Source organism: Dasypus novemcinctus, chromosome 9, assembly GCF_030445035.2.
Source record: "Dasypus novemcinctus isolate mDasNov1 chromosome 9, mDasNov1.1.hap2, whole genome shotgun sequence".
Classification (NCBI taxonomy): Eukaryota; Metazoa; Chordata; class Mammalia; order Cingulata; family Dasypodidae; genus Dasypus; species Dasypus novemcinctus.
The window spans coordinates 14,718,469-14,957,976 of NC_080681.1; the positions used below are offsets into that span (position 1 = coordinate 14,718,469).

At 48.2% G+C, this 239,508-nt stretch overlaps 7 protein-coding genes, 3 long non-coding RNA genes and 1 other non-coding gene across 16 annotated transcripts; 3 read left to right on the forward strand and 8 right to left on the reverse strand.

Moving 5' to 3' along the window:
- Window positions 1-6,594: 6,594 nt before the first annotated feature.
- On the reverse strand, window positions 6,595-10,894 carry LOC139439645 (uncharacterized). Its single transcript, XR_011649602.1, has 2 exons — window positions 10,802-10,894; window positions 6,595-7,631 (listed from the first exon to the last, which is right to left on the reverse strand). It is a non-coding gene; the product is annotated as an uncharacterized lncRNA (long non-coding RNA).
- Window positions 10,895-20,637: 9,743 nt separating this feature from the next.
- On the forward strand, window positions 20,638-24,503 carry PSRC1 (proline and serine rich coiled-coil 1). Of its 2 annotated transcripts, XM_058303082.2 has the most exons (8): window positions 20,638-20,723; window positions 21,058-21,115; window positions 21,202-21,259; window positions 21,700-22,141; window positions 22,605-22,914; window positions 23,003-23,251; window positions 23,570-23,663; window positions 23,905-24,503. In XM_058303082.2, the coding sequence occupies exons 2-8, from the start codon at window positions 21,097-21,099 to the stop codon at window positions 23,906-23,908; spliced, it is 1,176 nt and encodes a 391-aa protein (XP_058159065.1). In that variant the 5' UTR covers window positions 20,638-20,723; window positions 21,058-21,096; the 3' UTR covers window positions 23,909-24,503. The 2 variants fall into 2 exon arrangements, with proteins under 2 accessions (XP_058159065.1, XP_058159066.1); XM_058303083.2 differs by lacking the exon at window positions 23,905-24,503 and having other exon boundaries at window positions 23,570-23,667.
- Window positions 24,504-28,153: 3,650 nt separating this feature from the next.
- On the reverse strand, window positions 28,154-50,716 carry CELSR2 (cadherin EGF LAG seven-pass G-type receptor 2). 2 transcript variants are annotated; one of them, XM_058303085.2, is made up of 34 exons: window positions 47,394-50,716; window positions 42,505-43,149; window positions 40,469-40,691; window positions 39,971-40,086; window positions 39,724-39,812; window positions 39,158-39,315; window positions 38,655-38,818; window positions 38,450-38,575; window positions 37,955-38,121; window positions 37,431-37,718; window positions 37,169-37,343; window positions 36,820-36,961; window positions 36,524-36,644; window positions 36,053-36,236; window positions 35,793-35,894; window positions 34,649-34,743; window positions 34,202-34,411; window positions 33,465-33,648; window positions 33,260-33,388; window positions 32,998-33,178; window positions 32,675-32,842; window positions 32,456-32,582; window positions 32,138-32,338; window positions 31,657-31,831; window positions 31,349-31,461; window positions 31,153-31,232; window positions 30,941-31,067; window positions 30,727-30,849; window positions 30,115-30,242; window positions 29,854-29,942; window positions 29,597-29,776; window positions 29,331-29,501; window positions 28,677-28,911; window positions 28,154-28,331 (listed from the first exon to the last, which is right to left on the reverse strand). In XM_058303085.2, exons 1-34 carry the CDS (start codon window positions 50,692-50,694, stop codon window positions 28,310-28,312), a joined length of 8,739 nt encoding a protein of 2,912 aa, XP_058159068.1. In that variant the 5' UTR covers window positions 50,695-50,716; the 3' UTR covers window positions 28,154-28,309. The 2 variants fall into 2 exon arrangements, with proteins under 2 accessions (XP_058159068.1, XP_058159067.1); XM_058303084.2 differs by having other exon boundaries at window positions 28,154-28,473.
- Window positions 50,717-52,459: 1,743 nt separating this feature from the next.
- LOC111758946 (uncharacterized) lies at window positions 52,460-59,772 on the reverse strand. The gene is made up of 3 exons (XR_011649603.1): window positions 59,125-59,772; window positions 53,955-54,079; window positions 52,460-53,245 (listed from the first exon to the last, which is right to left on the reverse strand). It is a non-coding gene; the product is annotated as an uncharacterized lncRNA (long non-coding RNA).
- A 2,999-nt stretch (window positions 59,773-62,771) lies between these two features.
- SARS1 (seryl-tRNA synthetase 1) lies at window positions 62,772-87,652 on the reverse strand. Its single transcript, XM_004448963.5, has 11 exons — window positions 87,407-87,652; window positions 75,430-75,500; window positions 71,726-71,806; window positions 70,544-70,702; window positions 69,407-69,550; window positions 67,753-67,908; window positions 65,421-65,642; window positions 64,744-64,873; window positions 64,298-64,455; window positions 63,516-63,645; window positions 62,772-63,165 (listed from the first exon to the last, which is right to left on the reverse strand). The coding sequence occupies exons 1-11, from the start codon at window positions 87,540-87,542 to the stop codon at window positions 63,008-63,010; spliced, it is 1,545 nt and encodes a 514-aa protein (XP_004449020.1). The 5' UTR covers window positions 87,543-87,652; the 3' UTR covers window positions 62,772-63,007.
- A 10,065-nt stretch (window positions 87,653-97,717) lies between these two features.
- ELAPOR1 (endosome-lysosome associated apoptosis and autophagy regulator 1) lies at window positions 97,718-185,758 on the reverse strand. 4 transcript variants are annotated; one of them, XM_071217211.1, is made up of 25 exons: window positions 185,708-185,758; window positions 185,294-185,455; window positions 130,283-130,403; window positions 129,029-129,221; window positions 122,967-123,114; window positions 122,416-122,496; window positions 121,807-121,912; window positions 121,524-121,673; window positions 115,272-115,360; window positions 112,016-112,193; window positions 111,163-111,291; window positions 110,714-110,804; window positions 109,016-109,121; window positions 108,625-108,762; window positions 107,619-107,882; window positions 105,889-106,062; window positions 103,727-103,907; window positions 103,360-103,456; window positions 102,768-102,869; window positions 100,263-100,389; window positions 99,999-100,177; window positions 99,137-99,302; window positions 98,834-98,890; window positions 98,116-98,184; window positions 97,718-98,016 (listed from the first exon to the last, which is right to left on the reverse strand). In XM_071217211.1, exons 2-25 carry the CDS (start codon window positions 185,444-185,446, stop codon window positions 97,948-97,950), a joined length of 3,168 nt encoding a protein of 1,055 aa, XP_071073312.1. In that variant the 5' UTR covers window positions 185,447-185,455; window positions 185,708-185,758; the 3' UTR covers window positions 97,718-97,947. The 4 variants fall into 4 exon arrangements, with proteins under 4 accessions (XP_071073312.1, XP_004449023.1, XP_058159071.1 ...); XM_004448966.4 differs by lacking the exons at window positions 98,834-98,890; window positions 185,708-185,758 and having other exon boundaries at window positions 185,294-185,621; XM_058303088.2 differs by lacking the exons at window positions 98,116-98,184; window positions 185,708-185,758 and having other exon boundaries at window positions 185,294-185,621.
- Window positions 185,759-186,483: 725 nt separating this feature from the next.
- CFAP276 (cilia and flagella associated protein 276) lies at window positions 186,484-193,035 on the forward strand. Its single transcript, XM_004448972.5, has 5 exons — window positions 186,484-186,677; window positions 191,246-191,362; window positions 191,908-192,023; window positions 192,364-192,488; window positions 192,885-193,035. Exons 1-5 carry the CDS (start codon window positions 186,597-186,599, stop codon window positions 192,953-192,955), a joined length of 510 nt encoding a protein of 169 aa, XP_004449029.3. The 5' UTR covers window positions 186,484-186,596; the 3' UTR covers window positions 192,956-193,035.
- Window positions 193,036-194,380: 1,345 nt separating this feature from the next.
- LOC111759014 (small Cajal body-specific RNA 2) lies at window positions 194,381-194,792 on the reverse strand. Its single transcript, XR_002793114.1, has one exon. It is a non-coding gene; the product is annotated as a small Cajal body-specific RNA 2 (non-coding RNA).
- A 1,268-nt stretch (window positions 194,793-196,060) lies between these two features.
- TMEM167B (transmembrane protein 167B) lies at window positions 196,061-202,198 on the reverse strand. The gene is made up of 3 exons (XM_004448973.3): window positions 202,029-202,198; window positions 199,251-199,382; window positions 196,061-198,596 (listed from the first exon to the last, which is right to left on the reverse strand). The coding sequence occupies exons 1-3, from the start codon at window positions 202,036-202,038 to the stop codon at window positions 198,514-198,516; spliced, it is 225 nt and encodes a 74-aa protein (XP_004449030.1). The 5' UTR covers window positions 202,039-202,198; the 3' UTR covers window positions 196,061-198,513.
- A 5,774-nt stretch (window positions 202,199-207,972) lies between these two features.
- LOC139439646 (uncharacterized) lies at window positions 207,973-211,824 on the reverse strand. Its single transcript, XR_011649605.1, has 2 exons — window positions 211,710-211,824; window positions 207,973-211,120 (listed from the first exon to the last, which is right to left on the reverse strand). It is a non-coding gene; the product is annotated as an uncharacterized lncRNA (long non-coding RNA).
- Window positions 211,791-221,506, forward strand: TAF13 (TATA-box binding protein associated factor 13). The gene is made up of 4 exons (XM_004448974.5): window positions 211,791-211,968; window positions 213,971-214,049; window positions 218,253-218,350; window positions 220,266-221,506. The coding sequence occupies exons 1-4, from the start codon at window positions 211,942-211,944 to the stop codon at window positions 220,434-220,436; spliced, it is 375 nt and encodes a 124-aa protein (XP_004449031.1). The 5' UTR covers window positions 211,791-211,941; the 3' UTR covers window positions 220,437-221,506.
- The last annotated feature ends 18,002 nt before the right edge of the window (window positions 221,507-239,508 follow it).

Consider the following 239,508-nt stretch of genomic DNA (forward strand, 5'->3'; position numbering starts at 1 on the left):
CACCACCTTCTGCAGTTCCAGTTGCTACACTCTACTTCTCCTCCGTTGTAGTTTCTTCGTAGCAGGTTTGCAAAAGACAACACCATGGTTAACTGGGTATCTTTCCATTTGTCCCTCTTTTATTTCTTAAGCTGCTCCTACTTATGGTTCATCCTGGTCCGTTTCATTTAAGGACTATAAAAGAGTACAGTTTCCTCTCTCCCAAAAACATTTCTTTTAAGAGAGTTCATTCCCATCCCCCTTCAGCCTTTAGGTCAAACCTTGAAAACTACTTCCCACCCATCCTTGGGTGATACTTCCTCTCGGCATTGGCATCACAGTCTGAAGGTATCAGGCAAACCCCTTGTCCTTAAGGAGCCCACTAGCTGGAACATAAGCTAGTCCCTACCCCAGGAGCTTATCTAAGGTGGTAGTTTTATGTTGAGGAATCCTATATTAAAATAGTGTTCTAAGACTTCATGCACCAGAATCACTAGGTTGCTTTTAAAACTGAAGATTCCTAGATCCCATCCCAGACCTATTGAATTAGACCATTGGGGATACCTGAGGAGTCTACGGTTTAATTCTGATTCTTTCATAACTTCATTGCAACAGAGGGACAAGACTGAAAGCTTGGGCCACTTTCTTAACCAAACTGTGTGTTGAGTAGTATGAAAAGGGGTGAGTTTGAAGAGCCACCTCCTGGTGTAGGGGGCTCTCCATATACAGGGGTGTTGTCTCGGTCAGGCAAGAGAAATAGTTCAGAGAGGACTTCAAACTAGTCCAGCCTTTCCCATCCTGCCTCAAGGGCCAAACCACAGCCACCCCTTCACCGTCCTAGGCTCTGATAGGCTCCTGGGCCCAGAGTTTACCTGCAGATTGTCCTGGCCCTTAGCCCCGATTTGAGTTGCACCGAGGCGTTCTGGACTTTTGCTCCACTCCCTAGGATAAGAACACAGGCTCCTGGAACCTGTTGGCTCTGCCCCTCGATTAGGGGGTTATTTATTCATCCACATTTGTGTTTTGTTGTTTGTTCTTTTTTTTTCCCTGAATAAATGAAGAGGAAGTGCTGACCTCTGCAGGTCAGAAAGTGGGCGTGTGAGAGGAGAGGAGGTCTTTGGGTGGTACGCACAGCATGCAGGGAAGGGTAGTTAGGTGAGCCTGGAAATCACGGAGGACCTTTACTGCCCACGTAGCACCTACTGTGGGCCGGCCGCTCCTATACTTTTATCATTTTATCCTCAACACAATTATGGAATCATCATCCCCTGTTTCAGAGACCAGGAACCTGAGGTTCTGAGTCTTAGGTGGTTTGCCCAGGGTCTCCTCGCTAATGAGTGGGCAGCACAGCCAAAAGTCACACTCCAGCCCTCCCACCTTATGCCCCTGGCTGTCCTGATCCATCACTACTGCCTCTCACTTTATTTGTACTTTATCCCACAGGCAAGGGAGATGTCTATCTTTCCAAGGGGAAATGCTAGCTTGACCTAAAAATAACCCATTTAGGAAGCACTTAGTCTGCTGCCCTCTGCTAAGCACTTTGCACAGATTACCTCTCAATATGCTTATTATTCTCTCCAATTTACAGAGAAGGAAACAGGGGAGAGACTGTGTCCTGTTGCAAGTCACACAGCTAGTTGGTGATGGAGCCAAAATCAGAGCCCAGGTAGTCTGACTCCAGCGTTTGGACTCCTTCCCACCACCCAGACTTCTACTAGTAGGAGGACGACACGGAGAGGGAGGTGGAGAGGTGGGGGACATGTCCCGTACAGGTCAAGTTGCTAGGACTTTACAACTCGGTGAACAAGGGGAAGCGGGAGGAAGAGCAGTTAAAGGGGCGCCTGTCAATCAGCCGATGTGAGAGTCCCTTTCCTGGACTTACATGTCCTGTCGGGTGAGCTGGAGACCAGGACCTGACATTTAATCTGGGCCTCCTGAGAATGGAAGCCAGAGGCCCTGTTTAGTACCTGCTCGAGCTCTCCGCTTGAAGGAGGCAGTGGTGGTCCACGGCTTGGCATGGCAGAGGAGACAGGCACGCTGAACTAGGGCTGGGAAGGAAGAGGCTTTATTAGCCGGTGGAGGACAGGAGAGCTAAGCAATCTCCAGTCTGCCTCCCTGTTAAGGGGTTTCCTTACAGATTTCATACAGGTTTGAAACAAAGAGAAGCACAGGCTCGACACCCTTGGGATAGGGTTTGGGGAGCGTTTCTAGGGCTCTGCTCTGGTTATCGCTTGTGCCTCCTTTCATTAAGTTTCATGGTGGTCAGAAGAGGGAACAAGAGAAGCATCACAAGGATACGTCATACGCTTTCCTTTCAAAGAAAGAAAATATGTCTAGTTAATTTTAAACTCAACAGGGCTGTGTGCTTTTCTATGGAAACGATGCCTATTCTAAGGCGCTTGCTAAGTTACCAGCACAATTTGTTTTGCTCAGGCTGCACCCTCTCCCCGCCCATCGCTATGAGAGGGGTGTCATCTCTCTCCCAAGATCCCACGGCCACCGCAGCCCTCCTCCTGTGGCTATTCTGGGCTGCTCCCTGATCTCTTCCTCTAGCCCCTGCTTCAGCCCTTTGCCAGAGAGTAGCTAAGTGAGAAAAGGCCGGCCCAATTGCGTAATCCTGCTGCTGGGACACAGGAAGGCCCAGCCAGAGAGCAGGTGTTCAGCCCCTCCCTCATCACCGGCCCGGAAACCTGCAGCTGGGGCCCAGCCTCGGGACGAGCCCAGCGTGGAGGCGGCCACAGCTCTGGAGATGGCCTCGGGACCCTTCAGGTCTGTGCTGAAGGTGATGGAAGCCAGCACAGCCAGCACAGCAGACGCTGAACATCCCCAGGCATCCCCTCGTCCCTGGCTCCTGTCCCCTATAGAAGGTGACCCACGGCAGTTGTGGGGGGCTAGGTGGGAGGAATTGGGGAAGCCAGCCCTACCATCCTCATTAGGTTTTTGCAGAGCTAAATGTCCTTGTGGGGTTGGTACTCAGGGTGGGGGAGCATTCACCGGAGGCCCCCAGCCCCTTCCTTGATGGATTCTTGCTGCTGAAGTGTTTCTGCTGGGTTTTGGGGTTTTTGCTGACACGTCTGCAAATGGTATTTGTGGTGCTTTATGGTGATGAAAATTGTATTTTTACCTTTAAAAAATGTCTTTCACAGGGACTGGCAGCACCTGATGTACTTTTAGCCAGTCAGGAAGGGAAGGCAAGATGAGACGGTGGCCATCTGGATTAGGAGATGCAGGCAATCAAAAGCTTGCAACAGGGAAGCAGACTTGGCCCAGGTTAGGGCGTCTGTCTACCACATGGGAGGTCCGCGGTTCAAACCCCGGGCCTCCTTGACCCGCATAGAGCTAGCCCATGCGCAGTGCTGATGCACACAAGGAGTGCCCTGTCACGCAGGGGTGTCCCCCATGTAGGGGAGCCCCACGCGCAAGGAGTGTGCCCCATAAGGAGAGCCACCCAGCGCGAAAGAAAGTGCAGCCTGCCCAGGAATGGCGCCACACACACAGAGAGCTGACACAGCAAGATGATGCAACAAAAAGAAACACAGATTCCCGTGCTGCTGACGACAACAGAAGCGGACAAAGAAGAACACGCAGCAAATGGACACAGAGCAGACAATGGGGAGGTTGAGGGGAAAGGAGAGAGAAATAAAAATAAAATCTTTTTTAAAAAACTTACAACAGAAAGCAGATGTAGCTCAAGTGGTTGAGCACCTGCTTCCCATGTATGAGGTCCCGGGTTCAATCCCTGGTACCTCCTTGAAAAAAACTGCTTATAGCAACCGGGAGGCTAAGTGTTGAACAGCAGTGACACTCTGCCTCTCCCTGGAAAGTGCCAAGGGGCTAAAACCTACCCTGGCCCTCCAGTGGCTGCCATGGGACATCCCAGCCTGTCAGAATGGGAGCCCCATGGAAGTAGAGCCCTTCTGGGAAAAGCATTCAGCCTCCTCTCCATGGTGGTCTCCGGGAGCTTTTCAGCCAAGAGGCGTTCTAAAACTAGGAGGTGGCGGTGGAGCCCCTTCCCAGCCAGCAGCTTTGCCCTACCTGACCCCTTCCCCAGCTACCCCCACGGAGGCTTACAGCTCTGTGACACTTACCTGGGAGGCCCCTGGAGCCAAGAGCCTAAGAGAGTTACCTGCACAAAGTCTGCTTTTGGCACTTTGAAGTCTTAAATGCAGAGGATAGAAAGACCACAAAACAAGAAACCCGTGAAATCCCAGAGTAAGAAGATGTGGGAGGAGAAAAGACACCCGGACTTGGAGGCAGAGATGGCGGCTCAGTTCCCAGTGCTGCCTCTAGCCGCTGTGTGCCTCTGCACAAGTCAGTTAACTATTAGCTTCCGTTCTTTCCAGCAAGGTAGTTGAAAGGATTGCTGTAATCCAGAGTGCCTTGGAAGAAGCAAAACCAAGATGTGAATAGATAATATTTCTAAATCAAGGGTGAAGACTAGGGATTCTACTCGAAGTAGGGCCGTGCAGGGGAAGTCCTCTGCCTCCATCCCCCGAATGCTTAAGTTTTCAGAAGCTGTTGGAATAAAGGGCAGAGAGATGGCTGAGTTTGCCCAACTGAAAAAGGGGTGAGGGGAGCAGAAGTTCCTGTGAGCATGCCAAGCTGGGGTGACTGTGGCAGAAATCAGCGCCTTCCCCACCAAGGCCCAGAGACTGTCCAGGACTGCAGCCTCCCCGGCTCCCCACTGGCCTCCACGAACCCGGGCCCAGGGCTCTCGTCTCACCCACGCTGCTCCCCCGCGGCTGCCAAGCGGGAAGCAGCGCCGGTCACTCCTGGCAACCCCTGGCACTGAGGCTCTGTCCACTGCAGGGCTCAGGGCTGCCAGCACCCAGTCGCCCAGCCCGTTGGCTTCCCAGGGGCCCCTGGCGGTGAGGACACCATTTGACACTTGGCAAAGCATGTTTGCCTCTGTTATTTGCTTGGAGAAAGAGAACATACAACTCAAATCCTAGTTCTGTCCTGTGATCCAGGCAAGTCAGCCCCCCCCCAGGCCTCCATTTTCTCGTCTGTAGGGTGAGGCGTGGGACCAAATCAGTGGTCGCACTGGTGGACATGGACCTCTAGGAAAAGTCGATGAGGGCTGCGGGCTCATCCCAGGAAGAAGACACAAAAACGTTCCGGGAGTTGGCAGAGCCTCTGCAGCCCGTCGAGGGCCCTTCAAGGTGCCACGGGCCCCTGGGTAAGAGCACCCAGACTGGATGATCCCCGGATTCCCTGTGAGCTTCACAGACTTTTCATCCTCTTTACTCATCTTCACTCCAGGGAGCCCTGCAGACCAACCTGGGCTCCTGCAGGGGCATGTGAGAAGGTGAGAACGAGGGAGCGGCAGAAGGCAGAAGGATGGAAAGAAGCTGCAGGGGCCACCGCGGAGCTGTTAGACCAGCAAGGCTGCTACCTGGTACGGGGACACAGTTCTCTGTCCTCAGCCCTACACTGTGGCACTGTGTCCTGGACACAAAACTGGGCAAGGGGCCAGAGGCCAGCTTCCAAAATACAGAGACCGGGACACAGGTCGCGGCGCTGACGTAAAGATGTGCCCCTGGCGGGGGAGCGCCGGCTGCTGATTTCAGCACAACTGCTCCAACCGACCCTCTTTCAAGCTGAGTTGAGCTGTGTCTTCCAGGCATGGAGCCGAATCCCATTCCCGGGAGTAACTTTCCTCCTTCCCTCCCTCCCTCTCTCCCCTTCTTACTTCCTTCTACAAATATTTATTTTGTGTCTATTACATGCCAGGCAATGTTTTAGGTGCTAGGGATACAGAAATGAACAAAATAGGCAAAAATAACTGCCTCGCAAAAGTTACATTCTAGCGGAGAGACACAATAAACGAATGTAAATTACATAATATGTCAGAGGGCAAGAAATTCCACACAGAAAAACGAATCAGGGAAGGGGGCTAGACCTGTCTGAAATGTGAAGACCTGCCAATAAGCAACCACTTAACGGAGGGGAGTGGGCAATGCCTGCGACGACTGTAGCAGACGGAGGCAGGGAGAGGTGGGGCCTGGGGGCAGAGGTGACCTCAGTCTGACTCCGAGACGGCCCACGCGGGTTTCGGGGTTCGGGAGAGGGCTGCTGCGATCGATGTAGGTTTTAAGGATTTCCCTGACTGCTGTGTTGAGAACAGGCAAGATCATCAACTGAGAATGCAGATGAGGGTGGAGATAAGGAGATTTGTAAAGAAAAGGGTGTGTCCAGGAGGCGCCCAGGAGAAGAGAAGATGGCGTGAACCAGGGAAAGCTAGCCGACTTGCCAGGGCCCATTGGGAGTTAGGGGTCACGGCTGGTGGGCCCTGGGTTTAAAGTCAGCGTAGTTTTGTATTTTGCCCCAGTCATGTTGGACCGTGTGGGTACAGGCAGAGCGGGTGGACAGCTTATGTAACGGGGATGTATAGTGCTGGGGGGCTGCAGTGGAGGGGGAAAGGATGCGAATGTGTGTGCAAGGGAGTGATTACAGTGATAAACCATGGAATCCTCGGTTGGATTAGGAAGAAAGTGATAACATGAGAGGGGTGATAGTGCAAAGGGGTGCCGAAGAATCAGTGTTGGCGCATTTGAGGGACTGCATCACTAGGGTATGCTAGTCGATAAAACAAATAGACCTGAGAATTTAAGACTCAAACAAAATAGACATTTATTACTGGCAAAACAACTCAAAGCAAGGGTTCCCGCTCAGCAGCTAGTTCTCCTCTCCACCGTGGTTCTGTGACCCAGGCTCCTTCTGTCTTGTGTCTCTGTCATTATTTCTTAGGGCCCCATGATCATCTATATGCATTCAGCAGAAGAGAAAATTTTGGACTCATTTCTTAAAAGCCACGGCCCAGAACTGATTCTCATCATTTCCACCATTGCCGAGAACTAGTCTCATGGTCTGCGGCAGGGAGGGTGGGAAATGTCCCGGGCTGGGCAGCCTCTTTCTCAGGCGTAGCTGTACCCTGGAAGGTATGGTGTAAGTTTAGGTGGACAATCAGCCATCTCTGCCACAGAGGTGGTGGTGAGAGTGGGATTCTTGAAATTCAGATTATAAAGGGGTTGCGGTTCCTGGTCCAGAGAATGGCCACAGGAAAGAGTTGCTGAAGTAAGGAAGAAGAAAATCACTGGAAGAGTGATGGGCGAGGATGGGGAAGGCCCGGCAGGCGCTGGAAGAATGGATATTGAGGTCATCAAGCAGAAAAACTGGAGCAGGGATGGAGAGAGTGGCAGTAAGTCGAGGCTGTGGCTCACCAAGAATGAGGGCAAGGGGCTGTGGCGCCTTTCCCTCAAGGAAGCATTGCCGCCTCTTGTCTTTTTATTTTTTCTGTCCTGTGTTTGGTGGTCTTGAAGGAGATGATACTCTTGTCCTTCACGAGGTGCTTCCAAGGTCACCACACTCCTCCCCCATCGTACTCCTCCAGGCAGTTTTCTGAGAAGAACCAAGACTGCCACACGCGAGGCTCTGCTAATGTTTCTCTAAGAAGTCCTGGTACTTCTTGGATCACTGTAAAACCTCCGACTCGGTTTCAAAGCCACGTTGGTCCCGTGCCTTCGCCCTCTCTTGGTAACCATCCGCACATACACATCCGCCCTCCACCCTCCAGTGTCTCTGACTTGTTGCTTCACGCTCCCGGCGCAATGAATACCATCAGTCTGAACGGTATGGCCCTCAGGGAATTCCTGGAGGAAGGAAATTTTAAGAGAGGATATGTACATTTTTTTCCCCATGAGGATAGAATAAGGAAATAGGCATGAACTTCAGCAGAATGAAAATAAGGAAGCTATTAGGAAGGACCTTGGATTTACAGTAGTCTTCTTTAATCATTTTTAAGGAAGAATTAGCATTATTCACAGAGAAATATAGCACAGAGAACAACAGCTCAGAAGCAAATGGCTCTCAGAGGACTTTTCAAAATGCCTTTTCCCTGAGACTGTGACAGGAGAAAACCCAACTGCCACACGCCTGGTCTCAGGATACCGAGGCTCTGCGGCAGGGCTGGAAGCCGTGGTTCACATCCCTCCTGGCGTGTGCGGGGGCTAAAGACCCCGGGCAAGGTCAGGACAAGTAACACCTCTCTTGACTGTGGAAGTGCGAAAAGAGATGCCCCCAAAGAGCCCCGCGTTAACATTCTTAGCAAAGGGTCGGATTGCTCTTCCTTGCTTGCACTGACGAGAAGGGCTGGAGAACGAGCTCCGGGGCCGCTGAGGGCCATCTGGAGCCGTCAAATGCCCTTCTGCGGCCTCCAGCCCTGCGTGGGCTGCTCGAGCCCCAAGCCCTCCTCCGCCCTCCCAGGGGGCTGGAGAGTCTGCTGGAAGAAGAGTCCTTGCCTATTTGTCCTCAAAGATGGAACATTCTCGTAACTTTAAGTTTTCCCCTATCAGTTCATCTCGTAAGGGATCCCACGTGTAAGCAGAACACCGGCAGAGGCCCACGGGGGAGGAGAGCACCGCCTTCGCTGCCCGCCCTCCTCCTGCCTTTGCCCGGGCTGGGACCCCCTTTCTGTCCTGAGGGCTGCGCCTCTTCCCTTAGCCTTGGCTAAAGTCCACATGAATCCATCTCTTTAAATTTTTCTCTTTGGTTCAAATAAAAAAGTGCTAACGTTTTCCAAAATACTTTTCTAAGAAAGAAAAAATAAAAAATAAGTAAGTTCATCAGCAGGCCTCTGTCTATAAAGTTCAGCCTCCCACCCCGGGTCTAAGCCGAGTGGGGCGCAGACGGGACGGGGTCGAGGCGCGAAGGCCCGGCTCCCTCCTCACCTCGGCCCTTTCCTGCTCTTGGGTCGGTCCCTCTCCCCCTTGGCCTCTTTCCTCCAGGCGCTAGGCTGCCGGCAGAGCCCGGCGTGCGTGCCCGCCCTAGGTGGGCCCCGGAGGCTGGGTGAGCGGGCAGAGGCGCCCGCCCGGGCGGAGCACGTGCCCTCCCCGCCGCGTTCTGGGATGGGTGCTAGGCCCACCTCACAGCTCGTGATCTTCAGCACCGCACCCTCCCCGGGCCCCGGCTCTTCCCGTGCTCTGGGCGCCCTCCCAGGTGGGCCAGAGGCTGACGTGCTGCAGGTGGGGTGAGGGGCAGCCCGCCTGCCCCCAGCCAGCGTGGAGGGCCGTCTCCCGCCCAGCGGGGAGCAGGGCCGCGGCTGACATGGTGACCCTCAATCCCAATTGCCGCCTCCTTTCCAAAAAGCCCTGGAGCAAGATCAGCCTGTTCTCCACTCTTTGGTGGTTTGCCAAGAGGGCCACAGGGGAGGCGCAGTCACACAAATCCTTCTTCTGTTCCTGATGCCCGGCTCCCACCCCCACCCCAGCACGACCACGGCCAGGGGGGAGGAGAGGGCAGCCCAGGCCGGCGGTGCAGCGGCCCCAGGGGCTCCGGGCTGCGCTGTGCTCCCCGAGGCTGCGCCCTTTATCAGAAAACCCAGCTCCTGCTGGAGGCAGGGGAGGCCAGAGGGCGAGGTGCAATCCAGGACAGACGCAACCCGGTGAAAGCGGGAGCCACCCAGCAGGACAGGAGAGGAGGCGCACAGAATGGACAGTGTTTGCATGTTGTTTGTTTACCAAGGAGAGTGCCGTGGGCACGGGGAGGGCTGTGGCTGAGGCTCCTGGGCTCCGGCAGTGCTCTCCAAACAGGTGTGGGGAGAACATGGGAGAGCCTCCGCCTACGTTTTCTTTTTAATTTCACTATTTACCTTTCTGTGTTATCTGATGTGATATTTAAATAGTTCAGTTTATAAGTAAGCATACCTATAGGGGGCGAATGCTCAGGTATTACAGGTAAATGTATGTGATCAAAACAACTTGGTGGACAGCAGGTGCAGCTCAGTGGCTGAGCGCCTGCTTCCCAGGTACGAGGTCCCAGGTTCGAGCCCCAGTATCTCCTGAAAAAAAAAAGAACACCGAGAAGCCTCTATCAAGCAGTCGTGCTGTTTGCCCCAGGCATGTGCCAGGGCTGGAGTTTTTCTAACTGCTGGGTGTGGACTGGGGCGGAGGCCCGGGCTGGGTGGGAACCGAGCGCTGCCACATTCCACAGCCCCGGGGGACGCTGGGCCTGACACGGGAGAGGCAGTTGCTCAGAGGAGCCCAACACCCCTGTGGTCTCAGCCGGGACCCCCAGGGGAGCCCAGGAAGGATGCCCGCAGTCCCCAGCTGAGGCGGCCGAGGCATCCCAGAGGGAGAGCTCACACTCCGCCGTCCTCCAGACCTTGCACGCAGACTTCCCCAGCCTCTCCCGTGTCACTCTGCAAGTCAATCAACAGTCTGCTCTCCGTTTCTCTCTGGGACAGGCCTGGGAGATGAAGGGAAGTGAACAGTGGACCTAATCTTCCCCAGATTGTGTTTGTACAGAGTCATCCTCCGCAAGCCGGAAGAGTGCTATGCAGGTGGCTGGGAGCACGGAGGAGGGGACCAGTGCCTGACTTCTGCTGCAATGACGTCAGAGCTCCTGTCTTCAGCGGTGGCAGAGCAAGGGAGTGGCGGGGGCGAGGTGAGAGGAAGGCATTCTCAAGCCTGGTGCCCCCCAGGCGAGTGGGGCCAAGGCTTTGGGGATCAGGATTCGCTGTGAAAGTGTTCTTGATAAAAGGAGTGTCGAGGGGAGCAGATGTGGCTTGAGTGGTTGAGCACCCGCCTCCCACAGGGGAGGTCCCAGTTCGGTTCCCAGTGCCTCCCGAAAAAACAAAAAACAAACAACAAGTAAAACAAACCAAAAAAACAACTTTGGGAAGCCGATGTGGTGTCGGCTTCTCACATACCAGGTCCTGGGTTCAGTCCCCAGTCCCCAGTAACTTTTTAAAAAAAAGTATCAAGGGCAAATAGAGGGTAGAAAGAAAACCCTGGACTGTTGTGTGCACATAGAAAAATCTTACCTCAATTAAGGAGAAGCCAATAGTTGAGGGTTAGAAATTGAAAGAGGGAAACGTCGGCCTCACATCCCAGTACTCTTTCTGCCAAGACTTCAGCGCTGCCCGGGGACCTGAACGCCAGCACGGTGGTGGGTGCCGCCTGCCCGTTCCCTGATGAGGGGACTGATTTGCTGGGAAATGCCTGGCTCACTGCCCAGAGAGGCACAGCTGGGGCAGGATCCGCCTCTGCACTCTACTCTGCCCCCCAGGAAAGGCTCACGGCTGCTGTTCTCTTTCCATCGCTCAGAGCACCCCAAGACAGGGCTACCTCGGGCCCCGAGGCAGACCTGTGTCCGGAAGGCTGGGGCACGGCGAGCCCACGAGTCCCGTGCCAGGTGAGCATGCCAGGACCAGGCCAGGGCTCAGCCTCAGAGCCAGATCCCCGAGTCCCGCTCGCAGGGGGGCAGCTGCGCTGCCTGGGGCGGGGGCCGGTGGCTCCTCCCGCGCAGCCCCGAGGGTGGCTTTGGGTAGGGACCTTGCCCACGTGAAGACGCAAGGGCTAAGCCGAGCTCTGCAGCAGAAGTCTGGGAACTCTCGGTCTGCACAGCAGCTGGGAATTTGGCCCCGGCTACTCCGGGTGTCCAGCACCTGAGCTCCCAGGGGGTGGGGACTCGAATCCCCCTTTCCCATGACCCTGAGGCTGTTGCTGGAAGAAGCCAGGCCCCCGGGAGAGTCCAACCTCTAATGGCACTTGCAGCACATGGCAGGTCACCCTGAGAACCCGGGGCGGATCCCACCCCACGGCAGCAGGGAGGGCCGTATCTCCCTTTCACAGGGCCAGCCCCGGCCTGGGGCCCCTGGACAAACGATGGCTGTGCCCTGGACTTGTATGAGCGGGCAGAGCGGGGAGTGGGACTCCGGCCTCCTCATCCGGGAAGCCTGCCGTGCTGACTCGGGCCACTGCCAGCTGAGCGTGCCTCCTGTTGACCTGGTGATCCATGTGGCCACGAGAGGGGCACACGGGTGTCTTCAAGGTCACCCCCGAGGTGAGTGGGCAGCCCCGGGGGCTCACTGCTCTGCTTCCTGCCCCTCCCCACTGTGCTGCACTGGGGGACACCGGGATCTGATCGTCTGTTCATCTCCACCTTCCTTCTGCCTCTGCAACGGCAGGTTTTACAGGCACAGCCAGGGGCACTGGGATTCTGAGACAGGCTGGTCCAGATAATGTCTCCAGTTTTCTTTTTTTAATGGTTTGTTCCTCGTGCAGGAAGGTGTCACTGACCTGCTGGCCACTGGCCCTGAGCGTCAAATCGTCCTTCTGTGGGGGTGACGGAGACCCCCGGTGCCCCTTCCTCACTTCCCCACCTCCACCACTCTCACCGGGAGCGTGCACACGCAAGCTGCCTCGTGCTCAGCCCGTGGCCGCAAACCTTACCAGGCGTTTTTTTGTGTTATAAATCCTGGGCCAGGCCACGTAGGTCTAACGTCCTGCAGCGTCAACACACCCTCTAGAAACTACTTCCTAATCCGAGGGCACAGAGCAGCTCATAGCCAACAGTGTGAGCAGAATACGAATGACTCACAATGTATGTATGAAAAAGAACCTGACACCCAGCGTTAATGATCCACGAAGAGGTGCTCGAACGGGTCGGAACAGAAGATGTTATCAATTTTGTCCCAGTGAGACATATTTCATGAAGGAGGCGGGACTTCGGGCGCTGTGGAGGCCAATGAAGGTACTGGAAGGAGAACCCTTTCCCACAACCTATGAGGTAGGGAGCCCTCAGTAGGCCAGTTTCTCTTCCAGATCTTTTGCCATCTCTTCATTTTCCTGCTGCCATCTGTTCTTAAAGCCTCCTATTCTTACCACGCCTTACCTCATCTACATCTTCCAGCCCAAGATCATCTGGCTGAAGAACAAGATGGAAATACAAGGTAACACCAGGTACAGAGCCCTCACTCACCTGGGGATCTGCTCCCTTGGACGGGGGCACCCACACCTGCCAGGCTGCTAACCCTGGGGGAGGCATCCGTGGCCTGCCGGGTGGATGTGAAAGGTAAGGCCGAGAGAGAACGGGCCTTAGGCTGCCAGGCACCGCCTCTCTCCAGGTGGGGACGTCAGGGCCCAGAGACCAAGCCCAGCTGGAGGGGGCTTGGCCTGCTTCGGCCTCCAGGCCTGTCATCCGGTCATGTCGGGATGGCATGTGTTCCAGGTGCTGCGAGAATCATTATTTCCCTATTGCAAGGAGACCCCTGAAGCACAGGGGAGGTAACTGGTTTGCCCAGGATCTCCCGTGATTAGCGGGAGGGCCAGCACTATGGTGGAAAGAGCCCTGGGCTCGGCAAAATCCCCAGGGTTGAGGAATGAACAAGCATGGACAAGGTAAATGTATTAATATTGTAGTGACGGAAGAAAGGTAACACTGCTATAATGGTAGTGGTTACCCAAGGTTCTGGGGGCAGGCAGAGGGAAGAAAAGGTGCCACACAGGGCATTTTTAGGGCATTGGAGTTAAGTGTAAACTACAGGGTAAACCATAGACCTTGGTTAGTAGCAATACTTCAATATTTATTCATCAATTATAACAAATGTACCAGACAATTGTAAGATGTTATTAATCGGGGAAGATGGGAGAGGGGAGCAGGTGGGGTAAATGGGAATCCTTTATACTTTTGATGTAACTTCTTTTCTGTAATCTAAAACCTCTTGAAAAATAAGTTTATTATATTTTTTAAAAAAAACAACAAAAACGTGCCCTGGGCTTGGAACCCCAAGACCTGGGTTCAGATTCTAGGGCTATCACTTACTACCTATATGACCTTGAGCTAGTCTCTTCAGGTAACTGTAGAATTGTTATGAAGATTAAATGTGGGAAGCAGATATGACTCAAGCAATCGGGCTCCCGCCTATCACATGAAAGGTCCTGGGTTCAGTTTCTGCTGCCTCCTGGAGAAGGTGAGCTGGCAAAACAGGCAGGCACAGCAAGCTGACAGGACAAGATGACACAACAAAGAGACAAAAACAGGAAAGACAACGAGAGACACAACAAACCAGGGAACTGAGGTGGCTCAAGAGATTGCGCACCTCTCTCCCACATGGGAGGTCTCAGATTCAGTTCCCAGTGCCTTCTAAAGAGAAGATGAGCAGACACGAAGAGCACACAGCAAATGGGCACCGAGAGCAAACAGCGACCTCAAACAGTGGTGGTGGTGGTGGGGAATAAATAAATAAAATAAACCTTTAAAAAAAAGATTAAATGAAATAATGGTTGCAAAGTTGCTTTTTAAAGTCTATAAAGTACCATTCAAATGATTATTATTACCCCAACTCTCCCAGATTGTTCTTTTGTTTGGTTTGGTTTTCTTTTAAACTATTCAGTATTCTTACTCTCAGTCTAAGAAAGTTGCAGCTACTTGGCTTTTATTTTGCTTTCTCCTCTTGCACACTTCCTATCTCTTAATCGTATTCATTCATCTGTAATTCCGTCAACTTATGCAGATCGCCATCATTGTATTTAGCACATTGTTTTACAATTATTTATTTACGGATATGTTTCCCCCATTAAAGTATAAGCACGAAGAGAGCAGGGACAGTGTCTGATTCACCTTTGTCCCCCCCCCCCAGGGTCTAGTTAAGCTCCTAACACACTGTGGTCACCCCCTAAATGTTTGTTGCATGAATCAGGAATAAGTGGAGTGACTCCAAAACTAGTACCGTGGACTCCCCAGAGACCTGAGATAGGATATCCCTTCCCAATGCTCTGAAAGAAACTTTCCCAGAGATTTTTGAGACGTTAACACTGAGAAATACCTGAATTCTTGCAGCTCCTGACTGAGGTGGCTACCAAAGAGGGCGCGGTCAACTGTGAAGCAGGTAAAGGAAAGGGGAGTCTCAGCGGATACTTCATGTTTACGGCTAGCCTTGTCGAGGCAGGTGCAGACGTACCTTCCTGAGTCTTTCAACCATGCACTCTGCTTTAAAATCATACTGCTTTAAAATCACTTAAGCTAATACCACTATCGCTGTGGAGGGAACTCACCATAGAGGAAATCTGCTTTAGTTGCATCCTCTGTTATATGGGTGGGCCTCAAGTAGATGATGGGAGTTGAACCTACTGGGCCTCTGAAGAAGAGTGGCAGCACGTGCCTAGCTGCAGGGGGCTCTGTGGCAGGGGCCCGGGCAGGTACTGCAAGAAAAGATATCAAGGGAACAATTACCAGTGGTAGTGGAGATGGCTCAAGCGATTAGGTGCCTCCCGCCCACATGGGAGGCCCGGGTTTGGTTCCTGGTGCCTCCTAAAAAGAAGACAAGCAGACAGTGAGTGCAAACATGGGGGGAGGGGGAAGAAAAAATAAATAAAAATAAATCTAAAAAAAATTAAAAAGAGTGGAGGAGGGGAGTGGATGTGGCTCAAGCACTTGAGCGCTCACCTCCCATACGGGGAGGTCCTGGGTTTGGTTTCTGGTGCCTCCTGAAAAAAAAAAAAAAGAAAAACAATAAGCAAAACAAGTGATAAACCAACTCAGGGAAGCCAGTGTGGCTCAGTGGTTGAGCACCAGCTTCCCACATAGGAGGCTGGGGTTCAATCCCTGACCCCAGGAAAAAAAGAGTGGCGACATCCACAGAGGCGCACCTCCACCGCATGGTAACAGGGTAGGTGAGGAGAGCCGACCACGCCGCTCCTGTCAATTCACTTACCTGGGAATTTATGGACCCCTTCCCTTCCAAGGGAAGAAAATCACCGTTACATGTCAATAATTCAACATTTGGGTATGTGGTCCCAAGCAGCCCATTTTTAGCAAAGGACAGCCCAGATCATCATTTAGAACGCAATGGCACCTTCAGATTCTAAATCATTAGCAGTAAAAATGTTGTATACAAACCGAGGAGTAAAGTGAAAAAGAGGCTCATGAGAGAATTAACGGAATGAGTTCCCAATGTCTCCTCTGATTTGCAGCTCCTGGCTGAAGAAAGCTGAGAATGAATTTGCTCCCACATGCCATTTATTAAGACTATCACTGGTACATAGAAAGGCAGTAACCAGCAGGATGCATTCAAGTACAGCCCTGCCCCGGGAGAGCGCTCCCTGCCAGGTGGCTTGCAGACGGTTCTCTCTCTGACCCTCAAAGACCTCTCCGTGTTAGCGTTGACTTTGTTTCCCTCTTACCTCTCTCCGAGCCAGTGCCCAGCAGCAGTGAAGCGGGGTTGAGTAGTGAGCTCACAGCCTAGAACCAGCGACGGTGAGGCGGGACGGCCTCAGCATCCCGCACAGGCTCTGCTGGTAGCTGGTACAGCCACAGGCCTACCCTCTCTTTTCTGTGCCTCCAGGAAGCCCGATGGTGGCTTGGGTAAATAAATGTGTGGATCTTCAGTGTTCATTTGTTTAATTTTTTTTTTTTTTTAAGATTTATTTATTTATTCCTCTCCCCTCCCCGCCCCACCCCAGTTGTCTGTTCTCTGTGTCTATTTGCTGCGTCTTCTTTGTCCGCTTCTGTTGTCAGCAGCACGGGAATCTGTTTCTTTTTGTTGCATCATCTTGTTGTGTCAGCTCTCCCTGTGTGCAGCGCCATTCCTGGGCAGGCTGCACTTTATTTGGCGCTGGGCGGCTCTCCTTACGGGGCACACTCCTTGCGCATGGGGCTCCCCTACGCGGGGGACACCCCTGTGTGGCAGGGCACTCCTTGTGTGCATCAGCACTGCACATGAGCCAGCTGCACATGGGTCAAGGAGGCCCGGGTTTTGAACCGCAGACCTCCCATGTGGTAGACGACGCCCTAACCGCTGGGCCAAGTCCACCGCCTGTTTAAGCTTTTTATATAGGAAAACCATGTAAAACGTTGGAATCCTTTGGCCAGATGGGGTGGAATCCAGACCGTCAGGCTCCTCCTCCTCTTCCCACATCCACATCCCCGTCCACAGAGGTTTCTAACACCGTCCTTCTCCTTAGACAGAACAGAATTCAACCGGAAAGCAATGCCAAGGATGACTTGCTCTCTTTCCCCGTGGGCTTTCCAGTCTGAATTTGGACGACGAGACATCCATCCATCACAAACCAGACAGCAGAACACTCAGATACACAGCTAATTAGCTGGCCTGTCCTCTTTCCCTAGGCACTGCCTATGTGAGGTAGAGATTCTTGCCACTCTCTCAGAGAAGGTATATATTAGAGGACTCCCCAGGGTGGGAATTTAATATTTTGTTGGTTATTGTGTGGGTCTCCACCTACTGAGATTCATAGCTATTTAAACACCGAGCGCCAAGTCCTGAGGGCTGGGATGACACTGGGGAAATAGGAGCAGGCCTGGGAGAAGAAGAAAGGGGAGGAGGTGACCTTGTTTACATTTGTCTTTATTCTTCCAACTAAGTCATTGAAGGCACTGTGATGAAGTCTATAAAAGAGGCCACTGACAGCTCCTCCATCCTGGCGTGGACGTGGTGCTCCTCACCTTACTCCGCCCCCCTGGAATCTGGTTGTACCACGGGACTTGCTTTCACCAAGAGGATGCCGGGAAAGTGACGCTGTGCCAGTTCTGGCTCTTGGAAACCAGCCGCCATGTGAATACTCGCATGTGAGATTGCCGAATCACGAGAGGCCACATCCCCCTTGACAGCCCTAGACAGGTGAGGCACCTGGGGCCCTTGGACCCCAGTCAAACCCTGCCAACGCCTTGTAGTGTCGTCCCTGCAAAGCCCTGCCCCAATTGCAAAATCCAGGAGCAAATACATGATTGCTGTGTGTCAAGCCGGGAAGCTTGGGGGTGATTTGTTACACAGTGAAACCCAAAACAGCCTTCTATGCCTCAAGCACTGAGCCGAAGACTTTATCTCTTTTCATCTTCATTTTACAAATGAGGAAATTGAAGTTCAGGAATGACAAATTGTCCCTAAGTCCTGCAGCTGCAAAATAGCAGAGCTAGGATTTGAATTAAGTCCCTTTGACTCCAAAGCCTTCCCTATTTCCTCTCATCTCTTTCACCCAGTGATCCCTGCTGTAGTTGGCCGGCGTTGGACTCACGGGTTTAAGAAAGTAAAAACCTCCAGGAAGCAGGAAATCTTAAGCAAGATTTTGAGGAGGAAGGGCCTATGATTTGGCTCAAAAGGGTGTGAAGCCTTTTCTGTTCAGACCAAAGGTCTATCCAGTTCTTGTCGACTGGCGTTCTAAGAGAATTCAGGCCCAAATTCCAAGGTATCTATTTTATATCATAAGTTAACATCTTCCCATGCCCTTAGGGTGTTACTAGTTGTACACCATCCTTAGGATAACTGAGTAAGTAATCGCAGAAATAATTTTCTACAGGGTTTAATGCTTATGGACACCCTGCTGGGAAAGTTGTGGTGGGTGAGAATCCAGAGCCAGCCAGGCCCTTCCCAGCAGTGAAGAGGCTGCTGCCCTCCAGCTGAGGCAGGGCCTGGTCAGGACGGGGTGAAACACTCCCAGTGCCGATGCTCTAAGACTCAGTCAGCTCTCAGGCCTCTGCCCACAGCCCCGTACCTCTGCTGCTTGCTGAATTACTCAAGGGCCATCCCCCTAAAGTTCATATATTCTGAACCTTTGTGATGAAGAAATAAAATCTTCTTCACACTGAGTGAGATTTCCAGTCACAGTTAATCCTGCTTTCGAGGAGAACTGCGCTGGAATCCTCAATTTCTTCATCTCTTCTTTCAACACTGATGGAGTGCCTTCTGAGCTAAGACCTACTACGTGGCAGTTGGGGGGGTGTGTGTGATTTCTTCATTAATTCATTACTTACCCAAATATCCTGAACACCTGGTCATACGCATCATTTTGGGGTTGTGGTAGAGAGACGAATATTCCTCAGGCTTATGTCCTAACGTTGGGTGAAGAAATCCTGTGTCTGAAATCTGTCCTTTCTGGCTTTGTGGTCCTTCTGATGGAGGAGAAAGTAGATCTCCTGCTTTTATTCCGGTACGGCAACAGCTTTCAAAATCATGATTTGGTGACAGCAAACTGGAGGCAGGTTCTTTAGGAGAAACTGACTTCCAATTTGAACAAACTTCCTCTCTCAAGACTCACCTAAGGGTGAAGAAATGCAGAGTTCCCCTATGCACGCTGCTCCTCGGGGAAGAAAGAATGCAGTCAGTTAACAGCTTCTTGCCCTGTGATCACCGCTTTGCCACTGCCCATCTGGAGGAAGTTTCCAGCTCTTGTTTTCTCACTGTCCATGGACCCTAGATCCTGCAAGCAATAACTAAAATGCCACCTTCCCCAGCAATCCTCTTCCTCACATAAACCTGCCAGTTTCCAGCCTTCCCACCCTTTCCCTTATCCCCGCCACTAAATTCCAAGACCCCTTTGCTTGCCATGGCATTTGTTACAGTAACATCTCCTGCAGACCTCCTCACCACCTCAATTTCACAGATTCAAAGTAAACAAAAAAGTCTATAAATGGCCAAGGTAGTAGCCATAAACTCTGGGCACAAAAACCTCAGGTTCTTCCTTTACAAGAAAGCTCCTCAGTCATTCTTCAGGTTCTTTTCACTTTACTTCTTTAGACCATTTCTAAGAAGTTCTTGTTAACTTGTGTGGTCCAGCCTATTCACAGGCAACGGGTATCGTTAGAAATAACAGAGAAGACATCCCTAATAAGCAAGCATAAGAATTTCACACACGGCTTTTAGTTCAGAGGTTGTTAGCTATAAATACTCCCTTCAAAGATCCCTACGTGTACACAGTATAAAACTTGATGTTCATAATTACCTCCTGGCCAACCTGTAAATTACTACACTTCTGGTTTTAAGTAAACAGTGGCTCAAGGGGTCAAATATGCTCCAGCCTGCCCTGCTTGTAAACAGAGGAATCAAGCATGAATTTGAACCCAAATCTCCGGTTCAAAGAGCCCCTTGTTTCTTTTTTTCTCTCTCTCTTTTTTTAAGATTTATTTATTTATTTATTTCTCCCTCCTTCCCCCCTCCTTGTCTGTTCTCTGTGTTTGTTGCGTCGTCTTGGTCTGCTTCTGTTGCTGTCAGTGGCACAGGAATCTGTGTTTCTTTTGGTTGCGTCATCTTGCTGTGTCAGCTCTCCGTGTGGGCGGCGCCATTCCCTGGAAGGCTGCACTTTCTTTCACGCTGGGCGGCTCTCCTTACAGGGCGCACTCCTTGCGCGTGGGGCTCCCCTACCCGGGACACACCCCTGCGTGGCAGGGCACTCCTTGCGCGCATCAGCACTGCGCATGGGCCAGCTCCACACGGGTCAAGGAGGCCCGGGGTTTGAACCGGGGTTTGAACCGCGGACCTCCCATGTGGTAAGCAGACGGCCTAACTACTGGGCCAAGTCCGCCGCCCCTTGTTTCTTCACACCCTGCAGCCTCCAGTTTCGAGGGCCCTTGCTTAAGAAGACAAAGGAAGCTGCACTTTGAGACTGGACTCAATGCCCCTAACATAGCAACGTTGAGGTGCTCCGGTAACTTGCGAAATTCACAACTAAGGAAAATGCGCCCCTTGCAAACTGAGTGTGCCACGGAAACGAATTTCCCAGGTCGAGCTGTTGGCTTTAGGACCGCCTGCCGCGTGCGGAGTCAGGAAACCAGGCCTTTCCACCCAGCGCCCGGGAACAGCCCAGGCGCCCCCCGGCCTCCCGCAAACGCGCCGGGGGCGAGAAGGGGGCAGGGAAGAGCGGGTAGGGGGCGGGGCGCGAGGCCGACGCTTATTGGCCGGTTCCCTCGAGCACCGCCCCACGGCCCCGCCCCCAGCCCGGCCACGCCCGCCGGTCGCGTCTCTCTAGGAAGGGTCCTCCACCTCCGCGACGGACTTCCGGCCCCCAGCCCGCCGCCGCCACGCCCCCTGGGGGCGTGGAGATGCTGGGGCCCACCAATCCCCGTGCGCGTCTGCCGGGGTGGGTGGGGTCTGAGCAATTCGAATGGAGCCCCACCCCCTCGGAGCAGATTCCCGGGGCTAGGACGTGAGATGAAAGCACCGCGGGCGGGAGGTAAGTTGGGGGTGAGAAGCCATCGGAGGGTGTGCTGCGGGGGTAGTGCCGCGGGGAGCGGAAGGGCTGCTGGAGGAGGGAAGGCTGGGGCGCGCAGATCGCCCGCCGAGAGCCCGGGGCGCAGGGCTGGGAAGGCACCTGGAGGGGGTGGGGCTGCCGGGGCCCCTCTCCTGGCACCCCCGGACTGCTCTGTGGGCTCGGGGGCGGGTAGGTACAAGGGCAGGAGCCACCCCCGGGCCTCCAGCACGACCCCGAACCCGTGGCTCGCACCCTGAGGCGAGCTGAGAGCCTTGGGCAGGATGGAGGCTGGTAGAAACCTGTGTTTTCTCTCCAGCTCGGATCTAAGCTGACTATCGCTCCTGCTGGTTGAAACATGGAAAATTTGGGGGAAGGTAAGGAAACCGTGGAGGGAAGGAGGCGGCGGTGGGATTGAGCGCAGCGACGGGAACCAGTGGCTGCCATTCATTCTTCTCTTCAGATGTAAAGTTTATTGTGGATGAGACCTTGGACTTTGGAGGGTTGTCACCATCTGACAGGTACCAACATCTTTATCCAACTCGTTTTCCTTCAACATCACCTGTCTCTAACCCCTTACTACTGAAATATTGGCTTCTGGGGCCTAGTTGGGTAATTTGGCAAGGTTTGGTGCATGGGCACTGCTGGGTGGCCATTTGCCTATGACGTCATTGGGATGGGGAGAAGAGATAAAGCCTGGATTTCAGGTGTTAAGAAGAAGGATAAGTGGATTTGCTGCCCCTTCATCTTGGCATACTTGCCCGTGTCAGTAAACGTTAAAGGCCCGTTAGACCTCTCGAACCAGGCATCCCGTCACCTAGCGGCCACATCGCCCAGCGCTGTGGGCGGTCAGGGTTTGGAGGGGTTCCTGGCTCTGTTGCGGGGTGTTGCCCAGTTTCTCTCACACAGTCCCCTGCTCTCTTTCGCGTGGGCATGGCGCCTGGTTTGTTTTCTGTCTCAGTCGTGAGGAGGAAGACATCACGGTGTTGGCGACTCCGGAGAAGCCACTCCGTCGGGGCCTCTCCCACAGAAGTGACCCGAATGCAGCAGCCCCCGCCCCCCAGAGCCTGAGGATCAGCTTGGGCCCCCTCAGCCCAGAGAAGCTGGAGGAGATCCTCGACGAAGCCAACCGGCTGGCCACCCAGCTGGAGCGGTGCGCCCTGCAGGAGCGGGAGGGTGCAGGCCCGGGCCCGGGGCCGCGCCGGGTGAAGTCCAGCCCTCGGCGGGAGACCTTCGTGCTGACCGACAGTCCTGTCCGGGACCTGCTGCCCACCGTGAGCTCCTTGGCTCGAAGCACCCCCTCCCCAAGCAGCCTGACACCCCGACTCCGGAGCAGTGAGAAGAAGGCGTCAGTCAGGGGGCTTCGGGCAGCTTCTGGAAGGCGGCCCTCCAGCCTGAAGAGGGTGAGTTTAGAGGGGTGCTTTGGGAACGACCCCCAGGACCTGGTGCAGGGGTAAAGCGGTTTCCTTATTGGTAAAATGAGGGTTGTAATATCCGCCTCGCAGCAAAGCCCGTAGCACAGTGTCTGGTCTATAATAAGCTCTCAGTTAAAGAGATGTATTCACCAAATGCAATGAATGTCTCATGATGATGGAGGAGGTTGTTATTATGGTGGGAGGAGCGGGGGGGAGGGGGGTGGGGGGTATATGGGGACCTCATATTTTTTGAATGTAATATTAAAAAAATAAAGACAAAAAAAAAGATATTGATAGTTGCGATGGTTGGCAAGGATGACAATGATGTTGGCAGCTAACTCCTGCCTCGTCCTCACGGGGATCTAGGCAGCTCTCTACCTTTATCCCTTAATCAGCCAGCAAAACAGGGTCTTTCTCCCTTCTAATACACTTTTTTCTCTCTCTATTTCAGGAATTGCCCACTGGCAGCCTGTTCCCCACATCAAAAACCCCATCATTGTCCTCTCCCCTTGCCCGATCATCTTCCTCTCCCCTTGCCCGATCTTCTCTTTCTCCTCTTGCCCGATCATCTCCCTCTCCCCTTGCCCGATCTTCTCCCTCTCCCCTTGCCCGCTCTTCTCCCTCTCCCCTTGCCCGCTCTTCTCCCTCTCCCCTTGCCCGCTCTTCTCCCTCTCCCCTTGCCCGCTCTTCTCCTTCTCCTCTTGCCCGATCAACCCCTGCAGGCCGGGGGAAAGCTGGGCCCAGTGGGAGAGCAACAGCAGGTGAGGAGACCTGAGCAGCAGAGCCGCGGGTGGACGGGGAGTGGGGGTCGGGGAACTACGCTGAAATCCCTCTACTGCTCTCTGCCAGGCCCTGCCGCCCCTGTCAGACCGGTGCTGGCCCCGCAGCCTTCTTCCAGCAATTCCCAGCACCTGTCCCGGCCGCAGGGGGCAGCCGCTAAGCCCTCAAGCCGACTGCCGGTTCCCTCGGCCATCGCCAGGCCTGCCAGCCGAATGCCGCCCACCGGCCGCAGCGTACCGCCCGGCAGAGGGGGCCTCCCTCCAGATTCTCTGTCTGCTCGGAAAGGGCTTCCGAGACTGAGTGCTGCAGGGCACCGAGGTGAGGAAGAGTGGACATAGGGGTAAGAAATCAGGAGGAAGAGTACCCAGTTCACCCACAGCCTCCCGATGTGGGCAACGACGACCGTTTTCTCCTTGGGTCGAGCTCTCTTTGAAGACAGAGAGACTGAGTTACAAAGCGAATACAGGGCTGGCCGAAGAGTTGAGTCTGGGTTCTCAAATAGCTAATGTTTTGTGTTGGTTTTTTACCTTGGGGGATAGGGAGGGACTAATTCCAAACTCTGCTTTCGTCCAGTATTTCATCCTGAGGTCGGTTGAACTTTCTGATAACTTATTTCTTTGGTTAACCTCCATCAAGTTCCTGTTTCCCAACGACCACATCTTCCTGGCACTGGTGCCGCTCGCAGCAACCTGCAGCCACCCCGGAAAGTTCCAGGTCCAGGCCCCACCAGGTAAGACTGCTGAGATGCCATCTCGGTGCCTTGTCCCCCCGGGCGGCCAAGCTATCACACACAGCCTCCCCGAGTGCTCTGTGCGCCCTGTGGCAGGAGGCGGCTGAGGAGGGGAGCCCGGGGGAGGGGGTTCCCATTTCTTCGCAGCTGGTGAGACCCTGGGGAGCGCTAATGCAGCTGGGTGACACCTGGCTCGCTGGAGAGGCTCACTTTAAAGCAGCTCCTCCTTCTGTCTCCCTAGGTAAAGAGATCAGGACAGCGAGAATCCAGTAGCAAACCACGACCGTCACTGCCCGCAATCGCCTCGACCCGCCCACTCGAGCCCTCCTTGGCGTCGACCCTGACTCCAGCAGATTCTGGCCGAGGGACCGGAGGAAGAGTCCCTGCCAGGGCTGCCCCCCCAGGAGCAGAGGTCAAGGGAGATGGGGTGGTTGGGGTTGAGCTGGAGGGGAGTCCGATTCTCTGGGTTGAAAGATTAGGGAAAAGAGGGCACCTCCCAGCAGCGAAACTAACCAACAGAAAATGAGAACGGAAGTGGGTTGGTGGCTTGTCCTTATCCACTCCCACTCTTATTTCAGCCCCAAAGAGCACCCAGGCCTTGGTTCACTGGACATTTACATGTGAATGGCCTCTGTGCTCACCCCCCTGCTCTCCAAAGAGAGGTCTCCCTGACTCACATCCTTCACTGGACCCCGGGGTCCAGCTGCAGAGGCAGAAGCAGTGCCGTACCCTCCAGAACTTTATTTCCTGTGAATTCTGTGGCTCCAAACAGGCCAGTTTACGATAAACTTACGTCATCAGTCTGCATTTTTCTAAAATAAAGCGAATGTATTTTTTGTATTTTCTGTCTCTCTGAAAGTGGATCCTGCACCAATTCTGAACAAACTTGGAGTAAATCTCTGTAATTTCAAGATGGGCTTCTCAGGTGGGGACCTGAATAGATCCTAGGGCCTGGAGAGTCAAGCTTATCGGGCAGTGACTACCCAGCACCCCCCCCCCCCCCCCCCCCCCCCGCCGGCATTAGATGGAAACAAGGCTGCTTCTTCCCAGGGTTCATCTATTGTTGGAAGGTCAGGTCAACTTAAGCATGGGTTAATTCAGTGTGTGAGTCAAGCCAGGTTCTAGGTAAATTATTTATATTCTAAACCTGGCAAGAGAATGGGGACTCCCTGGAACTCCCCAGCTTTTTGTCTTCTATGCTCACTGATGAGAGCGCTGTCAGTGGGTTCCCTGGTATTCAGCTTGCCTGATGGCCTCAGCCAGAAGATGCTGGAACATCACCTTACATTAGTAGAGTCACCTGGGTTCTCTCCCCTGCTAGACTTGAGGGCTGGCACCAGGATTTATAAACCTCTGCATTGCCTAGCAGGGTGACTCGTGTGGTTGAGAGTTTCATAATTGATTTGGAAAATGCGCGAGTGCAAGCTGACAGGCGTGAGTTTGCGTGGACGAGGAAGATTCATTTAACAGATTCAGCTTAGGGCCTTCCTTTTCCCACGGCCTCTTGATTCTTGCAACCGGAACGAACTCAATACCTTGTGAGTTTTGAGGAAACTTCCCTCCTCGAAAGCCAGGTCATACCGGAAGGAAGGCAGTCAACCGGCAAATGGGCAACGGGAAGTGAGAGTGCCTGTGCGCCCACGGGTGCCCTGCTCGGGCATCTGTACCAGGGGCCCGCGGCTTCTCTTGAGGGCTGAGCTTAAGGTTCGTTTCATCCCTTCACCCGCATTCCAATGCCTGCTGCGACATTCACCTTTCCCCCAGCTTGTCCCTAGCAATTCTTGCAACCTCTGCGATTCCAAGGTTTGATGTGGGGGAAGGGTGTGTAGAGAAAAACACTGTGATTTTGAGCTCTGGAGAAATTGGGCATAAAGTCAGAAAACCTCATGTGAGTTTCCTGGCTGGGCCTGGCACCGTGTCAAGTGAACAGGACCTTTTGGTGACTTCCGGCCCAGCCTTGCAACACTGAGGCGAGGCCAGCAGGTGACCCTTTGGCGCCGGCTGGGTCGGGAGAGGCCAAACCAGCAGTGGGTCCGTGCGCTGTCGCCCCCTGGTGGCTGAGGAGGACAAGGCCTGTTCCCTCGGTCCTTTCCGTCCATCTCGGGTTTGATTCCTCTCCCTGCCCGGCTCCAGTCTCCAAACTTGCTTACTCCTCACACCCACGGGCAGCGCCAGCAGGGCGGCAGGCCTACCTGCCCTTCTTGTTCAGCTGCCTGCTTCCTGCCTCCCGCTCTGGCCTGGCTTTCTGTTTTTTCTTTGCCTCCACCCCTTAGCCCAGCAATGAGGAGCCGGTTTCCTGGCCTCTCACGGTGCCTCCTGAACTGGTTTAAGCACCTTGCACCTATTAACCCATTAGTCTTCATAAAAACCCAGTTAGGCGGATGCTAGTATTCTCATTTTGCAGGCAAAGAAACGAAGGTTCAGCGAAACTAAGGTGCTAGTCTGGTCCTGGGGTTGGTGTTCTTAATCACTGCCCTACGTTGCCCCTATGCTCACCCCCTGTCCAGTATGTTGAACAGACCTTTGGGGGAAAAAACACAAATTTTGGAGACAGAAGCCATGCTGCAGAGCGCACGGTCGGCTGGGGAAGGAGTAATTGCTTCATTTTCCATTAGGGGGAATAAACAGGCTAGAAAAGTGGTGCTAGAAGCTACCCAGTTACTGAGCGCCCTTAAACTCCCAGCAACCCCTCAGCTCAGCCCTCCTCGTCTCCTGAGCTAGGCTCCCAGGAAACGGGAAAGCTGCCTGCTCCCTGCAGGCTCCCCAGCCCCCCAGCCCCCCACCACCTGCCTCATCTTCCCTGGAAACACCAGGACCTCTCGGTGCTGACGAGGCTCTCTGGGGAGCAGTGCTACCGCCGGGGACGTCGCGAGAGGCGCCAGTTCATGCGCCGGGTGGAGCCTGAGCCTGCCCCCCTGGCCCGCCAGGGCCCAGCCCCTTCTTTGGTTTTCCAGAGGTCCGGCCTCCTTCCCTGCAGGAGGACACGGCGCCACCCAGCCACCCAGTGACGCCACCCAGCCACCCAGTGACGGTGCTCGACCCGCACAGAACTAGTTTATTCAGTAGTATGGGTAGATGGAAAAAAACAAAACAAAACCCAAAAAACAACACAATAAAACCCTCCCATATTTACAGTCACAATCAAACTGTACAATCTGATGGTTAGTATCAAGTTAGCATCCAGCATCTTTGTAATTTTTAAGTCAAGTCATCAGTAGTAAAAGCCAGTTAAATTTTTAACCCTTTTCAGGAATTGCTGTGGGGAAGGGGGGGGGGGAGGACTCCATGGCACATGGCAGAGAAGCCGGAGACCAGCTTCACAAAAGGAAAAGAGGAGCACTGTTTCCTCCCACAGCCTCTATTTCTAGCCACCTGCTCCAGAAGGGAAGTCAGCGACAAGGCTGGAACACATGCTTGGAGGAAATGGTGACTCAAATGAATAGCACTTGGCCAAACTGAGGATGAGCGGGGGAGAGATGGAAGGGGGGGGGGCCAGCCTGGAGCGAGGGGCATGGTGTCAGGCCCCCAAAACCAGGGCTGCCGGGCTCACACCCAACCTGGGACAGCCACATCAGACTCCCAGGGACAGAACACGAATCCGTCCCAAATTTAAAAGCAAATAAATAAAAAAATATATATATTAACTCTCTCTTCGCAGGGCTGGGGGTGGGGCAGGGAGCTAGAGGAAAGCGACCTAGTCCTTTGAAGAAGAGAGCCAATTCCAAGAAGGGGTTAAAAATAGAACGTGTCTCAGAGGCCACAGCAGGTCAGACAAGGGGGAGTGTGTCCGATGTGGGGGGGTGGGCGCGTGGAAGCCAGAACCCAGACTTGAAACCCAGGGGGGGGGGGCCACTCCGGGCTGCGAGGGCCAGCACTGATTGACCCCTCCTCCCACTCCCGCCCCCCACCAGCAAAGAAGCGCAAGGTAACACAGGACACCTGCCCGGGTGTGGCTCGGGCAGGGGGGATGAAGCACTTTTGGGTGGGCAAACTGAGCAAACGCCTGGGCTTTTGCCGCTGCAGCCCGCGGCCAGAGTCCAGGAAAGGGAGTAGGGGCTGGGGTGGCCCGTTCCCCGGCCGGGGGCACAGGCTCCCCTCAAAACGTGTTCATGCAGCATTGGGAGTACGGGGGCGCTGAGTCCTTCTGCCCCCTCGTGGGACAGGGCTCTTCCAGGCGCTGGGAGCCGCGGTGCAGGCGGGGTGAGGCGTCCTCTTTGCCCTCGACCCCCTGGCCGCACTGAGGCCCGCCCGGGGGCAGCGGGCAGGGGTCTGCGCCCGGCTGCGTGTGGCTTCGTCCTTTCCTTTTGGTGATGGCAAATGAGGGCAGGCCCCCCCCCCCAAAAGTCCCTCTCCTTCCCGAGGCACAGCAGATGGGAAACTGAGGAGAGGCTGGGAAGCGTCCTGGGAGGTCCTATCCTCTTTGGGAAGGGAAAGGGGAGTCAGTTTCCAGCGTATATATATAAAAAAACAAATTAATCCCTGAAGTCATGAAGAGTGGAGATCCTTTTTTTTTTTTTTTTCCTCTTTTCTGAAAAACTTTTGTCTTGGAGATGTTGGCCCCAGGGTCCAAAGTGCAGTGAGGGGGGTGGGGGGTTGGCACTAGACGGCCTGGGGGGTGGGACCCCTCCTGGCAGGGCCCGGGCTCCTCAGATGGACGTTTCGTCGCTGCTGCGGCGGGCGGCGGGAAGCGGGGGCAGGACAGAGCACAAGACAGAGGTGGGGGCGTGAGCGCAGCGGGACAGGGAAGGGGAGCCTGAGGGCGCGGGCGCCACCGGCCCAGGGTTAACGCAGGAAGTTAAAGAAGAGGAATCTGGAGAGGCAGGAAAGGAAAGTGACAGAAAAGGCAGACAGCGGGTTAGTGGAGCGGAGGGACAGCGAGAAGCGTCACCAGCAGAAGGACACAGGAAGCAGCCCGCCCCTGCCGCCCGCCGCGCGCGCTCTGCGGGGCCGGGAGGGGGCGCGCGGTGGCCTCGGCCCCTGCGCCCCGGGCCCCGCCGCCCCCGCCGCACTCACTCGGAGCCCGACGAGTCCTCGTCCACCGTGCCCGCCTTGATGCTCATGGCGATGGGCAGCACCCCGCTCAGCTGCTCCTGCAGGCTCTGCCGCGGCGGCGGGCGCGGGGGGGGCGCGCCGCGGCTGCCCTCGCTGGCCGAGGAGCCGCGCGACGACCCCGTGCCCTGCTCGAGGGGCAGCCGCAGGAGGCTGCTCTTCTCGCCCGCGCCGGGCAGGCCCTTCTTCTTGAGGATGCCTGCGGGCGGGAGGACGGCGGGAGGCGCGGGCGGGGTGCGGGGTGCGGGACCTCGGGGTGCGGGCGGGGCAGGGGACCGGCGGGGTGCGGGCCGTGGGAGGCGCCGGCGGGGTGCGTGCGGGCGGGAGGCGCGGGACTGCGGGTGCCGGACCTCGGGGCGCGGGCGGGGCGCGGGCGGGGTGCGGGCGGTGGGAGGCGGGGGACCGCGGGTGCGGCCGGGTGCAGGACTGCGGGGTGCCGGCGGGTGCGGGCGGGAGGGCAGCCGGAAGGAGGCGAGGGCGGGGTGCGGAACCACAGGGTGCGGGTGGGGCACGGGACAGGGGGGTGCGGGAGGCGCGGGACCCCGGGTGCGGGACCGCGGGGCGCGGGCGGGCACCCGAGGTGGGCTGGGGGCGCAGTGGGGGGTGGGCTCCGCTTACCTTTGTGAGGCTGCGCCAAAGGGCCCGGCAGGGGGCCCAGGGACCCCTCCCGGGACGGGGCCTCTCCGTTCTCCCGCAGCCGCTCCTCGGGAGCCCCGCCGCCGCCGCTCTCCTTCGCTGCGGCACCGAAGTCTCCGGGCCAGGCGGCCTTCCCGGGCCCCGGGGCCCCCTCTGCGGGGAGAGGCGGCGGGTGAGGCGCAGCCAGGAGGGGCCCCGGCCTGCTTCCCGAGAGCCCAGGCCCGGCCCTCCCCCGCCGGCCGGCCCACCCTTGGGGGTGCTGTGCAGGGGCAGCCGCTCGGCGCCGGGCCCCAGCAGGCCGTCCCAGCCCGGCTCTCCCGGGAAGGCGGCCGCCTCCTCGTCCTCGCTGTCTGAAGAGCGCGTGGAGGCGTAGGAACCGCTCTGGTCGTCCTCCAGGGACAGGTCGCTGTCGGAGTCGGTGTCGGGGTCTGGGAGAGGGGAGAGGTCACGGCCGGCCCAGCCCCCTCCGCCCACCCACCGCACTGCCAGGGGCTCGCGTCCTCACCGTGCTGCTCGTCTTGGCCTCCCAGGAACAGGCTGCCGGGGTCCCCCAGGCCGGGGGGCCCCTGGCCAGGGTTCAACGTGGACTCCTCCCTAAGGAGATGGAAGGCACCGGAGGGGTCGGCTTGGCCCGCGCCGGGGACCCCGTACTGCCTCCCCTCCCGGGTGCCCCAGTGCCCCCCGCTGCTTCTAATTCAGGCTGCCGCCTGCATCCGTGGGCTGCAAAACCCCTCAACCGCAGGCGTCCAGCCCCCCCAGGGCTCACCTCAGCAGGAAGGGGATGTAGCTGGGCTGGCTCTTGCCCGAGCGGCTGGCGCTGTGCAGGGAGCCGGCCGAGTCCCCGTACGGCTGGTACAGCCGCCCATCCGCATAGGGGCTGGGGCAGTTGTAGGACTAGGCAGGGGGACAGAAGGTCACCGGGGGGGGGCAGGGTGGGAGTGCCCCCAGCTCCCCCTCCCACCTGCCTGCAGGAGAGGGGGGCCGTGTCTCTGCTGCCCCCCCATCGGGGCCTGGCAGGGGTCCTAGCTCTGCCGCTGCCGTGCCTGCCCTGCGCTCCCGCAAGCACCATGGACTCAGCTAAATAAGGGGTTGTGAGTAAAGGAGAGTAACAGGACTTGTCTCCTGAGAGCATCCTGGGAGGTACAGAGCACATACCAAAAGTTACCAAAATTCACAAGGGGCTTTCATGTGCGGGGCACTCATTACCTGCCTTGGCCACCTCCTGACCACGCCCGTCCAAGCCCCTCGCTCCACCCATCCCCTTCTTCCCAGACCACCCTTCCTACTTCCGGGAAGGGACGCAGGAATGGGGAAAAGTAGGGCGGGAAGGGAGGCAGGAAGCAGGAAGAACAAGCTCCGCGGGCCCCAGCTCCCTCACCGAGGTCAGGGTAGACTTGGTGGTCAGGGCAGGGTCGGGGCTGGGCTTGCGGCTGCAGGCAAACTTGAGCGCTCTCCGGACCTCCTTGCTGAGCACCACGTAGGAGAGGAAGATGAAGGGGCCCTGGGCGGGAGGGGCCGGAGCTGATTCCCATCCACGGACGCCCCGCAAGCCCTGGGCCGTCCCCCCACCCCGCCCCGGCCGGGCCAGGTACCTGGATGCAATTGCAGGCGGCGAAGAGGTAGTGGAACAGGAGAGTGTCGCTGTTGACGGAGAGCAGGGCCAGCAGCCACGCGGCGCTCAGCAGCAGGAGCACGGCGAAGGAGGGCCGCAGACCTGAGCTGAGGTGGGCAGGCGGTGAGAGCGGCCGCGGGACCCCTGCGTCGACCCCCCACCCCCACCCCGGGCACCCCACCCCGTACTCACACGGGGCCTTTCTTCTCGAAGCCCTGCCGCCGGGCTGCGCAGGAGGCCCGGGCTGCCAGGATGTACAGGAAGACGCTCATCTGGGCCAGGGCAGGGACAGGGGTCAGGGGACGGGTGCTTTCCACCCCACCCCTTGGGTCCCGGCAGCCGCAGCTGTTCTGAAGGAAGGTCCCCGAGGCCACTCTCCGGCACCTACCGAGACGGCGAAGGCCACGGGGCCGGCGAAGCTCCAGATGAGCGTGTCGTAGATGGAGAGCCAGCAGAAGTCGGGGTTCCCGTAGCCCTCGGGGTCCAGGCCCACCGCCAGACCTGTGAGCACAGTGACAGCGGCAGGGGGAGGGGGGTCAGGGCTTAGGGAAGCAGGGCTGCCGTCGGCGGGCTCCCCTGGCCCAGGCGAGGAGCAGTCCCTGCTGGGCGCTCCAGGAGGGGGGTCGAGTGGGGATCCCGGGGCCTGGGCCAAAGTGGAGGGGCCCTGGGAAGAGCCTCAGCCGGGAGCAGGGGTACCTGTGATGAAGGCAGGCACACCCCAGCCCAGCATGTAGTAGAAGCGCATGGGGCCGGCGTTCACGTCACGCACTTCCGTGAGTGCCCGGTACAGGTGCAAGGCCTCCAGCAGGGCCCAGGAAAAGGTGCAGAGGTACAGGAAGTGCAGCAGGATGGCGATAACTGTGCAAGCAAACTGAGGCCCCCCCAGGCCACTCCGGGTCAGTGACCGGGGCTCACCCAGACCACAGGCTCTACTTCAGGGCAGGTGGGGGAAGAGGCCCGGGTGTAGGCTGGGAGTTGCTTTGGGGCAGGGCTGAGCCAGACGGGGTATGTCTAAGGTGCCAGGGGGCCGGGCGGCAGCCGGGCACCCAGCTGGGCTGGCTCTTGGTCACTGCGGCAGGAGCAGGGCTGGCAGGGCTGGGGGTGGGGCGGGAGTCCCGAGGAGCCCAGGGGGGCCTGGAAGGGGGGGGGAGTCTTCGGGAGAGGAGGGGCTTCTCACAGGGAGGTCGGCCTGGTTGATGCCCAGGAGGAAGACGAGCTGGGCCAGGCCCAGGGCGGCCGTCAGGTTCCGCCGGATGCCGTGCTGGTTGGCGCGCAGGGCCCGCAGGGCGGTGAGGAAGAGGAAGGTGAGCAGCAGTGCGGCCAGGGCGACCCCCAGGGCCACGTAGGTCAGCGTCTTCAGCGGCAGGATCTCCCCGTTCTGCAGGGTGGTGGGTGGGCCCGGGGTGGGGGGGGGGTGTCAGGAAGCGCCAGCCCACAGCGCCTGGCCCCACCCCACCCCGGTGGCTCTGCCGCTGCCCCGGGGGGGGGGGCCGACCTCGCGCCGGGACACGTCCATGAGCACGGCGAAGCTCGTCATGTGATTGCACTGGCAGCTGACGTGGCTCTCGTTGCGGAAGACGACCTCGCAGCCGCGGGCCGACCAGCCGCCCGTCCCGCTGACCCTGCGTCGGTGGGGGGGGGGGCAAGGCGGGGCTCAGCGCGGGCGGGTGGGACGCCCGGGCCTGGGCTGGCGGGGCAAGGAGCGCGGGCTCACAGGATCGAGTGGTTCCAGAAGACGCAGATGGGCTTGGTCCGCTCCTCCGTCTCCAGCAGCCGGAACTGCACGGTGACCGGCTTGTCCAGGGCGCGCGGCAGGAGCTCCTCGTCGTCGTGGACGCTGATGCTCACCACGGGCGTGTTGATGACCGGCCGTTTGGGAACCCTAGGGGGCGCAGTCACCGCGTCACCGTGGGCCCGGGAGACCCCTCCTCGCTCGGCGGTGCCCCTGCGCGCTGACCCCTTGCCGGGCGCCGGCGTCCCTCCTCCCCCCCGGCCCACCTGCACCCCCCCCACACACCCGTCTCCCCAGCTGCTCGCCTCAGGCTGCGCTTGTCCGGGTCGTAGTTATGGGGCAGCAGCCCGGCCAGCGTGCGGTAGATGATGACGCTGGCCACCGCCTCCCCCTGGCTCAGCTCCGGGTGCCGCCGCTGCCGCCGGGCCAGCTCCTCCTGCTCCTGGGCCTCTCCGGGGCCCGCGGGCCTGAGCACGGGGGCGGCGTCTGGGGGCAGCACACTGTCACCCTCCGGCAGGCCCCGCCCCGCCCGGGGCCCCTCGATCCGCCCCCGGGGCCGCCGCTGACCTCTGAAGACAGACTCGGGCAGAATGACGGTGGTCTCCAGGTCCGGGGGCCGCTCCCCCCGCAGCGCCTCGTAGCGGGGCAGCTTGGCGCCGGCGAAGTTGCCCTTGTCTAAGCGCACGACCGAGATGACTGTGGAGGGGGGGCGGTCGCGGGTCAGGCCCCGGGAAGCCCGCCCGCGCCCGCGCCCCCGGCCCCCCGCGCTCACCGATGTTGGGCGTGACGATGGTGAAGGGGCTGAGGTAGGTGCGCCGCATGTTCCGCGCCAGCGCGCTGGCGTAGGCCTCGTAGCGCTGCAGCAGCCAGGCCGTGCCGCCCTCCGTCTGCTGGATCAGCTCCCAGTGCCGCTTGTTGGCCGCGTCCAGGAGGGCGCTGCCCACGCGCAGCAGATTCTGGGGTGGGCGCGGTCACGCTGGGACGCGGCCGAGGCCCCACGCCTTCCCCCAACCCAGTCCCGGCCGGGGGGTGCGCAGACCAGCCCCGATCCCCTCCCCGCCAGCTCTCCACTGGGGAGCCCGCCTGCGCTGCTCGGCCCGGTGCAGTCACCGCGGCCCTAGCTCCAACCTTTCCTCCTCCGTCTTTCTCTAAATAAGAGCACCCCCGCCCCTGCGCTCGGGCCCCACAGACGGACCGAGATGCTGATTCCTGCCCGCCCCTGGACGCAGGGCCTCTGCTCCGAGAAGCCCGGCCGGGCCATGTCCCGATACAAAAATGGCCATTTTCTACGTGCACTTAGATACGAAGAGGCTTGGGAAGAGGTGCTGTAAGTCACCAAGCACTGGGCCATGGCTCGGGTGGGCTCGTGGAGGCCACAGCCTGGCCGAGAGCCCCCCCAAGGTGTGTGGGGGGATGCGTCCTCCCCGCTCCGCGCCCCAAGTTCCCGGGGCCGGGCTCAGTCCCGGGACCCCCGCCTGCGCCGCCGGCCCTCCCTCCTGCAAGGCCCACCTCGGTGAAGTGCACGTCCTGCGTGGCCGACAGCCCGAAGCCCCGCTGGGCGCTCTCGTGGGCCAGCAGCCGTGTGGCCAGCTGGTAGGCCACCTTGACGTCGCTGCCGAAGTAGCCGGCCGTGTGCTGCGTGGCGTTGCGCAGGAGCAGGGCCAGCCGCTGGGAGCGCCCCGAGTCCAGGCCCGACTCGTTCCGCTGCAGCCGCTCGGCCTGCGGCAGCAGGGCCGGGGCAGGAGGGTGGGAATGAGGGACCCCGAGGGCAGAACAGGAACTCCCGAGGGAAAGGGCGCAGGGCAGTGGAGAACCGGCCCCTCCGGGAAGGGACCTCCGCAGGAGAGAGGGGCTGGGATTCCAGAATCCCTTTTTTCCGAGCTGGGGAAGGGGCGGGCACACGAGACTGGGGGGGGGGGGAAGGAGGCAGGAGGGGAGCTGAGGGGGTTTACTTACGAAGCCCTTCAGCTCCGAGAAGGTGACGGACGTGCAGTTGAAGAGGTTTGGGGGTAGCCAGCCCCTGTGCTCGTCGCAGTGGCGCACTGCAGTCCCTGGGGAAGGAGCCAGGAGGCTGGCATCAGGGAGGGGCAGGGACCAGAGGCTGGCTGAGCAGCACCGCTGGGGCCGGCAGTGCACGGGCCAGGGGCAGGAGAGCAAGCCAGGGCCCTCCTGTGGCCCCTGCGTAAAAGGGAGGCGGGTGTGCGCAGCGTCGAAGTCGAAATCCCTGCGCCAGCAGTGCAACGAGGACCTCCCCTGACGCCGGCGCCCGCCAGCTTCCACCCGTGCTCTGGGTCCCACTCACCGCCAGTCAAGGACCAGCAGAACGCCATGCGCTGGGGCCCCTCTGACAGCACCCAACACCCTCCGCTCCCCAGGCTGTCTTTATAGAGGTGTCATTCCAGAGCTAGGTGGTGAGCCAGCCGAAGAGAGTAACCCTGTGTGAGTTATCTTTGAACCCTACCTAGCACCAGCCCTAGGCCAAACACGCTTGCAGAGTTTCCAGCACTTTCAAGAGCCCAAGGTGGGAAGAGGACTTGGCCCAATGGATAAGGCGTCCGTCTACCACATGGGAGGTCCACGGTTCAAACCCAGGACCTCCTTGACCCGTGTGGAGCTGGCCCATGCGCAGTGCTGATGTGCACAAGGAGTGCCCTGCCATGCAGGGGTGTCCGGGCATAGGGGAGCCCCACGCGCAAGGAGTGCACCCGTAAGGAGAGTCGCCCAGCATGAAAGGAAGTGCAGCCTGCCCAGGAATGGCGCCGCACACACGGAGAGCTGATGCAGCAAGATGACACAACAAAAAGAAACACAGATTCTTGTGCTGCTGACAAGAATAGAAGCAGACACAGAACACACAGCAAATAGAGAGCAGACAACCGGGGGTGGGGGGGAGGAAAGGGAGAGAAAAAAAATAAAGAGTCCAAGGTGCAGGCGGCTCTGGGCAACCTTGGGAGAAGGGAACCGTGAGCCGAGGAAGGGCACGGCTGGGGGTCATTAGGGTCAGTGGTCAGGGCCTTCCCACCCTCACCCCGCTAAGGGTGGGCACCTTCCCCCTCCCAGCCAAATCCTCAGCAGCACATTTTAGAACTGTCACACCTACCGAAGGAGCCTCTGGGGCAGGGAGCTGCAGCGGGCAGCCCAAAGCGGGTCCGGGGCCACCAGATCCCAGCCTCGATTGCCCGCGGGCAGCTGTCGTAATTTACTGCACGGAAGAGGACCCAGTCATGCAAGAGCGGCCTCCCTCCGCGGCCCGGCCCAGGCCCCCCAAACCACCCTGGGCACCCCCGGCCCCCGCTCGGGGGCCCCCTGGCCCCAGGTACCTGGCCCCTCATGGGGAGGGCCGCCCCCCAGGAGCCCCACCTTCACAGCCATTGGTGGTGACCTCGGCAAACGGGTTGTCACAGCGGTCACACTGGCGCCCGATGACACCCGGCTTGCACGGACACTGGCCATCCTCAGGGTCGCAGACGCGGGACAAAGAGCCCGTGGGGTAGCAGTCGCACAGGAGGCAGCCGGGGCTGCCGGGGGGCCGGTAGTGGTTCTCCTGTGAGGGGTGAGGGTGTGCCTGGCTCAGGCGCTTCCCCAGATGCCCGGCCGGGGGGCCACGTGGCCTTTAACCCACAGGCCAACCATTCACAACAGGCTCCTGACAACCGGCACCCACGGTCCCCCATGCCCCGGGCACACAGGGCCCCACAGCCACCTGTCCCTGTTAGAGCAAGGGCACGTGGCCCTCCGCCCGCTGCCGGGCACCCTTCTCCACCGCCCGCCCTCTGGGCTGGAGGACGGAGCCCCAGGCGGCCGCGGTGGAGCCGGGGCAGGGGCCATCACCTTGCAGTGGCACTCGCCGCTTGTCTTGTTGCAGTCAGGGTCAAAGCCTTTGCTGACGTCACAGTTGCACGGGCCACACATGGGGTGTCCCCACCAGCCCCGGGGGCAGGGCTGGTCAACCCTGCAGAGAGGGGTCCAGTGCACGGGTGAGCTCCTTCTGCCCCTCCCTCCTGCAAGGCGGCGCCAAGTGCAGCCCCTCTGACCCTGGCTGTGGCTCGGCGAGGCCCTGGAGACTCAGGGCCAGAGGGAGGCGGTGGCCACTGCGGCCTGCTGCCCACGTGCCCTGGTCCACTCACCTGGTCTCACAGTATGGCCCGAGGTAATTTGGGGGACACTCGCAGATGTAGCCGTGGGGGGCACTGGGCTTGCGGGTACACACAGCCTGGTGCTCACATGGGTTGAGGTCACACACGTTGGTACAGTTGTCGCCATAGTAGCCTGGGCCAGAAGAACCGGAGAGGCTCAGTCCCCACCTTTGTCCATCTCCTCCCGCTCTGAGCGTCATGCCAGCTGGCTAAGGCTTGGCAGTGCAGGAGACCACGGCTCGGAGAGGTGACGTGAGGCGCCCCAGATCGCAAGGCAGAGACAGAGTGAGCCCCCCGGCCACCCCCTAACCCACCCCCCTTCCCAGGGTCTCTGGCATACCTGGATCACAGCTGCAAGAGAAGCTGTCCCAGTCGTCACTGCAGTAGCTGTTGGCAGGACACGGGTTCGAGTCACAGGGGTCCGGCAGGCTGCAGCCTGGCTCCACGTTGAAGCTCTCCCCGCGGCCGGGGTCCAGACTGCTCACGCCCTCGGGCGCCTCGGCCACCCGCACGCCCTGCGGGGGTACAGGGGCGGCATCGGCCCTCAGCGGAGGGGGCCTCCGGCTGGCGGCGGGCGTGGGAGGGCAGGGCCGCGCGCTCACCTGCAAGCAGCCGCGGAAGCCGCGGGCCACGCCGCCGGCCGGCCCGGGCGCGCCCCCCACCGTGATGTTGCTCAGGTGCAGCCCGTGCAGCCGGGGGCCCAGGTTGCCCTCCGCCCGCTGCTGCCCGTAGTCAAACGACAGGACGGCGTGGCCGGGGCCCCCGCTGGCTCCCAGGGCCAGCTGTGCGTGGTGCCAGTCGCCGTCATTGGCCCGGCCGGGCTCCAGCCGGAGGGTGGAGGCCTGCAGCCCTGTGCCCTCCACGCTCAGCACCACGTGGCCCCCCCGCAGCTGGAAGCGGGAGGAGAGAGAAGAGGCTCAGCGGACCACCTCGGGCCGCTCTTCTGCCAACCTGCTGACACCCCCCCCCTCCTGGACCCCCAAATCCATCCAGCCGCCCAGCTTTGGCCATGGAGAGGAAGGGTGTTATTTCCTTTGTGCCCAGCAGGTGGCAGCATCGACCGACCAAACGGATGCGGCCACCTCTTGGCTCTCCCCTCTGCAGCCGGTCCCAGGCGGGGCCCCACCTGCAGGGTGATGGTGCTGCGCCCCCTGGTGACAGCTTGCAGCAGGACGCCGTCGGCCTGGCGTGTGCGGAACATGAGGCTGAGGTGCCAGGGCTGCGAGATGGGCAGCGAGAGGCCGTGCCAGGCCAGCAGGCTGCTGCCCAGGAAGCGCTGCGGATTGGCCATTTCTGGGGAGGCAGAGAAAGGGGCTCCCTGGAGGGGTGGAGCGGCCACGAGCCCCCCGGGGCCTGATGATCGGTGGGTCCCAGGGAGGGAGGGCCCTGCCTCCCCCAGCACCCACTCCCCCGGGCGCCCTGCCCCGCAGAGCCCGTCCCTGCCCTGGGCCGCCCTCGCCTGCCCAGGCCTGCTCTGACTGGGCCCTTTCTCTCCCGTGCTACCGTCAGGCTCTGCCCCGACACGCTTTTCCACCCACGGCCAGGCCCTGCCCGGTGCCTGCCCCGACCCCGCCTGTGCCCGCAGCACGGGGCCTCGGCCCCTGACGCTGGCCCCTGCTACCTTGGGCACAGCTCTTGCCCCCGAAGCCCAGGGGGCACTCGCAGCTGAACGTGCTCCACTGGTTCACGCAGGTGCCCCCGTTGCGGCAGGTGCTGCCGTCACACACGTTCTTCTTGGCCAGGCAGCCTGGAACGGAGCAGGGGCGGCCGGGTGAGCTCCAGACGGCGAAGCCGCGAGCCCCGCCCCCACGCGGGGGTCCCCGTACCAGGCGCGGTGCCGTTGTTGGCGATGAAGTCGGCCATGTCCACGTGCCGGCTGTCCACCTGCAGGTCCCTCATGCAGCCCACAAAGTGCCGCGTGCGCACGGGGAAGCTCTCGGGCAGGTCGGGCACCCCGCCCAGCAGCAGGGGCCCCGTCAGGTCCAGGGACCTGGGGCGGCAGAAATGGGGGGGGGCGTGAGGGATGGGGCGGGGGCTTCCGGCTCTCTCCCCTCTCCCTGGCCGGGGGGACAGGGACCAGGCAGGGTTCTGGAGGGCCCTGCAGAGCAGCCCGGGGGAGAGGGGGGTGCCCCGGCCTGAAGCCGCTCTCATCCCACACCCCGACCCCCAGACACCCCCGCAGGCCTTATTCTAACTCCCCAACTTGCTTCCCCCAGAGGGAAGCGCGAGGCGGGGGGGGGGGGGGGGGGACGGGGGGACGGGACACTTCCGAGCACCCGCCCCTGCGTGGCGCTGCATGACACCCCACCCTGGCCTCTCCCCTGCTCACTTCTTGCTCCCGCCCTGGGTGCCCTGGGCGGCGCAGGAGTAGTTGCCCAGCACTGGGCCGAAGCGCAGGGCCACCCCCGTGTCACAGCCGTCCACGGTCACCACGGCCACCTTCTGCTCGGATGGGCCCTGGGGGAGCCCTGTCTGGCCCAACAGCGGCTGTGGACAGGGGAGAGCAGAGAAAGGGCAGGTGGGCACAGGCCCGCTGGGCGCGTGGGCCAGGCATGCAGCCGCACCAGCACGCCTGGTGGACGCTGACGCTCAGAAGTGCCTGTGTACACACACGCGTTACACACCGCGTGTGCTCGGACGTCACAAGTGCTGGGCTACCCACCCTCGGCCCACCCAAGTCTGTGCCTGCCTAAGGCAGCAGGGAGCACCTAGCACGGCCCGGGGGCGCGAGGATGCCGCAGGGAGGTGGCACATTCACACTCCCCGCCCTGGCTCAGCCCAGAGGGCCCTGCCCAGTCCCCCCGGAGGCAATGCTACACCCCGGAGGAGTAGGTGTGGGGGCAGCACCTGAGCCAAAGCAAGACCCCCAGTCCTCAGCCCACCCCCCACACCCACCTTGTTGTAGTACTTCAGCTGCACCGTGTGCCACTGGCCGTCACTGACCCCTCCAGGCACGAACGGGGACACGGTGGTGGTCGACTCCCCTGGGGAAAGGGCCAGGTGAGCTGGGAGTGGGGCGGGGGTGCCCGTGGCTGGGGCCGGGCCGGGTTTGGCCGGAAGAGTGTGTGGCCTGGGGGTGGGGGCAAGAGACACGGGGCCCTGGGGCCGCGGACAAGGACACACAGCGACCGGGCTCACTCACCCGCAGAGAAAGTGAGCTGCACCTGCTCCTGAATCACCTCGAGGGCCACGAAGTCGTGCTTCTCGTTGAAGCGCCCGTTGTACAACAGCAGCCCGTCGCGCTCCTTCGTGGCAAATCTGGTCGGGAGCGGGGGGCGGGCAGGGGATGGGGCGCCGGCCTGGACCCTGGCACCCCACTACCTACCGAGCACCCAGCCCACCGAGGACTCCCCGCAGGGCTGATACCTTGGCCAAGGCCGTGCGGAAGACAGGCCCATTCCAGCACCCTGGCCCAGCCCCCCACCCCCGAGGACGGGGCTGGGGGCAGTGGCGGGCAGACCCTGGTGGGCGCGAGGGCCTGCGGGCGGAGTGCAAAGGCCACTCCGGGTGCAGACCTGGCTCTGCCCACGACCCGCCCCGGCCCCTTCTTGGTCCCGGTGCCTCTGCCTGACCTCTCACCTAGTCGGCCCCGCAGGGGGGCACCCCACCCCCTAGTGCTCAGCCGGTCCCGGGCACTCACGAGAGGGCCAGGGTGAAGTGGAAGCGCTGGCGCAGGCCCCGGAAGGTGACGAAGGAGCGGGCGGGGAAGCTGCGCGTGGTCACCTGGCAGTAGGGCTTCTCGAAGTCCCCCGACAGGCACTCGCACTTGAAGCCGCCCACCAGCAGGTTGACGCAGGCGCCCCCGTTCTTGCAGACGCCCGGGGAGCAACGGCCTGAGCGGGCGCTCACCTCGCAGTGCTCGCCTGGGCCAGGGCAGAGGTGGGTGAGGCGCGGGAGGGAGAACAGGCCATCCCCCGCCCGCGACCCCGCCCACGGGCTCCAGGGATCCCCAGAGTGTCCCCCCACTCTCCCAGGCAGCCCCGCTCCCCCCTCATGCCCATCTCCTCTGCGGTCTAGGGAGCTCCGGCCCTGCCCCTTCCTGCTGCTCTCTGGCCCGCTGCCCCATTCCCACCACTGCCCCACGCGCCGCGCCCCTGCGCGTTCCTTCCAGACTCCCGGTCTCTCCCGGTCCCTTCTACATCCCTGCTCAGGCCCCAGGAGCACTGGGCCTGATCCCAGGAGCCTGGGGCGGCAGGGCTGCTGAGCAAGCCTGGGGGTGCTCGCGCCCCTGCAGGGGTGGCTGTGCACGGAGGGCAAGGACCTGCAGGGCCGCAGGGGAGCTGCCGCCAGCCCCCCTCCCTCCAGCCCCCACCCTCCCCACTGGTGCTTTTGTCCCTGTTAGGCAATGAGATCGGTTTTCCTCCCTGGGGATGGGACCAGCCTTCCACGTGGATTTGCCTAAGTTATGGGGGGATGGGTAAGGAAGCTGGGGATCTCCCTGGGACTGGGACAAGGGAACTCCCATCAAAGACTCCTGAGCTCTGGGGTCCAGACTAAGGACCTGGGTGCACTTGGGAGAAGTGGAGACTGAGGCCTAGGACTCAGTGGAGGAGCTGAACATACCAACAACATCAGATAGGAAAAGCCGCCGCTTCCACTTTCTCACCATTCCCAGATTCTAGAGATAGGTCCTCAGCTCCTGTGCCTAGCGACTGGCTCTTGTTTCCATGGAAACTGTTGTTCGCCTACTCCAAGCCCCCCCTCCCCATCCTCCTGGACAAAGACTCCCCCTCCCCTCCCCCAGGCTCCCCCTTCTCCCTCCCTCCACCCACAGCCCGAGCAGAGAGGCGTCAAGAGCCGAGAGGAGTCAAGTCGGGCAGGCTGGGGGCAGGAAGCTGCACAAGGGAGGCAGTGACTTCCTGCCCACCTCGCTCCACTGCTGGCAGAGCCCGGGCCCTTGGCTTTGGAGGAGAGGGAGCGAGGCGTAGGGCATCTGGGAAGGAAGGTTTCCCAGGGGAGGGGGAGGAGAAGGGGTGTCTCCAGAAACGGGAGTCTGGAGGGAGGGGTGGGGAGCACAGAGCAGAGGCAGCGAGTGTCCCCGGGAGAGGGTGGGGCCAGGAGCCCTCTGGCATGGCCCCAGGTCACAGGCCAGCGGGGAGGCCGCCTGCTGCTGTAGGACCCAATCTACCAGGCCACCAGGTGCAGGCTCCTGCTTGGCAACACCTGGTCTCACCCCGCAACCAGACCCCTCCGTCTTCCCCAGCCTCTTCTGTGCCTTCCCCTCGATGACTGGGGAGAAAAGCACTGCCTGCAGCTCAGAAAAGAAACCCGCCCAGCAGGGGCAGAGCTTTGGGTCCAGTCTCATCTCTAAACTGTGAGAGGAGACCTGGAGCTCATCACTTAATCTCAGCTCTCTACATGTGTTCAATAAATTAATTAAGTTAATCCTCACAACCACTCAAGGAAGTAAGTAGGTTAATTAGCTCCATTTGAAAATACTGCCGCACAGAGGGGTTAAGTAATTTGCCCAAGATCACACAGCTACTAAATGGGAAAGCTGGGCTAGAAATCCAAGCAGACTGGCTCCAGGGCTAACCCTCAGTGTGCAGGGTGTGTGTGGGGGGTGGGGTGGGGGGGTGGAGAGTCGGAGTCTGGTTCTGCACCTTCCTTTGCAACCCCTGGCCCTGACTCGGGTTCGTGCCTCGGCCCCCCACGAGCCCCCCTCCCCGGGCTCACCCGTGTAGCCGTCGCGGCAGAGGCAGGTGTAGCCGCCCTCGCGGCTGCGGCAGCGCCCGTGGGGGCCGCAGGGCCGCGAGTAGCAGAGGTCCACCTCGGTCTCGCAGTAGTCGCCCGTGAAGCCGGGCGGGCAGCGGCAGCGCAGGCCCCCGACCGGGTGGATGGGCCGGAAGAGCACGGAGGAGGAGGCGATGAAGGGCGCCGACGAGTCGAAGCGCAGCACCGACACGCAGCGCATGTAGTTCTCGCAGGGCTCGCGCAGGCAGATGTTGTCGTCGAAGGGCAGCACGCGCTGCGCCGCGATGGCCGCCAGCAGGCTGCGGTTGAGGTACAGGCGCTCCTGCAGGTCCTCGGAGCGCAGGAAGCGCGGCCCGCGCGCCCCCGGCGGCCGGCCCACCGACAGGCTCACGTTGAGGATGTGGCCGCCCGGCGCGTCCGTGTCGCGCTGCACGTTGAAGACCACCACGAGGTCGGGCGGGGTGGCCAGCGTGGCCGCCACGGCCTGCACGAAGAGGCCGAGCAGCGGCGACAGGAAGCGCTCGGGGGACATGTCCTCCAGGCGCAGCGTGATGCTGTGCGTGAGCATCTCGTCGGTGATGATGGTGACGCGCAGCGCGCACTGGGCCGTCACGCTGTGCACGCCGTCTGCGGAGCGGGGAAGGCGTCAGGGCGCAGGGGAGGGCAGGCGAGTCTGCGCCCGGGGAGGGGCCCCGCCGGGGAGGGCGCCGACAGGGGGCTCCCTTTCCTAGCGGGCGCACGTGGCTGGGGGCAAGTCATTCCCGCAGGTTTCCGTGGGTGCCTTTAGGGGCTTCTGGGGATTAAAACTTCAGACGTTCTCTTTCCGCGCTTTTCCCTCTTGTCATGGAGCGGGGCTCACCTCTTAATGTGTGCGCACCGTTCCCTGTCCAAGCCCTGGCTCCCGCGCCCTTATGCCAAACTGGGGCTTCCCTGCGCAGGAGCCCGATCCCGTCTTTTTCTTACCTCTGGACAGGGTCCAGAGCACCACAAGACCCGAAATCACCCTCTCTCCGCCCCTGATCCTAGCTGTGCACAATCCCCCCCTCCTGCACCCTCTGCGGCTGGGAGTGCATGTGGGGATGGGGGGGTAACTGGGTCAGTGGGCCACCCAATCCCCCCCCTGCTGAGTGCTGAGTCCCATGGCTGCTTGGGCACAGGCCCGCTATCCCCATGGTAACAGCCCACACAAAGCATTCTTCCCGCCCAGCTCACTGGGCTGCTGAGCTTCCCGCCCCCGCCAGGAAATCCAGCCGAGCCACCTTAACCGGTGGCAGCCCCACCCACTGCATCGATGCTGGAGGCAGGGCTAGTTGGGGGGTGAGGGGGGTGGAACTGGGGCCACAGACAGAAGGACCTGGGCAGTTCCCGGGAAACCCAGAGCCCCACGAGGGCTGACCTCCTCCCTGGCCACAGGGCCTCCAGCTCCCCCTCGCCCGCAGGCGCTCCCCTCCTTAGACCTGCATGCCGGCCACACCCCCAGGCCGCCAGCTCACTGGTGCACAGCTGCGTGTGAACGCACCTTTGGTGTCCCGCCCCGCCCACACACCCACACTCGACATCTAAGCTCCAAATGCCACGCACACCTGAACGCGCATTCACCCGGCAGTGGGGTTTTATTTAGCTCAGGAATGGAACACTGGGAGCCAAGGGGAGGGGGAAATGGCTGGGAGGGCTGTAGGGGAAATTCCTATTTTTATGTACGACAATGTCTCACACATAGTAGGTATTCAGTAAACACTAAGGTGTTCATGAGGATCTGTTCAGGCTCCAATGGTCTTTAAAACTCGGCCGGAGAGGCGCCGACTAGGTATGAAAATGAACCCTGGCAGGAATGGGTAAGGAGTCGGCGTTTCTAGGGTGGGGTGGGAAGAAGAGAGGAAGGAATCTGGGAATGGTTTTGCTTCTACGTCATGCCTACTTGAGGTGGCCGATACCAGACAGCTCAGTTGTGCCTGTGAAGGCTGAAGGTGGATCCCCCCTCTCAGCCACGTCCTCAGCCCACTGCCCACCTGCCGTCCAGCCCCGCTGCCGGAGACCACCATGGCCCACCTGCTGTCACCTGCAAATTTGCTTGTCACCGCCCACTTCTGCTCCTCCTGCCCTTGCCTCGCAGCCACTGCACATGCTGTGTCTTCCTACCTGATCCCCCACAGACACTAGCCCACAACCCTCCTTGTCTTCTGACCTGCCTAAAGTCACCTACTCCATGAGGTCCACCGGACTCCACTTTCCTCCCCCATCCTCCCCTCCCCCCCCTCCTTTTTTAAGGAGGAACCAGAGATTGAACCCAGGACCTCATATAGAGGAAACAGGCGCTCAACCTCTGAGTTACATCTGCTCCCTCCTCCCCCTTTCGAAATCCCCTGCACTTGGATACAGAGCTGGCACAGTGCTCTTGTGTACTTTGGGCACCTGCTAAATGATTCCTGGATGGGTTATTCTCCTTGGCCAAAAGCAGCCCAGGACTCCACACTCAGTGCTCCTACCTGATTTTAGGGTGGGGGGAGAAGGCGCAGTCGAGACCAAGGAGCAAGAGAAATCTCGCCACCCCTCAGGCACGGGAGCAAACACGCCCGTCTCTGCCCCCCTCCAGCCTCCCGGGCCCCGTCTGGGCCCCTCTCCCAGCATTGCTTCCCATCTGGTCCACCATCTGTGGCCACCTGCCCCCTCTGCTATTGTCCCCAATCCCCGGCGTCAGCCTCCTGCTCTCCCTTCCTCTTTGTCCCCCTGCCCTGCCTTGACCTGTGTCGTCCATCAGGTGCAGATGCGGCGGTGGGAGCGGGGGTGGCGGGGCCCTTACCTAAGCTGTCCTCCTGGACAGGGACCCACCTGCACCCAGCCTGCACCTAGAAAAGTGCAAGGCCCCAGACTGTGGCCGAATCCAACTCCAAGCCCCTCTCCCTGGCATTTGTGCCAGGGGAGGCTGCAGGCCTGGAGAGCATCTGCCACTCAGGGGGCCGACGGGCCAGGGGCGGGAAGCCAGTGTGTCCCAGCAGAGGAAGCAAGAGGCTGGAGGATTCGGGCTGCAGGAGAGCCACCGGGCCCAAGCTAGGGCAGCACCGGGGAATGAGAGCGGGGCCGACAGAGAGGCAGGAACGGGGAGCCCAAATGGGGAAGACAAAAGGCCCAGGAAAAGAGCCAGTGTTGGGGCAAGTGGGGAAGGAGAAGAGAGCCACACAGAAGATGGGGGTGGGGGGGTGGGGAGGGCAACGCAGAGGGGCAGGGCAGCAGGGCCAGAAGAAAGAAAGCGAGACAAAGAATAAGGCAAGGACAACAAAGGGGCAGGGGGAGTCAAGGCCCCCTCACCCCAGCATCCCTGAACTTTGGGGTTGCCGTGGTGACCGCCCCGAGGGTCAGGGCGGGGGAGAGGGTGGGCCCAGGCTGTGGGGCCTGCTGGGGCATTCAGGGCTGCCCCAGGAACCAGGGGCTGGGCTCGTCCCAGCAGGAGCCCAGAGGCTGGAGGGGGCCTCCCCTGCCAGCCCCCCCCGGCCTGCCATACTTGCCTAGGGCAGGCGGGGAGTGCGGGATGAGGCGGAGAGGCCCTTCTTGCCACCCCCTTCCCGCGGCGCAGCGCAGGGTGCAGAATTCAGGAAACCAGCCTTCCACCTCCTCCTCCCAGGGGGCACCCTGAAGCTCCAGCCCCCCGTCAACGCCCAGCTCCCTGGCCCCCAAGGCGCCGGGGGGTGGGGGACGTGCCCCTCACTCCCCTCCAGGCCCAGGGGCCTGCTGGGCCCTTCTCCTTCCCTCCCCGATGGGTCTGAAGCCTGAGCCCCGCCTGGCTGGAGAAGGGGACCCTGGCCCATCCCCCTGGGGTGCTGCTGACAGTGGGCCCTCGTGGAGATCCCAGTTGTTCCCACACTTGGAGAGGTATCTCAGCCCCCAGGGCCAGCCCCTCCTCGGCCCTGCCTGCCCCCTCCCGACCTGCCCCCCAAGCCTGCCGTCCAAGGCGGCTGCTGAGCGCTCGGCCAGGCAGCAGGAATGCGCCGCCTGGGCCCCCGCCAGGCTCCCATGCCTCTGCGAGGACGCTGCTCCCCCCTCAGGTGCCTGGGGGCTCTGCCCTCCAGCCCAGCAGGCCCTGACTCATCGAGGTCCCTACACCCCACTCCCCGAGCTCTGGCTGGCCCCAGCCACAAGGGAAGGCCTGGTGCCCTGAGGCCAGCCCAGGGGGCAGCAAGGGGGCAGGGGGGGGCTCCGCCTGCCGGGCTTCCTCACCGCCCCTCCCCCGAGCCGGACCCCAAACCAGGATCCCTGACAGCAGGGTCTATTTGGACAGGGACAAGGAGCGCTAGCCGCACTTCCTGCAGGAACTTGGAGGGGGAGCCAGGCCGGGCTCCTTCTGCCGGGAGGGGAAAGAATGCAGTAGACAGAGTCCCGGTCAGCCGGACTGCGGCTCAGCTGGGAGGGAGAAGGGGCCGGAGGAGGCCCGGGTCCTGACCCCGCGGCAGCCCCCCTGTGCCCCCACGGCGGTCAGCTCTGCCAAAAGGCTGTGCGAGATCCCAGGAAGAGCCCGATGGGTGTGGGGTCCTCCGCCACAGTCCCCTCTGCCCCCTCCGCCAGCTCCCCGGCCCCCTCCTCCAGTCTTCCACCGCCTGTTTTCACAGTTCCCGGCAGCCCTCGCCGGGGCAGCCTCGGGACACTTCCCCCCTGCCGCTGTCACAGGCTGGTGGGCAGGGGGCAGCCGGCCTGGGGCGGCAGGCGGGGCCGGAACCAGCTACCAGGATTCCTGGGACTTTTCCCCAAGCTGGTTCTGGGCCCCTCGACCTCCGCACTAGGCACCGGGCAGAGGGGTGGGCCAACAGATCCTCCTGGGGTGGCTCCTGCGCCCCCCCCCAGGCCACCCCCCCCCCCCGGGCCCCGGGGCCCTGCCTTACCTGACACCAGCACGCTCATGACGGCCTCCAGGGGCCGGTTGTTGTCCAGCGCCCGGCTCAGCCTCAGCTCCCCCGTGGAGGCGTTGAGCAGCACCAGGCTGAGCTCGTTGCCCCGCTCGAAGCTGTAGGTCAGGCTGTCCGAGACGTCGGGGTCGTGGGCGGGCACGCGGCCGATGGCGCCCCCGGGGAAGCTGCTGGAGCGGTTGGTGACGTAGTTGTTGAAGAGGATCTCGAAATTGCCCAGCACGGGCGGGTTGTCGTTGCGGTCAAGCAGGCGCACGTGGACGGTGGCCCGGCTCACCAGGGGAGCCGACGTGGCCTGCACAACCAGCACGTACTCGGGCCGGTCCTCGTAGTCTAAGTCCACCAGGGCGGTCAGCTCCCCGGAGAAGATGTCCAGCTGGAAGACCTCGGGGATGTTGCCCTCCACGATCTGGTACATGACCTGGGCGTTGGTGCCTTCGTCGGGGTCCGTGGCCGTGACCCGGGCCACGGCCAGCCCGATGGGGCTGTTCTCTTCCACGAACACGTCGAACTCGTCCTGCTCGAAGACAGGCGGGTTGTCGTTCACGTCCAGCACGGCGACGGTCACCTCCGCGGGCGTGCGGGCCGGCGGCACCCCCTTGTCCACCGCGTACGCCCGTAGGACGTACTGGGCCACGTTCTCGCGGTCCAGCCTCCGCAGCGTCCGCACGATGCCCGACGTGGACTCCACGATGAAGTCGCCGTCCCCATCGTCGCCCCCTTGGAAGGTGTAGAACACCCGGCCGTTGAGGCCGGAGTCCCGGTCGGTGGCCGAGATCTGCAGGACGCTGGTGAAGGGGGGCACGTCCTCGTAGACGCTGCCCTGGTAGGAGGCCCGCAGGAACTGCGGCGCGTTGTCGTTCACGTCGTTCACCAGGATCTCCAGGTAGGTGGTGTCGGACTTCTGGGGGATGCCATTATCCCGCGCAGTGATGGCCAGCGTGTAGGACACCTGGTCCTCGTAGTCCAGCTCGGCCTGCGTGGTGACGGCCCCCGTGTCCGCGTCGATGCGGAACTGGGGGATGCTGTCTTCCATGAAGTAGGTGATGCGGGCGTTCTCGCCCGTGTCCTCGTCTGTGGCGCTGATGAGCACCACGGTGGTGCCCGCCGGCCGGTCCTCGTTCACGTTGACCGTGTAGTGGGAGCTCTGAAAGACCGGGCGGTGGGTGTTGGCGTCGGTGACGTTGACCACGACTTGCGCCGTGTCCTGCCGCGTGCCGTCGGAGGCCGTGACGGCCAGGACGTACTGCCGCTCCAGTTTGTAGTCCAGCGGCAGGGCCAGGGACACGAGGCCGCCGCCGCTCTGGCTGGTGATGGAGAAGCGGTTGCGGGTGTTGCCGCTGGCGATCTGGTAGGTGATGACGCTGTGGGCGTCGCGGTCCACGGCCGACACCGTCACCACGCTGGTGCCCACCGCCGCGTCCTCGTTCAGCCGCACCGCGTACTCGGGCTGCGTGAAGGTCGGCGTGTTGTCGTTGACGTCCAGGACGGTCACGCTGACGCTGGCCGAGGCGGTGAGCGCCGGGGCGCCGTGGTCTCGGGCTTCCACCCCGAAGCTGTAGAAATCCACCTCCTCCCTGTCCAGCTCGGCCGCCACCGAGATCCAGCCCGTGCCGTTGTTGATGGCGAAGGGGAAGTCGCGCCCTACCCCGGCCAGGCGGTACTCCAGGCGGGCGTTGTCACCCGCGTCGGCGTCGATGGCCTGGACGTGCAGAACCAGGTAGCCCAAGGGGACGCTCTCCAGGACGGTGGCCTGGAAGGGGGTGCTGACGAAGATGGGCGCGTTGTCGTTGATGTCCAGCACCTGCACGGTCACCAGCCCGGAGACGTTGGAGAGCGGGGGCCGGCCGCCGTCCTGCGCCCGCACCCGCAGCGTGTACTCCTTCGTGGCCTCGTAGTCCAGGGGGCTCACCACGTCCAGCGCCCCCGTCTGCGCGTCCAGGTAAAACTGGCCCCGCGCGTTGCCGCTCATGATGCTGTAGTGCACCTGGGCGTTGCTGGCCTTGTCTCGGTCCGAGGCCGTGACCCGAAGCACCGGTGCCCCCGGGGTCACGTCCTCCCGCACCTGGACCACGTAGCGCTTCTCGCTGAACTGGGGGGCGTTGTCGTTGTCGTCCTCCACCGACAGGAACACGGCCGCCGTGGCGCTCCGCGGGCCCGGGTCCCGGCCCTGGTCGCTGGCCTCCACCGTCAGCTGGTAGGACTCCACCTCTTCCCGATCCACCGGGCCCCGGGTCCGGATCACCCCCGAGCGGGGGTCGATCTCGAAGGCCTCGGAGGGGCCGCCCCCGGGCCCCTCCAGCAGGCGGTACAGGATGTTGGCGTTGGGAGGGGCGTCGCCGTCCGTGGCCCTGACCGTGAGCACCTCGTAGCCCACCTCCAGGTTCTCCCGCAGGCTCTCCTTGTACTCCTGCTGCTCGAACACGGGGTCGTGGTCGTTGGTGTCGGTCACCAGGATGGTGAGCGTGGCCAGGGCGCTGCGGCGGGGCGCGCCGTGGTCCTGCGCCGTGACCCTGAAGACGTGCGTGCTCTTGGTCTCGCGGTCCAGCTCCTCGGCCGTGGTCACGGCCCCGCTGGCCGGGTCCAGGGAGAAGAAGTGGTTGGAGCGGCTGTCGAAGAGCGCGTCCATGGTGTACTCCAGGCGGCCCGCCTCGCCCTCGTCCGGGTCGATGGCCCGCAGGGAGGCCACCGGGGTGCCGGCCGGCTGGTTCTCGGGCACCGTAGCCTGGTAGCTGGGGGGCTGGAACTGGGGGGCTGTGTTCACGTTCCGTTTCCGACGCCCGCCCACCGGCTCTCCTGCCGGCCCTTCTCCTGCCCCGGGCCGCGGGGCCCGCTCCAGCCGGCAGGACTGGCAGCTCAGCCGCGGGGCCTTTAGGCAAGGGTGCGGGTGGGTCAGGGTGAGCTTGCCCTGCGGGGAGAGGTGGCCTCCAACGCCCAGGAGGCGGCAGCTCCAGGGGCAGCCCTCGGGGGCTGGCGGCAAGGGGACGTGGGCCCCCGGTTCTGGACACCAGACTCTCAGGCCATCGTGATGGGGAACCAGGTGGCCGGTGAGCTCGGTCCCCGCAGCGCTGCAGCGGCTGGTGTACAGCCAGAGGTTCGAGGCCGAGGCTGGACAGAGCCAGCCCGCGGGGCCGCAGGCCCCCGAGGAGCCGCGTCCCCCGGGCCCCAGCGAGCGGCAGGGCCCCACTTGGTCTCCCAGGAGCGGCGGCAGCAGCAGCAGCAGCAGCAGCGGCGGCGGCGGGGTCGGCAGGGTGGCGCGGGCCGCCGGGCCCCGCATCTCTCCCTGCTCCCGGGCAGCCGGGTCAGCGGCAGCGGCGGCGGCTCCTCCTCCGGCTCCTGCCGGGCCCGCCGCCCCTCATGCCCAGGCCAGGGCGCCGGTGCCCGGGGGCCGCCCCTGCGCCCCGCGGGGCCTGCGCCCGGATGGCTCGCCGGGGCCCGGCACTGCGCCCTCCGCGGCGGCCGCGCTCCCACCGCGCCCCGAGCGGGGCCCGCGGCCCCGGGCGCCCCGAGCGCCACCTGCGCGCCCCCGGCCCCGCCGCCCCGGCCCCGGGCGCCCCCTCCGCCCCGCGGGACCGCCTACCTGCGCCCGCCGCGCCGCCGCCCCGACCCCGGCCCGGCCCCCGCCGACGGCCGCGCGCCGCCCGCTCGCGCCCCGCGTCCCCGCCGGCTGCGCCCGTCGCCGCGGCCCCGGCCCAGCCCCGCGCGCCGCGTCCCGGGGGCGGCGAGCTCTGCAGAGCGGCCGCGGCTCGGAACCGGGGACCTGCTCGCGCCGCGCGCCCTTAAAGCGGCGACGCCGGGCGGCGCCGGGAGGTGGGCCCCACCCGGCGCCTGCCTCCCCCCGGGGCTTGGGGTTCCCGCCCGCCAGCCCCTCCAACCCTGCGCCGAGGGAGCAACCATCAGAAGCCAGAGCGCGGAGCGCCGTCACGGAGGCTCTACCCTAAGCGTGACCGGAGGTTTTCAAAACATTTTTTTTTAGTAAATTTTTTTATTTTTAGGGAAGCTTTAGATAACATAAAAAATATAGGGGATTTCCATATACCCCACCCCCACCCTTCAAAATAGTTTGAAGCAAGAAGTGGATGTGGCTCAAGTGTTTAGGCTCCCCCCTACCACGGGCCAGGTCCGGGGTTCGGTTCCCAGTGCCTCCTAAAAAGAAGTGGAGCAGGGAACAGACACAGCAAATGCAAAACAACGAGGGGGTGGGAGAAATCAATAAAACAAGTTTTTAAAAAATGTTTAAATACAAACATTTTGAAGGGCTTTCGGGGACCAAGCCCCCACCTCCCAGCACCCTTCAAGGCTGTGTCTCCTCCCACAGGTCCCAGGTCACGCAGCTAAAAGGGCCACGCCTCCCCTGAACCCACCTCCCCACGGCGACCCCACAATGGACTGTGGTCTGAGGGGGACGCCCCTTGGGGCCCACCACCTAGGGGTGGGAAGCCGGGAGTGTGAGACGGTGTGGGAGCCCGCTGGATTGAACACGCCAGTGACGCGAGATGGGAGGCCCCGGGGGGTGCCCTGGGGTGCAGCCAAGCGTTAGCCCAGGCTCCCTGAGTTCCAGCGGTGCCCTCACCCCCCATAGGGCCTCCTGTCTGGAGAGACGACCCTTGCCCCCTCCTCCCTCCCTCGCCTTCCACGTCCAGCGGCCCTTTCTCTCCCTCAGCCCAGTTTTGTGACCGCCAAGCAGCCCGGCCCAGCCTCCCCGCTCCTGAGGCTTCCCTGCCCAGGGCCCGTGCGCCCTGCACTCGAGGGGGCTGTGCGAGATTCCGGGGGGTCCAGGCCGGAGCTGGACTTCCAAGGCCACCGAGAAGAGCCAGGCAAGGGAGGTGTGGGTGATCAGCAGGGACTTCCCTCTCTCACGCCCCACTCAGGGGTTCCCAGGACTGCAGGGCCTCTGGGTGGGCAGCGAGGGGCCCGGGGAGGTGGCGAGAGGGCTGGCCTTAGTGCCAGTCCCACCCCATCCCAGCCACGTGGTCATACTTCTGCGCCTCAATTTCCTTTTTGTAAATGAGGGGCTTGCAGGAGGCAAATTGTTTTCAATTTTTTTTTAAGATTTATTTATTTATTTATCTCCTCTCCCCCCACCCACCCCAATTGTCTGTTTTCTGACCATTTGCTGCATCTTCTTCTTTGTCCGCTTCTGTTGTTGTCAGTGGCACAGGAATCTGTTTCTTTTTGCTGCATCATCTTGTTGTGTCAGCTCTCCGTGCGTGCGGCACCATTCCTGGGCAGGCTGCACTTTCTTTGGCGCTGGGTGGCTCTCCCTATGGGGCGCACTCCTTGCGCGTGCGCGGGGAACACCCCTGCGTGGCAGGGCACTCCTTGCGCGCATCAGCACTGCGCATGGGCCAGCTCCACATGGGTCAAGGAGGCCCGGGATTTGAACCATGGACCTCCCATGTGGTAGACGGACGCCCTAACCACTGGGCCAAGCCCGCCGCCTGGTTTTCAAATTTGTTTAGCAGTAGAACTCTTTTTTTCCCCAATGAAATCTGAGTAGAGGCTCCCAAAATAAAAAGGAAGTGGATATGACTCAAATGATAGAGCTTCCACCTACCATATGGGAGGACCTGGGTTCAATCCCTGGGGCCTCCTGGTGAAAAGAAGAAGAGAAAGTGTGCCTGCATGGCAAGCCAGTGCCCGCACAAATGCCTGTGCGGTGAGCCAGTGCCCGCACAAGTGAGTCACACAGAAAGATGATGACACAGCAAAAGAGAAACAAGGGGAGAGTCAAGGTGAAGCACAGTGAGACCAGGAACTGAGGTGGCACGATTGACAGGGAGCCTTTCTCCCCATCAGAGGTCTCCAGAATCAAATCCCGGTGGATCCTAGAGGAGAGAAAATGAGAAGAGAAGATAACACAGACAGCAAAAAAACAGCAGGGCGGGAGGAGGGGAAGGGGGGGGAAAGAAATAAATCTTAAAAAAAAAAAAGATAACATTGTGAAATAATTAATACCACTGTATACTTGAAAGTGAATATGGGAAATTTTGTGTAGTATGTATGTTACTACAATTTAAATAAGAAAGTGGTGCCCCTGGGTTGAAGTAGGGGATGAGGGCCTCTGCACTCTTGTCCCAACCAAGAAATCCCCTGGGCTGCCCTGGGAAACCTGAGGGCCTGGTGACCCCAGCCTGAAAGGCACGGGACCAGTTGCGCTAAGGCCCTCTGGTCACAGCAGCGGAGCAGTAGGCCAGGCCGCCCCTGAGTGACCACGCGGTGGTGCGTGAGGCGGGGAAGCCAGCTTTCCTTTCTCCCTAGGGGCAAAGGAGAGGGCGTGGGTCTCGGTTGCACATTCAGGGGTGGTGGTGGGGGGGACGAGCTGGGGCTGGGAGGAGGGCATCGCTCAGGGAACGCCTCCCCCTTTCTTGCTTTCTGCAGGACCCAGGCCAGCTCCAGAGGCAGGGGGATGGCCCTGCAGGGCCCTGCCTCAGTGGACTTCCTTGACTCTGTAGTCGGGGAGGATCTAGGGGCTGCGTGGGCCTTCTACTCTCTACCTAATAGCCATGTGGGGCAGAGACTGCTCGGAAATTATACCTGGTGATCATGCCTTGAATCGGGCTTGGGCAAGGAGGCTCTCGTTTCTGATGAAGACGCCAGCAAGCACGTGGGGGAAGAGCAGCCCTCCGTGCACCTCTCCCTTCGTAGCTGAGATAAGCCTGCTGGGTGACAGAGAGCAGCAGCCCTGGAGCTGTGTCACGGAATGTGGCACGTGGTTCTGGAGCCCGGCTCTGCAGCAGGGGAGCACCAGGGAAGACCCTGGCAGAGGGAGCCCCACCCCCACCTCCATGACTGGCCTTTCTGCCCAAGGGTCTGCAGGCGGGAGGGTATGAGGAACCCTCCCCTTCATCTGTAAGCACATTTGGCAAACAGCTGTTTTTTTTAGGAGGCACCGGGACCTTGTAGGTGGGAAGCAGGCGCTCAACCACTGAGCTGTACCCCCTCCCTGGTAAACAGTCCTTGATCCCCTCACCACCCCAGGGCCACTCACTGGAAGGCTGCAAGGGGCCTCTGCCCCCACCCACTCCCACGTCCTCCACTACTCCCACCTCCCCAAAGCAGGAAGGGGATTCTCATCTCCGTCGCTAATCACACGAGCCTCCAGCTAGGCGTAAAGGTCCCGGCATCTGTCGAAGGGACCTGTCCTGCCCCTGTGGTCCAAACCTCCTCATCCCAGCAGAGGCTCGGGAGGGGCAGCGGTGCTGGGGTAGCCCCGGGCTGTCACCCTGCTCTGGCCCACCTTGTCCTCCCCCAGGCTGCTTCCTGAGGGTCCCCGGGCATGTGGGGAGAGCACCCCTGGGCAAGCACGGATCTGGCTCTCGACTGGACAGGGTGGCTGAGGTGAAGAGCTCCAGGAGCAAGAGGGACAGAAAAGGGTCACGGAATTCAGAGGAGGGAGCAGCGAGGGGTCAGGGAGTTCCAGAGGGTCTCCTGGGGGAAGTGGCGCTCCGCTGCATCTTTTTTTTGTTTTGTTTTAAAGATTTATTTTTTATTGATTTCTCTCCCGTTCCCTGCCCTACCCCCCCCCAGTTGTCTGCTCTCTGTGTCTGTTTGCTGCGTCTCCTGTATCCACTTGTGTCAGCAGCACCCAGAATCTGTGTTTCTTTTTGTTGCATCATCTTGTTGTGTCAGTTCTCTGTGTGGGCAGCGCCATTCCTGGGCAGGCTGCACTTTCTTTTCACGCTGGGCGGCTCTCCTTACGGGGCGCACTCCTTGCGCGTGGGGCTCCCCTACGCGGGGGACACCCCTGCGTGGCGCAGCACTCCTTGCGCGCATCAGCACTGAGCATGGGCCAGCTCCACACGGGTCAAGGAGGCCTGGGGTTTGAACCGTGGGCCTCCCATGTGGTAGGCAGATGCTCTATTCATTGAGCCAAATCTGCTTCCTCTCCGGCTGCATCTTGAAAACTGGGATCACAGGATTCTTGGCGAGAGGACTTCATCAGCAGAGTCATTTTACCCACAGGTTATGTGTCTTCTCCAAGGTCCCGGACAGAGCAAACGATCGTGCTGGGATTTGAATCCAGTACTCCTAAGCAGCATGCTATGAATGAATGAAACGGGTGTGATCCGCGCTGGAGCTGAGGCTACTTGGGGAGCTGTGGCCCAGCACACTGGAGGGGCAGACAAGGGCCATATTGGGGAAAAACCAGGCCCTGTTATGGGCAGATCCAGAGTTTCTGGAAGCCGTATGGTCTGAGACTCTGGAACCAGGGGCCTGCTTGGAAGGAGCAGTGTGGAGGGAAGCTGCGACGGCAGAAGTCACGATGGCCTTCGCTGGGTGGGCAGGGTGTTTCTCCAGCAGTCACAGGCTCGGGGCAAGCAGCCCTGGCACCTACCTGACCCTGTTTCTGGGCCCAGTGCTGCTTTATAAAGGCCTGGAAGGGGGAAGGAGGCAGCCTGGTCGAATGGGCTCCAGACAGGGGTGTGCTGGACTCTGGGAGCTGAGAGAAGGGGCGAGTGCAGGGGGGTGGGTGCAGAAGGGACCAGAAACCCGAGTCTCCTCCGGCCCACACTTGCCTTGGTGCCAGCTCGCCTCCCCCTGCTTTTCTTCACAGCCAGAGGCTGCCCCTTGTGGGTGGGCACTGCTGTTTTTCAGTCCTCCAGCCCAGGTCTGAGTTAGGGTTTTGTCAATTCTCTGTGCGATTGCTTCCCCTCCAAACCAGTCTCCCCTCAGCAGCCTGAGTAATCTTCTTTAAACATTTAATATTTTTTAGGCTCAAAAAAGTTGCCCTTGATTTCATTTTAGAAAATTTCAAAGACTCAGAAAAATGGAAGAAACAGAACAGTGAATACCCAGACACCCTCCACCGAGAGTCAGCCCTTGTTAGAATTTTGACACTTCGTTTTCTCCCTCCCAGTTTCTGGAGAACGATGTGAAGGTGGTGTGCAGGCGTCGCGGCGTCTTGGCGCTAAGCCCTTCAGCGTGCAGTTCTCAAGAGCCAGGGCCCATCCCGCAACCAACAGGCCTGCTGCCCCCCCAGGAACGTGGGCCACGCCTCCCAGTGTCATCTCACAGCCAGGTCAGTTCAAACTCATGGGCTTTTCCTCCAGTTTCAGATATTTATTAATCAGTGTAAATCCCGACGTGGTTCACCAACATGACTTCATGTATTTACAGGGGAAATATTTCCAGGTTAAGGGTTAAAAGCCCCGCGTTTAACAGCTTTAGAGGGAAACATTTCGTTTAGACATCTGGGCCCTCTCCCTGCACTTGGCTGCGATCCCCATTCACGGAACAGAGCCCGTGTTGCTCACTGGGACCCCGGTTGTCTCAGGGTGCTGGGTTATTCTTTCTGACTCAGCTGACCTCTGGACTGAACACTGTCCAGCGCTGCTTAGAAGCCCCACTCCAATCAATACAGAGAAGGGATCGAGCTCAGGTGCATCTTGGCCTGACCGAGGACCTGGTGGCACAAGTTTGCCACAGGGGCCTCGGATTCAGAAGGAGCGAAGAACCAAGTTTCAAGGCTCAGGACTTAGCAGTCTCGGCACGGAGCCGGGGCTGGCATCCGAAGTCACCCAGGACCTCCTACCTGGACGACCCCGGCTCCCCGCAGATGTCTGGTAGCTGTTTCTTTCAAGACAGAAGTTGATTCATTGCATGTGGTCATTGTGTCACTTTAGTTTTCTTTTCCTTTCTTCTTTCTCTTTTCTCTTTGTTCTCCCTCCCCCTCCCCTCTGTGTGTGTGTCTGCAGCATTGTTTGTAGAGTCCGGGCCAGTTTTCTCATGGAACATGCCACATTCTAGATTCTGGATTTATCTGACTAAAGGGCCCCTTGTGCTGACCTTTACAGAGGAATATTGCAAAATCTCGAATCCGAGCGTGTGGCTGAAAACCCTGCCCTGGGCTTCTCTTATGTATCTTGAATAAAATCCAGCTTCCTTACATTGGCCCACAAAGCGCGGTGTGGAGCGGCCGAGCTCCTCTTCCTCCCCCACCGCCACCCCGTCTGAGTGTACTGGTTTCCTTCCAGTCGTTGAACTCGGTGGTCTTGAAAGCTTCCTCTTTCATGGCACAGGTCAGTTTGTAATCACCTACAGTATTTACTTGTTATCTGTCTTGCCCACAGGCAGTAAGCTTCAGGAGCAGGGGGACCACATGCGTTTTGAATACTTAGCACCTAGTATGGCACCTGATACAGGGTGGGGACTCAGTAAATATTAGTCAAATGAATGACTGAAAGACTGGATGGATGGATGAATGATCGGCAGAGAGGGTGTCCAGGGATCTCTCCGTGCCTGGAGCCGTCATCTGGGAGGCCGGTGGGTCTCTATGTTGCTCTACAGCAGCCCTAAACCCATTCACTTTTTTTTTTCAGGAGTACCAGAGATTGAACCCAGGACCTCATACATGGGAAGCAGGCATTCAACCACTGAGTTACATCCACTCCCCAAATACTCCTTCTTTTTTTGAGCTACCAGGACCGGGGATTGAACCCAGGACCTCATAAGTGGGAAGCTGGTGCTCAACTACTGAGCGGCACCAGCTCCCCACCACGCCCACTCACTTTAAACCACAAAACCGATTTCCCAATGACAGCTGTAACCAGAGGTAGGTCTGATGTCCCAACCCCATTAGATAGACTTTCTTTGGGGCTCATTAAAAATGGCCTTGGATACCTGATCCCAGAGCTGGAGTCAACCCACAGTGCCGGCCAGCCCTGTTTGCCAAGAGTGGCTCAAAGGCCCAGCCTTCCATACGGGTGGACAGTCCATCCCAGATCCAGCGGAGATCATTTTTGGCCCTTGAGCACAGAGGGAAAGAGATGGAGCCTGGTACGAGCCATGAGCAGCAGCTCCCAAAGCAACACCTGCCATAGCCCAGCTAAGTTGATCGGAGCGGGCCCCCGGCTGGGGGAGAGGTCCCCAGCGGACCGCGACTGTGGCCTCCAGCAGCAGCCAGGGGCATGCAGGCCGGACGAGGGCTGCCGCAGCGCCGTGTTCAAAGTGTCCTGCGAGCGCGGAGGAGGGAGCAGGGTGAGAATGGCGCCGGCGGGCATTCCAGGCAGGGGGGCAGCACGAGCCCACATGGGGGGGAGGCCTGGTCCGCGGAGGGGGCGAGCGCCCAGGCGGGGCTGCGCGCGGTGGGGACGGAGGACTGGCAGGGCCTGGGGCTCTCCACCGTGGCCCGCTCTGCCGACCCTGGGCTCTGGGTGAGAGGCCTGGAGTTTATTTTGTCGGTGGCAGGGAGCTTCTCCGCAGACCCCTCCGGCGCGGCGAGGCTGGCCCTGAACGCGGGGCGCCCGGCGGTCAGCGGGGAGGCGCGAATAGTCCAGCGGACCAGGAGAGCCTGTGCCGGGGCTGCGGGCCGGGCTGCGGGGACAGAGTGCGGGTGAAGAGACTTGTCCTGCGCCACCGACAGGCCGCCGGGCACAGCGAGGAGGGGGGTCCGGGTGGCTCGCAGGGATGGATTTGGGCGCCTGAATCCTGAGCAGAGGGAGGTGGAGGAGCATCTTTGCAGGTGCTTGCTGGCCATTTGTAGATCTTCTTTGGAGAAATGTCCATTTGGGAGTTTTGCCCAAATCCTTTGGATCTGGGAGCCCTGCGTACAGAGGTAGCGCTTTCTCTAAAGAGCAAGGGGAAGCAAGAACCCGGGACCTGCATTTAGAGTCCGGCCCGTACTCGGCCCGTTTCTCTGGCCTCCACGCCACCCTCCCCACGCTCTGCCCAGCCGTTCGGCCCTTCCTGCTGCTCCCTGACTCACCTCTGGCCCTTGGCTCGAGCTGCCCCTTCTGGCTGGCACATTTCACCTGCCTTCCGAGGGGAGCGGGGCCTAGGAAGGCTGGGAATGCCGATGAGGGAGCGGAGCCTGCAAAGTTCCTCTCTTCTGGTATTTTTGAGGGGAAGATGGGGTCCTCGTTTGATGGGCGAGGCAGGACCTGGCAGGAAGGCTGTCGTAGAAGGGGGGAAATGTAAGCACGTGGGTGCCTTGAGGGGACTGGGTGGGGAAGGGGGGCAGGGAGACGGGAGGCTCAGGAGAAGGCTAGTGGAGGAAGCGGAGCGGTGGTGAGATCCGCGGCTTCAGGAGACAAGGGATGGCTTTAGGAAAAAGGAGGAGCAAAGTCTCTTTTTCCTACGAGACAAGATGGAAGGAAAAAAGGATGAACATTATTCAGACAGGGAGCTGGTTTCTTTTTTAAAAGCGAGTCTTGTTGAAGGGTCACACCATCTTATCATCAATTTGCACTTGCATGGAAATAATTTCCCAGACCACTTGACAGCTGGCTTGCGTAGGCGGAGACGTGCCTGAGCTCCAGAGCCCCAGACTCTCTCCAAAAGGTGGAGCGTGTGAGCCAGCTCCTCCGAGCAGCTAGCCAGGAACCCCCCTCCAGAAAAAGGGTCTTCTCAGAACCAGAGGTGCTGAGACCCCTTACCTCTGTCCCGCAGCCCTGGACCTGGCGGCTGAGAGTTGGAAGGACTGGCGTGGGTCTCCTCCTTCCCTGCGGGGTGGCTGGGGAGCTGCCCCTTCCTGGGGTTCTGCAGGCAGAACCTGCCGGAGCACAAGGCAGCACCCTGGCCCCCAAGGGGGGGACCTCTTAAAAGGGCGATGCCGTAGGGGGGGTGTCGACCCCACCAGGACCTGGCGGCAGGGATGTGGCCCCCTTTTGTGTGCATCTGGGAGGGGCTGTTGGGGAAGCCCGCGCTGGGAGGTGGCTGGGGAGGGGAGCTGGCCCCCCATCCTGGCACAGGCTCTGACACGCAGTACATTTCTCTGGGGCCCATCCCCGCTCTGCCAGTCAGACTCATCCTGGGAGCGCAGCCAGGGCCGCCCCAGGCCTGAGGTAGGAGGGGTGGCGGTGGGGGAGGCGTTCTCAGGACCAGGGCGAACTGGCAGAGCTTCAGGGAAGGAAAAGCAAGTCTGGTCGCAGGGCGAGTGTCGGTTCCCAGGGGTGAGTTTTCACACTGGGCCAGTGTGGCTGATCAGCTGCCCTTCCCAGCAGACCGGGGGCTCCGGCTGCCCCCGCAGGCCGCCTGTCGGTCCCCACGCTGTTCCCTTGGCTCCTTAGTTTCAGTTGGTCTGGCTTCTTCTAGCTGTCACCATGTCTTGGCAGAGGCTAGGCACTAGTCCCAGCGTCCCCTCACTCTTTCCTGAAGCACCCAAACCTGAATTCCTGGGTGTGGGAACCGAGGGTTGGTGAGAGACCCAAGGCTCTGACTCACCCCACCCAGCTAACTGAGGTAACCTGGGGAGCTGAGGTTGGAGATGGGGCAGGTCAAGGTGCCAGGGATGAGGGCATCGGCTGTGGGGTGCAGAGGCAACTGCTGGGGGGGAGCCAACGTACCTGGGCCAGCCAGCCCCACCCCACTGCTGCCGGGAGGGAAGGAGTCTGCTTCTCCTTCACTCCAGAGCCAGGCAAGCCTCGCCCTTCCCAGCAGACTGCAGTTCTTTGACACCAAGGGCTGTGTCCGTTCCCTCTGCACTCGTTCCTAATCACTCCTGATGGGGCTGGGCACAGGCCAAGCACTCAGTAACCGTGCGTGTGCCCGCCTGCCTGTGTGCCCTTTGCGGAAGCCCTGCCAGGAGGGCCGCCTCGGCCACAGGGTCATCCTTTCCTCCTCTGCTCATGACACTCTTCACTGCTTCAAGAAGAAAGGGGTGTCAAGACCGGTCAGCTCCCGCCCCGTCGGTGCACACGGCTCTCACTGGCCTGTGTTCTGTGCTCCCACTCGCTCCTCTTCCGTCAGTCAGGCTCCCTGGCTGGTTTACACACTTGTCCCAGCTGCAGGGCAGGCAGAGGGGAAGGTGGCGTGGGGAGCTGGGCTGCCAGCAGCACATGGCGGGGGCTCTCCCAGCATACAGCAGCAAAGGTCCCGGTTCAGGGGCGGCTAACTCCAGAAAACGAGCTGGGTGAGAAGAGGTCGAGGCAGCCGGTGTGGGGGAGGCCTGAGCCCCCAGGGACTCGGGGCCCCAGCTTCTGCCTTCCCACACAGCTCTCAGGGCCAAGAAGAGAGCAGTGCCTCCTGCTGGTAGGACCGTCACAGACGCCAAGAGCCAGAGATAGTGGGCGTGGGGCACTGAGGATGCAGCATGGGGACCTCCAGGTCACGAGCTAGGACTGAGAGGGCCAGTCTGAAAGTTTCTAACCCCAGGCCTGATGGGCTGTTGAAACCACGGGCAGAAAACCAGCCTCCTGCTGTGTTAGTGAATGACCAAGGCTGCCGGGATGTGAACGGCTGGTCCTTCTGAGCCACAAACGGGAGCAGCTCGCTCTTTGTCTTCTTCCTGGCTTTGCTACCCGAGACCAGAGGACAGTGGACAGTAGCAAGGGCAGGTGGGCTGAGCCTGTAGGCCCCTAGCTGGTGGAGGCAGACGAGAACCCCACTGTGGTCATCCTTCCCGGGGCTCCGGTTTTTTCAGGGTTTCCGGTAGCGAGATGGAAAGGCTCAGCCCCCAGCCCCCAGTGGACAACCAAGCCCATGGCCTCTTGCCTCGGTGCCAGGCTCCAGCAGACCTGGGAAGTTGCTGTCTGGGGACCAGGGGAGCCGAGATGACAGACCGAGTTCAGACTCCAGCCCTCAAACTCCCCAAGAGACGCCACGGAGGGCACCGCCGAGGCAGCAGGACTCCAGGCTCCCACCTGGCCACGCCGCCTCGTCTCCCTCACCCCCTGTGCTGGTGTCTTCCTCGTGCTGGGACAGGGAGGTCATGTTCTCACCCTGCCTTCTGGGACTGCCACAAAGATAAAAGAGATCGTCTGTAGGAGGTAAGTTAGGCTGTTAGGAGAGAAGCACTAAACTCCACGTAAGGGGTTATTACAGCAAAGTGTTTGCAGATTGTGGGATGAAAGGCAGCAGGTAATGAAGCGCCTGAACATCACCCCCGCCAGAGGCCGGGTGAGCCGGCTCTTAGGGCAATAGTGGGAGCTCCAGAGAAGGGCCTGAAACATTCTCCCTCCTTGCCCGGTCTCGGTCCTTTGGGGTTGCAGCGACAAACTGTTGTGCTTGTTGGGGATGACCAGAAAGAGAGAAGCAACTGCTCATTGCTCCTGACCCTTGCTCTTGAGTCTCGGGGTGCTTGTGAATTAAATATAGCCTCTCTCCCTTTCCCTGGAGCCCTTCCAGAAATTCTATGAGGTTGTATACATTTGTTCTGGTCTGTAAGCTAGTCCCACCTCCCTGCTTTTTGGCAGGAGCAAATTTATCAAGAAGGGTGCTAGCCCTTGTTCTGCACACCTGAGGGTCTAAGACCCGAAATTTCCACTCTGCTCCTGAGCCTTTATTAAATCTTTCCCTGCTTTCGCCTCCCTTCTCAAAGGCTCTCTGACTTGCTACACAGAGCAGCTTTATTTGGAAGGAAAAGCAGAAATGCGTAAGGGCCCAGGGAGAATGGTCAGAGACAGGATGAAGGCCTTGCAAAGAAGACAGAGATGCTTTATTACATGGCTTCACCAGTCACCAGTGATGAAATCCTGTGCCCGTGCGAAGGGATGGGAACGTGTGCATGGTGCCCGGCGGCCTGTCCCCCTTTAGCTATGCAATCAGGTAGGGCGGGGCGATGAGTGGGTGCTTGGCCTTCCCGCCCTTGGGTAGGCACTGAGATCCCATCTGGGAGAAGAGAAAGCCTGGAGAGCTGGAGGAAGGAACGTTCAGGCATCGGTGACCTCCATGTTCTGCAGCCGGCCTTCCAGGGTGACGTCGCCCGCAGCCCCTTTCTTTTTGCTGCCCTCGTGCTGCTTCTTCTGCTTCTTTGATGGCTCCTGGTCGATGGGCGCAGGCTTCACGAAGGGGATCAGTTCTTGGAGACCTGGAAGGGGAGGGTCAACCAGGTGATCTACCATTTTTCAGGGTGTCTGAGCCTAAGGACTCAGGGGAGAGTTTACCTAGACAACGATCCCTTAGAACCATGGGGTCCCCGTAATGGACACTGGTTTCATTTATCCTTCTCTCCCTGAATTTTAGCTGCATTTGAACATCATACCTGCACTGGCTACTTTCTTTCAACCATGCCCCTGAATCGCCCAGCACAGAGAGCAGGACGACAGCTGGAGACTGTCTGAACAAGAAAACTCTGAGTAGGTTGTGAAAGGGGCCTGCTGTTCAGAGGAGTGTGTTGCTGGAAACGAGGAGGAAGGTGAGCTGTGCTGGCAGCTTTACCTGGCGGCATGAACTCCTTCAACTTCTCAGGCACGATGATGCCCTTCTCTGCCTGGTAGTTCTCCAGGATGGCGCAGATGGTACGGGTAGTGGCGCACATTGTAGCATTAAGCATATGGACAAACTCCACCTGGGAAGAGAGGATCCCAGAGGGGCGTTTAAACTCAAGTCTTAGCTGGTCTTGCTGATCACCAGTCACTGTCCACTCAGAGCCCGAGATGTAACTATCCAAACCAAACAATGGGTTCTACCCATTATCAATTTTTTTCTAAACTCAAATTCTGTTTGGTATTTATTTTAGGTAACTTCAGGAAGATTGCTCTGTCTCCATGAGTTCAAGTGGTATTTCCCCATATTCTGAGGAGAGCTGGATCCAACGAGGCAACAGCCCCTTTGAGGGAAAGAAGAAACTACCATTGTGGCTTCTCCTTCTAAATCCTTTTAGGTTCCTGACTTGGAAAGCTTAGGGCCCAAGAGTTGGGTTTGGGGAGGGAGAGTTGGAGTTGACAAGGGAGGACACTGCCTCCAACTTCTTCTCTATCGATAACTGGAGTTCAAGCAGACAAAGCCAAAAAGAGAAAAGCAAGAACTACCTTGCAGAACAGAACTAGATTTGTCTCCTCTATCAAAGAGAACTAAGTCCTGGCACAGCAGAAGTCATTTTCAGATTTCCTTTTCGGTCTAGATTGAGATGCTCAGACTTTCCCAGGATTTAGGAGGCCTCTCTTACACTCCAGCCTTTACTCACGGCTCTGCTTCCTGACGCCCCAGGTGCCATTTACCTTGTCCATCATCTTCCTTGTCTGCCCATAGCGGATGCGGAGCCGGCGAGCCTGATAGTCCGTGCAGTTAGAACAGGACACTAACTCTCGGAAGGCTCCCGAGCCTGGAAACCAGGCCTCCAGGTCAAGCTTCTTACTGGCAGCATGATTCAAAGAACCTGGAAGAAAAACACCCCTGGAATGCCTGAAGAGGAGGGATGGTATTTCAGAATACTAACCTTTAGCAAGCCTGAAGGATTCCTTAATTCATTTCCATGCCCAGAAGTGAAATCGCACCCAGATATTCTTATCATCAGAAACTCCCAAGTGAGAAGAGTGTGATATTTTAATTAACTGCGGGCAGTTAGCTGGATGGTGCGCTCCCTCTCTGTGTGGCAGCTCAGCTGATGAGGGTGGTGTTTGTGGGATGCGGGAAAGGGAAGCAGGGAAGGCGCTGGGTCCCGTACCTGAGACAATGTTCACGATGTGGTAAGGGATCCCCAAAGACTGGTAGAACTCCTCTGCGGTGCCAATCATCTCTTCAAACATCTCCCATGACTTGTTGTCATGTGGTGATGAGTAGACAAACTGTTCAATCTGCAAGAGGGACCCACGGAGACAGTGACAGTAAGTAAACTAGAGGACTGAGTAGGAGAGAGCCTAGCAACGAGGACCTATTCCTACCCCACTGGGAGACAGGTGAGGCTGGGGCCCCATCAGAGAGCCTGGAGCTGAGCTGGCTTGGGACTGCAACAGAGCTTATTGAGGGACCTTCCAACGCTGTGTCCTACGTGCTTTGGGCATAGTCCCTAGTTTCATCCTCAAGTAGGCCAAGTGAGGTAGGTGCTATTATTATTCTCATTTTGTAGAGAAGAAACTGAGCACAGAGAGGTTAAGCAACTGGGGTCCGAGGCCCCCCGGTTGCTAAGTGGTGGAGTTGGCATTTGAACTCAGGCAGTCTTGTTCCAGCGTCTGTGCTCATAGCCTCTCTACCGTGTGCTTCTCAGGTTCTTCCCCAGAAACCGATGTGGGCAATGAGAGGGAAAGGTGGAGCCAGGAGAGAGGGGTGGGGGGGGCTGAGCTACAGAGAGCCTAGACAGAGAGCTGGAAGGTCCTCACTGCTTACCCTGGCTGACCCACTCACCTTCTCAAACTGATGGACTCGAAAGATGCCCCGGGTGTCACGGCCATGGGAGCCCACCTCCTGGCGAAAACAGGTGGACAGGCCAGCATACTTGATGGGCAGATCTTCTGGCCGCAGCCACTCGTCCCGGTGTAGTGCGGCAATGGGCTGCTCTGAGGTGGCGATCAGGTATTTCTCCTCATAGGAGCTGTCATCAGACTTTTCACTGCCTTTGCCAATCACCTGTAGGAAAAGGGCCTTTACCAGCTGAGAGCGGGGGAAGAGGGCTTCAGCTAGAACAAGAAGCCAGGGAGTGATGTGTTGAGAAGAAATTTCCTTTAATCACTGTCTGGGAGTAGATGCTAAGAAAGCAAGTGAGGAAATGGGTCTGTTTAAAATGTGCTCCCTGGCAAACAGCAAAGAAATGCATATTAAAAGGAGATAGAATTTTTAAAAAAATGTTTTTAAGCAAAACATTAAAACAATAACTTCTTATGGCCAATGCTGGCACACATGCAATAAAACTTGTGCTGGTAGCAATATAAATTAATCACTCAACAAATGTTTTGGGGGCACTTACTAAGTGCCAGGCTCTTTTTGCCAATGCTGGGCAAAAGTCACATAGTTCCTGCTTGCTTGGTGCTTATGACCTAATCTAGTGGTTACACATAGGTGTTCAGCCAAAGAAAATAATACAAAAGAAAAGAGCTATAGATCGGATGAAGGTCACTGTAACATTATTTATTTATAGCAAAAAAGGAAGCCCTCTAAATACTGAACAGGATAAGAGTAGACTGTCTTTGTCTAGTCTATGTACTATTATGTAACCATTAAAAATGATTATGAAAACCATGTAGTAACAGAGAAAAAGGCTTTTGGTAGCTAAGTGCAAACTGGCAATCTGTATCATCTCTAGCCTAACTACAAAAAGACAACCCAACTGAAAAAATGGGCAAAGGACTTGAATAGAAGATACACCAATAGCTAATAAGCACAGGAGAAGATGCTCAACGGCATAAATTAGGGAAAGGCAACTCAAAATCACAGTGAACTACCACTTCTCACCCACTAGGATGACTATTATTTTAAAAATTTTAAAAAGAGTAATAAATGTTGGCAAGGAAGTGAAGAAAGGAAGCCTTGTGCATTGCTGGTGGGAATGCAAAATGGTGTAGCCACTTTGGAAAATGTGACAGGTCCTGAAATAGCTACACATAGAAATACCATGGGCTCCAGCAATTCCACTCCTAAGCATATACTCAAAAGGTTTGAAAACAGGGACACAAGCATCTTCTTGGACGCCAGTGTTCACAGCAGCATTATTCGCAATAGCCAAAAGGCACAGAGAACCCAGGTGTTCATGGGTAAACAAAACGTGGTCTTATCCACACTATAGACTGTTATTGAGCCATAAAAAGGAATGAAGTTCTGATACATGCTACAATATGGATGAACCTGAAAATATTATGTTAAATAAGTCAGACACAGGACAATTATTAAATATTCCCCTTATAAGAAATAATCTAGAAGAGGCAAATTCATAGAGAAGTAGAGCTGTTACTAGGGGCTGGGGGGAGGGGAGAATGGGGAGTTACAGCTTAACCAGTAGAGTTTCTATTTGGGGCGATGAAAAAGTTTTGGTAATGGATGGTGGTGATGGTTGTACAATATTTTGAACACAATGTCACTGAACTGTACACTTAAAAATGGTTACAATGCCAAATTTAGTGTTGTGTGTGTATATATATATGAAATTTTATGTATTGTGATTATAAGTATGAGAAAAGGACACACGTATGTAAAAGTTCCAAAGAGAATATTAAAAAATAATAGTTGTTATGTTAGGGTAACACATTCACTATAATAAAAAGGGAAAAAGAAAAGTAGGGGAGAAAACTTCCTCTGGGCCAGTGTTTGGTGACCTGGAAAACAACCTTGCTGTATCTATTTGAATCTCAAGGCTGAGAAGCAGCCACAAACTGTAAGGCACTTCCATCCCAGGACAGAATGCCTCATCCTGTGGAAGATTCCAACCTGGGGTTGAGAGTGGAAGGACGGGACAGGCGCTGAGATCAGGGCCCCTTGTATAAGTTCTTTTTGTCCAAGCACCCAATAAAGGGGTTTCTTTTCTGAGCTCGTGGTGGTAAAGTATGCTTAATTCAGATTAATCATAGAGATTACTGAAGGAGAGACGAAGCAGTCTCTATAGCTGTGCCGTCCAACATGGTAGCCTCGAGCCCATATTTCCCATCATCACAGGAAGTTCTGTTGGACCACGCTGCTCCATATCATTGAGCAAAGTTAAGCTTCATGACTTAAGAAGTCATCTGCCACGCTGCCCCAGACTACTCACCTTATAAAGTTCTTCATCAAACTGGCTGAGCTGCGCCACCTCCTGCATGACTTCTTTCCTCATGAAAAAGGGGGTATAAATGGGAGTGTAGCCCCGACTTCCCAAGGTGCGAAGGGCATACTGGATGAGTGCTTGTTCCAGGAATACCAGGGCCCCCTAAAGGTGAAGAGAGACAGAACCGAGTGACTGGGTTCTGCTGCCATCACATTCATCTGCCAGAATTTACACCCAGAGGCAAATGGGGGGGAGTGGATGTGGCTCAAGCACTTGGGCACCTGCCTCCCACATGGGAGGTCCTGGGTTCAGTTCCTGATGCATCCTAAAGAAGGTGAGCAAAACAGTGAGCTGACACAATGAGAGACTCAACAGGCAGGGAGTGGATGTGGCTTAAGAGATTGGGAGCCTCCCTCCCACATGGGAGGTCCTGGGTTTGGTTCCCCGTGCCTCCTAAAAGAAGAGGAGCAGACACAGAGAGCAGACAGAGCAAACAATGAGGCAGGAGAAATAAATAAATAAATAAATCTTTAAAAAAAGAAAAAAAAGACACAAGTAGGACAATAGAGTATGATTTCCCAGGGACAGCGAGGAGCCGACAGAGATCCTGGGCTGCAGAAGTTGGCTCAAGAGATCTTTTTCTTCATACCAAAGCCCAGCATATCATCCAGGAATATTGTTAAATGAGAATTCCCTTTAAATTTTTTTTTTAAAGATTTATTTATTTATTTAATCCCCCCCCTCCGTTGTCTGTTCGTTTTCTTTGTCCGCCGCTTCTGTTGTCATCAGCGGCACGGGAAGTGTGGGCGGCGCCATTCCTGCCTTGCACTTTCTTTTGTGCTGGGCGGCTCTCCTTACGGGGCGCACTCCTTGCGCGTGGGGCTCCCCTACGCGGGGACACCCCTGCGTGGTAGGGCACTCCTTGCGCGCATCAGCACTGCGCATGGCCAGCTCCACACGGGTCAAGGAGGCCCGGGGTTTGAACCGCGGACCTCCCATGTGGTTGACGGACGCCCTAACCACTGGGCCAAGTCCGTTTCCCGAGAATTCCCTTTAAGATACCAAAGTAAGGGAAAGGGATTACCTACCGGGTACATGGGAGAGTTTTCCTGTGTTAATGGATTCATTTGTCTATGTGCAGGACATATATGTACATGTACGTAGGTACAATATTTTCAAAAATATTATTTTACCATATCCTTTGGAAGCCTGATCTGAAGGCACGGGCCCTCTGCCTCAGCTAACGTGTGTTTGTTACCACTGCCTACCCATTCTCAAGGCACTTATCATAGTGGATTCTGATTCTTTGTTACCTGTCCAATGACACTGAGCTCCTTCAAGGCAAGACCAGGTCTGAGTTATCACTGGATGCCCAGCGCCCAGCACAGGGCCTGGCACGTCGGGGAACCAATGCATATTTTGTTGAATGAATCAAATTTTATTGTGGAAGATCTCTTGGTGGCTTTTATTCTGGGGACTCCTGATCAGCACACTCTCTTGTGGTGGAGAATTGCATCTAATTGCCAGGAAGTCTGTGGTGGAAAGGTGAATACAGCTGGTGGATCTGTGTGCCTCTTTAAGTGGGTTATGTTTCTCTGCAAGTTTTTTTTTTTAAGTTCCCTCTTCATAAGCCTATCCCCGGCTGGTTTCTGGCTCTTACCTTCAGGAAGTACCCTCGACTCCCAGCCACCACGGCTCCCTTTTCGCCTTCAAAGCCATCTACCATCACCACCAGGTCCACGTGAGAGTACTTCTTCCTGACCGTACAATCACCCCAAATCCTTTCTACTTTGTTGTCCACATCCTAAGGAAATGAGAGCAGGAGAGAAAAATGCACATTTTCTCAATTCTACAACCTCCATCTTTCCAAACCTGATTCCAGGAACAAAACAGGTTGGTGATGCCATCTCTTAATTCAGACACTAGGTTTTGATCACTGCGTGCAAGGACCAGAGAAAGGAATTTGCTAGACAATCTATGTACAAAAGAGCAATATTAATTTACAAAGTCCTAGCAGGGAGCCTAGCCATGAAACTGGGATCAGGATTCTCCAAGAGAACTGTAGTAGTCTCTTTCATTTTTTACCCTTTTAAATGGCTCCTTCTTGAAAGGCCTGCACAAGGACAACCCTTCCCTGACAATCAACATCGCCTGGGTGCTGATGAGAATGTAGTGGGTTTTTTTTCCAGGCTCTCATTGGTCCTGGCGCCAGAGAGGGCGGGCTCAGGGCCCTGACCTCCTGAGTCTGCCCAGGCTCCGCTGCCTCCGGCCCAGCCCGCGTAGCAGAGTTTAATGTTCACCAGGGAATGAATGAAAGAGGCACAGATGGGCCCAGAGCCGGCTGGGGTGTCAGGGAACAAAGGCTGGGCTCAGAGCAGCTTTGTGCTGGGGAAGCTCCCGCTCAGCAGGAAACTTTTATCATGTAGATTTCCCTTCAACCTGCTTGTTCTCTGCTGGGTATGGGTGAGGGGGTAAGGTTGATTTAGCAGATCTCTCCCATAAGAATTGCTGCTACCACGGGCAACACACGGTGGAGGACAGCAGCCCTATTTAGAAGAGATTTCTGTGCCAGGATTCTCCTCCTACCTCCTGTCTCTGCTACTTCCCAATCAGGCAAGGATCTGACTCCTTCAACTCTCAATTGGTGGGCAGAGGGAACAGACAAAGCGCCTGCTGATGACACAAGGCCTATTACACAGAGAGTGCCAGTGTTTCACAGTCCTCCTCCCACCAGGCCCCCTTCCCAACAGAGAAGGAGCACAGTAAGGCAGCCGCCTGCTGCGGCTCGCATGCCTACCTCATCGTTGCTGATGGGCACAGACGGATGCAGAAGGTTCCCGATCTCCCGGAGGTTCTCGAACCGCTCTGCCTCCAACTTTAACCGCTCCGCGTCACACTTCAGGATGGCTTCATCGATGAGGAGGCGGACTTTTTTGATCTGTGAGACTTTCAGGTTCTGTAGACCCAAGGTTCAGGCCCAAACCCAGGACACAGGGAGTCAAGGGCAGAGGAGGAATAAGATTCCATGGCCCCAACGCCGTTGTGCTCTAATGACAACCCTTGTGGACACGTTTTGAAAATTGAAAACCAAGGCTTTCCAAGAACCACGACTTATTTCATAGTTTATTTTATACGTTTTTGTGATACAGATTCGTTGGCGTTTTCCTCTGGGGTGCCTAAGGCAGAGACGGATCAATTTCTGGCCACTCTTACTGTTCCTCTACATCCCAAATGTTTTACTACTGTAGCTCTTTTACAAGAACATTCTCTTAATTTGCACTTTCTGAGTTTCCCGTTTGAACCAATTTAGCACTCTGTTAGACACTGCTCCCTAGGCAGATTATAAGTTTACGAAGAACAAGAGCCCTTATTTTAAGCTTATTTTGTAGTCCCTACTACTCTACAGTGTTTCAGACTGTGCTCGGATTTCCTTGCGGGGTGTTTCCTTGGGGAGCTCCTCAGCAGGTAGGGCTAAAAAGGAAAAGCTCCCCACCCCTCACCCCACCTAGCCCTTCAAGCACAGCAACTTGGCTTCTTTTGTGTTTATGTTCTTGCTTTGCTTTTGTGCTAAGGGTTTCAAGAAAGGGTTCTTTATGCTTTTGCGTTAAGGGTTTCAAGAAAGGGTTCGGTGACTAGAAAACTTGAAAATTCCTGCTCTAGGCCCATGGTGGTGAATATTTACCAAACTATAGTATACTGAAAAATTCCTTGACTTTGTGAAATAAAGAGTACAAAATGTAGGTATATAAACCAAGTAGAGCTCAGCCCTGGACTCTTGACTTGCCCACTGCACCTGTCTCCATCACTACTGTCTAATAATTACTTAAGTATAGTATATAACCAGAGCAGAAATTTAAGGATGTCACACTGCTGTGTGGAGCCGAGTGTTGGCATTTGCTGTCTAGGAATAAAATTTAGACAAAAGGACTGAAATCCCAACTTAGTGACGTACATACCCCAGAAAAGGAAAATAACTTACAGCTAAAGCATCTGCAGTGAGGTCATCAAGATTTAGTACATTCTCTGGAAGGGAGTCTTCTTCTCCCACTGGCTCCTTTTTCTGCAAAAAGTAAAACAAAACAAAACAAAACACACACACAACACTATAAATTAAAGAAAATCTCCAAGGTAGTTTTATAAGTACACACCTAATTAATTTATCTAATATCAATAAACTAATCATAGAACCTTCTCCATAACTTTCTCTAAAAGATATAGCACATGGGAGAAAAATAAATACATTTGAAACCAGAAGTCAAACATTTAAGTCCCTATCCTGAGACTTACTGGCTTTTTGATCCTGGGTAAATCAATGAACCTGTCAGGGTCAGAGTTAACATTGTCAGGAACCTAAGAAGAATAATGTCTTGCCTTGGACATAGAACAAGTGTGGGAAACAGGAGAGAATGTGTCTGAGAATGCTCATGAACTAGAAATTGCTGGAGAGGCCGCGTGGTACTCAGGAGAGGCTTTGAGGCTGATGCCTGTGTGTGAATCCTTGTCTACCTGCTAAGAACAATTCCAGCACCAAGGCTAAGGGAGAAATAGGGATGAGATGACGGAAGACTAGAGAGTCCAGGAAAACAAAATTTTTCAGAAAAAATTTAAAAAGTAAAAATAAAAATATTTCAGAAAAACTTTCTGGAACTAAGTTAGAGCAAGCAAATCAACTTGGCAAAATGGGAGGGGTTTACCACGGCTAGATGTTTTTCCCTCCAGTTTCTCTCTTCACCCTTTTTTTGTCAGATACTGCCAAATCAGCATTTCTAATCCTTGCACAGAGCCATGGGGAGGATGATTTTAAGAGTCAAATTCTTCATAGATTAAAAAGTTAAAGAAAATTACTTAAAGGCCATTATAATCAATATGAATAAAATAATTGGGTAAGATTTAGGGTCTACTTTGCAATTATAAATAAAAATAATGTATAGAGATCATTTTCAATGTCCTAAAGATATATTTTTTTTCATTCTACACATAGGACAATAGGCGATTATGTTTATACAACCTCATGTTCTACTACACAAAACTGAGTCATGAGACAGGACTCCTTCCAAGGGTAAAGACCAAAACCCTTTAGGTTCATTACACATTCTCCTACATCAAATTGAAAAGTCAGGAATCTAAGCACAACCCCACTCACGCCCTTCAGCATCTCAGAGCAAAATCATTTTTAAAAATTGGGAAAGTCTGAAAATACCAGAGTTGAGTCTCGATAAAAACAAGCATAGACTAATATACTGAGGTAGGAAAAAAATGGCCTAAGTAGCAAAATTTCTGTACTAGTATAGGCAGGGCTGGTATATGGTAGGCAAGATCCCTAGAAGGCTCCCTTGCTTGGCAGTCTTTCAGAGAAGCAAGTTTAAGTTCTGAATTCAAATTCCAGCTCTGCAACTAACTTACTCTGCAAATCTCTTAATTTCCCCAAGTCTATTCCCTTTTCTTTTAAAATAGGGATGATAAACATACCAATATACTAACTATACTCGAGGTTTACAGCAAAGATCAAAACACAAATTAGATTTCTATGAAAGGGTTCTGAATACTTTAACAAGCTACACAAATTAAAGTGCTATTGCTACTATTGCAATGGAGAACAAGAGAGAACACTCCCTGCAGGGTCAGGAGTAAAGCTGGATTGGAGAGTGTGATAGCAAACAAAAACACTCACTCCCATTTCTTGCTATGAAAAACACCCAGCTGGCACTATCTGTATATACAACCAAAGCAGACACTGGTAGAGGTATATGTGGGAAATAACATAATTCTGGGGCCTCTGACATGCAAATGATTAAGCATTATGAATCCTGCAGGGAGAAAACTGAATGATAATCTCTATCAGTTTCCACAGCAAGGCTCAAGCCGCAAATGTTAACAAAATATTGTTAAGAGCAGAACGTAGAAGTCAGGTATAGGGTGCTAGAACCCCAAGGTTATCTTTTTGTTATGTTCTTTACTGGATCAGCTTCCAAAATTTTATGATTTTTTTTGGTTTAGTTTCAAGCTTTACAACTTAAAAATGATATGGCATGTAGAGTCCATTTAATGTATTTTTAGGAAGTGATTAAGAGACTAAAAGGGTATTTTTAAAAGACAGGTTAAAAACATGAACTATTAAGCCATTCATAATATCCAATATATGAAATATAATATTGATATTCTAAAAATTTAACAATTACTAGTACATCTGAGAGGATAAAGTGACTCAGATCTATGGTAATTCATTTATGCTTTCTCTTCTTTGGCTTTTTTACTTGTAAAACAAAGAGATCAGAATAGAAAACCTTTTCCTCAATCCTCCAACTCTAAAAAAATCTGATTCTATAAGTTTAGCCCTCTGATGACACAATTAAGTATTGTTTTTGTGCAGCTCCCCCCAAAAAAGACACATTAAAATACAGTGAACTTTTTCAGTTGCTCATCTTTAAAAAAAACACGTTGAGCTGAAATTTAACACTTCAAGTTTAGGAAAGATTTTTGGATGAAAGCCAGTAAGTACTTGCCATCCATTTTCACACACAACTGCTGAATAACTACAATGTTTTAGCCATTGTGCCAGGTTCTCACATTTTAAAATTTTAGTCCTCACAGTTCTATAATGTAGGTGAGTGTTAATACTGTCATTTTATAAACAAGAAAACCCAGGCTCAGAAGTTAACTTGCCTGACATCACACAGCCAACAGGTGGACAACTGGAATTTGGACTCCATATCTGTGCTCTTTTCATGAAGAAGCATGCCTACACTAGGATAAAAACATCTGAAGTTTGCCATAAGAAAAGGTGTCTGGCACCATTTTTTTGGGGGTGGGGGGTGGGGATTGAACTCAGGTCCTCAAATGTGGGAAATTGGCACTCAACCGCTGAGCCACATCAGCTTCCCTGAGCTGGTTTTTTGCTTGTTTGCTTACTGTTGTTTTTGTTTTTAGGAGGCACCAGGAACTGAACCCAGGACCTCCCATGTGGGAACTGCTTGAGCCACATCCACTCCCTGGCACCATACGTTGAGTGCTGAAATACTTGGAAATGGTCACTGGTAGAATTTATATTCCTATTATAAGAACAGAACAGACAATGCATAACTAGTGAGAGAAAAATCTTACCTGAAGGAAAGAAGACAGACTCACCAACCTCTGAAAGTGCCACACATTTTCCCTTTGGTAAGAAACTGAGTATCTCATGGAAGTACCTCATTAGAAATGAGGGAAGCGGATTTGGCTCAATGGATAGAGCGTCCGCCTACCACATGGGAGGTCAAGGGTTCAAACCTAGGGCCTCCTGACCCGTGTGATGAGCTGGCCCACATGCAGTGCTGATGCGTGCAAGGAGTGCCATGCCACGCAGGGGTGTCCCCCACATAGGGGAGCCCCATGCGCAAGGAGTGCGCCCCCTAAGGAAAGCTGCCTAGCGCGAAAAAAGTGCAGCCTTCCCAGGAGTAGCGCTGCACACATGGAGAGCTGATGCAGCAAGATGATGCAACAAAAAGAAACACAGATTCCCAGAGCCACTGCAAGAATATAAGCAGACACAGAAGAACACACAGTGAATGGACACAGAGAGCAGCAACTGTGGGGGGGGGGGGTGGCGGAGAGAAATCAATTTAAAAAATTAAAAAAAGAAATGATGTGAATATTACCTAAAAACAAGATCAACTCAAGCTTTTGGCTGTTCCTCAGTTCTCTTACCTTCATTTTTTCTCCAATTGTCTTGCTGCACAGGTTCTTCAGCTTGTTCAAGTTGTCTGCCCGAAATCTGCCTAAGAATAAAGACCCCCGCCAAAAAAAAAACAAACAAAAAAAACACATGAAAAAATGTTCAACATCACTAATGATTAGGGAAATGCAAATCAAAACTACAATGAGATATCATTTCACACCTCTCAGAATGGCCACTATTAAAAAGACAGAAAACTACAAGTGTTGGAGAGGAGGTGGAGAGATAGGAACACTTCTTCACTGTTGGTGGGAATGTAGAATGGTACACCCACTGTGGAGTGGAGGACTGTTTGGCAGTTCCTAAAGAAGTTGAATATAGATTTGCCACATGACCCTGCAATACCACTCCTGGGTATATACCCAGAAGAACTCAGAGCAGTGACATAAACAGACATCTGCACACCAATGTTCATAGCAGCGTTACTGATGACTGCCAAAAATTAGAAACAACCCAGGTGTCCATCAACCCATGAATGGATAAACAAACTGTGGTTTATTCACACAAAGGAATATTATGCAGTGTAAAAAGAAATGAAGTCATGAAGCATATGACAACATGGATGAACCTGGAGGACATTACCTTGAGTGAAGCAAGCCAGAAACAAAAGGACAAATACTGTATGACTGCATTAGCATGAACTAAATATCTTGTGTAACATATTGTACGATTCCATTTATATAAAATGTAAATATAAATCAATTTGTAGAGATGAAATTTGATTAGTGGTTATGTAGGGCTAGGGAAGGCATGCTAAGGGGTGTAGAGTTTTTCTTTTTGGAGTAATGATGTGATGATGAATGCACAACATTGTTTATACTAAAAGCCATTGATTATACACTTCAGATAGATTGTATGGTATGTGAATATATCTCAATAAAACTGCTTAATAAATAATTGGGCAAGAATAGCTAGAAATAGCTCCGTACAGCAGGGGAAACAGAGAGATTGAGAGATAAGGAATTTTCTTGTTTGTTTTCATGTATTCTTATTACTGAAATAAGAAAATGCTCTAATAATGATTGACGTGATGAATGCACAACTATGTGATTATACCAAATACCACTGATTGTACACTTTGGATGGATTGTATGCTTTATTAATATTTATCAATGAAATTGATTTGTTAAAAAAAAAGAATAAAGAACCCAAGAATATGCCAAAGAAATGTACATAATTAAGATACTCCTTTCTCTTAATTATGGCTCCTTAGTTCTAAGCTCAGCTTAAGGCCAAAATGCAGGCAGAGCTCAAGGATCTACCTTTTGAAGTCATGAAATCTTACGGCTATAGAGCCCTAAATGTAATTGGCATTTATTGATGACTATAATATGGCATCCTCAGCATTTGGTGACAAGGAAAAGGCACTCTGAGACTGAAATTTAAAAGCAGCCTTGGGGGAAGTGGATTTGGCTCACCTGATAGAGTGTCTGCCTACCACATGGGAGGTCCAGGGTTCAAACCCAGGGCCTCCTGACCCAGGTGGTGAGCTGGCCCATGCGCAGTGCTGATGCAAGCAAGGAGTGCCGTGCCACGCAGGGGTGTCCCCAGCGTAGGGGAGCCCCACGCGCAAGGAGTGTGCCCCGAAGGGACAGCTGCCCTGCACGAAAAAAGTGTAGCCCGCCCAGGAGTGGCGCCACACACATGGAGAGCTGATGCAGCAAGATGACGCGACAAAAAGAGACAGATTCCTGGTACAGCTGACAAGAATATAAGTGGACACAGAAGAACACACAGCGAATGGACACAGAGAGCAGACAACTGGCAGGGGTGTGTGGGAAGGGGAGAGAGATAAATAAAATAAATCTGAGAAAAATAAAAGTAGCCTTAGGAACAGAAAACCAGCTCTCATTGGGACGGTGGATGTAGCTCAGTGGCTGAGCACCTGCTTCCCATGTACGAGGTCCTGGTTTCAATCCCCAGTACCTCCTAAAAAAAAAAGAAAAAAACCTACATAACCACTTTACCATGGTACAGTAGCATCCAAATAAGAGAAACCTGGAAAATACTCAAGTGACTCTGATCTGCCCAATTACATTAATACTCATTTCAAGGAACGATGTGCATAGCACCAGAATCAAGAAAGAGGTCACATTGGGAAACGGACTTTGGCCCAGTGGTTAGGGCGTCCGTCTACCACATGGGAGGCCCGCGGTTCAAGCCCCGGGCCTCCTTGACCCGTGTGGAGCTGGCCCATGCTCAGTGCTGATGCGCGCAAGGAGTGCCGTGCCACGCAGTGTCCCCCGCGTAGGGGAGCCCCACGCGCAAGGAGTGCACCCATAAGGAGAGCCGCCCAGCGTGAAGGAGGGAGCAGCCTGCCCAGGAATGGCGCCGCCCACACTTCCCGTGCCGCTGACGACAACAAAAGCGGACAAAGAAACAAGAAACAAGACGCAGCAAAAAGACACAGAAAAGAGACAACCGGGGGAGGGGAGGGAATTAAATAAATAAAAAAAATAAAATAAAATAAAATCTTTAAAAAAAAAAAAAAGAAAGAGGTCACTTATGTTTCTATTCCTATGAACTTGGCAGTTAGGTCTCTATGCTAGATATGGTCCACATGTTTTTCCCTTTGTTCTGACACAATGCTCATCTGCTAGCCTTCAGGATAATTTAGTTTCTTATAATTGAGTTCCTTTTGGGGGAAAACAGTGCACTGATGAGCCAATAAAGATATTCTGGCCCAAATTAACATATTACCATTGTGGATCATCAGTCTAACTCTGACTAGCAGTTGGGCCTCTTGAATCTTAGCATTAGGAACAACAGGGTAAAAATCAAGCTTTTGACAGGTAAAACTGATGACTAGAAACAAGATAGCACCTAGATTATAGCTATGCGAAGGCTTCGCTTAATTAGCCAATGAGCTTCCCTCTTTGATACTCTAAACTTCAACACAAAATGATATGATGACTACCTTCTCATTCTCTTTGACAAACGTAGAGAAATGGAGAACAGATTAGTGGCTGTCAGTGGTTAGATGGGGGTGAGGAAAGGGAATGGGTGTGACTGCAAAGGAGTAGCAAGAGGGATCTTTGTGGTGATGGAACAGTTCTGGACCTTGATTGTGGTGGTGATTACACACATGCACACACACACACACACTAGCACATGTGTCAGTTTCTTGGTTTTGCTATTATACTACAGTTATGTAAGATGTTACCATTGGAGCAAATAGGCGAAGGGTACACAAGGAATTCTCTCTACTATTTTTGAAACTTCCTGTGAATCTATTTATAATAACAAAGCAAAACAAAATTTACTGAGGCCCTCCTATTTGCAAAGCACCATGCTAGATGTTGGAAATATAAAAGAAAATAAGACAAATAAATAATATTGAATGTTTCAATTAATGAATATAGTATATCTCTTCATTTTTGAGGTATTCTTTAATTTCTCTTCGTAATGTTTTGTGGTTTTCAATGTAGGAATCATGAACATCACTTATGAAATTTATTCCTAGTTTTTTTTAATTTTTAGATTTTTTAAAAAGGAGGTACCAGGGATTGAACCAGGACTTCGTACATGGGAAGCAGGTGCTCGACCACTTGAGCTACATCTGCTCCCCCAGACAAAGACTTTAAAAAGTGGCCCTAAGTATTTTGACATGCAAGTAAATTGTTACTTTCATATAAATACCATTGATTTTGTATCTTAACTTGCATCCAGTGATCTTGCTAAATTTATTGATTTTAATAGTTTGAATTCTACACACATAACCAAGTAAAATGCAAATAATGAATTTTACTTTTTCCTTTCCAATCTTTCATTTCCTATTTATGCTTTATATCATACTGTCTGGAACTTCCAGCATGATGCTAAATAGAAAGAGTGACAGTGAACATCCTCATTTTGTTCCCAACCGTAGGGAGAAAGCCCTCACTACTTCACCACCAAGAATGATGCTGCCTATAGGATTTTTTCTGTAATACCTGTGCAGCTATTTGATATTGTTTATGAATCCCGAAAATAGACATTGGATTATGCTTATGAACTGGTCTGTTCCTCTGGGCATATTAGACTGGGCTGGATTCAGAGGTTTCACTTTTACCTAATTTAATAATGATTAAGGCTTTGATTGGGCCACGTCAGTAGGAGGTTGAGTCCCCTGCCCCCCTTGGTGAGTGGGGACTCAGAGAGAAAAATGACAGGACAGAGGAGAAAGTTAGAGTTTTGATCCTGGAGCCTGGGAAGTAAAACACAGAGAAGCAAATAAGTGAGGAAAGAGAGAAGGTTCCACTAGACACGGGAGAGGTCCCAGGAAGAACCTGAGAGTTTACAGCTGGACTTTTGGAGAGACCAGAGCATCTGAGCCTGGAGAGAAACAAGCCCCAGGAGAGAGACAAGACTTGTCCCAGCCTGCAGCAAGAATTGGTAGAGCTGGGACCAATTGGTAGACCTTCCGAGGGAGGAAGACCGAACCCTTGCAGACATCGCCCACAATCTTGCGTCAACACGTGGCAACAGACTCTGGCTGAGAAAGTACCTCTTATGGTGCCTAGAGTTGGACTCTTTAGGGCCTTGTGACTGTTAAGCTTCTATCTCAAATAAATACCCTTTATAAAAACCAATTGATTTCTGTATTTTGCATCAGCACCTCTTTGGCTAACTAATACAAACTGTCATAAGATTAATGAAGTTCCTTTTCTATTCCTAATTTGCTATGCTTTTATCATGAACAACTGGATCTCCATATGAAAAAAAAAAGAACTTTTATCCATATCTCACACCATCCACCAAAATTAATGTGAGCTGAATCACAGATCTAAAATGAAAAGGAGTACACTTCTAGAAAAAAAATTAGAGGATCTTTTCAGGACACTGGGATAGGAAAATTTCTTTTTAACAGAAGAAAAGAAGTATGAAAGCTCAATAAATTAGATTTCATTAAAATTAAGAACTTTTATTCATCAAAGGATTGAAAAGAATGCAAAGGCAAACCATAGACTAGAAGGTATCTTCAGTATATCTATCTGACACAGGTCTTATATCCTGAATATATTAAGAATTCCTACAAATCAATAATAATAACAACAATAAAGACAATCAAATAAAGATTGGACAAAAGACTTAACAGGCACTTCTCCAAATAGGCTATCCAAATGCCAATAAGCATATGAGAAGATGCTCGGTTTCTTTAGTCATCAGAAAAATGCAAATTAAAATCATATCAAGATGCCACAGCATATTCACCAGAATGCCTAAAATTAAAAGGACTCCCAATATCAAGTACTGCCAAGGACATAGAGCTACTGGAACTTTTATACATTGCAGATGGGAATATCAATTGAAACAGTCAGTTTGGAAAATGATTTGGAAATATCTACTCAATCTAAACATATGCCTACCCTGTGACCCAGCAATTCTACCCCTGTATACATCCAACAGAGTGTTTATGTCTACCAAGAGACACAAATAAGAATGTTCACAGAGCTTATTCAGAAGATCCAGAAACTGGTAACAACCTAGATATCCATCAGTGGGAGAGCTTACTGGTATATTTTTACAAAGGAGAACTGCACAGCAATGAAAGTGAACCAACTACTGCTACACACAACAGCATGGGTGAATCATACAGACATGATTTTTTTTTTTTTTTTTTAAAGATTTATCTATTTATTTAATTTCCCCCCCTCCCCTGGTTGTCTGTTCTTGGTGTGCATTCGCTGCATCTTGTTTCCGTGTCCGCTTCTGTTGTCGTCAGCGGCACGGGAAGTGTGGGCGGCGCCATTCCTGGGCAGGCCGCACCCTCTTTTCACGCTGGGCGGCTTTCCTCACGGGCGCACTCCTTGCGCGTGGGGCTCCCCCACGCGGGGGACACCCCTGCGTGGCACGGCACTCCTTGCGCGCATCAGCACTGCGCATGGCCAGCTCCACACGGGTCAAGGAGGCCCGGGGTTTGAACTGCGGACCTCCCATATGGTAGACGGACGCCCTAACCACTGGGCCAAAGTCCATTTCCCCAGACATAATTTTGAGAGAGAGAAGCTGTGTTTCTATATACGAAAGATATTACTATAGAAGCCCGTTTACATGAAGTTCAAAATCAGGCAAAAGCAATGAACTGTTACCTTTGAAGCAGGGGTACTGACTAAGAGGGGGCAAGAGGAAGCCTGCTGCAGTGCTGCAGCGGTCTTAGATCTTGAGCTGGGTGGTGGTTACGTGGGTGTACAGAGTTTGTAAAATTCATCAAGTTGTACATAAAGATCTGTGTATTTTACTGGATACATTATATTTCCAAAAAAAGTTTAGAGAAATGTAGGGAGCGGATGTGGCTCAAGCAGTTGAACTCTCACCTCCCACATGGGAGGTCCTGGGTTCAGTTCCTAGTGCCTCCTGAAAAAACAAAAAAATGGCCAATAAGCAAAACAAACAAACAAAAAAACCAATCCAGGGAAGCCAATGTGGCTCAGTGGTTGAGCATGGGCTACCACATACAACGTTCCAGGTTCAATCCCTGGTCCCGGGGAGGAGGGGAAAGGTATACAGTGTGGCTTTTAGGCAAAATTAAAATTAGTTTTGGCAAAAAGAAAAAAAAGAAAGGTATATATATAGAGAGAGAGAGAGACAGACAGTGTTATATAAAAATAGTAAATGCCCTAACAGAGATAATATATATGGAGAGCACTCAACAAACAAGTGCTATGGGAGCAGAGTTGGGGAGGAAGTAGACAGATGGAAGTGGGGGCAGCACCCTGATAAAAATATGCCCAGGAAGAGACAATAGTCATGGCAAGTGAAAGAGTGCTCAATCGCAAAATAGGACTAGAGCCAAGAGCGGAAGGGTGTATGTGGAAGGTGAGGTTAGGAAGGCATGGGAGACTTTAAAAACCGTGTTAAGAATTGGAATTTGGAAACGGACTTTGGCCCAGTGGTTAGGGCGTCTGTCTACCACATGGGAGGTCCGCGGTTCAAGCCCGGGGCCTCCTTGACCCGTGTGGAGCTGGCCCATGCGCAGTGCTGATGCGCGCAAGGAGTGCCGTGCCACACAGGGGTGTCCCCCATGTAAGGGAGCCCCACACGCAAGGAGTGCACCCATGAGAGCCGCCCAGCGCGAAGGAGGGAGCAGCCTGCCGAGGAATGGTGCCACCCACACTTCCCGTGCCGCTGACGACAACAGAAGCGGACAAAGAAACAAGACGCAGCAAAAAGACACAGAAAACAGACAACTGGGGGAGGGGAGGGGAATTAAATAAATAAAAATAAATAAATCTTTAAAAAAAAAAAAAAAAGAATTGGAATTTTATGCTTAAAGGTTGAACTGTCCAATACAGTTTCTAGTAGCCCACATGGCTATCGAGCATTTGAAATGTGACTATTCTGAATTGAGAGGTACTTTAAGTGTAAAATATACACCAGGTTTTAAAGACTTGTATGAAAAAGAGAATGTAAACTGTAATAATTTTTCTATTGATTCGTTACTGAAAATATAATTTTTAAAATAAATTGGGTTATATAAAATAAATTACTAAACTTAATTTCATCTGTTTCTCTTTACTTTTTTTAAGTGGCTACAAGAAAATTTACAACGACAAATGTGGCTTATATTCTATTTCTATCAAACTGTGGTGTTCTAAGGTATAAGTGCCACTAAAAGACTTATGCCTGTCAGTAAAATGATCAGATTTGCATCCCAGAAAGATCACATGCCCTGGGCCTTTAATGGGTGTTGTGACTGAAGTGAAACTGAAAGTAGAAAGCTATTTCAACTGCCAAAGCAAACAATAAGGGCCTGCCTCAAGGCATGCACAGTAAAGATTAAGAGGAAGTAACAACTTCAACTGATATGAAAACAATTCTCACTCTGTGAGGAAGGTAATACATTTATAAGCTGAGTTTGGTTTAGAGAGTGGCCGAAGTTGGAGGTTCCCAGGAGATAACTCTTATGCACCCTGCAACATTAAGGCCAAGCTGAAATTGCAAGCACCAACAGACTTATAAGCATAGTCATTAGTATCAAGGGCCCATCATTGGACCATCCTTCTTCACTGGTCATTGTCCTTGCACTTGGGGGATTGTTGCTACTCTACTGGGGAATTCAAGAGAGTTCCCCAGGATAGGAACCCAAACCTCCTTCATCATCTTGTGAATCTCTACCCACTGTGTCAATACCCAAGGAACATCTGAACATATCTATACACCCTATGTGCATGCCTAGGCGAACTCCCTCCCATGCATCCCCCATCAGTGACACCCCTCACACCAACAGTGTAGAACACAACCCCCAGGGATGAGCCTCCCTGGTGCCGAGGGATTACTACCAAGCACTGGCTGGTTATGCAACTAGAAAGACACCTTGAATAAAAGGGGGAAATGGTAAAGACAAATGAATTTATATGGCTAAGAGACTTCAAATGAGTTGGGAGGTCATCAGAGAAGTTGTGCTTATACACATCTCAGCAGGATCTCAGAGACAGCCAAAGTAGATACAATCCCAGGTAGTGGTGCTCCTGAGGGCTATGGAGATACCCTGGTCCTATGGTTGTGGCAGATGGTTTTGGAGTTCTGTGCCTTGCCAGTGGGTCCTACTTTGGAATTTGTGTTCCTGAGTGTGATGGAGTTGGACTCAGATGTGACTTCTCTACACATGCCTTTTCAGTCCCTTTTATTGAATCTGCAGTTGGTGCTGGGGTTGGTGTATGCCCAGGAGATTTGAATTTCTAGGCTGTCTGTGTGCCATCTGGGCCCTAAGCCTCAGCAGTGTTGCAGCACCTACTCTCCAGTTTGTTGGACTTACCCAGGTCAGGTGACAGGGAGGTAAGGATGGACAACCACCACACCAAGGGAACCAAGAGTCTACAGCTGTGGGCAGGAGAGTCGCATCCACCAGCTGTGTGGAATCAAAGCCCCCTCTCAATTGAGCAGTGGAATGGGCATCACCATCCCAGGGTCCGTAGGATGGAGGAATAAAATATGGATTAGAGTGAACCAGCTGGTATTCTACTATAGAATTATTGTGACTCTAGCAATGGGAGAAATCATATCATTGATGTAGAGATAAGGTAGGGAGAAGAAAAAGGAGGTGTGATATGGGAGCATTTTTGGGACTTGGAATTATCCTGAATGATATTGCAGGGACAGAGGCAGGACGTTATATATCCTGCCATAACCCACTTAATGGACTGGAAGAGAGCATAAACTACAATGTAAACTATAATCCATGCTGTGTAGCAGTGCCCCAAAATGTATTTATCAAATGCAATGAATGTGCCACACTAATGAAAGAAGTTGTTGATATGGGAAGAGTGGGGGGTGTGGGGAGTGGGGTATATAGGAACCTCCTATATTTTTTAATGTAACATAGTATATGATCCATGGATCTTTTAAAAATAAATTAAAAATATATTTAAAAAAAAAGAATTCTCATTCAGGACAGCGTGGTTTGGAGTGGAGAGAATTCCTATGATTGGTCACAGACTTCAAGATACACAGACATCTAGTGGCTCTGGAGGTAGAATCATGACAAATGCTTATCACATGCCCCAAAGTGTCTTCATTATAGCACTCTGAATTAAAAAGAAATTCTGGGGCTAGAGAGAAGGAAAAATAGGTGTAATAGGGGGGCATTTTCGGGACTTGGGAATCATTCTGAATGACATTATAACAACAGATACAGGCCATTATATATCAGGCTATAACCTAAGAGTCGAATGGGAGAGATGTAAACTACAATGAAAGTTATAATCTATCCTTAGTGGCAATTCTCCAAAAGGTGTTTTCCAATTGCAATGAATGTACCATACTGATGAAAGATGTTGCTAATATGGGGGAAAGTGAGAGGTGTGGGGCACAAGGCAAATGGGAATCCCCTATATATTCTCTGTAATATTTATGTAATTGAAGTATCTTTTAAAAAATAAAAAAAGTGAAAAAAAAGAAGAAATCACAGTTCTGATCCGTGGAGTTAGAAGACTTGCGGTTAGGGAGCAGATGTAGCTCAAGTGGTTGAGTGCCTGCTTCCCACGTGCAAAGTCCCGCGTTTGATTCTTTGTACCTCCTGAAAACAAGCAAACTGCAAAAAACAGCTCTCATTGGGGAGCAAATGTAGCTCAGTGGTTGAGTGCCTGGTTCCCATTATGAGGTCATGGGTCCATTCCTGGGTACAAAAAAAAAAAGTTGTAGTAAACTTCATTGTGGTATTATAGCTGCAAGTTATATCAGACTCTTGAGTTCTACCTGGAGCCCTAGAGAAGTCTACAGGCAGACAAATAAGTATAGTTGTAATAGAGGACCCTGTGAAGCTTGCTGTGTCCTCGGTCAGGGAGCACGCTCCGAGTTTTTCATGTGCTCCTGGGTTACTAGTCCTTGCTGAACCAATGGTCAAAGAACTCCTTCTTGTTATTTGAAGGTCAGATATAAAAGAACCTCAATACAAGGTCTGTCAATCTCCCAACTGGGGCATCAAGTGATGAGAAAAATCGTTAACTCCCTTCGGATGCAAACAGAATATTGGTAGGGGTTGTCAAGTAGAAAAATACTAAATTAATAGAGGTGTTGAAAATAAACTGCATAAACTGCTTCCCATAAAGAAATGCCGAATGCCCTGAACAAAGAAGATATCCATGCATTTAACATATCTTTATCAAGCTCTTACCAAGGATCAGGTGAGGTGCAAGATACTGGGGATATACAGATGAATAAAAAACAATCCTGCCCCTAAAGAACTGATCCCACTCACTAGCGATCTACTTGTCAGATAAGGGATAGAACTTCCCACCGATGAGTGCATTACATAGTACAAGAGATGAACAATTTCAAAGTCATTTTACAGTTGGATAATGACTGGACTGACACAAAAATCTGATACTCCTGACTTCTGGTTCAGTAAAAAAAAAATGCCCAGTCTATGTTTATCCTAGACGTTTAATTCCACTTGAACTCAAAACTTCAGATTCAAGTGTGTGATCTCACAATCAAACTACCATGTTAGAATGACTGAGACATACAGAATCAGAAGACAACCTAAGTTAAACAAATACTCTCTTGGTACCCACTACCTTGATAAATTTAGGAAAATCCATTTTTTTAACACAAATTCATCAGTCTTGGACCGTGGCTGCCTTTTTGCTGTGCTGTCATAAATCTGTCTCTCCACGGATTGCAGACCTATTGCATCAGACACAGTGAATCACATGAACCTTGACAGCATCCGGCCAACCAGCGACCACTCCAGCTAACCTAGGTAGATGTTGACAGGCAGAGCATTCTACGATTTTATTTAGCTTCGTTAAAGATGTCCGGATTAGCTCCAGGTTTTAACCCAACCTGCCAACATCTTTTCCGGAAAACGTCCACAAATCACAATTACACAGCTTCAATAACTACAAGCTTTTCTTGCCTCGCCGTACCCTTCCCGCTATGTCTGATCTACTGCAGAAAAGCCCTTTCTTGATTCTTCAAGGCATGCCCACTGGTCAGGAAGATGGCTTTCCCCAAAACTCCGGAATCAATGCTTTTAGCGAGGAGCGGCCTCCAAAGTCCCAAAATATTTCCCATATGGGAAGGGAGTGACCCTATTACAGTGCGGGAGACGTGACTAGGTCTCACGCCTTTGATCCTATCAAAACAAAAGGAGAAGACGCTGGCCTTGCTGGAGATGAGAAAGACCGCAGGTGACCACAAATAAACGTCAGAAAAGAGAAAAGCCCTAAAACCTCCCGCCCTGGCTTTCTTCTGACTACCCATCCGGGAGGGAGGCTTGACAGCTCTTGAAGCGCATGCGCCATGCTTCCCGGACCCAGGAGAGATCCGCACTGAGCATGTGGGGAAGGGACCTTGCCCGGCCCGGGCGGACGGCAAACGTGGAAAGATCCCGATTCCCGGGCTGTTTGGAGGGATAAGGAGAGCCTCGGAACCACCGCAAGTGGGGAAGAAGTTCTGATGAGGGGTGGAAGCTGTGGCCTCAAGAGCGTAACGAGATTAGAGAGACGAGGCTGGGGCTCTACTTACATCGTCGCCACTCGCTGTCTGCCTTCACCAGCTGGTCCACTAGACCCGGGTCCTTGAAGCGCTTTTCCTGAGTCTCTCGGATAAGGGCTGGGTCCCCTCCTTTATCCACCCGAAACAAATCCAGATCCAGGACCATCTTTCCTTCTCCCGGGCCTACGCTGAGGGAAATCAGGTTCCAGTCTCAAAAGTCAGCCTGCGACCGGAGCACTGCGCCTGCGTGCTGCCCGGCCCCTTCCTGCGCAGGCGCGGCGGGAGCCCGCGGGCGCCCCCTCTCGGTCGGAAGCTGCTGGTGTGGGAGGCGGGGCTGCGGGGTGGAGGGTAGAGGCGGGTGGGCGCGGGCTTCTCCCGCCATGTCCTGCTCTGACCGTCTTAGCAGCCCAGCTCTGATCTCCCCATGAGAGTTGAGTATTTTAATCCCTTCCACACGCTGCAGGGCATGTGTCAGGCAAGGCAGAGGCGTACCAACCTGGTTCCGGGCTTAGGAGCTGGCTCCAGTAGATGCCAGTGTCCATCTTGTAAGGTTGGGTTCCAAAACAGGACCCTCGCCCAGGACCCTGCTCTCTTCTCCATCTTGAGGCAAAAGTGTGGCAATATATCTTAGCCCGGGGTCCCCTCACCCCAAGATTGCTGCTCTCTCATCCCAAATCTTTAAATATGATTTTTGGGTAAACCAGGCTGTCCCTTTACCAATCCTTAAGATCATGATGTTGGAAAAGTGCAGTTGAAATTCCTTCAGGGAGAGGAGAGGAGGCCTTTCAGAAGGGGAAAATATTTAGCAGATTTGAAGTGGTACAAGCTATTGAGGTCATGTCTTGAATCTGTATGAAAAACCTTTGAGGGAAGCGGACTTGGCCCAGTGGATAGGGCATCCGTCTACCACATGGGAGGTCCGCGGTTCAAACCCCGGGCCTCCTTGACCCGTGAGGAGCTGGCCCACGCGCAGTGCTGATGCACGCAAGGAGTGCCCTGCCACGCAGGGGTGTCCCCCGCGTAGGGGAGCCCCACGCACAAGGAGTGCGCCCTGTAAGGAGAGCCGCCCAGCGCGAAAGAAAGTGCAGCCTGCCCAGGAAACGCGGAGAGCTGACACAACAAGATGACATGACATAAGGAGACACAGATTCCCATGCCACTGACAACAACAGAAGTGGACAAAAGAACACGCAGCAAATGGACACAGAGAACAGACAACTGGGGGGGGCGGGGAAGGGAGAGAAATAATAAATAAAGTAAATCTTAAAAAAAAAAAAAAACCTTTCTTCACAGCTTGAAATGGTAATGTAATGTTCAGGCCTGAAATATTCTGCTTGCTGATTGAAGCTGAAGTTATCACAGAATCTCCGTGGTAATAAGAGATCAGTTGAGAGATTTGGGAATACGCATTCTGTTTGTCCCTGATCCTTGTATGTTACAGAGGTTTAGGATCCCATCCCCAGTACCTTGCCAGGCTAGGTGTGCTAAACCCTTCTTGGACCTCTGTCACCTGCATGAGCTCCTGTGATGAGGGTATGGTGTTGGTACATCTACGCCCCAACAAACCACCGCCATGCTGTCTCTAAAAGGTAGTGTCACCGAGCTGAACAGGCCACGGAAATTGCCACTCAGCGCTGATGCTTAAACTGATGCTTGCTTGCAAGAACCAGGTATGGGATGTCAGGAACCTTGTGGTTGAACTCTGCTTGCTTGTAGGAACTGAAAGCAGGGTGCCAGTAACCACGAGACCAACTTGAACTAGTTTTACCCAAGAGGGTGCTGTGGTGGTGTGTGCAGGAAAGTTGACAAGGGTGCCGAAGGCAGAAGAGAACCAGGCCCAAGCCACCCTTCTCCATTCTGTGATCAAAGAATAAGGTTTCGGGAAACGGACTTTGGCCCAGTGGTTAGGGCGTCCGTCTACCATATGGGAGGTCCGCGGTTCAAACCCCGGGCCTCCTTGACCCGTGTGGAGCTGGCCGTGCGCAGTGCTGATGCGCGCAAGGAGTGCCGTGCCACGCAAGGGTGTCCCCCGCGTGGGGGAGCCCCACGCACAAGGAGTGCGCCCGTGAGGAAAGCCGCCCAGCGTGAAAGAAAGTGCAGCCTGCCCAGGAATGGCGCCGCCCACACTTCCCGTGCCGCTGACGACAACAGAAGCGGACAAAGAAACAAGACGCAGCAAATAGACACCAAGAACAGACAACCAGGGGAGGGGGGGGAATTAAATAAATAAATAAATCTTTAAAAAAAAAAAAAAAAAGAATAAGGTTTCTATATTGAATCTGGTCTCATGCAATCGGCATGAGTGACACTGGGCAGGAGAGCCCTTTCAAGGGCCTGACCCACAGGGGATAGGTAACAGGAGGACAGGGCTGATGTCAGCGGTGGAGTTTGCAGGTAGAGACTCACGGAAGCTTAGGAAGGGGGTTGTCTGGGCTTGCCTTCTTAGCTCAACTTGCATGAACCTAAGCTCCAACTTAAGGCAGCTTCCACCTTGGTGAAGGCACATTGAAGGGTATTGTGCTCAGGCTGCTAAGGTTCGAAACAGTAATGGGTATTTCCGAGGCTACAGGGCGACCCAAGCCTGGGGCCGAAGAGAAGGTGGGTCAGTCCTTTAAGGAGGTCATCAGTATAATCTGAGGGGATAACCTTACAATTCTGACCTCTCCGAATTTCCTCAGGAATTTCCACCATTGGTCGTATCATTAGATCACAACATCTCCCTTTAAAATCTCGTGTGAGGGGAGGCGATATGGCTCAAGCAGTTGAGTGCCTGCTTCCCACATGGGAGGTCCCAGGTTCAGTTCCTGGTGCTTCCTAAAAACAACAAACAAACAAACAAGCTAAAAATGAAAAAGCCAACTCAGGGATGCTGATGCGGCTTAGTGGTTGAGCACCAGCTTCCTACATGCAAAGTCCAGGGTACCTCAAAAGAAAAAAATTCTCCTATAATCTAATGAGTATAACAAATTAACACAATAGCATACTTCTACCTAAAGTTATTTGTCAGCTTAGACTCATAGGATTTTTAGAGTTGGAAGGGAATCTTAGCTATCTGCTGGCCTAATAATTCCCAACCTTCACGTTACCATTTTTGCCATGTTTTGAAATATTTTTGTCTAACAAACATGACATTTTAAAAAAGAATTCATTTTCCTGTTTAGATTGTTTTTCTTTTTAAAAATTTATTTATTTCTCCCCACCCTCTCATTGTTTGCACTGGCTGTGTCTGTTTTCCTTGTTTCTTTAAGAAACACCGGAAAATGAACCTGGACCTCCAATATGGGAGGGAGGTGCCTAATCGCTTGAGCCATCCCATTCCCTGCTTTGTTGTGTCTCTTGTTGTGTTTTTCTTTCTTTCTGTGTGTGTGTGTGTGTCTTGTTACGTCACCTTGTTGCGTCAGCTTGCTGTGCCTGCCTGTTGCATGAGCTCGCGGTCCTGTCTAGGAGGACCTCCCATGTGGTAGGCAGGAGCTCAACTGCTTAAGTCGCATCTGCTTCCCCATTTTCCTTTTTAAAATAATCAGACATAGGGAAACGGACTTTGGCCCAGTGGTTAGGGCGTCCGTCTACCATATGGGAGGTCCGCGGTTCAAACCCCGGGCCTCCTTGACCCGTGTGGAGCTGGCCATGCGCAGTGCTGATGCGCGCAAGGAGTGCCGTGCCACGCAAGGGTGTCCCCCGCGTGGGGGAGCCCCACGCGCAAGGAGTGCGCCTGTGAGGAAAGCCGCCCAGCGTGAAAAGAAAGAGCAGCCTGCCCAGGAATGGCGCCGCCCACACTTCCCGTGCCGCTGACGACAACAGAAGCGGACAAAGAAACAAGACGCAGCAAATAGACACCAAGAACAGACAACCAGGGGAGGGGGGGGGAATTAAATAAATAAATAAATCTTAAAAAAAAAAAAAAAGGAAAAAAAAAATAATCAGACATATATGGCTGCCAACCAGAAGTTCTGATCAACAGGAACTTAGTGGTATTACTACACAGAGTAATTCCTCCCAGAAGCTAATTCAAAACAGATTCGGTGTAATGCTTTTGTTATGCAGTGATGGGGTGAAGCCATCCCACCTTGGGATATATGATTTCTTTTAGCCTTTAACACTGAGGATAGTTCTTGAGTGCTGCCTTTGAGAACTCAGGGGCTCAGGGACCCTGGACTGGGAAACAGTGAGCTTGGCCAACCCTTTTACTTATATCTGGTGAAATGGAAGCCCAGAGAAGTTAAGCGATAGAGCTGAAACCAGGAAACAGGTAAATGCCCAGGATGACCCAATGTCTGGCTTGCTCCTTTATTAGTCATTCCTTAGCAAAAAACAGGGCCTTGAAGAAGTTGGCTGAAAGAAGTGTCTTTTCATCACAGGCCAGTGACCACTATGTATGTGTGTCTTTATCCCGGCAGGATCTAACCTGCCTTACACGTGGCAGGTGTTGATTACTCTCATTGGATGCATGAGTTGCAGCGAGGAGGCTGCTGAGAGCTTAGAAGCTTGTTGCAGTTTCAGGAAACTGAATCCTGGGTGAGATATTGCCTTGGAGCTCCTGGGCAGCTAGTGGGCAGCATAAGAGCACTGGGTGCCTACAGGGAAGGAGCAAAAGGGGGGGCTCATGTCCTCTGTTCTCAGTTTTTACCAGTGACAAACTGGTTAATGTCCCTTGAGCACCTCTTTGTAGAGGGTCATGAATCTCTTCCTCTTGGATTTGGAGTAAGATTTCTCAGCCTTTGACAAGCAAGCCCAATCCTGTCATTCCCCTGCTAGAAGCCTTTGGCGGCTGTCTCTTGCCCTCAGGATAATGTTCAAACATGGCTTGCAAACCCCTTCGTGATCTGCCCCCATCAACTTCTCTGACATGTTCCCTCTTTGTTGCTTGTCTTTTCCTGCTCATGTGCCATGCATGTGGCCCCCCTGCCTTGCCTCTGTACCTTTGCACAAGCTCCTTCTACCCAGAACTTCCTTTCCCACCTCTGTTCCTCCAAACTGGCGAATTCTCACTTCTCCAGCCCTTCTCCCAGACTGTGTAGGCACCCTGCTGGGGTACCACAGCACCAGTAGCATTTATCATACTTTTTTTTTAAGATTTATTTTTCTTTATTCCCCCCCCCCCCATTGTTTTGCACTCACTGTCTGCTCTGTGTTCATTTGCTGTGTACTCTCTGTATCTGCTCATCTTCTCTTTAGGAGGTACTGGGAACTGAACGTGAGCCCTCCTATGTGGGAGAAAAGCGCTCAGTTACTTGAGCCATCTTAGCTCCCTGCTTGTTGTGTCTCTTGTTGTCTTTCCTATGTGTATCCTTGTGTCATCTTGTTGCACCAGCTTGCTGTCTTGCAGGCACTGGGAGCCAAAACCAGGACCTCCCATGTGGTGGACAGTAGCTCAATTTCTTGAGCCTCATCCACTTCCCTATAATACTTCTTTCAGGAGGAATTGACAACTGAGCCCCCAGTCCCAGTGGCCCACTCCCTTCTGTCAGAGACTCACAGGAACAAAGCAAGTTGATGCTGCTGTCCTTCGGCCACCAAGGAGGGACTATTTTAAAACAGTCTGGGTCAGGGAGAGCTGCCAGGACCTGGTGGGTCATTGACCCAGCCTTTGCCTCTGATGGAGGAGGAGTGGGGCATCAATTCCCTCACAACACTGTATGGTACAGAGAATTGCATTTATGTGAGATTGCCAACTTCAGCACTGATGTGAAGTTAGTTTACATTCCAAATTTTCCTCGAGTAACTCTCAAGGAGACCACAAAGTTTTGGGTAGGTAGTGCTGTGCTGCTGTCTCTGTCTCTTCAGTTGTTATTGCAGCTCCATGGTTCTCAAGTAATGGTCTTTTTTTAAAAAGTTTAGGCCTTGCCTGGGAAACTCTTAAACTCATCCACCCATTTCCCCTCATAGTTTCAAGCTTCACTCTGTCTGCTGCTTGTTGGCCGCATTGGGGTACTACATGTCAATGAGCTGCATACTCCCATGTAACTGATTTTTTCATTCTTGTGGGTGAGCCAGGAAAGGTTTCACAGAGGGGTGACTTTGAGGGCCGGGTGGGGAAGGGGAGAGGCAGAGGGAGAAGCTTAGGCCAAGGCAGGGCGGCGTGAAGCGCTCATGGCTGAGGAACAGTGAGACATTTGGTGTGGCTAGAGAATAAGGTATTGGGAGAGAACGGGGGGTTGGGGGGGTGGGCTGTTAGGGATCTTGTAGGCCACATTACCAAGTCTGTTGGAGACTCAGTATCTTCACTTATTAAAATGGGGATAGTACCCTCATCCCACCTCTAGGACAATTTTGAGGAGTAAGCAAGCAGTCTATGAAAGCACTTAGTCCAGGACTTGACACACAGAGATGCTAAGTGGATGCTAGTTTCTTTTCCTGCTTTCCTTCTAAGAATTATGGACTTACCCAATGAGCAGGGATGATTTTCAAAATGTTTAACCAGCAGTAGGACCGAGGTATCACCCAGACAAAACAGATGTGGGTCATAAACCACCAGCCCTGGACCAGAGGGATACCTGCTGATTATCTGTCCTGCTTCAAAGCAATGAGCAACCATCAGAGGAGTATTAGTCAGGTTCTCTAGGGAAACAGAATCAACAGGAGATATGTCAACAGTATGAGATTTATAGGATTCTCTCACATGGCCATGGGGATGCGCAAGTCCAGGTTCTGCAGGGAGGCTGCAAACCCGGGCTCTGATGAAAGTCCAGTGAAGGTCCTTGATGAGTTCCTGGGAGACATTGGCTGTCCAAAGACAAGCTGGGAAATTCTGAATGCTGAAATCACTTCCCCTTTTAAGGCCTTCAACTGGTTGGATAAAGCATCACTCATTGCTGAAGCAGTCTCCCTGTTGAGGTACATGTAATCAGCTATCTAAGTAGTAAACTCACTGGTGACTAAAGTCCATACATGTCCTTATATTACAATTAGCCTAGTGCTTGCTTAACCAAACAAGTGGGCAAAATTACCTGGCTGAGTTGACACATTAGCCTCACTGTCACAAGAGGTCTCTGTGCATTTGAGGGCCATCAGCTATATGGTAGGAAAAGTAAAGGGTTCACTGTAGGAGTGGGAGGCAATGGAAGAGCCCAAGACCTTGATGTATCATATCTGGTACTTTGTGACACTCAGAATGAAAAGTGTGAATCCCCAAACTCATCCACCTTGAGGGAGTTTTTTTGGGGTGTGGGTGGGTATCAAGTACCTTCAAGCAGAGTGAAGGAAAGTACTGAAGCAGGAAAATACTCTAGAAAATGGTAGGTCCTTGATGTTGTTTAGGATTTCATCCATATCCAGGCTATAATAATCCACCTCACATCCAAACAAGCTAATTTTACTTGCATGTGGGATATCTTGTTATGTGTCTGGCCTCAATGCTACCTGAGAGAAAACTGAGCCAGAAGGAAAGGGAACATGCTATGTATTTTATGGGTTATCTCTTTTGATCCTTATCCAGTTTGGGGAAGTAAGGTATAATTAGATGCATTTTATTATTGTGGAAACTGAGGCTTTGGTTGTTGGCCAGTTCCTCAGTAGGTGATGAGCACCTGGCCGCTAGCCCAGGTCTATCTTGCTTTGAATGCTGCGTTTTTAAAATCTGTGTCACTCTGGGGATACAGAGTCCTTCTCTTCAGTTTAAGCTTCAAGGACACGCACCCATTTCCCACTCACCCGTCCAGCCGCCCAGCCCATGTTAAGAAAAACAACTTGAAATGTATGTTTTTATTTCACAAAAAAATATAACATGCAATACCCATTCCCCTAACAAACTACAAATTCTTGGAATACAGAGTAAAAAGGAAATGTTACCAGTCCCGATGAAACAAAAATTTGGCTTCACAAAGCTGAAAACTCCATTACAAAGTCTCTGTTGTATAAATACAGTCAGTCTTAACTTTAATGTAGTGTTAGATGAAAGAAGATATCTGTTGGTATAAGAAATCCCCTGGTCCTTGACTACACTGTAACCTTCATTTGTATCCCAGTGAAATACAGGTGATATCCATAAGAAGAAAACTTACTTGTAGGTTCTAAGACTCTAGGTAATCAAAAGGGATTTAAAAATTTCATCTCCTGCACCCACACTCTTTCCTCCAATACTTGTACAAACCACTATTGCCCTGATTTAAGGGCTAGAAGTCTTTCTTTCTCATATAAATCTAAAGCATCTGTTCTAAAATTGATTGTGGTGATGGACGCACAGTTTGGTGAACATGCTAATAAAAGCTGAAGTCTGCAGTTTAAATATGTGAATTATATCTCAATAAAGCTGTTTTTTTTTTTTTTTTTTTTAATCTAACATGTCTCTAAGTTGCTAGAGGAGCAGCAGGTAACCCAGATGGCATAACTCAGAAGTTTCTGGCCAGTCACAGGAAAGATACGTACAAGATGGTACAATAAAAGGGTAGTAAAAAGGAGATCTGTAAGGTATGATAACTAAACCAGTGGAGTCTGAGATTGTTCTGGGAGCACTCAGTTTCAAGATAGTAGAATAAAGAAGTCAAACGGGATGCACTATTTCCTCCTGCTTCCAACCAAGTCTGACGACCACTAGTAGCTGACTTGGGTGAGACAGCATCTCAGCTGATGCCTTGATTTGGACATTTCATGACCTCGGAACTGGTATAAGCTTTCATCCCAAATAAAATTCCCCTTATAAAAGCCAAAAAAACAAAAACAAAAACCCCACACAAACAAAAAACAAAATAAAATGAAACAAAAAAACACTAAAAAGTCTGAGGACCTTCTGTGGCCTTTGTCACAAAAGTTATCCCATGGAAAAGTAGATCCCCAGGCTGTTGGTGAGGCTACAGAAGACTTGAGGCTGGAGGTCAGGAGTGGGTATCTGCATCCATTGGGAGAAATCCCAGCGTTGCCACAGGTTCTGAGTGACTCCCACAAATGGAGGGCGAGTTTGAGTACACAAAAGCCTCAAGATTTATTGAGCCAAAGGGACTGCCTGCCATCAGTGGTGGTGCTGATGGCCTGTCATGACAGGGCTCCCATTCTCACTGACCCTTTTATAAGACGGCTGCCAGGGCAGCAGACAAATCACTTAGAAATGCCATCTCCATTCCATACCTACCAGCTGGTCACCACGTAGTCATTGGAGGATGGGTACAGGCACAAACCAGGGGTGACAGGGCCCTTGACCAAGGGCTGGTCATTTTAACCCGATAAAGGGAGCAGGAGAATTGCCAGAAGTGGAAAGGAAAAGGTAATTTAAACTCTTCCTCTGGTTTCACCATTCTAGTTACTTAGAGGCCATTGATTATACTTGGTGGATGAAAAGGGCAGAGAGGACACGCTCCACTCATCTTTCAAAAGGGATAGATTTGGGACTAGTCTTTAAGATTTTTTTTAGCACACAAAGGAAATGCAACCAGGAGAAAGGGAAAGCGAGGTGTTTGGAAGTGAGAAACACTACTGTTTGGTGAACACCGGCGTTAAAACTCTCCTAGGCTTCCCTCCTGGGAGACTGATTTGGTTTGACTGCTTGAGTATGTGGCCTGGATTTGATTCCTCTTTTGAGCAGTCTAGAGGCTGTTTATTCTGTGGCTGAGCAGATGAGTCACGCTTAGAAGCAGATATCAGGCCCATCTCAGGTCCCTCCCATGGTGGCTGGACCCCTGGTAAAATCCTGGCCACCCTGTGTTCTCTGAATATAAGATACACCTGTTCCCTGACATGGCCCAAGCCTCCTGGACTTGAGCATCTAAGGAAGAGGAATTTTCCTCCCTGGCAGGGGTTTTGCCATCACTGTGGATAAAAGCAAAGAGAGAATAAGGCAGGGCATCTGAGTTTGGGGCTTACCTGGTTCTCTTTAGTGTCACAGGGAGATAGTGAGATGTCAAATGAACAGGAAGAATAGGTAGGCAGGGCTTTGGGCAATTTTCTCAATTAAATGTTTTCTTTGGCTCCACTGAGAAAACTTATTACTTAGTTAAGAGAAGGGAATGAAGGGCCCAGGTTAAAACACACACAAACAAATAAGGGAAAATTACTTTCCCCATTGCTTCTCTTTGTGCTCTGAGTTTCCTTACCCAGGCCTCACCTTGCCCTCCAGCCTATCCATTACACTCAGTGCGAGTTGGTTGTCCAGCCACCAAATCTAGCCACCAGGACAACTGTGCAGCAGGGAACCCTGACACCCTCCTCTACCCGCCGCTCTCCTAAAGAGATCATGAGCTGGGGTATGATCAGGAAAACTCCCAGGTGTTTCTGCCCTTACATAAGAGGACAGAGGAAGTTGTCTCTATATTTAAGAAGATATTTTCCTTCCAGAGCTCTAAGAATTATGGGCAGACAAAGCTATGGCTCCGGTGGCTGGACCATTTTGGGAAACAAGATGCAAGCCAGAAGTAATATACAAACAAAATATGGGTATATTTGGCGGTTTGGGACAAGCAGAAAGGGGGGCTTGGGTATTCTATATAAAAAAACCATAAAGATCTGAAATTCGAACTTCTTCTGATAAGGCCACAGTGAAGAGATTTCCAGCACTGGGTGTTACAGGAAGCTGGCGCCCCAATCAGCACAGGCTTGCAAGGTGAAGTGCCCAGGTGAGGAGGCAGGGGGCAGGGCGGCGCCTCTCACAGGTCCATGTCTGCGCCTCCCGAGGACGTCTTCAGCGGCACTGAGTCAAATCCATCGGGAGTCCTCTGAAAGACAGATGGTGACAGGAGCTGGCTGCTGGGTATGGGCAAGTTAGGGGGCCAAAGGAAAGAAATGGAAAAATAGAAGACAGAAGGAACCCTTACACATTTCCTGTTTTCTTTGGCTTTGTGGGAACACAGAAATGAGATGCCCTCTACTCCTCTTCTTGTTTTCTTCAGAGTCAAGGGATAAGAAAAATCTAATTAAGAGGGAAAATCCCCTGCCATGCATCTTTGCTAAACTCTAAAAGCTCTAGAAAGACTCAGGGGTCTTGGGGTAAATTGTTCTCCCATGGGTTAAAAGACAAAGGGAGCCACCCTGGTCCTACAGGGCAGGTCAGCATGAAAGGAATGAGGTTCAGCAATGGAAACACCTCGGCCTCCAGTCCCTACCATCCCTCCAGGCCTTCCCTCTCATCTTTCCACCCTCCTGGCCCACACCTTTTTGGATGAACTGGTTCAGGGCAGTAGGGAGGTGTGGGCGCTGGCAGAGTGGGGCTGCCAGAGGGCTGTAGCCCTGGAGGAGTTGCTCGGATGCTCTCTGCTGGCCCCATGCCCAGCGACAGTATTGTCTGTATTGTATTAATGAGTTTCAAATTCACCCACCCACAAAGGACCAACCCTCCCAGCCCAGAATGGCTCAGTGAGGAGCCACCACGTCTTAGCAATGACTCAGCTCCCAAAGGACCAGGCTGAACACCTGGGGCACAGCGCCCTCCACTGGCCAGAGCAGAGCCTGGCTTCTATTAGAAGTTGATCCTCGAGATCATTTCTCCCACCATGCCCTACCCCCTCCAAAAAAAAAAAGGGAAATAATCCTTACACCATGGATTGGTTCAATACTCCTTCTGGAAGTTAAAAGGCCCAAACAGTCCACCAACTGGAGTGCATGTCGGGAGAGAAGGAGCCTGGTCAAGAGCAGCCTTGGGCCCCAGGGAAAGGGTATTGGGGTGAAAATACAGAAGGCAGAGGCCAGGATTTCTGGGCTTGGGGGAGTAGAAGAGTATGGGGTGGGGGGCACGGGCAGAGCTGGGGTCCCTGCACGGTGCAGAGCCATTCAACCTCCTAGGAGCAGTGCCTGCTCCAGCCCTCCTGGCTGACCTCAGTGCCTGACCAGGCCCCCTACCTTGGAGGTAAACGATTTGATCTTCCCAAAGAGTGACTTCTTGCTGGTAAAAATGAGGTCATCTTCCACGTCCTCGCCTTCCATGATGGCACAGCTGTCGGCCGCTGGCAGGTCGCAGTCCTTGAGGGTCGCGTTCATCACCAGCTTGGAGTACTTATACTCCAGTCTGTGAGATGGGGGGGCGGGAAAGACAAGACAACGAAATGTGGGGACAGAGGGGAAAGAGGGAGAGAGGTCAGGCTATAAACAGATCTTCCCAGGCCACGGAAGCTCGGCTCCCAGTTCAGTGACCTTTTTCCTTATAGCGGGCTGTGTTTTTGTTTTTTGTTTGTTTTAAGGAGATAGCAGGGATTGAACCCAGGACCTCGTACATGGGAAGCAGGTGCTCAACTACTGAGCTACGTCTGCTCCCCATTGAGAGTTGGCTTTTTCATTTGTTTGTTTTTGGAAGGAACCAGGGAACAAACTCGGGACTCATAGGTGGGAATCAGGTGCTCAACCACTTGAGCTACATCTGCTCCCCAAGGCTGGTTGCTTCTGTGGTCCTAAAGCATAGTAGAAATAGTGTAATCACAGAGTCATTGCTTTTATTATTAACAACAACTTGAGGATGTTCTTTGCTTTTTTTCTTTTTTAAAAAGACTAACAGCTATTCATTGGGCTGCTATGTGTTCAGGAGTTGGGATAACCAAGGCATACAGTGGATAAGTTGGATAAGTGGCTCAGCATGCCACTAGCCCTATCACACAGCCAGTAGCCCACTCCAGGTAAAAAGCCCTAGAAACTGATACTCGTAGATGTGCTCCTCCCAGCTCATGGATCCAAACTATCCACCTCCAATCCCCAATACCCCATCATGTACTTTTGATTCTTTTTCCAAAAGTAACAGGTCAAAACAGTGAGCAGGATGGCAGTACAGGTGCCTGCAGAGATGCCCACTTTCAGCCAGAAGTCTATTGTTTTGCAGATGGTGACTCTCTGCTCGGGCAGGGCGATGCCACCCGAGCAAAGCTTTGGTTCTCGCCACACGTACGTTGTCTTCTGTTGGGGAGAAAAACGAGGAAATCAAGTCGGATATCACATTCGCTTTTCTCCTGGGTAAGTCCCCAACTAGAGAGACACCTACCTGGACCCCAGACAGACAGCTGCTGATGATCGTGTGGTAGTCAGCGGCCGAGCAGAGTGGGCAAGCCGCCACCGTCTCCCACAGGAAGTGGAAGTTACAGCCATCGCAGGTCCCATCCGAGCACGTGCTAGTGAGGCAGAGAGGAGACCTGAGTGCCCACTGGCTGGGTCAGCGGGGGATGATCTGGTTTGGGTCCTGTCCTCTCATCGCCTGCCCGCCCCACCCTCTCCCTGTCCAAACAGTCAGCTCCACCAGGTCCTTCCAACAAGTCCTTAGCACAGAGTTTGAGCACTGGTTTCCCTGATGATAAGGCCTGGGCAGCCTCCACCAGGCTCCTCACTCTCTACCCATTTTCTGCCAGCATCAGATGAGGGCATGAGCGCGGCCGCCCCCACCAGCCCCCAAGGCCTCCTGTCCTCCCCAGGGACATGTGGCATTTTGAAATGACCACTTGGATGTCATTTCCTGGGGTGCAGTTTGGGGTTGAGGTGGGGTTTGGGAATGTTATGGACGTTACCGCTGGTGTTTAAAACAAGAAGAGTGGTTTTACAATTTGACACTTCTGCTGGGTTAAAATGTTCTGATTTGCCCCCTATCTCCCTGATCCGTTATAGTTTAGGAGCAGCATTTCCCCAGGATGCTAGTGCCCCTCAAGATGTTCATGGTAATATGTGCAAAAAATGAAAAGAAAGAAAACTGGGAGGGTTTTCAGATAAGTTTGGGGATTCTGGATTGAGTGTACTCAGCTATTCAACTCCAAGTTGGGCCTTTCTTTTTTTTTTGACGTATCAGGGGCCAGGAATTGAACCCCAGGCTTTGTATATATCAAGCCGGCACTCAACCACTGAGCCCCATCAGCTTCCTTGAGTTGGTTTTATCATTTGTTTGTTGTTGTTTTTTAATAAAGTATTTATTTTATTTATTTCTCCCTCCCACCCTACCCCACATTGTTTGCACTTGCTATGTGCTCATCTTCTTTTTAGGAGGCACTGGGAATCAAACTGGGGACCTCCCATGTGGGAGGGAGATGCCCAACTGCTTGAGCCACCTCTGCTCTCTGCTTGTTGTATCTCTCATTGTGTTTCCTTGTAGTGTCCCTTTGTTGCATCCTCTCATTTTTATGAGGCATCTGGGACTGAACCCAGGACCTCCCATGAGGGAAGTAGGTGCTCAACTGCTTGAGCCGCATCTGCTCCCCTCCGAGTTGGGTCTTTTACTTGTGAAGAGACCCCTAGGCTCCTTAAACCTTTATTAGGGCCCCTAAATCCTAATGATAGCAAGTACGTGCCACACACTAGGATAAGTCCTAAAGTCTCAATCACATTTTTCCCTTGAGGGAACTTATTATCCCAGTTTTACTGAAAAGGAAAAAGAGGCCTAGAGAAGGTAAGAGCTGTGACCATGGTAACATAGCTAGTAAGTGGAGGAGGTGACTCAAATCTGACTCTCAGGCCGAGCCGTGAGCTACTATGCTGCATGTGATCGGTTGCATTATGTCCCCCAACAAACCATCTTCTAAGCTCAGTCCCTGTCCCTGCAAGTGTGAGCCCACTGTAAACAAGACGACATTTTTAGTTTACGTGTGGTGAACTGATCCAGGGTGGGCCTCTGTCTGGTCTGGATCACCAGAGGCCTTATGCATTTGCTCTTAGCCAAAAGGCCAAGAAGCAATGGAGGGAACCGGGAAGCCACAGAAGAGAGAAAGGAGAGGACATCACCATGTGACCGGAGGCAACGATAAAAGCCAAGGAACCCAAGGATTGTGCAGCCAGCTCCAGAACACTACAGATTTGGAGAGACAGCATGGTCTCGCCTACGCCTTGGCTTTGGACTCCCCCCAGCCTCATAAACACCCATTGTTTAGTCTGACCCATTATGTGGCATCTCTAATAGCAGCTCTGGCAAACCAAGACACTGCACTTTGATACAAGGGGGAAAGTATCTTTATCTTATTGATGAGGAAACCAAGATTCAGAAAGAGTGAGTGGCCTAAGGTCACTCATTTTAGTGGTCGGCAAAGCCAGAATTCTTGCCCAGTTCTTGCTGATTCCAGAGCCTGAGCTCAACCCAGCATACTAAGCTTCAACCTGTAATTCAAGGTGGAGGCTGGAGAAGGAGACCCGTGGTGAAATCCTGGTACCCCTGGGCCATCTGGGCATGGTGTTTCTGGCCCTCGATCCCAGACACTCAGAAGGAAGACGAGGGGACGCCTCCAGGAACCTCCACCGCTCCTCCTCTTCGCGCCCTTCACAGAGAAGCCAAAGCCAGGACAGCGATCCTCCCCACCCGCTGCCCTGTGATGGGCTGGGAAGGGGAAGGCGGCGGTGGCTCTTCCCTCTGCCCATTCTCGCCTTCTGAAGATAGAGGGTTTGGGGCCATGGAGTGCCCTCAAGAGCCCATTAATGAGTCCCAAATTGTTTTCTTTTTTGCTCTTTTCCAGTAAGCTCTGGAGCCTGGCATGGAACACCTCCAAGGAAGGGAGACTTTGGCCTTTGTAGGGCTTACCTTGGTAGCGACAGACTTCCAGGGACAGTCTTCAGTGGACTGCATCTGACGCGGATCGTGGTTGACCTCCCAGAACCACAGGACTGGGTCACATCATTGGATCTGCAGAGAAAGCCAGCCCCACGGGGGCCACGAGTCACACAGCTGTTCTACCAGAGTGCCACTAGGTGAGGTCAACATGGAACAATTCCCCTGCTGGGGAAGTCAGGACTTGGGCTCTCACCTGCCACTCAGGGGGTGCAGGGATTAATACATGGCAAGAGCAGGAATCAGGGAGAGCTAGTCCAGGGGGATGCACTGGTCCAGGAAAGGCACAGCTGGCATAACCATGGCACCAGAGCCTCCTTCGTCTGGAAGAGAACTCTGCCACGGGTCATCCAGTTCCCCCTGCCCAAGGGCAGAACTGCCGCAGTCATGCCCAAAAAGTCAGGCTCAGGGAACCCCCAGTATTTGACTATCATTGCTGGGCAGATCTGTTCGGCCTCCAACATGATCTGGCTTGATAAGTATTTGGCCAGAGAGGGTGGCACGCGGTGGAAATTGCAGAGGAGCCTTTGGTTTCCCTTGTATCAGCCTGGCCCTTTCTCCTCACCTATAATAGAAGATCACGTCTGGTATTCCCAAGGACCCTGCGGGGAAGAGCTCGGCAGGGGAAGTGATTCCATCCAGGGTCGTCTCTGTTGTCACCCCTGTCAAATCAGAGTTCCGGATTAGTTCTCATAAGAAGCAGGAGCTGGCACCCACATCAGTCCTCTCAATACCTGCCAACATCCAACGTCACTTCATCTCACCCTCCGGTTGCTCACGAAAAGGTGAACCAAGGGTTTGCCGGAGGCCCCAGGGGCACCTGGCGCACCAGGACGGCCTGGGAAGGAGGCTGGGTCCCGCCTATCCCAGAACCCCTTGGCCTCTCTCACACACAGTCACGCTAACGAGGCTGGGGCAGTGGGCGGACTCACCCACAAGCCGATCGGCGAGGCTGACAGGCTGCGAGGACACCCCGGCCTTGTAGCCTGTCACCTCGGGTGGGATGATGACTGCCTGGCAGATGTAGGCGTTGACGGATTTGGAGAAACCTGTCTGACCCTCAGGAATCCGGAGGTCAGTGACATTGTCGGTGCAAATGGACATTTTCTTGCCCTAAGAGAGGAGCGGGGAGTGGGATTTGGGGAGGTAGACGTGAATGGTCAGAAAGGAACTCCCGAAAGGGAACAAGAAACAGTTTTCTCCCATCTAAAATGTCAGCCTTCTAATGGTACGTTGCAGTGGACCGATTCAGCCCAGGTCTACCTACGAGACAGACACAAAAGCTACAAATGAGGTCTAGGTGTCCTCCTCTCTGGAACGCTGGCCCAGGGGTGTCCGGTCTTTTCGTTTCCTTGTAGTTTCCTGGTTTGGAGATCTAAGCTACCAGCCCACCGGCTAAGGGCCCTTCCATCCCCTAATCCATTTTTCTAAGCAGACACTGAAATAACTGATCCCAGAAAGCAGAGACATTTACTTTGATGGCTGTTCTGGTTCATGTCCTTCTCTGTTTGTTCCTTGTAGCTGTGGTTCCATCCATGCCAGTCTCTAAAGTACTTTCCAGGGGGGACTCCCAGGGGTTAAAACAGTCCTTATGACCAGCCCCCTCCCTGCCTTGTCTTAGGACAATTAAAATCTACTCTACTTTTCACAAACATGGATCCAGAGAAGACTGTGCTTATCTGGTGTGCAGCCCTCACTGTATAGAACTCTGGAAGACAATGAAACGGAATTCATTCTTCCAATGAGTGAATTCCACTGAATAAACGAAATGGATGTTCATTCTTCCTTGAACTTTCATAATAGGAGGGACTTTGAGATAATGCCACTTCAAAAATGTCAAATTTATGGAATATCAATACATAACTTGATCTGTTAATATAAAATCATCTGTTTGATAATTTTACATTTACATGAACTAAGTATCTAGAACATGAAATTTTCATTGTTACAGATTTTTATTACAAATGGAGCTATGTAAGCTGCCAAAATCTGGTGTCTCAGTTTTTTTCTAGGTTTAAAGAAGCAGATAAAGAACAGGAGTACAGAAGGAAACCTTTACATTAAAAAAAAATTATTTTAGTCTTTGAATTGCAGCTCTATGGTGTGATAGTGGACAGTGAGCATTTCTGAAAAGAATACAAGCAAAGAAAAAAAGACACAACTTCCCCCAAACTCCCTATCTCTACCTCTCTCCCAACTTACTGAATAAAACTTCTGCTACATGGGGCTTGCTTTAATCAGTCTCATTTTTGGAGTTATCACTAACTGCCACTTCTGAGGCTTCTCTCTAACCTCTTCAAACACTTCTAAGAACAAGGTAGAGACAACGCCCTAATCTTTCATTGGTTACTTATTTTTTGACATATTCTCTGTATAAACACAAAGCCATTTATCTGCACGAGTTGAAGGTGGGTTGGAGCTGTGAGGGGCAAAGGCTGTACCACCACAGAGTCCCAGAGGAAATGCCCCTTATTGTGGAACATTTGAAACTAATTTTCCAACTGCCAACTGTGGCTGGTTTTGTCATTTGCTCAAGCGCAGTAGTGGTGTGATTATCCTTTACGTTTCTATATACATTTACATTTCTGTCTCTGAATTTTGGCTCCAAAATGTTTGTGTCAGCATGAAATGGCTGACATAAAGGTTCTTTCCTCATCTTAGTGAAGTCTTTCTTTGCACTGTCAACAAAGATACATGTGGGTGAAGGAAGAGCAGTTTATTTGATCTAGTTTCTAGAAAACAAGTGACAAGTGCTTGATTACTGAAGACTGCCTTTGTAAAAAAAAAAAAATCTTCCTCCTGTCTGGTTTTATCTACACATTTTGAGGGAATAAAGGCCAGGTAAGAATATATGAACACCTTATTTAAACATTTATTTTCCTAAATGTTTATAGTCCAAGTGATCTAATTTTAGGGGGGAAAGTCCTCATGGAAAATAATCATCATTTAAAAAACAAAAGGAAAATCCCTTCTGACCTCCCAGGGCCTCTGCTGCCCAAAGGCTTTTTCCCAGCTTTCCTTCTGGGCCATCTCCGCCTCTCAGCCTCGCACAACCCCTCTGAATCCTCACACTGACAACACTTGCACGCCTTACCTGGTTTCCACAGAGACTGAGGGTGAAGTGATGGAAATATTTCAACCCTTTGGAAGTGAAGCTTGGCCCTCCAGCCAGAGAGACAGGGTTTGCCAAAGCCGAGAAGTTGTAGTCGAAAGTCCTGGTTTGACTGCTGACTGAGAAGGAGCAGTCGTTGTAGCAGAGAGAGTGGATCTGAGGGAGAAAAAGGGATTATTAGATCGCTGCTGGTCCCACAGAGCCTTGGGCAGCAGTGGTGGAGAGTATCGGTTATTTTCCCCAGCCTGACCCAGCCCAAATGGGATGAAAAAGATGAAAAAAGGAAGAATTGGGGGTGGCATTAAAAGAAATGATCAGGAAGCAGATTGTGGCTCAATGGGTTGAGCACCTGCTTCCTACATGGGAGGTCCTGGGTTCGGTCTCTGGTGCCTCCTAAAAAAAAGACAAAACAAAACAACAACAAACAAACAAATGAAAAAACCAACTCAGTGGAGCAGATGTGGCTCAGTGGTCAAATGCCAGCTTCCCACGTAGGAGGTCCCGGGTTCAATCCCTGGCCCCGGTACCAAAAAAAAAAAAAAAAAAATGTACATCTTACCATGCAATTATTTTGCACATATATGATGTACAAACCCAAACCTACTGTTTTACAATGGGCAGCTCAGTCATATTCTAGAGCCTTGATAACAACAGGCACACATAATGCCCCTATGCCTCTGTTACAGAATCCTCTCGTGGCACGAGGTAACCCTTCTTACTTTCAAGCAGAGGACAATGAAGCACTAAGAGAAGAAGGGTGTCCAGGACAGCCAAAGAGAATCTTCAAGCCCTGACTTCCTATTTAAAACTCATTGAAGCCTGCTTTCTCGTTCCCAGGGTCTCTGTAAGAAACTGAGCCCCAAACGTGGCTTAATTTCCCACAAGCTCATTTCTCGCTCCGCTGTGGGGCCCTATTCGGCAGCAGCCTTACACAGCTGCTATTCCCTCCCCTGGCAGCAGAGGGCGCTCCAGAGGGAAGGTAGAAGCAAAAGTCCAGCGTACCCCAAAGAGGTCCCCAAGGGTCTGCAGAATTGTGGCATTTATTGCTAGCTGAACTGAGCATCGTTTTTGGACTGTAGAAATAATGGCGTTCAAATGTATCTCATTGTGGTTGTCAACAGTGAAAGACAAAGTCATTTAAAAGCATTATGGAAAATGAGAGATTTAAGTCAAATGTACTTCCTTCAATGCAGAAAGTCACTAGGGCAACAACACTTACACACACACACTCCACTTTAGAAGGGGATCTTTATACCTGTAAAGGTGAGCAACCACTGGGATAGAAGACAGCAAAGTCAACTAACCATTATGTCCCAGCAAAGGGTGGGTGACCTTCCCAAAGAAAAGCGGGCAAAGACCCATGTCCAACGCATCAGGCTGGACTGGACTAGGCTGAATTCGAGCCACAGGCCTCACTGCTCCTTCCCCTTGGGTTCTGTGGTTCCCCACAGATTCCAAACAGCCTTCCGGAGCAGATGGTTCCAGATCTCCCTTACCCATCTCCTCAAGATGAAACTTGTGCAGGCCGGGAGGCCCGGACCCGGGAAGTGGCATGTCCACAGCTGAGAGCTCACTATCCACAGCCACAGCCCGGGTGGGAGTATGCCAGGGGGGGTGCTAGGTCACCAGCGCCTTGAGACCCCACCCAGGCCCTCGCCCCCCGGAGGAGCCCCAGCCAGAGGCACCCAGTCCAGGAGGCATCTTCCCGGCACCTTGTTGCTCTTGGTGCCCGGGCCGCAGGGCACGCAGGCCTGGGCGCCGTAAGGCTGGTGGGCTTTCAGGACTGTGTTAGGGGGGCAGGAGTGGCAGGCTCCCGAGTCTCGGTCAATGTAGTAGCCGGCGGGACAAGAGGTGCAGGACGAGCCCACGTCGGAGGCTTCCAGGGCACAGGGACGGCAGTAGGAGGCCACTCCGCCCACGACATTGGTGACGTTGATGGAGTAGATCTTGGCAACGTCACTGGTGTACTTTCTGCCCTAGAAACAAGGAGACAAGAGGGCAGAGGGCAGGGGCCTGGGGCCGCACAACAATGCAGTCCTCTGCAAAGAGCAAATACTTCTTCATTTTTTTCACCCTATGATCCTTGAGAAAAATCTTAGAAGCATTCTGCTCTTTCTATTCATTCAACAGTAGCTCTTTATGTGCATTTTGTATAATTTTAAAACAAGACTGAACCATTATAAATGATGTATAAGAACATTAAATGCCGGGGGGGAAATATTCAGTAGATATATCATACGAAAAAAAGCAAGTCTTTTCCTTGTTAATTGCACTTGTAGAGAAATAAAGACTTATGGGAGATACTCCAGATGCCAACTGGGTGGTAGAAGTTTGGGTCATTTTATTATTTCTTGGTGCTTATTTGTATTTTCTTAGTTTTCTGCCATGGGCTCATATTACTTTAAGAAAATAAAACCAGGGTTATGATTATTCCAAACAACCATAGGGCTGCAACAGGGTGAACTGGTCCGGCACCACAGATACGCTCAGGGTGGGGGCTGCTAAAAAGGGACAGGTCATTTAAGAAGCTTACGGTGTCATCCTCTCTGGAACCATGTGGACAAGGCTGGAGGGTTCTCCAGGGGCTGGATCAGGCAGTTCTCTGCTTGACTCCCTAAGGTCCTTTCCACCCTTAGATTCTGGACCTCAAACGCACACTTCAGCTAATGGGAGGAGTGCTCTTAGGGGCCGAGGCGCTCCCCAAGGGGAGGAGCTTACTGTCTCATGGAACGTGGTCCTCTGGAAGGCCCAGGTGAAGCTCATGGTAGAGTTCTTCTCGATGATGTAGGTGTAGGACTGTTTGCCTTTGGAGCCTTTCCACGTCTCCACGGGGGTGTTGGTCCTAGAATTTATGCCCTGAGCCCAGGACAGCCGAGTGAAGGAAGGAAGGCAGGCCGGCTGCAGGGGAGAAGGGGCCCACACCGCCGCCGTCCCAGGGGCGATCACGGTTGGCCAGGCCCGTGTTGAACTGTTAATTCCCAATGGTCCCTCCTCTGCGCAATCACTACAGGCAGGGGGGGTCAGGGACGTTGAAGCACCAGCGCGGCAGATGGCGCCGACTCTCCCAGAGTCCCCGGGAGCCCCACAGCAGGCAGAGAAAGGAACTTACCACCATGAAGTAGAGCTCGCAGTTCACAGAACAGATCGTCTCAAAGACAAACGTGATCCTGGCCACCTCTTTATTTTCTGTGTCTGCCATCACAGACTGTGGAGGTCTGTGGGGGCAGAAGTTAAAAGTCAGCTCCAAAGGCCAGGCGATGCTTACTGAAGAGCCCCAGCAGGGGCGCAGGGTCTTGAGGAATGAGCATGGATTAAGTCTAACTCTGCTGCCCTAGCTATGTGACCTTGACCTCCACATTTCTCAGCTGGAGAGGGGAGATGGTAATATCTTTAGCATCCGACTCTCGTCGTCATCGTGGTGAGATCCCAAGGTGCAACACGCGTGAGAGTGCTTTGTAAAATGCTGTTATCACCTCTAGACCCAGACGGTGGTCCCCGGGCCAGCACATCACTGGGAGCTAACTAGAAATGTGGAACCCCAGGCCTCTCCCCAGACCTCTTGCATTTAGATACAATTCCCAGGTGATTCATAGGCACATTAAAGTTTGAGAAGCACCATATCATAGGGTGTAAACTGCCTACATTTCCTTAGCAGCGCACTCTCCAGGATTGCCAGCCCTTGGCTTAGTTTGAATGAACAGAAATTTCCAGCAAAGTTCTCAGGCAGATCCTACTTTTGGGAAAGAGAGAGCAAAGGAGGGGGGAGGGGAAACATTTTCCCATGGTAAGCAGATTTGCAAACTGAAAAGAACTTTTTGGAATATTAAAAAAAAAAAGGTCAGTCCTCTTGCAAAAAACAGGCTGTATCTCAGCTCTGGGTAATGTGGGTTAAGGAAAGGGAACCTAATGCCTTTTGGGCTGCTAGCACGAGCTGAGCACCGGCCAGGGATAAAAAGAGGGAGCGTGAAGGAGGGAATGGAGAAGACCCACTGACAATAAGGAAACCCAGGCACTGGTTCCCCCTCATCTTGAAAGCACAGCGGGCAGAAGAGTTCATGTTGGTTTTGGAAATCTACTTACGACTTTTCTTTTGACTTCAGCCATTTGCCTGTATTCTGCAGACATCCATTTCCCAACTCCTCTAGAGTTGTGCTAGCTGACAGGTGGAAGAATCAGCTCAGCCCAAGTTAGTCTTAAATCATACTGTCCAACCCCTCATTTAACAAATGAGGAGCCTGAAGCCTATAGAGGCAAAGTGACTTTCCCAAGTTCACAAACCCAGCAAATGGTAAAGTTCAAGTGCCCTGGTTTCTAGTCAGTGCTCTTTCACCATCCCACCCTGCTGGTAGTTGTTTGTTTGTTTGTTTAAGGTAAACAAACTGCTTGTTGTCCTAGAACTTCTTGGGATATGGAAAAAAAAAAATAGGACAACTGCTCCTAATCTTCTTGCCCCAAATAAAAATAAACTGTCTTTAGGTACTTATAACCCTATTTTTAAAAGTTTCATCTTGTCTGATGCTGAGAGGATGAAGAATTTGGGTAGATGTGACCAACTGATGGGGGAGGCTAGGTGGAATGAGAGTGCAGCAGATAAATCAGAGGGGCAGCAACCAAGAAGCTGTCTTGGGATTTAGGGTATAACTTTGTCAGCCCATCGCTGTGCTCTCTTTGGTTCTGAACTGATACACATAAAATAAAACGAAGTTTAACTCCAGAAGCCTTCTCTACAACAGCCAAGTGCCGACCGTTTTACAGTTTGGCTGTGGCCACGTTGACCAGGGTCTCCTCTTGGTTTTGTATTCCTCACCTGAACCCTGGTAGAACCAGGGTAAGAATCATGAAATCATTGTCTGAGGCTCCAACCGCTGTATAAACGTGGTCTCCAGCCACCTCCCAGCCTGGAAAAGGAGACGGAAGAGTTGGAATTGCGCATCCAGATGGCGCTCAGGAAGGTGGCGATGGTACCACCCCCGAGGCATCCAGAACCACTGTGGAACAAACGCCACGTCACTTCTGCTGCTGCTTTGGTTGAGGACGCTGAAGCCCCCACAGCAGGACCTTGGGAGTGTGTGCACACAGGTTCTGGCTCTGGTTTTTTGGCAGAATAGCTGTTCAGGAGGGATGGGGCTTTCAAAGGAATGCACGACACTATTAGCTGGTTTTTCTCAGGCATCGCTATTATGAAGAAAAAGGAAGTGATGAGGTTGGAAGGGCCCCTGGGAGTCAGCAGTCGGTGGGGAGGGCAGGGGCAATTACCTGCCATGCCTTTGTACTCAAAGTTGATCCCACTGAGAACGGTCGTTTCCATGTTCGTGGGCAGCATGTTCCACCATTTGTATTCGAATCCCAGGGCAGGCTCCGTCCCCGCTGGGCAATGGGCGCAATCTGGGGCAACCACAAGATCCATGCATTCAGCAGGAAGGCCGCAGCAGCCCTGACAGCAGCTGCTGCCACAGGGTCGAGTGGCAATGGTCGCGGGCATCCAGGTAAGAGGGCTGCTGGGCCTGCTGTGCAAACTGAGAGCAAGTTGACTCAAAGACACCTGACCAAATGTATTTAGCAGACTCAAGGCGTAAAGACTGACCCTTTGCTCCAATAATCCAACCATCCTATTTGGCCACCAAAATGATCATTTCAAAACTTAAATGCATCTTTTAGCCTGCTACAGGTAATTCATATTATTCCCCACAATGTTATCATATAAATGCATTCACGTAAGTAGGTACACACATCCCCCTAACTTTTTTGCAGCATGGGTTACAGGTCCCAGTTGTGTCAAGCTGGCTATCCCAGCCCTCCCCGCCCAAACCTTTTAGCTGGCATCTCCGTGCCCGAAGCCTCTGGGGTGAGGACTGGGCCCCTGGGGCCTGAGTCGCAGTCACCGTTGGAAAGGGGGAGGCAGGCGGTTCTCAAGTCTGCCTGACCGACTCTAGGGGCCAGCCCCTGACCTCTCTTCTCCTGAACTCAGTCCTCGGAGGCCGCCTGGTCCTCACTGCCTCCCCAGAGGGGCTGAGGCCGCGCTCAGCTGGCCGCTCCGAGCGCCCACGCGGCCGCCCACGTGGATGACGGCATTCCCGGGATGCCGGGGACAGGCAGGAGAGGGGGTTACCGGAGCCGTTGGAGTACGAGCCATAGGGGCAGGGCTCGCAGGTGCTGCTGTTGGTTTTGAAGAAGCCTGGGTTGCAGGGTGGGCAGTGGGTCTTCACGCCAGAGGCGGGCAGCGTCACCGCCCCCTCCAGGTCCTCGCCACAGATCTTCGGCTCGGCCCACTTGTACATGAGCTGTGTCTGCAGAAAGGAATTACGCATGGCTCAAACGCTGTGGTACTTGTCGCATCCTTAGGAATCATCGAACTGGAGGATGTGTGTGTATGTGTGTGGGGGGGAGATTCTGACTGGAGTGAGAACTCTGCCAGGGAAGGGAATTTTATTTGGGTCACAGGTATTCCTATGTCATGCTCAGTAAACATCTGTTGAGCAAATGTTGACTGGATGAAGAGGGATATACCTAATAGGACAGGTGTCAGGGGTAATGGAGGAACTAACAGAGAAAGCTCTGGTTCCAATGTGGAATCTTATCATTACCAACCTCACAGAAAAAAGCAGCTGGTGAACATCCCAGAATACAAAAAAGCGTGGAGTGGAGGTGGCTTACGTAACCTCTGGGGAAAGAGGGGGTGGCTGAAGATGTTCCAATTTGTCTTCCAAGTATTGTGTTCTTTGCTCTGTCACTTATTCAGAAAACGTTTATAGAAAGCCTCGGACGGCTCTGTGCCAGACCTGAGGACTCAGGGATGAATTCGGCATGGCCGCTGCCCTCAAGGGGCTCCCCCTCGAGCAATGAAACAATCGCATAAGCAGCCACGTGGGACTGTGAGCACCGCGTTATCTGGGAGCATCAGGACATGAGGCAGGGTTGGCCATCAGGGCAGCGACCTGTCACTCTCGCGGGCCATCGCCCCTTCTGATGGAAGCAGCAGGTACGGAAGAAGGGATGGCCAGGAGGGGGCACCTGGGAGTCAGGGTTCCTGTGTAGCTCTTAGATCAAGCCAGAGTCAAAAAGGGGCTCTTGTGGATGACACTGAGGTGACAGAGAAAAGCTACTGTGCAGCATATCCTGCACGTGAGAACACAGAGGAGTAATGCAACTAGAAAGAACCAGGTCTTAACCAGTGGTGGCGCTTGGCCCATGCAGCCTTCACCGATGGTGAAGACTGGCTCCTCCTCGCTCTGCTCACCTCACTTCTCCCTGCCCCAAGCTCGTGCTCCAACCTTCCCCCCACTCGTCTCCTGTGAGTCTCCTGGAGAAGGAGGGCTGACATGGGCCGTCCCTTGGAGCAGCACCTTCGGCATCCCAATGGGTGGGCCATCCTGGTCCCTGAGAAACCACCAGGGCCCAGCGAAGTCCACATGAGAGTACAAGGCAGCCATGGGAACAGCCTGAGTGTACCCCTTGATTTCTGAATATACAGTTTAGGAGACCAACCGAACTCGCAACACTGAGCAGAGCCCACATGCTGCACAGAGCAGGAGACGCCACGCACACTCCCTAGAAGTCTGCCTCACTCTCTTCCCTCAAGTCACGCTGCGGCCCTGCCTCAAGAGGAAGCTCTGGCTGGGATCAGACAGCATCTAAAGGTCTCCAGGGTGGTCAGGCGAGGACAGACACCCAGGCTCACAGCGAGGGCCTGGCAGAGCCGGCGGGGGAGCCCGAGACCCGTGTTCAGCTCCAGGTGACTGGGGAGAAGAGGAGCAGGATTAGTGGCCCTCATCCTATCAATAGGTCAACTGAGGCCGAGAAAATTAAATGAAAATAATTTTTTATCAGGCTATATAGGACACCAGGCACTACAGAGCTGAGTCTAAGGGACACATGATGAGAGACATAGCCAGCCTGGCTTGGCAGCTGGGGAAGGTGCATTCAATATGAGGGAAAGGAAAAGAAATGTCTAGGAAAGATAATCACCATTCTGGACCAGACTTTATCCCATGCTAACCCGGCAGAGGGAAGATTCAGCCAGCCAGCCAATACGCACATCATTGCGGCCAAGCCTTGCACTTAGTGCTGAATGCAGATGTCCCAACTTTTAATTCTATCTCCCTGGAGAGGAGGAACTTAAGACAGTTCATCCAAAATCTCTAACCGAACACAGATTCTTCCGCCTGTGCCCTAGAGCACATCCGGGGTCCCTCCCCAGGCACACTCCTGCCGCGGGGGCTCCTCCCTCAGCTCCCTCAGGCCTCGGATCAAATGCTGCCTCCTCTACCCTGTCTAAAATAGCCTCTAGTCCAGGAGTCCACGGACCCAGGGGTTCCGTGAGTGTGACTTGAAAAAAATTAACGTATTATCTTTATTTTCTCTGACCTCTACTCTAGCATTTCCTTGGCTTATGGATGTGCGTAATAAATAAAGTACAGTAGTATTCATTTCACCTGATTGGCAAAGGGGTCCATGGAACAAAAAAGGTGAAGAAGCCCTGCTCTAGTCCCTGATCCTGTTTGGTGTTTTCTTCCTAGCACTTCTTCCCTCTCCGTGGTCTCCTGCTCCCTTCCCTCCCCATCGGGAATTAAGCTTCTAAGAGCTAGACAGGCCCCGGGATGGTTAGCTGGCGTGTGCTCACGGCTTAGCACAATGCCCCATAGGTGCTGTAGGTGCCCAATAAACGTTTGCTGACTGACTGACTGATGAAATGATCAGTGGACCCCCTAGGCTTGACGCCCCTGCCCGCCCCTGCCCGCCCCTCCCTCGAGGCCTTGTTTCTCCTCTCTCTACCCTCCCTTGCAAGACTATGCATTCCCTGAGGGCAGAGGTCTGCCTTAGCTGGCTCTGAATCCCCAGCAGTGAGCACTACGCCTGGTGCAAAAAAAAATAAAGTGCTTGTTGACCTCCCCAGACTACAAAGGAGAGCGTTTCACTGAAAGCCTGGGGCAGACAGAGACAGCAGAGAATGAATGAATCAGGCCACTCTCCAGGGAGCCGGAAGTGGGAATCAATTCCCCTTACCATAAACTCACAAAAGCAGCACCGAGAAGACAAGTCTGATGAGTGCCATAAGGAAATCGGCGCACGTGGAGAGGTCAAGCAAATGGAAGAAACCCAGCAGAAGAAAATGAAATGCTTCTTTCAAACAGAGCTTATGTGACTAAGGAGTGAAACAAATGCAGCATAAGCAGCTTGTGCCTTCAAAGTGAGGGAGGCCACCTTGTTTGGCCTCTCCATCAGCTCTGGAGGCTTTGCGGGGCCTGGTGATATTTTATTTGGTGCCAGATGCACTGATCTCAGGGTCTCCAAAGTGTAATAAAGCCCAAGATGGGGGGAGGAAGTGGGAGTCAGCATCTATGCAGGGCAAAGGCCATGCTACCCACCTCTCCGTTGGCATCACAGGCTGTGTGTGTGTAGAAGTAATCTTTGTCTGTGCAGGCTGGACGTACTTTGCAGGTGGCAGATCCTTCTTCTAAATTGCAAAAGCAAGAAAAAATATTTGAAGTCAAGCACAGCCTCTTGGCCACTCACCCCTGGGGTATATCGGCACCCAGATTTTACTGAAAATATAAAGTCCTGTGCACCCACACTTCCCTTTGCCATTCAATAGCATCTTTTTTTAAAAATTTATTTATCTGCCTCCTCTTGTTGTTTGCACTAGCTGTCTGCTCTCTGTGTCTGTTCATTGTGCGCTCACCTTCCTTTTAGGACGCACCAGGAACCAAGTTCAGGACCCCCCCTGTGGGACGGAAGTGCCCAGTGGCTTGAGCCACCTCTGCTCCCAATTCACTAGCGTCTTGAGTTCCATTTCCAGGCCTTGGAGCCCTGCCCTTTGCTTCTTGCAGGTGCTGGTGGAAGATCACTGGCCCCACAGGGTGGGGCAGGTTGTGCAGAAGTGGACTGATTAAAGAATTGGCCTCGAAGTAAGGAAGGGATGTGGCTGGGAAGAGCTCCTTGCAGGGTAACCACCAGCCAGAGATCCCTGGAACCTGCTCTCTTCCAGGTGCCTTGGAATTCCTGACTGTAGGTGGGGTTTCTCTCCTCCTGAAGAGTTGAAAGTGGGGTATTGCTTTCATAATCTTATTTCAATCTTTTCTCTGAATTTTCTCTTAATATATGCCCAGAATGGATGCCTTCTACATCTGAAATTTCCTCTTCTCCAGGCAACCACCCTGCACAAGTTGATAATTTTCTCCAACTCCACTTAAGCCTCTTTCCACTTTCCCCAACCCAAATGTATCTCAGCACTATATTTAACCTTGACCTGTATTTGAAAAATATTAAGAGCATGCCAATGTTAGTTCTGCTTTAACCCTGTGAGCCCCTGGGGAGCAGAAACTTTTTCAATACATCCCTTTTTAAAGCAAAGGATTCCACCTATTTTGAATTACAAACCCTTTTGAGAGTTTGATTAAAGGGTTGCTTCCTCTATTCAGAAAATTCATGCAAATAAGATTTAAAAGTGTTCACTTATCCCAGAATAAAAACCATGGCTTTTTAGAATGCACAGTACAATATGACTACTGCTGCCACCACTACTTCTAATATCACTTTTGGGCCACCTGCAGACAAACATTTAATAATGGTATGGTATGGTGGAATAAGATTTTAAGTCAGACAGAACTGGGTTCAAACTCCACTTCGTCATTTAGTAGCTGTGCCACTTTAGGTAAGTTACTTAACCTCTCTGAGCCTCAGCCCTCTCATCTGTGGAGCAGGAATAGTAAAAGCTCCAAGGTGGAGTTAGTACATGCCTAACACATTGAAGGCAGGTACTCACTAAATGGTGGTAACTATTACTATCGGGGTCTGTGGGACTTATTTCTCAGCTGATCCCTTCTTCTTCCTAAGGAACCAAACAAGTTCCTGGATCAGAGAACTTTCTAATTACAGCTTTTTGGGGAGTTCCCTCAACAGCACATTTCCACGCCTCTTCTGTTCCAGTCTTGTTAGCCTGCGAAAGAGGGAACTAAGGGCTCAGGGACAGCTGGTATCTCCGCAGCTCATTTACTTGGTAAACAGGCAGAACGCCCAATTCAGCCCAGAGGGATCCGGGGACTCCTGCTTTTGACTGATTTGACCAGGGGCGATTTGGAGGGAGATGCTGAAAGTGTGCCAATTCCCAGGATCGCATATAATGCGTCTAGCAACCTGCAAGCTACAAGGTAAAAGAAAAAAAAAGCATTCCGCACAAGGACCTTTTTCTGCTTATCAAATATTTGTTCAACCTGACATCCTAGCTGTGGGTTTCAGCGAAAATGGTCCAGCTGTTTACACAACGACAACTGTTAAGGTGATTTTAATAAATAATTAACCCAAAGGCTGAAACAGACCTCACTTTCCTAGCTCCGGTTTCTTGGAGGCGCGTAAGTGGGGACTAGGCAAGTTTGGAGGATGGGCCTAGATGTTAGATGAGGGAGTAAAAGGGTAGGATTAGCTCCAAGCAAAACTGTAAGCAGATAAAGCTTATCTCGGGGCCCTCCCCCGACTGCTCTTTCTGTACATTTCTCCTTCTGTCAGCATCTTCTTCCCTCCAGGAGTACAGTGTTCTCATTCTGATCCTTTTTATCAAAGGAATACATTTCCCTTGAGGATTTAAGTACCCAGTGAACACAAGGCCCAGTTCAGATACCAGCAAGTCCCTCAACCTCTCTGAGCCTGCGTTTATGCATTTGTAAATGGAGAGATCACTCCTGCTATGAGTAGCAAGAAAGAGCATGTTTTATAAATTGTAAAGTCCTATACAGGGCACTTATTATGATAACCCATACCAAGAGTATGCTAATATTAAAAGAGGGCTGTAGGGACAGGTCTTGATGTGAGTTAATTAAGAAAGCTGGGAAGCAGATGTGGCTCAAGGGATTGGGCTCCCATCTACCACATGGGAGGTCCCTGGTTCAGTTCTCAGTACTCCCTAAAGAAGATGGCGAGCTGGCGTGATGGGCAGGCATGGCAAGCTTACACGACAAGAGACACAAGAAGAAAAACATAATGAGAGACACAACAAAGTAGGGAGTGGAGGTTCCCGGGGCGTCCTAAAGAGGATGAGCAAGACAGCAAGCTGACACAATGGGCAGGCAGTAAGCTGATGCAACAAGATGATGCAACAAGAGACACAAGAAGAAAACACAATGAGAGACACAACAAAGAAGGGAACGGAGGTGATTCAAGCAAATGGGCACCTCCCTCCCTTATTGGAAGGTCCAGGTTCAGCTCCCGGGACCTCCTAAAGAAACAAGGAAGGGAAATGGACTTGGCCCAGTGGTTAGGGCGTCCATCTACCACATGGGAGGTCTGCGGTTCAAACCCCGGGCCTCCTTGACCCGTGTGGAGCTGGCCCATGCGCAGTGCTGATGCGCGCAAGGAGTGCCCTGCTACACAGGGGTGTCCCCCGCGTAGGGGAGCCCCACGTGCAAGGAGTGCAACCATAAGGAGAGCAGCCCAGCGCGAAGGAGGGAGCAGCCTGCCGAGGAATGGCGCCGCCCACACTTCCCGTGCCGCTGACGACAACAGAAGCGGACAAAGAAACAAGACGCAGCAAAAAGACACAGAAAACAGACAACCGGGGGAGGGGAGGGGAATTAAATAAATAAATAAATAAATCTTTAAAAAAAAAAAAAGAAACAAGGAAGACGAACAGACACAGCAAGTGCAAACAATGGGGGTGTGGGGAGAAATAAATAAGTTAAATTTGTAAAATAAAAATGGAAAAAAAAAGAAAGTCAGGGCTTACTACACATGAGGCACTGTTCTAAATCCTTTACTTGAATTAGTCAATCTTTTTGGTTTTTGGAGGTACCAGGGATCAAACCTGGGACCCTGCACATGGGAAGCAGGTACTCAGCCACTTGAGCTACATCTGCTCCCCTCAATCAGTCTCCGCAATGACACCATGAGGTAGATATGAATATTGTTATTTTCCTTCTAAAGACGAGGAAACGGAGGCACAGAGAAGTAACTTCCCCACGGAGGCAGCAGAGATTGAACTCCAGGAATTCAGCTCTGGAGTCCATGCTCTTAACTTTCACACCATTCTACCTCTTTAGGACATTAATCTCCAATAGTAAATTTAACACAATGGAATTAATCTTAACAATGAAATTCTGGGTATCGATGAGAAAGATATTTTCAAACAGTCAAGCCATTGTCATTAACAAAGGTCTCCCATCTCCATCCACCTTAGCCCCACCTGAGTTCAGGCCTCGCATCCCAGGAATGGCAAAGGGGACAAAACCTCCCACACGGCCTCTGCCTACAGCCGTTCCTCTCGTCCTTCCTTTTCTCCATGGCAGCCAGCGCGGTCTTTCAAAAGCACAGGCCAGATCATGTCGCTCCCCAGTTTACAATTTAACAGCCTCCACTGCTGACAGGATCAAATCCCAATTTTCTAGCAGTGGCACAGCAGGGCCTACCCCTCATCTGTTCTCTGCTCTGCCTACCTCTTAGTCTTGGGTGCTACTTCTCTCCACTCAGCTCCAGCCATCCGGAACCACTCGCTGTCCCCTGAGCCTCGGGCCTTCCCTCTCCCAGATGTCCAGCCTCAGTTAAATCACCAACTCATCTTTCAAGACTACAGCTAGTGGAGCCTTTCCTTCCTTCCCAGAGAATCTAGCACTTCCCTTTTGTACCTCCACTGCGTGCTGCACTCAGCACCCCTCTCCTGGGCCCATGGCATCGTGGAGAGTCATTCCAAGCAGGTGTTCATACAGCCACACTTCCCGCTTTTAGATGGAAGCTGGCACTGATTCAGCTCTAACACTAGCACCGAGCCTGGGGGCCTGGCACAATGGCAGGTACTTAGAATACATCTGTTGAATGGATGACTAACTGTCACAGGGTTTTCTGCCACTGTCTTCCACATTCCATTACAGGTTCTCCTCAGACTCTCCCTGGGTTTTCCCAGCCTCCCCTGACCCTATGTTCCAAAAGACTGAAGCTGAAGTCCCAAAGGAATGTGACTCTCTTTGTTCCCCAAATGGGTGAGGTGGTCAGCAAGTTGGCCAATGTTCTTCAGAGTAAAATCTCACTTCCCAGTCAAGGGAGCAGATTGAGAAATTAGTGTAGAAGGAGAATGGACTCCAAGAATTCTGACTCCCGACCAAATGCTTTCATACTAGCTCTGTGGATAAAAATCAGTTTGCAAAGCGTTGACTGAAACATTAGCACTTTTCCTAGAGCCACCTTGTCATTCAAACCTTTTGCAAAACTGGAGGGCTGGAGAGGAAGCCAGAGGCTTAGACTAACAGAGGCCACCATTGACGGTGGCAAACAGGGAAGAAGAATCAGAAATTAAGGTGGAAAAACAGGAATTAAGACTTAAAGATAAAAACTTCCCCCAAGATCTAACCATTCCTGCTCTTACTGAAAACTACACTCATTTGGCAAGATCCGCGTAGATAAACGTGACTTTTGTTTTAGCAATAGTGTTGACAGAACATTTCCCAAGATCCATGGTCTTAGTTAAGCAAACACACGCTGTAACACCTGTGGGAACCGTGGGTGTGTCCGTTTAGCGATACGGGGGGTCTGCTCCAAGGAGGGTCTTGGACTGAAACTCCTGGGAGGGTGCGCTGGGTTCGTATGTTGTTCTGTGCAAGAATGGGCAATCGAATAGTGACATATGTGCAGAGGGGAGAGGGAAGTCTCTCCCCACCCACCTTGGAGATGGCCCCCACCCACCCATTGGACTACCCGAGCAGAGAGACCCTTGGGGGGTTCTGCCCAGCCATTGCTGGAGTCCTGGCGGCCCCTGAAGCCTCCCAAACGCCCAGGTCCTGCTTCTCAAGTTGGGATGCCTCAGGAAGCCATCACAGCCTACAGAAACAGGCGGCTTCCAGTCTCCCCTCCCTTTCCCTTAGTGGTTTTTAAGCTGTGTTTCAAGAAACCCCAGATTTCCTGAAAATGCCTGCTCTGAAATCCATGGATGCTCAGGCTGAGAAAAAATTCTAATTTCCATCGTTAGCCCTTGCTCTTAAAAATGTTTGTGTTTATCAATAGACTCACGGTTATTATAATTTTATTTTTATAATAATTATTATATGCCAGTATAAATTCTATATAAATATAAATAAAATTAAATTTGTAGCTCCCTTATCTACTCTATCTGTTGTTTATAATTATACTTTTATATGAGGTTTCTTTTTTTTAAAGAATGGCTTCACTGTTTATGTATAAAAAAAAGATTGTAAGCTTTTTCCCTATTTTCCCAGTCCCTCTAACTCTGAGCTGCTTTTTCTTTTTCCATGGATCATGGTATTTTTTACTCTCTAGCATATTGTATAATTTATTATATATTTATTACAGTTGTTGTTGACTGTCTGTCTTCCCCCCACTGCAATGTAAACTCCATGCGGACAGGAATCCTTGTCTGTTTTGTTCACTGATGTATCCCAAGCACCTATAGCATAACCTGGCACAGAGTAGGTGCTCAATAAATAATGATGGAATGATTTCCCTTTTCTTTGCAGAGCGGTTGGTGGAAGTATGGATTGGCAAGACTCTTCCAGGGTCTGGAAAGGAAGAGTTCAAGAATGACCATCTGCCGCCTGGCCAGGAGAATGACTCTACTTTCCGGCTCCTCCTATGAGTTTGTTGGTATCTCCCAACCAAACGCTTCCCAGCCTCAGAAACGTCACCTGAGTATTTGTCAGGGTCACACTGGTGGCAAGAAGTTTCTCCCTTGTTCGAGTAAGAGTTCGCTTGGCAAAGTTTGCAGGAGGAGGAGCCCTGGGAGTCTGCGAACGTGCCGGGCTTGCAGGGGAAGCATTCCGAGGTATAGGCCACCCCTAGGGAGGAAGGAGAGCGGAGACAGGAGGGCTCAGCCCGGGGCTCGAGCCCCCTGCGGACTGGCTCTCCCTCCCCCGAAGTCCAGAGGCGAGAAGGCAGCCGCCAGCCCAGCTCCAGCCCGCCTCTCTGTACCTGTTATGGCGATGTTTCTCACCAGCACAGGCTTGGGAACTTTGGACCACACCGAGAAGGCTGTGGTTCTCCAATAAAGGACATTATTGCCTCGATTTAGGTCGACCTGAAGACCACAACTGGGGGAGTTAGTTCAGCGGCAGGGACGGGTGTCGCTCATTCATTGGACCGGCCTCTTGCTAAGGTGGGCATGGCGGTGCCGACCCTGGGCTCTCCCTCGGCTGCCTCAGCTCTGCCCTTCCTTCCTCTCTCCTTCTCAGGCCGCTCTCACCACCCCTCCTGTCCTCTCGCCCTGCTCCCTCAGCCACAGACAGAGAGACCACTAGGGGGCCTGGCCTTCGACATTCTCCTCCAGTCCTCGCCACCCAGCCCCTCTCAGGAAGACTGGCCCTTGAAGCCGGAAAGCTCGGGGCCAAGCCACAGGAGCAACAAGCCAGCCCATGCCCACATCCCGCCGTTTCAAGGGGCGACTACAGCACCTTGGACCTGTCAGAGCCCCTCCTCGAGGGACAGAGGCCTGGAGGCCCAGGCTGAGAGGAAGCAGTCTTTTAGGGAAGGGTCTTGCTCTCCTTTCCGGAGTCCCCAGGTAGAGGCTGGTAAGGTACTCACGCTGTGGAATTCCCATCCCCTCTCTGTGGTTTTCATCCACCTGGAGTCATCCACATTGGGCTGGCACTGGTCGTTCTGAACCTGGGGCAGCAGGAGCTCGGGATCAGACTCTCAGCTTTCTAAGGGGACAAGTTCCTTACCCCATGCTGCTCCAGCCCTCCAGGGGGCCCTTCTTAGGGGAGAAGAGCTGCCAATTTCCTTTAGGGACCGAGTTCAGAACACATGAGCCTTGAAGTAGGACTGGAGCTAACTGCACGCACAAAACGTCCGTGCACAAGACACCAAAACAAACAGCGTTAACTCCAGAGCCACTTACGTGCTGTTTTCAGAGCTGGGAAAAACTGCTAGAAATCTCCCCAGCCCTATTCCTCCCCCGCAGAGTCCTCTGGCTCTGCCTCTTCCCCTCACTTCTTGCAGCCTCAGCTCATTTTGCCCACAGTTCTCTCCAGAGGGAAAACGACTGCGGAGATCTCTGAAGCTGAGATTCCTGCAAATGAATCTCAGCCTTGGAGACCTCAGCAGCCTCATCACCCCCCACTACCGGGGCTTACGAAAAACTCAAAGATGATGGTGGTGTCTGGGTAGTAGTATTCGAAGCTGACGGTGCCCGACTGCTTCAGGTTGACGGCGTACATCAGCGTGGCCGTGCATTCGTCCGTGTTGGAGGCGATGTGGTCGCCCCGGGGGACCCACGTGGACCTGAGAGGGAACAGGAGCCAAGGTCACCGGCGGGGGCGCCGCCTGCCGGCCCGCCTTTGTGTGGCGCAGGTCTCAAGTTCTGCGAGGTCTCTGGGGAACCGCAACCTTGGACCTGAAAATTCTCAGTGAAGAATGGCAAAAGCAGCTCTGGGGCAGATCAAGGAGCCTGGGGTTCCACCAACTCGAGGGACACGGGTCCCCTCACCCCACTCCCACCACATTATACAGAACTACCCAGAAGAGAGACACTGGCAGGAGAGGCAGGGAGAAGGGATAACATTTGCAGGTTGTTTATTTTCTCCCAGGTATTGAGCCACATGTTTTATATTCATGATTTAAAAGAAATAAAAGATTTACTTATTTTTAAAGATTTGTTTATTTATTTCCCCTCTCCACCCCCGGGTCTCGTTGTTTGTACTCGCTGTCTGCTCTCTGTGTCTGTTTGTGTGTGCTCTCTGTGTCTGCTCGTCTTCTTTTAGGAGGTATGGGGAATGAAACCTGGGACCTCCTGTGTGGGAGGCAGGCACCCAACTGCTCAAGCCACCTCTGGTCCCTCAAAATTTCTTTTAACCACTAAGGGGAGATGTTATTTATTTCCATTTAATGGATGATGAAACTGGGACTTGGAAATACCTTGCCAACCCTCCCTCCCCCCAGCAGCCAGTAAGTGGCAGAGCTGAGATTTAAACCCAAGCCCGCCCAACTCCAAAGCTGGCAAACACAGTCAGCAGACACAGCTGTTCTCCAGAGCTCGGAGGTCCAGTCTAGCTCAGCGTGCTTTTTGGGAAATGTTTACTTTAAGATGCTATAGGTAACTAGCTTTTATGAGAAGGGAGAAGGCCAGAGAACCCCAAAGAAATCAACCCCGGCAGTCTATCCCACCTCTTAAACATCTCTCAGACCTGTGCACCCTGCCCCAGAGCCCACTCCAGCCCACGCCTCTGCACAACAGCCTCTGACTCGCCTCTCTGCCCGCTGTCCTGCCTCCTCGATCCCACTGACCAGAGATACTCCAGAACAGAACTCTGACCACATCACTGCCCGGCCTGTCGCCCTTGGGAGAGAGTCCAAATTCCTCACCCACTCTCTACGCTCTAGCCAGACAGAATTGCTTCCAGTTCCTCGGCCAAACAATCTCTCACCCCAGGGCCTTTCCACAGGCTGTTTCCCCTTCCCAGAACAAACTGCCTCCTCCCTCCCTGTTTAATTCCCACTGTCTTAGAATAAACCTCATTACCTCTAGGATATCCTCCTTGTCTCCCTTATCTGTCTCTGCTCTGTGTGCCCATAACTTTCTGTGTCCCTCATCACAGCCATAATCTCATGCTATTTTACTTATTTTTAAATGTATTTAGAAATATTCAAGACATATACAAAGGTAAAATGAACATGCGTCTACACACCACCTTGCTTATTTAATAAATGCAATGCAGCTGAGCCTCTGTGCACCCCTTGCCAACCGCATCCCTGTTCCTGTACCGTCCCCACTGCCAAGGAACCACCTGCCTGAATTCAGAGCTTGTCATCCCCATGTAGTTCTCTATCCTTCACTCATGATGTCTGTACCTCTAAACAGTATACTGGATGACGGTGTTTTGCGTGTTTTAAAATTTTATGTAGGTGAGCAGACGTAGCTCAGTGGCTGAGCACCTGCTTCTCATGTATGAGGTCCTGGGTTCAGTCCCCAGGACCTCCTAAAAAAATAAAAATTTATGTAAATGGTATCCTATTTATGTTTTCTGTAACTTGCTTTTGTGTAGTTTTACTTTTGTTCAATATAATAACTGTGAGCTCAGTCCATATTCACACACATAGCTCTACTCCTCGCATTTTCACTACTGGGCAGTATTCCTCTGGAATGCTCTACCATATTAAGCTACGCGTTACTTGTTGATGGCCACTGACAGTGCTTCCAGTCTGGTTTTCGCTGGTGTGCACACTCTGCTGTGAACATCCTCCTTCCTGTCTCTTTGTACATGCCTGAGTGGAATGCCTGGGAGCACAACTGTCCAGCCCGAGGGTATATGAATCTCTAACTTTACCAGCTGCTGCCACCTTGTTCTCTAAAATGGCCATACCAATATTCACCCCGCCTGCAGTGAAGAGAGTTGCTTTGGCTCCGTATCCTGCTCCGACTTGGAACTGTCAGATTCTAAAACTGTTGTCAATAGGATATGACATGAGAGAGTGTCTCAGATTTTTTTTTTTTTTTTTTGAGGTACTGGGAATGGGGATTGAACCTGGGACCTCATATGTGGGAAACTGATGCTCAACTACTGGGCTACATCGGCTCCCCTGAGTTGTTTTTCATTTGTTTGCTTGTGGTTTGTTTGTTTTTGTTTGTTTTTAGGAGGAACTGGGAACTGAACCCGGGACCTCCCATATGGGAAGCAGGTGCCCAACCCCCTGAACCACCTCTGCGCTGAGATAGTATCTCCTTGTGCTTATTCCTCTGATTGCTAGCGAACTGAGCATCTTTGCTTAGTTTGGGTTTTCTCTTCTGATTATACTTTAATTCTTTTTAAATTGTCTTTAAATTCTTGTTTGATTTTAATTGTCTCTCTTCCTGGAGGTGCTGTGAGAACACTCACCTCTCTACTGTATCCCCAGCAGCAAGCACTGGGCCCAGCAGGGCATTAATCAGATGAATGTAGGAAATGGCGCTCACAGACAACCCCACTATTTCACGGTGGGACCAGCCCAGGTCTCCAGTCACTTAGTAACAGCCTTGCTAAGGGAACCTCAAATTGATCCACAGGTTTCCCCTGTGTTTACCACAATAACGGAGTACTTTCAGCTTTTAGGAGCCAGTGTTATTCCCTAAATGGGGACATGTTCAAAATACCTGGGCTGAGCTCATTCAAAATACCCCAAGTAACCGAGATGGCATTGATTTCTCCTTGTTGAAAGAGACAACACGCAATGCTGATGTGCTATACGGCATCGGCTCTAAATAACTCTTGAAGTTTGATGAATTACTAAAAGGATGCTGTAAGTGGGTTACATTTGAAAAATGAATCACAATTCTGATTTTTGTCAGTGCTGTCCCTGGTGAAGATGATTTCATCTTCAATAATAACAACGTGCTTTGATTTTCAGTAGCGGGCAGTGCTCTAAATTTTTCACGTGTATCACCTCTTTTCAAACTCACCAGAACCTGTGAGGAGGATACTATTTTTAGTCCTTATTTTTAGTATGAAGAAACTGAGGCACAGAGGCGGTTAAGAAATTTGCCCCAGGCCACACAGGTGTGATGTGCATACACCTGCATCCTTTCACTGGGGCCCTGGGGAGGCAGAGGCAAGGTTTTCAAAGAATTCTCACGTGGCTACTCAAGCCCATGAACGCCCAGCCCAGCTCAAGCTGTGTGATACGGTTTCATAAGTTCATGGTGAAAAGAAGAAACTATCCAGGCAAAGTTCCAATGTGTGATATCCCTTTTTATGGTTCACGTCTTTCTCTCACTCTTTTTTTTTTTTTTTAAGATTTATTTATTTCTCTCCCCTTCCTCCCCACCCCCGATTGTCTGTTCTCTGTGTCTATTTGCTGCGTCTTCTTCTTTGTCCGCTTCTGTTGATGTCAGCGGCATGGGAATCTGTGTTTCTTTTCGTTGCGTCATCTTGTGTCAGCTCTCCGTGTGTGCGGTGCCATTCCTGGGCAGGCTGCACTTTCTTTTACGCTGGGCGGCTCTCCTTACGGGGTGCACTCCTTGCAAGTGGGGCTCCCCTACGTGGGGGACACCCCTGTGTGGCACGGAACTCGTTGCGCGCATCAGCACTGCGCATGGGCCAGCTGCACACGGGTCAAGGAGGCCCGGGGTTTGAACCGCGGACCTCCCATGTGGTAGACGGACGCCCTAACCACTGGGCCAAGTCTGCCGACATCTTTCTCTCATTCTTGTTTTCACCTTCACAGTGTTTGGGTGTCTGTTCCCTCCTCTCCACTAGTAGAAAACATCCTTTCTATAACACACTCTTCAGTTCTATTTCCCTGGGGAGGGAAGGAGCACGATGGCCTGTGGCTGGAGAAAGGTTGGACAAATGGGCAGAGGGCAGCCCAAGAGCAATAGCGAGCCAAAGGACCCAGGGTTCTGAGCAGGAAAGAACTATGATAGGATTTGCTCTTGAAGTTCAACCTCAATCTGGCTGCTGAAAGGAAGGCGGCCTGGGAGTGGACGCAGGAGACCAGGCGTGAAGTCCTTGCGGCAGAACAGGCAGGGGGTGACGCTTGCTTGGGTTAGGTTGGAGCAGCGGGGATAGATTCAAGGAAATACACAGTAGAACAGGAAAACAGACATGTGCTCTTAGTCCCAGCTCAGTTACTGCCATGCCACGAGACAGTGGGGAAACGACGAAACCTGTCTAGGTGGGCACTTCCCATCCATTTCTGCAGCAGGAGAAACAGCCTCTCCCTCCCTGCCACGGACATCATGGGACACCTGGAGGTCCTGAAACAACCTGTGCTGTGGAAATACGAGCTGTTATTAACCGGCCCGCATCCTGCCTCGTGGAGAGAGAATGATTTCTAGGCTCTCAGCGGGGTCCCCAGAGAAATGAGAAAACCTGTCTTTGCGCTGGATAGGAAGTGACTGGGTGAGCCAGGCCTGCACCTTTCCCAGGGTTAATCACCTTCTCTGCTAGGACTTAAGTGGGGCTTTACTGTCCTAACTCACCCATTCCCTCTCCTTCCAGCTTTAATCTCCTCTAGCTTTATCTTTGTCTCCAAGAGCAAACCTGGCCTTATTATGCTAATCATTTCGACACAGAAAATTGAACTCTAAAATAACATTAAAATTAGACAATTAAATGCCTGCTGCTTGGCTCAGACAATGGTATTTCTAGGAGATTTAAATACAGGAATGGGAGAAGTCATGGCCAGTTTCCAGAAATACAGACATAATACAACAAGTCCTTTTATCCATTTGATTGCTTAGGTATACGAGAAATGTTCATTTACTCTCCTCCCATGTTCACTGTCAATATTTAACATGAGTGATGTACGATGGCATTTCACATCTTTGATTTCCCTTGCTTTCACTTCCTAGGACCCAACATTACACAAAATACATGTTATTTGAAAGTGGTGGCATACGCAGTAGAAAGCAGGGGGCTGGGTTCGAAATCCAATCTACCACTTGCAAGCCAGACAACAGAGGGCAGGTCACTTACCCTCTCTGAGTCTCCAGGTCTTCATCTGGATAATGGGAACAATGGGAACTGTTTCATGGGGTTTTTGTGAGGATTACAGAAGACAATTTATGTAAAGCATCCAGAATACTGCTCGGCACATAGAAGGCAAATAATTGAACTCCTACCCCTGGAATTAAAATGTGCTAAGATATGCTAGGGATAGCCTAGTGTTTCTCCAAGCACCCTGGGCTGAGCTTCTCAGTTCCTGGCAAACATCTCCTTCTGAACTGGAAAAATTTCTGGTCACCGGGGTATGGTAGATCTCAGCCACCACTGAGCGAAGCTCCGGTCCTGTTCTAATCCTCCCTAACCCATAAACTCAGGTTTGGCAGAACCAGTTTTAGAAGTCAGCACCAAAGCGAAGAAGATATGCAATGTTTTGCACACTGTGCTCCAATCAGGAGAGGATGTTTATTGGCTGATTCGAAATTCCATGCTGGACCACCCCAAATGGGTTTTGTTTTAAACAGACTGGGCCATTTAAGGCTTGTCCCCCTTATGTTGGTCCTTGGTTCCCCTCTCAGAAATACCGCAGAGATAAATGGTAAGCTTAGGTCGGTAGGAGGGGGCTTTGGTGGGAGTCAGGACCAGCAGGACCTAGCCCAGCCTCACCCTGGCAGCCTGGCTCCCTCTTCCTGCCATCCTCCCTGCCCGGCAGGAGGAGCTGTGGAGGAGGCTGTACCGTGTCCCCTGCCCCTCTTTCCCAGGGTGGAGGGCGAACTCACGAAGTGCAGTTCTCTGTGGTCTCGGTGGCACCGTCATCAATCTCCATGTTGGTCGCCTGGCTGGCAAAGCCATGGGGCAGCTCGTCCCACTCATCGAACCGGATGCCGGTGCCGAGGGAGTAGCGGCCCTCCGAGCACGGCTTACACGTCTGCTCCTTCATGTCCAGAAACTCCCCAGCATTGCAAGAGAAGGCTGGAAAACAGCAAGGACCAGAGCGGGGGCAGGTGGGCGGTGAGGCCCCTGCCGCCCCAGGAAAAGCGGACGGGTGTGGGCACGCTAAAGGGATGGAGGCTTCTGGCCTATAAAGTTTAGGGCTGTGACACACCTTGTAGGATCCCACTTCTTTGAAATATCCAGAACAGGCAAGTCCATAGGGAAAGAAACTAGATGCATGGCTGCCAGGGGCTGGGGGAGGAGGCTATGGGGAGAGATCGCAAAATGGGTATTGGGTTTCTTTTCTTGGATGATAAAAATGCTCTGAAATTAGAGTGGTGATGGCTGTACAACTCTATTCTAAAATCCACTGTATTTTATTCTTTAAAGGGGTGAACTGAAGTCTTGCTTAGCAATAGCCATTCATTAATTTAGTACCTCCTACACCAGCACTATACTAAGATGATGTTAGAGTTTACATACCCTCAATCTCCTTCCCAACTCTTCACCTTTTCTTTAATTCTAGCCCCTGATTTCTATTGTTATTCCCTTTGCATTCCTAAAAGGGCAGGAGAAACAGCTGCCAAATGTAGCTGGGACTACAGAGGTGGGGGTGGGGCTGCAGGCTCTAACTGCACAGTCAGATCCACCAGTCAGGGAAGATTCTTGTCCTGAATGGATGCCCAGTGCATTTTAAAGGTCTGTCTCTGCAGAGATTCATCTTCTCTGGCTTCCTTTTCAAGAATGAAGATGGATCGTAATTTTCCCTAACGATTAATTGTTAGGATGTGGATTGGAAAGAAATGCACAGGCAATAAAGAAAATATATGCAGAGAGAAAAAAAATATCTGAGTGCTGAGTGGCACACAACTGAAGTTGCTTATACTTATCCCCTGATGGGGTTTACATTTCTGAAAAGTAAAAGCAAATTCAGACGCCCAGTTTGCTTCCACAAAATAACATTTCTGCACCAGACTTCAGGAGGGTCTGTGGGCAGGGCTAACTGGGAGTGAGCTGATTCCCTAAGGCAGCTGCACAGTGGGAAGGGCCTGGCTTGGGGTGGAGGCGGCAGGTGGCCCTGGTGCATGGTGGCTGCTTACAGCACTCGGTGCCCTTGACGGGGTCGGGGAGGCTGGTGCACAGGCCTGGGGTGTGCGGCACGGCGACCCTCCACCTGGAACCTGTGCTGTCACACGCGGTGTACTCGTAGTGGTACTCAGACTGCAGGGGCGAGAACAGTGGCGAAAAGTGCGTTAGCAGAGATCCAACATTAACACCTTCCCACCTGCTCCCTGCCCAGCTTGGTGGCTCCTGACACTCATCACTGCAGCAACGGGCCCTGGGATCCGTGGCAGAGAGCAAGTCCTCATGGTGCCAGCATGACTACTACAAAGCATGTGCAGAGACCACAGTGATTGGGACCCCACCTCGCCATGGTCTAGCCTCTGGAAGCCCATTGGGTATGTGTGTGTGTCCCTCTTTGCTCTTGTCTATAAATAACGTCCTGGTGGACAAAAGGAATGAGGGAAGGTACTTAAAGAACAGACTAGAGGTAGGAAAATGTTGGAGTAGGAAGCTCTAGGAATCAGTCCCTCCACCAAGACAACTATTAAACAGGCAGGAGTTATCGGAATCAATTCTTTTGAAATGCTGGAGTCCAACAGAATGCTGGACAGCATCCAGGGAAGAGAGGGAGGAAGAAGATGGTAAAATGCAGACAACCATTCTCCACTCTCCTGTGGCAGGTGGCAGTGCATCTAGCCTCTGGCGCAGGTAACTGTTGCCAGAAAGGGTCATCAAAACCTAGTTCCCCAAGATCTGGCCGGCTGTTTGGGGGGAGGGGAGGTAGTGGCATAGTCTGATTGCCACTTTTGATTAGTTACTTCAGATCACTGGCTCTGGGCTCTGAGGGCGGCCACTGTTCCGACCCACCCCAGACCAAGGCTGCGAAGGAGACTTAGGATGGTGTGCTTCTTCAGAGCAGCAGAGGATGGCTGAAAGGCCGCACTTGCTGGGTGAGTCAAGAAAGCACGACTTTGGGGGGCCCTGGAAGAAGCTCCTGGTGCTCTTCCTGGCTGCTCCCTCATCCATTTCCCAGAGCTGTTTGGAACCCAGTGTTCCCTTTGTGAGTCTCTGTCCTTGTTCCTGCTGGAAAGACTGACTTGGGAAATTCCTCTCTGGTGTGCTCCCCTCCCGGAATTTGCCCTCCAGGCAAAAACAGCTTGAGACAAGGAAAGCAGGGTAAGAAGCAATTGAGGCAGGTGGCCTGGGGCAAGGCTTGCCTGCTTTCAGCCTGTAGTCCTGGAGAGGGAGGTCTCTTCCTTGGGAAGCAGAGGGGGCATTCAAACTCCTGTGAACAGCAGAGCTAAAGTCACTAGCAAACACAAGTCCAGGACAAAACACAGGCCCAGAAAACACAGGGCGAACCCTGCATTTTCATTCACCTTGGGCTGACCTTCCTGATAGGACAGCACTAGCTGACACAAACCCATTTTGCAAACGACTATGAAAAGTACTGTTTTACTTACATTTTCTTGGTTTTGTCAGCTCCTGACTCTCAATAAAATCTCACTAGCTGTATACAAACTCAGGAAACAGATATCTCAGGGAATAAATCCCAGGGTTAACCTTTTAAAATGTTAAAATGCACAATGTGCAACAAAAGATTGTAAGAAAAAGAAAGAAACAGGATGTGATGGCTCATCCAAAAGAGGAGGATAAAAACTCAGAAAACATCAATGAAGATGACGAGGTATATGGACATACCAGCCAAAGAATTTTTAAAAAAGAAAAAAAAAAAAGGATATTCAATATCCTCAAGGAGATGAAGGAAAATACAGAGGAGAAGAACTAAAGGATTAAACAATGAATTCACAACATGAGAATCTCAATAAAGAGAGAGAAATTTTAAAAAGGAACCAATCAGAACTATTGGAGTTTAAGACCATAATCACCGAAATGAAAAATTCTCAGGAGGGTTTCAACAGCAGATTGGAGGTGATAGAAGAAAGAACCAGCAATTTGAAGACAAGAAAAGTGAAATGAGTCAGGCTGCAAAGCAGATGGAGAAAAGAATTATAAAAAGCAAAAATAGCCTGAGATACCTGTGGGACACCATCAAGCATAGCAATAAATACATTATGGGAGTCCCAGAAGGAGAAAAAACGAGAAAAAGAGGAAGAAGGAATAATCAAAGAAAGAATGATAGAAAACTCCCCAAATTTAGCAAAAAACTGGAATATGCACATCCAAGAAGCACAGAGTACACTGAACAGGATAAACTTGAAGGGAAATATGCATCCTTACATACTAATCAAATGGAGGAATGCAAAGAACAAGGAGAGAGTTCTGAAAGAACTTGCAAGCAAAAAGCAATGTGCTATGTACAAGGGAGTCCCAGTTAGATTAAATGCTAATTTCTCATCAGAAATCACAGAGGCAAGAAGGCAGCAGACTGAAATACTTAAAGTGCTGAGAGAAAATAATCACCAACCAAGAACTTTATAAATGCTGAGACTTTCTTTCAAAAATGAGGGAGAGGAAGCAGACGTGACTCAACTGATAGAGCATCCGTCTACCATTGGGAGGGTCCGGGGTTTGATCCCCAGGGCCTCCTGACCCGTGTGGTATGCTGGTCCATACGCAGTACTGTCACACGCAAGGAGTGCTGTGCCACCCCTACACGGGGATGCCCCACACACAAGGTGTGCGCCCTGCAAAGAGAGCTGCCCCATGTGAAAAAAAGTGCAGCCTGCCCAGAAGTGATGCTGCACACACGGTGAGCTGACGCAGTAAGATGAGGCTACAAAAAAGAGACACAGTTTCCCAGTGCCACCTGATAATGCAGGTGGATGCAAAGGAACACACAGCTAAGGGACACAGAGAGCAGACAGGGAGGGGAGGCAGGGAAGGGGAGAGAAATAAATTAAAAATTTCAAAAGAAAAAAATGAGGGAGAGATTAAGATATTCCCAGATAAACAAAAGTTGAAGGAGTTCACTACCACTTGACTTGTCCTGTAAGGAATGCTAAAGGGAGTACTTCAGACTGAAACGAAAGGACACTAGATAGTGGTTCAAAGTAGCATAGTCTTTTTTTTTTTTGAGGTACCAAGGATTGAACCCAGGACCCTGTAAGCAGATGTGACTTGAGCAGTTGGGCACCCATGCCTCCTAAAGAAGACAAGCTGACACAACAGGTTGGTGTGGCAAGATGACACAACGAGGAGACACAACAAGGAAGCACAACAAGGAAACCCAATAAGGAACACAACAAGCTGGGAGCACAGGATACTCAAGTGATTGGGCGCCTCCCTCCCACATGGGAGTTCCCAGTATCGGTTCCCTGTGCCTTCTAAGAAGAAGACGAGCAGGCACAGAGAGCACACAACAAACAGACACAGAATGCATACAGTGAGCACAAACAATGAGGGAGGAAGAAATAAATAAATAAAATGAATCTTAAAAAAAAAACCCACAAAGTAGCATGAAGAAATAAAGCCCTGCAGTAAAGGTAACCATACAGGTAATTCTAAATGCTATTTATATTGTATTGTATTTTTTGGTATGTAACTCTACTTCTTACTTCCTACAAGTACTAAAATGCAAATATATTAAAAGTAAGGATAAATCTATGGTTTTAGACATACAATGTATAAAGAGATAATCTGTAGCAAGTGCAAAAAAAGGTGGGGGGAAAGAGGGGTATAGGGACAGTGTATGTCTATGCTATCGAAATCAAGTTGGTATCAAATCAATTATGACATATATATGTATACATGATGCTAAATTTTAGCTCAATGATAACCACAAGGAAAATACATGAAAAATATAACCAGAAAGAATGAGAAGGGACTCAATATGGTACAATACAAACAATCAAATAAACATGAAAGTAGACATTAACAGAAGCATTGAGGGACAAAAAAGGTATGAGACTTGCGAACACTTAACAGCAAAATGGCAGAAGAAAGGCCTGCGTTATCAGTAGTTCCTTTAAATGTAAATGGATAAACTCTCCAGTCAAAAGGCTGACATTGGCAGAATGGATTAAAAAGCATGACCCAACTATATACTGTTTAAAAGAGATGCAGCTTAAATTCAAAGGCCTAAGTAGGTTGAAAAGGAAATGATGGGAAAAATGTACCATGCAAGTAGTAACCAAAAGAGAACTAGGGGAAAGCGGATTTGGCCCAACGGATAGCTCATCCACCTACTACCTGGGAGGTTCAAGGTTCAAACCCAGGGCCTCCTGACCAGTGTGATGAGCTGGCCCACGCACAGTGCTGATGCGCACAAGGAGTGCCATGCTACGCAGGGCTGTCCCCCGCATAGGGGAGCCCCATGTGCAAGGAGTGCGCCCCGTAAGGAGAGCCACCCAGCACGAAGAAAGTGCAGCCTGCCCAGGAATGGAGTCGCACACACGGAGACCTGACGCAGCAAGATGATGCTACAAAAAGAGACACAGATTCCCAGTGCCGCTGACAAGAATACAAGCGGACACAGAAGAACACACAGTGAATGGACACAGAAGAACACACAGCGAATGGACACAGTAAGTAGACAACTGGGGGGGGGGGGCGGGGAAGGGGAGAGAAATAAATAAAAAATCTTTTTAAAAAAAGAGACCTAGGGTAATTATACTAATATCGGATAAAACAGACTTTAAGTCAAAAACTGTAAGGGGGACAAAGAGGGTCATTACATACTGATAAAGGGGTCAATTCAACAAGAAGATGTAATGACTATAAATAAATATATATATATATATACACACCTAATAGCAGAGCCCCAAAATATATGAAACAAATACTGACAGATTTAAAGGGAGAAATAGCTGCTTTTGCATTAATAGTAGGAAAATTTAATACACCACTTTCAATAATGAATAGAATATCTAGACAGAGGATCCATAAGAAAATAGAAAACTTGAACAATACTCTAAACCAAATAGACCTAATAGAGTTATATTCAGCACTTCACCCAATAGCAACAGAATACACATTCTTCTCTAGCGCACATGGAAAATTCTCCAGGATAGACGATATCTTAGGTCACAAGTCTCAATCAATTAAAAAATACCAAAATTGGGAAACGGACTTTGGCCCAGTGGTTAGGGCGTCCGTCTACCACATGGGAGGTCCGCGGTTCAAGCCCCGGGCCTCCTTGACCCATGTGGAGCTGGCCCATGCGCAGTGCTGATGTGCGCAAGGAGTGCCGTGCCACGCAGGGGTGTCCCCCGCGTAGGGGAGCCCCACACGCAAGGAGTGCGCCCCATAAGGAGAGCTGCCCAGCGCGAAGGAGGGAGCAGCCTGCCCAGGAATGGCGCCGCCCACACTTCCTGTGCCGCTAATGACAACAGAAGCGGACAAAGAAACAAGACGCAGCAAAAAGACACAGAAAACAGACAACCAGGGGAGGGGAGGGGAATTAAATAAATAAAAATAAATCTTAAAAAAAAAAAAATCATTCTATGTATCTTCTCTGAAGACAATGGAATAAAGCTAGAAATCAATGTGGGAAAAATGGCAAAGTCACAAATATGTGGTATTAAACAACATATTCTTAAACAATGAATAGATTAACAAGGATATTACAAGGGAAATTAGGAAATAGCTTGAGGTGAATGAAAATGAAATACAACATACCAGAATTTATGGGATGCAGAAAAAACAGTGCTGAGAGGGAAAGTTGTAGCTCTAAATGCTTACATTAAAAAAGTGATACTGCTACAATGCAAAAAAAAAAAAAAGTGAGCAGAAGGAAGAAAATAACAAAGATTATAATGGAGATAAATGAAATAGAGACTTCAACAACAACAAGAAACAAGAACAAAGAAAATCAACAAAACCAAAACTTGAAAAGATAATAAAATCTACAAACCTTTAGTCAGACTGACAAAGAAAATGAAAGGATACAAAATGTACTATGGACCTAGGAATAATAAGATGATATTATCTCATAATCTGTAACAAATGTTCCACCAAGTTGTGGTGTGTTGATAGAGGGGTATTGTTTGGGTATTCTGCACATGTGCATGATTTTTTGTGAGTTTACAACTTCTGTCATAAAAATATATTTAAAAAATAATAGGGTGGGTTGGGGGAAAAATACCAAATGTAAGATAAGAACTAGTAAGATATTGACAATATTCTTTCATATTTTGTAACAAATGTCTCAAAACAATGCAAGGTGTTGGTGGAGGGTTGATGTACAGGATCCCTTTATGATGTTATGCACGTTTGCTTTGTAAGTTCACAACTTTAACTATACACTTATTATTTATGTATGTTTATGTACAAATGATATAAAAACAATAATAATAGGGTGGATTGGGGGAAATACTTTGGTTAGCTGTAATATTTTGAGTATGCTCTTTAATAACTAGTTAAAAATGTTTAACAACAATGCAAAGTTTTGGTGGTAGGGTGAGGTATGAGAGCCCTGTATGATGTCAGGTGTGTTTGTTTTATAACTTTACAACTATTACTACACACTTATGGTTTATGTATGTTCATCCATAAATTTATTAAAAAATGAAAGGACACAAATGACCAAAATGAGAGGACAGACATAACTAAAATAGGAATGAAAGTTTATAGAAATAAAAATAATTATAAGAGGTACTATGAGCAATTATATGCCAACAACCTAGAAAACCTAGATAAGGTGGACAAATTTCTAGAAACATGCAAACTACCAAATCTGACACAAGAAGACCAGAAAAATCCCAGCATACCTTTAACAAGAGATGGAATCAGTCAACAAAAATCTCCCCCCAAAGTACAGGACCAGATGGCATCACAGGAGAATTTTACCAAATATTCCAAGAAGAGTTAACACCAATCCTGTTCAAACTTTCCAAAAAATTGAAGAGGAGGCAACATTCCCTAGTTCAATCTATAAGCCAAAATCAGATAAAGACACTACAGGAAAAGAAAATTACAGATCAATATCCTTATGAATATAGATGTAAAAATCCTCAACAAAATACTAGCAAACTGAATCCACCAGCACATTAAAAGAATGTGGGATTTATCCAAGGTATTCAAGGGTGTTTCAACATAAGAAAATCAATTAATGTAATACACTACATTAACAGAATAAGGTAAAAGACCACATGATCATCTCAATTAAAGCAGAAAGGCATTTGACAAAATCCAGTACTACTTCTTGATAAAAACACTTAGAAAACTTGGAATAGAAGGACTCTTCAGCATGATAGAGGGCATATATGAAAAACCCACAGCTAACATCATACTCAATGGTGAAAGACTGAAAGCTTTCCCTCTAAGATTAGGAACGAAATAAGGATGCCCACTGTCACCAACTGTAATTCAATATTGTACCGGAAGTTCTAGCCAGAGCAGTTAGGAAGAAAAAGAAATAAAAAGCATCCAATTTGTAAAAGAAGAAGTAAAACTTTCCCTATTTGCAGATGACATGATCCTATAGAGAGAAAATCCTGAAAAATCCACAACAAAGTTCCTAGAGCTAATAAATATGTTCAGCGAAGTGGCAGCATATAAGATCAACAGGCAAAAATCAGTAGTGTATCTATACACTAATAATGAACAACCTGAAGAGCTAATCAAGAAAAACTTCTATTTACAATAGCAACTAAAAGAACAAATATCTAGGAATAAATCTAGCCAAGGATGCAAAGGTCTTGTACACAGAAAACTGCAAAACATTGCTAAAATGTATCAAAGAAGACATAAATAAATGGAAGAACATTCAGTGTTCTAAATGTCAATTCCACCCAGAGCAATTTACAGATTCAATGGAATTCCAGTCAAAATTCCAAAAACCTTCTTGCTGAAATGGAAAAGCCAGTGACCAAATTTATATGGAAGGGTAGGGGAGCTCCAGATAGCCGAAGCCATCTTGAAAAGGAAGAACAAAGTTGTAAGACACATTTCCCAGTGTCCCAAAGCCATAGTAATCAAAACAGCATGGTATGGCATGAGGACAAACATATAGACAAATGGAACTGAACTGAGAGTTCAGAAATCAACTCTCACATTTATGTCCAGCTGATCTTTGAAAAAGATTTATTTTATTCATTTATTTCTCTCTCCCCCCCTCTTGTTTGCACCCACTGTCTGCTCTCTGGGTCTGTTGGTTGTATGCTCATCTTTTTTTTTTTTTTAGGAGGCCCGGGGATCTGAATCTGGTTCCTCCTACGTGGGAGGGAGGCACTAGTGGCTTGAGCCACCTCCTCTCCCTCCAGCAGATTTTTGACCAGTAATTGGGAAAGAATAGTCTCTTCAACAAATGGTACTGAGAAAACAATGAATGCAAAGCAATGAAGTTGGGCCCTACCTCACACCATGTACAAAAATCAATTCAAAATGGATCACACATCTAAATAGAAGAGCCAGGACTATAAAATTCCTAGAAGAAAATGCAGGAAAGCATCTTTAGGACCTTGTGTTTAGCAATAGTTTCTTAGACTTCACACCAAAAGCACCAGTAACAAAATAAAAAATAGATAAATGGAACCTCATCAAAACTAAAAACTTTTGAGCATCAAAGAACTCTATCATAAAAGTAAAACTACAACCTCTACACAATAGGAAAAAATATTATAAAACCACATATACGATAAGGGTTTAACATCTAATATGTTTAAAGAAATCCTGCAACTCAACAACAAAGACAAACAACCCAATTAAAAATGGGGCAAAAGAACTGAATAGACATTTCTCCAAAGAAGACATACAAATGGCCAAAAAGCACATGAAAAGATGCTCAACATCATCAGCCATCAGGGATATGCAAATCAAAACCACAGTGAGGTACTATTTCACACCCACTAGATGATTACTATTTAATTTATTTATTTCTCCCCCCCACCCCTGGATAGTTCGTGCTTGCTGTCTGCTCTCTGTGTTTGTTCATTTTATGCTTTGTGTGTGCTCGTCTTCTTTTTTAGGAAGCACCAGGAACCGAACCTGGGGCCTCCCATGTGGTAGGCAGGCACCCAACTGCTTAAGACACATTTGCTTCCCTATTTTATTCCTCCCCCCCTTGTGTCTTGCTTGCTGTCTGCTCTCTGTGTACATTCTTCTGTGTGTCTGTGTTTATTTATCCCCGCCCCTTGTGGCTTGCTTGCTGTTTTTGCTCTCTGTGACCATTTGCTGTGCGTTCTTCTGTGTTTTTTTTTACTCGTCTCCCTTTTTTGTTGCGTCACCTTGCTGAGTTAGCTCTCCACGGCGCTTGCGGGCTGGGCAGCTCTTTGCAGCATGCGGGCGAGCCTGCCTTCACAAGGAGACCCCGGGACACTAACCCAGGACCTCCTGTGTTGTAGATGGGAGTCCAACTGATTGAGCCACAGCTGCTTCCCCCTATTTTTTTTTTTAATAGGGAAATTATGGATGTTGGAGAGGAGATGGAGAAATAGAAATATTCAGTCATTGCTGGTGGGACTGTAAAATGGTACAGCCACTGTGGAAGACAGTTTGGTGGTTCCTCAGAAAGCTAAGTAAAAAACTACTATATAATTTTACAATCCCATCACTTAGTATACACCCAAAAGAATTGAAAGCAGGGACTTGAACACATATTTGCACACCAATGTTCATAATGGCATTATTCACAACTGCCAAAAGGCCCAAGTGTCCATCAACCGATGAATGTATAAACAAAGTGTGGTATGTACACACAATAAAATATTTTTCAGCAGTAAAAAGGAATGACATTCTGATACATGCGACATCATGGATAAACCTTGAAGACATCAGTTGAGTGAGATAAGCCAATCACAAAAGGACAAATATTTTATGATCTCTCTGATATGAAATAACAAGAATAAGCAAATCCACAGAGTTGGGATCTAGAATATAGGTTACCGGGAGATGGGGCGGGGGTAGGGAACAGGGAGCTGATGCTTAAAATATAGTTTCTATTTGGGATGATGGAAAATTTGGGGTAATGAATGGTGTGATGGTGTGTTAATGGTGGCACAACATTGTGAATGTAATTAATAGCACTGAATTATATATTTGAATGTGGTTAAAAGGGGATATTTTTAGATTGTATATATGTTATTGGAAGTTGACAAAAAAAGAACAGGCTAGAAACTGGTGGCATTTTTCTTGTTTCAAACTATACAATTGATAATCAAGGATATCCTGAAATAAAAAGGGGTGGTTCATGAATAACTTACAAAGGATAGTCCCAGAAGCTGTAATCCCATATTCCTGAATTCCTCATGCTCCTTTCTGCTCGGGAAGACTAGGAATTCTTACTTTGCCTTTGTTTAGGCCAGGCAGGTGATGTGTTCTCATCAAGTCAGCCTGCCTCATTTTTCTGTATAATGGGAAACTCACAGTTCAGTTGTTTCATCTGCACTAAGGATAAACTGAAGAGAAGCAACAAAACAGTCAAATCAAACATTAAACAAAGCAACTGCAACAATAAAAAGCACTACTTGGGAGAAAGAAAATACAATAGATGTGCCAAATGCCTTCAGATATTTCTTACTCTTTTAAATTTTGTAATGAACAACAGACCATGGAGTTAATGGCAATTTTGGCTCTGACGAGCATTTTACAATCTGCACCTAAAACTATATTCGAAGGCCAGAGGTACTTTGTATTACTGCATACCATAAGAAAAATAGAATTAATGTTCCCCTTCAATTCACCTGAACGCATGTTGCATAACAGGTATCTCTGCAAGGAATTGAGACTAAAAATGAGATAGTTTTGAAATTTGCTTACCTAATAATGTATCAGTACCAATAGGAGAAAGCTTTAGCTTTCAGAAGAGGCAAGCATACTGTATTTCATCTATTCTAAGATGAATTTTTTCCCCACAGTTTCGTATCCATGAGATCAAGATGTATCTTATAATTGACACAATAAGGAAGTGTTGTGCCATAGTTTAACTGATAGAGTTTCTTCTTTCTTTGTGGTACATAAAATATGGTTTGCTTTAGAGTCAGTGGCATCTCAGATGGGTCAAAACATGGGAAACAGATTGTTTATCTGTGGCTTCAGAAACTTGGATAATGCTCATAAAAGAACAATTTAAGAGCTCTGTTTTTTTAATTTTCCTCTATTATAAAAATTCATCAAATACTTATTGTATGCCAGAACTTAGTGGTATTAATAACAGGTGTCGTGCCCAGTATGGCTTGGGACAGCAGTACATGAACTCAGCACCTGCATCCTGAGGGAGAAGATGGGGAGAGAGAGAGAGAAAGAGGAAATTTGGGGGAACCTTGAGCTGAACTTTTGACTGGAATCTCTGACCTGGATTTAAATATGCCATCAGGAAAGAAAGAACATTAGGATGGGATTCTTTGTGCACTATGCTACCAACTCTCTGGGTCTACCCTCCTCATAATTCCAGTCCTTTCCTCATCCCAGAGGACTCACAGTAAATAAGGCAACTACATATCCTTTGTATCAATTCCAGGTCTAAAAATGGTACTCCCAAAAGGAGTCTGCTGCAAGAATGAAGGGTAAAATCCACAGTATGCAAATTCAGTGGAGAATTGAGTGAACAAGGCAGAAAGGACTTAAGTGAACATAATTTATGCAGTCATTTGCATAGTGTTTTATAGTTCATGAACACCATCTCATCTGAACTTCACAGCTTCCTGCAAGGCAAGCATAGCAAGGGGTGGTTTCCTTCAATATGCAGATGACTCTCATTCGGGTGAGTGGCTTGTCCAAGGTCACACAACTGGCAAGTCACTGAGCTAGGACCCAAGCCCTCCCATCAAGCATCCTCCTCCACCCCCATACATCCACTCAAACACACAGACTCACAATGGACTAAATCTAACAGCCAAATCTAAAAATTAAATATTACAATGTTTGTCCTATTTAAGGCCAAGCTCACTTCTGAGGCCTGAGAACTGGTGTTAAAATTTCTAATCTGGAGAAGCAGATGTGGCTCAAGCAATTGAACTCCTGCTTACCACATGGGAGGTCCCAGGTTTGGTTTCTGGTACTTCCTGGAGAAGACAAGCAAGACAGCAAGCTGGGGTGATAGGTAGGTGCAGCGAGCTGACACAACAAGATGATGTAACAAGGAGACACAAAGAGAAAAGACAATGAGAGACCCACAAAGCAGGGAGCTAAGGTGGCTCAAACCATTGAGCACCCTTCTCTCACATGGGAGGTCCCAGGTTCCGTTCCAGGTGCCTCCTAAGGAGAAGACAAGCAGATGCAGAAAGCACACAGCAAATGACACAGGGAGCAGACAGCAAGTACAAACAATGAGGAGGGGGGAATAGATAATAAAATATATCTTTAAAAAAATATATAGGGGAAACGGACTTGGCCCAGTGGTTAGGGTGTCCGTCTACCACATGGGAGGTCCGCGGTTCAAACCCCAGGCCTCCTTGACCCGTGTGGAGCTGGCCGTGCGCAGCGCTGATGCGCGCAAGGAGTGCGGGGCCACACAGGGGTGTCCCCCGCGTAGGGGAGCCCCACGCGCAAAGGAGTGCACCCATAAGGAGAGCCCCCCAGCGTGAAAAGAAAGTGCAGCCTGCCCAGGAATGGCGCCGCCCACACTTCCCGTGCCGCTGACGACAACAGAAGCAGACAAAGAAACAAGACGCAGCAAATAGACACAGAGAACAGACAACCAGGGGAGGGGGGGGGGGGAATTAAATAAATAAATAAATCTTTAAAAAAATAAAAAAATAAAAAATAAAAAAATATATAACATGTTCAATCAGAGCATTTCAGTTCATTCTTTTTTTAAGATTTATTTATTTTATTTCTCTCCCCTCCCCCCCTCCCCCCAGTTGTCTGTTCTCTGTGTCTATTTGCTGTGTGTTTTTCTTTTTGTTGCGTCATCTTGCTGCGTAAACTCTCCGTGTGGGTGGCGCCATTCCTGGGCAGGCTGCACTTTCTTTTCACGCTGGGCCGCTCTCCTTACGGGGCGCACTCCTTGCGCGTGGGGCTCCCCTACCCGGGGCACACCCCTGCGTGGCAGGGCACTCCTTGCGCGTGGGGCTCCCCTACGCGGCGGACACCCCTGCGTGGCAGGGCACTCCTTGCGCGCATCAGCACTGCGCATGGGCCAGCTCCACACGGGTCAAGGAGGCCCGGGGTTTGAACCGCGGACCTCCCATGTGGTAGACGGACGCCCTAACCACTGGGCCAAGTCGCTTCTCCATTTCCATTTATTCTGACTGCATTTGGCTTTTTGGAGGCACAAGGGCCAAGTTCATTTCTTTGCATCTTCTTTCTTTTGTTGTCCCCTGTGTCCCACTCGGGTGGGAGGTTTGCTGGGAAAACGGTAATTTTGAGTCTTTGAACGTTTCCTTTGAATATGTGCTGATTTGTTTCATGTCACTTGGGGATATTTACACCATCCAAGGTGGCTGACTCTGCCGCAGCTAATTCAAGTCTGAACTATACTTTCAGATGTCACAATTCAAGGCATATGCTTAGAGAGATAGTTAAATAGGGATATAACTGGCAGGACTCCTGGATTATATTCAGGGTTCTGTGGACAAATCAATTCCCCAACAATACCTCAGTTTACCTAGGGAGCTGTCCTTGAAAGATTAGTCTGACTAATATACAGATTCATAAAGGAAACTCACAAAGACACTCAGTACATATGTTCAGCACACAATTCCTTCCTCCCTCCCATGTACAATTATATGATACATATTCAAATCACAACTTTAAATGAGAACACAGCAGGCAGGGGCTGTGTGTTCTCATCGGGGAAAAAAGGGAGGAGGGGTTAGAAATGGGGCTTTAGGGCGCTACCCTCACCTAACATTGTGCAGTCAATGCTACTGGATGCATGTGGAAGAGGAGGAAAACATCCTCAAGTTGGATCTGCTTTGCCTAATATTAAGCTCGCTGTCGGTAATACTGATCTTTCAGTTCTAGAAGAAGGAGGAGGATTCACTTTGGACGCACAGTATTTTTAGTCCCTGCTGTCTAGGCCTTGAGTGGACTGCTGAAATGATAAAACGTTTGACAAGTCAGGATGACCTTACAGACTAAAGATTGCTGGTAATCTGCAGGTGAGGCGCTGGAGAGGAATTCTGTTGCCATCACTGTGGAAGAGGTGTAGGTTTAAGTTGATGAGGGGGCAGTGCAAGTGTGGGAGGTCTGTGAGGACTGGGTTAGCCTCTTGGGGTGCTGTAAGTAAAAAGGCAAGTTAGAAGTGAGTTCACCACCCCATCACCACAAACGGCTCCACTCGTCGAAGCCTCCGGAAATGAACAAATACCTCCCTCAGAGGCAGGGCTGCTCTGGGCAGTTGTGCAGGCTACGCACAAGGCTCTCCAGCTCAGGCTGGGAGTGGAGGTCGAAACCCACCTCAAGCTCTGTGGGCTAGGCAGTGTGCCTGTTGTGGGGCTGCACCCACTGGGAAAGGGGGGTGTCTTTTATCTTTATGCACCTGGATTGGTTGTGAGGGCAAATAAGATGATGTAGGTCAAGCCCAGCAGGTTTTTTAAATCTTCAAAATAACCCACTGGGGTAGATATCATTACTATTATTTTTTTACCATTTTACAGATGAGAAAACCAATGCCTTGAGAGGGCAAGTCACCTTCTCAAGGCCACACAGCCACGCAATTACCAAGTCAGGGAAGAATGCAGGTTGCATCCTGAGTCTGTGCGCAAGGCTGCTGGAGTCTGAAGGCGCCTGTGGAAGGTCCTATCGCAGAGTGTGTCTAGGGCTCAGCACTGGCTCCGCATTTTGCGAGGAAGGCCAGCGGGATCCAAAGCTGTCAAAAACTGCGAACAAGGCGCAGGGGGACAAGACTTGAGCCCAAAGCCCGTGGAGTCTGCAGTCTGGGAGGCATTTTGAATCTAGTTGGAGGACCTCCCTTGTGGTGGACATGTGTTGTTTTATCCTGCCTCGTGTCCAGTCTCCCCTCTTCTGGTAAGAGCACCCTCTTTGGGAGGATACTTTCTCCTTAGCATAAACGGTCTTGCTGGTATTGTCAGATGAGGTGGTCTAGGGGAGTGGACGTAGCTCAAGTGGTTGAGCGCCTGCTTCCCATGTACAAGGTCTTGGGTTCAATGCCTGGTACCTCAAAAAAAAAAAAAATGAGGTGGCCCACCCTCCACTGTCAAGAGGTGGAAACAATCTATACTAGGCCAATCAGATGCTCTCCCTAGAAGAGTGGGAGATGAGGTCATCTGGCCACTAAGCAGAGACCTGAAGTGGGCTGGAACTAAAGGAGGGCCGGGGCAGGAAAGTGGGATGGCTGGGGGACTAGCCTCTCCCTATTTCCCAGCTTTACCTAGGGCTGGTCTTGGTGCCTCTATCCCCAACAAACCAAAGTTCACAAGCGTAATGAAAATGAAGATGATGCCACAGATCCCGGAGAACATACCCAATCTTTGTGTTATACTATTCAGTACCCCAGAGAGTAGCAGCCTGATGATTTGGTAGTCTTAATTTATGAAACAACTCCAAAATACAAGTTTTCCCTAAATGTATGAATATATTTAAATTACCATCCAATTGGCCAGTTGGGCAAACTCAAGAGACCAGGAGAGGGAGGAGGGGAAGACAGTGGGCGGGGGGCATTGGGGCAGTTTCACTGGCTAGGCCCATGGAAGTGGCTTCCCCAGTGCTAAGTGCTTGCTATTAGCAACTGTTTGAAAGCACTGAGTTGCAGTTGTGCAAATAAAGATTAAGTGCTTAAAAAAACACTCTTTCCAATCAGTCTGCTCATTTGGAATGAAAATGTTTAAACTCTGGAAATACTAACTCAGAACAAGTCAGATCTACCTTCGAAGTAAACGATGTTGGCTCATTCACCAAGCATTTACTGAGGGCCCATGATGCGCGAGGTTCGGTGGAGTCGTGGTGGCTGAGATGAAACGTCAGCTCTCAAGGAGCTCGTATGTGTATGTGGGGGAGGGACAGGGTGGAAGTAGAGAGGAGACAGGCCACAAACACATGCACAAATAAACTCATTTCTGGGCTCCCACTGTTCTCCACAATTAATTGTCACTGTGCACTCCTGCTCCTGCCCATCCTCTCCCCACCTTCCTCCAGAGAAGGTTCTCAATGTCTGAAGACTCTGGCATGCCTCAGACTCCAACCCAATATTAACTATTGATCCCCACTGTTTCTCTTTCAGCTGTTAGTGGTTTGAAAGCTCTGACGAGCCAGCCCCAGCAGTTCCAAGCAATTTAGCCTAATTGCTTGGAAGTAACCCCTGCAACAGCCGAGCTGCGGAGACAAAACGGCGGCTGAGAGAAAAGCAGTGGGAATGGGGAGGCAGGGCGGGCCCTCTTCCTGCCGGGCGTCTCTCCAGCCCAGCTGCCAGGATGCTGGCAGGGGTCACCCAGCCCGCTGCAGAGGCGAGGGATGCCCTGCCGATGGGGCCTCCCGGGGAGAACACCGGCACTTCCCAGGGCTGCAGAGGTCCTCAGGGTAAGTAAGAGCTCAGAGGCGGCGGGAAGGAGCGGAACGAACACCCGGCCTACCTGGTTATTCGAGAAAGTTGGACTAAAGCAGGGTTCTTAACCTTTTTTGTTCCACGGACCCCGTTGCCAGTTAGGTGAAAACCAAGGACCCCTTACTAAATCCACACTATACTGTGTATTATTTAATAACTATATCATACCCATACCAACATGGCCCCACAAGAATGTTTTTCTGAATTTCAATTCAAGCTCGTGGACCTCTTGTTAAGAATCCCTGGATTAAAGCAATTTCTACAATTGCTTCTAGTTCCAATATCTTATTATTTCATGACTTGTACCTAAATGGAAATCTGTGCTTCCTTCCACTTTTTCTCCTCTTTCTTTCAAAGAATATATCTTAGTTTTTTATATAAAAGACGAAAACACAGACTAGAATAAAGAAGAAAATAATCTGCCATGAACCCATCAAGCAGAGATAACTACTTTTAACATTTTGCTGTATTTCTTTCCAGATTCTTTTTCTAAATATGCATATTCATTTTTAAAAACAAAATGAAGATTGTATGGTATATATGGTTGGTTACCCTGAGTTTTTTCCCCATTTAATTCTATGTCTCAAGCACTTTCCCAGGTCTTTAGTGCTTTCAACATAGTTTCTTTTTTTTCCCCCTTTTTTCTTTCTTTCATAGTTTCTATAACCATACTCCTATTGTTGGGCATTGAGTTTTGTCCAGGTTTTCCTTATTTTAAACAGCACTGCAATGAGACTTTCTGTATACTTCTGATTATTTCCTTTGGATAGATTCCCAGAAGTGGCATTACTAGGTAAAAGAATATGAGTTTCTTTAAGATTCTTGTTTAAGAAGGGAGAGTTCTAAGAAAAACAAGACACCCCTAAATTGTCTTTTCTTTCCCCACTTTTTATTAAGGGAAATTTCACATACATCTATTTTAAAAACTAGTAATAGCCCCCCATGACCATCACCCTGCTTCAATCCTTCTCACGTCCTGCCATGTTTGTTTCATATACCTCGCTCCACTCCCGTTTACCTGTCCCCACTCTCACCACATGAACTTATTACTTTTTATGGTCTTTTTTCTTTACAATTCTGGTACAATTTTGACAAATGGATACACGAAGTAGAACATTAACAGGGATAACAATTGCTGCCAGAGACTGTGCAGGGGGGATAATTCCCCCTCCCAGCTCTGCCCAGCGGAGAGAACGGACAAGTTCTCCACAGAGACAATAGACAAGAGCGAGCCAAGCAAGCACCTCGCATTCCCGGGCTTAAACCAACACAGCCACTGAGCATAAAGTCACAACCACTCAAGGAAGCAGAGATCGGCGTGACTGGGTTTGTCTTGGCTGGGACAGAGCGGCTGTCAAGAAACAGGTCCTTAAGTAAACCCGGATTCTGACCAGAGCAGAAGGAAGCCTTGGGTCTGGAGGGGGCCGCTTCTGGCTCCCATCCAGCTGCTCCTCCCACCAATCCTCCCACAGTCCCTAAAGAGCAGATCCTTTTGGAAGAATGTCAGTTGAGGGCAGGTAGGCCAGGTACGCGCCCCTGAATCTGGTACGCGGAGTCGGTAGGTCTAGGCTGACTCCACTGTAAATGCTTCTTGGCTTGGGCAGCAGCTGACCCAGTTGGGAGCAGATCCCGTTATGCAAGCCGGAGTTAATGCAGGCCCTTTGTTGGTTACTTCTGGCCTCCTTCCAAGTTCCCCACCGGCAGGAGAGACCAGCCCTTTGCTGGGAAATAGGAACGAGCTCCATTTAGCACGAGAATATGGAAAACCGAGGACCATGGAGAAATGTCAGAATTTGTAACATCAGTTCCCGAAATGAGACTTTGTCTAAGGCCCAACTCTAGCTGGATGGCTCCCCCCCAAATCCTATTCCTTGTTGTTGGTGTTTTTCAGCTTTGGGGTGTCTCCACCTAGGTTTTGTCTTGGGTGGCTGGTCAGGTTGAGGGACAGAGGCCTAGCGACCTCACTCTGTCCCAGTGAGCACAGTGAGCACTGTGAAGGGTGCTGGGGAGGAGGCAGGGCTTTTCCTACAGGTCAGTTAGGAGCCCGGGGAAGGCAGCAGGGGACTCCCTCACTCTCTCCCTAATTCTCACCCCCTCAGGGCTGCTGACTCCACAGCTGTGTCTCCCGGATCCCAGGGCATGGACAGACCACCTCTAGAACTCTGGTGCCTGCATCTGTCTGATCATCAAAACTGCTGGGCACTATCCCCAAGATTCTGATTTCCGTCTAGATCTTCCTCTCCTCTCTTTTCCAAAACTCACTCTACTGTGCCCAGAGACTTAAGTATTTATCCCATTTGGAATAAATCGGATAAACAAGTTTCCCACCTTAGCCCAAGGTCCGTAGACCGCCTGCCCCATAAAACCAGACACAGGAGAGTAGGCATGTCCTTTTTTCTGGGCGGAAGATCCCTAGTTTTTATCAGATCCTCTAATGAATCTGTTATGCTCTCTTTCCACCACACAGAAAATCATGAAAATCTGTCATCGTGCATTAGTAACTAAAAAATACCTTACTATTTTACCAAACCAAGGGTGTTCACTTTTTAACAGGAGGCTGAAATACTTTATAACCCAGTGATACTCAAATTATGTTCCAGAGCTTCGGGGTTTGGAAAGCCAGCACCCTTAGGAGGACGAGAGGGGCTTTCCCTTTTAAGGGAAACCCTAGTTTTTAACTCTTTACATGTTTATGCTTCCAATTTTGTTTGAACCTAACGTTTCACAGGCAAAAAAAGTTCGAAACTCAGAGTCATTCTTTGAAAGAATGACTCTCTAAAGAGGCCAACTCTGAGTCAAGGATGACGTTTTGGCCTTCTTTAACCATCCCACAGAGTTAGTTGCCTCCTCTACCTACAGGCAGGATCCCCTATCCTCCAGAGCAGGCACCAGCCCCAGCAGCGGCCAAAGCAAGCAGACCCCAAGCAGGCCGTCCTTATCGGCGTGCTGTTGCCTGGCAACATGGTGCCAGGAAAGCTAGGGCTCCCTCTAAGTCACAGTCTTCTATTTTGATCTAGATAGCAGGGGCAGCTCCTGGCCACCCCAGCAGAGGCCTGCCTGCTGGTTTGACCAAGGGCACAACACACAAAGCAGATATTGGGTCTCCATGTCCAGCTGAAGTGGTTTGTACCACTATGCTCTGGGCCAGGCAGGACCCTGACCCTGCTGCCCAACGTGTCTGTAACTTCAGCTGCCTTTCCATTTTGTTGGACAACACTGACTGCTCTAATGGGGAAGACAGAACTGATGAAGTAATAATAGCCAACAAATGAGCACCTCTGAGACAGTTTGGAGCTTTTTAAATTTTGAATCCCAGAAAAGATCATGCCCTTGGAGTTAATCCATTCCTGTGGGTGTGGAACCCTTTGATTAGATTGGATTCAGCTGGGGGAACTTTGATTGGATTGCTTCAGTGAGCCATGACCCAGGGTGGTTCTTGATCCTCTTCCTGGAGTTCTTCATAAGTGGAGGACTGAAAGCAGAAACACACAGAGAAAAAGTGGCAGAAACAGAGAAACCCTGAGAGGTTCAGAGAGAGGCCTGGGAGGGAGGGGAGAGGTGAAACATATGCCTGATTGTCCACAGCTGGGCTTAAAGAGAAAGCATCTTTAGATGATGTCTTGATTTGGACATTTTCACAGCCTCAGAACTAAGGTTTTAACCTAATAAATTCCATTTCTTGTATATTGTTCCCAGCAGCTTTTAGCAAACTAAAACAACCTGTGAGCACCACGTGCAGGGCTCTGGGCTGGGCATGGGACTTTATGTGCATCTTCTCTTGTAACAAAGTGTTAAAAGATATTATCCCTACTATCTTGACCTCCCTATTTACAATTGTAATCTTCTCCCCTACACCCCACTGAACTACTGATCCTCTGAACCCTGATCAACTTGTTCCTTTTTTCAAAAGCATTTACAATCTTCACACTTTACAACTTATTCATTGCTTATTCTCTATTTCTATCCCCAACCCCATTCCAGATCAGATGTCAGCTCCATAAATACAGTGATCTTTGATTTTATTCCCAATGAATCCAAAGAGCCCAGAACAGTGCCTGACACATAGTTAGCTGTTTTAGTTTCCTTGGCTGCTCAAGCAAATACCATCCAATGGTTAGGCTTAAATGTGGGGATTTATTTGCTCATGGTTTTTGAGGCTAAAAGAAAGTCCAAATCAAGGCATCATCAATGCAATGCTTTCTTCCCAAAGACTGGTGTTTCAGGGCTGGCTGCCAGTGATCCTTGGTCGTGGGCTCCACTGTCACATGGTAATGCACATGGTGGCTGCTCCTTGCTTCTCCATTCTCTTTTGGTTTCTGTTTAATTTCAACTTCTTGCTTCTGTGGCTTTCTGTCTCCCCATCTGAATTTCACTCCACTTAAAATGGACTCCAGTAAGAGGATTAAGACTCATCCTGATTGAAGTAGACTACACCTTACCTGATGTAACCTCATCAAAAGGCCTTACCTAAAATGGGTTCATGCCCACAGAAATGGATTAAATATCTGAACATATATTTTCTGGGATACATACAGCTTCAGACCACCACAGTAGGTTTCAGTAAATATTTGTTGAATGAGTGAATGAGTAGAAAAGGGATGTGACTCTAGAACAGATAGATTTTGGCTCTGGATTGAATAATCTAGAAAGATCTAGACTCAAATCTCATCCTGCCACTTATGACCTGCATGATCGTGGACCAGTTATTAAATTTCCCCATGCCTCAGTTCCCTGTCTATAAAACAAGGATGATAACACCCCCCTAAAATGATTAAATAGATCTTCCCCCCCTAAAAAAAGAAAAGGAAAACTGAGTAATACCAACCTCCCAGGACAATTAGGAGATAGGTTCAGGAAAGCTTTTTGTAAACTGGTATGTGCTATAGAAAGTCAGCTTCTGCTGTCACTTTGCCTGGAAAAGGGTTAGGGAGGGGGCGCCTAGGCCCTCCCTCTTCTTTCCGGCAATAGGACCAAGAGAAAGGTCTTACAGCAATAGTCACGGAGGCACTTAGACCCTCCTCGGAGTTTCCCTTGTGTTTCTGCCTAGCCTGACTCACCCTCTTCTCTGATCCTAGTCTTCTCATACATATGGAAAAACATCTGTCCTTGTTTTCTACTTTTCTCCCCCTGCAACCCCCCAAAGCTAATCTCTCCAAGAGAAAGGCTGATCACTCACATTTATGACTTTTGGTAACTACAGCCAGTTCATCAGGGGTTGTAAAAAATCACTGGGATTAAAATGGCTTTGTAGCCAGGAGACAAAATGTCTTTTTATAAATTTCAATCCTTTCTGATAGGTGAGAGTTTGGTATACACATCTGTCCACAAGGCAGGACTTTATGAGATTACATTTCAAAGACATGCTTCTCTTGCCTTTTAACAAGATCAAAATGTTCTGTTCACTTTTTCACCTGAGCTTGTAATTGTACGTGTCAGAACCAGACCAACTAGGTCCCAGCCTATGCAAAACTTTCCAAGGATGTAACCTGGCTGAATGAGTTCATTGTTCATGATGGAGAACCAGAACCTAGAGGATGGACTTCCAACCTGGAGAACCAAGTCAACAGACAGGACTTCTATAACTTTAACTGGAGCAAATCTATATGAGCAACTGTAACACCACAAACCCATAAAACACTGTTTCTCAAACTGGGGTTCCTAGGCTCCTGAGAGTTCCCCTCTGTATTCTCAAGGATCCTCAGGTTCCCTAGGACAATTTTTAAAATTTGTTTTCATTTTGATGTTACTCTAAAAATTTAATTTAGGTATGTCTAAGTTCATCTAAAGGAACTCTTTTCCTTAAGAACAGCCACAAAGATTCCAGTGCCTGTTTTTGCATTTGTGTTGACAAATGCCTAAAACCTAGTGTGGCAAATTACCAGTAAAAATACTAAATTAGACTGACAGTAAACTTCTCTACAATACAATAGTGTATGTACAGAAGACAATGAAAAAAACCTTCTAAGTACTGGCCAACCCTGAATTCTAGTCCCAAGAAAATTATTCAAGAGTGCGAGCAATAAAAGTTTCAGAGTCTTCAATATACCCTCATCACTTCTTCAAAACATTGCTTTAGATAATTTAATTCCTCTTTCAAAAATACTGGATCTCAGTAAACAATAAGGTGGCAGACTTGGCCCAGTGGTTGGGGCGTCTGTCTACCACATGGGAGGTCTGCGGTTCAAACCCCGGGCCTCCTTGACCCACGTGGAGCTGGCCCATGCGCAGTGCTGATGCGCGCAAGGAGTGCCCTGCCACACAAGGGTGTCCCCCGCGTAGGGGAGCCCCACGCGCAAGGAGTGCGCCTGGTAAGGAGAGCCACCCAGTGCGAAAGAAAGTGCAGCCTGCCCAAGAATGGTGCCGCCCACACGGAGAGTTGACGCAGCAAGATGACGCAACAAAAAGAAACATAGATTCCCGTGCCGCTGACAGCAACAGAAGCGGACAAAGACGATGCAGCAAATAGACACAGAGAACAGACAACCGGGGGTGGGGCGGGGGGGGGGGGGGGGGGGGGGGGGGAAGGGGAGAGAAATAAATAAATAAATCTTTAAAAAAAATGTAAAATAAAATAAACAATAAGATTAAGTCCAAACTTTACGGTCAGTAAAACCTCATTTTCCTTTTTTTTTTCCAAAAAAATTGAGATATATTTCACATACCGTAAAATCCATCCTTTTAAAATGTACAACTCAGTGGTTTTTAGTATATTCACAAGTTTGTGCAACCATCACTGCTATCAAATTCCAGAACATTTCATCACCCCAAAAAGAAAGCCCATATATATTAGCAGTCACCCTCCATTCTCCCTTCTTCCAGCCCCTCGAAACCACTAATTTTATTTTCTGTCTTACGGATTTACCTATTCCAGACATTTCATATAAATGAAATCACACAATATGTGGCCTTTTGTGACTGCCTTCATTCACTAGCATACTGTTTTCAAGGTTCTTATAGCATGTATCAGCATGTGGTTCTTTTTCATGGCTGAATAATATTCCATTGTGTAGATATGCAGCATTTTGTCTATCCATTCACCCAGATATTTAGGTTGTTTCCACTTTTTGACTATTATGAACAATGCTACTATGAACATTCATATACAAGTGTCTGTGGGAACATGTTTTCAATTCCCTTGGGCATATACCCAGCAGAATTGCTAGTTAATATACTAACTCTATGTTTAACTTTTTAAGGAACTCACAAACTGTTTCCCATAGAGGTGGCACTATTTTATGTTCCCATCAGCAATATATGAAGGTTCCAATTTCTCCACATCCTCTCCCACACTTTGTAATTGCTTGTCTTTTTTTATGACAGCCACCCTAGTGGGTCACTTTACGTTTCTTCTTTTTTTTTTTATGAGATTTATTTTTTATTTATCGCTCCCCTTCGCCCCCTCATTGTCTGCTCTCTGTGTCTATTTGCTGTGTGTTCTTCTCTGTGTCTGCTTGCATTCTTGTCAGTGGCACCAGGAATCTGTGTCTTTTTGTTGTGCCATCTTGCTGCGTCAGCTCTCTGTGTGTACAGTGCCACTCCTGGGCGGGCTTCGCTTTTTTTTGCATGGGGCAGCTCTCCTAATAGGGCACACTCCTTGCGCGTGGGGCTCCCCTATGCAGAGGACACCCCTGCGTGGCACGGCACTCCTTGTGTGCATTAGCACTGCGCGTGGGCCAGCTCACCACATGGGTCAGGAGGACCAGGGTTGGAACCCTGGACCTCCCATGTGGTAGGTGGGCGCTCTATCAGTTGAGCAAAATCCGCCTTCCCACTTTACCTTTCTTTTTTTTTAACAAAGTTTTATTATATATATATATATATATATATATATATTTTTTTTTTTAGATTTATTTATTTAATTCCCTCCTCCCCTCCCCCTGTTGTCTGTTCTCTGTGTCTATTTGCTGCGTCTTGTTTCTTTTGCCCGCTTCTGTTGTTGTCAGCAGCACGGGAAGTATGGCAGGCGCCATTCCTGGGCAGGCTGCACTTTCTTTTTTTTTACTTTTTTTTTTTTTTGACTTTGTAATAATATTACGTTAAAAAAATATATATATATGAGGTCCCATTCAACCCCACCACCCCCACCCCACCTCTCTCCCCCCAGCGACACTCATTCCCATCATCATGACACATCCATTGCACTTGGTAAGCACATCCCTGGGCACCTCTGCACCTCATGGTCAATGGTCCACATCATGGCCCATACTCTCCCCCATTCCATCTAGTGGGCCCCTGTGAGGATTTACACTGTCCAGTGACTGCCCCTGAAGCACCATCCAGGGCAGCTCCATGTCCCAAAGACGCCTCCACTTCTCATCTCCTCCCGCCTTTCCCCATACCCATCAGCCACCATGTCCACTTTTCCCAATCCAATGCCACCTTTTCTATGTGGACACTGGATTGGTTGTGTCCATTGCACCTCTATGTCAAGAGGAGGCTCAGATTCCACATGGATGCTGGATGCAATCCTCCCACTTTCAGTTGTAATCACTCTAGGCTCCATGGTGTGGTGGTTGTCCCTCTTCAACTCCATCTTAGCTGAGTGTGGTGAGTCCAATGAATCAGACTGTAGGTGCTGGAGTCTGCTGAGGCTCAGGACCTGGCCATCACACTGTCAGTCCAGAGATTCAAATCCCCCAAATATATCCCAAACCCCAACACCAACTGCACCTCCAGCACATTAGCATGAAAGTCCCATGAAGAGAGATCCCATCTGAGTCCAGATTCATCACACATAAACACCATTTCCAAAGAGGGGCCATCTGACCTGGTAGTTAACCCCATCGGCCATGACCATAACTCCCACGGGTCTCTTTAGCCCTCAAAGGAACCAATACCTGGGGGTTGTATCTGCTCTATCTGTCTCTCAGACCCCGCTCAGTTGTGCACAAGGGCAATCCTTCTGACAGCCTCCAGACTCTTTTTTTAGAGACTCGTAGCCATATAAACTCATTTCTCCTTTCCATTTCCCCCTTACATTAGGTCAAACAGCATTTTAAAGTCATGTTATCTTATGTAGACAGGGATATTCTGCTGATCCGCATTGAACCTTCCGTATAAGGTCATTTTCCAGTTGCATCATCAGTTTGTAGTTGATAGTGGTCCCTCGGTGCCAGGGAGGCTCATCCCTGGGTGTCATGTCCCACGCTGGGGGGGAAGGCATTGCATTTACATGCCGAGTTTGGCTTCGAGACTGGCCACATTTGAGTAACATGAAGGCTGACAGGAGGAAATTCCCAGGCACAATGCTGCTCTAGGCCTTGTTCTTATTTCAGGCCCATGCACTTTCTTTCACGCTGGGCGGCTCTCCTTACAGGGCGCACTTCTTGCCCGTGGGGCTCCCCTGTGTGGGGGACACCCCTGTGTGGCAGGGCACTCCTTGTGTGCATCAGCACTGCGCATGGGCCAGCTCCACACAGGTCAAGGAGGCCCGGGGTTTGAACTGCGGACCTCCCATGTGGTAGACGGACGCCCTAACCACTGGGCCAAGTCTGTTTCCCCCACTTTACCTTTCTAACTGTATCTTCTTCTACTGTCCAACAGAATCCTCTGCTTCCATCAAGAATGTATCCAGTGGTGAGCTAGAGCCCATTCATATGAGCTTATTGTGCTCATCCCTACTCAACCCCATGCTCAGTGACCTGATAGCTTCAAATTGACCATGATGGGAGTATTCATACCATGAAAATCAGCAAACACTCTAAATTAGGTTTCCTTACCAACCCAGAGAGCCAGTTGTTTAACAGTTACCAGTATGCCACTAACAGCATGAGTTTACTTTTTGATTCCATTGCTTGATTTGCTCTTACTTCAGCCTGCAACCCATGCTGCCACCTATACATCTTTTAGTTCAATAAAAATCCTAGCATTTTCTGAAGCTCAATGCAACTCTCATTACTCCATAGTTTTGACTGCCTGCACGTGCTGATGATTCCCAGTCTATATCAAATCCTTATCTCTAATTGCTTATGGGGGGTATTCCACAGGCACCCCAAACTCAACATTTGAAGTCATTTTCAGTTACACATCTCCTTGAAAGGTGTCAGCATCACCTTGTGATGGCAATGCTGGTCTTTAGTCCTCAGGCATATCATGCTATTTTTCAGCACTCCAATACTGGTGTTTCCACCGATTTAATACCATTACGTCAGTATTTTTAAACATCTAACATCTGAATAATTTACACTATTTTGAACTATAATTGAACCCAGGTAGTTGTATAATTTGTATATTGAGAGAGAGAGAGAGAGAGAGAGAGAGAGAGAGAATTCTTAAGGAGTTTAACAACTTCGGAAAACATGAACATGATACTATTGAGACTGACACAGTTATCTCTGCAAAATTTAAATCTCCACCCATACATGATAAAACTAAAGAATAAGATTAAAAACCATAAAGGTCTCTTTTTTTTGACACAAAGAAAGAGTTCACTATACATCCCTGCAAAAAGACCAAAAACTTGTTCCAAAAACAGCCCCTCAAAGTTGGCAAGCAAGACATGATTTGAAGAGGAAGTTGTCAGAGGAAAATATTTGGTATTTAATAACTACTTTTTTTTTTAAGATTTATTTCTTATTTATTTCTCTACCCCCCCTCCCCCATTCTCCCTGTTGTCTGTTGTCTGTGTCCACCCACTATGGGTTCCTCCGTGTCTGCTTATATTCTCACCAGGTGGCTCCAGGAACCAATCCCGGGACCTTCCAGAGTGGGAGAGAGGCAATTACTCTCTTGCACTACTTCATCTCCCTGTTCTGCCACGCCTTCTCACTTTCTCTCCTCCATGTCTCCTGCTGCATCATCTTGCGCCAGCTCTCCACATCACCAAGCAGTCCTGCACAGGGTGGCTTTCCCACATGGGGCACAGCATTCCCACTCAGGGCAGCATTCCTGCGTGCTGATCAACTTGTTCCTTTTCTCAGGACAAGTTGGGGCGGAATTTGCGTGTGCGCCGGCACTCCGCATGGGCCAGTTCGCCATGTGGGCTGGCATGGAATCCGGGACCTCCCATATGGTAGACAGGAGCCCAACTGGTTGAGCCACATCTGTTTCCCAGTAACTACTTCTTCATTTCCCTGACAAGTATAGAGTCAAAGCTTTTCAGCAACTGGAAAGATGTTCACAAAAATATGCTGATGATTCAATAATGACATCACTGATGGATTATATTTTTTAAGATCCCACTTTCTAGAAAAATAATATTCTTTAATTTTCAATTTTTCATTATGAAGTTTTATGTGATGTTTGGATTTTTAAAATAAGACTATTTTCATTAACTTTTTTTAAAAAAAGATTTATTTATTTATTTAATTCGGCCCCCCCCCCCCCCCCCCCACCCCCCCCGGTTGTCTGTTCTCTGTGTCTATTTGCTGCGTCTTGTTTCTTTGTCCCCTTCTGTTGTCGTCAGTGGCACGGGAAGTGTGGGCCGCGCCATTCCTGGGCAGGCTGCACTTTCTTTCGCCTGGGCGGCTCTCCCTACGGAGCGCACTCCCTGCACGTGGGGCTCCCCTACGCAGGGGACACCCCTGTGTAGCAGGGCACTCCTTGCACGCATCAGCACTGCGCATGGGCCAGCTCCACACGGGTCAAGGAGGCAAGGAGGCCTGGGGTTTGAACTGCGGACCTCCCATGTGGTAGACGGACACCCTAACCACTGGGCCAAGTCCGTTTCCCTATTTTCATTAACTTTTTCTGCTAACTACTTATCTTAGAATGATAAGTAATCTTTACATTTTAATAAATGTATCTTTTACTTTGATGTTGGAATGCTTAAATTTTGGAATGCTTAAATGTTTTAAAATAAATCAATTTTATTGACACATAATAATAAAGCACACAATTCATCCGAAGTGTACACTCAATGGTGTTTGGTATAATTAGATAGTTGTGCATTCATCACTTCAATCATTATTAGAACGTTTTCATTATTTCAGTAATAATATTAATAAACAAAAAAAAAAGACAAGAAAATTCTTCACCTCTCAATCTCTCTGTTTGCCTTGCTGTACATAGCTGCTATTTCTGGTTTTTCTTGCATTAAATATTTAGTGTCACTTATTTCTTTAAAATATTTCATGAATTCTGAACACTGTAAAAAATACCAGTCTTGGCATCCTCCTTTTGCTCTGATATTGAAACCGCTACATCCAGCACCTCCTCAAGCCAGGAACTGTGTCCTTGCTAACTCTCTCATAAGCCCCATGCATCACCACCAAGAACCATCTCTTTCCTACCTCCAAAATATCACTTGAATAAGGTCTACCTCTGTCCAGCCACACTATTACCAAGAGAGCCCACACACAGTTACTTCTTGCCTAGATGAACCTCTTCCCTAGCCTCCCAGGCTCTTCGCCCTCCTCCACACCAACCCACTGTCCAGCCTAGAGGCAGGTGATCCATCCACCCAGACTGCAAAGAAGATCCTGTCACTGGCAAGTGCCGCCCACAGAGTAAGCTCCAAACTCCCCGGAAAGTTTAGAGGGGCTGACTTTCCTTAGCCCCTGCTTCCTTCTCCAGCCCTCTCATTTTTTATTCCATGCCAAAGCAGTTTTAGATATGGTCCCATTTTACTATAATGTAATTCACCTAAAAAATTCACTAAATATATTGGGAGGGGATACAAATACGATCAAGGCATCCTTGGGATCTCCAGGGGTCACTGTGTCCAGCTGCACACTGCACAAGACCAGGCAGCTCTATTCTCATAACACAAGGTATTATCCTATAAGATACATACTATGAAACAAAAATGCTATAAATATATACATAAGCATAATATCAAGCGAAAGTCACAAATGAGAAATCACACATTTTAAGAATTCTAAGAAGCAGGCATTTCTGCACATGCCTCCTAGCTTTCTTTTTCCTCCAATCCATATGCATAAGCTACTTCAGTATCTTGCCGAACTCCACTCCTTCAGGAGGCTCATTCCATCCTAATCTAAAAAATGAAAAATAATTGAAAGGGACCTCTCAATAGCTTGTGAATTCCCCTTTAACTCTGTGATGAGCACAATGTTGTGAGCATCCGCCTGTCTCTGGTTGCTGTCCTAGAGAGAGGGCTAGCCTCAGGCCTTGTCTTCTGTGTACCTCCAGGGTCTACTGGGTGCCTCAGGGAGTGGTTGTTCAATGCCAACTAACTTCAGTAGGAAGTCTGAAGCAGCAGGAGCTGCTTCCTGGGAGAAAGGGGTGGCCGGGTCATGGGTGGGAGGGACACTTAATTTTCACTCCATACCTATATATTTTTTAAATCAATTATCATGTGGATGCATTACTTGTTCAAAAAATTTTTTAATATTAAAAAACTGTAATGCTATCCGAGAGAGAAGCTTCCTTAGCAGGATTCTCAGAGCCAGGGGTGTGGGGAGTGCCTGAGGCGGAAGGCTGAAGCAGTGTTTTACTACCCCGGGCAGGAGCTGCCACTGTGACTATGGGGAAAATGTTCTGTAAAGGAAATATTAGAAAAGCAGGACATTTTAGCCTGCTGGTGGAAAGAGGGTAATAGAAACAGTTTCTCCTACTATGGACGATGTCTTATCTATGCTCTCAAAGGGATCCTGTCGGCTCTTGGGACACCTGTGAGGTGTGAGTGCTGAGAGCCAGAGAGGCCGAAGGGACAGTTTGGACAGGTGTCTCTGTGTCCTGTAAAGTGAAAATTATACTGGTGACTGGAGTAGCTATGGATGTCTGTGCTGTGTTTGTAAAAGAAGTTCTGAAGAAAAAAGTCCGAGGCCATGTATTGGGACAAGGCCTCAGCCTCGGCCATTGCCAAATGGCACTGACTGAGATGCAGGCCCAAACTTTTGCCACTACTGGGGGAACGGAGATGGGTGAGCAACGTCATCTCCAGAATACCAGGCCTATTCTGGTCAACCTGATCCTAAAAGCACACAGAAGTTTGAAGCATGATTGGCTGTAGCCTGGGGCCAAGATCTGGGAGGTTTTTGTTGTTTCCTTTTTTTAGGATTTCTTTTATTTATTTATTTCTCCCCACCCCCTTGTCATTTTTCACCTGCTGTGTCTCTTCGTCTTCCTTGTTTCTTTAGGAGGCACCAGGAGCCAAACCCACCCAGGAACTCTGATGTGAGAGGGAGCGGCCTAATCACTTGAGCCATCTCGGCTCCCTGCTTTTGCTGTATCTCTCGTTAGGTTCTTCCTCCCGGCTCTCTTGTTGCATCATCTTGTTGTGTCAGCTCACTGCGCCCGCCCATACCATCAGCTCACTGTCTTCTTTAGGAGGCGCCAGGAACCTCTGTTCCCTACTTCGTTGTGTTTCTCATTGTGTTTTTTCTTTTTGTTTCTCTTGTTGTGTCAGCTTGCGACTCCTGCCCATCATGCCAGCTCGCTGTTTTCTTTAGGAGGCACTGGGATCTGAACCAGCAATCTCACACGTGGTATGCAGGAGCCCAGTTGCCTGAGCCACATCCACTTCCCTGGGACAGGGTTTTGGGGTAGAAATGTGCTTGGGCAGGTGGTTTTAGAAAAGACTCCCTGTGGTTGAAAAAGTTTTTGCGCCAGTCAATCCAGTCACTGTCCCAAACAACTGGACTCTAGTCTTGGCGGGCCTCAGCTAGTTTGCTCTTTAGTCTAGAAACAGCTAGGAAATCAGAAAAATCTATACTCTCTTAAAGAGAAAAGATTGCAGATCCAGTCCCCGGACCTCCGGCAGAGAGTGCCGCGTTAGCGTGCACGTAAGATTGCAGATCTTTCTCTTATCTGCCCACCTTTATCATTTACCCTTCCAGAGTGGCATGAGTTTACAATTGCTCCTCTAAGTGAAAGAGTCAGAAGAGACCACTTGTACCTTCTCCCCACCCCACAGGCTGCCCCGCCTAATCGTCTTCACCCCTCCCACCCCACCAGTCCTAGCTGAAGTCCGCTTTCCCAGCCCTTCATGAAACCATCCCTGATCCTTGGAGGACAAGGTGAGAGCTCCCTCTCCACACAACTCAGAGTCAAGGACCAATAACTGCCTTGCTTTGTTAGTGACTTCTCAGTTCTCTTGGTCTCCATTTTAAGGTAAATTCTCTGACACATTATTTCTCTGTGACAACTTATAAATGTCTAACTACACTTTTTTTTTTTTAAGATTTATTTTTTTATTTTTTTTTTTAAGATTTATTTTTTTATTTATTTAATTCCCCTCCCCTCCCCCGGTTGTCTGTTTTTCTGTCTTTTTGCTGCGTCTTGTTTCTTTGTCCGCTTCTGTTGTCGTCAGCGGTACGGGAAGTGTGGGCGGCGCCATTCCTCGGCAGGCTGCTCCCTCCTTCGCGCTGGGCGGCTCTCCTTATGGGTGCACTCCTTGCGCGTGGGGCTCCCCTACGCGTGGGGCTCCCCTACGCGGGGGACACCCCTGCGTGGCACGGCACTCCTTGCGAGCATCAGCACTGCGCGTGGGCCAGCTCCACACGGGTCAAGGAGGCCCGCGGGCTTGAACCGCGGACCTCCCATGTGGTAGACGGACACCCTAACCACTGGGCCAAAGTCCGTTTCCCTGTCTAACTACACTTTGCCTACAACAGACACTCCCTGAATATTCTGGAAAATTTCATACTGCTTTAGAATTGGAGTGAAGTATGGCCCAAGGTCCAACCTGGCATGGGTCTTTGGATGGTTATACTATTGGTTCACTGAGAGATTAAATATATCTAGAGGCAGAGATCTTTTCAGGGTAAGTAGCAATAATTCTACCTATATTTAGAACGGTTAAATTATAAGCATGTTTATAAAAAATTCAAACAATAAAGAGGTGTATGAAATACACCTCTCCTCAAGATACCACCTCTTCCTCGTCCACCTCTCCTCAAGTTACCATGCTAATAACGTAAGGTTATACCTTGCCGTGTCCATGGCTTAAATCTTCCATCTAGATGAAGGGATAATTATAGCCCTCAGTTCCATGGCTGTGAAATTTGAGAATGATTTTTTTGGACAAAAAGTAAATAAAAGCAGAATCCTGTGACTTCCTGTGAGGGAAAGAAACTCATGTTTATTATGTACCTTCATGGTCCTCTACAAATTTCACCTCATAAATCTTCACAACCATCCACAGTTCCTTGACAACCAAAGACTGCCTCATCCATTGCCACATCCCCACCGCCTAGCTTAGACCTAGGACTCCAGTAGTTGCACAACCAATATTTGTAGGATCGATGATCTCTGGCGTAGATATTATTTTCCCTGCATTTAAGATGAAGAAACTGGTTCCAAGAGGTTTGGTCACATGCCCCAAAGTTACATGGCTTGTAAATTAAGTTGCAGGTTTAGGACTCAAACCCAAGCCTGTCTTTCTTCCAAGTTCTTGTCCTTTCAGTTAAATCTAAAACAGTGGTTCTCAGAGTGTGGTCCCAGGATAGGCAGCACCTGAGAACTTTTTAGAAATGCATGTTCTTGAACCCATCCCCTGAACCTCTCAATCAAAAACTCTGGGAGAGGCCCAACAATCCAGGTTTTAGCAAGCCCTCCAGGTGATGCTGATGCCTTTTGCAGTTTGGAAACCACAACACTTAACCCTAGTTGTCCAGAAAGTTGAGAAGTTGAGAGTGGGCCTGAGGGTCAGAGAGTAGGTGTGGAGTCAGAGACAGGCTTGTCTTTTTTTTGACACATCTGTACAGTTGCAAGATAGTTCCAAAAACTTCACTTCCTCCTCCCACCATCGTTGCCATTTTTTTTAAAGCTGAAAAATTACATTACTCCACTATTTTTAAAAGGAATGGATGGGGCGGATGTGGCTCAAGCTGTTGAGCACCCGCTTCCCACATGGGAGGGCCCAGGTTTGGTCCCTGGTGCCTCCTAAAAACAAAACAAAACAAACAAGCAAACAAATGAAAAAACCTACTCAGGGGAGCCCATGGGGCTCAGTGGTTGAAGACCAACTTCCAACATAGGTCTGGGGTTCAGTCTCGGACCCAGTACTCAAAAAAAAAAAAAGGGAGGGGAGAGAGAGAAGGTAGTTACTCAAAGATAACTACTTAAATCTGCACTCTTCCTTCAAGTTTAGTTGCTCTGCTGGAAATGATCAGACCTCCCTGGGGAAGCCCTGATGGAAACACCACTGAGAACTTCCAAGCTCAGTTTCAGCTTTTCCACCCAGAAAAGAGAACTGACTGTCCTCTCCACGATAAAACCGGCAAGATGCTTTGAAAGCTGCCAAAGGGCTTCAGACTTGTAATGAAGACAGCAGAACTGACGCAGTTCTGCAGAGTGCACTCTACACTATCATGAAAGAAATGAAGAGCAGCAGGTGCAGCAGCAGCCTGAGTCGTCATCCATTTCTTATCAGTAAACCAACAGGGGACAGGACGGTCATAAAAGCTGGCTGCTCACTGGACAGATGTTTGTGATTACATTACACAGAGGGTCGGGACTCCAAGCAACAGAAGGGGAACAGCACCGCTGACATGCTTCCAACTTTCTCCTGCGGGAAACTGAAAAAAGGAGGTGGGGGTGGGAGGAAGGGAAGCTGGGGAAAGAACAGGATTTAAAAATGCAATGCTCAACTTGGAGCATTTGCCCAAGTTCCCTTCCTCCACGGCTTCTGCCACCAGGTAGAAAATGAAGCACTCCTTTAGGCAGTACTAAAATTGGTAACAGCGTTCCCCTGCCCCGCCTCTCACCCAGGCACCTGACAGCGCTGGAGGCTCTGGCACGTCTGTGCACAGCGATTTCAAAAGGCTTCCCGGGGCCAGCCTGGAGCAAGGGAGCCAGGAACAGGTGTCCACTTTAATGCCTTTCACTGCCACAGCAGCACTGGCCTGGGTCCAGGGATGAAATGTGGTGGAACAAAATCAGGCAGGATGCCACTCTCCCTAATTTTCAGGAAGAGCTCAGATGATCCTCCTGCTTAGTGGCAGTCACAGGAGGAAAAAGGACAAGTCTTGCCACTTCTTTACTTTTATACCTACTGATAAACAAGCCATCATGGTTTTTTTCCAACCACTGTGAGCAGTGCCAACTTACATAACGGTTAATAGATAGTAATTAAAGAAGTGGATGTAGCTCAAATGGTTGAGCGCCTGCTTCCCATGTCAGAGGTCTCGGGTTTAATCCCTGATGCCCCCTAAAAATGTTTTTTAATTAAAAAAAACAAAAACATCAAAGTCCCTACTAGTTGAATTTTGAGATAAAAGGAAATTATTTAAGTTAAAAAAAAAAGACATTCCCTCTGCAATGTCTTCCCCTGATTATACTAATCTTTTCCATTCTCATACCACAGCCAGCCTATTAGTACATTTTTCTTTTTCCTCTGCCTGCTAAATTTCTTTCCCGTGTTTTTTTTTTTCATGAGCCCTGAGCCCTATGTCCTATAATGTTTCCAACTTTACCTTGGCCACTGGGAAGCTCAGGGTGAAATTTCCAGTCCATTTAGTTATATGACATTCATATAAGCATCAAATTATTCTTTCTGCATTTGTCATTCTGAGTTATAGTTTTCCTGCCATAATTTTTATTTTATATTTGGATTCTACTACTTTGATGGAAGTTTTCCTTGAAAACTGAAGTCCCTGGAGGTGAAGGCATTCTTTTTTTTTTTTTAAAGATTTATTTATTTATTTATTTAATTCTCCCCCTCCCCCGGTTGTCTGTTCTCTGTGTCTATTTGCTGCGTCTTGTTTCTTTGTCCCCTTCTGTTGTCGTCAGCGGCACAGGAAGTGTGGGCGGCGCCATTCCTGGGCAGGCTGCACTTTCTTTCACGCTGGGCGGCTCTCCTTGGGAGGCTCTCCTTACGGGGCGCACTCCTTGCGCGTGGGGCTCCCCTATGTGGGGGACACCCCTGCGTGGGGCGGCACTCCTTGCGCGCATCAGCACTGCGCATGGGCCAGCTCCACCCGGGTCAAGGAGGCCCGGGGTTTGAACTGCGGACCTCCCATGTGGTAGGCGGATGCCCTAACCACTGGGCCAAGTCCGTTTCCCAAGGCATTCTTAATTAGTTAAAATTAGGCCATTCATGATTTGGTCCTTGGATTCCTCTCCCACTTCATTTCATCTTGCCCCTCCCTCCTTCTCTGCTCCTCCTGTTACACTTACCTTAGAGCCCTTGAATGTACTGTTTCCTGCCCCTCATGGGCAGTCTTCAGACCTCCTCTCAGTTACCACTGCCCAGGGAAGAGTTCCCTGAACTTCTGCTTAAGTCAAATCCCCTAATATGAGCTCTCATTGCACAACATGCCATTCCTCTGTAGCACTGTGAGCGTTATGACTTTCTCTCTGAGATGAATTAATTAATATCTTTCTCTTCTGCTAGACTATAAATTCTCTTTAAAAATGCCTGGCACATAGTGAATAAGCAATAAAATTTGTTGAATGAATGAATGATTCCATTCATGCACTCCCACTGGTTTCTCTGGCTCTAGTTTTCTGTTCTCCAAAACACATAGCTAAGCACATCACTACCCTGCTCAAAAACATAAGTCATTCTCTAGAGAGTTCAGAATCAAGTCCCATTTTTCCCCTTTAACAGTTTTTGAGGGCCCCCAAGACTGGCCACAAACCACTTTTTCATTCTCACTTTCCCCCTTCCATTAAAGATACCCTGGACTACTTGACATTCTCTCAGACAAGCCCTACACATCACCATTTCCTGACCTACAATGTCCTTTCCAACGACCTACCCAAGACTTACTCTAAGCTTTGGATGCTGCCCTATGCAGACCGAGGTCACCATCCTCTACCATATTCTTTGATTTCTGTAGTTTCCCTTTTACAGCTGCATACCCAAAACCCTTTGTTTACATTCATCTTTATCTCTTATAATGAGGTATTATAATTATTCACAGACATAACCCTTTCCCCCCCCGTAAACTCTTGAGCCCCTTCAGTGCAAGTACTGGGCCAATTCATTACGGATTCCCAACTTTAAGCATAGTTATTTATATATGAATGGATTAAGCTCTCCAGTCAAAAGAAAGAGTTTGGCAGAATGGATGAAAAACCAATTATATGTTGTCTATAAGAAACTGTCCTTAAATTCAAAGAAACAGGTAGGTTGAGAGTCAAAGTTGGGGAAAAAATACACCAAGCAAAGAGTACCAAAAGACAGCTGGAGTAGCTATCGAATATCAGATAAAATACACATTGTCAGAAACAGTTATGGGGACCAAGAAACTCTCTATACTTATAAAAAGGTAAAGTCAACAAGAAGACATAACAATTATTAATATATATGCACAATTACAAATATATATCTGCATGTGTAAATATATATATCCAGAGCTCCAAACTATATGAAGCAATTATTGACAGATTTGAAGGAAGAAATAGATGGTTCTACATTAATAGTAGGAGATTTCAGTATACCTCTTTCAATAATGGGTTGAACTTCTAGGCAGAAGATTAATAAGGAAATAGAAGACTTGAACTCTAAACCAACCAGACGTAAGAGAAAAATATAGAACACTTCACCCAACAATGGAATACACATTCTTCTCTAGAGCACATAGTTCATTCTCCAGGACAGACCATAGGTTAGGTCACAAAACAAGTCTCAATAAATTCAAAAATACTGAAATCATAAAATGTAACTTCTTCAACCACAATGGAATGAAACTAGAAATCAATAATAGAACTGGAATACTCACAAATATGTAGAAATTAAACAACACACTCTTAAACAACCAATGGGTCAAAAAAGATATCACAAGAGAAATTAGGTGGAATCAGGAGGCAAAAACAAAAACACAACATACCAAAACTTATAGGATGCAGCAAGGAAAATTTACGGTTCTAAATGCTTACATTCAAAAGGAAGAAAGATCTCAAATCAGAGACCTAACCTCACAACCAGAGAATCTAGAAAAAGCAAACTAAACCCAAAGCAAGCAGAAGGAAAGAACAGAGATTAGAGTGGAGATAAATGAAATAGAGAATTAAAAAAACAGCAGAGAGAATCAACAAAACCAAACGTTAATTCTTTGAAATGATAAATAAGATCAACAAATCTTTAGCTAGACTGACAAAGGAAAAGAGAGAGAGGATAGGATGCAAATAACTAAAATCAGAAAGTAAAAGTGGGACATTATTACCAACCCCACAGAAATAAAAAGGATTATAAGAGGATATTAAGAGGGAGCAGATGTGGCTCAACACACTGTCACCACTTATTTAACATTGTACTGGAAGTTCTAACCAGAGCAGTTAGGCAAGAAAAAGAAATAAAAGGCAACCAAATGTAAAGGAAAAAGTAAAATTTGCCCTTTTTGCAGATGACATGATCCTATACACCTATACACAGAAAATACTGAAAAAATCCACAACAAAGTTCCTCAAGCTAATAAATGCGTTCACCAAAGTGGTGTGATCCATGCAAAAATCAGTAGCATTTCTATACACTAGTAATAAGCAACCTGAAGAGGAAATCAAGAAAATGTTTTTTCTATTTACCAATAGCAACAAAATTAAGCAAATATCTACGAATAAATCTAACCAAGGATGTAAAGGACATATAGGAAAGCAGATGTGGCTCAACTGATAAAGAGTGTCCACCTACCATACAGGAGGCCCAGGGTTCAAACCCAGGGCCTCGTGGCCCGTGTGGTGAGCTGGTCCACGCAGTGCTGCCACATGCAAGGAGTGCCATATCACACAGGGGTGTCCTCCCAAGTAGAGGAGCCCCACGCGCAAGGAGTGCACTCCACAAGGAGAGCTGCCCTGTGCAAAAAAAGCACAGCCCACCCAGGAGTGGTGCTGCACACATGGAGAGCTGACACGGCAAGATGATGCAACAACAAAAAAAGAGACACAGATTCTGGGTGCCACCGAGAATGCAAAGGGAATGAACACAAGAGAGCAGACAATGGGGGGGGGGGGGATAAATAAATAAGTTTAAAATAAAATAAAGGACATAAAAAAATAAAAATAAACATATAATAGAAGGAAAACTACAAAATATTTGCTAAAAGATATCAAAGAAGACCTAAATAAATGGAATTCATTTCACATTCATAGATTGGAAAACTAAATACTTTTAAGATGTTAATTCTACCCAAAGGATTTTATAGATCCAATGCAATTCCAATCAAAATTCTATCAACCTTCTTTGCAGAAATGGAAATGCTGATCATCAAATTTACATGGAGGGAAGTAGATTTGGCCCAAGGGATAGGGTGTCCACCTACTACATGGGAGGTCCAAGATTCAAACCCAGGGCCTCCTGAACCATGTGATGAACTGGCCTATGCACAGTGCTGATGCCTTCAAGGGGTGCTGTGCCATACAGGGGTGTCCCCTGCGTAGGGGAGCCCCACACACAAGGAGTGCGCCCTGTAAGGGGAGCCGCCCAGTGGGAAAAAAGTGCAGCCTGCCCAGGAATGGTGCCGCACACACGGAGAGCTGACACAACAAGATGACTCAACAAAATGAGACACAGATTCTGGGTGCAACTGACAAGAATACAAGCGGGCACAGAAGAACACACAGCAAATGGACACAGAGAGCAGACAACTGGGGGAGGGGAGAGAAATAAATTTTTAAAATTTAAAAAAAATTTACAAGCAGATGTGGTTCAAGCAGTTGGTGCCTGCCTACCCCACAGGAGGTCCCAGGTTCAGTTCCCACTGCCTCCTAGAGAAGACAAGCAATACAGTGAACTGATGATGTGAGCTAATGCAACAAAATAACACAAGATGATGCAACAAGATGATTCAATGAGGAAACACAATGAGAGGCACAACAAGCAGGAAGCAGAGGTGGCTTAAGTGATTGGGCACCTCCCTCCCACATGGGAGGTCCCAGGTTCAGTTTCCAGGGCCTCTTAAAAAGAAAATAAGCAGACATAGAGAGTACACAATGAACAGACATAGAGAGTAGACAGCGAGTGCAAACAATGAGTGGGGAGGAATAAATAAATAAATCTTTAAAAAAATCAACACACATCTATGGCCAATGGAGTTTTGTTTTTGTTTTCTTTTAATTATTTTATTTTCAATGAAGCTTTAGATTAAATAAATGATACATCAAAAATATAAGGGACCAATTGAGTTTTGACAAGGGTGCCAAGCCCACTCAATGGGGAAACAGTCTCTTCAATAGATGGTGCTAGAAAACTGCATGTCCATATGCAAAAGAATGATGGTGGACCCCTACTCCACACCATATACAAAAAGTAACTCAAACTATCTGAAAGACCTAAATACAAGAACCAAAACCAAAAAATTCCTAGCAGGAAATATAGGGAAGCAGCTTCAGGACCTCATGTTTGGAAATGATTCCTAAGACTTGCACTGAAAACACAAGCAACAATAACAACAGAAAGATGAATGGGACCCACGAAAATTAAAAACTTTTGTGGATCAAAGGACTTTATCATGAAAGTAAAATGACAACTCGCAGAATAGGAGAAAATATTTGTAAACCACATATCTAATTCAGGTGTAATATCTCGAATAAATAAAGAAATACTACAACTCAATAGCAAAAATACAAACAGCACAATTAAAAAATGGGCAAAAGACTTGAAGAGACATTTATCCAAAGAAGGTACATAAATGACCAAAAAGCACATGAAAAGATGTTCAACATCATTAGCTGTTAGGGAAATGCAAAACAAAACCACAATGAGATGGCATTTCACACCCATTAGAATGGGTGTTATTTTAAAAATGAATATTAACAAGGGTTGGAGAGGATGCGGAGAAATAGGAACACTTGTTCATTATTGATGGGAATGTAAAATGGTGCAGCCACTATGGAAAACAATTTGGTAGTTCTTCAATTTGGTAGTTCTTAAGTATAGAATTACCACATGACTCAGTAATCCCTCTTTTAGGCATATATACCTCAAAGAATTGAAAGCAGGGACTTGAACAGATATTTGCACGCTGATGTTCATAGTGGCATTATTCACCATTGCCGAAAGATGCAAGCAACTCAGGTGTCCATCAACAAATGCATGGGTAAACAAAATCTGGCAAATACACACAATGGATATTATTCAGCCTTAAAAAGGATTGACTCAGAGATGTATTCACCAAATGCAATGAATGTCTCATGATGATGGAGGAGGTTGTTGCTATGGGGGGAGGAGTGGGGTGAAGGGGGTATATGGGGACCTCATATTTTTTGAATATAATATTAAAAAAATAAAGACCAAAAAAAAAACTTAACTGAAAAAAAAAAGAGATTGAAGTCCTGATACCCATGAAAACATGGATGAACCTTGAAGACATCATGTGGACTGAAATAAGCCAATCGTAAAAGGACAAGTATTATACAAACTCATGATATGAGATCATTAGAATAAGCAAATTAACAGTGTCAAAAACTAGAATATAGGTTACCATGATCTGGAATGGGGGTAGGGAATGGGGACTTAATGCTTAAATTGCACAGGGTTTCTATTTGGGATGACGGAAAAGTTTTGGTAATGGATGGTGGTAAGGGTAGTCCAACAAATGTGAACATAATTAACAGCACTGGATTATATATTTGAATGTGGTTAAAGGGGGAAATTTTAGGTTATATGTATGTTACTAGAGTGAAAATTAACATAGGACTGAACAAAACAGTGAACCCAACTGTAAGCCATAGGATTGTACAACATGAACAGTGGATCCTATTATAAACTATGGACTACAGTTAATAGTATAATTGTAATAATATTATTATGTCAGTTGTAACAAAGGTACCAAACTAATGCAAAATGTTAATATGGAAAACTAAGCGGGTTAGGGGCTAGATGGGAACGCTATTTTCTGCATGATTTTTCTCTAATAAAAAATAAATTTTAAAAAAACCTACTTCACTCTCACTTTTGTGAAACGCACCTTAACCACTCTAGCCCACACTGAAATATTTTTTCTCTGCTCATTTGCATCGTGGCCCTTCAAATCATAACAGTTTCTACTTATTGAGTACATGTATATGCTGGCCACTGTGCAGGCTTGTTTCTCATTTATAATCTGCACAACAAGCCTGCAAATTAAGTATGATTAGCTCTTTGGATAAATGAGGTAGTCATTTTCAACAGCTTGCCCAAAGCTCACAGTCTGTGAAGCTTCACCTGGGATATGAACCCAGTCTCTGGAGGCCGCACTCTGTCCACTGCTCCTTCCCACGTGGCCTCGTTCCACTACACGCTTCTTTTTTGACCAGCTGTTTGTTCCACATGTAATTGTCTTGTGTCTAAAGCGTGTATGTTCCGTGAGTGCGGGTTTCCTATCATAAATCTTCTATGCCTCCTTCAGTCCATTGTGTTCAATAGATACATAGAGAATTATTTTAAATTTCAAACAATTAAAATATAAGGAAAAATAAGTATTTGATGAAAAAGCATGGCGATGGCTCTTGCTCTGGAGAGAGACTATGTCACTGATACTTTCACACTGTGAGTGCTCTGATTATACCTGTTCTCTGGAACCAGGTATCAACACGGACAGTAAAGTCAATATTCCTAATAGGAATAAAAAACAACAAAAAACAAAAACAGAAAGGGTATAGGGTGGAGAAAATGAATGCCAGAAATAATGAGGCCATGGGGGGACAAGTTATATTGTTTAACTGGTAAAATGTGAAGTAAATTGTGTCAGAGCTGAAGACATTTCCTTTTCCCGAATCAAATACTTGGATCAAACCCATCAAACACTTGGTTCTCCATGGTTTACATAATCCCTTCCTCTCTACTGAAGATAATGAGTATCTGTGGGATTTTTAAGGGTTTCTGGTGAAAATACATTCACAATTTCCTTAAGATTCCTTTCTACAGTCTTACAACCATCTTTGTGCCATAACAATTTACAATAATGTCTCAGGAAAATTTTTGGAGTGTCTTATGCTAATATGGTGACCACCAGAGCAGAATGAATCTTAAATGATCTTCTTAAATGCTACAGAAAGTTCTCCTTGAATGTTCAGAGCCAAGATTCTAGGTCCAACCAAGTCTTTAAGAAATGGATGAATACTTTCATAAGTTGGGAAAGAATATCCTTGGTCTTGGACAACAGGAGTGAATGGGTAGAGTGGTACAAAGAGCCTGTCTTGGATCCAGTTGGGTTCTGGTCTCAAGGTAAGAGAGAAAATGCTGAAACATGTGAAATCCTGAAAGGGCGTAGCAAGTTCAGTTTCAAAATAAAGAACTGTATAACAATTACAAATGTTAAAAAGCAAAACAAAACACTTTTTACCCCAGTGGCATGGACTGCCTTCAGAAATAGTGAGCTTCTCATTATCATACAGGCTCAGGCCCACCTGAGGGTTGGCACTCGCCCACGTATTGTGGGGGCTGGCAAGGGTGCTTTGTGACTGACTGATCTCTAAAGAAAAAGTGAATTAGAACATTTTTAAAACAAAAGCCATGCTCTACCCTTTGATAAAAACATCGCATCTTCCTCTTAATTGATTCTGAATTTCAGAATAGGAATAGTGGGGAGTGGCTGTAGCTCAAGTGGTTGGGTGCCTGCTTCCCAAGTATGAAGTCCTGGGTTCGATCCCCAGTAGCTCCTAAAAACAAAACAAACAAAAGAAAAAAAAACAATGCTCATGGGGGAGTGGATGTGGTTCAGTGGTTGAGCACCTGCTTCCCAAGTATGAGGTACTAGGTTCATTCCTCGGGACCTCTTATTAAAAAAAAAGAGAAAAAGTATGCATTTTCACTTTCCAGGTGTAATCTTATATCATAACCCTCCTCTCACACACTGTGGTCCAGCCACACTGGCCTTCTTTCCATCCCCTAAGCACGTGCCTTTCCTGCCCACGAGTTCTTCCCCTTATTTTAACCTGCCAAACTCCTCCCCATCCTTTAGTCATAGCTTAAGCTCACTTTTCAGAGGGGCCTGCTCTGATCTTCCCAATCTACATTTAGTCTTCTTATAATTATCTCTCATCATACTCTTCACTTTTCTTTCACAGTACCTAGCCAAATTTATAAATTGTTTGGAGTTGTTATTTATGAATATTGATGTTGCTTTCAAATCAAACAAGTTTCTCCCCAAGGAGTACCTAGGTAGGGAACTGTGAAAGAGGAGAAGGGAGGCTGGGCATAGCATGGGCAAAAGGCAAGGAGTTGTTTTTTGTTTTTTTTTTAAGATTTATTTATTTATTTTATTTCCCCCCTCCCCTGGTTGTCTGTTCTTGGTGTCTATTTGCTGCGTCCTGTTTCTTTGTCCGCTTCTGTTGTCGTCAGCGGCACGGGAAGTGTGGGCGGCGCCATTCCTGGGCAGGCTGCCCTTTCTTTTCACGCTGGGCGGCTCTCCTCACCAGCGCACTCCTTGCGCGTGGGGCTCCACGCGGGGGACACCCCTGCTTGGCAGGGCACTCCTTGTGCACATCAGCGCTGCGCATGGCCAGCTCCACACGGGTCAAGGAGGCCCGGGGTTTGAACCGCGGGCCTCCCATATGGTAGACGGACACCCCAACCACTAGGCCAAAGTCCATTTCCCAAGGCAAGGAGTTTTTACTCCTGGTTGGGTGGAAGCAGCTGGGAAGGGATTTAGAAGAAAAGAATGAAGTAGAGTGATCTTTATATTGATAAATACTTTCTTCTTGAAAAAAATCATAAGCGAAGATTGACAGTGCTTCTCAGCGTTGTATTGCAGTGGTGGTGTTTGTTCCTTGGTGTATGTCTAGGTATGTAGAGGAATTCTTAGCACTCTGAGAAGTGCTAAGTAGCATGTCCAGTTTTGTGCAGAGTAAAAAGTAACTGCACACAGGGAAGCTGAAGCAGGAGAATGCGGAGCCAGCAAATATCTCTTAGTTGCAGTAAAAATTTTCAGAAATGCTCTGAGGGCACTTGGGAACTCTAGGTGGGTTCTTCTTGAAAACCATAGGGTCCCTCAGCTCTGGAACCAAGAAGAATGAGGGTGTGCATATGTTTTGCTTATTGGATTGTCAAAGTTTGAAAGAAGTGATAGCATTGGCAAGGATATAATAAAAGGATAGGGTGTGCAGGGTTAATGCAAAGTAAAACTGTTGCAATTTTTCCAAAAGAGAAATTGGATAAGCAACAAAATAAAATATACATGCCCTTTGGTCACACAATCCCTATTTATAAGAAAGTAAATTAAGGAATTAATCGAATGACAATTGAATACGTATTTTAAAATGTATATGCAAAGGTATTCATTTCAATATTGTTTATACTAACAGACAAGGGAAGCAATTTAAAATTGTTAAATTAATTATATTATATATATGCTACAGAACATTGTGCAGCTTTAAAAATGATGATTTTTAAAAAATGGATGAAGTACTTCTATATTTATTAACATGAAGAGGTCCCTGAGTACAATTGTGTATATGAAAAAGCAGGTTAGGAAACACCATGTGTGGTATACATAAAAAACTATATATCTATATTTATGTGTCTATAATCACAGAGAGAAATTTGGAAAGATATAACAAATGTTCACAGGTGAGTTTTGTTGTCTTTTTTGTACTCTGTATTTCTTGATTTTTTACAATAAAAATGAAACATTATTAAAGAAACAATAAAACTATTTAAAAATAGTATTTAATGGCCAAAAGGAAGTAAGGCAATTTGGGGTCCAGTCCCATTAGAAATGTAATGCTTTGTATGCTTTGCTTTGAATACGATGTTTCACTATTGTGCTGCAATTTTCTTGCTGGATTCCTGAAGCAGCGATTTATCCCAACAACTACAGCCATGAAAAATTCTCAGACAGTATCTTTCCAGAAAGATGCTGACAGTATGTAAACGATCTTGTGGGCTATAACAAAAATGGTAACACATCTTTTCCATCTCTCTAGCCATGTCCCTTTGCAATATGACTTTGCAGGGCCTCCCATCAAGAGTGGGAGTCTATTTCATGGCCACGGGGCTTGATTTGACCAACAAGAGCAAGCATGTCACCAACAGAGGCTTGGTAAGAGCCTGCTCAGTGGGGCTTGCTCTCTACTTTACTTCCAACCCTGAGACTATCACATAAACGAGTTCACAGTTAGCCTGCTGGAGGATGACAGGCCACAAGGAAGAGAAATCTGAGTGAGGCCATTCTAGATTATCTAGCTTGCAGCCAACGCACCAACTGACCACAGTTGTGTAAGGGAGCCCAGCAGACATCAGTCAAGATCAGAAGAACCACCCAGTCAACCGACAGAATTGCAGGCTAAAAAAAAAATGATTGTTTTAAGCCATTAAATTTTAGGGTAGTTTGTTACAGAGCAAAAACTAACTGATACAGATCCTTTTCTTATTGAAAAGGTATCTGGGCAGGAGAAGCCACTTTTGGAACTATAAAGATCTCTAGTTATCAATCCTTTGAAATAAAGAGTACACTCACAAAGAAGACCTCTATTATTTCACCATCAGAATATGAATAAGCTCCATATTTACAAAAATTACCTAAATTTCCCCAGGCCAGATAGCTCCTGGTACCGTCCATTTCTAAGAAGTTAGTCCCTCCAGTGTCTAAGGTATTATAGTATTAAGACCTTTTTTTAAAATTTTTTCATCCTGAATTTAAAGGCAAACTCTAAAGTATAGCTGAATCCACCAACTCAAAATATGGGGGATAGATGTGCCCACAGGATATTTCCCCTGGACTGGTTCAATAACCCAGACTCCTCACAAGTAGAGAGCAGTGGCCCTCAATCTCCTATGTAGTGACACTTCCATCTTACCTGAAGATGCTACCTTGAGACCTTAAGATGTTAACAATTTTCAGAAGAAGCTCACACCTGGAAATTGCCTTTGGGGTCTTTTCAGTGAGTGTGCTGAGTATGAATATGTCTCTCCAGCTTCTGGAATAGAAGCAAACCCATCCAACTTGGGTCCTACATCCCATTACGAATCAGTGAAAACTGAAGAAAGCTGTAAAACCATAGGTAACATGCTCCCCAAAAGCTCTGAAGAAACGACATGAGTTATGAAGGGAAATGGCCCCTCGGTTAAGCCCTAATTTAGAACGCCTGAGGCTAAAGTGACTAAAGTCTATCATAGAATCTCAGTCTCTGGAGTTGTTGGAGAAAAAGTTAGGATTAATTCTCTCATTCGGGAATGCTGTTTGGCATTCTCTCCTAAGGGTGAGTCTGTGCATACCCACAGTCCAGCACTGCACTTCTACTCATAAACCTTGCAGAAATTTGCACCTGTGCACCAGAAGACATAATGTCCATAGCACCGTTATTTAAAGTAGCAAAACATCTCTGGGCTGTCCATGTGCCAGCTGGGCCCTGGGCCTCAGCAGAGTTGCAATACCTACTCTCTACTTCATTGGACTCACCCAGGACAACTAACCAGGAGGTGAGGATGGACAACCAACACACCAAGGAACAGAGAGAGTTTACAACTGTAAGCAGGAGAATCCCATCCATCAGCCATGTGGGATCTAAGTCCCTTCTTGATTTAGAGGTGGAGTGGTCATCACCATCCCAGGGTCCTCAGGATGGAGGAATAAACCATGGATTAGAGTGGATTTACTGGCATTCTACTATAGAATTATCGTGATTCTAGCAATGGAAGAAATGATATCATTGATGTGGAGACAGTAGTCACAGGAGTTGCTGAAGGCAGGGAGAGGGAAAAAGAGGTGTGATATGGGGGCATTTTCAGGACTTGGAGTTGTCCTGAACGATATTGGAGGGACAGATGGCAGGACATTATATATCCTGCCATAACCTACAGAATGGAGTGGGAGAGAGCATAAACTACAATGTAAACTATAATCCATGCTGTGTAGCAGTGCCCCAAATTGTGTTCATCAATTGCAATGAATGTACCACACTAATGAAAGAAGTTGTTGATGTGGGAAAAGTGGGGGGTGTGGGGAGTGGGGCATATGGAAATCCCCTATATTTTTTTAATGTAACATTTTGTGTGATCTATGTATCTTAAAAATAAATAAAAAATACATTAAAAATAAAATAAAATAGCAAAATACTGGGAACCAAATATCTATCAACTGGAGAATGAACTAAAAATTTCTGGAATGTTGACACAAAATATTTCTTAAGTTGGGCAGTGGGTTAATAACTTACAGATATATATGTGTATTTAGCATATAGCAATTATTACATAATTAAATATAATTAAACAGTGAATGGGAGTGAATACAAAAAAATGAAAGTTATGTTCAAAGGTATTGAAATAAAAGAAATGAGTATTAAAGTAATAATGAGATAATGTTTATGCTATAAACAAGGATGAGAGAAATTATGTGTTCTAATGGTGGTGTGGTAAAAAGCTCTTCCACTACTGGCAAGAGAATAAACTGGTTTAAAAAAAACCTGTGGGAAAATGACCTAACCCTTTCACACAGCAATTCTGTGTGAATTTACTCCAAGGAAATAATGACAAATGTATTGACATATGTATTTAAAAAGAGCTCCATACTAGCATTGTTTATAATTGGAAACGACCTATATGTTCAACAATAGGGGATCGGTTAAATAAATTCCAACAATGGAGTTCCATTCATCTATTTCATTCACACATTCTACTGATATTTACTGAAAGTACACTATGTACCAGATACTTTTTTGGGTGTTAGAGATACCAGCATTAAACAAAACACAGATATTCCTGCATTCATGGCACTTTTATACTAGTAGAGAAAGAGAAATGAGTAAAATATAGAGTATGGAGGGAGTGATAGCTGCTCAGGAGAAAATAAAACAGAAAATGGGGTAGGGTGTGGGGTGACATTTCAACAAAGACCCGAAGGACTTTAGGGAATAAGCTATGCACTTGAGGTAGAGCCTTCCAGGCAGAGAAAACAGCAATTGGAGGGCCAGGGAGGTGGGGGGAGACAAGGATAGGGATGGAGTAGTTGGGGCAGAGGGTTTGAATTGGTGCAGATGGTATGAAGGGCCTTGCAGGTTTTATGCTGACGTAGGAAACCTCTGGAAGATTTTGAGCAAAGAAAGGACAAATCTTTCTTATTTTCCATAGGTTTACTCTGGCTGCTGTGTTGAGAATAGACAAGTGGCTGAAAGTGGAAGCAAAGCTATCAGGGGGATTTTGCAGTCTTCAAGGTGAGAGGCTATGGTGCCTTGGACAAGGGTGAGTAGCACTAGAGGTGTAAGAAGTGGCCAAATGTTGAAGGAAAAGCGAACAAGATTTTCTGATAAACTGGACGTGAGGAGTAGGCAACAGAAAGGAGTCAGGACAACCTCAAGGTTTGGGGCCTGCCCAACTGGAAGGACGGGGTTGCCATTCACTGAGATGAGGCAGATCCTGGGGGGCACAGGTTCAAAGGCGGTGAGGAAATCAGGAGTTTTGGACCTGGCAAATCTGAGATGCCAGTCAAATAAGTACCAAGGGATGACAGGTCTGGAGTTCCGGGGAGAGGTCCGGACTGGAAGTGTGAATTTGGGAGTCATCAACCTACAGATGATGTTTAAAGTCATGAGACAGGATGAGATCACCAAGGGAATGAAAATAGAGAAGAGGCTCAAGGACCAAGCCCTGGGGAAATGCCAGATTCAGAGCCTGAGGAGAAGGAGCCACTAGGGAGGGAAAAACACAGGAAAATGAATGTCCTGGAAGCCAAGAGAAGAAAGTGTTTCCAGGAGCTGAGAGTGACCGTAGCGCTACCAACTGCTGGAAGAGCAAGTCTGATCGAGTTTGAGAAGTTAACATTGGATTGAATAAGAGCAGTTGTGGTGGAGTTGTGGGGATAAAAGTCTACTTGCAATAGCTTCAAGGAAGGAAGGAAAGAGATGATTTAGAGACTGTGATTACAGCGAAGATTTTCAAGGGCTTTTACTGTAAAGGGGAGCAGTGAAATAGAGTGGCAGCTGGAGGAGGAAGAAGTAATCAAGAGGAATTGTTGGGGTTTTTTTCTTTCTAATTTTTAAGACAAGAGAAATGATAGCACGTTTGAATGTTGATAGGATTGATCCAGTAGTGGGAGAAATCAATGACTACAGAGCAGTAGAAGAATTGCTGGCCTGCATTAAGAAGGTGAGAAGGGATGGGTCTAATACAGATGGTCATCACGTCCTTAAAATGATGACAAAGAGTTCTGAAAATAGATAGTGGTGATAGTTGTACAACATTGTGAATGCAATTAAAGCCACTGAGTTGTATACACAGAAATTCTCAAAATGGCAAATTTTGTCACATTAACATCTTACCACAATAATTTTGAAAAAAATGATGTCAGACAAGAATACTCAATGACCTAGAAAGATATTGCTGGCAAACTGTTAAATTTTTATAAAGTGGATTATGGAACAGTAACAAGCACTAACATTTACTGAGCGCTTATTATACAGGCTACGCATTTTTCACAAAACATTTTTCACACGTTATCTTGTTTAATCCTCCCAAAGAATCACATTTGCCTCATATTCCAGATGAAAAAGTGGAGGCTAAGGGTTGCCCAACGTAATGTAACTTCAAGTGGTAAAACTAGGATTCAATTGCAGGCATCAGGCTTTCACAGTCATTACCTCCAGACCTGCACTGTCCCATAGAAACATAATACAAGCCACATACAGGATTTAAAATTTTCCAGTCACCACATTTAAGAAAGTATAAAGGAACAGGTAAGATTAATTTTAATAATACTTTTAATTTAGATAATATCTAAAATATTATCATTTAATGTAATCAATACAAAATACAATTAATGAGATATTTTACATTCTTTTCTACTAGATGTTCAAAGTCCAGCATTTATTTTACACTTTACAGGACATCTCAATTTGGACTCTAAATTTGGAAGAGAAATACTTGATCTCCGCTTAGATTTCATGGAATTTACAATTGAGAAAGGAGATTTTTCCATACCCAAGTTGTTCCAAACACACCTAAAGGATTTCCAATAACTGAATCGACTATCCAGTTTTTACTTAAATACATTAAAATTAAATAACATTAAAAATTCATTTCCTCAGCTGCACTAGTCACATTTCAAGTGCTCAATAGCCACTCCTAACTGTTATGCTCTCCTGTCTCTCTTTCCAAGTTCTATCAACTTTTCCCTCAGAATATCTTTCGCATTTACTTGTTTTCTTTTTCAATTGAACCTGCTTCTATGGCCCTTAAATTCTTAATTTTTCCCCTAAAAACTATGTTAATTATACTTCTATTAAAAACATAATTATTACAGTTAACATTTATTGAGTACTTACTATGGGCTAAGAACTATTCTAAGCACTTTACATGTATTAATTTGTCACATTATATTTTAAAAGTGTATTCTATTAGTATTCCCGTTCTGCAGTTGAAGAAACTGAGACATTAAATAAGATCTTACAGTTACTGTGTGGTAGAGCCAGAAGTTAATCCTGCCTATCCAGTTTTATCCAAACCCAATGCTCTGTACCGCTATTCTGCCTCTCTCTCTCAATGATATACAAGATAATTTGTGATGACAGTTTAATAGGTGTTTTTTACTATCTTCTTATTTGCCTATACTTTCCAATTTGCATGCAAATGAAATGTGTTACTTTTGTAATTTGAAAAGGTTTTGTTTTTTGTTGTTTTAAGTCACAAAATTATCAATCTGGTTTAGTTTTAGTATACTCCTTCCTTGAGACAGGAAAATGGACAAAATGACTTCTTAAAAATATCTTCAGATCTTTAGCCCCCTCTGATATAAAACAAAACCAATATATATTGCGATGTTCGAAGTATTTTATGATAAATGGAAGGAAGAAAGGAAGGGAGGGAGGAAGGGAGGGGAAAGTGTCAGGACTTTTTCCTACATTGCACAGGAACTGATCCTGGGGAAGTCTGTACTAAGAAAAGCTATCACTCTGCTCCAGAAAGCCATTCTTCATTTTGCCTACCAGTTCCTACCAGTCTCTAAAATTCTGACAAAAATCCTCATCCTTCTCCTCTCCTTCATTCTAAACTTTCAGTGGGTTGCCTCATCCTCTCAACTCCACCCTTAGCATTTTTCGTATCCATACCACGCCAATGCAGTCCCTTTGTTAACATCTTCCTTGACCTCAGTAAGAACTTCAGAACTGGTGCCTTGGCCCCGACTCTCTGCTCTGACCTTTTGGTCTGCCTCAACACACTGTTGTCTCTGCTGGAAATCCTTCAGGGATTCTCCACTAAGTTTAGAATCTTCTGTTGTGCTCCACACCGACTTTACCTTTCAGCCAACTGGTCTCAGGACCATTTGTATTTTTCACTTGTGGACCTTTCCTCAGGTTCCTCTCTACATGGAAAACACTCTTCTTCCATCTCCGTCCATTAAAATTCTACTGATCATTCCAGAAGCAGGTCAAGTGCCAACCGTTCAAATAAGTTTCCACCCTCTTTTCCTGTCAACCTCTCTACAGCCATTCCAGCACTGTTTGCTACATTTTACCTTATGTCATTATTCATGAACTTACCTTTTCTGCTTACCAACATTTACAAAGCATCTATGACATGCCAGGAGTATATACTGGGCACTGTATGTGTGTTATCTAATATAATTTAATCTTCACAACAGCCTTGTGAGATAGGTATTACAATCTCCATTTTACAGATCAGGAATCTGAGGCTGTCAGAAGTTAATTAACTTGCTCAAAGTAGCATCCTTATTAAGTAGTAGAGTCATTATTCATTCAGCAAATTTTATTCCAATCCATGTCTGTCAGATTCCAAAACCCTGTGGGCTTTTCAATCTCGACTGGGAAGTCCCTTTGGGGGCAATTAGCACTGGAGCCTCAGGACGAGGCAGATCGTGTCAGAGGCCGTTTTCTGCTCCTCTCTCACTTGATTTAGATTCATTGTGTTATGGGAAATACTCCTTTGGCTGTTGGTCAGCACTTAGCCTGAGCTAGCACAGGGCTAAAGAAATGATTCATGAAGACAAACACTGCGCAGGATGTTTGGTTCTACTGGTGATACCATTTATTGTAAAACTCTGGAAGGAACACCAAGCCCCTCACCATGTCCAGTAATCTAGAACTCCCAGTTCTCTGCCCCCTCAGTTTAGGCCTCAGATTAAATGGCTCTGTTTCCTGATAAGATGGGGAGGGACACCTCAGCTTTCAGAAACGAGGCCAAGCCCATCGGTAATCACCACAAGACTGGGAGAGCATTGTTGTCATTAGGATCAGCCTTGGCCTGACAAGCACCCCTGACATTAACATGTAACATGGGCCCATAAGAAACTCATATGAAGATGAAGAACAGAGAAGGGCTAGTCTACCCTGAATTGGTTTTCACCATCTAAATTTAGGGTTGGAAGCCCCCAAACCTGTTGGGTTGACTCAAAATGCCACCTGAAGAATACTATAAGGGCTTTATTCCCTTCCTTATGGTTTGGAATCAAGGGTGTTCAGTGCCACTGTTTGCTCAAGGAGAGTGTAAATAGGACTTGCTGACGTCAGTGGCCAATGAACATGCCTCCTAAGTCATTTCCACTGTGGTATAGGGGTGGACCTAAGGGTAAAGCTGGAATGGAAAAGCAGGTTAGATATCCTATGTTTTGTGTTTTATATGTATTTTCTTTCAATCCTCAAAGTAATCCTTCTGGGATAGGTATATTGTAATACCCATTCTGCAGATCAAAAAACTGCATGGACAGCTGGCCCATACGCAGTGCTGATGCGCGCAAGGAGTGCCCTGCCACACAGGGGTGTCCCCGGTGTAGGGAAGCCCCAGGAATAAGGAGTGCGCCCCATAAGGAGAGCCGCCCAGTGGGCAGAAAGTGCAGCCTGCCCAGGAATGGTGCCGCACACACGGAGACAAGATGACGCAACAAAAAGAAACACAGATTCCTGTGCCGCTGACAACAACAGAAGCGGACAAAGGAGACACAGCAAATGGACATAGAGAACAGACAACCGGGGTGTGGGAAGGGGGGAGGGGAGAGAAATAAAAAATAAATCTTTGAAAAAAAACAAAACTGCATGGTGGGAACGGATATGACTCAAACAGTTGAGCACCTGCTTCACACATGGGAAGTCCTGGGTTCAGTTCCTGGTGCCGCCTAAAAAAACAATAAAACAAAACAACAAGCAAACATGAAAAAACCAACTCAGGGAGCTAATGTGGTTCAGTGACTGAGCACTGGATTCACACATACGAGGTCTCAGGTTCAATCCCCAGTGCTGGTACCTCAAAAAACAAAAACAAAACAAAACAAAAACTGCACAGCTTTCCACTACCCTAAGTTCATAGCTCACAGCAAGATCTTTTGCTTAGGCAAATACTCATTGAAATAGGACTAAAGGCAAAACTTATACACAAGTTAGAATCCTCAAATATAAACGTTTTTCTCTCCCTCCACACAGAGATGATATGAAGTGTTTACTTTCTTAAATGCCTTACATTTTCCATAATTGACAAAGATTCTCAACAAGAATTGGTAGTGGAGCTGTAATATTTTTACCTTCCACTCAGGAGACTCTTACATTTGACTCTCAAGCAAGTGAACTTGCTTGGACTGGTGACTTCGGTTGGTTACACCACAGGCCACCAAGGACAGTGAGCAACTGTCACTGTTCCCAGCTATCTTTAAAACAGGTCATAAAATCTCTGGGTAGGAAGATAGATGGCCCAGAAGAGGACTGATAAAAGTTATCAAATGTTCCACTGACAGTCACTTGTGTCATACTCATGAATGAAGTAAAAATATTCATTCATACAAAAATTCTCCTCATCCCCTTCCCCCATTTCTTCATGACCTTTTGTAGGGTAGAAGATCTTCATAATAATATAATAATAGGGGGATGCTGTTGCTAATCAGTTAACACTAACAACCTATTAAAAGTACTTCAAGCTCTCAAAATCTTATGCCAAGTTTGACATTTGGGATTATTTTTACAGTTCCAGGCTCTTGACGTATTAGGACGTCTTTCACCTTTCACAGAAGACAACAGAACAACTTTTATTTTTCCTTCCCCAATGCCATTCCTGCAAATATTTCATTGGTGTCTCTGCCATATGGTTAAAGTTACTTGGAGCACAACCAAAATCAACATTTGTTATTTCAATAATACAGAAACTACTGAGTTTTGTTACCCATGATATCTTTCCGTGTCCCTCCAGAAAGTTTTCAAAAGGCATTTTTAAATTAGAAAACATTCACTTCTTATAATCTGAATTGTGTTGCCAATGTTTTAGAAACACTTTGAAAAAGACTTATTACATAGGTCAGCCAAAGTCCAAAGGAGAGTAGAGACTGGTGGAAAGTGAGATATTGAAGAACTCAAAGACTTGAAAAGGTGGATCGTGTGCTGTCAGGTAAATTAAACCAAGCACAGAAGGGAGGCAAAGAGATCAAGAGAACCGGCAATTAGCAGCCTGCAAGGTAACGGGTGTTTCATAGTCAGGGGAAAGAGAGATGGGATCCCACAGTCCCTCTCCCGCTTCTCCCGCCCTCACGCTCCCTTTTTCACGAAGCTATGGTAAGACCACAAGACATCCCACTTGGCGCCACTGCTTCCCCGTGGCCTTCCTAACTCCTTTCTCAGCCCACTTCTCCCCTTTCCCACGTTCATTTTGGCCCTTCTGTGCATAGTTTGCGTTTCAATCACTTTTAAGGTCATTTCCCCGCCGCTGGAAAACAACCCATGTCTTCTGCCTGCCTTGCTGCTGAGCCGAGGACCCGGGTTTCCTGGAGCCGGGACCTCTGTCCCCGCGCTCCGCCGTCCGAGCTGGGAGGCGGCTGTGCTTGTGGGTCCTCGGCGGACTGGCCTCGCCGTGACGCGGGTCTGCTCCTCTGCCCTCCTCCCCCGCCTGAGCCCCGAAGACACCTGCAGTCCGTGGCCTCTGAAACCGTCTGTGCCTGGGTCTCCAAGGTCTCCGTTGGGATCCACTATGTTTCCGACCCAAGCGGGGGCGGGATGGGGGAGACAGTACCTCCTTGCAGGCGTGAAGCTCCGGTCCCGTTCCCTGGGTCACCTGGAAGACGGTACCGGCCCAGAGCAGCAGCCGCAGAAGCCGCGGCGGGCGCCGCTCAGGTCTTCGCCGGCCCCTGGCAGAGGGATGGAGGCTGCGCCCGGGCTCAGCCATCGCGGGGTCCTGGGCGAGCGGCGGCCGCGCTCAGGTGCTGCGGCTGCTGCCGGCGGAGGGCGGAAAGCCAAGGGGCGGGCGGGACGCCGGGGAGGCTGCGGGGGGCTGGGCCCGCCTCAGTCACCTCCCTGCGGCTCCGCCGCGGCCGCCCATCTTTCCTCCTCCCTCTTCTCCTCCTCCTCCCCACGTCGCCCGGGCAACCGCCTCCTCTTCCCCCTCCGCGCGGGTGGGGCAGGGACCACGCGCGCCCCTGCCGCTCACCTGCCGGTCGCCATGGCAGCCGCCGCCGCCGCCGGCGCGCGCGGCGTGCGCGTGCCCGCGCCCGGGGCCCGCAGCCCGCCCGACGGGCGCGCGCCGCGCGAAGCGTCGAGAGCGCGGTGGGAACGTCCTCCGGGCCCCCGCCACCAAATTCGCGTTTCTTATCGCGCCTTCGGGCCGTGGGCTATTTGTGGTAGCCCTAATTTTGCAGACGTGGCGTTCCACAAATAGTTATCAAGCACCTACTGTGTACGAAGCGGCGGGAGGAAGGCTGAGGCGCCGTCTCTACCCTCGGGGGATGTGCCCTACTGCGACAACCGCTTCTCAAGCTCTGACTTCCAACCCGCCAAAGCCGTTCGTGCTTTTCAGACGGGCTCGACGGGAAGCCTGAGACCAGTGCGGTTAGGCCGCGTTGAGGCGAGGAGAGTTTGCCTTAACCGGCAAGTTTCCAAACGCGGACACGCACGCAGGCTCTTCGGCCTCTAGACTTCCCCGTTCTCTCACTGCTCTGAAAATAAAAGTCTTTTGTTAGGCGCGAGGAAGAAGGAAGTCTCTGGGTCATCTTTGGGCATGTCCATCCTCAGCTGGAGTCTTTTGTGGGAGCCCTGGACGGCGGGAGGCCGGCGCTCTTCAACACGCCAATCCCGGGCACGCGGGGCCCTTTGCCTCCGGGTTCGCACCCAGCGTCCTCCCGGAGGGCCTCCCGCTCGAACCGCCAGGGGGCGCCCTTCTGGAAGGGACTTGACCTCAGTCACAGACCTCGGGGCAGTTGCCTGGCGACCGAAAGTGGGCGTTCCAAACAATTGGGACCCGCAATCCTCGCGGGCCAAGGTTGTGCCGCGGCTGCGCTGGGATCCATCCCTTAGAAGAGTGTCACGCTCCACATTCAACCATGCCCCCCACCCGGGACCCCTTCCAGCTCCCTAGGCTGGATAACGATGATTCCTACTTGGGAAAACCGCGGTCTTCCAAGGTACTGTGGTTTCCAGCAGGGCCCACAACACTCTTCTGTCGACGTTATAGGCAGAGATGCTAACTTAAAGGATTCTGGTGAGGACACCGAGTCAGGTCCCCGAGAAATCTGTTTCCTGCCTGCCTCCGAGTCCTCATATAAGGGTCGGCTGAAGTTTCAGAGGGACTTTTTTTTTTTTTTTTTTTTAGCTACCGGGACCGGGATTGAATCCAGGACCTCCTATGTGGGAAGCCGGCGCTCAACCACTGAGCCACATTCGCTTCCCCCGAGTTGGTTTTGCTTGCTGCATTTGTTTTGTTTTTGGTTTTGGTTTGTTTTTCCAGGAGGTTCTGGGAACCAAACCTGGGACCTCCCATGTGGGAGGCAAGAGCTCAACTGCTTGAGCAACGTCAGCTTCCTCAGAGGTACTTTTGAGCAAAGTGGAGTTTGAATCCAGAGGAACAAGGATTCTAGCAGCCCAATGGAATGACTGTTATAAGTAATGAGACTTAAACAGGCCCAGTTTCCACCAAGCCCCCTTTGTCCTCTTTGGAAAGTGCGCTACAGAGTAGGAGAGAATCCTCCGGAAGCCACCTGGTCATGCTTTAAACATCTGTCTTCACAGCATCTCTGTTTTCTGGTTGTGTGTGTATATGTGCGTTTAGTGTGATTTTTAGTCAGTGGCTTGGGAATTTAGATGTTTCTTTCTGGTAGAAGTGTTCGGGATATTTTGAAGTGGTACAAAATAAGGCGAATTAGATGGTCAATATGCCTTGATAACAAAATCAAAGAGCTTCCTTTTATTTATTCAACAAATATTATTCACTATATGCCAGGCATTCTGCTAAGCACTGAAGATATATATAAAATTAGGTATAGTTCTCCCTCTCAAGGAACTCTACTAGAAGACTGACAGATGACAGCAACAGAAAAAATGCTTACAGTAGCACATGAGTTATGAGAAAGTTATACATAGAGAGAAGGTTAGAACTGGGAGCTTACAGGAAACTTCCCAGAGCATGTAAGTTTTAACACCCAAATATGAGTTATCAGGAGCTGATGTGGCTCAAGTGGTTGAGCTCCTGCTTCCCACACGGGAGGTCCCAGTTTGGTTTCTGGTGCTTCCTAAAAACAACAAAAAAAACAACAACAACAAGCAAACAAATGAAAAAACCAATTCCGGGAAATCAATGTGGCTAGGTGATTGAACAACGGCTTCCCACATACAAGTTCCTGAGTTCAATTCCCGGCCCTGGCACCTAAAAAAACAAAAACAAACAGATTAAACTGCTTTTTGGGTGAAAAAACTAATAAACAAATATGAGTTATCTAGGCCAGGTAATGGTGGAAAATGAGTTAGGAGGAAGGAAACAGGAACCAGACAGTCAAGGCAAAGGAAGCAGCAGGTGCATACACATGGAGAGGAATGACAAATATCTAGGATGGCTGAAGCAGAGGTGTGAAGGGAAGGAATTGAGAGAGCTAGAGCTGGAGAAGTGAGCTGGGGCCAAGCTGGAGCAGGCTGGGTGTGCTGGGTGTGCCATTTAGTGAGCTAGGATTTCATCTTGGAGGTGCTGGGAAAGCATGGCAGGATTTTAAGCACCGGAGGGACACAATCAGATGAGTGTGTCAGAGAACTCAGGTGGCAGAGGACTGGGTAGGATGAGAGTGGGGCAAGAGGGATCAGCTAGGAAGCAGTGCAAAAATCTCCAGGAGGAAGGATAATGGATCTAAAGCAGTGACACAGGAGCTGGTGATAAGGTGCAGACGTGAGAAAGGTGCAAAGGGCAGGACACTAAGATGGAACTTTGTGGCTGACCAGATATGGCCCAAGAGGTAGGACCAGTCCAGGTTGGTAACAGTCACTGAAATGGGGCATCCAGCGGAAGCAGGTTTGGAGAGAAAGGTGCTGAATTCAATTCTGAAAGTGTTGCCTTTGTGGTACCTATGAGACATTTAAGTGGAGAGGACTAGTAGGTGACCATGTCGAGAGTTCTGGATTGAAGATGTATATACCAGAGTCACAATATCCACCTGGTAATTGAAGCTATAGGAGAGAATTGTGAGAGTAAGAAAGACAGAAAACTAGAACCCTGGGGAATACCACTGTCTAAGGTGCAGAGAGAAAAGGTAGAGCAGTGAAGGCAGCTGAGCTGTAACACTAGAGGCAAGAGGAAACATGGGAGTGGCTGGACCCACAGAGGATGGAGAGAGCATTCAAGGCAATCAGAGTTGTGGCACCAGATACTGCAGAGGTCAAATAAGATCAGGTCTGGAAAGCATCCACTGGACCTTGTCATGGAGATCATTGCTTAAAAGCAAGGACAGTTTCAGTGGGGCTTGTGGCAGAAGCCAGGCTACAATGGGCTGAAGAGGGGGTGGGAATAGGGAGAAAGCGGAGATAGTAAAATGTTGACTCTTGAAGAAGTTTGGCTCTGTAAGGGAGGTGAGAGGGTGGTAGTTAGGTGGTGATAAAGGAATGAGACAGTAGCTGAGGTTAGAAGAAAGGGGGTGGCCAAATGGTGCAGGTCTCTCAAGAAGAGGGGGAGTCTGGGTCCAAGGAGGAGGGGTTTTTAAGTAAAAAGGGAGCTTCCCTTTCTCTGAGATTGAAGGAAAGTGGTTGCAGACGCAAACTGTAGAAGTTGACATTCTTGGCTGTTAGTCATGACTTTCTCAGTGAAAGACAGTATCATCCTTCTGCTGATAGAGGTGACAAGGTTTAAGTAGTCTTCGAGAAGAGTGGGAGGAGAGCTGCCCCAGGCCCACATCAAAGGCTAGCTGAGTCTATGCTTGCATCATATTTATTTGTAGCATTTTTCTTTCATTTAGCATCTCGGTGACTAGCACAGTGCTTAGCACATACTGTTCAACTAAGGTTTCACTGAGCTGAATCACACAGCATTTTGCTATACTGGGGGCGGGGAAAGAGGGTTACAACATGGGATTGTTTGAATGATATTTCTACTAGGTCGTAACTATACTCACTGGAATTGAAGCATTGGTTCCACCATTATTTCATTTTTGAATACCTACCACCTGTTAGATCACTGTATTAGGTACTGGAGATATAGTGGTGAAGCATATGGCATTTTACATGTAATGAAAAAATAATCCATTATGTGCTTTTCAGTCAGGCCCGTAGTGTTGGACTGACTGCCCAATGAACTTTTCCTTTGACTTTCCTATAGTCATTGGTGATCTTTCCCTGCTTATTGAAATTCCTCTTCACACTTTGCACTTTTTTTTTCTCTCGCCCCCTGCCCCGCTCCAGTTGTCTGCTCTCTCTGTCCATTCGCTGTGAGTTCTGTGTCCACTTCTAGTCTGGTTAGCAGCACTGGGAATCTGTCTTTTTGTTGCATCATCTCGCTGCATCAGCTCTCAGTGCGTGCGGCGCCACCCCGGGGCAGGCTGTGCTTTTTTCATGCTGGGTGGCTCTCCTTACGAGGTGCACTCCTTGCGCATGGGGCTCCCCTACATGGGGGACACACCTGCGTGGCAGGGCACTCCTTGCACACATTAGCACTGCATGTGGGCCAGTTCCACACAGGTTAAGGAGGCCCTAGGTTTGAACCGTGGACCTCCCATGTGGTGGATGCTCTATCCCTGCATTCTCTTGATTCTATTTTTGCCACTCTTGGTATCCTTTTTTTTTTTTTTTTTTTTAAAGATTTATTTATTTTCCCCCCTTCCCCTCCTCCTACCCTGCTGTTTTTGCTGTGTTATCTTCTCTTCTCATTTTCTCTCCTCTAGGATTCACTGGGATTCGATCCTGGAGACTCCTGATGTGGAGAGAGGTTCCCTGTCAATTGCGCCACCTCAGTTCCTGGTTTCTGCTGTGCTTCACCTTGACTCTCCCCTTGTGTCTCTTTTTGAATCATCATCTCCTTGCTGCGTGACTCACTTGGGTAGGCACTGGCTCACCACATGGGCACTTACACTTACTACATGGGCACTCGCCAACCACGCTGGCACTCATGGGCACTGGCTTGCCGCGTGCGCATGCCTTCTCTTCTTTTTCACCAGGAGGTGCCAGGGATCGAACCCAGGTCCTCCCATATGGTAGGCGGAAGCTCAATCACTTGAGCCACATCTACTTCCCAGTATCCACTTCTTACCCGCCTGCCCCCCCTTCCTGAACCAGCTCTTCTATTCTGGTCAAAGTCCTTTTTTCAGACTTCAGCTTCTGCCTCATGTGGAGAACCCCCAGAACTATATTACTTGTCCTGAGCTCTGCTCCAACAATCTGCTTTTTTCCAACTTTCGAACAATTAACTGCATTAGTATGTCACACCTTTTCTTCAAACTCAATTATGTCTAAACCTGAACTCATCATCTTTCTTGTCTGCTCCTCACCCACCCCTTACCCACTTCTCCCACCTACCACTTTCCCTATATTCATAGCCTGCTTCTGTCAGTAATCACTAAGACCGAAAAATTAGGAGGATCAAAGGACTGGGAAGTCTTCTCTTTGCAGATCTCCCTCTGAGATTCAAATAAAATAGATGGAAAAAGGGGATAGATGTCACTGAAAGTACGAAGTCAGCAAGGCCTCCTGTGAGCAGGTCCTGGATGTGGTTTCTCTTTTGCAGAAACTCCCATATAAGAACCCAACTCATGTTGCTCAGCAACAAGAACCCTGGAGACGGCTCAACTCAACTCGCACAATCACCTCCACGAGGCGGGAAGCCTTTTTTTTTGATCCCAAGGTACCTAGAAATGCTATTTCTCTTTACATCCATTTAGGAGTCATTAATATCTTTGAAAGGTAGTCTCTCCCTGACTGCTTGAGCATCTTTCCTTTTGTCCCCAATCCAAGAACCTACCAAATCCAAAATTAGAAGCCAATTAATTTAGCTCTGAGAAGTCTAAAGGCTTGAGTTTTGCTCCAGGGAGTTACCTTGAACAAATTTTACCAGATTTCTAACTCTTCTGATTAAAATGAGGGCTGAATATAACCTGGAATGAGAGAATATACATTAAGCCCAAGTCAGGGACAGTATAATGACTCCCAGTCTCCAGTGAGAACTCACCATTCTTTAAAACTCAACCAAAGAATGAATTCTCAATTGACAGAGTTAAGTCATCATGTAGAACAATTTATGGGGTAAGGAGTTGGTGGATCTCAGTTCCCATAGGGAGTTCACTAAGCGTTTGAGGAAGAGTAGAGCCCAAGAGAAAATGACTAGAGTACAGAGGGGGGAAGAGTTAGAGGTGGCTATGTTAGCCCTGAGGAGACTGACTTCCTCTGTAGATACCAAAGGATGACCTGGATTTCCGCTTAGCAGCCTTATACAACCACCACACTGGGGTGTTCAAGGACAAAAATGAGATACTGGTGCACCAAGAAACCACTCAGGATACTCATGGGTAAGTGGTAGTAGCAGAACCTCTGTATCCTAAGGACACTGCCATCAAACATGTAAGGTAAAGTGATAACTGAGAAATAATCAATAGATTCTCAACTGTATACAAGTTTCTGTATTTTAACATCTGTATCTATAATGCAATTTCTCTATTTTCATTGTCTAAAACAAACAGAAAGCCCCCGAGATGTGTTTTTTTGTATGAACAAAACCTTCAGTTAATTCCAAAAAGGGGAAAAGGCCCTTGGGCTGCTTTTATTGTTGTGGTTGCATGCAACCTTTCTCTCTTCACCTTTCTTTCGGACTGATACCACTCCTCCCCTGTTCCCCACACCATCTTCTAGAATCATCAAGATCCCTGAAGAGTTATTACCCCCTCCCCCACCACCCCCCATCACATCCCGGGCTAACATCAGACACTGGATTAACCCAAAGAAGGAATCCATCCACAGCATCCAGGGATCCATAGGTAAGGGCTAGAAACTGGGTGGACAGATGGACAGCAGGTAAGTCCATTTAAATGGACCCAAGAATCAGAGTTGAGGGAATATCAGGGACTGAGGATCTTGTAAAAGTGATTAAGTCCGTACACCTCAGAGCAGGAGACATACTGACTCTGAAGCTATGAAATGATTCAGTTTTTTAGAGCATCTTAGATCAGCATTAGGTTTAAGGGACAAAAATTTCCAGCAAGGGATGGAAGACCTATAGCTATTTCCATCAGTCCTCCATATGCTACTTTCCCCAACTGATAAAGAACCTTCTCCATAGTACCCATAAATGTACAAGTGATTAAAGGTTCCTGGAAGAGGCAAAGGATCTGGAATTTGCAGACCCCTCCCTCACTGCCGTTTCTTCTCTCCAGTGTCCCCTCACACAGCTGCCACCAATGGAGGCTACTCCCGAAAGAATGATGGCGGCTTCTTCTCCACCTAGTATTGACAGGCCCCTGGACTAATAAACCATAGTGGAATATCCTGCCACTCACCTCCATTAAATAGATTTTGCAAGATGAAGCCTAACGTGTGTTAATCTTGGACTACCCTTAAAATCTGGGGGGAAATTTTCCCTTCTGGAAACTGGTCGTGGTGTATGTGGTATTTGTAACTTGCAAAGTCATCTTGCTAAAAAGATAAGGACTTAAGATAGATCAGCACATCTTTGACAGGAGACAGGTATTCATACTTCATAAACTGATAGTTATTTCACTGGCCATGCAGATCCATCCATTCAATATTTACTGCAAACCTAAGTTTATCAGGCTATGAGCTGTGTTGGAGAGACACGAGCAAACATAACCCCTTAAAGAGCTTACAAACACTGTAATGGCTCTAATAAGCATTATTTATGCTGAGGTCACACCAGATTTCAAAACTTCTGGGTTTCATCATCTGCTGGGCTCTATTTTCCACTAGGGCTCCATCTCCTTGGTCCTGATAACTTTCCATTGTTTTCTAACTCTGCTACTGTCAACTTGTAGGAGTCAAATCCCTTTGCCTTGTGCCAATTTGTCATGATATATAGCCCCAATTTTTATAAACATGGTTCAACCATCTGGTGCTTGGGTTTGAAGTACCTAAAAACTGACGCATTAAAATGTGGTTTCTAAAATTAGGTCACTCACAGCAATCTTCTGTGCCATCAAAAAAAAGGTTAGGCAAGAAATGGAAGACCTTTTAGAATATTTTACAGTAAATTGCCATTTCTAAGTTTGGACAACATATGCATTGTTATTAACACAGATATGATTGAGCTTCTTCCTGGTATTCAGGTGCAGGTCTTTAAACACCACAAAATTCTCACAGCCCCTCTTCCACTGGGACACTCCAAGACATGGAGATAAGTGTCTGCAGTCATGTGAAAATACGGTTTCAGTTCCCATTATTTAGAATGGCTGAAGTGGTAGAGAGAGGTGATTCCCTGGATTATCACCCCATGCAGAACGTCCAAAATTTTGGTAGTGTGATCCAAACACAGACGCTATGCCTCCCTGGTACTCCAATTCAGCTATTACCGGACAGTCCCCGGAATGTTAATTCTTAAAAGCTAAGTTCTCTTATGGATATATACACATATGGATATATAAAACACACAGCATACATATATGCATATAAGGGGGTATGTACTCTTTAGCCCTATGGACTACCAGAGTTGCTACCAAAGAATCACCGCGACGAACCACGGCCTAAAGAAAAAAAGGGAGGGGATTAGGGAAGAAAAACTGCAAGCGAGAGGTCTCGGTCTCCTTCCGGCCGCAGCGACCGGGGGCGGGGCGACGGCTCACCCATGCTCCCCCCAACGCCGCCGACCGTTACCGCGCGCGCCCCCACACCACTGGAGGTCCGGGCCCGGTGTCCGTGCTCAGATCAGAATCGCCTCGATAATCAGTGGCCCAGGACAAGCCCGGCCTCGTCTATCTGATCAATTCATCACTTCTGAGCGCCGGGTCCCGTCCGACCGAGTCCAGGGCCTCGGGGACCGCGGCTTGCCACCGCCCAAAAGGCCTCGCTGCACAGCGCCCCGGGAAGGGGCTTCGCAGGAGGACAGCTTTTCATTTCGGGTCGGCCCGGCGGGGCTGGGATCACGACCGGATCAAATAAGATCAAGGTGTAGGCGGGAGGGAGGGGCGCAGGAGGAGGCGCACGCACTCGCCTTGCACGCCCCAAGCACACATACACACGCGTCCGCTCACGCACTCGGCTCACATGCACCTTCCACGCGACACCGCCCCACAGACACAGCCGAACCCCAGGCCGCGCTCCCTCCCCTAAAGAAACGGAAGTCCGCGCTCGCTTTTAAACCCGCCCGCCCCCCTCCGCCTCGGAGGATTCTGGGAGGAACCACCGAGCATTGCAGCCCCTTCCAGCAACGCCCCCTTCGTCGAGTGCGCGAGTTGCTGCCCTCGCGTGGCTCGGAGGGGACCCCAGGTTTGAGAGAAGGGATAAATTTCCCGAATCTTGAATTGTAGTTGTCGTTTGATCTTGGTGGAGAATCACATCTACACCCATATCTATAGTGTTCCTCTGATCTTTATTTTACTTTTATTGTCTTAAAGAAAAATCTAGGTTGTTGATATGAGATGATTCAATCTCAGATGGTTTATGACTGAATGGCTTTTTCTCCATGGAGACGTGGTCATTACCAACAAGAACATCATCTCTCTCAAGGGAGAAGGCACACATTATTTTACCAAAGGAAAAATGAGGAAAAGATTATTTAAGTTCAAGGACTAGACCGGCAGAATATCTGAAATGGGTAATGGTGGGCAGGCATATCCCTCTGTCATCGATTACAGAGACCTCTAGCTGCCCAGAACTCCGTCTGTGGCAGTCAAATTAAACTGGATTGCCAGGATGCATATACTAAACTTTCATAACCATTAAAGCATATATGACTTTTGTACCCCAAAATGAGTAAAAAATACGTGATTGTACAATTAGAATTAGCTTCTCTTACATCAGAGAGCATAGTCTTAGTCACTTCTCTCCTTTTTCTGTGAAACGTGTGGAGAAAAATCAGATCATCCTATTTTGGAACACAGTGAAAATGTCTTGTGAAATTATAACTTGTACTTGTGCCAGTCTCACCATGCACTTGGAATAAATAAAAGGAGGTGGGGGTAGGGTTGTCTTATGGGCCAGAATCCCATTGGCTCAGGATTTTCTGGGTGCTTGGTTGGTTAACTCGATAACCTCATTTGAATAAATTAGTTCGTGATGGCAGATAATTGTATTTTAATAGCAGTGGTAGGTAAATGTATTGGGTGTGTTTAAATTCAAGAACTAGGTGGTGAGAATATCTGAAATAGGTATCTTAGTTAATAGCTACCAAAATATTATATATGTGTATCACCTCCCTCTTGGGAGAAAGCCAGGCTTTTACAGATTCTGATCTATGTCATACATTCAATGACCACAAGGAGATAACAGGAAAGATATTATTCATCAATGGGAAATTTAAAAGTATGCTATGAGCAGAACCCAGGGGAGTATTCAACAAGGTTCAATAAACTCAACATGTGAAAAATAAAATGGACAAAGATTATAGGGAAAGAAATTTTATTTCCAAGGATTTGTGCAGACAATGGTGAATTAAAAAATTTTGTCCTTCAACTATAAAAAGGAGTTGACTTCATTCCACCCTGGCACACAGGGTTTATAGTGATGCCAGTTTAAATCTGAGGCAATATTGCTATCCCCCTGTCTCCACCCCTAAGAGACTCCCACAGAGGAACAACTTCCTGTAATTTTTAGTCAAAATGTGTAAGAGACATCAACCAAAGTAATGAGCTAAACAAGTTTCTGCTTATCTGCTTATGTAAAGTCAAAAAATGAAATGAGCTGTTTGTTTCTTACTTTCATCCTGTGCACTTCTTGGTACATTTTGGTATGAAAGCATCTCAAAATATAACAATTCAAGAAAGTTGGTCAAGATGACCCACCCAGGAGGCTGTGGTTGAAACAACTGAACAGTGAAATGGAGAACTAGTTTAAAATATGAAGCTCTAAGCAGCAAACTTAGAGACATTAGCCCTATTAAATAAAAACAAGTCTTTAAAGCCACAAAATAACAAGTGCAAAACACGCTGAATCTGGGTTTCCAGGGAGTGCCATTCCCTTTGGCCAGCAGGTCCCAAACTCACACCCACAAGGTGTAACTCTTCTTTCTGGTTCTGCTAAATTTCCTTTCTCTCATGTGTCCTCAAATGACAACAGAAACCAAACGGAATCATTGAAATTTACCCTGTGGACCAATTCCTGGAAATGAGCCACAATTCTGAGATGATTAGACATGTAGTGTTTACTCGATGACTTCCTACTTCTAGAAACCCTCAGAGTACTAAATTGCATATTTCAGAACCTAAATCTCCTAGAGCTTTTGTTCTTTTGGATAAATAGACAAAAGACATAATGCATTGCAACGCAGGGGACAACCATAGCTACCATAGCTTGTCCACAGATAATTCTCAGGAATAAATTCCCTTTGTTGTGCCTAAGTGGGTAATTCAGTTTAGGCATAGGCAGACCTATGTCTGTGCTTGCTTTCTACAATAATTTTAGACCTACCATGTCTCTTTCTTTTAAATAGAGAAGTTGCAGGCTTTATAAATCCAATGGTTGATCTATTTACAGGTATATAAGTAGGAGGAAATGGTGAGGTTTTCCCTTCAAATGCGATTTGCTCAGAAGTTACCATACTCCATGGAAAACTTCATCCATCTCAACTGCAAACCCTGTTTTCCTTTACTTTAGAAAACATGAAAACACTCTTACTTAACTCACAGATTCTATGACCTGTCCAAATATGCCTGTGACTATCAGCAACCTCTCTCATCCATTAGAATTCTCTGGTTCTGAGAATAAACAGAATTTCCAAGGATCAGCTAAAGAGTACTGCAATATGAAGAAAATTAAGAGTTGGCTAGGAAAACAAATAATCACCTAAAAGTTGCCACAACAACTCAGACATAACCAAAGAAAAAGTTTATGTCTTGGATAACAGGACAAAAATTCCATCTAATATCATACACAGTTCTTATATTAGATGGCTTTACTAGTATATGAATTAATATACCAGATTTCTTTCTTCTACCCTAACTGCAAATATATTAAACAATTATTTTTTCACTACTTTTTCTTTCCCCTAGTGGTGGCATTTAAAACTCTATGAGTAACAGTATATAGCACAAAGTAATTTAGAAAATATAAAAAGGCTTTAGGAAAATAGTAATAGTTGATTCATTCTCCATGTACCAATGGATCATGTGAAGTCTCCATTTGGGGATAATGGTGAACAGAAAATTTTTTCTAGTCTTAGTCACTGCTTTCTAGATTATAATTTACCAAATTTTATACACACCCAGATTCTATTGGCAAAATTCCTGAGCTACTCGCACACAGCACAGCTATTTCATCTGTTCCCTTTTTGCAAAATGAGGGCCATGTCTTTCTCTTATGTCCCCAGATGGTATATGATAGTTTTTCAAAGCCAAACAATTCCTTGATATTGCATAACTCCTGTTTCCTACTCAGACAACCCCCTCCCCGCCCACTAATTTGCCAAATCCAAATCAAACGGGGAAAAAGTCAGCTTGAAAACTATCTCCTTCCAAGAGGTCTGAACACAGCCATATCCTTTCCAAATGAGCCATAGTTTGAAAAAAAGGGGCTGAAGAACAAAATCGGTGACAGGTCTTTAAGCAGGAGGTATGGAATCTTATCACCAAAGGGTGTAATTTAACTGGACATTATAGCACTCTGCCGAGGCCTGATTTACACACAGAACAAAGGAAGCCGGCCTTCTGGAGTCCCCTGAAGCATAAACAATGTTAGTGACCATGAGGAACTTTCCCCAAATGTAGCAAGGGCGGAAGCTGTGGTGTCGTCCTGGGGACATGATTTTAGCTGGACTCTCCTACATTGGGTCCAGGCCCCTGACAGGTTCTTCAGCCCCAGCCCCTTGATTGGCAGTTGATGCGTTGGATGCCTTGGAATTCATTTTATAAACAGGACGTAAAAGGCCATTACAATGCAGGCGATTGCCACAGCAGCATGCAGCCTGGTTCCAATCACAGCAGCTGGTAAACAAAAGTAAAAAGAGAAAAGAAATCATACTCTGCCCTTTGTAAAGGTCCTAACCTTCAAGAATATTATTTTGAAATCTCTAGCCACAGATGTAGAGACCTATCAAGGGCTCTCAAGGACCTGGAAATGTATTTGAACATTATCCTTAAGGTCTAGGTTCTAGGTAAATATACAGTTTGATTATATTTTGCTCGATTTTGAAAAAGATTTAGGTAGATAGGATTCCAGATGAAATTATGCAAAGTGAAAAGTAAAAAAGCATCTGAGTTAACTAAGTTTAAACTTAAGGGACTTCAATTTATTCTTTCCAGGAAATCAGAAAAACTTTTCATTGGGAAAATATTCCTCTATTACATTCCAGTCAAGACTAAAATTGCTTAAGTTATATACCTTTACTCCACTGAAAATACTAAAATTACCTGACATTAAAACAGGCAGTTATGTTTTTAAATAACAGCAAAATTAAACATTCATCTCTTCCCTCAACTTTAGAAAATTATTAACTCAGTTTTACAGAACTCTCAGGTCCAATTTCAGGAATTTTCTCTAAACACTGAACCAAATACAGTCTCAGCCTCTTGTTACTCCTCACATTGTAGTTTCTCACTGTCCACTGGGAACCTCTCCCTGTCCGGATATGAACTTACCTTTGTAAAACACACCCCAAACACCTTTCTTCTCTGACAGCAGCCAGGTTTTCAGACGAGGTACTTTCTTGAAGTAAGCACAGGTGCAAACAAAGAGCAAACCAAACACCAGAATCCCATCCAAAGAGTACACTGTTACAGAAAGAAGAAAAGAAAAACCCTTGGTGCTAAACCAACCTGAGACAGGTGATGATATAAAAGAATATGACAGGGAAGTGGACTTGGCCCAATGGATAGGGCATCCGTCTACCACATGGGAGGTCCGCGGTTCAAACCCTGGGCCTCCTTGACCCGTGTGGAGCTGGCCCATGCGCAGTGCTGATGCGCACAAGGAGTGCCGTGCCACGCAGGGGTGTCCCCTGCCTAGGGGAGCCCCACGCGCACAGAGTGCACCACTGATAAGGATAGAAGCGGTCACAAAAGAACACACAGCGAATGGACACAGAGAGCAGATAACTGGGGGGGAAAGGGAGAGAATTTAATAAAAATAAAGAAACCTTAAAAAAAAAAGAATATGACATAAAATCAAGGACAGAATATGATATAAAATCAAGATTATAACCTCAACTAACAGTGCCAACCCTTGACAAGAAGGAGCCAAAATCCTGGGACTAACAAGGTTACCTTAATGTTCCCCCAAATTGCTTGCAGACATCTCTTTTATTTTTTTAAAAGATTTATTTATTTATTTATTTCTCTCTCCTTTCCCCCTCCCCCCAGTTGTCTGCTCTCTGTGTCCATTCGCTGTGTGTTCCTCTGTGACCGTTTCTATCCTTATCAGCAGCACTGGGAATCTGTGTCTTTTTGTTGCGTCATCTTGTGTCAGCTCTCCGTGTGTGCGGAACCATTCCTGGGCAGGCTGCACTTTTCTTTCACGCTGGGTGGCTCTACTTACGGGGCGCACTCCTTGCGCGTGGAGCTCCCCTACACCAGGGGGGCATTCCTTGCGCACATCAGCACTGCACATGGGCCAGCTCCACATGGGTCAAGGAGGCCCAGGGTTTAAACCTCGGACCTCCCATGTGGTAGGCGGATGCCCTATCCATTGGGCCAAGTCTGCTTCCCTGCAGACATCTCTTTTAATACCAATTTCATTACCCCGTCCCTTCCCCATTCAAGGGCTACAAATCCTGGGAAGAGAGCATCAGTTTCTGTGGAACAAGTCTTCCAGGAGTGGCCAGTGTTGACAATAGGTTAAAAGAAGTATAAGATTTGTTATAGGCTGAGCAGAACATGTTCTTATTACAAATCACTCATGCAATAAAGAATATTTTAGCCAAGTTTGTCAGATCTGCACCTGATGGTGAAGAGTATGTTCAGAGAAAAAGAAAGTTTAGTGGAAATTTCAAGAGTTAAAAGCCATATGACTACAACTTTCCTGAACTTTTCTTATAGTTTGTACAAAATACTCTACTTACAAACTAAATTTCTGCTAGAATATCAGATTCTTGTAAACAACAACAAAAACAAGTATCTGAAGCTTCAAAATAGTGGAAAGATTTGAGCTCTTATTTCTATTTCCTACAAATGTAAACTGAGCTATTTCTTGTACATGTAAGCACAATCAATCACCTACTTGCAAAAAAAACAGATCTGACCGCAAACTGGGGGGATGGTTGTGTATTTTATTTTTTCAGCTATTACTATGTGCCAGACTGCTCTCTTATTTCCTGGCTCACAGTATTTCTTTCTCTGGTAACGCTTCTGCTCTCACTGTGCCAAGTTATTTAGTTATCTTCAGACCTCTGGCAATAAGGCTCCAACAAGATATTTTATATAATTAGTACCTGCCTGTTCTGAACCACTCTCTCCCCCTCTACCACCAGTAAAACTACCTCACAGTTAGATGTCACATAAGGGTCCAATAAATTAATGCATACACTAAATTGTTTACAAATTGCACCTGTATGTTTTCACTCTTTTCTTCCATAAGTTTTTGCAAGCAATGTAAAAATTCACAAGCCAGTGAGATTTGAGCCTTCAGTGCCAGGCCAAAGAAGGAACTTTTGAGAAAGAAATGCCTTCCTATCCCCCTCAGATCATACTAAGAGGACTTTTCCTTTCCTGTGAGGATGCCTCTAAATTAAATACCATAAAGGCCCTCCTTCCTTCTCTTGCCTGGAATTGGAATCATGTCTATAAAGTGTTTGAAGCAGCCTACAAAACTAGGTCAGATAGGGTGGCAACGTTGAATCATTTAAAACAAGCAGTGTCTAAATCCAACTCTTACAACGACTAGACTGAGGCTCCAATTGGGACCGTCCAGCCAAACTTTAGAAGCAAACAAGAAAAGGCTCTCCGGTATTTTTCCCAAACAAGAACTCTTTTTAGGATCTGCATTCATCCTCTCAAAAGTGTGGGGCTTGAGATCCTCTGTGACTTCTCGGTCCTCCCAACGATCCGATAGTCGGAAACTATGAGAACCTAGGGGGCTGGGGGAAAGGTCCTCTCTTTTCGGTGGGGTTGGAGCAGTTTTACCGGGACTGACCTCCCCAAGAGGCTTCTAAGAACCAAAAGGAATTTCAAAGGAGAGGAAAGGGAAAGCACAGGGGACGGAGGACTTAGGGTGCGGGCAGGAAACGCTCTGGTGGTCCGAGAAGGGAACGGGACGTAAGAACCCGTGGAGGGGTATCGGGGACAGGAGTCAGGGGCGCGGAGAGGCCAAGGTGGGCCGGGCCGGGAGGGGGCGGGAAGAACGGCCACGTCAGTCCCAGCCACGCCCGCCACGTTTCCCTTCGTCCCCCGCTCCCACCCCCCGCGCTGCACACCGGCTCTCACCGTTCGTCATGGCTGCTGGGCCCAGGCCTGGCTAAGGGGTCCCGGGTCAGTGACGGTGGCGGAGACAGCCGGGGAACCGGACTCCCGCTTGACACTTCCCGATCCGGGCCGCGGCGACGGGTAGGAGCCGTAGAACGCAGGCGCAAGAGCCGAGAGGCGAGCGCCGAACACAATCAGGAGTGGCTAGCCGAGGGCCGAGCTAGGGGCCCAGGCGGGGGAGTGGGGCTGGTTCTTCGCAAGCTCACGTTAGGATAAGACCAGCGCGATCCAACCAGGTCTTTTAAGTGTCCACCTGTGGGGTTAGTTCTGGGACGTAACCTGACAGGCTCGATCAGTGTGTTTGAGAAGGCAAAGAGTTGCAATTTTGCACTTTATCTTGTGCTGTGGCGGTCGCTGTGTGTGTGTGCAGCAGCCCACCTGCAACGGAGAGTCTCTGTTCCCGGCTTCCACCTAAGAGTAACCCGACACCAAGGATCAGGAGGCGGCCCCTGTGGCCTCTGGGATCTCTTTGATTACGAGGCTCTTCCTTACTCTTGATGGAAATCTGTATAACGAGTCTGCGTCTGAACTTTCAAAATGAAATAAGGAATTTTAGCACACAAACAAGTCGCTTATGTCAGATCCTAAAACTGCATGTTGTCGGGAAACTTTTAGATAATTACCTGTGTATATGTATTTTTCTTTTCCTTGAACCATCGGGAGAGTTTCTATTATCTCCTCTATTTAGTTCATCCTGGGCTCACTTTAATCAGAAACCGACAACATCTGGACAGTGTTCTTCTTTCACAACTTTACGAAAGAAGTTAGTCGGTCTCCTGGTGGGGTAGGGTGGAGGAAACAGAACCATATAGTTCATTTTGCAAATTGGAATTCTTAATTTCATACAACTCAGCCTACTTTAGTAGGTTACGAGAAAAAGTGCGACTTGTGACTCAAGTCCTCTGAGGTTGTCATTATAAGGTTACTGGTCCGCAGGTAGTGTTGGCAAAGACTTTCTGTCCGGTCTTGCTGCAGCGCCATCTGCCGGCTGAGGCTTGCTTGGTTAGGCGGAAGAAGGACATCTACCAAAGCCTCCAAGAGAGACCAGAGAGAGAAGTGGAGAATAGAGGCAAGCCGAAAAATCAAATGCAGGAAAGAACCCTTGCGAAAATATACGTAAATGCAAAACAAAAACAAATGGGAGAAATGCGTGACAAAACCTAAGACACTTATGGGCCAGACAAGCATTTAGATTACATATGGGTGCACATACACAAACAAAATCCTCTTGCCACAAAGAACTGTTTAGGACCACTTAAAAACAAAACAAAACCAAAAAAGAGCCCCAGTTGTCTTTGCTTTTGACCCTTTCATTAATTGTTTTCTAAAACACAGCGGGACTAGCATCAACACACTAGCAACTGACTACTCCCTGCACGGAGGTTGGATAAAGGCTCAAAACCATTGTAATTAGGTCATAATCAAATTAATGTTCCCTAGTTGGATGGAAATAGCCATCTCAAATATTAACTATTTTTTATATACTATAAAACTGCACTATCCTCATTGACCTGCTCCTAATTGATAATTCTCTTTACTCAGATTCTTTCATCTAAATACAGATGTCCTTAAGAACTTCCCCCTCCCTGTTTTTTTTCCTCATAAACTTTCATTTGGTGATCTCTTCTACTCTATGCCTTCAACTATCATCTCTACCCAGAGTGCTTAAATGGATGTCTTACCCACACTCCAGTCCTTCATGCCTAACAGATGTTCTGACATCTGAAATATCTAAAGCCAAACTCATTTCCCTTTGAAATAACTTTTCCTTTGAATTTCCCAATTTTTCTGATTAATATTCCTTTATCCCAATCATTAAGTTTAAAATCGGTAAATCTTTGAATTAATAACTCTTTTTTCAAAATGTCATTCAAATTGCTCCCTTTTCATTCCTAACCATCACCTTAGTGATTTTATCATTTCAGTCGTAACTATCAACTATATCATCACAACAATGAAGAGTTACATTTGTATAACATTTTGACATTTTCAAAGCAAACACACTTTGTAGTATGATCTCACTCAATCCTCACTAAGGCATTATTATTCCTATTTTAGAGATAAATTAAGGTTTAGGGAAAGGACTGCTCATATCACACTAATAATTCTAGTCTCCTGAACTCAGAACTCAAAAACATTGCTCCAAACCACAGATTGCTTTCCCACTTTCACTCATGCCATTCACTCTTTTGAAAATAACTCTATCCTCCATTTTTAAAAAGACTTTAAAAATTTATTTCTCTTCCCTTCCCTGTTGCCCCTCCCCCCAGTTGTCTGCGCTCTGTGTCCATTCGCTGTGTGTTCTTCTGTGTCTGCCTGTATTCTTGTCAGCGGCACTATCCCCCGATTTTTAATCGCTGAATACTTCTCCCGTTTTTGCAATGCTCTGAAGGATAAGTCTTTCCTCCCATGTCACTCTCAGAGTGCAAGGATAAAGCAATCACAGTTGAAGAGCTGGGAAGAATGAGTAATTCATTAATTACTATTTCAAATGAACAGTGATAATCCACAATTCCTTATTCTGATTAGTTTTTTCCTCTGTTAAGAACTTTTTTCTGTTTCTTCTTTTTCCATGTTTCTGTCATTCTTCACATTCTTTCCATTCATTTATTTCCTGTGTTCATTCTCCCTCTGGCATATTTTTTTCTTTTTCAGGTTTTAGAAAATATTTTACCTTTTTAATTAAATAAAGTGAATTTCACCAGGTTTTTATTTCAAAATTACATGTCTCAAGAATTACATATTTTCAAAAATTAGATTCCATTTTCTCCTCTGAAAAATAACTGCTTCCTAGGGTTATTGAAGGATTAAGTGATTTACTATTTACAACAGTATGTGGCATGAAGTAAGTGCTCTGAAATGGTAGCTATTAATAGTGTTGTTTCTTCATTTAAAATATATATATATATATTTACCAGTGTCTCCTACATGCTAGGCTCTGTACTAGATTTTGTAGGAATAGAGACAAAGCTGTTCCCTGTTTTAAGGGAACAATATGTATTGGGGAAGGTAGATGAATAAAAACATTTTTATAGAGCATGGATGTTGTGCTAGATGTATTAAAGGCATGATCTCTATAGCTATTTTGCAGAATATATTTTTTTAAAGATTTATTATTTTATTTATTCCCCTCCCCGTTCCCCGCATCGTCTGTACTCTGGCCATTCGCTGTGTGTTCTTCTGTGTCTGAAGCCACCTAATGAGAATACAAGCAGACAGAATATTTTTAAAATGAGAAATCCGAAGCTCAAATAGGCCACAGGGTAAGGTCATGTAGATAATTAGGATCCCAACTCTAGTCTGTCTGCCTTAAAGCTCCCTTGCCCTTGTCACACTGCCTCCAATTAGGATGTTTTTCACTGATATTGATCTTGGAGGATTTTGTCCCAAGCATCAGTGTTTCCACTACTGTAGAAAGTCCCCTAGCCACACTGCCACCAGCCTCTCCAGTCACGTTCCACATCAGGCTCTTATGGCCCAAATGTCTGGGAACTCTCAATTCAGTCTTTCCTCAGTTCATTTCAGCCTACTATTGCCAACTGGCAGTTGTTGCCAAATGCCTGTCAGTCAAGAACAGTGGCCTGTTTGTTAGGGCTGTTGTGGTCATTGTGGTGAATGCTAATTAGTTTTGGGGATCCTGACTGTGGCATTCTGGTTTAACCAAAGAGTAACTCCAGCCAAAGGCACAGCTTGCAACAATAGCTTCACTGGCATTGCAACATATTTGAAAAGGGGTGTCAAACAGGCATTAATTCATGCTACAAATATTTGTTCCAGGACTTCTCAGTCTAAGGAATGTGCTCGCCTTTGGGACCTCAAAGATGAATGAGAAACAGACTCTGTCCTTAAAAAGTTTAAGATTTAGTAGAAAAGATAAGCTGTGTGTATAAATAACCAGAGAATACAGTTGAAAGTGAGATGTGCCAAAGGAAAACAAAAACTAAGCGCTGTAGAGTGTAAAGGAGAAACTGCTTTCAGTTAGAGTGCGAAGGGAAGGCTTTATGGGGGAGCAAACATTTTAGCTGGGCCTGAAAGGCATGTTGTATGTTAATAGGCGGAAAGGAAAGGCATTTTCAGGGGAAGGAAAAGAGAGATCAAAGGCATAGAGATGGGAAAAGTACAAGATAAATTTAGGGGACAGCAAGTGTTTGCCTACCTTCTTTACTAGGTAACTCGTCTGTACCTCTCAGCTCAAAGCTCACTTGCTTAGGGAGGCTTCTCACATCTCAGCTCAAAGCTCACTTGCTTAGGGAGGCTTCTCTGACCCTCTTGGGTCCCCCTTCCACATCATAAGCTCCCAAATTACACAGTATTTGTTTAATACGTGTCCCTCTGCTATACCGTAAGGTTCATGTATTTGCATTGTCATTTTATCATCAGTCCCATAGCAAATGCCAAACACTCTGTAGGTACTCGATAAATATTTGTTGCCATGAATTATTGAACATGGCCTTGTGGAATTGGAATATAGAATTCATGAAGGAGAGCAGCGACAATGTTGCAAGTTTTTGAATAAAAACCTTAAAACAGCTGACATTTCTTCATGGTTTACTTCATGCCAGGTACTATCCAAAGCTCCTTATGGGTAGGGTATTAGCTCATGTAAGCCTCGTAATAACCTTATAGGTTAGTAACTATTACTATCCCCATTTTACAGATGAGGAAATGGATATAAGTAAGTTATTTTAAGATAATATAGCTGTTAAGTAATAGAGCTGAGATTTTTAAATCCAGCCCATCTGACTCAAGTCAGCATGTTTTTTAACCAAGGAGGATGAGCATGTGGGTAAACAAGCAGATGATTATGACTGCGTAAGTTTAATGAGGAAAATTTGAAAACCATTTTTAAAATATGAAAAAAATTAAAAATTAAAAATATGACACCAAGTCCAAAACGGGGTTTAGCATTGCAGAGGTCTACAACCTGGCCATCTCCTCTTTTTTCCACCAGTCCCACAGCCTCATGCCTTGCCCCCCACTTCTCGATCTGAATGGCACCATTACTTGCTGTCAGGAAATCAGCCAGCCCCTTGGAGATGAGCTCTGCAAAGGACTGCACCCACAGACCCAGCCTCAGTTCTCTCCTGCTACTGAGCAGCCCATCATCTCCCTTGACTATTGTAAGCCTGCCTTGCCGCAGACCCAGGGCCCATCATGCGTGGAGGGATGTGGTGGTGGTGGGGGGAATAGGGGAGGCGCTGTACAGATTGTGCTTGGGTTTGGGATCTGGTTGATGCTACCTGCCTGCTTTGCCCCATCCCATCACTAATACGTTGCTTTCCTCCTTTCTGATAGTTCTGCTCCTGCCATTCCTTCCAAATTATTTTCATACAACTCAGCTCTACCTCTTCTTCCATTAACTACCCCCTGTCTACCTTTTCTGGATCTGTTCTTTTGTGAACAAACTCTCTTTTGTCCTAAACCTTTTCTTTAAAAGCCCCTTGCAATTTTTGCTATGAAAAGCAGGTTTTCTCTACCAGTTAACTCAATGTCTGCTCCCAAGTTCACATCCTCATTCAGCCTCATTCATTCAGTACTAATTTTTTCAAAAATCCACTTTCCTTGACCCTACTGCCTTTTTTTTTTTTTTTTTAAATAAGGAGGTACTAGGGATTGAACCTGGGACCTCTTATATGGGAAGCAAGCACTCAACCACTGAGCTACACCCACTCTTCCCTACTGCCCTCTTTAGGCTACTTTCCTCTCTTTGCTCTTCTGCCTTTCACTCACTCTTTTCCTTCCTTCCTTCCCTCCCTCCCTCCCTCTATGAAGAAACAAAATGGAACTGCTGCAAAGTCAGTGGGACCAAGCTGGTTCTCTATTCCCGGGGTCAGTACGCCATGAAAAACGAACCCCTTTGTGTTAGTCAGCCAAAGGGATGTTGATGCAAAATACCAGAAATTGGTTGTTTTTTTATAAAGGGTATTTATTTGGGGTAGGAGCTTACAGATACCAGACCATAAAGCATAAGTTACTTCCCTCACCAAAGTCTATTTTCACGTGATGGAGCAAAATGGCTGCCGATGTCTGCCAGGGTTCAGGCTTCCTGGGTTCCTTCCACGGTTTTGCTTCTTCCTGAGCTCAGGGTTTCTCTCTTCGTAGGTCTGGCTTAAGGCTTCAGCATTAAACTCTAACATCAAAACTCCAACAGTAAGCATCCTTAGCGCTGTCCTTTGCCATGCCTTTTATCTGTGAGTGCCTACCCACCAAGAGGTGGGAACACAACACCCTAATGACATGGCCCAATTAAAGTCCTAATCATAACTTAATCATGCCTAGGTACAGACCAGATTACAAACATAATCCAATATCTATTTTTGGAATTCGTAACCATATCAAACTTCTACACCCTCGGAATACAAATCTCATTTTAATCAAATGTTTTGATCCCACCCCCATGACTTTTCTAAAAAAAAATTTTATTGTGGTAACATATATATGACATAACACTTGCCATTTTAGCAAATGTTATTTACAATTCAGCGGTATTCATTACATTTACAATGTTAGACAAACATCACTAATATTCATACTGAAAATTTTTCAACATCCCAAAGAGAAACTCTACCCGTTAATCAAAAACTCCATTCTCCCCTCTTGCCAGCCCCTGGGAGCCAATGATCTGCTTTCTTACATACTCACTCTTTCATCTCTTGTAATCTGGTTTCAATCTTCATCACTGCCTTTGAACTATTTTCTCCATATTATTCTCCCACATCCTAAATGTCATGTTCAAGAATCTTTTCTTAAATCTTTTAATCTCTTAATCTTAGTGGCACTGAGCACTCCTTACCACCTGCTTCTTTTTGAAATTTTTTCTTTTTTTGCCTTCCAGAATATATTTTCTTCCTCCTTCTCCTTCTTTTATCTTTTCTTATCTTATGGACCATTCCTTTTGTCTTTTCTTTTTGTCTCCTTGATGTACATGCTCCTAAGGAACTGTGTTTTGCCTCCCTTCTCTCTCACCTTGTTCCCTGTGCAGTCTTTCAACCATCACCTTTATGTTGCTGTTTTCTCTAGTCCTAATTCCTCTGTGAGTTTTCAGACCTGTTCGCACTTCCATATGTCTATTGGGCTTCTCTGGACTCTCAAACTCAGACAGAACCCACTACTTTCCCTCCCCAATTGCTTTCCCTTTTACTTTCCTTTTTATATTAATGTCATACCATTTACCTGGATATAAACCTCTCTATCCATAACTCTCAGAATCATTGAATCAGAAAGTTCTGTAAAATCTACCTACTTAAGTCTCTCTTGAATCAGTTTCTTCTTTTCTCCATTGCCTGAATTCAGATTCTCATCATCTGTCATCCTGTCTGGTCTCCCTGGTAAAGTGGTCTTTAAATAAAAAAAAAAAGATAGGGTCATTTGATTCTTCTGCTTAAAAACCACCTAGGAGTTCCCTACAGTTTGAAATTCAGTCTCTGAAGACACCATTCCAGGCCTCCTTATACAGGCTAGCCCCAGGTTCATTTCTCGTATCCCCTCCCAACAAACTTGGCTCTGGCAACCTACCCAGTATATCTTGAAAATATACATCATGACTCTTCCCCCTCTGTGCTTTATTCCTACTCAACACTCTTTGGAATTCCCGCCAACTTTAGTTTATATTTTGGATCTCAAGTTCAGAGGGTTGAATTATTTGTACTCCACAGTTCATGGCATACTATTATAACTGGCCTCTCCAAAGCCCTTGTTTTTTTTATTTTGTTCCCATTCCTCCTACCCCTACCATTCTAATGTGTTTAATGTTTATGCTTTTTATGTTCCTGTAAAATATGAATTGCTTTGTATGCATGTATTTTGCATTTACATAAATCCTATTGTATTATAGATCTCATTGCGTTTCTAATTTTTTCACTTAGCCCTATGTTTTTAAGCTCTGTTCATGTAGCTAGTCTGTTGCTTCTGACTGCTGCATAGTACTGCTTTGTGTGCATCCAGCATATTTTACCTCTCCACTCCCCTGATAATGGACACTGTGAATGTTTTATTCTTGACCCCCTGGACAAGACCAGTGTTTCATTGCTGCCTAACACAGTGGCTCTCAATCTTATCAGACTCAACAATCCTTCTTAAATAACAAATATATTATAATATCTCCTTTATTATTCTGAAATGAAATTCACAGGTAATACATTGTGGTAGGCAGCCTCTAAAATAGTCCCCCATAATCCCAGTTTCCTGGCGGTTCTTGCCTTTATGAAATTTCCTCTTTGAGTGTGGCTGGATTAATTGGCAGAAGTGATGGGATGTCAATTCCAAGATTAAGTAACAAAAAGATTGTGTTGTGTGTCTTGGATGTTCTCCCTGACTCACTCATCTTCCCTGAGGGAAACCAGCTGCCATATTGTGAGCTGCCCTCTGGAAAAGACTACGTCGCAAGGAACTGTGGGAGGCCTACCTCCAAGGTAGTGAGAAGTGAAGCACTTAGGCCTACAGCCCACAGGAGCTGGATCCTGCCTCCATCCACCTCTTAGATGGGACTGCAGCCCTAGCCAATGCTCTGACTGCAACATGACAGACCTTGAGCCAGAGGCACCCAGTTAACTGCAACCAGATACCTGACCTGCAGAAACCGTGTGATACATATTTGGGGGTAATTTGTTATGCAGCAATAAATAACTTAAACTCATACATACCCACATAATTTAAAAACAATGTGTAATGTCTGAAATGTAATATAAAGATTTAAAAAGACATTAGTTTTTAATAGAATAATATGTGTTACAATATGTAAATGCTCAGACACAACTACACTGGAGAGCGTAATAAGGCTTTCAAATGCTTGCATTTTCATGTAGAATCACCTTGAATGAAAGAGCTACAAATGCAGACAGATCAAATTATTACAATTGATGTTGCCTTTGATGACATTATTCCTTAAATGGCCCACACTTTTTTGTAAATTCCAAATGAAACAAAGTACAATTCGGTATAGTTGCATTCCTAAAATTTCAATGTACATTAAGAGAGCAAGTGGGAAATGGATGTGGCTCAAGTGGTTGAGCGCCTGCTTTCCACATGGGAAGTCGTAGGTTCGTCCCTGCTTCCTAAAATGACAAACAAGCAGATAAATGAAAAAAAACAAACTCAGGGGAGCTGATGTGACTTGGTGAAAATGCGTGTTCACGTTAACAAACTTAGTTCTAGGCTCGGATAATTATAAACAGAATTTTCCACATGCATGTTTATCAGGATATTTTAAAAGTTACGTGTATCAAGTAACAGTTTTCCACTGTGTAGCATCATCTCTTGCATTGCTGGGCACCAAATTCCTAGCTCCAGCCCTCTATTGCCCATGGTTTACCCATTGTTCCACCAAAAAAACTTTCCCACAGAATTTTTAATCCTCTCGGCCTTGAGGAATGTTCCTGTCTCTTGGGAACTAGTAGCAAAGAACAATATTCCCAATAACTAACACAGTGCTGGGCAATAAATAATATTGGAATCGTAAATTGCTAAACCTGTTTAAATACAGCCCCCCCCCCAGTGGGGGGACCTCTACCCCCCTACCACTCCCCGAATTCACAGTTTTGCAGTCCCGAATCAGGAAGCGGTGATTCGCTTTGTAGAAGCGAATTTAGGGTGACAACGAGATACACGCCGCCTAGCCCAAGAGACTTCCTTTTCTTAGCTAACCTTTAATTCTTTCTTCGGTAAGAATTAGCGACAAGAGACCGCCCCTTCTCAAGGTTCCGCCTACGTTGGACAAGAGGTAGAACGGCAAGCGTTCCACGCCCGAGGTGGCGGCCCCAGGCCCCGCCCCCGGGCCCGCCCCGAATAGCGTCACCGGAAGTGAGGAAGCGGAAGTACTAAAATCCGCTTGACGCACGCCGGCGGAAACCTATAGATTGACTGACTGGCTGGTGGGATGGCAGATGAAGAGGAAGACCCCACAGTGAGTGGACCGTGTCTGTCCCAACTTTCCCTTTTCGTCACTCCTTGGGCTCGGTAGCGGCGGCCATTGAGGCCAAGCTCAGAATCGGGCTTGTTTTCCTTAGTGAATTCATCCAAAAGAGAGTTCGGGGACTTCCCCCCGTGCTTGCCTTTCCCTTCGGGTTCATGGTTCTAGTACGTGGAGCGGGACATGAAGGAAGAGTAGGGAGGTGCCCCCTTTCCCTTCGGTTTTGTTTCACATCTGCCAGACTCGTCAAGAGTTGAAAGCTAATACTTGTTAGCGCTCATTATGAACCAACAGTTCAACTCCTGACAAAACTGGTGTACTTCCTGTAAATTAATGGAGAAAATAGTGGCCTAAAAGTCAGGGAGCATGGACTTTCTCTGTCCTCTGAGCAAGTTACTTAACTTTAAACCTCTGTTTACTTATCGTAAAAGGATTTAAGTCTTACCTGAAGAAAGCTTGTAGCACTGTAAATAGATGTTCAGTAAATATTACTTTTGCTTACTGCAGGGAGGTAGACTTTGATTTAATACCAACTCTTAACAGTGACACTGTTTAGAAATAAGCCAACTTAGTTGGTTAAAAAAAACGTATGGGAACTTTGGGGTGGAGTGGGCATAGGGCGTGGAGATCGAGTGTGCAGAAGAAAGGGGTTCGTCATGGCGGATGACCTAAAACGGTTCCTGTATAAAAAATTACCAAGTGCTGAAGTGCTCCATGCTATTGTTGTGTCAGATAGAGATGGAGTACCAGTTATTAAAGTGGCAAATGATAATGCCCCAGAGCATGCTTTAAGACCTGGTTTCTTATCTACTTTTGCCCTCGCAACAGAACAAGGGAGCAAACTTGGACTTTCAAAAAACAAAAATATTATCTGTTACTATAACACCTACCAGGTGGCTTAATTTAATCGTTCACCTTTGGTGGTGAGTTTCACAGCCAGCAGCAAAGCCAACACAGGACTAATTGTCAGCCTAGAAAAGGAACTTCTTCCATTGTTTGAAGAATTGAGACAAATTGTGGAAGTTTCTTAATCTGGCAGTGGATTCAATATGTATCTTATCTTCATTATGCCAGACACATTATCAATCCAGCAATCTTTAGACCACAATAATACTTATATCCATGTACTCAAGAAAGGGCCCCTTTCCCACCTTATGCTAAGAAAGAGCCTCTGGCTATAATTTCTGGACAGATTGTTTCATTTCCTTGTTTAGGGTCTTTTCTTATTTAGTGAGATCTGGGGACACTACAAAAATGGTTCTGTCTATGTCATCTCCCATAGAGTTAGTTCAGTAACCAAATATGCTTAAGATTCTCTTCAGTAGATCAGAATCAAAATGATATGTTGGTCCACTTAAGCCATTAAGTGTTCCTTAGTGTATAATTCTCCCAGGCCTTCAGAGTGAAGCAGACCCTTTTTATTGTGAATAATAATGAGGCCATACTTTTCTCCATATTAAGTTTTATTTCTTTGCATTGAATGTGAGAAAGATAAAATGACTTAGCACAGGTAATAAAGTCAGTACAATCACTAACTTTCCTAGGTATGTATTATTTCTTAGTATAGACAAATAGTACTAATTTTTTTATTCTCAGAGGGTGCTGTTCTTTATCTAAAATGCAAATTATAGCTAATGGGTTTTCCCCCACTCTACTATCTGTAACCAATCAGTGTTTTAATAATTTTGTTTTCTTTATAAAATTTAAATGCAATTTGTTATTGAACTCTTTCCAATTTTGGTATGTATGTACACATGATAAATGCAACCCTTTTTTTTCATACATGAGTATAAATAATATTTTTAAGAGTAAACAAAACAAAAAAAACTTATGAGTCTCAAGTTGGACTAGATAAACTTTAAGGCCCTTTCATTCTGAAGATTTCTTGGTTTATTGCTGTTTGCTTTAAGCCTTTTGACCTTAGTTAAGTTAATCCTTAAAAACTCAAATGCAGTGCACTCCTATAACATTTTTATATGTACATTTTAACTTCTAGTTTGAGGAAGAAAATGAAGAAATTGGAGGAGGTGCAGAAGGTGGACAGGGTAAAAGAAAGAGACTTTTTTCTAAAGAACGTAAGTTATATTTGACAATGATTTTATTGTAGATGGTACAAATTTTTGGACATGTCTGTTATAAAATGTATTGTTCTGAATGTGTTTCCCTGTAGAAATATTCTTAGACTTGCCTATTAAATTGTTTAGTTTTGGATTGTAGATAGTAACAATCCTAACCTCAATTTACAATTTTTTAAATGTAAGAAAATGTTTTAATTCAGGCCATAAGAACATAAGAACACATCTGTCTAGTAGTTTTTCTGTCCTTCATCTTTCCAGCAAAGGGACTCCTTTGACTATAAGCCACAAGTAATGATGGATCCTGGTACAGTTGCTGAGGGTAAGAATTAAGTTGGGACTTTTGACTGAGGCAGATAACATGACAGGAAGGTGGATGAAGAGTGTGAGGTATTATGACAGCACAGAGATTATAATGTATTGGTCCTCTATCTTGCTCCCTTAGCAGACAGATTTGACTCTTTTTGGCAGCAGCAAGAGGAAAGGAGAGCTGCTCAGACTATTGATGCTCCAGGCCAACCCCTGAAAGGAACCTGAGAGTTTGCTCTTCTCCTATAAGTGTTGACATATGAGGCAACACAGATTTATAAATACCTGAATTATTTATCCTATGTCAGACATGAGCAGTTCCCAAATGCTCTTGAAACTATAGGGTCAGTATTTCTTTTTCCCTTTTTTTTTAAATTTAGAAACATTTTTTAAAAATTTATTTTTAAGATTTATTTTTTATTTATTTGTCTCCCCTTCCCCCTCCCCCAGTTGTCTGCTTTCTGTGTGTTATTCTGTGACTGCTTCTATCCTTATCAGCAGCACCGGGAATCTGTTTCTTGTTTTTACTGTTGTGTCATCTTGTTGTGTCAGCTCTTCATGTGTGCAGTGCCATTCCTGGGCAGGCTGCACTTTCTTTCGTGCTGGGCAGCTCTCTTCCATGGGGCGCACTGCTTGTGCGTGGGGCTCCCCTACCCGGAGGGGCACCCCTGCGTGGCAGGGCACTCCTTGCGCACATCAGCACTGCGCGTGGGGCAGCTCATCACAGGTCAGGAGGCCCAGGGTTTGAACCGCGGACCTCCCATGTGGTAGGCGGCTGCCCTATTCATTGGGCCAAGTCCGCTTCCCTCTTTCTAAACTACCTAAATTCATCTCCATATTTCAGTTCCTCACCACAAACAGAGTTTACCTGACCACTATTTGTTCCATCTCTGATGATATTTATTCTATTTATATGTTGTTTTCCTTATTATTTCAGAAAAAAAAGGGGTGGGATATTTCTGCCTCAGAACACCTTAGAACGATGCTTGCATAGTCAGTTCTTAGCAGAGTCCTTTGTTCCACTTGGATTACTTAATTTTTGTGATGTTAAGAATTTGGAATCTTCACAGCCTTCTCCTTGTCCTACTGTCTTACTGATCAAGCAAGACCTGTTCAAACTATCTTTCTTTTAATCTTTGCTAAGAGAATTCAGAATGTTTAAAGGCAGTCATTTGCATTTGTTTATGCCTTTGTAGATTCTTTAGACAAATATAGTTTATATACTTCTCACATAAATTTTATGAAATGTATTTCCCTTCTGGTAAATTTTGACCACCAGAGGAGAGTGACAGACTGTCTCCCTCAAAATATTTAAGAGAAAATAGTTGGTTAATAATGGAGATCCCAGCAGACCCCACTTTAGCCTACTGATCAATTTAACACAACTGTACATATCAATATCATGTACCCCTGGTATGTAGCACTGAGAAGGGCACATCACTTTATGGGATCCTTCCCATTAATACATGTTTTAATTTGCTAGGCTGCTCAAAGTAGATACCATGAATCGGGTTGGCTTTTAACAATGGGAATTTATTAGTTTCCAGTTTTGAGGCTGAGAAAAATGTCCAAATCAAGGCATCATCAAAGTGATGCTTTTTTCCCTAAGACCAGCTGCTCACGATCCTTGATTTCTCTGCCACATGGCAAGGCACATAGTGGCATCTGTTGGTCTTTTCCACGTTTCAGTGCTTCCAGCTTCTTGCTTCTGTGGCTTTTTCTCTCTCTCTGTATTCATTCTGTTTATGAAAAACTCCAGTAAGAGGATTAAGGTCCACTTGGATGAGGTGGGTCACAACTTACCTAAAATAGGCTCGTCAAAAGGTTCTACTTACAATGGGTCCACACCCACAGGAATAGAATAAATTTAAGAACATGATTTTCTAGGGTGCATCCATTTCAAATCACCACAATCCATAACCTTAATTTAGTCATGAGAAAATTCAGACAAACCCAAATTGAGGGTCATTCTACAAAATAACTGATCAGTATTCAAAAGTGCCAAGGTCATGAAAGACAAGGAAAACCTGAAGAACTGCCACAGATTAGAGGAAGCTAAGGAGGCATGACAACTAAATGCAGTAAGGGAATCCTAGATAAGATTCTGGAACAGAAAACAGGTGTTAGTGGAAAAACTGATATAATCTGAATAGGTTCTACACTTGTATTATAGCAAGGTTTATTTCTTAATTTTGGTAAGTGGTCTATGGTTATGTACGATGTTAACATAAGGGGAAGATGGATAATAGGGATTTGGGAACTCTACTATTTTTGCAACTCTTCTATAAGTCTAAAATAATCTATAGATATACACACACAAGGCCAAAGAAATTTGGAATTCAAAAAGAAGACAGAAAAAAAAGTGGTTTCTGTACTTTTCCTTCTTCCTGTTTCTGGACCCAAAGGCTCTTGCCTAGTGTAAACTCTAAGGATACCTCTGTATCCCAGGCTGACTTCCAAGATATCCCTTTCGTTTCTATGTCTGGTCTACTTCTCTTTTCATTTCTATAAGGTTTTGATTCTTCTAAAGGAATTATTTTTTATAATACTAATTTCCTTTAGAAGTTTTCTAGGTAGTCCTTTTTTCTTCTATCTCCTTTTTTTAAATGTAAAACTTATATGCAAATTGTATAGGTCTTAACAGCTGGATGAATTTTCCATAAATACTTATAACAACCACTCAGACCAAGAAACAAAACATTTCCAACATATGACAGAGTTTCTTAAAATTTTTTTATTTACAAAGTCCTTTGAGACTCTGTTAAAAGTTAGGATTCTTCCCAGAAAAATGCATATATACAGATAATACATAAAATTTTTGTGTGTGATTTCAGGGAGTTCAGTGGCTTCTCAAAGCCCACCCATGGACTAAGAGAATTTATAGACTGAAGGATAAGAATCTATACTGAACTCCATCTGTCCTAAACTACCAAGATGCATAATACTCTTGTGGATAGGAGAATAGACTCTGGAGCTAGACCATTTGGAGGTTCCATCACTTATCAGCTGTGTGACCTTTGGTAAATCACTTTGTGTCTCAGTTTTCTCATTTATGAAATGGAGATAATGATACCTACCTCAAAGGATTGTTGTGAGCATTAAATGAGTTAAATGCAAAGGGGCTTAAAACAGCTCCTGGCATATATTAAGGGGTATAAATAAGTATGAGTGATTAGCAGTTATTTTTATTACTGTATATCAGTTCTTTCTTTTTTGCATTTTCTGTGGTTTCTTCAGATGAGGCTTGAAAGGGCTTTGACAGTTGCCTTGATCTAGGAAATAAAATGTCAAGATTATTTATACTAGGGAAACGGACTTTGGCCCAGTGGTTAGGGCGTCCGTCTACCATATGGAAGGTCCGCGGTTCAAACCCCGGGCCTCCTTGACCGGTGTGGAGCTGGCCATGCGCAGTGCTGATGCGCGCAAGGAGTGCCGTGCCACGCAAGGGTGTCCCCTGCGTGGGGAAGCCCCACGCGCAAGGAGTGCGCCCGTGAGGAAAAGCCGCCCAGCGTGAAAAGAAAGAGCAGCCTGCCCAGGAATGGCGCCGCCCACACTTCCCGTGCCGCTGACGACAACAGAAGCAGACAAAGAAACAAGACGCAGCAAATAGACACCAAGAACAGACAACCAGGGGAAGGGGGGAAATTAAATAAAATAAATAAATCTTAAAAAAAAAAAAAAAAGATTATTTATACTAAATTTTCTACTAAATTCACTGCTTTCTCCTTTTGATTATCCTGTTTTTATTTTCCAAGAATTGGAGCACTTTCTCTATGTTCTTTTCCCTATAAGCTGTCAGGATTCTGCCTTCTCTTTTTCAGTGCCCAACTTCTGCATGCAGAGAAAACACTCCCAGTGTTTCAAATTAACAAAAGTGATATAATTTTTTTATAGTACGGTGTATGATGTATGGATTTGGGGATGACCAGAATCCTTATACTGAGTCAGTGGATATTCTTGAAGACCTTGTCATAGAGTTCATCACTGAAATGGTAAGATCCTTTCATGACTGGTCTTAAGTTAACTGAGGAATAAATTTGAAATTCTAAGCTTTAGATAGGGCTAAAACTTATAATATCCTTTCAAAAGCTATTCATTTGAGTGCCTATTTTCTGAAAGTTACTGGTTACTATATATCATTAAGGATATAAATATTCCACTCCCCCCGAATTTTGTTTATAAAGATATAATTAGCAAATCCATCAATAAAATAAAAATATTGCCCATAATCCTGTGACCCAAGAGGTTTTTTTTGTTCTAATCATAACTTACTTGTTTGTTTGTTTATTCTTTTGAGGTACCAGGGGCCAGGGATTGAACCTGGGACCTCACATGTGGGAAGCTGGCTCTCAACTACTGAGCCACATTGGCTCCCCTGAGTTGGTTTTTTGTTTGTTTGTTTTGCTTGCTGGCTATTTTTGTTTTTTCAGGAGGCAGTGGAACTGAATCCAGGACCTCCCATGTGGGAGGAGGGCACTCAACCACTTGAGCCAAACCTCTTCCTAATCACAATATTTTAAATTATAAATTTAAATGGTAAAATTTGGAACTGTTTTCCTATTTATTTAATCCCTATCATGTAAGTTATTTTTAGGTTGTTTTGTTTTTAACTGAACAGTTAATCTCGAATGACCATATTCATTAAATCCCCTCCCCTCCTTCTTTGAATATATTTGCAAGAATGGAATTTCTGAGTTTGGCTGTGTTTACTTTTTATGAGTTTTCACCCATATTTTGGATTATTTCCTTAATAAAATTAATAGTAAAATTATTGGGTCAGAAAGTATGCAAATCTTTTCCCTATTTACAAAGTAGTTACTATCCATTAAATAAAATTTAGAAAGTATAACAGCACAAGGGAGAAAATAAAAATCTGTAATATTTTAGTGAGTATTCCTTGTCTTTTTGCATATACCTTAAAATTTTCTAAAGATTGGGATCATACAGTACAGTCTTAGAATTGACTTCTTCGCTGAGATAAGTCTAGATCAAGAATATTTTTCCCATATCATTGCATAATACTCTGCAACGTTTTTAATAGCACCATAATATTTATTCAATTGGTATACTCAGATTTGTTTACCCAGTACCTTATTAAATTTTTATTTTTTATTTTTTTGATCATTAGAAATAATGCTGTGATGAACCTGTGTCTTTTCATAGGATATTTGACAAGGGATGAAATGTATTTGTTTGAATTTAAGAAAACTTAAGAGTATTTATTAGTTATTGAGATGGAGAAGGCTCAATATATAAATGAAAAAATTGTAAAATTATTTTATACAGATGCAGGTAATTAAATTACATGTTTGAAACATCAATGAATTTGTTAGGTTTAATATCCTTAGTACAGGCATGCCTCAGAGATATTGTGGATTCGATTCCAGACAACTGCAGTATAGCAAATATCTCAATAAAGCAAGTCACATGAATTTTTTGGTTTTCCAGTGCATATAAGTTATGTTTACACTGTACTGTAGTCTGTTAAGTATGCAATAGCATTATGTGTGAAGAAAACAATGTACCTACCTTAATTAAAATTTGACACAGACAGGAAGTGACCACATACTGTTGGAAAAATGACGCTGATAAGACTTGCCCAGGGTTGCCACAAACCTTCAATTTGTAAAAAAAAACCAAAAACCCGTAATATCTGCGAAGAGCAATAAAGCAAAGCACAATAAAAGGAAGTATGTCTATATATAAAAAATGCCCATAGCATAGGAAAAATATTTTTATTCCCCAGTAGAAAATGGGCAAAGGATATGCATAGAGAATTCATAAATAAGTAACTACAGCAGTTAGAAGAAAAAGTCTTCATCCTCATCAGCAATTAAATAAATGCAAATTAAAACAGTAAAATATTAAACATTTAAAAATTAATTGAATTTTGTTTCTTTGTAATAGACTCACAAGGCAATGTCAATTGGAAGACAAGGTCGAGTACAAGTTGAAGATATCGTCTTCTTGATTCGAAAGGACCCAAGGAAGTTTGCTAGGGTTAAAGACTTACTTACTATGAATGAAGAATTGAAACGAGCTAGAAAAGCATTTGATGAAGCAAACTATGGATCTTGATCCTTTTTGTACTTCTTGAAGCTTCCTTATCTTCTGGGTCAACTATATATGGTAACTGCATATTTCCTATAGTAAAGTCCAGATATCTAACCATGAAAATGAAAGTTGGAGAAACATACAGGTTTTAGCCTTTATTTTCATGTCTTCAATTTTAGAGTTTTTGCCATACTTGAATTACTTATTGGGTTTTAATGATCATATGTAAGTTAAAGTACCTTGCAATTCATGTAATTCCTTCTGACTTTTGACTAGATGATGAAGTAGTATTTATGTGTTAGGTGTCCTTTTTGTCATGGTAGGCTATATTGTAGCTATATTATATATGACAAGTAAATGGCACCTTTGATCCTATGATAGGTGAGACATGTGCTTTATGTTTCCTTAAGTTTCTAGACAAAACTCTCTGATATTATTAATGAAGTGAACTGGTTTGTGTTTCTCTTAAGTAGATGATGATATAGGAAAATACAGTATTTTTAAAGAATGCTTAAGTGTCTTAAGTGTAATTTGTTTTAATTTTCTTCAGATAGCAAGAGTGGTTTTTTTCAGAAACTACATTTCATGTGAATGTCTCAGTGTTGGTAGGCTTTTTTGATGTAAAATCTTTGGGGCTTATACATTCTGTTTGTCAAGTTTTAGGAGAACTGAGTTTCCCAGGTCAGATTAAAGCTTCTAAAAATAAATGGTTTCAGTGACATGAATGGCATTGCTTAAAAAGCTGATGGCAGGATAAGCATTTGGGGTAGTGTTTTATTAATATATTTGTTAGTACTTGTTCATTGTGGAAATGTGTACTTGACTAAAAGCATATGTGGCCATGGAAACCACTTGTAGTTCAGGATATACAGGTTGTGTGTGTATTTAACTATCTTGTATTAAATTATTATTGCACTTAGCTTAAAATGAAAGTTGAAATTGTATTTAAAGTGATCACTGAATGTAACTATCTGTGAAACTGAATGTTTTGTTTTGTGTGCCACTTTTTCACATTATCTATAAATCAGTACTTGGAGAAATTCTACTTTCTTAACCTATTCATACAGGGAATAAAGTCTGAAAAATTAAACAGATTATTGTTTGAATTTGACTATGTAATTCATCAGCTTTTCTTTTGAGATGAGTATGAACATTATTGTTAATATGATCATTCTAGCTGCTTGATTTCACTAACAGCTTTTTCTGTCTTGTTCTTGTAATGCATCTGAATTGATAATGAGATTTTATGCAGAGCTGAGTTGATTTTTTTTAACGTTTTTTAATAGGCAAAAATCAGTTAAAAGCTTCCCCAGTCTTAAGAGTAGCTAGAATCGAGAATGGGAGTGGAATAGTAAAAGATCAATATATTGCTGTTTGTTTTTTGCTAATCAGGGCCTGCTTCATATTAAAGAAGGAACTAGCATGAGGGAAGTTAAATTGGGTGCCAGTGGTCTTTTCTTAACCTGTGCTGTATGTACTTTACTTCCTTGAACCATGTCTGCATTGTTTTGAGTATTTACTCATGACCCTGGCATGAGAGAAGTGTTTTATGGGAAATTAAATAAATAGTACTTTTTAGGTTGCAAGTGTTAGAACTTAACTCAAAACTAGCATAAGCAAAAAAGGGGAATTCATTGACTTGCTTAACTTAAAAATGGGAAAGAAGGGTGGAGCAGCTTTATAGTTAACTGGATCTTGATCCCATCCTTCATCCAAATTTTTATTTACCTCTCTCTCTCTGGAACCTCAATATGGCAAGGGGACCTGATGGCCAGAGGTTCTAGAATTCCATCCTTGAAAATCCTGATTGAGGGAGCTACTTCACTCCTAATCAGAAAAGTCCAAGCAAGGACTGTAATTGTCCTGGCATTGTAATTCTTCGTGGACCAATCAACTGTGACCAGGAAGAAGTTGTACTGTGACCTGGATCTTATGCCCCACCTCTGTGGTAAAGAAGGGCTTGGAGTACAGGTGGGAGCTGGGTACTATGACTAACAAGAAGGGAGAAGGGAAAGGGGGCAAGATGATGGCAGAGTAAGGACCTCCAAGGCTCAGTTTGTCCTACTCTGCAGCTAGTTATCAGCCAGAGAGCTATCTCACTAATCTGTTTGGGGGGCCCAGGATACCAGAAGAGTATCCTGCAATATCCTTGGAAGAATAGAAAGAAGACTGCTCATCTGCAGTGAAGATGCATGAGTAGAGCACTGTATATAAAAGAATAAAGAAAACAATGGAAAAAATTGAACAGGGAACTAAATGATGGCCAGAGACATGCAAACATATGTGTCATGGGTGTCCCAGAAGGAGAAAAGAAGGGAAGGGGGCAGAAGGAATATTTGAGGAAATAATGGTAGAAAATTTCCCAATCCTATAGAAGAACATAGATATCCATGTCCAAAAAGCACAATGTATTTCCCTCTGAATAAATCTGAAAAGACCTACTCCAAGACACATACTAATCAGAATGTCAAATAACAAAGATAAAGAGAATCCTGAAAGGAGCAAGAGAAAAGATTCATCACATACAAAGGATGCCCAATAAGGTCAAGCGCTGATTTCTCATCAGAAACCATGGCAGCAAGAAGGCAATGGTTTGATATATTTAAGATACTGCAAGAGAAAAACTGCCAAGAATCTTATATCCGATAGGACTGTCTTTCAAAAATGAGGACGAGTTTAAAGAATACTCGCAAATAACAGAAACAGAGTTTGTAACCATGAGACCAGCTTTGCAGGAAATACTAAAGGGACTGCTACAGTCTGAAAAGAAAATAGAGAGAGAGGCTTGGAAGAGAGTCTAAAAATGATTATATCAATAAATGGAAACAAAAGTATAAAAAGAGTGGTGAAAACAAGATATGATAGACAAAACCCAAAGATCATAATGAGTGAAGTAAGAACTGCCTTTAAAGTAATAATATTGAATGTTAGTGGGTTAAAGTTAGTGGGTTAAACTCTGAATCAAAAGACATAGACTAGCAGGATGGATAAGAAAATATAAGCCATCTATATGCTGTCTACAAGAGGCTCACCTTAGAACCAATAGCTTCAAAGTAAAAGACTGGAAAAAAATATTCCACGAATGCAGTAACCAAAAAACAAAAACAAACGGACCCATGAAAAACTAGAATAACTATACTTTTATCAGATAAAATAGACTTTAAAAGCAAAGCTATTATTAGAGACAATAAAGGTCATTATATACTAGTACAAGGGACAATCCACAAGAAAGAAATAACAATCATAAGTGTGTATTCAGGGAACTTCTGGGAAGATGGCAGACTTGAAAGACATGGGACTCTCTGCTCTCCCAGAAAAATAGGTGGAAGACAGGCAGAAGTGGGCTGGAAAAACTTCTAGAGCTTAGGACACCAGGGGAAGGCTAGACACTGCCCAGAAGAGAGAGGGGCAAAGAAAAAGAATCGTGATGGCAAAAATGTGAGTTAAAAGCTGAGGCTGCAGGAAGCAGATGTGGCTCAAATGGTCGGGCTTCTGCCTACCACATGGGAAGTCCTAGGTTCAGTTCCCAGTGTCTCCTGGAGAAAGCGAGCTGGTGCAGCAGGCAGGTGCAGTGAGCTGATTAACAAGATGACGCAACAAAAGAGATAAAGAGGAAAGGCATGAGAGACACAACAAATGAGGGAGCTGAGGTGTCTCAGGAGATTGAGTGCCTGTCTTCCACATGGGAGGTCCCAGGTTCAATTCCTGAAGCCTCCTAAAGAGAAGATGAGCAGACACAGCATACAGCAGGTGGACACAGAGAGCAGACAGTGACCACAAACAACAAGACCCAGGGGGAGAAGGGAGATAAAATAAACCTTAAAAAAAAAAAAAAAGCTGCAGCTGCTGGCGTCCTCCCCCACTCTACAGACACTTTTGAATTCTCGGGCCTCGGGGACTGGTGGCTGTAGACAAAGGAGGCCCCAGGGAACTCTTCACAAAAGGGAAAAGAGGAGCACAGCCTAAGGCTGACTCAGATTTTGACCCAAAAATTTGATCTGCTGTGTCCCATGAACCCTTCCAGGCAGGGTGCAGTCACTGTTGTTTGCCTTAGGAACTAACAAGGGACTACAGAGATCAGACCCTCTCAATCTCCCTCTCTACTGACTGGGACTGTTTGCTGAGGATGCAGAGAGGAGTGGAATTACTGAGGCTCTTAGCCTCCAGGCAGGAACCTCTATCACATTGATCCAGTCCATGTTGCAATAAACAGACTCTGACCAGGCATTGAACCTGGAGGGCTCTCAAAGAGTGCCATCTGCTGACAGATCATGGAAGTGCATGTGAAATTAAAAGTAAGAGGGAAGCAGACTTTGGCTGAACGGATAGAATGTCCGCCTACCACATGGGAGGTCCATGGTTCAAACCCAGGGCCTCCTTGACCCGTGTGGAGCTGGCCCACATGCAGTGCTGATGCGCACAAGGAGTGCCATGCCACACAGGGGTATCCCCAGTGTAGGGGAGCCCCATGCACAAGGAGTGCGCCCTGTAAGGAGAGCCGCCCAGTGTGAAAAAAAGTTCAGCCTGCCCAGGAGTGGCACTGCACACTTGGAGAGCTGATGCAACAAAGAGACACAGGTTCCTGGTGCTGCTGACAAGAGTAGAAACAGACGTAGAAGAACACACAGTGAATGGACACAGAGAGCAGAAAACTTGGGGGGGGGGAGGCGAGAGAAATGAATAAAAATAATTCTTAAAAAAAAAAGAAGTAAGAGGCTTTTTTTCTGGTCTTGACAGCCTCCCTCTCTAAAAGGATAACTAAAAGAGTAAAAAGATGAAATAAGAAATGACATAAGAAAAGCAAATAATAAAATGGTGGAAGTAAACAGCGCATTTACAGTAATATCATTGAATGTGAATGGATTAAACTCCCCAATCACAAGATATAAGATGGCAGAATGGATTAAAAAAAATATATATGAGCCATCCATATGCTGCCTACAAGAGACTCACCTTTTAGGGAGCAGATGTGGCACAAGCGGTAGAGCACCTGCTTCCATGTGGGAGATCTTGGTTCATTACCTGGTACCGCCTAAACAAAAACAACAGGCAAAACAAATGAAAGAGCCAACTCAGGGGAGCTGATATGGCTTGGTAGTTGAGTGCCAGCATGCAAGGTCCACGGTTCAATCCCTGCCCTGGTACCTCCAAAAAAAAAAAAAAAAGTAAAGTTAAAAAAAAAAAAGATTCCCCATAGACCCCAGGGATACAAACTGACTGAAAGAGAAAGTTTGAAAAAGATACTCCACGCAAACATTAACAAAAAAAGAACAGGGTTAGTGATAATAATATCAGACCAAACAGTCTTTAAATGCAAAAAACTTATAAGAGATACAGAAGTCCATTATATATTAATAAAAGGGACAATCCACCAGGAATAAATAACAGTCATAAATATCTATGCACCTAACCAGGGTGCCCCAAAATACATGAGGCAAACTGGCAAAACTGAAGGGAGAAGTAGACATCTCTGAAATAATAGTTTGAGGGAAGCGGACTTGGCTCAATGGATAGAGCATCTGCCTACCACATGGGAGGTCTGTGGTTCAAACCCAGGACCTCCTTGACCCATGTGGAGCTGGCCCACGCGCAGTGCTGATGCATGCAAGGAGTGCCGTGCCATGCAGAAGTGTCCCCTGCATAGGGGAGCCCCACACGCAAGGAATGCACCCCATAAGGAGAGCGACCCAGCGCGAAAGAAAGTCCAGCCTGCCCAGGAGTGGTGCTGCACACATGGAGAGCTGATGCAGCAAGATGAAGCAACAAAAAGAGACACAGATTCCCAGGCTGCTGACAAGAATAGAAGTGGACACAGAAGAACACACAGTGAACGGACACAGAGAGCAAACAACCAGGGGTGGGGGTCGGGGGCGGCGGTGGAAAGGGAGAGAAATAAATAATAAATCTTAAAAAATAAACAATAGTTTGAGACTTCAACACACCATTTACATCATTAGATAGAACCAATATACAGAAGATTAACAAGGACACAGAACTCAAACAATATGATAAATGAGCTAGACCTAACAGACATATACAAAATGTTGCCCCCAAACTCAGCAGGTTATACAGTCTCCTCAAGTGCTTATGGAATTTTCTCCAGATAGACCACATGTTAGGTCACAATGCATGTCTCAATAAGTTAAAAAGATTGAAATTATGCAAAAGCACCTTGTCAGACCATAATGAAATGAAACTGGAAATCAATGATAGATAGGAGGTTAATTTGCAAATGTGTGGAGGCTGAACAGCACACTCCTAAATATCAGTGTGTCAAAGAAGAAATTGGAACTGAAATTAGTAAATATATTGAGATGAATGAAAACGAGAACACAACTTATCAAATGGTACACAGTGAATGCAGTCCTGAGATGGAAATTTATAGCCTTAAATGCCTATATTAAAAGAGAAGAAACAACTAAAATATCTAGCTGAAACACTGGAGAAACTAGAAAAAGAACAGCAAACCATTCTAAAAGCAAGCAAAGAAAAGAAACAATAAAGATTAGAGCAGAAATAAATAAAATATGAAAACAAAAAGACAATAGAGAAAATCAACGAAATCAAAATCTGGTTATTTGAGACAATCAATAAAATTGACAACCCCCTAGCTAGACTTACAAACAAACAAACAAAAAAATGTAAGTAAATAAAGTCAGAAATGAAAGAGATGAAGTTATGACTGACCCCACAGAAATAAAAAGGATCATAAGAGGATATTATGAGAAATTGTATGCCAACAAATGAGACAACCTAGATGAAATGTACAACTTCTTAGAAACACACTAAAAACCTACACTGACTCTATAAGAAACACAAGAACTTAAACCAAACACATTTAAAGAAATTGAATCTGTCATCAAAAATCTCCCAACAAAGAAAAGTCCAGGACCAGATGGCTTCACAGGGAATTCTACCAAGCATTTCAAAAAGAACTGACACCAATCCTGTTTAAGCACTTCCAAAAAATTAATGAGGAGGGAATATTACCCAACACATTTTATGAAGCCAATAGCACCCTAATACCAAAACCAGATGAAGATACTACAAGAAAAGAAAATTACAGACCAATCTCTCTAATGAAACTTGACACAAAAATTCTCAAAAAAACACTTGCAAATTGAATGACAGCATATCAAAAGACTTATACATCACAAACAAGTGGGATTTATTCCTGGTATGCAAGGCTGGTTCAACATAAGAAAAGCAATCCATGTTATGTGCCACAATAACAAATTGAAGGGGAAGAGACACACGATCATCTTAATAGACACAGAAAAGGCATTTGACAAAATCTAGCATGCTTTCTTCATAAAAACTCTTCCAAAGATAGGAATAGAAGGAACATTCCTCAATACAGTAAGAGGCATATATGAAAAACCCACAGCCCACATTGTACTCAACGGGGGAAAGGTTGAAGCTTTCCCTCTAATATCGAGTACAAAACAAGGATGCCCGCTATCACCATTGAGACTGAACATTGTACTACTAGTTCTAGCTAGAGCAATTAGACAAGAAAGAAAATTAAAGCCATCCAGACAGGAAAAGAGGAAGTAAAACTCCCACTATTTGCAGATGACATGATCCTATATTTAGAAAATTCTGAAATGTCTACAGCAAAGCTGCTTGAGCTAATGAGTTCAGCAAAGTGGCAGGATACAAGATCAACAAGCAAAAATCAGTAATAGTTTCGTGCATTAGTATTGAACAATCTGAGGAGGAAATCAGGGGGGGAAATCCATTTAAAATAGCAACAAAAAGACTCAGATACCTAGGAACAAATTTAACCAAAGAAGTATAGGACCTATATGCAGAAAACTACAAAAGAATGCTAAAAGAAATCAGTGAAGACCTAAACAAATGGAAAGACATTCCGTGTTCATGGATTGGAAGACTAAATGTTGTGAAGATGTCAATCCTACTCAAACTAATTTATAGATTCAATGCAATACCAATCAAAATTCTAACAGCCTACTTTACAGAAATAGAAAAGACAATTACCAATTCATCTGGAAGGGAGAGTGTACCCAAATAGCCAAAGCATTCTGAAAAAAGAAGAGCAACATGGGAGGAATTTCACTGCCTGACCCTGAAACATATTTCAAAACTACGTGGTATTGGCATAAAGCAGACACATTGATCAGTGGGATAGAATTGCAAGTCCAAAAATAAACTCTTAACCTCTACAGTCAAACCTACCAAGTCCATGTTAAAGGGACAAAACAGTCTCTTCAACAAATGGTGTTGGGAGAACTGGGTATCTGTAACCAAAAGATTGAAAGAAGACTCCTATCTCACTCCCCATACAAGAATCAACATGGATCGAAGACCTAAATATAAAAGCCAGGACCATAAAACTACTAGAAGAAAATGTAGGGGAACATCTTCAAAAATATAGGTGGTGGTTTCTTGGACCTTACACTAAAGCACATGCAACAAAACAAAACATAGATAAATGGGACCTCCTCAAAATTAAAGACTTTTGCACCTCAAAGGACTTTGTCAAAAGGGTGAAAAGGCAGCCAGCTCAATGGGAGAAAATATTTGGAAATCACATATCCAATAAGGGTTTAATATTTATGATATAAAAAGAGGTGCTACAACTCAACAATAAAAAGACAAACGACTGATTAAAAAGTGGGCAAAATACTTGAATAGACATTTGTCCAAAGAAGAAATACAAATGGCAAAAATACACATGAGAAAGTGTTGAACATTTCTAGCAATTAGGGAAATGCAAACCAAACATGCAATGAAATATCATTTCACACATTAGAATGGCTACTAGCTATTAAAAAGTGAGAGAACTACAGGTGTTGGAGAGGATGTGGAGAGAGAGTAACACTTATTCTCTGTTGGTGGGAATGTAGAACGGTACAGTCACTATGGGGGACTGTTTGGCAGTTCCTAAAGAAGTTGAATATAGATTTGCTACATGACCTGGCAATAACACTATTGGGTATATACCTAGAAGAACTGAAAGCAATGACATCTGCACATTGATGTTCATAGCAGCATTATTCATGATTGCCAAAAGTTGTAAACAACCCAGGTGTCCATTAGCAAATGAATGGATAAACAAAATGTGGTGTATTCACTCAACGAAATATTATGCAGCTGTAAGAAGAAATGAAGTTGTAAAGTTTATGACTACATGGATGAACCTGGAGGACATTATGTTGAGTGAAGAAGCCAGACACAAAATGACAAATACCTTATGAGTGCTCTACTATGAACTAAATATATTGTGTAATCTCATAGAGTTAATAACTTGAATATGGGTCACCAGAAAATAGAATGAGGTTAGAGAATGGAAAGGTGAGGGTTAACTTGTGCAGAATTGGTAAAATAGGATATGTGTTAATCTTTGGAAATGAATAGAAGAGGTGAAAGCCCAACATGTTTGTAACTAGCAGTACTGTTCTGTGGGTATGAAAGTGATTTAAAGGGAAAGTCTAAGGTCATGTATACCACTAAGGAAAGCTAAAAAATGTAACACAGAACTGTATAGCATAGTAAAACTGAATGTGAAATATGAATATGGGTAAGATTATATATGTAAGGCCATTTTTCTTTGAAACTGAACAAATATATATGTTAATATTACAAGATGTTGATATCAGACAAAAAACACATTATGCTAAGTGAAAGAACCCAGACACAAAATACTACAAATTGTATTATTCCATTTATATAAAATGTAAATATAAATCAATTTATAAAGATGAAATTAGATTAATGGTTATGTATGAAAATGCTCTAACAATGATTGAAGTGATGAATACACAACTATGTAATTATACTAAATACCATTGATTGTGCACTTTGGATGAATTATATGCTTTGTTGATATGTATCCAAAAAATTGATTTGTTTGAAAAAAAGGAAAAAAATTGCTAAAATTACTTAAATCACTCAGGTGACAAAATATGCCACTATTGCATAATTGTCCTCTTGGTAGTCTGGTAGATATATGGAATGAAAGAGGAGGTAATGAGTAAATAAAAAGAATAGCAGTCAAGAAAAAATATATATACCTAAGTAGGATTTCCCAAATTATGTAAGGCAAATACTGGCAAAACTGAAGGAGAAACAGATTACCTACAATAATATTTGGATACTTCAGCACCCTGACTCTCGTCTTTGAATAGATCATCTGGGCAGTGGATCAGTAAAGAAACAGAGAACTTGAGTAATATGATAAATGAACTAAACTAAATAGACATATATAGAACATTGCACCACAAAGTAGCAGTATATACATTCTTCTCAGGTGTTCATGGATCTTTTCCAGGATAGACCATATGTTGGGTAACAAAGTAGATCTCAATATATTTAAAATGATCAAAATTATACAAAGCACTTTCTCTGATCATAATGGAATAAAGCTGGAAATCAATAACAGGCAGAAAAAGGGAAAATTCACAAATATATGGAGATTAAGCAACACACTATTAAATAATCAGTATGTCAAAGAAGTAATTGCTAGAGAAATCAATATATATCTTGAGACAAATGAAAACAAGAAGACAATATCAGAATCTATGGGGGGAAGCGGACTTGGCCCAGTGGATAGGGTGTCCGTCTACCACATGGGAGGTCTGCAGTTCAAAGCTGGCCCATGCGCAGTGCTGATATGCGCACAGAGTGCTCTGCCACGCAGGGGTGCCCCCCATGTAGGGGAGCCCCATGCGCAAGGAGTGCACCCCATAAGGAGAGCCGCCCAGTGCAAAAGAAAGTGCAGCCTGCCCAGGAATGGCACCACACACACGGAGAGTTGATGCAGCAAGATGACACAACAAAAAGAAACAGATTCCCATGCCGTTGTCTGCTGACAACAACAGAAGTGGACAAAAACAAGAACACGCAGCAAATAGACACAGAGAACAGACAAATGCGGGGGGGCAGGGGAGAGAAATAAATAAAATAAATCTTTAAAAAAAAAGAATCTATGGGATGCAACAAAATCAGTGTTGAGAGGGAAATTTGTAGACCTCAACGTTTACATTAAAAAAGAAGGGGGAAGCGGACTTGGCCCAATGGATAGGGCATCCACCTACCATATGGGAGGCCCGAGGTTCAGCCCCTGGGCCTCCTTGACCTATGTGGAGTGGCCCATGCACAGTGCTGATGTGTGCAAGGAGTGCCCTGCCATGTGGGGTTGTCCCCTGTGTAGGGGAGCCCCACACGCAAGGAGTGCGCCCCCTAAGGAGAGCCGCCCAGCGCAAAAGAAAGTGCAGCCTGCCCAAGAATGGTGCTGCACACATGGAGAGCTGACACAACAAAATGATGCAACAAAAAGAAACACAGATTCCTGGTGCCGCTGGTAAGGATAGAAGTGGTCACAGAAAAACACACAGTGAATGGATACAGAGAGCAGACAACTGGGGGACGGAGGGGAGAGAAATAAATAAATAATAAATCTTTATTTTTTAAAAAGAGGAACAGCTAAAATCAAAGAACTTACTACACAGCTAATCAGAAACAGAACAGCAAACTATGCCCAAAGAAAGCAGAAGAAATGAAATAACAAAGATCAGAGCAGAAATAAATGAAATTGAGAACAACAACCAAAAAAACAAAATAGAATTAACAAAACCCAATGTTGGTCTTCAAGAAGATCAGCAAAATTAACAAACCCTTAGCTAGACTGACAGAAAAAAAGAGAATATGCAAATAAATAAAATAAGACATGAAAATGGGGACATTACTACTGACCCCAAAGTAATAAAAGCAATCATAAGAGAAACTATGAACAACTGTATGCCAACAAACTAGACAATGTAGATGAAATGGAAAAATTCCTAGGAACATATGAACAGTCTATACTGAGCTTGAAAGAGATAGAAGACCTCAACAAACCAATTACAAGCAAAAAGATTGAAATAGGCATGAAATCACTCCCAAAATGAAAAGTCCAGGACGAGATGGCTTCACACGTGAATTCTACCAAGCATTCAAAGAAGATTTAATACCAGTCTTACTCAAACTCTTTCAAAAAATTGAACAGGAAGGAACACTCCCAAACTCATTCTATGAAGCCAATATTGACTAATACCAAAGCCAGATAAAGATAGTATGAAAAAAGAAAATTACAGCCCCATTTCCCTAAAGAATATGGATGAAAAGTACTCAACAAAATAAAGTATTTGCTAATTGAATCCAACAACATATTAAAAGAATTGTTCATCATGATCAAGTGGGTTTTATCCCAGGTATGCAAGGATGATTCAACACAAGAAAATCAATCAGCATAATACACCATATTAATTAATCAAAGAAGAAAAATAACATGACCATCTTGATTGATGCAGAAAAGGCATTTGACAAAATCCAGCATCCTTTATTGATAAAAACACTCCAAGTTAGGAACAAAGGAAATTTCTCAACATGATAAAGGGCATATATGATAAACTCGCAGCTAACAATGTACTCGATGGTGAAAGACTGAAAGCTTTCTCACTGAGATCAGAAACAAGAAAGGGGTGCCCAGTGCCATCACTGTTGTTCAATGTAGTGCTAGAGGTTCTAGCTATAGCAGTCAGGCAAGAAAAAGAAATAAAATGTGTCCAATTTGGAAGAGAAGTAAAACTTACGCTCGTCACAAATAATGTGATCCTATACCTAGAAAATCCTTAAAATCTACAACAAAGCCCCTAGAGCTAATACATGAATTCAGTAGCATGGCAGGATAAAAGATCAATATGCAAAAATTAGTAGTGTTTATATACACTAGTAATGAGCAATCTGAGGAGGAAGTCAGGAAAAAAATTCATTCACAATAGCACCAAAAAGAATAAAATATTTAGGAATAAACTTAACCAATGATGTAAAGCACTTGTATTCAGAAAACTACAATGTGTTCCTAGAAGAAATCAAAGAAGATCTAAATAAATTGAAGAACATTCCATGTTCATGGATGGGAAGACTAAATATTGTTAAGATGTCAGTTCTACCCAAATTGATATACAGATTAAGGCAATCTTGATAAAAATTCCAATAGCCTTTTAAAAAAATATTTAATTTTATTTATTTATCCCCCCTCCTTGCTTCTTGCTTGTTGTCGGTGCTCTGTGTCCATTCACTGTGTGTTCTTCTGTCTCTGCTTATCTCCCTTTGTTGCATCATCTTGCTGCATCAGCTCTCCGCGGGCACAGGCCAGCCTGCCTTCACAAGGAGGCCCTGGAACGTGAACCCAGAGCCTCCCATATGATTGATGGGTGCCCCATCAATTAAGCCACATCTGCTTCCCTCTAATAACCTTTTAAAAAAAGATAGCTATATCGACCAATGGAACCTAACTGATGTTTCAGAAAGAGACCTTCACATCTATGGTCAAGTGATTTTTGACAAGGCTGTCAAATCCCCCCAGCTGGGGCAGAACAGTTTAGTCAACAAATGATATTTTGAGAACTGGTTACGCAGACCCAAAAGAAAGAAAGAGGATCCCTACCTCACATCTTATACAAAGAGTAACTAAAAATGGATCAAAGACCTAAATATAAAAGTGAGAACCATAAAACTCTGAGAAGAAAATGTAGGGAAACATCTTCATCTCCAAGACCTAGTGGTAGGTAAAGGTTTCTTGAACCTTACACCCAAAGCATGAGCAATGCAAGAAAACATGAATAAATGGGGCCTCCTCAAACTTAAAGACTTCTGTGCTTCAAAGAACTTTGTCAAGAAGGTGAAAAGGCAGCCCACTTAACAGGAGAAAGTATTTGGAAACCACATATCTGATAAGGGTTTGATTTCCATGCTAAAAGAGATGATATAATTCAACAATAAAAGAGTAAGCAATTCAATTTAAAAATGGGCAAAAGACTTAGATAGACATTTCTCTCAAGAGGAAATACAAATGGCAGAAAAGCCCATGAAAAAAATGTTCAACATCAGTATTAGGGAAATGCAAATTAAAACAACAAATGAGATATCGTCTCACACCACATAGAATGACAATTACTTAAAAAAAAAAAAGGAAAACAACAGGTGCTGGAGAGGATGTGGAGAAATAGGAAAATTCCTTCACTGTTGGTGGGAATGTAGAATGGAGCAGCCTCTGTGGAAGACAGTTTGGCTGTTCCTCAGAAAGCTAAATATCAAACTGCCATATGATCTGGCTATCACTCTACTAGGAATATATCCAGAAGAATTGAAAACAGTGACATGAACAGACACTTGCACACAGATATTTGTAGCAGCATTATTCACAATTGTCAAAAGATGGAAACAACCCAAGTGTCCATCAACCAGTGAACGGATAAACAAAATATGGCATATACATACAATGGAATACTATGCTGCCATAAGAAAAAATGAAATTGGGACATATATGATAACATGGATGAACCTTGAGGACATTATGCTAAGTGAAATAAGCCAGACACAAAACGATAAATATTAAATGGTCTCACTAACATGAACTAAATATGAAGAATAAACACATGGAGTTAAAACCTAGACTATAGGTTCTAGGAAATAGGATGAGGATTGAGAAGGAATACTGATGCTTAATATATGTAGAATTTTCTATTAGCTTGACTTTAAACATGTGAAAACAGAGTTGATGGTAATGCATTATAGTGAGTATAACTAACACGGCTCCTTTATAATTGGGATTATGGCTGAAGGGGGGTTAGTCTAGGGATGGCAATGTCTATTGAAAGAAAGCCATAGAATAATCTCAGGGCAGAATAACATAGTGAACCCAGAGGTGGATGAGAATTGAGGTTAATAGTGCAAATACAAGAATGTTCTTCTATGAACTAGAACAAATGTATGTCACTATTACAAGGTGGTAGGAATATAGTGATACAGGAGAAAAATACAAATCCTGTAATTTATGGACTATACTGAACAGGAATATTGTAATATTCTTGCATCAATGTCAAAGAAGGTACTTATTAGCGCTAAGCGTCAATAACAGGGTGGTATGGAATTTTTTCTTTTGGATTAAGGAAAACGTTCGAAGGTTTCCTGGGGCTATGAGTGCACAACTCTCTAATGAAAGGGAGAGCCACTGAGGGTACACTTTGGAGAGCATGTACAGGGCATGTGGCTGTATAACACAGTGAACCATGTGGTAGAAGATGCACTGTGGTTAAAAGTACAAATATGGGAAGTGGATGTGGTCAACTGATAGAGCGTCCACCTACCATACCAGGGTTCAAACCCAGGGCCTCCTGGTCGGTGTGGTGAGCTGGCCCATGCACACTGCTACTGCATGTGCAAGGAGTGCTGTGCCATGCAGGGGTGTCCCCTGCATAGTGCGTCCCGCAAGGAGAACCTCCTCATGTGAAAAAAGCACAGCCCTCCCAGGAGTGGTGCTGCACACACGGAGAGCTGACGTAGCAAGATGACGCAGCAAAAAAGAGATACAGATTGCCGGTGCCACTGAGAATGCAAGCAGACACAGAAGAACACACAGCGAATGGACACAGAGAGCAGACAACAGAGGGAGGGGGGGAAGGGAGAGAAATAAACAACAACAAAAAAATAAAAAATAAAAAAAGTACAAATATGAGAATGTTCTCTCATGAGCTATAACAAAGGTACAAAACTAATACATGGTGTTAATAATAGGAGTGTATGCAAAAAATAACAAGTGTACCTATGGACCATAGTTAGTGGTGATAGTCTGATCATATTCTCTCATAACCTGTGAAAAATGTTCCACAACAATGCAGGGTGTTGGTGGAGCGGTAATGTGTGGGAATTCTGAACATTAAGCATGATTATTTTGTAAGCCTACAACTTCTCTAATAAAATGAGGAAAAAAAAAAGGGGAGAAGGGAGGCTGGGCAGACAAAATTAAAAGCTGTTCAGTGACTTGATTCATGAGCCGACTTGTGAACTGAATTGTTAGTGAGGCAGCATCGCTCTCTTCCAACATCTAGTGCTGGACTGTGTAATACAGGAAGCACTAGCCACATGAGACTCTGTTAATAATTAAAATTAAATAAAATGAAAAATTAAGTCCCCCAATTTCAAGTACCCAATCCCCCTGTGTTTAGTGGTTCCCACATTGGACAATACTGATACAGAATACTTCCCTCATCACAGAAAATTCTTTTGGACAATGCTAATATAGAGTGTTCAGGCACTCTCTCCTAAATTAATTCACTTTTTTAACTTACTGTGGAAAATCTTAAGCATATACAATAATAGCATTAATGGGCCCCTGACTTGAACAATTAACAAAACTTTGTCCATTTAATTTTATTTCTTCTGCCACCTTTTTTCTTTTCTTCAAGAAGGGAAGTGGCACACTATTATTTTAAAGCAAATTCCACTTATTGTATCATCTCCTCTATAAATACTTTAGTATTATCGCTAAAAAAATTAACAATAATTCGTCATTTTTCCATCTAAAACCCAATCCCTGTTTATAGCTTCCTGATTTCTCTCAAAATACCTTTTTGACTTTATGTTCATTTTCTTTTTTTTTAAAAGATATATTTATTTCTCTCCCCTTCCCCCCCTCCACCCCCACCCCAGTTGTCTGTTCTCTGTGTCCATTTTGCTGCGTGTTCTTCTTTGTCTGCTTCTGTTGTCAGCAGCACGGGAATCTGTTCCTTTTTGTTGCGTCATCTTGTTGTGGCAGCTCTCCGTGTGTGCTGCGCCATTCCTGGGCAGGCTGCACTTTCTTTCGTGCTGGGCAGCTCTCCTTACGGGGCGCACTCCTTGCACATGGGGCTCCCCTACCCGGGGCACACCCCTGCGTGGCAGGGCACTCCTTGTGCACATCAGCACTGCGCGTGGGCCAGCTCCACATGGGTCAAGGAGGCCCAGGGTTTGAACTGTGGACCTCCCATGTGGTAGACAGACACCCTAACCACTGGGCCAAGTCCGTTTCCCTATGTTTGTTTTCTATTGCTGCTGAAAAAAATTACCACAAAATTAGTGATTTAAAACAAGTTACCTTGCAGTTCTTCAGGTTTGAAGTCCAACACCGGGCCCAAGGGGCTAAAATCAAGGTGTTGGCAGGGCTGTAGGTTTTTCTGGATGTTCTAGGAGAGAACCGATTACCTTGCCTTTTCCACCTCCTAGATGCTGGCTGCCTTCCTTGGCTCAAAGTCCCCTTCCCCCATCTTCAAAGCCAGCAATGTTACATCTCTGAACATTCTTCCCTAGTCACATCACCCTCTGACCACAGCCAGGAGAAGCCTTCTGCTTTTAAGGACCCCTTGGATAACCCAGGATCAACTCCCCATTTCAAGGTCCTTAATTTAATCATGCCAACAAAATCCCTTTTACCACGGAGGGTAACATATTCACAGGTTCAGGGGATTTGAATGTGGGTACCCTTGGGGGTACCTTTTCTGCCCACCACAGTTTGTTGGAAATAGGATCTAAACAAGGTGCTACCCATTGCATTTGGTTGGTATGTCTAAACTCCTTTGAATCTATACTAGTTCCCCTCCCCCATTTTGTTTTAAGTGAAGCTCTCTCCTTAGAAAGATTATACCTGTTATACTTTAGCTAGCATATTTATTAGATGTTCAGACTGTCTAATATTTATCCTATGATTGTGCTTGAAATTGTTGGGTTTACTGTGTTTAAACTGGTGTGAAGTATTAACATAAATTTTTAAATGGGGGCAATGGCTTACTTGGCCTTTCAGCAATGGAGAAGAGTGTTGCCTGGAAAATAATTTGGCAGCTTCCCAAGAGGCTTCATAGTCCAGCATTGCAGGCTCAGAAAATGATTTCATCAGCACATGGAAAGCACATCCATCTCTTGGTATGGACTCTTAAGACCCATGTATGGGGAAGCGGACTTGGCCCAGTGGATAGGGCTTCCGTCTACCACATGGGAGGTCCGCGGTTCAAACCCTGGGCCTCCTTGACTCGTGTGGAGCTGGCCCATGCTCAGTGCTGATACGCGCAAGGAGTGCCCTGCCACGCAGGGGTGTCCCCCGCGTAGGGGAGCCCCACGCGCAAGGAGTGCGCCCCGTAAGGAGAGCCGCCTAGCGTGAAACAAAGTGCAGCCTGCCCAGGAATGGTGCTGTACACACGGAGAGCTGACACAAGATGATGCAACAAAAAGAAACACAGATTCCCGGTGCCACAGATAAGCATAGAAGCGGTCACAGAAGAATGTGCAGCAAATAGACACAGAGAGCAGACAACTGGGGGCGGGGGGGGGGGGGGGGGGGGGAAGGGGAGAGAAAGAAAGAAAAAATAAATCTAAAAAAAAAAAAATCCATGTATGAAAACAGAAGACCACTGTATTGACTTGCTGTGAGAAATATAACTTGCATCTGTATGACCAACAGATTCCTTCCTTCTCCAGGAAGACCCCTATGGGAAACTGAAACATAAGTGTGAGGATGAATCAGAATGAGGGGAGATAGATGAATGCATTATCCATAGCATTAGAGAGAGGTAATACAGAAAGAGTGAAGCCAGCTAGTAAGTTAGGGAATCAATAGATGGATCTGGAACCTGGCAAGAAGTCCACGTGGACATCAGAAACCCGAAGATGGCTGCTGGAAGCCCCTCCCCAAGATTCTGCCACTCAGAAGACTTCCTCCGGAAGCCAGGAGAAGCCCCAGGTTTTCCCCAAGGACGTATCATTGGGCCCTCCTGGGGAGGGGTAATCAATGAAAACAGCAAACTGCTGGAACTCCTCCCCTGCCATTAGTAAAGGGGTGGAATAATTAATGGCTCAAAAACAGGCTCAAGGTCTGAACTTACTCTCTCTCTTGCCTTTGGACCCCTGTTCCTGCCTTCTGCACCCTGTTCTCGCCAGTTTTCCCATCATGGTTGCCACACAAGTAGAACCTGGGCATTTATAATCTATAATGGGAAATTGTAGTCTGTAAATCAGCCTGCTTTATCACTTTTCAGCCCCTTCCTCTCTACCTGAGACCCATGATCTGTTCTTTTCTCCTATTTCTCATCCCTCCCTGCCTGAATAAAATATTGGCCTAACTTGCCCGATGTGCTCTTAAAATTCATTTCTGCAGCAAAATCCGGTATCAAAAGGAAAAATGGCTCTGAGAGGTATGAAGCAAAGCAGAGGATGTGCTGACTGAGGAGCCAACGTCAGGATGGTCTTGCTGCCGACACAGGAAGCTTGGCTAAGTTTCCTT

Excerpts from the sequence above, each read along its gene's own strand:
- PSRC1 (XM_058303082.2), top strand. Across the intron at positions 21,260-21,699 it reads GGGTTGTCACCATCTGACAG|TCGTGAGGAGGAAGACATCA; the intron begins GTACCAACATCT and ends TTTCTGTCTCAG. Across the intron at positions 22,142-22,604 it reads GGCCCTCCAGCCTGAAGAGG|GAATTGCCCACTGGCAGCCT; the intron begins GTGAGTTTAGAG and ends TCTCTATTTCAG.
- CELSR2 (XM_058303084.2), bottom strand. The coding sequence starts at position 50,694 with ATGCGGGGCCCGGCGGCCCGCGCCACCCTGCCGACCCCGCCGCCGCCG. Across the intron at positions 33,179-33,259 it reads GCCCGAGTCTGTCTTCAGAG|ACGCCGCCCCCGTGCTCAGG; the intron begins GTCAGCGGCGGC and ends TGCTGCCCCCAG. Across the intron at positions 31,233-31,348 it reads CCGTGGCCTTCGCCGTCTCG|ATGAGCGTCTTCCTGTACAT; the intron begins GTAGGTGCCGGA and ends GCCCTGGCCCAG.
- SARS1 (XM_004448963.5), bottom strand. The coding sequence starts at position 87,542 with ATGGTCCTGGATCTGGATTTGTTTCGGGTGGATAAAGGAGGGGACCCA. Across the intron at positions 70,703-71,725 it reads TCACTGCAGATGCTTTAGCT|AACCTGAAAGTCTCACAGAT; the intron begins GTAAGTTATTTT and ends TTGGGTCTACAG. Across the intron at positions 63,166-63,515 it reads GAAGGAGTTCATGCCGCCAG|GTCTCCAAGAACTGATCCCC; the intron begins GTAAAGCTGCCA and ends CTCCCCTTCCAG.
- ELAPOR1 (XM_071217211.1), bottom strand. The coding sequence starts at position 185,446 with ATGGCTGAGCCCGGGCGCAGCCTCCATCCCTCTGCCAGGGGCCGGCGA. Across the intron at positions 112,194-115,271 it reads CCTGTGATGCCAACGGAGAG|ACACAGCTCATGTACAAGTG; the intron begins GTGGGTAGCATG and ends TCCTTTCTGCAG. Across the intron at positions 100,390-102,767 it reads GGAAGTCTGTCGCTACCAAG|CACGTGCTCGGATGGGACCT; the intron begins GTAAGCCCTACA and ends CTGCCTCACTAG.
- CFAP276 (XM_004448972.5), top strand. The coding sequence starts at position 186,597 with ATGCCCCCCACCCGGGACCCCTTCCAGCTCCCTAGGCTGGATAACGAT. Across the intron at positions 191,363-191,907 it reads CCTTTTTTTTTGATCCCAAG|ATACCAAAGGATGACCTGGA; the intron begins GTACCTAGAAAT and ends CTTCCTCTGTAG. Across the intron at positions 192,489-192,884 it reads CAGCATCCAGGGATCCATAG|TGTCCCCTCACACAGCTGCC; the intron begins GTAAGGGCTAGA and ends TCTTCTCTCCAG.
- TMEM167B (XM_004448973.3), bottom strand. Across the intron at positions 198,597-199,250 it reads TTGGGGTGTGTTTTACAAAG|CTGCTGTGATTGGAACCAGG; the intron begins GTAAGTTCATAT and ends TTTGTTTACCAG.
- TAF13 (XM_004448974.5), top strand. The coding sequence starts at position 211,942 with ATGGCAGATGAAGAGGAAGACCCCACA. Across the intron at positions 211,969-213,970 it reads ATGAAGAGGAAGACCCCACA|TTTGAGGAAGAAAATGAAGA; the intron begins GTGAGTGGACCG and ends TTTAACTTCTAG. Across the intron at positions 218,351-220,265 it reads TAGAGTTCATCACTGAAATG|ACTCACAAGGCAATGTCAAT; the intron begins GTAAGATCCTTT and ends TCTTTGTAATAG.